Below are 287,266 nucleotides of genomic sequence, written 5' to 3'. Positions count from 1 at the left end.
TTGCTGTAAAAAAAGCTTTTTATTTTGATGTAGTCCCATTTGTTAATTTTCTCTTTAGCTTCCATTGCCCTAGGGGCAGTGTCAGTGAAGAAGTTCTTTTGGCATATGTCTGAGATTTTGTTGCCTGTGGATTCCTCTAGTATTTTTATGGTTTCCCGTCTTATGTTTAAGTCCTGTATCCATTTTGAGTTTATTTTTGTGTATGGCGTAAGTTGGTGATCAAGCTTCATTTTTTTGCATGTATCTGTCCAATTTTCCCAACACCATTTATTGAAGAGACTGTCTTGACTCCATTGTATGTTCATGCCTCCTTTGTCAAATATTAATTGAGTAGGACATCCCCTGAGGGCTCCCAGTATGTGTGAGGGGGCAGGCTGGGCTGAGGGACCCCTCCCCAGTGCACAAATTTTGTGCACCAGGCCCCTAGTAGTTAATAATAATTGTCTACTATTTATTTAGACCACTCTAGGAATACTAAAAAACAACACATATTAAAGGTTTTACTATGTTCCAAGCACTGTTCTAAGCACTTTGCATAGTTGAATTCATTTGTGCCTCATAGCAACCCTATAAGATAAGCCTTTTATTATTCCCTTTTTACAAACAAGAAACAGAGGCAGAGATGATAAGCTAGAATTTTTTGAAGACGAGATTTGACCCTAGATTGTTGAGTCTCAAAATCTAATCTTGTAACCATTACGATAAACAATTAGTAGCTCATAATTCTGATAATATTCTTTAATTTCTTCCTCCTAAAGTGTAATTTTAAAAAGTGTTCTTTCTGTCTATGGAAACTTATTGCTATTTGCTTCTTCCAACAGCCAGGAAATTTTCTTCCCCTGCAGTCTAGGTGAAGCAAACAGCTAACCAATTACTATAAAGGGGGGAACATCCAATCCAAGCCTTTGGCTTTGAGTCATTTTTCCAGGATTTGAAAGCATTTGAAAAACCTGAAAATATCTCACTGGAGCAAAGGAGTCTTCAAACTATGTCTAAAGTAACTTGGGAAATGATATAAAAAAGGGGAACTCTTTTGGGTTGTAGGAAACAGCTCACACGATCAGTTTTCAGTACCGATGGGCCAGTTCTACATAACTCTTCTCCCAATTAATTCACCATTTCCCAAGGAGGGAAAAAGAGGATAGTAGAAAGCCACCTATACTGAAGCCTGTTAAAGTAGTGTTGTGGGCAGAAATGGGCTAGTAATGAATGCTGAAGCAAGTGCTGCATAATTACACCTAATCAGTTATGCTAAAATGAGACAATATGGCAGTCTAATTGAGATGATCCTTGTTGCTTCATACAGGAATGCAATTTAATTAGAATGGGTAAACTGACAGTCAGCAGTAACCTCACAGAATCCCAGGCAATATGAGATGAAGCAAGAGAAATCTCACCCTGGCTGGCTTTCAGTTTGTAGGAAATCGACATTAAAGCTGTCCATTTGGCCTTTGGGAGACTGGAGGCCATTTTTCATGTGTGCTTAGTGCTTGAGCAAAAGAGTGTGTTGCTGTGTTTCAACTTTTAAAAAAGAATCAATCAGATAAAGCCGACAAAACTGTTTAATTTGCATTTCAAGGAGCTCTGAGGATTTGAAGTGTCCAAAATACAGAGAAAACTAACCAGATTGGGTTTTCAGAGGGGTCTAATTTGGAATGAATATGAGACAGCTGTTAGAAGTAATAAACCTCTTTCCATTTTGAATGGTCAAGAGGAGAGAGAGCATGTACCATTGAACTCTGAGGGCAGGTGGTGGGGAGAAAGAGGAAGTTTATGTGGTGGGGAGGGGTGGGTGTCGTGGCTCTATTTTTTAAAAAAAATCCCAAAGAAAGAGCAGGATTAGAGAGTTGTGATGTGGCTATTGACAAATCTGCAGGGTAGATAGGCAGCCCTAGGGACTCATATTTGGCCCATGATGTCTTACATAAACCCAATACAGTGAGTCCTCACTTAACATTACTGATATACTTTTAACAAAAGCAATTTAAACAAGAATTAAGTTTCTATCGCAGCATCTCATCAATGTTATAACAAAATGACGTTGGACGAAAGGCCATGATCTGAGGACTTGCTGAGTGTGAGGCAGGGATACTCGTTTTCCCAGCTGAAAAGAGAAAGGAAGGGGATATAAAAACGGGCCTTAATGTAGAGTAAGTGGTGTCTTAACAAAAGTAAAGCAAGTAAGAGCTAAACTCTGTCAACAGTTGCCAAATTCAAATGATCAAATCCTATGGATAACTGACAATAAAATTAATCATTTCCAACGTAGAAACTACTTCAAAGTTATGCTATGTTTTTAGGACCATAAATCATCTAATTAAAATGTAGTTGGTCAAGTACTTTAATACAGAGCCCAAAGTCTTACAGTATTAATTGCTGAAGATGAAATGGTTTGTGGCATTGACTACACTGTTGTTAATAATCTATCTGAGAGTCAACTAATTCACAGAATGTTGCATTGAAACCATTTATAAGAAGTTATTCTTTTCTGTTCCAACCTGGATAGAAGGGTCAATGTCATAAAAGATGTTAGGATGTATTAGAGGATGGAGGGAGGGAAAGACAGGGTCTTTTTTTTTTTTTTTTTTTTTCACATTCGTTTGTTCATTTATTCATTCATCATCTTCTATGTTTCCTCATGGATCTCACATTTCTTTAAAATAATTTTTTTTCCAATTGCAGTTGACATTCAATATTGTATTAGTTTCAGGTGTTCGGCATAGTGGTTATACATCCATATAACTTATGAAGTGATCCCCCCCTGACAGCATATGTAGTTATTACAATATTATTGACTATATTCCCTACGCTATGCTTTATATCCCCATGATTATTTTGTAACTGCCAATTTGTACTTCTTAATCTCTTTACCATTTTTTTTAATTACTTTATTGATTAAGGTATCACATATTTGTCCTCAACCCCCTCCCCCCGTTCCCTTCCCAATCCCCCCCACACACAAGCCCCCCTCCCCCTGTTGTCCGTGATCATTGGTTAGGCTCATATGCAAGCACACAAGTCCTTTGGTTGATCTATCTCCCTTGTCCCCACCCTCCCCTACTTTCCCTCTGAGGTCTGACAGTCTGATGGATGCTGTTCTTGTTCTTCAGTCTATGTTGTTCATCTTTTCCCCTAGATGAGTGAGCTCATGTGATACTAGGAATACACTTATAGGAACTGAAAATGAGACAAGCAATAATGGTTATGCTGAGAGGCAAATGAATCAGTCTGTAGTGAGTTTCTTTCTGGGCCAACAGTTCTTTTGAGTCCCGGTTTCTATGTCCAACAGTTGTTAATGTGTTCATAACAGCAATGATACTTCAGTTCTGGATGGTGGACAAACGGCGGTATTGCAGGTCCGACCCTCTCCGGTTTGGTCCTGGGCAATCTGCAGTGACGCACATCTGCTGACTGCTAGTATGGCAAGGCATCGTCAGCGTCTTCCATCTCTGGACTGTCTCTCCCCTGACTTCATGGCTGGAGCACTCCTGTCAATTCCCCTCTATCGCAGGAATCCACATGTCTCGGAGCTGTTCTCTGAAAACATACAAACACACTCTCGACCAAAAGTTAATAAAGGAACATTTTCTATGAATTTGATTTGCGATCCTTTTTCATTTTTTTGCCCAAATGATTTTCCTTTGGCTTGTTTTGACACCATGTATGTTTTACCTGGGTGACTTGCTGTTAGCATTACAAATGAAAGTTAATTTTCTAAAGTAAAAATTTTCTAGATGTAATTTATTTGCAGGATATTTTTCCTTACATGATATTCTTCTACTATCCCCCCTTTTTTGGTTTAAATATTGGGAGGCTTTTGGAAATTTTATGCTGTAATCTTGATAGCTTTTAAATTTTACTTTTTTGCACTAAAATGTGACTGCTTTAGGTTCATTATATGTTATGCAATTTTACCATGAGATGAACTACCAATAAAAATTTTAGTTAACACTTTAGTAACAGCTTTTTTGTCCAGTACAATTGATTTTTCTAGAGTATTTGCTTATTTTGGTTGGCCAATTTAAATTAGTCTGAAAACTTGACTACTATTTTACTGTCAAATTTAATATTCTAACAACCATCTTGTTTTACCCTGTAATTATTAGTGGAGAGGATTATTTGCCTTCTTGAGTAGGCCCTGAGCATTCCTGGTGCTAGGCTGGATTTAGATATCCTAGACCCCAGTTCCCCGGATCATGGGTGCAAGACATCTCCATCAAGTCTTGTTGCGGTGAGAGGGCATCTGCTGTCGGCCAAGTCTCTGTTACCTGGGTCCCGATTTGAGCTGGGCATGTGAAGCTGAGCAGCCATGGGGGCAGGAGATCTCCTTCAGCAGGGGTGAGGGTTCAGGCCCCTGCAAACTTGGGGGGGTGAAGGTCTGTGCCCCACCTCTGTTGACCCCCAAGTTCTCTCCTGATGGCCCCTGTGCGACTGTGCCTGTCTTAGGTTGTTCCTTCCCTGAGGAATCTTACCCGTCTCTGGCTAACCAGCCATCCTCCGGGGCCAAGCAGGGTGATGTGAGGTTTAGTTCTGTCTCCTTGATCGCCTATGCCCCCATGGCCTCCGCGCCCAGCACCTGTCTTGGGATCCCCTCGCCTGCTGGCAGGGTCCCAGCACTGATCACATATCTTGTGGAATCCAGATTTCTTCTCCAGGGAGGCCCAGCTCATCCCACTGGGCGAGAGACACATCCATGGTACCAGCCATCATGAGGTTTCACCCTTGGCATGAACAGAAGCTCAGGCAATAGCTGTGGACAATTGGATTGTGAGAAGCAGGTCCCTCTTGGCTAAAAGGGCAAGAGGGGCCAATTTAGAATGCTCAGGTGCCTTCCCAGGGGGCCCTCTACATAGTGGAAGGGATTAAACCCTTTCATGTCCTTTTAAAATTGCTGCCAGACATTCAAAGAATTAGTTTGTAAGTTTGTTTGGGGTTATTATATAATATGCTGTTGTAATTCTAAAATATCTAGAGATGTGTTACGTTTGTCTCCAAGCACCAAACAGATGATTCCCCCCACCCCATGGGTGTGAGGAATTATTATATGTAATGGGGGTGATCCAAGTCTGGGAAAATTTTTAATGACAGTGTAGAATAATATCATGTAAGGATATTCTTTGTTCCAGTCCATGGCAATACCCTTTCAAACTGGCTGTCTATTTCTTTTTGTATAGACAAGGTCTTGGTTACATTTTCTGCACTTCTACCATGGGCAAGTAGTGATAGTAGTGACACCCTTTCTTTGGTGTCCACACAAGCCAGAAACCTCTCTTTAATTTTACACACAAAGGGGCATTGTTTTGATTTTGTGTCATACAAAAGGGAAGCTGGGTGGAGACCCCTGTGTATTTATACTTTCTTGCCCCCTCCCGACCCCCCCCCCCCCCCATGGACCTCCTGGATAACCAAGGTGTTTGGTATTATTGGTGACTACGTTAGTCAGGGGATCAGCCTATATGAGTGGTCTTACCCATGAAGAGTCAGGAGCATAAGTCCAAAATACTTACCCTCTTGTCCCGGGTAAAATTACCTTACATCTGATGATTGCTAGCATGGCTGGAAAGGCGTTCTCGTGCATTCTTGGGTTTCTGGTTACCTCACAATTTCTTCCCTGAGGTTTGACATTCTGATTGATGTTTCTCTGTTTCTGGATCTATTTTCCCCCCATCAGTTTATGTTGTTCATTATATTCCACAAATGAGTGAGATCATGTGATATTTATCTTTCTCTGCCTGGCTTATTTCACTAAGCATTATGTTCTCCATCTCCATCCATATTGTTGTAAATGGCAAGAGCTCCTTCTTTTTTACCGCAGCATAGTACTCCATTGTGTAGATGTACCACAGTTTTTTAATCCATTCATCTGCTGATGGGCACTTAGGCTGTTTCCAAATCTTAGCTATGGTGAATTGTGCTGCTATGAACATAGGGGTGCATATATCCTTTCTGATTGATGTTTCCAGTTTCTTAGGATATATTCCTAGAAGAGGGATCACTGGGTCAAATGGGAGTTCTATTTTTAGTTTTTTAAGGAAACTCCATACTGTTCTCCACAGTGGCTGCACCAGTCTGCATTCCCACCAGCAGTGCACGAGGGTTCCTTTTTCGCCACATCCTCTCCAGCACTTGTCATTTGTTGACTTGTTGATAATGGCCATTCTGACAGGTGTGAGATGGTACCGCATTGTTGTTTTGATTTGCATCTCTCTGATGATTAGTGATTTAGAGCAGGTTTTCATATGTCTCTTGGCCTTCCTTCTGTCTTCTTTCGAAAAGTTTCTATTTAGATCAGTTGCCCATTTTTTGATTGGGTTGTTTATCTTCTTTTTGTTAAGCTGCATGAGTTCCCTGTAAATGTTGGAGATTAAACCCTTATCGTTGACATCATTGGCAAATATGTTCTCCCATGCAGTGGGTTTTCTTGTTGTTTTATTGATGGTTTCTGTTGCTGTGCAAAAGCTTTTTATTTTGATGTAATCCCATTTGTTTATTTTCTCTTTAGCTTCCATTGCCCTAGGAGCAGTATCAGCGAAGAAGTTCTTTTGGCATATGTCAGAGATTTTTCTGCCTGTAGATTCCTCTAGTATTTTTATGGTTTCCTGTCTTATGTTTAAGTCCTTGATCCATTTTGAGTTTATTTTTGTGTATGGTGTAAGTTGGTGGTCTAGTTTCATTTTTTTTTTGCATGTATCTGTCCAATTTTCCCAACACCATTTATTGAAGAGACTGTCTTGACTCCATTGTATGTTCATGCCTCCTTTATCAAATATTAATTGAGCATAGCGATTTGGATCGATTTCTGGGTTCTCTATTCTATTCCATTGGTCTATATGTCTGTTCTTGTGCCAATACCAGGCAGTTTTGAGAACAGTGGCTTTGTAATATAGCTTGAAATCTGGTATTGAGATCCCTCCTACTTTATTCTTCTTACTCAGGATTGCTGTAGCTATTCGGGGTCTTTTTTTTATTCCAGATGAATTTTTGAAAAGTTCGTTCTAGGTCTGTGAAGTATGCCATTGGAATTTTAATGGGAAGTGCATTGAAAGTATAGATTGCTTTGGGTAGTATGGACATTTTGATGATGTTGATTCTACCAATCCATGAACATGGTATGTTCCTCCATCGGTTTATGTCTTCCTCTATCTGTTTTTTCAGTGTTGTATAGTTTTCCGTGTATAGGTCTTTTACCTTCTTAGTTAAGTTTATTCCTAGGTATCTTAATTTTTTTGGTGCGATGGTAAATGGGATTGCTTTTTTAGTCTCTCTTTCTGTAAGATCATTATTGGTGTATATAAATGCCATAGATTTCTTAGCGTTTATTTTGTATCCTGCTACTCTGCCAAATTCATTTATTAAGTCTAATAATTTTTTGATGGAGTCTTTAGGGTTTTCTATGTACAGTATCATGTCATCTGCAAATAAGGACAGTTTTACTTCTTCTTTTCCAATTTGGATGCCTTTTATTTCTTCTTCTTGTCTGATTGCAATGGCTAGTATTTCCAACACTATGTTGAATAGGAGTGGTGAGAGTGGGCATCCCTGTCTTGTTCCTGTTCTTAGGGGAAATGGTTTTAGTTTTTGCCCATTGAGTATGATGTTGGCTGTGGGTTTGTCATATATGGCTTTTATTATGTTGAGGTATGATCCTTCTATTCCCATCTTGCTGAGAGTTTTTATCAAGAAAGGGTGTTGGATTTTGTCAAATGCTTTTTCTGCGTCAATTGATATGACTATATGGTTTTTATCTCTCAATTTGTTTATGTGATGTATGACGTTTATTGATTTGCGAATATTGTACCATCCTTGCATCCCAGGGATAAATCCTACTTGGTCATGGTGTATGAGCTTTCTGATGTACTGCTGGATTCGATTTGCTAGAATTTTGTTGAGGATTTTGGCATCTATGTTCATGAGGGATATTGGCCTGTAATTCTCTTTCATTGTGTTATCTTTATCTGGTTTTGGTATTAGGGTGATGCTGGCTTCATAGAAGGAGCTAGGGAGTGTCCCTTCTTCTTGAATTTTCTGGAATAGTCTGAGGAGGATAGGTTTTAGCTCTTCCTTGAATGTTTTGTAAAACTCCCCTGTGAACCCGTCTGGCCCTGGACTTTTGTTTGCTGGAAGTTTTTTGATGACTGCTTCAATTTCTTCCATAGTTATCAACCTATTGAGATTTTTAGTCTCTTCCTGAGTAAGTTTTGGAAGGTTGTGTTTTTCTAGGAATGTGTCCATTTCCTCCAGGTTGTCTAGTTTGTTGGAATAGAGTTGTTCATAGTATTTTTTGACAATCCTTTGAATTTCTTTGGGGTCTGTTGTTATTTCACCTCTTTCATTTCTGATTTTGTTTATTTGGGTCCTCTCTCTTTGCTTCTTGGTGAGCCTGGCTAGAGGTTCATCAATCTTGTTTATCCTTTCAAAGAACCAGCTCTTGGTTTTGTTGATCCTGTGTATTGTTTTTTTGGTCTCTATGTCATTCATTTCTGCTCTGATCTTTATTATTTCCTTTCTTCTGCTCACTGTGGGCTTTTCTTGTTGCTCCCTTTCTAATTCTTTGAGTTGTTGAGTTAGATGATCTATTAGCATTTTTTCTTGTTTTTTGAGATAGGCCTGTAGAGCTATACACTTCCCTCTCAGGACTGCTTTCATTGTGTCCCATAGGATTTGCAATGTTGTGTTTTCATTGTCATTCATTTCCAGGATGTTTTTAATTTCTTCTTTGATCTCATTGATAACCCAATCATTGTTTAGTAGCATGCTATTCAGTTTCCAAGTGTTTGAATTTTTATGAATGTTTTTATTGTAGTTTATTTCTAATATTATGCCATTATGGTCTGAGAAAATGCTTGATATGATTTCAATCTTTTTGAATTTGGGGAGACTTTGCTTGTTACCCAAAATGTGGTCTATTTTTGAGAATGTCCCATGTGCACTTGAGAAGAACGTATATTCCATGGCTTTGGGGTGAAATACTCTGAAGATGTCAATTAAGTCCATCTGATCTAGTGTGTCATTTAGAATTGCTGTTCCTTTGCTAATTTTTTGTCCAGAGGATTTATCCATTGATGTCAGTGGTGTATTAAAGTCCCCTACTATGATTGTATTGATGTCGATCTCTCCCTTGATATCTTCCAGGAGATTTTTTATGTATTTGGGCGCTCCTGCATTAGGTGCATAAATGTTTACCAGAGTTATATCTTCTTGCTGGATTGCTCCCTTTAGTATTATGTAGTGGCCTTCCTTATCTCTTATTATGGCCTTTACTTTGAGGTCTATTTTATCTGATATAAGTATCGCAACCCCAGCTTTTTTCTCATTTCCATTTGCCTGAAAAATGTTTTTCCATCCCTTCACTCTCAGTCTGTGTGAATCTTTTGCTCTAAGGTGGGTCTCTTGTAGACAGCAAATATATGGGTCATGTTTTCTTATCCATTCAGCTACCCTATGTCTTTTGATTGGTGCATTTAATCCATTTACATTTAATGTTATTATTGATAAGTACCTGTTTGTTGACATATTTTTCCTTAGTGTTTATGTTTCTTCTTGCCTTTCTCTTTCTTCTTTTTACAGCAGCCCCTTTAGCATTTCTTTCATTGCCGGCTTGGTAGTGATGAACTCTCTTAGCCCTTTTTTGTCTGTGAAGCTTCTGATTCCACCTTCAATTTTGAACGATAGCCTTGCTGGATATAGTATTCTTGGATTCAGTCCCTTGTTTTGCATCACTTTGTATATTTCAGTCCATTCCTTTCTGGCCTGGTGTGTTTCTGTTGAGAAATCAGTTGATATTCTGATAGGAGATCCCTTGTAGGTAACTTTCTGTCTCTCTCTTGCAGCCTTTAAGATTCTTGCTTTGTCGTTGGTGTTCGTCAATTTAATTATGATGTGTCTTGATGTCGGTCTTTTGGGGTTCAACTTGTTTGGGACTCTGAATGCTTCTTGGACTTGGATAGTTTTTTTCTTGTCAATATCAGGGAAATTTTCTGTCATTATTTCTTCCAACAGGTTTTCTAGTCCTTGCTTCTCTTCCTCTCCTTCTTTTATCCCCATTATTCGAATATTGTTTCGTTTTTTGTCGTCCCAAAGCTCCCTTAGGCTCTCCTCTTGCTTTTTAAGTCTCCTTTCCAGTTGCTGCTGAGTTTGTGTGTTTTTTCCTACCTTGTCCTCTAATTCGCTGATGCGGTCCTCAGCCTCTTCTACTCTACTCTTTAAGCCTTCCATTGTGTTCTTTATTGCAGCTATGTCGTTCTTCATCTCCTCTTGGTTTCTTTTCATGTTGGTGACGTTTTCATTCAGCTCCTTATAGTTCTCATTGAGTTGTGTGTATTTGTCATCCATCCGTTTAAACATCCTTATAACGAATACTCTGAATTCTTTTTCTGTTAAGCTGCTAGCCTCAAGTTCATTTAATTCCCTTTCTGGTGATTCTTCCTGTTCCTTCCTTTGAGAATTTCCTTTCTGTCTCCCCATGTTTTCCTGTAATGTTTTGATTGTAGTTCCAATTGCTTTGCTACCCAGGGTCTTTTGGTGATGGTGCTACTGGTATAATCTCTCAGTTTTCCTGGGCTTGGTAATCAAATGTAGTTCCCTACTTGAACTATTTGGGTTCTCTTGATGTAGGCCTGCGAGTTTGAGAGGCACAACTGCAGTGTCTAGAGGTCAGCAGTCGTGGAGGGTAGTATTCAAATTTTTCTGTCTTGCACCCTAAATTGAAGTTACACTTGCCCAGTGGGGACTCACAGTGGCTCCAAGGAACCGTCTGTCGGGGTGATGTGGTTCGGGGGGGCCTGCACTCTGGAAAGGCGTGACTGTGTTGCCCAGAGTTCTGTAGTTGTGGGGTGGGCAGACTCAGCTTTTAATGCTGTACCTGTGGTGGATAGGTGCTTACTCCCAGTGGCAGCTCAGAGGAGCACCCTTGGTAAGGTTGCCAGCGAGGCACACTGAAGCACTCTGAGGAGCTCTGGTAGTATAACTGCTTAATAGATACTAAAGGTTTTTCTTTTGGGCGGTACCTATGGCCTCAGGGAGTATTCAAATCCTATAGTGTTAATCAGAGTGGTATCTGGGTGTGACTATAATGGTTGCCTGGAGACTGGAGGGAGGGGTTATCTCTTAGGAGAAAATGGCGACCGGGGATCCGATGTGACTCAGCCCCAGACACGCTTCCACCTCTGCCCACTCTCCCCAGGTTCCACCACTCCTCCCCTTCTCCTGCACCTCAGCACGGGTAGGTGTCTGTATCTGAAAGGTCCTATGAACTAGGTTCAGTGGAGAAAGACGCAGGCCCCGGCGCGAAGCGGGACCGTGTCTTTGCAATCTCCTCTCTTGCCAGCACTGCGCGGTCGGGCAGTTAGCTCTTCAGGGCTGCCTCTGAGCTCAGATCTCAAATCAGACTCCAAGGTCTAAAATCTACTACCTCCCGCAGTCCCGTGGACCCTTTTCCTCAAGTTCAGACACTTTGCCTGTCCTCAGGGACGCGGCTTGGCGCCGTGTAGTTTTCCCCTGACCTTCTGGGTTTAGAGATCCGGCAGATTCTAATGCCCAGAACCTTGTTTTACCTTTTTCCAGGAGATCTCTGCCCTTCCCAGCTGCAAACTGTCTCACCAGCCACTTCTCCTTCACCAATTCGGGCTGGATTCCTCTCGTTTCAGCTGCTCCCACTATTTCCTCCTGCGGGTGCGGGGCCGCGCAGACTGCTCACTCCCTTCCCGCCGCCATGTTCCTCGGGAAAGACAGGGTCTTTCATATGAGTTTGATGCATACTTACAAAGAAAAAACTTCCAAATTCTCTCATTTCCAGATGTCCATCTTCCTTTCTCAAGTTTAACCGTGTAATTTAAGGATGAGCACATTTGTGAAAGGACTTGATGTGTGGATATAAAGTGATGGTTTTATGCTAGAAAATAAAATCATAGCCCTGCCAGCATGGCTCAGTGGTTGAGTGTCAACCTCTGAATCAGGATGTCACAGTTTGATTCCGGTCATCCAGGTTACGGGCTGGATCCCCAGTCGGGGAAGTGCAGGAGACAGCTGAGCAATGATTCTCTCTCATCATTGATGTTTCTATCTCTCTCCATCTCCTCTCTGAAATCAATAAAAATATAATTAAAAAAATAAGATCATAAACTTATGAGAATTATTTTTAAAAGTTTATTGTAGTATTTAAGTAAGAATGAATTGTCAAACAGTATCACAGTACATTTAAAAATATATGCAGTTAAAAATAGTCCCAAAATGGTTATCTCTGGGTGGTGGAATTATGGGTTCTTTTTTTTTTTTTTTCTTTTTTTTTAAATTTAATAAATCTTTATTGTTCAGATTATTATAGTTGTTCCTCTTTTTTTTTCCCCCATAGCTCCCCTCCACCTGGTTCCCATCCCACCCTCTTCCCTTACCTCCCCCACACTGTCCTCATCCATAGGTGTACGATTTTTGTCCAGTCTCTTCCCGCACCCCCCACACCACTTTACCCGTGAGACTTGTCAGTCCACTCCCTTTCTATGCCTCTGATTCTATTATATTCACCAGTTTATTCTGTACATCAGATTTTTAATTCACTTGATTTTTAGATTCACTTGTTGATAGATACGTATTTGTTGTTCATAATTTTTATCTTTACATTTTTCTTCTTCTTCCTCTTCTTAGAGAATACCTTTCAGCATTTCATATGATACTGGTTTGGTGTTGATGAACTCCTTTAGCTTTTTCTTATCTGTGAAGCTCTTTAGCTGACCTTCAATTCTGAATGTCAGCTTGGCTGGGTAGAGTACCCTTGGTTGTAGGTTCTTGCTATTCATCACTTTGACTATTTCTTGCCACTCCCGTCTGGCCTGCATAGTTTCTGTTGAGAAATCAGCTGACAATCGTACGGGTGCTCCTTTGTAGGTAATTAACTGTTTTTCTCTTGCTGCTATTAATATTCTCTCTTTGTCTTTTGCTCTTGGCATTTTAATTATGATGTGTCTTGGTGTGGTCCTCTTTGGATTCCTTTTGTTTGGGATTCTGTGCACTTCCTGGACTTGTAAGTCTATTTCTTTCACCAGATGGGGGAAGTTTTCAGTCATTATTTCTTCAAATAGGTTTTCAGTATCTTGCTCTCTCTCTTCTTCTGGCACCCCCATAATTCTGATGTTGGTACGCTTGAAGTTGTCCCAGAGGCTTCTTACACTATCTTCAAATTTTTGGATTCTTTTTTCTTTTAGCTTTTCCAGTTGAGTGATTTTTGCTTCTTTGTATTTCAAATCTTTGACTTGATTCTTGAGTTCCTCTAGTTTGCTGTTGGGTGTCTGTATAATATTTTTTATTTCAGTCAGTGTATGCTTAATTTCTAGTTGGTCCTTTTCCATATCCTCAAGGGTCTCTCTCATATCCTCGAGTGTCTCACTAAATTTATCGGCTTTTTCTAGGAAATTATTGAAAAACCTTATAACCGTGGTTTTGAACTCTATCTCCAGTTGTTTGTTTTCCTCCATTTCTTTGTTTTTTTATCTGTTTCTTTGTCTCCGCATTTTCGCTGCTTCCCTGAGTTGGTAGGGTAGCTTTGTGTGCTAGTTGTCCTATATGGGCCAGTGGCTTGTCCTCCCCAGTTAACTGAGGTGGACACTCTTGCTGCACCCCTTTGTGGACTGTGTGTACAGCCTTGTTGTAGTTAAGTCTTGATTGTTGTTGGTATCAGTGGGAGGAGTTGACCTCCAGGCCAATTGGCTATGAGGATCAGCTGTGTCTACGCCGGGAGACAGCCTTATTCAACTAGACTTGCAAAATTGTAAAAGCCTTTGTGCTCAGCTTGGATGGGGCAGAGTTTCAGGGTGGAGCCTACAGCCTTGGCTTCCTGTCATCCCCACCCTATGAGGTTCCTGGGTCTCAGTGTCCCTCAGTGTCCCTCGGTACTAGCTGCAAGCACCTCTGAGAGAAAGGCACCCTGGAGTTTTGCCCGCTGCCAAACAGTCTAGTCTCTCCCCCAATGAATCTGGATTCCCAGATTCTCACCCGGAACTGGGGTTCAGTGCAGTCGGAACTGGGGTTCAGCGCAGTCTGGAGCTTTTGTCTCCTTCCCACTGGGGCAATTCAGCAGCACAGTCAACAGTCAGTCCTCTGCGCGCATTCACGTGCGCGCCTCCGGAGCTCTGCCTTTCGCCGCTCCCCTGAGTTCCCGCCTTACAGCCCAGATTCCCCCAGTATGAGCCTGGGTCCCCAGGGTCTCGCCCGGAACTGGGGTTCAGTGCAGTCGGAGCTGGGGTTCAGCGCAGTCTGGAGCTTTTATCTCCTTCCCGCTAGAGAACACCGGCCAGGCACTCAGCTGCTCCGTCCTCTCCTGCTCCGTCCTCTCTGCACACACACTCCCATGTCTCCATACCTCAGGCTTTTACAGCTCCTCTGATTTTCCTTGTGGTGTTCTCTTTCCTTCTAGTTGTAGGATTTCCAGTCATCCAGCTTTCCTGTGGTTCTGGATGATGTCCGTTTTGTCTTTTAGTTGTATTTTTGAAATTGTTGTGTGAGGCTGCAGTTTAAGTGTTTAACTATGCACCATCTTGGTTTCTCGAATTATGGGTTCTTTAAAAGTATTTTGCATCACTATTTTCTAACAATAAACATGCATTTTTGTGTAATAAAATTTCTTAAAATAAGATGCCCAGTATTTCTAAGTGTAAGGATTAGAATTTGGTATATGAAATATAAATGTATATATACCTGTATATTACATACCTACATATATATGAGCACATTTGTAATTAATTTAACATATAAAGAACTCAAACATGTTATAACACTTTTTTTGGCTTGCTTTTGTCCTCTTGTGTAACCTGCATCTTCTTATCCTTCCACTCATATCACCTGTCTTGCTTTCACCACCTCGTATATGATGGGGTTAACAATTTAGAATTCATCCATTTATATTTTTATCCATGCTTATATTCTCATGAAGACATGCAAATACATCACACATTGTTATTGGTGGTCTTTTTAAAACACGTTTTTATTGATTTTAGAGAGGGGAGGAGATAGAAACATCAATGAGAAAGAAACATGGATTGGCTGCCTCCTGCATGTCCCCCACTGAGGATCCAGCCTGCAACCCTGGCATGTGCCCTGACTCGGAATCTAACTGGGGATCTCTTTGGTCATGGGTTGACACTCAACCACTGAGTCAGCCTGGCTGGGCTGTTCTTGGTTAACAAAAGTGGATCAATATTCATAGGTCTCCATATCTTGCCTTTCTCATGCAATTGAACACCTGCCAAACCAACTGCTAGAGCTCTAATTATTATTGTAATGTCTGTGTGATATTCTAAAGTGTAGATGTGCTATAATTTATTCAGCAATTCCCCTATTGAAGTTTATAGGGCTTTTTGTTTTGTTTTTTACCATTATGAAAAATGTAATTGTCGTCTTTCTACATGTTTCATTACTCATAGTTTTATTTCTTTGGGAGTGGGAATGTTAAGTTAGAGAAAATGCATTTGAAATTTTAATAGATATTGCCAGATTGCTTTCTAAAAAGGCAGTAGCACTTAACAATTTCACCAGCCATGTATATTTTAGTATATGTGCTGCTGAAGTGAATACAGCCAGCCATGTATTAAAAGTATTCTTTTTCCTGCATTACTAAAAGTAATTGGCATTCTCATTCTTTTTAATCTTTAACAATCTAATAAGTATAAATAATATCTCATTGTAACTTTGATTTCTCTATTAAAAACTTTGAGCATCTTTCAAATGCATAAGCAATTTAAATTGATTCTTGTCTGAGTTGTTTGTTCTGCTGCTTATTTTGCCTCCTTTATGGAGTATTTGCTTTTTCTTTCCATTTTGCAATTTTGATTTTTTAAACTGGCATGAGGAATTCATTTTTTTAGAAAAGCAACATCCAGAGAATGCCAGACAGCCCTACTATGTCTAAAGTGCTATATATAATAGTAATTGCTCATAATGACAACGCTGAAGCACTGGATGATACCAAGCTGCATTCTGAATCCAAGAAGTCAAATTATAGCTAGTATGATTTAAACATCCCTCTATATGTCAAACAAACTTCTAATACACTGATATTCACTAAACCAAGTACTGTAACCAGATATTCAGTCATGTAACTTCTGGTGATACATGACTCCAGCAATATCCAAGTGTTTTGGCAATATATAAATGATGTACTCATACTCCCCTGGTCTATCCCCATATACTAGTAAATATTTTAAAATTCCAATTTCTTGGTCAAGCGATATATTGCTTGAATTTATTAAACATATTTAGACTTCTTTATTATCCAAACAAAATTAAATGTCCAACTAAAAAAAAAAACTTTGGTTAGGATTTGTATCATCTCTTTTGTTAAATTTTCCATATCAATTTTTCCCTAGATTTGTTTATAGTAGTATTTGTCTTATATTTTGATATAGATAAATATATCTATCTTTTCTTTTTTGTAACTACTAATTTTTGTCTAGCTTTGGAGGATTACATATTTAGTCAGTATTTCTTGGTAGACCCCGTATTGGTTGCCAAGGGGAACAGTAATAACAAAATTGCCCTTTGCAAATGAACAAATTAGAATAAAAAAACTCCAAAATAACAATGATTTAAATAAGATAGGAATTTATTTCTATCTTGAAATCTAGGAGTTAATCCAGGGCTTGTATGTGTACCCTAGTGTTAGGGATCGGTTTCTTCTTTCTTGATGACCATTCTCCAGGTGAACTCATGATTCAAAATTCTGTTAGAGATCCAGCCATTTGTCCATTTCCAGTTGAAAAACAATAGGAAGGAAAAAAAGAAGGGCCATGCGTTCTAGAGATTTTTCCCCAGAAATTGTCCAATTTCCATTTATACCACATTAACATTATATTAACAAGAACTTAATTACACTTAGTTGCAAAAGATGCTTGTAGTTCCCCAGCAATTTGTAAAGAGAAACCATAAAACTTTAGTCTTCTAGGTGACCTTGTGCTCTGCTAAAAGGGGGTTCCAATACATTGGAAGATGGGTAAATGCTCACCACAAGAGTTTCAAAACAAGAATTTGCTAAGATACTGAGACTAGTGATTTTTTGGGAAAAATAGACCTTTTATGCATTTATATTACTCTAAGTAAACAGGTATAGAAATAAGTGAGGAATGAATAAATGGACTAATGAGTTCATTTCTAATATTTTTCCAGAACTCATTTACTATGGGTAAATGCTCACCACAAGAGTTTCAAAACAAGAATTTGCTATGTCCAATCTTGCTCTTCCAAAATGGCCATTCCCTGACCATCATTTTCTACTCAAGCCAGGTGGGCACAGATATTTTAGCAGATGATGCCCACTTATTTGGAAAATTACTATCAACCGGAAGTGACCCAATATCACTACATAAAGAAGAGACTATCTTTCCAATCCATGGCTCAGGTTCATCAATTGCTTATGCCATATGCCTGATGTTCTCAACAATCTGGAAACTTCCTTCTTGAGCCTAGCAAAAGGATAAAAAAATCTACTGGGAAAAAAACATTTTTCAGTTAGAGGGTTAATGCTGGTGGGGTTTTTTAATGAGGGGCTAGATTCAAAGAAGTAACCTCTATTTAGAACGATGCTCTCCCATCTAGCCCATTTTTAATAAGATTGCACATTGCAAATGAATGTAATAAAATTTATCTTCAAGAAATAAAGATAGATGAAAAGCACATGCCATAGTTTATAATGTATGTTTGTTATCTGGATGCCTTTTGAACCTAAGAGATGAATTTCAAAATACATTTCACCAATGCTTGCTCTATGTTAAGAATAACGCAAACTTTCTGAGCAAATCTGGTCTCTAGTTTTAAAAGAAAATATCTGTATTATTAAAGAAATGGTCAGAAGTTAGAATGAGGGCTACATTATAAGCAGACGTGTGTCTTTTCATTTTATTCTTTGGTCATGTCTAATATTAATGAAAAGGAGGAGGAGAGGAAGAAAAAAAGAAATATCCGGTGTTGAGCTGCTCATTTACAATCCACTGTTTCTGAAAACACCTGTGTCTGTCACTCAGCAGAATGGCTTCTTCCCTCAGGATTGACCCTGAACTCAATGCATGAAATGGGCCAGTAAAGCTAGACTCTTATGCAGTGATGCTTTGATAAACAAACTCTCCAGCAACACTTTATGTCACCACCAGATACGTTAAAATTATAAATCATGCAAATCAGAACTACCTGATTTTGCAGCTGTGAGGCACAGACTTGTATGTCAAACTTTGATTTGTCCTCACTAAACTGAAGACAGTAAAATTGTCAAGTCTGAAATATGTTTTCCCTGTTCTGCTCCCTTTTCCTATCTCTGTAGTCTTACATGTGAGGTTAACGCTCTCTGGCCTTTTTACCCGTTTCCAGTGAGTTCAGCTCCGGGTCTGTTTGTTGGGCAGTGGGGCACCGGGTTCTATGCCAGGCAATGGGGTGAATAAGGCAGGCCCTTGCCCTCTGGGTGCTCACTCACTAGAGAAGAACGCCTCAGCCCGGTGTTGAGACCCATTGCCAATCATTTGAAACAGAACAATAATCACAAAACAGTAATGTTAATGTTTCCCAGTGATTTTTATTTAAGACTCTCTCTTTTCCTCCCTCCACCCTCTAGCATATTCTAACAGCTATTTAAAATTAGAACAGATTTAAAAATATCCATACATTAACACATATATTTGCATTCACATGTTTTCTCCAGTAAAAGGGCCGAGCTGACACCTGGCCATAAACTACAGCCCATCTGGTCCATGCCACAAGCCATAAACCTTAATTTTAGGAACATTAGTCATGTATGTGGCAGAGGAAAGAGGTAACAACTGGATTTATTTTATTTCGTCAAAAAGAACTTGAAAACAGATCACGTGCAGTGGGTCAAAACTCGCTTACATTTATCGGTAACTAATTCATCTTAAAGAGCTCTCAACTATGTTCTTACATTTTAATACTCTCATTTCTAATTGTGGAATTTAAAAAGTGCCCTGCTAGCAGTGGTTCTTAAAATGTAGTGTCTATCAGAATGATCTAAAGGGTTTCTTAAAACATAGGTCGCTGTGTGCCACCCCAAGTTCCTCATCCAGCAGTCTGGGATGGGTCCTGAGCGTTGGCATTTCTAATCAGCTCCCAGTTGATATTGATGCTGCTGCCTGGGGATCTCACTGTGCTAGACTAACTGAATTTCCTACAGTAATAAGCAAGTGGGGGGATTCTGTTCTGCCACTAGGGGCTGTATACCCTTTTAGACTTGCCCACCCAGCCATTCCTAAAAATCGAGCCTCAATTACCCTTTCTCTAGTGCAGTGGTCGGCAAACCGTGGCTCGCGAGCTGCGGTTTGCCATTCTGTTGACTAATGAGTTTGCCGACCACTGGACTAGACTAAATGTTACCGTGTATTTGGAAGCTGTGAGGATTAGGCAATTGTGGCATATTGTGTGCAAAGAGGTAAAGGGTAGTATATGACAGTGGTCGGCAAACTCATTAGTCAACAGAGGGGGAAAACCATGGCTCATGAGCCGCGATTTACCAACCACTGCTCTAGTGACCTGACACTGGCAAACTCTAGCACTTGTCCTTATCCAAGGGAGGCAAAGCTTCCTCCTCAGTGCGCCTGCCCAGCACAGGTCTACCTGGAAACAATCCTCCACCTCACACTACAAAGAATTCTCACCTGCAGAGTCTATGTTTTATAAAACAATTCACGTTATTCAAGATAGCGTTAAATTATTTTTTAAATCATCACCCATTCCACCTTCAAGTACTGTCTAGAATGCATTTCCATGATTCCTGTTTTGTGTTGAGGATGCCTCAGAACTTCGCAGTATCTACACTAGTCAGGCCAATCTGGAGTCACACAAATATGTCACCACAGATAAAATCTTATCTTCTCAGAGGAGCACAGAGTTAAGCCATGGGCTCTGAAGTCTGCCTGAGAGTGAATTCCCACTCGGCTCTTATCTAGCCAGGTGACACTGAGGAAGCTCTTTCTTCTTTCTGTGCCTTAGTTTTCTCATCCATATTATGCTTATATTATAAGGTTTTCATTTTAAATAAGATATCTATATATACCTGAAAAAAAGTTATTCAATAAATAACCATGCTTGTCCTATATAATAAAGAGGGAATATGCAAATGAACCCTCACTCCATAACACCATCACAAGATGGAGGTGTGCATAGTGGGGGCAGGGCCGGCTGCTCTGCACGCCTGCTGCCAGGGTTCCTGCACTCGTGCCAGGGAGGCGGGGCACCTCTTTGCAACTGTGGGAAGTGGCAGGCGGGGTGCCTCCTCACAGAGGTGGGAGGCGGGAGGCAGGGCAGCAGGGACGGGGCCAGCAGCCGTTCTGCGTGGCTTCCGCTGGGGTTCCTGCAGCCCCATGGGGGCGCAGGGGTCCCAGCGGCCACTTTGCGCTACTTCTGCCAGGCTTTCTGCGGCCCTGTGTGCGCGTCGCAGGGGCGGGGCCCGACACCTGCTCCGTGCGGCCTGGAGGTGGGGCATCAGGGTGGCACTCCAGGACTCGGGGCCGTCCCATAGCACGCCAGCCATGCAGGGCAGGATTCCAGGACTCGGGGCAGTCCCATGGCACGGGGGTGGGGGGAAGGGGTCCAGGGTCTTACGCAATTTTGCGCGACAGGTCACTAGTCTGTATATATAAAACCCTAATATGCAAATAGACCGAATGGCGGAACAACCGAACAACCGGTCGCTATGATGTGCACTGACCACCAGGGGGCATGTGTGGAACATGGCGGGCCTTGGCAGCAAGCAGCAGAGCGCAAAACATGGCGGGCATTGGCCGCAGCAGGATGGTGGAGCAGGTGAGTAGGGGCGCCAGACCAAGGCAGGGCACCCGTCGCTGTCATCGAGGCTAGCCTCTGGTAGTTACTGAAAATTCTTTACTCTCATGTGCCATGGTCCCACTGGGCGCTCGCACCTGCTCCTGGCACCCACACCCATTGCCAGCACCAGCCCCTCTTGCACCTGCTGCCAGAGCCCAGCACCGGCCCCGATCACTCGGCACTGTCAGCGGGTGTGAGCAGTGGTTGCTGGCCCCAATTGTCCCTGAGGACTTCTCCACCTCCCCCTGCTCCTGAGGGGCAGTTGGGGCAGCAGCCATGGCTTGCACCCACTGATGTCACTGGCCCCCCTCACACCCGCTGCTGGCGCCACCCCAATCACTCTGCGCCGTTAGCAGGTGCAAGCGGGGCCAGTGCCATCAGCGCATGGGAGCAGCAGGCGGTGGGATCGGGGGGGGGGGGGCTGTGGTGGGAGGGGCTGGGCAGGGGAGCAGAGGATGTGCTGAAACTCTCCCCTGTGCCCACTTCAGCCTCGCGGCCCACAGTTCCTTTCAAGGTGCACAAATTCATGCACTGGGCTCCTAGTTATTATAATAAAAGAACTGTAATCATATTGAGGCACATATGAGTAGATTTATTTAGTTTCTAATTAAGAATGTCTATCTTCTGTCAAGACAAATAGGCAGGCATAAAGTATAATAAATTTGTTTGAATATTAAACTTCTTGTAATAATATTCTTGGTGAAACATGTTGAATTCACAGATACCTGGAAATCGAGGATAATGGCTATGTCCTTTTGCACTAACTCACTGCCATCGGTTTCAAGCATTATGGTAAGGAATTATGTTCTTAAAACACAATGAACAAATTTAGGAGTATGAGGTATATCTCAGTCCAATTCAAAAGTGTTAAAGTCCCACTGAATGTGGTAAGAAGATCTAAATTCCTACAGAAGTCTGTGTGCTAGGTACAGTTTGCGTCTCCTGTTTACAGGTGAGGAATTGAGGCTTGGGGAGGAGAAATGACTGTACAAGGTCACAGTGCTAAGATCTGGCAGAACCAGTACTCAAAGTCAGGCAATCTGTCACCCCAGACCCTGCTCTTAACCATTCTGGCTCTTGCCTCTGAGGTGGTCCCATAGACAACTACTCATAGTAAATAACAGAATCATGGGGGTTGATGTCATTAAAAATACAGAAGATGACATGACATGTTCTGTCCCACAAGGTACAAAGAAGAAACCTGGGAAAGTGGAAAATTTTAACACCATGACCCTTGGTGTCTGAGTAAAGGGGAGTGAGAGATTGGATTAGATACAGAGCACAATAAATCACATGGAATGTTTCAGCATCTGTCTGGATTTTTTCAAAGTAAGCTAACTTCATTCATAATGTCATATCATGTTTCTCAGAAACTACATCATAGCCTATTTTTATTCTGTCATATAGTAATTTGTGTGCTGCTGATTAAGACCAGCAAGAATAACACTCTAGGCTCCTACCGTTAGGGCATTCAGCATTCCATTAGACAAATTACAAACATATGCTGTGTGCCCACTCACCGCCCAGTCTTTGTGCTAAGCTTTTGGGAAAAATATAAAAATATCAGACATAGTTACCATCCTAAAAGAACATATGATCTGGTTGGTAAGATGAGATAAACACAATTAAAATGATTATATAAAATCAGAATGACCAAAATAGAGGATCAGATAAAAGGAAAGTGGCCAGGAAGACAATGTTATGTTGACAACATGGGAAACCTGTAAATAAACAGGTGGAAATATGCAAACTGTATTTAACCATTCTGCCTACAACAGGGCAAATACATTTGAAATCCCGACTGAGGGCAGATTGTGGAAGGCCATTCCAGAACAAAGCTCAACATTACTTATAGGAATACATATATATCCAGCACCCAACAAGCTAAAATTCACAATGTCTGGCATCCAATGAAAAAATCAGCAGGCATTCAAAGAAGAGCGAAAATATAGCTTAAGATGAGAAGAAAAAAAAAATCAATCAAACTGACTTAGAAATGACATGGAAGATAGAACTATTATAACTGTATTACTTATGTTCAAGAAACCAGAAAAAAAAGATTGAACATAATGGAGAGCATGGACTAGCTGCTCTGGTTCAAGGAATGTTAACCTGAAGATGAGCAAAAGCATGTGGCTCAGTGAAGCAGTTTGAGAATTACTACTCTAGGCTATTGGAGCCAGTGAAGACTTTTCAGCAAAATTCGACATGAAAATAGTGGTATTTTAGAAAGATGAGTGGGTAGGGGATTTAGAATGAATTGATGGGAGGACTAGAAGCAAAGATTTCAGGCAGGAGATAACTAATAAAACAACAGGAAAATGAGATTTTGGTCCCAAAGAATAGCAGTGGAAACAAGTAAGAACATTTTTTTTCCTTTTTAATTTATATTTTGCTACCAACAGCACCTAGCGTTATACTTTTAGTAACGAAAGTAAATTTAAAAGAAAAAAACACTCTTATACTTCTATTGGGTGTCTTAGAACAATGTATCAGAAGGCATTGTCTGAAATTTCATGAAGAGTGGGGCTTCTTTTTAGAAATAAGAAACAGAATAATTCATATTTTGTGTGAAAGTTAGTATTGGAATGGTGCTTAGTTTTAAGAATAAGTTGATTAATTGAGTGGGGTCAAACTTTGTGACAAGCCAAGTTATGAAGAAAGAGACTTGGATTTAAGTAGAAGAAATTACATGAGCAAAGACACCAAGAAGGAAACAACCCACTCAGAAATGGAACATGATGAGTCAATGCCTCAGAGCCGAGCTGTCCAACAGAAATAGAATGCAAGCCACATGAGTAATTTTAAATTTTCTAGGAGCCACATTACAAAACATAAAGAGAAACAGGTAAAATTAATTTTATTAATTAAATGAACAGATGACATTTAATTTAAACCAATATATCTAAAACATATGATCTAAAATTATTGAGAAATATTATATATTTCTTTCATACAAAGACACACACATTACTTTGGTGTGCATTTTACCCTTATCACACAACTCAGTTTGGACTAGTGGCATTTCAAGTGCTAAGAAGTCACACGTGGCTATTGTATTCAGCATGGAGCCAATGAGCATCAGGCAACCAGCCTTGCTTTCTTCTCCAATTTATTTTCCACCTCTGACCCATTTGAGCATCTATTTAGTGCAAGATACTTCCCCTACTCGAAGCACCAGGCACAGTTAGACACAGTAAAAAATACTGGCCCATACGTGCCCCTGGGTCTGGGAGAGGCCAAGCGTCCCTGGGTCCGGGTGAGACCATGTGTCCCAGGATCCGGGTGAGGCCTCGTGCACCTAGGCCCGGGTGAGCCCAAGTGGCCCTGGGTCTGGGAGAGGCCAAGCGTCCCTGGGTCCGGGTGAGACCATGTGTCCCTGGATCCGGGTGAGGCCTTGTGCACCTAGGCCCGGATGAGCCCAAGTGGCCCTGGGTCTGGGAGAGGCCAAGCATCCCTGGGTCCGGGTGAGACCATGTGTCCCTGGATCTGGGTGCGGCCTCGTGCACCTAGGCCCGGGTGAGCCCAAGTGGCCCTGGGTCTGGGAGTGGCCAAACGTTCCTGGGTCTGGGTGAGACCATGTGTCCCTGGATCCGGGTGAGGCCTCGTCCACCTAGGCCCGGGTGAGGCCACGTGCCCCTGGGTCTGGGAGAGGCCAAGCGTCCCTGGGTCCGGGTGAGACCATGCGTCCCTGGATCCGGATGAGGCCTCGTGCACCTAGGCCCGGGTGAGCCCAAGTGGCCCTGGGTCTGGGAGAGGCCAAGCGTCCCTGGGTCCGGGAGAGACCATGTGTCCCTGGATCCAGGTGAGGCCTTGTGCAACTAAGCCCGGGTGAGGCCACGTGGCCCTGGGTCTGGGAGAGGCCAAGCGTCCCTGGGTACGGGTGAAGCCAGATCCTGGGTCCGGGTGAGGCCGTGCGCCCCTGGATCCATCCGGGTGAGGCTGGGTCCCAGGCCCGGGTGAGACCACGCGCCCCTTGGGTATGGGTGAGGCCACGTGCCCCTTAGTCCGGGTGATGCCGTGCCCCTGGGTTCAGCCGAGACCAAACCAGAGGGAGTCGGACCTCCATTACCACCATTTGTCCACCATCCAGAGCTGAGGGGTCAGTGCTGACATGTACACATAAGGAACTACTGGACATCGAAATTGGGTCTCAAAAGAACTGTTGGTCCAGGGGGAAGCTCGCTACAGATTGATTCATTTGCCTGTCAGCATAACTATTATTGCTCGTCTCACATTCAGTTCTTATTAGTATATATCTAGTGACATATGATCTCGCTCATCTAGGGGAAATGATGAACAACATAGACTGAGGAACAAGAACAGAACCAGAAGCAAGGAGGCATCGATCGGACTATCGGGCCTCAGAGGGAGGATAGGGGAGGGTAGGGGGAGGGTGGGGGGAGGGGGAGAGTTCAACCAAAGGACCTGTATGCATGCATATAAGCCTATCCAACGGTTAAGTTCAACAGGGGATTGGGGCATGCGTGGGGAGAGAGGTGGGATGGGAATGGGGGGATGAGGACAAATATGTGACACCTTAATCAATAAAGAAATTTAAAAAAAATAAATAATTAAAAATAAAAATAAAAAAAATAAAAAAATTGCTGTAAAAAAAAAAAAATACTGGCCCATAGAAAGTATTTTTGTGGAAGTGGTCTCTAGCTAGTGCTTATAGAAATAAAGGAGGAAATGGGTGGAGCCAGGCTGCATGCAGGGTGATTATAATTCAAGGCCAAGGTGTGATAAATGTATGTAGTAGAAAGAGTGAGGATAGGAATATAGGCTACTTGGTTCCAGTTTCTACTTTAATTTTGCACCCTTAGGATCATTACTTAAGTTCTCTAAGTATCACATTTCTAAGTGTAAAATAATATACAAAAAATCCCTGGACTATGTGAGATGTTGTAAAATCAAAGTAATAATATGAATGCTCTCAATTGTAGAGCATTTTATTTACAAAGAAATTAGGTGGCATGTAGAGAGAATGTTAGGGAAGCAATTATCTCCATTTTATTGAAAAGAAGGTGTGATGTTGGGACATGTCCCAGGCCTGATTTGCTTCAGTGTGATAGGCTGCTCTCCAGACCTAGTACCCTTGGTCGTCCCCACCTGTCCAGAAAAGTTAGGTAATTACCCCAAATAACAAGCTTTGTACTTAGACACTTTGTTTCCCAGTCCCCACCCCCTTCTTCCCATTCTTCCACTCCTCCCCCGAGGGTGAGGGTGTGAACTTGAGATAAGGCCAAGGAAACAAAAGGGACTGCATCACAGAGAAGGAATTCAGGATGTCATAGAGGTGAAGAGATGAAAGCTGAAGAATAACTGAGATTCTATAGGGACTTTCTCCCTCACCTTAGGTGGATTATTATAGTAGTCTTAAATTATATCTTCTGTGATTGTACTTTAATTCAATTCAGATATAGTGAAACAATAAAATATTTTGAAGAGCTTTTATTATTTTCATTCTCGTAAGTTCTGAGCAGAATAGGTCAAATGGGTGAGACCAAGTTTGACCTGGAGAGCACACTGCCCCAGAGAAGGTCTGACAGCAAGCAGGATGAAGTTCAGGCAGATGTAACTGCTGGGACTTCAGTGCAGCTCAGCACACAGGAAGGGTAAACAAGAACAGTACTGAATTTATGTTGAGGACCTGATCAAATATCATTGTTGATTATTTGTTAGCGAAGCCTTCTGAGATTCTCCACATATGCTCACCTGATAATCAGGGAAGAAAATGTATAAAAGATGAGAGGGTGATTGGTTAAAAGTAAGTTCCTACACAGATATTATGATGACCATCCAAGTGGCAGATGCACTGAAATCCTCACAGCACAGAGCGGGGAGTAAGACTATGGGAGAGTCAGGTTGTATTTCTTGGAAGACCTGGAAACCAGGCAAGATCATAATCATGGAGGAATTTGGATTCTGTAGAGAAAATCAGAACACATGTGGCACATTAAGATTTCACTTATTAGGACTTGGTAGTAAGGTAGGATTTAATTAAAAGGCAAAAGCCTAGGTAGTGGAATTTTGACATCTGATTAGAGTTAGATCATCAGCAAGTTCTACAAGGTAAAACCATCATCCTGCCTCCCCCAGCAGGATTTTTTAAAAATGATGCCTGATCAAAGGTAAGACTGACTACGATTGTTGGGTGGGAATGAATGAATGTACATCTGCCTGAACTTTTTCCTGCTTGTTGTCAGACCTTCCATAGGGCAGTGTGCCCTCCATTTCAAATCTAGACCATGCACTCCTAGATTTGGTGGTAAAGAGAGATACTACGTAGAGAGTCAAGTACATTTTTTACTATAAGCATTAAAAAAACAAAAACAAAAAACTTAATCTGAAAAAAATAGGCTCATACATTTGAAGAGCTTTTTGAAAGATTCCTGCTTTCTATTCATGGGTCACTACCAGAGCATTTCTTGTCATTAATCCAAGGAGTCCTGGGAAATATATGATTGTTCTCCAGCCATTGCGCAATTGCTCGCACTGCCAGTAACAGAATACTAATGAGATGCCTGGGCCCTTTAAGAGAGCTGAGTGATAGTGATCATCAAAGTGCACATCTGAAAATCCAACTGCATATAATAAAACATGTCAGCCAAATTAATTCACTTAACTTGCAAATCGGAGATCAGACTAGTCTATTTGAGAATACATTATCTTCCAAGAGGTTTATCCTTAGAAGGGTGCCAGATACAAGCTCTATCAAACCAATGACATCCAAAGCTGAAGTCAGTTGTCTTTCCATATGTTCAATAAAAGGGAAGAATGAAATTACTATTGAACAGGAAACTGGCTTAATTTCCTTTCTCAATTTTTATCAAAAAGTCATGTGGTAAGAAATATTATAAATTGTCTTCTTTACAAACTGTTCCTAAAGTTTAAAATAATGGATTCAAGAAACCACTGACTGAGGTGAGAGGAAAATGTCACATTTTCTTTTTGAGGTGACTTTTGATAATGTGCTTCTAGCATTTGAGTATTATCTTAGGCATTCCTAAGTTATGGACAGTTAACACAATATGGCTCCTCATCACATCCTACATCAGCTGGGGTCTCTTTCCTCAAAATAGGCGAGGAAGAAGACAACACAGCATTGCTATTGTAAAACAGCACCATTCAAAGCACGGTGCCCAGTGAGTGCTTGACATTAGCATCCTGTGGGAATTAGCTAGAAATGCAAATCATAGACCCACTGAAGACCAAGTGAGTCAGAAATTGAGGATAGGCCCCAGCAATCTGTAGTTTAACAAGCCTTCCAGGTGATTTTTGATGTATACTCAAATTTGAGAATCACTGTCGAAGGTACTAACGATTTGAGAGCCTAATAAAAAGGGGCTGGTTTTCTTGGTAACTAAGGTAAGTGTATTGAGAACAAATATTAACAATTCAGGCTTATTATAATACTAGAGGCCCAGTGCACAAACTTCATACACATGTAGGGTCTCTTTCTATGGTTCACTGGTCAGAACCATGGCTCAGGAAAACCCCTCGCATCAAAGGAAGCAAGTATAGAATTTTGTTTTCCCACTATAGTTTGAGAAAGAACTTATACAGGCAAGGGTGGTCCAGGTCGCTGCCAGCTGCCGACCTGGACCACCCTTCCCTCAGCGGCTGCCTGTTGCTGGCTGGGGCCTCCCTTCCTGAGGTTGGCCAGCTGGCCCCGCTCCCTGGTTGAACTCCGGGTCAAGGGGACAATTTTCATATTAGGCTTTTATTATATAGGATAGTCGTATAATACAGATAAGCTGAAAGCACCTAAATCTAACATAAGTATCCACTAGCAAGACCTTCCCCCTCCCAATTCAAAATAGTTGGTAAGGGTTTTTTGTTTGTTTGTTTGTTTTTTAATCCTCATCTGAGGATATTTTTTCCATTGATTGCTCCAGTAGAGGGAAGGAGGAGGCGGGAAGAGAGAAAACATTGATGTGAGAGAGACACATGGATCGATTGCCTCCTACAAGCACTCCTACTGGGCCTGGGGAACCTGCAATTGAGGTACATGCCCTCAGTCCTCAGGTCAATGCTCTAACCACTTAGCAAGTTGGCCAGGTGGTAAGGGGTTTTTTATATATACAATGAGATTCCCTTTGTTGTTCCTGTTGCCTCAACAAATGCATCAGAAGATACTTGCTTGTCTAAGACAGGAGGAGGAGAAAAAGGGTTGGTGACAGCTATGTCTATCCCCTTCTATTAGAAAACAAGCTTTTCAAGAAAAAGTACTCACTTACCATATTTCTATGGTTCACTGGTCAGAACCATGGCTCAGGAAAACCCCTCGCATCAAAGGAAGCAAGTATAGAATTTTGTTTTCCCACTATAGTTTGAGAAAGAACTTATACAGGCAAGGAGGGGTTGACATGGGTGATAGGTCAGTCTATAGTTATAAATAGGAGACATCAGTTTAATTAGTCATAAACTCAAGCATTTACAAGGATCTTTTAGCTGCAGTTACAAAAGAGCAAGTGAAGTGTGTCAAGGTGGGATCCTGAGTCCCATGTAAGTTTCCAATGAAGTCCTTCTATACCCGAAGAAGAGACCTCAGCAGTCATCAGTTCCCCGCCCCCCCCCCCCTGAGAGGGGGACTTATCTGCCTGGTGAAACCTGGGGAGACTGACACCATAACAGTGTCATCCTGGAGGCAGATTACTTTGAGAAGCACACAGTGCAGGCCCATCTCTCTCTCTTGGACCTGCTGCCCTGGAGTGAAGCATATTTCTTCCCTCCTCAGTTCCTTCTCCCTTGTGATAAACAGTGCACAGACCTCCTCAGTGGGGAACTTACTCTTTCTCCCCAATGATTAACCAGGAAAATTTATATTGGAATAGGAGGAAGGCAGGCTTCCCAATTTAATCAAGCTTTTCCATTATTAAGCTAAATGTGTACTTTCATTCCGGCTTGGTGTTTTTATTTGTTCTTAATTGAACACAACCCAGAGAAAAAAGAGGGTGTATGGCAATTCCTACAAACCTCTAACAAAGAGTAAAGCCATAGGGAATTCTTTGTCTGCAACCTGCAACCTATAAACTATCCTATCTAATAAAAGAGTAATATGCAAATTAACCATCACTTCGCTACACCACAAGCCACGCCCACCAGCCAATCAGGAGCGAGTATGCAAATTAACCCAACCAAGATGGCTTCGGCCACAGAGAGAGCAGGAGGCTTGGGTTTCCCTGGTAATGGAGGAAGCCAGGCTTTCAGCACACCCTGGCCTGCCTAGGCCTCCACTCAAGGCTATAAAGTTTCAATTATAGAAGACAAATAAATCCCAACAAAAATGGCAGTAGCCATGGAGCTGGAGAGAGCAGGAGGCTTGAGTTGCCCCCAGTGATGGAGGAAGCCAAGTTTCCTCTACTCAAGGCTACAAAGTTTCAATTATAGAAGATAAATAAATCCCAGATACCAGTTGGGAGCCAGCAGCCCTGGATTGTGAGAGGGATGTCTGACTGCCCGATGGGCAGTCAGACATCCCTCAAGGGGCCCCAGATTGGAGAGGGTGCAGGCTGGGCTGAGGGATACACCCCCCCCCCGTGCACAAATTTTACGCACCAGGCCTCCAGTCCATACATATAAAAAGCCAGGGGCTGTCACGACAGAAACAACTGGACGAATGACCAAACAGGCTGCGTGGGGAGACCAGGCGGCAGGGGGGTTAATGAGGGATGACCAAATGACCAAACAGCAGGCTGCATGGGGTGCCCAGGCTGGCAGGGGGGTTAGTGAGGGATGACCAGGCTGGCAGAGCGGGGCAGTTAGGGGCACCCAGGAAGGCTGGGGTGGGGCAATTAGGGGCAACCAGGCCAGCAGGAGGGGGCAGTTAGAGGTGATCAGGCTGGCAGGCAGGTGAGCAGTTAGGAGCCAGCAGTCCAGAATTGTGAGAAGGATGTCCGACTGCTGGGGATCGGGCCTAAACCGGCAGTTGGACATCCCCTGTGGGTCCCCAATTAGAGAGGGTGTAGGCTGGGCTGAGGGGACCCTCCCTCCCCCATTCACTAGGCCTCTAGTGAGGAATAAATGAACAATATCTAATAGAATAAAAATGTGAGAGAAATCAGACATAATTCCTGGACATAGGAAGGTGTATGAGTGGAATAGTCAGGGCTCAATCAGGAAAGCAGAACCGAGTATCACAGAATAAGGGATTTGTTGTAGGAATGAGTGAAACAATGTGACAGATAGTCCTCCCCAAAGGGGAAGCTAGAGGATAAGAGTCAAGATGCTGGCCAATCTGCTGAAGCACTGAAGCAAGCTGGGAGCTTGAAAGAGAACATGGGCAGCTGCCAGAGGGTGGTTCTGTAGAAAACTCCTGCCTCCAGGCAAGCTGGGGTGCTGTGGGTCAGTAGTACTGGCAAGTGAGAAGAGCTGTACCCCGAGCAGGAGAGTGGAGATAACCTGGAACACTCTGATCTCTGCATCTTTCTCTCACCACACCAAACCTCAGAAAGTAATGACAGCTGCTTTGTCTCTGCTTCCAAATCTTACGCAGTTTCTCTGTTGACTAACTGTAATCCTAAACCTTAAAAAGGGGTCCTGGCAAATACGGTTTCAGCCATACTCAACTTCCAAACAAAGACAATAGCAAAATCATGCTTCCATCTAAAATGATTCATCTATCCCTGCACAACCAAACATACCCACTTCCCAGAGGATGCACAGTTCCATGTCACCTCAGTCACAGATGATGTCCATTCCTCTTTGGGCTGAATTACACTACACCTCTGATATCCTAAATCTACTAGCCCCCAAAATGTCTTATGCTCCCCATCACTTTCCTCTTTGCACTGAATTACACTATACCTCTGATATCCTATAACCTAAATATTAGGCTATAAGGTTAACCACTGTTAACACATCTTATGTTAGATAACAAAGGGATGGAAGATGGGAGATAAACAAAGTAAAAGAACTAGAATTGAATGAATACATAGATTCAATTCAAATTTGAGATGAAATACTCATTACTATTATGAGTATTACTATTACTACTTTTGTACCTGGGTATGTGGTCATTGCTAGTATTTCAATTTCCTTCTAGCACTATCCATTCCATAACCCTTTGCCCTTAATAAACACTTCAGTGGTCAGTTTGTTGCCTGCTGGGGTGTTATACTAGTAAGCTGTCATTCCTTAAAGGCCTGGGTCATTAGCAGTTAGTTTTTTAGTAACATTTATCACAGGCATCACAGGCATTCTAAGAGGCACCCCCAAGGCTCTGCTCTATTCTAGACATTCTCCTGCCCCACTCCATGTATACTGTGCAGGATCATTCATCTGTCAGTACAGTAACTCCTTCCGATGGTTCACTGGCATTCAAAGCTCGAACTAGCCAGGTGCCAGCCTCAATTTCCAGTTTACTAGAACATTTGTTGTGTCCCTTGATGAAAGAATTTTACTCTGGGAACCAGAACTCAAATCTAGCAGAGTCTAAGGTTGCAGGAACAGGAAGCTCAAATTGTGCTGGATCAATTGGAATAGAGGGACCCATCATGTATATCTCTTGCAGAGAAAACATTTAATAAAAAATTTAAATTCCTTTAAACTAAAAATAGAAACTTATTTAATCTCATAGTATTTCTAAAAAAACCCACATCACTCAGACTGAATGCTAACATCATATCCTTCAAGACTGGTAAGGAAATAAAAATGTCAATTCAATGCAACATTTTATTGGAAATCTCAGAAATAAAGACACAAGATACAATAAAGTGAAAAATGAATGATAAGTATAAGGATTGGAAAGAAAGAAAACTGTCTTTTTTGTGAATATATATAAATATTCAAAAGAATAGATGAATAATTTATGAGTTGAGTAAGTTGGATGGATGCAAAGTTAATATACAAAAATCAATTACATTTTAGTAGGTATAAATTTAGAAAATAAAATTTAGGAAATTTGATTGAGTGAAAGAAGATCCAAATGAATACATACTTGGTGACTCTACTTATATAAAGTTTAAAACTAGGTAAAAGTAAACTGTAGTTGTTAACATTACAGTAACTTACTTTTGATGAAGAGGGAAGGATAGAAATTATGAAACAGAGCATGAGGTGAACTTGCAACTTGGTTATGAGTTTGCTAGTATTTTGCTTTGTTATAAATATCATGGAACACATCATTTTGTTCATTTTTCTATATGTATATCTTCTTCACAATTAAACATTTTAAAAAAATCAAGTGAGAAATTATATACTAATAAATAGAAAAATGATAAATAAATTCATCCAAGAGCTGATTCTCTGAAATACATCCTATACCTTGAGTGGCCAAATTATTATGATCTCTGAATGCATAATAATCTGGCCACTCAGTGTATATCCTATATAATAAAAGGCTAATATGCAAATTGTCCCCTCAACCAGGAGTTGAACCAGCAGGCAGGCCGTCCAACTGCCCATGTCTCCTCCCCATGGCGTGGCTGGCCAGACCCCACCCATGCACGAATTCATGCACCGGGCCTCTAATATATATAAACATACACTGAGTGGCCAGATTATTATGCATTCAGAGATCATAATAATCTGGCCACTCAGTGTATAATATGCAAATCGACCAAATGGCAGAATGACCGGTCTCTATGACACGCACTGACCACCAGGGGACAGACACTCAATGCAGGAGCTGCCCTCTGGTGGTCAGTGTGTCCCCACAGCAGGGCACCACTCAGCCAGAAGCCCTGAGCCAGGCTCATGGCTGGCAAGTGTAACGGTGGTGATAGGAGCCTCTCCCGCCTTCACGGCAGCACTAAGGATGTCCACTGCCGGCTTAAGCAGTTAGACATCCCCTGAGGGCTCCCAGACTGTGAGAGGGCACAGGCTGGGCTGAGGGACCCCCCGGAGTGCATGGATTTTTGTGCACTGGGCCTCTAGTTAATAGATAAACTTTGGATTGATCTAAAGCAGAAGAAAAAACAAAAAGATCAAGTACATAATATCAGAAAAGATAATTACATATGTGGAGAAAATTAAAAGCATACCAGGCTATTTCTTTGTTCAAATACATGCAAAACAACTTAAGACCTGGAATTAAAACAAATGTTTAGATAAATTATTTAAAAAAACTCAGAATAGAGAGAAAAAAAATCTGAACAAATTAACATAGAAATAATACAGAAATAACTTCCTCTCCAAAATAATACACTTACCCTCCAAAAAAGTACACCACACCTAAATGGTCAATTCTATTTTTCTAAAAATATATTTTAATTGATTTCAGAGAGGAAGGGAGAGGGAGATAGAAACATCAGTGATGAGAAAGAATCCTTGATTGGCTGCCTCCTGCACTCCCCACACTGGGGATTGAGCCCGCAACCCGGGTATGTGCCCTGATCAGGAATCAAACAATGACCTACTGGTTCATATGTCAATGTGCAACCACTGAGGTATGCCGTCTGGGCTTATTATCCTTTGAGAAACATAAAATTCCTATTCCCTTTTAAAATTATATATGAGCATAAGAAAGTAAGTAAAATATCCTTACTTCTTTTATTGAACTAGAATGATACCAAAACCTGACAAAGAATGCACATATGAGCACACACAAACTAAAACCTCACTTTTCAATCACTGCAAAAATTCTAAATAAAATGTTGCCAGAGAGAATCCATTAACACATTTAAATTTCCCATGACTAAGTTCCAGTTATTTGAGAAACTTAAGGATCATTAAAATTAAGGAATGCTTTAATATATTCTATCAAACATTAACCAAACTTTTTTTAAAATATATTTTTATTGATTTCAGAGAAGGGAGAGGGAGAGATAGAAATGTCAATGGGAGAGAATCACTGATCAGCTGCCTCCTGTACAACCCCTGCTGGGGATTGAGCCTGCCTCTCTGGCATGTGCCCTAACCAGGAATTGAACTGTGACCTCTTGGTTCATAGGTTGATGCTCAACCACTGAGCCACACTGGCTGAGCTAAACAAACTTTTTTTTAGCTCTTTTCCAGGGTACCTGGTATGATTTCTCTTTCCTCTCTCCTTATAGTTCCATATGGCCATGTGATTTGCACTGGTCAATAAAGTGAGAGCCAGAGAAGTGTGTCACTTGCAGGTGGAAGGTTTAAAAGTCAGTGGCTGACTTGTCACGCTCCATTTCCCTCCACTATAGCAATTCTCAGTGCTCCAGATGGCTGCTCTGTGAGCCTGAGCCTATGAGTAAGAAAGACAGCCTCTATGACAGGCAGCATGAGCAAGAAATAAAACATGTTTTAAGTAGAGAATTTGAGGTTATTGATTACTCTAGCATAAATTAGCATATACTGACTGATATCTATCTATATAAAAGGCTATGTGACCAACTGTATGTTCATCTGACTGTCCGACTGACCGGCCAGTACATATGATGCGCACTGGCAATTTAAAAATAAACACTGACTCGCGCACGCGCGATACATATAAAGCTCTCGCTGGCGCCAATTGCACGCATGTGTTTCGATCTATCATTGTCTATCATGAATTTGGTTGACACTTCTATTATAGAGAAAGGGCAAATAGCGATATTAGAATATTTCTTCTAATTAACTCCCTTTCAATGTGCACGAATCCATGCACCAGGCCACTAGTATATTAATAAATAAGAAAAATCATGTTATCTTTCAGAGATGCCAAAGATAAAAATTTATATACATTTTACACAATAAAATCATTTTAATCTTGATAAAATTCTGAATAGAAATGTTTAACACATTAAAACGTATGTATCTTAACTCAAAAGTTAGAGTAATGCTTAATAGGAAAATATAAGCAGTATTTCCATTAGAGCCAAGAATGAACAAACAAGTCCTTTATTAACATATTTTTAAAAAATTGACTTGAATCAGAGAAACAAATATATTACTTAAAACTAGAAAATGAAGATGTAAATTTTTTCTTGCTTATAGATTATATAAATGGTTTATTACTATTTCTAGTAGTTTTTAGGTGCTTCTCTTGGATTCTTTCAGATAAATTCAGTATGCTTTCGGTACAAAATATAAAACTGCTTATAGAAATCAACAGCTTACATTTAATCAGAAAATATAATGGGTAAAAAAACAAACAAAAGAGTTAACCCACAGAAAGGCACATCATGTTTTCGAAAAAAGGATTTAACATTATAGAGATATCAATTATTTCTAAGCTAATTTATAAATCTAATATAATACAAGCAAAAATGACAATCTTTTTTAAAAAAATAGATGATTATCTAAAAACTATGGAAAAAATAAACAAGTATATTCAGGAAAATTCTCAAAAAATGAGATTAGTTCTATAAAATATCAAAACATTAACTTACAATAAAATTAAGAAAAATAAATTAAAACCAAAACTTTTTGCAAAGAAAAATACTCCATAAACAAAGTCCAAAGTCAGTCAACTAAGTGGGAAAAATGTATGCAACTTTTATCACAGGTAACTAAAATATTTCTTACTAAAAACTGCTTGCAATCGAATAACATGAACAACCCAAGAAAAAAAATCAGAAAGGGATTAAACAGTTCACAGAAAAGGAAACAGAAAAATTTAACATCATAATGGTTGTTTGATTATAATAATATGACGAGGATATGCAGAAACAAACATTGCTGGTGGTATACTTTAAAATGCATATATTTGGACCAAGTAATTCTACTCCAATGACATCTGAATAAGAACAATTGCAATCTTCATTACAGCAAAAGATGAAAAATAATGTCTTCATTAATGAGTTGAATAAACAATGGTTTATCTATCAGTGAAATATGAAATAGTCCGAAGTGTTCCAGAAGTTCTATGTGTACTACTATCTGGGAACATTATCCTAGATATTGTCTGGTGGGCAAGGGAAGGTTTAGAACAATATGTATAGAATGATTTAACTTCTGTAACAACACACCAAGAATACACATGTGCATACATCTATGTGTAATGCACATCTCTTTAAGGCCACATAAGCTGGTAACACATCGATGATTCTGTAGAGGGAAACTAGATGGCTAAGAGAGAGGGGTAAAAGGGAATAATTATCACCATGTACTATCTATACTAATAAAAGAGTAATATGCTAATTAGACCAGATGTCTTCCAGACATCCTTCTGGACAAAGCTATGGTGGTGAGGGTCAAGGCAGAGGCAGTTAGGGGTGATCAGGCTGGCAGGGGAAAGAGTTAGGAGGCAATTAGGCTGGCAGGCAGAGGAGGTTAGGGGTAATCAGGCAGGCAGGGAGGTGAGTGGTTAGGAGCCAGCGGTCCCGGATTACGAGAGGGATGTCTGACTGCCGGCTTAGGCCCAATCCTGCATTGGGCCAAACCGGCAGTCGGACATCTCCCGAGGGGTCCCGGATTGGGGAGCGTGCAGGCCAGGCTGAGGGACTCCTCCCTCCCCCACTGTGTGTGAACTTTGTGCACCGGGCCTCTAGTTTTTTTATACTTAAAAATTTAATAGACATTTTTTTACTATAGTTTTAGATTTAGAAAACAAGTAAGCAGATAAAGTTCCATATATCCACCCTACCCCCTGGCACCTCTATCATTCACACCTTCATTTGTGCAGTATATTTATTGCTATTAATGTACCAATACTGATATAGTAACCAGAGTTCACGATTTACATCAAGGTTCATTCTTTGAGTTCCATGAATTTTGACAAATCAATGTCATGTACCCACCATTACAATATCATACAAAGTATTTTAACAGCCCTAAAAGTCACCTAGGCTCCACTGATTTATCTATCCTCCATGCTATCCCCTGCCCACTAAAAGGCAACCAGTTGCTTCTGTTTTGACTTTTCAAGAATGTCATATAAATGGAATCATTCAGTATGCAAGCTTTCCAGACAGGCTTCTTTCCTTTAGCAACATGTATTTAAGTTTCTTCCATTTCTTTTCATGACTTGATAGCTCATTTATTTTTATTGCTAAACAATACCCCATTGTATGGATGTGACAGTTTACATCACACATGTTGTGATTTATAATTTTTACACATTGTTGGATTCAATTTGCTAATTTTTATTGAAGAATTTTGTAGCTAGGTTCATGAGATAATGGTCTCCAGAGTTTTTTTTTTTTTTCCTGTGGAGAATTATGGAGACTTCCCTGGGCTTATTTCAAAAGGGTTACTTTCTCTCTACCCCGAGCCAAACACGAAGGGAGTTTCTCTGATCTTCACTGTCAGAACCAGGTAGGAAATCCAGAAGAACAACTCAGAAAAGTGAAAATCTGAGGGCTTCCAGGAGTCTAAATTCTCCAACTAATTCACACAATAAAAGAGCCTCTAGCAATTCATCAAAGTTACCATTTATTGAAGTGTTCCTGGCATGCTTGTGCTTGAGGTAAGTTGATCTATATTCTCTGTATCATCTGTCTCTATAGTTTTCAAGGTGGTGGTTAGTCTTGTGGCTTCAATTCTCTGATGGAGCTAAGTAACTGATTTTTTTGGTTTGTTAGTTGTTTTTTTTGTTGTTGTTTTTTTTTGTGTGTGTGAGGGTGGGAGAGACAACTCCAAGCTCATGTTGGAGTGAAAAGTGGAAGTCCATGCTTTCCTTAAATTTTGGATTTTGCACCAAGAGTTTATATATCATCTATACCTTACCCTCTATCCCTTCCCCAAATAAAGAATCTCACTCATAATATTATCTTGTTAAAATTAAGGTAATATTATTGCCCAGAGAATGGAATAGATCCAAGAGATGTAAATATATTTAATTAACAGGTAATTGTCACTGAATTAACCTAACAGAGAAACAAAGCCCCGGGAAATATTAGCCAAATGACCAGAAGTCCAATTCCCACCCAAACACCGCAGTAAATGAGACATTTCACTACTTGGATCAATTCACATCAATACTGAGTCTCTCATTCAGATTAGTAGCTCAAAGGTAGCAGCAATTTGAGTCATGGCTTCAATTAGTCTAATCTCAAGGGTATGTGCATGAAATGCAACTCAGGTTCAGGGTGACCTTGATTATTTTCCTAAAGGGTTTCTTACAAATTTGTAGCTTAAGCAGCCAAGTATTCTTTAAAGCTTGTTTGCTGTTAATGTCCATATATCTGTCTGAAGAGTTAGACATAAAATAGGTTATATTCATTCTTTGAGCTCCAGGATTTTGAAAAATGAATGTCATGTACCCACCACTACAATATCATACAAAGTAGTTTCATGGCCCTAAAAATCACCTGGGCTCCACCAATTTATCTGTCCTCCTTGCTATTCCCTCTTTAGTCTTAGACATATATTTTTGTTTTAAAATTTAGCAAACTTTTCTCAACTGTGGTTTTCTCTTCATAATCTCTTTCAGAAAATTTTATAAAATAACATTGTACAACTTCATAATAAATTTTGTAGGCATATTCATCAATTGGAAAAGGCTATACCAGTGGTCGGCGAACTCATTAGTCAACAGAGCCAAATATCAACAGTACGATTGAAATTTCTTTTGAGAGCCAAATTTTTTAAACTTAAACTATATAGGTAGGTACATTGTTATTAACTTAATTAGGGTACTCCTAAGCTGGCCTTTGCTAAAAACTCAAGGAGCCAAAGAGCTGCATGTGGCTCGCGAGCCGCAGTTTGCCGACCACTGGCTATACCATCCAAGAATAGGCAGATTTAAAGTATGAAAGATGCTTCTTTGAAAGAGAAAAAAATGTTTTCTTAGCACTCTTAGAACAGCTACTTAGCAGAAATAAATTAAGTAGAAGAGCAACCTAGACTAGCTTTAGTCAAAAAAGCTGTTACCCTAGATATACAGACAAGAACACGTTGAAGAATTGAACTGAAGATTTAACCTCTAGTACTAACTTCACCACCTTACACTATTCTTAAAAATGCAGAATCTTTACTGTCAACTTTACTTTCCACAACTGGCCACAGGGACAAAGGAATAAAGGTTTCTATTCCATTCCTCTTGTCAAAGAGAAACACCGAGAAACCGCTACAAGTTAAGAGCTTTATTTGTATTTAAAAAAATATATATATAACAATATGTATTATCTTCATTTTGCAGATTATTGAGTTAGAGCCAGAAATTAAAAGCTAGACATGGTTAAGAAACTCATGTTTTAAAACATGGTTTTAAAAACTTAAAGTAACATTTATTTTAAAAATTTAGAATGCAAGTAAACAACAAAATCAAAATTTCATTGCTCAGAGGCATGGACAAAAATGGGGTTCTACAGAAAGTAACCTCAGAGGGTAATCTAATCATAAATTCCTAACATGGTAGGTAGTCATGCCCCAGGCATATAACTGTAGTAAAAGTGTATCTTTGCCTTAAGCAAGCCCAGTCTGTTCTTTTTGTGCATCTAGGTTAATACACTTTTGAAATGCCTCTTTTTCAGACCTGTCAGAAGAATAACAATCCTCAAGAGAGCATATAACCTCACCTATCCTATAATCCAATCCCTGCCTTGCTTTCTCCCACCTTCCTGAAATCTTCCTTATGTTTCCTCAATTTCAAATGCATACAAGAAACTGCAACACTGCCATTATCCAGAGCATTTGAGATCTAGCTTCCCAGCAATTCTCAGTTTGGCTGAAATAAATTCATATAAAAATTCTCTATAGGTTTGGACGTTTCTTTTGTTAAAACACTACTTACGATTTATTGTGTATACGTACATATTTATACATATCTACCTATCTTTTAAAAAGCAGATATATGAATCATTGTTTACAAATAGTTTGGTTTCCTGTCTTTTTCACTTACACACCAGGAATTTTTCCATATACTTAGATAGTTCAATATCTTTTCAAAAAGGCTGTCTGTTATTCTATTAAATGACTGTACTTTACCCTGATTAACCAATCTCCTCTTAAAGTATATATAAATTGTTTCTAAATTTGTGCCACAGTAAAGTGTTGGTTGTAATGACTATTATTGTTCCTATTTCTTAGTACATATCCGTATTTTCTTTTTAATCCTCACCTGAACATATTTCTTCCATTGATTTTTTTTTTAGAGAGTGAAAGGGAGGAAGGAGGGGGGAGAGAAACATTGATGTGAGAGAGACACATCGACTGGATATCTCCCGCACATGCCCTGACCAGGGCCAGATCTACACAGAGATAAAAGCCCTTGATCGGGAATCAAACCTGCCACCCTTAGGTCCACAGGCTGATACTCTAACCACTGAAGAAACTACCCAGAGTTATCTCTTTTTTCTTAAGATAAATTCCTAGAAGTGAAATTGCCTATAAAACATATTTATTTTTTAATCACATACCAGTCTGTGTGGAATCATGTGGCCTCTTTTTCTGAAAAAGTAATATAAAGTTTAAATAGCTTTTTGAAATGTAGGGGGGCCTGGGTCACTGCTCTTTAAGGAACCTTTCAGCTTTAACATGCTCTAATTAACTGTAGGTTTTATACAGATCAACCGGTAGTAATCGATACCAGTCTTTATTTGTGGGTAAGTAAAAACACTGCCTAATTGAACATGAACAGTATTGTCTTTTCCTAGTAATCATAAGCTTTTTATTTTTAGTTTTTAAAAAATAAGGCTACTCTAATACATTGTATCTTTTGGCTCTTTGAGATAAGTGAGATGAAATATAACTATTGGAATAACAGTGTAGATAATGTAGTGAAGAGACAGAATCACGTTCATATTACATCCCTGCCAAAAGCTCAGCTACTTAGTGGAAAATTAGTTTTTAATAACATGATGAAACTGTAATCCAACCTACTTTACTGACTTTGAAAATGTCACTCCCCCTGCAGCACTGGCTGGACCTTCCATAAAAAGCCCTTTGCTATGTATCCTAGGCTTATCTAACCTTTTTTGGAGATACCAAGAGCATATAAAGACTGGGTCCTTAGGGTATTAGAAAACTAAAAAAGTACATTTTGTTGGGAAGAAAGATAATTCTCACATTTAATGACCATTATGAAGGGCTATACTATAGGTCAATGTGCAAACAAAACAAAACAAAAACAAAACAAAAATTGGGTTCAGAGAAGTATGGCATCTCATTTATGTGATAATTAAGTTTTCTCTAGGGTATTTTTGAAATGTTTAGATGAACACAAGCATTTATAAAAAATACAGGCTGAACAAAGTAATATTGTATGAGTTCCAGGTGATTTGCAGATTCAAACGAACCCATGATTTAAAATAATATTTATAATGTTTCCTTTCAATTTATGGATTATAGAGGCAGACAATTTCAAATACTCATCAGGCTCATTATCCACATTATAAAAATTAAACAAATAACTTCCCTTTTAAAGGAAGAGGCTATATTTTTTATTTATCCATTTTTTAAAAATTATTTTTAAAAAAAATATCTTGAATGTAAGCTCAGTGAATGCTAAAAATATAAAATTAGTTTTTTAGTTAAAAAGACTTATTTATCATTATGGGCAATAGGCATTTAATATTTATTGGTGATCATTGAGAGAATCAAGGCAAGTGACTGAAACAAATAGGAATTTATTATCTAAATGAACAATTATCCAATTAGGAAGTTTGGAAAGGAAAACAATATCTACAGGGCCCTGTGGTATGAAAAATATTCAATATGCTTAACATACCTATTACTTACTTTCTTAAGCTACAGAAAGCAAATCTCAAATTTTTGGCTTAGGAACATGTACATATAAAATGTGCATACTCTATTATAATCATAAAACTGTAAGTACTATATTTTAATTTTATCAATGATATACTAAATCAGTGGTCGGCAAACTGCAGCTTGCGAGCCACGTGCAGCTCTTTGGCCCCTTTGAGTTTTTAGCAAAGGCCAGCTTAGGAGTACCCTAATTAAGTTAATAACAATGTACCTACCTATATAGTTTAGTTTAAAAAATTTGGCTCTCAAAAGAAATTTCAATCGTTGTACTGTTGATATTTGGCTCTGTTGACTAATGAGTTTGCCGACCACTGTACTAAATGATGCAATTTAGATGGCTATTCACAGTATATCATAATATTACTAAAACATTCAATTTTCTCCCATTAAAAAGTAAAATGAAATAATCATTTGGCAATTTTAGAGTAATAATTGATTCAAGCAAGAATTATCAATAGATGCTAAAACTAATGGGTGAAAGTTAAAACAAACAAGTTATTTGCAACTAGGGGCCCGGTGCACGAAATTCGTGCACTGGGGGTGGGGGGGGGTCCCTCAGCCCAACCTGCCCCCTCTCACATACTGGGAGCCCTCAGGGGATGTCCTACTGATGGCTTAGGCCGGATCCCCATGGGAAGTGGGCCTAAGCCGCAGTCTGGCCTCCCTTTGTGGGAGGCTACTGGGCTGGTCAGGGGAAGGCACCAGCCCCATCATCCTGCTGCTGCAGCCACTGCCAGTCACCACAGCCACCAAGGTGTTTTCATCAACATGACTCCAGTCCCTTCACCAAGAAAAAATGACAACTTTCTTTAGGCATTTTCAAGATGTGTCTTTCATAGGATATGCATTTCTTTTTCTTTATTTTTTATCCTCGCCTAAGGATATGTTTCCATTGACTTTTAGAGAATGTGGAAGAGAAAGGGAAAGACAGAGAGAAACATCAAAGTGAGAGGAACACTTTGATTGGTTGCCTCCTGCATGAGCCCTGATCTGGGCCACGGCCAGGGAGGAGCCTGCAACCTAGGTACATGCCCTTGATCAGAATCAAACCCAGACCCTGCTGTGGGCAGGCTGAGGCTCTATCCACTGATTCAAACCAGCTAGGGCAGGATACGACATTTCTTAGCCTTCCAGCAGCGGACCTTCATTTTTTTCTCCAGAAATGTGGTGGAAAAACCCTAGATCAGCTTTTTGGATTCTTATTACCCAAATTACTAAGAATATTACCTGTGGCATACAGGAAGCTTAGCCAATGTGCAGTCAGAAAAGGTGTTTCCTCTACAGTTCACACCAATCACGGGCTGTGCCCTGCCCAGGCCTAAAGCCTCTGGCCGAAGCTTTAGGCCTGGGAAGGGGACCCTCCATCTCCCTGTGATCGCAGACACCGCCCATTGGGCAGGGGACCCCAGCTCCCTGCAATCCACCACAGGAGCAGACCCCCTCGCAGGAGCCGACCCCCAGTTGCCTGCGACCCATTGCAGGCTTCCCGCTGGTGCCCAAGGCCGGAAAAGCCTTCAGCGGAGGCTTTCCTGGCCTTGGGCTCGACCAGACCCTAGCCTCCCTGCGATGGATCACAGGAGCCGATCCCCAGTTGCCTGCAACCCATCGCAGGCTCCCCGCTGGTGCCCAAGGCCGGACCCCAGCCTTCCTGCAATGGATCGCAGGAGCCGACCCCCAGTTGCCTGCAATCCATCGCAGGCTCCCCACTGGTGCTCAAGGCCGGAAAAGCCTCCAGCAGATGGTTTCCTGGTGGGCATGGCTGGTGGGCGTGGCTGGTGGGTGTAGCAGAGTGATGGTTAATTTGCATATTACTCTTTTATTAGGTAGGATATCTCTCCACAAGTTACTTATTATTTCCAAAGGGAAAAATAGTAATGTTAGACTGAAGGTAGTACTTTGCGTGTATTATTGCAGGTAAACAGGTAACTACATTATGATGTTGCAAACCAATGTATTTCCATATGCTTGTTTAAAGCAAAAATTGTAACATTGGTTTGGGGGTTAGTAATATATACATAATTTTTTATTTATTTTATTTTATTGATTCTTTACAGAGAGGAAGAGAGAGGGATAGTTAGAAACATCGATGAGAGAGAATCATTGATCAGCTGCCTCTTGCACACCCCTTACCAGGGATGTGCCCGCAACCAGGTTACATGCCCTTGACCGGAATCGAACCTAGGACCTTTCAGTCCGAAGGCCGACACTCTATCCATTGAGCCAAACCGGTTTTGGCTATATACAGAATTTATTATCTAAATGAACAATTCTCCAATTAGAATAAAAGAAGAAGAGAAGATAAATGGATTGACATAATTGCAAGGTATCTACATTTTATATTAAGTAGTACAATATTAATACGACAAGTGTTATATACTACATTAACTTTCATAGTCCACTTTATAACCCCAAGTGGACTATGAAAGTTAATGATAGTTGTCAAAACAGATATAAAACAAGACCTAACTTGTCTACAAATTCATGGAATTTATATATAGACACAGGTTAGCCCTAGCTGGTTTGGCTCAGTGGATAGTGTCAGCCTGAGGACTGAAGGGTCCTGGGTTCAATTCCAGTCAAGAGCACATGGGTTGTGGCTCGATCCCCAGTAGGGGGCATGCAGGAAGCAGCCGAACAATGATTCTCACATCACTGATGTTTCTCTCTCTATCCCACTCCCTCAAAATCAATTAAAAAAAAAAAACACGTTAAAAGTAAATTGATAGAAAAAATACACCAGGCCAACAGAAAATGTTAACAGGCCAGAGTGGCTATATTAATATCAAATAAAATAGACCTCAAGCCAAAGATACCAAAGGTAAATAGACAAACTTGTTAATGATAAGTCAATTAAATCAGTAAGATATAACATCCAAAAGCAAAGCTCCAACTGTTTTTGTAAAAAAAAAAACAACAAAGTTTTTTTAGAAGGCTATGATACTGGACAGCCATGTCCATTTATTTATTTTAAAATATATTTTTATTGATTTTAGAGACAGGAAGGGAGAGGGAGAGGGAGAGAGAGAGAGACATCGATAGGCTGCCTTGGATCAAGCCTGCAACCTGGGCATGTGCCCTGAGAATTGAAACTTTGACCTTTTGGTGCACAAGACGACACTCAACCAACTGAGCCACACAAGCCAAGGCAGCCATGCCCATTTACGTAGGTAGTGTCTATGACTGCTTTCATGCTACAAGTGGCAGTGCTGAGTAGTTGGTGCGATAGTGTATGTTTCACAAAGCCTAAAATATTTACTACCTGGCCCTATACAGAAAATGTTCGCAGATTCCTAAAAAGGAATTAAGTTACAAACCTGACAAGTCTATATATTACATTTGTTCAAGCAGCAAATATAAGGAATCGTGTTAATGTACACTTGAATAAAAATTCTTCACAGCAAAATTTCAGAGCTTTGGATAATTGTAGTTAACGGTGTATTTACTTAGTTTTGTTTTCTCCATTAGGAAATGGACACACACACACACACACACACACACACACACACACACAGATAAATCATTTGCCAACCTCTGTGATGTTGGCTCAAACTTGCTTAAAATAAAAAAAATTTTAAAGAAAAAATACATATGTACACTTTGGGTGTTTGTTTTGTGTTTTAAATCTGAGGCATACAGAACCAAAAAGCAAAAATAAAAAAAGTAGCCAACTTACTAAAGGTAAGAAAAACAATAGGAACAATGTAAAAGATGCAACAAGAGACAGAAAAACTAGGAAAAACAGGAAAAGTGAACAAGGATGATGATAAGTACTCACCTTTAAAGCTGAAGTACACTTTTCCTCTTCCGACAGGTGAGATTAGGAATAACAAGTTAAAACTGTTGTACTAATAAAAGGCTGCTAAAAAATATATAGAGCCTCTGTCTATGTAGGTCTTCAAGAACAGGCAATTTGAGTGGTTTAAATAAATGCGTACTTGCATGGATGGACTAGATCTGCACTATCTAGTAGGATGGCAATCAAAATAAAAATTAAAGAAAATTCAATAATACTCAAAATTCAATTCTTAGGTGACATTAGAGACATTTTAAGTGCTCAATAGTCACATGTGGCTAAAGGCTATGATACTAAGTAGTGTAGATGTAGAACATCCCAATCATCACAAAGAGTTCTACTGGGCAGCACTGGGTGAGTCTCAGTGTCTAAATTATAAAGCTAATTTGGTTTTCCTTAGAGCTTTTTCTTTGTTTATTTTATAAAACTTTTTGTTTTTTATTTTACAGAGCCTTTTGTTCTTCAGTCATATGTATCCATTTAAACATTTTTCATATTAATTGAAAATGCATGCAGTTGCACAAATAGAATGTACTCCTAAACAAGTAGCAATTTAAAATTGCTATTTTGCACAATGCTCTTTTTAAAAATTTGCACAACTGAACAAATGCATACAACTATATTAAAAAACTATTATAGTTTGATATTATCTATATATTAGTGGCCTGGTGCACGGATTCGTGCACATTGAAAGGAAATTAATTAGAAGAAATATTTTAATATTACTCTTTGTCCTTTCTCTATAATAGAAGTATTAACCAAATTCATAATCGTCAATGACAGTTCGAAACACATGCGTGCGACTGGCGCTAGCGAGAGCTTTATATGTATCGCACAGGCGTAAGTCAACTTAGCCTTTTATAGATATAGAATAAACTTGCTTAATTAGACCTGCTTTCTGATTTAGCTCAACTTTTTCCAGCCCAGTGAAGCACCCCAACTTCTCTTTCAGGTAACTGTCCGCAACACAGCAGTAAATATCAACACGAAGCAGATTATTATTATAGATCATTCAGGGAGAACAGAAGGTAAAATATTTAACTGTACCAGTGTTTGACTATATTCTGTGCAGTGAGAAAACCTGAAGTCATTTTCAAGGTCCACCATTTCTTACTTCTTTTTAGTCGGGTCCAGTTTCTAAGCTTTCTAAATCTCCGTTTTCCGGTGAATGCAAAGAAAATAGGATTCCACAGAATCTCCTATCTACCTACTCCAGGACTTCTATGAGGATCAAATGAGATGAAGCACAGGAAAATGCTTCACAGACATTTGGTTAAAGTGTAAAATGTTTGCACCTGGCTATAAAGCAAGTTGTGTTCCTGGGCTGAAGAAACTCCAAGGAGGCTAGTCGCTAGGGAGAGGAAGCCGGATGTTACTATGTCATGTCATTACCCAGCGCCCATAGCTACCAGTTGGATGGACACTTAGCATATTAGCCATAGATAGATAGATAGATAGATAGATAGATAGATATAAAAGGCTAAGTGTCTGTCTGACTGGTAGTTATGACGCACACTGACCACCAGGGGGCAGACCCTCAACGAAAGAGCTGCCGTGATGCACACTAGCCACTTACAAATAAATGGCACTGCGGACCTGGCGCAGACAAGCAACACTTGGCTTCCCCTAACTGGGACACAGGCACTGCCACCACCCTGGAGCAACACCCCACCAAATTGCAGCGAACGTTGCTAAGACCCCATGGTGCAAAATGCAGCCCACAGAACAGCCCAGCCCAGAAACGGTGGCTGTGGGCACTGGGTAATGACGTCACGTAGCAATGCCTGGCTTCCCCTTCTTAGCGACAGGCCATTGAAAAATAAACGGCACCACAGACCTGGTACCAACAAACCAACACTTGGCTTCCCCCAAGTGGGACACAGGCCCCGCCACCACCGCGGAGTGACACCCCACCAAATTTCAGCCAACGCTGCCAAGACCCCATGGCGCAAAATGCAGCCCACGGCCCAGCCCAGCCCAGAAACGGTGGCTGTGGGTGCCTGGTAATGACATGACATAGCAACACCTGGATTCCTCTCCCTAGCAACTAGCCTCCTTGGAGTTTCTTCAGCCCAGGAACACAACTTGCTTTATAGCCAGGTGCAAACATTTTACACTTTAACCAAATGTTTGTGAAGTGTTTTCCCATGCCTCATCTCATTTGATCCTCACAGAAGTCCTGGAGTAGGTAGATAGGAGACACGGTAGAATCCTATTTTCTTTTCATTAGCAAGACGTGAATAGCGTTATTAAAATATTTTTTCTAATTAATTTCTTTTCAATGTGCACGAATCCATCACCGGGACACTAGAGTAACATAATTAACAAATTACAAAAATGTTTAATTTCTAAACATAAATTCAGATATACTATAGTTGAAAAATAGAAAAGTAAATTAAGTTCACACAAGTTAAATAGACATAAATAGTGAAAAAAACAAGTAAAATTAATAGTTATAAATGTAGCAATAAATTCAACCAAAATATTGATATAAAGTCTCTTCTTACAAACTACTTATAACATCTGATTCAAATGAAGAGTACTGAAAAATTCCCTTGTATTAAAGAGAAACATGAAGAATATTTAACTTATGCTTTAAAATTCACATCAGAACTAACAACAAATAAATTCTGAATATGTAGCAAGAATATAATCCAAGTTATACAACATAAATCTTAAGAAATTCATAATTGATTGAAATGAGATGGGTGGGCCAACATACATTTTAGAGAGTAAAACTAAAGCTACTTCATAAATAATTCTACAAGGTATTAGTTTTATATGTGACAAATGACAGTCATTTTTACACATCCAGCTACTTCCTAATTTTTATACATTATTTCTTTTATATTCATTTAATATTTTTTTCAAATTTAGAACTTATACCATATATCTTAGTGCACTTATTTTTTTAAAATATATGTTTTATTGATTTCAGGTAGTAAGGGAGAGGGAAAGATAGAAACATCAATGATGAAAGAGAATCACTGATTGGCTGCCTCCTGCATGCCCCCTATTGGGGATCAAGCCCACAATCCGAGCATGTACCCTTGACATCGAACCTGCAGGCTGATGCTCCACCCACTGAACCAAACCAGCTAAGGCTATCTGTGCACTTTAAATGTAGTAATAAAATTATATTAAATTCACTGATATTTTCTCTTGTGTTACTTTAGAGAAAGAGTTCTCTGGCTGTATCACGCCTTTTCTCTTTTTACTAATCACATTTTCAATTTGTTAATCTTTAGGATTGTTATATCAAGCAAGTTTGATTTTTAAAATCTATATAATCACAAATAAGACTAAATTAAACAAGCAGAAGAGAGTGGGAAGCAACAAAAAAAGAAAAACCTTAGAAAAGATGATAATGGAGGTTAAGAATAATATTCTAATTTAAGAATCAAAGAAAACTCTCCAAAAAAAGTAAAAAACAGGAAGTAAAACTTTAAGACCAAATAAAATCATGTATCAGTTCAGTTTCTTTACTGAATTAATAATTAGCTAATAATTTGCTATTTTTTTGGTGGAGTCAGAAATTATCTCTTCCACTCCATGTCCACCAGGAGATAAATACATAATGTCTATAAACTGAGATTCACAGTTTCTGGGTTTATTTTTCCACCACTTAAACTGTGGATCATTGCTATCATATGAGAGTGTTTGTTCAACTCCTCTTGCTGAAGTTTTACTTGAGACTCTTTCTCTTCCAAACGACTTTCTAATTGGGACTTTTGAACCTCTAGTGAGGAAGCCTAAGAAATTGGGGAGGGGGGGAGAGAAAGAAAAACAATTTTTCATTTTTCTCTTCACAGATATTTTAAGATGTTCTTATTTTTCATTTGTAAAACAACCATTTCAAATGACACATTATAAATATATATATATATTATAAATATATATATATATATATATTTTAGTCAACTAAACTACATGGTTAAGGTAAGTAATCATTAAACAATACAAAATAAATTGGGAAGACACATTCAATTTGTCTTTTAAAGTCAATGCTAGCAACTAAAATTTTGCAGAAAATAGTACATATTACTATTTAGAATTACTATTAAAATAACCGCATTAAAGCAGAACCAGGAAATCTGTAAATGTAGCATGGGATCTTATGTTTCTTATGTCACTAATCCTCTTGGTTGTTCAAACAGTCTTTTAATACTGGTTTGTTGTCATTTTCCTAGTCAGATGAACCAGAAAGCACTGTTCATAGCTACCACACTAAGCAATCATAATGGAGAAACAGCAATGGACTTAAATTCAGAATATATAAGTCTACTATTAGCTATGTGACTGTCCTTGAGTCTATAACTTAACCCAAGACTCAGTTTCATTCGTAGGTTGAAAATAATTATTAACTTTATATTAATATGTTTGTGAAAGTGAGGAGGATTAAGACAAATGTTTCAAAGAGTCCTTTGCAAATTGTAATGTTCTAAACAAATGTGAACTACTATTATTATTACCATCTCTATAAGCAGAAAGAGGCGGCTATGTTCCTATACACAGCTACCTGTATGTGATGTAAAGAACTGGGAACCCTTTTCTGTATTCCTTGCCCGCTTAACAGCAGTAAGTGCTGGCAAACAGTAGATATTTAATAAATGTGTGATTATTTTAGGAAATATACGTTTTCACATTGTGAGAGAGTTCTCATAATAAACAATTGTCAAGCTACTTTGAGATCCTACTATCTTCAAAACAAAACTATACTCAAGAAACAGAATATTAATTTATCTAAATTCACTTTTCACAAATTAAGACTTTTCATTTTACTGCAAATGAAAACTTAACAGATTCTTACCTTAATGCTCAATTCTTTTCTTATATGTTCCGATCTGCTTACTTCTTTTCTAAGGATATCAATGGTCTCTTCCTTATCTTCCCTTTCTTTTTGTAAGACTTTAATTTTTTCTTCTTGTACTTTTGTTTTTTGTTGCAAGTCTTAAAACAAACAAACAGTCAGTTATACTGACTTACCTTGAAAAGCTTTCATAGCTATTATGTCCTAAGAACAACAAAAAAAGGCACTAGAAAGACAAAGAAATACCTTGCTGGAAATAAAAGTTTTACAGTATTTGACGAACAGAAAATACCAAGTAACTCTTCCTCTGTACCAGTATTATACAGAAAAATACCAAATCTCCATGTCTTTCCCTCTTCCTCTGTTCTAAAGATAATATAATATAGTAATGAGGGGAAGGACAATCCTCAGAGCTTAAGGGTTAGAAGAGAAAAGGAGAGAGAAAACTATGAAAAATTTTATAGGTAGATGATGTTTGTGCTCTAAGACAAGTGAGTTAGTACAAAACTGTTTTTGTGGATCACTTCAGAGATATCATTAAGGAAATAGTAACTAAAAGTTACCAAGCACTGCCACCTGCTGTTATTTCCTGTAATTTCCAGTTTTAAAAATGAATTTAACTAAAATGCAAGAAATATTATGGAAATAAAAAGAGAGCTGTTTAGGATGTGATTTAAGATTTTGAAAAATGAGGGATGAAGAAACTAATGAAAAACCAAAATAAAAACCCCTCATGTTTTGATTATCTTCCAACAAAAAATAATGTTAACATATATGCAATTTGTTACATAAAAAGCTACTTACTTGCTAGTTTACATTCTCTGTCTACTAGTTGGTTCTGTACTTCTTTTCTCTGTTCTTCTATTTCTATTAATTGGGCAACAGTTCTGAAGTTATAAAAAAATAGAAGAAATCATCAATGAACCATTACCATTTCTTTTTCTCAAGTATTTTAAGAGAAAATTCCCAAGAATAGCAATTACTCTTAAATTCTGCCATACGTTTTATATGTAAAATAAGTTAAAATTCTATTACCTACAAAAAACAAAGTTCTGTATGTTTTTGAAAATTACAAAATAATTAGAAGAACTAAAGATTTTACTTTTCATTTTGTTGCTTGAGTGACTCATTCAACTTTTTCACTGTCTCAATTTGTTTCTTCAGAGAATCACATGTGATCTGCAACTCTTTACTTTTCTTTTCAGTAGTTTCATTCCTGAAAAGAAAACGAGATGAGTGATATTTTTTAAGGAAGAAAACATATAATGAAGAAAAGAAACTGTGTTTATTTTTTCTTCTAATCAAATTCCATACACTACAGGTGAGAGGAGGAATGTTATAAATAAGCAGGACATAAACAGAGTTGGATTAGCTCTAGTAAAAGACAGTAAAGATGTGCTTTGGCTGACTGAGGTGGTAAAAATTACTGTGAAATGGAAATGTATGGGGCATTAACCTCCTATTTATAAATATAGAGCTTTATTTTATAGATGTTACTGCATTACATAATTTCCTATAAGATACATACAGCTATCTTTATAGTTATATCCAGAAAGTGAAACAACTTCTGTAAATCTATCTCTGTTAGCCTGTTGGGCATATTACATATTTAATTAAAAATGTCAAATTAATGAATAAAGTAGTTGAAGATTCTAAATTTCTCTGGTCTCTTTAAAGCTCTGCATCTAATAGTCCTGCTTATTTTACCTGCAAGGTAAACACAGAAAGAAGTGATACTTGGATACCTTAACTATCTTAAGTGTGAAAAGCTGACATAAGTGGAGCCATTTTAAAATAGAGCTAGGACAGCCATTCCAGAGGAACTGCCTTACATGTCTTGATCCTCAAACCTTTGGAAGGTTTGAACTGGGAAAAATAATGTTAGGATTGGGCCAAACGAACACTGTATTTCAAATAACTGTTTGCAAAGCTAACAGGAAAGCAGACATTCTGAATACCAAACTTTAAATTAAAGATATTCTTTAGAATCAGCACCACCATGTATAGCTAAACAATAATTTTTATAGCTTATTTGCACCTATAAAAATTCCTTCCTTCTATTTATGTCATTATTTTCCTTCTCTTTGTTGTAAAGACCCTTTTCCTTCACTCCATAATTCGAACACTATTTGGATTTGTCTGAATCAGTGATCTCAAATAAATACTGGTCTTTTCTTTCAGGCTAACTTAAACACATGTCCTTTTCACTTTATTAAGTACTAAGATAAACAAACTGACTGACACACTAACCAAATTTGGCCAGCAGAAGTGTTTTATCTCTCCTACACAGAGTTTATAAAAATCTAAATTTTAATTCCCTAATATTACATATGAGTTTTCCTCAGCCAGATTTATTTACTTATTTATTACCCATTAGGTCCCTCAAGGCAGGAGTTTTACCTATTGGCTCCTCAATCACTATTTGGAATATCAGCAAGTCCTAGAAATCACTATTTCTCATGGATCACTTGCTTACTTTCTCTTATATTTAACACTAATAGTTCACTTTATCAGTGCCTAAATCAGACTTGGGAAAATATTTTGTTTTCACACATTTTCCAGATGTTATACATTTCCACCCTTTATTTTTATTGGTGGACCTTGCCAAAGTTAACCATTTTCTTTATCTCTTTACTAGATGCCCAATGCACGAAATTCATGCAAGAGTAGGCCTTCCTTCCCCAGGCTGCTGGCAGGCACCCGGGCTTTCCTCCAGCCACTGGCAGGCACCTGGGACCTGGGCTTCCCTCATAGCCCCAACTTCGTCCAGAAGGTCATCCAGAAGGATGTCTGATATAATTAGCATATTATGCTTTTATTATAGAATAGCAACATAGAACACTAGAAAATTTTCAAATTTTAACCAATCTTGAAACATAGTAAAACAAGGAACAAGTTAATCACAGTTTTTTTATTTTTATTGTTTAGTAGAAAATACATAGTGTTCTTGGTCTTCCTTATAATTCAAAAGATTTAAGACTGGCCTAATAGACAAAAAAGCTTTACAAGGGAGGGAAAAACAATTAATCTTATAGTTTGTTAGTGGGTGTATAAATTGGTATAGCATTCTTGGAGGGACACTTGGTAATATATCAAAAATTTAAAAACATACCCTTTAAACCCAGCAATTCACCTTTAAGAATGTATTATAAAGATACTAGAGGCCCGATGCACGAAGATTCGTGCAAGAATGGGCATTCCTTACCCTGGCTGCAGGCACCGCCTTCGCTCCGGCCGGAGCCGCCTTTTCTCTCTGGCCCGGAGCCACCCTTCCGCCTTCCCACGCTGCCCAGAGGCCCGGAGTGGCTGGGGCGGTGTGGAACTCCTGTGTCCCACCCTGCCCCCAGCCGCTCGGAACTGCATATGCAAATTAATCTGCCATCTTTGTTGGGTTAATTTGCATACCCATTACTGATTGGCTGGTGGGTGTCACGACGGTGCGGTCAATTTGCATCTTACTTTTTTATTATTGTAGATTAGTGTAGATAGTAACATATAAGTAAACTGTATTCAATGGCATCAGGATAAAAACTGAATAAGAATTTACAGATCAGTTAAATATGAATACCAAGATTTCCATTCTATTAGGCTAAATGATATGAAAGAGTTAATATTCAACCACTTTTGCACTGTACAAGTGACTGATTTATATGGTTAAACCTAATATAAATTGTGACAACTTAGGTCATTCAACAATTACTTATAGAGTGTCTAACTATGTACCAAGCACTGTTCCAGGCCCTGGGGATCTCTCAGTAAATAAAATAGATAAAACTGAGAAACCAAGATGGTGGCATAGGTAAGCACCTAAACTGCTGCCTCACAAACAATTTCAAAACTACAACTAAAAGAACAGATAGCATCCAGAACCACAGGAAAGCTGGCTGAGTGGAAATTCTACAACTAGAAGGAAAGAGAAAAGCTCACGTAGAATCAGAGAAGTTGCAAAGGGCTGAGGTACGGAGACATGCGCGCAGAGAGGAAGGGCAGCTGAGGGCCTGGCTGGCTTTCTCTGGCGGAAGGGGTAAGGAAGCCCCTGATTGCACTGAACCCCAGTTCCAATTGCACTGAACCCCAGTTCCGGGTGAAACCCCATGGACCCAGGCTCATATGGGGGAGTCTGAACTGTCAGGTAGAGAGAAAGGCACATGGAGACTTGGAGACTTGAGGGAGCCGTGGTGGACAGGGGTCTGGAGGCACGCACACACAACTGTGCACAGAGAAGACTGACTGTGGAGGTTCCAGCTGGCTTTCCCTAGCAGAAGGGAGTCGGAAGCTCCTGACTGCACTGAACTCCAGTTCCGACTACACTGAACCCCAGTTCCGGGCGAACCCCTGGGGACCCATGCTTTTATGGGGGGAATCTGGACTGTCAGGCGGAAACTCAGGGGAGCCGTGGAAGGCAGAGGTCTGGAGGCGCAAGGGCAGGGATGACGGGAAGCCAAGACTGTCTGCTCAGCCCTGAGACTCCGCCCCATCCAAGCTGAACACAGAGGCTTTTGCAATTTTGCAAGTCTGGTCCTATAAGGCGGTCTCCAGCACAGAAGGTCTCCCGGCATAGACACAGCTGATACTCACAGCCAATTGGCTTGGAGGTCAATTCCTCCCAGTGATACCAACAACAATCAAGACTTAACTACAACAAGGCTGTACACACAGTCCACAAAGGGGTATACCAAGAGTGTCCACATCAGGTAACTGGGGAGGACAAGCCACTGGGCCATATAGGAAACCTAGCACACAAAGCTACCCTACCAACTCAGGGAAATAGCGAAAATGTGGAGACAAAAAAAACAGATCACAAATGAAAGAAATGGAGGAAAACACACGACTGGATATAGAATTCAAAACCACGGTTATAAGGTTTTTCAAGAATTTCCTAGAAAAGCCGATAAATTTAGTGAGACCCTCAAGGATATGAAAAAGGATCAACTAGAAATTAAGTATACACTTATTGAAATAAAAAATATTATACAGAGACCCAACAGCAGACAAGAGGAACGCAAGAATCAAGTCAAATATTTGAAATACAAAGAAGCAAAAAACACTCAACTGGAAAAGCAAAAAGAAAAAAAATCCAAAAAGTTGAAGATAGTGTAAGAAGCCTCCGGGACAACTTCAAGCGTACCAACATCAGAATAATGGGGGTGCCAGAAGAAGAGAGAGAGCAAGATACTGAAAACCTATTTGAAGAAATAATGACTGAAAACTTCCCCCACCTGGTGAAAGAAATAGACTTACAAGTCCAGGAAGCGCACAGAACCCCAAACAAGAGGAATCCAAAGAGGACCACACCAAGACACATCATAATTAAAATGCCAAGAGCAAAAGACAAAGAGAGAATATTAAAAGCAGCAAGAGAAAAACAGCTAATTACCTACAAGGGAGCACCCGTACGATTGTCAGCTGATTTCTCAACAGAAACTATGCAGGCCAGACGGGAGTGGCAAGAAATATTCAAAGTGATGAATAGTAAGAACCTACAACCAAGATTACTCTACCCAGCAAAGTTATCATTCAGAACTGAAGGTCAGATAAAGAGCTTCACAGATAAGAAAAAGCTAGAGGAGTTCATCACCACCAAACCAGTATTATATGAAATGCTGAAAGGTATTCTTTAAGAAGAGTAAGAAGAAAAACGTAAAGATAAAAATGATGAACAAATACATATCTATCAACAAGTGAACCTAAAAATCAAGTGAATTAAAAATCTGAGGAACAGAATAAACTGATGAATATAATAGAATCAGGGGCATAGAAAGGGAGTGGACTGAAAATTCTCAGGGGGGAAGGGGTATGGGGGGTGTGGGAAGAGACTGGACAAAAATCGTACATCTATGGATGAGGACAGTGGGGGGGAGGTAAGGGCAGAGGGTGGGGTGGGAACCAGATGGAGGAGAGCTATGAGGGGAAAAAGGAGAAACAATTGTAATGATCTGAACAATAAAGATTTATTAAATTAAAAAAAAATAGGTAAAACTTGTCCTTGCAGTGCTAACATCTCAGATGACTGATGAACAAATGAAAAGGAGTAGTCAACTGGAAAGAAATAAACCTGTATTCTGTTTCCAACTTTAATACTGAGTATGATTAAGCAATATTTTATTTCACTAAGTTTCTTGCTAATTACTTACCTTATGGTATTATTAGAATACTAGAGGCCCGGTGCACGAAATCATGCACAGGTGGGGTCCCTCGGGATGGCCTGTGAGGATCGGGCCAAAACCTGCAGCCCAACACTGCCTGCAGCTCCTACCTGCTGCTTCTGCTCATCCCGGCCCCACTGCGCCTGCCATGGGCTCACGCCCAATCAGTTCCAATCGGGAGAAGCTCCCGCTGCTGTAGCAGTACTCTCCAGCAGTGAGCCCTGTGTCTGGTGCCCTCCCAAGGGAAGTGGCCTATGGGATCAGGCTGAAACCGGCTCTCTGACATCCAAGGGGTCCTGGATTACAAGAGGGCACAGGCCAGGCCAAGGGACCCCACCGGTGCACAATTGGGGCTGGAGAGAAACCACGGGAGGGCTTCAGGGCATATCTGTCCCATCTCGCTCAGTCCTGACTGGCCGGACCCCAGCAGCAAGCTAACCTACCAATCAGAGCATCTGCCCCCTGGTGGTCAGTGAACATCATAGCGACTGGTTGACTGTCTGCCCCGGTGTTCAATGCACGTCAGTCATAACGAGCTATTGAGTGGCCTTAGCCTATCATTAACATATTAAGCTTTGATTGTTTGAACAGTCAATCATTTACCACATGACTGGACATTTAACATATTAGGCTTTTATTATATAGGATAATATAGGATACAAATGTTTACAAACAGATTTTAGGACCACAGGAAAGAAGTGCTATGTGTTCATTATAGATTCTAATCTTAAACCGAAACATTTATAAATTCACCTCTGAAGAAGTTCCATGTAGGATTTTGTCAGTATTTCATGTTCTTCAGCCACAGTCTGTAACTTCCTATTATGTTGAAAGAGATGCTCTATGTCACTCTGGGCTCTTTCTGATTCAGCCTGCTGTGACTTCAGCAATGCACCAAGCTCTTCATTTTTTCTTTCAACTTCTCTCAACATACCAGCAAGTGTCCGTGCCTTCAAGAAAATAGAATAGAGACTTTTCCACTATCATTATTTAAACATGCTCTTTTTACAATTTAAAAGATTTACCAAATATCTAATAGGCTAGCATCTATTGAGTTATATAAAGATTAGTCATATATACTTTTTATTTAATTACTTCTAACAAATCTGACACAACCATAGTTTTTTATTTAATAGATAATTCTGACAAAACAATCTCGGTATGACCAAATTCATGAAAATGAACACAATTATAATTACACTAGAGGCCCGGTACAAGACATTCGTGCACTCAGGGTGGGGTCGGGGGTGGGGGATAGGCGAGTCCCTCAGCCCGGCCTGCATTCTTTCACAGTCTGGGAGCCCTCAGGGGATGTCTGACTGTGGCTTAGACCCGTTACCTGCAGGGAGCAGGCCTAAGCCGCAGTTGGACATCCTTAGAGCTGCCATGGAGATGAGCCATTGCACTTGCCAGCCCGGCTTGTGGCTGAGCAGCACTACCCCTGTGGGAGCACAATGACCACCAGGGAGCAGCTCCTGCATTGAGCATCTGCCCCCTGATGGTCAATGCATGTCATAGCGACCAGTTGTTCTGCTGTTTGGTCGATTTGCATATTACATTTTTATTATATAGGATGAAGGCAGCTCTACATATAGTACTCAATGAAAAGGGTATAGTTCCTGGGCTAGTTGTCAACACTAAATCACAAAGTTTGCACAGCTCAGTTTTTGCACTTCGGGCAAGAATTGAGAAAATGATCTTAACCATGTTACAGATGCTTAAGCAAACATTTAAAATTAAGTTAGCACAATCAGTGGCATAACCTAGATTCATTGTGAAAGAAATTGTGACCACCAGAAAAATTAAATAAAAAAGAACATTAAAGAAGCAGAAAAGTAACTAGAATAAGAAGTATACTTTCCCCCTTCTTTGGTCCAAAAAAATATACCTTATTTTGAAGTGACAAATAAAAACCTAAGCCATTCTCTGCTTTCAGGACAGAGTCTGTAAAGCAGTAATACCCAATTATTTAGTGTTATTTTTGCTAAAAGCCTTTTCAGTAAAATAAGAAAAACACTAAATTTTCCAATAAATTCAAGCCACGTGCAACAGACAGGATATAAGAATGTGCTATGAGAAGAGAAAAAATGATTTTAATATCACTAATTTTCTTTATTGGAATTTATGAAAAATTCAATATATCATCATCAGTCAAGAAAAATAAATCCATCTTATATAAGAAAGGAATATGCTAATTTGCTGGGACGCCCTCATGGGTAACATCCGGCAGGCGCGGGTGGGCGTGCTGTGTGCCACAGGAGGCCGGGCACGTGAGGCTATATCAAATAAAATAAAATGCCTTTACATGCCCGTAGATGACAGGGTTCCAGGAGGAAGGGCTCCAGTTTCGTTTCTCACACCCAGCTAGGACTCCCTGGGGCGGCTCTCCCCTCCGAGCCCTAAGCAGGACAGGTGCTCCGCTCCGGCCCGGGAGCCCCGAAGGGAGGCAAAGCGGAGTGCTTTCCCTCCAGGAGCCCGCTCTCCCTGGAAGTCCAGCTGAGGGTGCTCTCCCTGGGAACTTGGAAATCCGCCTCCTGGGGCGACTGCGCAGCAGCCAGGCCTGGTGACCTACCCGGAGGCCATGCAGCTGCCATAGTTGAAGTCACCCTCAATGGAGGAGCGGGGGTAGCAGGGATCAGAGTCAGCCATGTCAGCAATGGAACCCCAGCTCTGTGCTGAATGACTAGAGCACACAAACCTCAATGGTCCTCGGTCACTTCCTGAGCCGCAGTCAGCCCGGACCAGGGATCAAATTCGAAACCAAAGTAGGTGTCCTGACAGAATGGAACCCAAACCTTTGCTGTGGCAGAGGAGCTCCTGCCCACAGCAGGGGCCAGCGCACGCCAGAGGGGTTTTGTTGAGGGGCCCGCAGTGCAGTGGGTTAGAACCGCCTACTGATACAACAAGGTTGCAGGTTGGATCCCTGGTCAGGGCACAGACAATAAGCAACCAAAGAGAGCATAATAAGTGGAACAACACACTGGTGTTTCTCTTGCTCCCTTCCTCTCTCTATCTCTCATCATTGATGTTTCTATCTCTCTCCCTCTCCCTTCCTCTCTAAAATCAATAAAATATATTTTAAAAAAATAAACCTTCTGGCTTGCAGAGTTGCTAAAACAGTTAGAAAGCGAAGTCCCATCCCTTCCCATTCATTCAACAAATACTTCATATGTTCCTTCAATAATCACACTGGGAATGGGTGTGTGTTTGTTTGTTTTGGTTAATTCTCACCTGAGGACATTTTTGCATTGATTTTTTTTTTTTTTTACAGAGTGGAAGGGAGGGAGAAAGACAGAAACTAATGTGAGAGACATCAATTGGTTGCCTCTTGCTGAATTTCCGACCAGGGCCCTAGATTAAGCCTGCAACCCAGGTATGTGCCCTTGATCGGAATCCAACCCGGTACCCTTCAGTCCACCTGCAGAAGCACTATCCACTGAACCAAACCAGCATATTTTTTTTTCTTTTTAAGTCCTTCTCTAAGAATATGTTCTTTGCATTGATTCTAGAGAAAGAGGAAGGGAGAGGGAAAGGGAAAGAGAGAAACATTGATCAGTTACCCAAGCAATTTGATAGAAATGGAACCCACAATGTGTTTATGTGCCCTCACCTGGAATCGAACCCATGACCCTTTGGTGCATGGGAGGACAGTCTAAATACTGATCCACACCGACCAGGGCCTGGAGATATATTTAAAAATTTTTTTTCAGATCTTCACTGGCCAGGTGGCTCAACTAATTGGAGTCTCAACCTGTACACCAAAGGATTTCCTGTTGGATTCTAGGTTAGGGCACATACTTAAGTTTAGGTTAGATCCTGCTGGGTCAGCAGGTACAGATGCAGCCTACTGGTATTTCTCTGCCACATGGATGTTTCTCTCTCTAAAAATCAATTTTAAAAACATCCTCAGGTGAGAATTAAAAATATATATAGTAAAAAATTTTCAGATCTAAAATTTTATTTGGTTCTTTTTTACATTTTATTTTTCATTTACAGTTCACATTCAATATACTATCCTAAATAATAAAATCCTAATATGCAAATCAACTGAAAGGTGAAATGACTGGTCACTATGAACTGACCACCAGGGGGCAGATGCTCAACGTAAGAGCTGTCCCCTGGTGGTCCATGCACTCCCACAGGGGGAGCGCCGCTCAGTCAGAAGCCGGGCTCACGGATATTACCTATCTCTCCCATTCTCTCTAAAGAGCAATGTCAAAAATAACCTTGGGTGAGGATTTTAAAAAAATACTTCCATTAATTAGAAAGAAAATCAGAAGATACTGGTGCAATCAAAATTAAAGGTAAAAGGGTTTCAAGACAGAGGGAGTAGTTATGTGAAAAGCTGACAATTTATTTCAATCAGAGCAACAAAGATATAACTAATATTTTGTACATGTTTTACTTCATTTATTTTTCTACTCATCAGATGAGTCTTTATATTATACACACCTCTGTCTCAGCTTGAGTTCTTTGGCAGCGATATTGAGCAATCAGTCTATCAGCCTGTGCAAGGGCTAGAGCTTTTGCTTCTAAGAGATCTTGTAGCCTGCTGTCTTTGGACTATAAAAAAAAAATGCATTAATCTTCATCATTTACTGGAATACATCCATTAAAGCTTAATTGTTACACGTAGTTAAAATAAGATTGTACTCACAGCTAATGTAGACAGTTTCATTTCATATACATCTATTATGTCAGATAGTCTCACATCATTAATCTGATCCTTTACCTAAATTTTAATACAATTGAGTCAAAAATCAGAAAATTTTAACATCTGACAAAATAAAAAAAAGCCTACTAAAAAACAAAATTATTAAAACTTAATAAGTAACAAGTAAAAAAAAAAAAGAATGTCATATCAGGCCATTCACAAACATCTCACTAACCTGGCTATTGTCTAAGAATACCTGGGTAAAATTTGGAATGCTTGTGGGAATTTAAAACATATTACTTAATCTGAGGATGTGGGAAGGGTGGGCTGGCTGGGAAACAGTAGGGATATATGATAGCTGTGTTCAAATGTAGGATTTTTATGGCTGATTTTTTTCTTATTTCCAAAATTTCCAGAATATTGATACTTTTTATATTAAACAGTTTCATCAATCAAATCTGCATCTAAAGTTGTTATAATTGGGGCTGATATTCATTGATATGTAGCAAGCAGAATCTCATTTATAATGCTGTTTATCACTCACCACCACTCCAGACTGAAGTTTCTCTATTAAGTCCTCAATGTTCAATCCAGGAATTTTATCTTTCAAAACTGGAGGAGTTGAACATTTTACTGATGTTGGAAAACTGTGATTTAATGATTGCAAAGGCATTCTTCTGGGCATATGTTCTGCTTCCTGTTGTCTATAGGCATTGTTTGCTGCTATACTTTCTCCAAGTCTGAATGAGAACCAAAAAGAGTAATTTTTTAAATAATCTTGGAATCTATGATTAAGTGGGATTTTTGGAAATATCTAAATTTGCTAGAGGAAACTCTTTCCTACTTACAACCCTTTATAAAAACTACTCTACATCTGGTTTAGGGGCACTACAACTAGTTGGTGAGTGTGAATTTATTTGTAAAAATTAGGTACAACATTACTGATAGTGGTAAGAACATCACTACCGTTGGTATGGTAACATCACCTGGCCTTTACCTAGGGTCTTCACCCTTTCCCTTTCTCCCTCAGTATATGTTCTCACAAACTTGACTTCCATTCCACCCCTGCTATTTATCCTGTCTTATTCCTGTCTCAGAGCCTTTACAAGCTGCTGCTTTATGTAGAACACTTGTCCCACTGGATCTACATAGTGTTGGTTCCTCCTTATCATCAGGTCTCATTTTAAATTCCCTTCCTCAGTGAGATCCCTCTACTCATAATGATCTGCACATTATAAAACTTACTTGTCTCCCAACTAGAATGTAAACATCATGACAGAAGGCCTGCTGTCTAATTCACTGCAATGTCCAAAATGCATAGGAGAGAACCTGGCACATAGTTGGCCCTTACCGGATGTTTGTTAAATATTTAAATAAAATTAACACACACCAAAAAAACCTACCTACACACCCACCCACCCACCCATCCATCCATCATATAATTTCACTTTATTAAACTGCTAAGGCAATGTAAACAAAGGTATAAACAGATATAAATGCACACCTGAAATAGTTTCCAAAGAGAAAATTATACAACACAAGTAAGACAAGGACAACCAAGACAGTGAAATGGTGGGAAGGCAACACATTCAGATACAGAAGATGAACTTCCACTTTAAGTGATGCTGAAACTTTCCATTCTGAAGTGTGGGGGTTTTGCTTCATGTCAGATTACCACAGCTGAAGCAAGCAGGCTACCACCATTTCTATCTTGTGACTTGAGAAGCTCCCTATTTGTCCAATTGTTTCTTTAAAAATATTTATTATAAAATGAAGGGAGCCTGGCCAGTGTCATTCAGAGGTTGAGGGTGGACCTATGAACTAGGAGGTCAAGTCAGAAGTCCGGGTTGCAGACTCTATCCCCAGTAGGGGGCATGCAGGAGGCAGCAGATTGATAACTCTCTCATCATTGATGCATCTCTCTCTTCTCTCTTCCTCTCCCTGAAATCAATAATAAAATATATATATATATATATATATATATATATATATATATATATATATATATTTATATATTTATTTATTTATTTATTTTAATTAAGGGACTTTTGCCATGGCCGGTTGCTAAATGGTTAGAGCACTGGCTCGTGGACGGAACGATTGCAGGTTCAATACCTGGCCCTGGTCAGGGCAAGAGTGGGAAGTAACCAATAGATGTATCTCTAATACATCAATGTTTCTCTCTCTTTCTCTCTCTCCTCCTTCCCTATCCCTTCCACTCTTTCTAAAAAATCAATGGAAAAAATATCTTCATTCCTTGGGTGAGGATTAAAAAAAAAAGAAGGGAATTTTTATTAAGTGATCTCTAGGTCTTGTTTTCTGTAGTTCTTCCTCTCTTAATATATGACTATTTAAATTACTTCTGAAAAATGAGTTTGCTAAGTCAGTTAATAGAAATAGCAGAGGTTAGCAAACTTTTTCTTAAAGGACAAGGCAGTAAGTATTTTAGGCTTGAGGGTCTATCCAGGAGTGGGAAACATCTGGCCTACAGGCCATATAAGGTCCGCAAAGGCATTAGGGGTGAGTTAATTAAATGTAGTAGGCTAATTTTATGTTGATAATTTTGTATGTCCCTCGAATGATGTTATAAAAATCAAATGGCCCTTGGGAGAAAAAAGGTTCCTCACTCCTGGTCTACATAGTCTCTGTTAGAACTTCCCAACCCTGACATCATTTTATGAATATAGACAGACAATACAGACAGTATGAAAATGAGTCAATATGGCCCTATGCCAGTAACACTTTATTTACAAAATCAGGCTCCTGTCGGCTGGTTAGTTTGCTGACATCTCGCATGTACAAATGTCTTACCTACTTAACATTGCTTCAGTTTATTCAAACTACTTTTGCAATTACATTTATACAAAGTACTTCAACTTTTTAAAAGTATAACCCTACTAGACATTTTGTTTGTTTTTCAAATCTAACTGCAAATATTCTCTTAATGTTTGAAATTAATGAGTATAGTGGGTAATTTTGCCTGGCCATTATCTATTCCACTTTCTGATAAAAGCACAGAACTTTTCTTTGGGAATCCTCTCACCCCCTAGCTCCAACCTCCCACATTCCCTAACTCCCAACCTCCAGTTCATGTAGTTCTCATATCTATACCCTTGGCATTTACCAAGGTCCCCTCCGGATCTGGTCAATGACAGTGATGCTTAGACTTACTTAAACAGCTGAGAAGGAAAAGCTTTTTGTAGGGAGGAACTAAACTGGTAGGATGTAAGCTTAGTCCAGAGTCTACTACATTAAAAAGAAGTGGTGAGAGACAGAGAGACACAGGAGGTGCATAACATATTTAACCATCTGGGTCTAGCTTTTCCCTGAGTATACATATACCTGGTCTTTTCAGTTGGAATCAAATTTTAATTACTTGAAAAATTACTGTTACAATGAAGTCTTCAGTTCACTAATTTTCTAACCTGGCTATATTGAGGCCTATTAAAGAAACAGCAGGATAGCCCCGCACTACAAGAGATATACTGCAAATGATTACAACTCACACTAAAGCAGGAAAATCTGGCAGTGGAGCAGCTTCCAATAATATTCCCAATCCAGACTGGACTTGTTCTCTATTATCTGATGTTAAAGCAAAAGCCAAGGGAGTTATCAGGCGTGGATCCTAAGCAAATCAGAAACCAGAAAACAAGAGGCAGAAAGAATAAATAATGTAAGGTCTTTTAGAGTAAGGTGAATAAACAGAGTAAATCATAAAATGATTTTAGGCAAAGTCTAAAGTGTTTCTATCTGATGTCTGAATGTATTTATTAGTTTTTACCTTGTTATAATTGTCTTAGCAATCAATACTAACACTAGCTTTAAAAATTTGGCAAAGATTTTGAGTGTTTTTGACTGTACCTATGAAAATCATGTCTTAAATATTTTGATGAATTTAACATCTGACTACAACTGACTAATGTTTTAAATTAATTGTTTTTTTCTAGCTACCATTTAAAAGAAAAACTGGCTAATCATTTGCAAATTAAAAAGTTAAAGTAAAATTCAAATGAACTCAATACAATTTTTAATTTAGTGACTAAAACAATTATAGTTAAAGTATAAGTCCTTTATATCAGTAAATATTTTATATTAATACTGTAAGCCCCAAATCATCTATTATGAGAAAAACATTAGAACATGAATCCTTTATAATGATCAACATTTTATTAGTACAATGTTAAGTGTCTTATAGGTACTCAAATATAATCTAACTAGTGGCCTGGAGCACGAAATTCCTACACATTAAAAGGGAGTTAATTAGAGGAAATATTTTAATATTGCTATTTTGTTTCCATCTCTCCATGCCAGTCTCTTCCAGTCTCTGTCTCTCTTTGTTTTTCTCAGCAGTCCTCCAGGCCTCCCTGCCTCCCTCTCTCCCTTTCCTGGCTGGGAGGGGGCGGGGCCAGTGGGGGAAGCTCCACCCTCTGTCCGCCCTGGGGCCCCATTCTGAGAGAGGCAGGAGAGCAGGCTGGGAGGGAGGGAAAGAAAGGGAGAAAAGGCTGTGAGCTGGTGGGCCCTGTGTATGTCTGTGCTTGTGTGCAGGCCCCGCCTCCCCCAGCTGCTACTCTGCTGACACAAGTCCCCACCCACCAGAGCCTGCTTCTCTCGCAGCCTAGGCTTTAGGTCAAGACTTCGGTCTTTGTAGATGTTACAGACCCTGGCTCTTTATATATATAGATGCCACAGAACCATCTATAAGAGCTGGACTTTATCTCTGTAATCCCCATGGTAACCTACCATAATTGCTTCCATGGAGGAGGATCATTATTTGCATTTTGTAGTCAGGAACCTGGAGCTCAGAGGCAAAATAACTGGCTCAAGTCTGCAGTGACTAATAAGTAGTGGAGTCAATAACAAAACCCTGTCTCTTAAGCATTATGCTCTTAAAGTGTACAAGTACCCTGTCTCTTAAGCATTATGCTCTTAAAGTGTACAAGTGGCCCCAGCTGAAGGTTTCAGTTTTGGCTTCTACCCTGTCTATAGAGACATGAGAACCATCTTTGTTAATTTATTATAGTAACTTAATGCACACATTGCTGTTAAATATCTATTATAAAGCAGGTTTTGTGGATACCAAGGTAAACATCTAGAGCTCTTATTCAGCTACTATCATTTAAATTTGCAAGTTAGCTATTTTCTGCACAGCCTCTCTAATCTTACCATTCATAATCAAGTCCTTTTCTTCCAAATGTCTCCCTACCCCCTTAATATCCTACCTCATCAACTCAAACTAAAAACAAAACTCCCAAACAAATACCAATCCCCTCATCACCACAATGCCAACAAAAATAAATGAAGAAAACTGAAGTAGGACACAAAAAAGAAAAAGGCTTAGCAAGTGTCGCTATCATGAATATTCTGTACATTAGAACCAGGAGCACTTACGTTCAGTTTCTGCAAAAATGTAACATAATTGTATAGTGAGAATATTATAGGTACTTAAGACAATTAACAACTTTAAACTTTCTTCTGATGCCAACTCTAAGGAAATAATCTTCTAAAAATTAAGAATTTTAAAACAGAAACATATAATAGGAAGCATTTACATATGAATAACTACAATTATTTGAATAGTATAAACTCACCTGAAGGATTTTGTAGAAGCTTACTTCCATACCAGGAACTAAATGTTTAAGTCTGTTCATCAAATCAAGAGTTTTCAAAATTACATCAGCAGCAAGTTTGCTTTAAAAAAAAAAAAAAAGTCATATTTAAATTAGTTAACTAAAAATTTCCTTAGAGTTTATTTATGTACATAATTTTATTTTATTTTATTTTTTTTCTGTACAATTTTAAAGAAAATGATAACCAACATCTTTGTTTTTAAACCTAAAGAAGATGCAGTATTGTTTCTTTTGAGAAGTAAAATATTATTGAAAAGTAAAAATATAATAGAGACCAACATCCTTTAAACTCAAGACCCAAATCAGCATTAATAGTTCTGACGGAATTTTTTTTTCTATTCTCAAATACCACCATGCCTCAACTTTCTGCTTCAAATTACTAGCAGCATTGGTAACGTGACCCATTTAATTCTTAGCTTTGCCACTGGAATGTCAACAATAGAGGGCAATGGTGTAATACCTAAATTTACTGAATGAATTATACTAAACTGTACCCAAAAGGGAGTATAAAAAAGTAAAAAGAGCCGGGACCGGTTTGGCTCAGTGGATAGAGTGTTGGCCTGCGGACTCAAGGGACCCAGGTTCGATTCCAGTCAAGGGCATGTACCTTGGTTGCGCGCACATCCCCAGTAGGGGGTGTGCAAGAGGCAGCTGATCGATGTTTCTCTCTCATCGATGTTTCTAACTCTCTCTCCCTCTCTCTTCCTCTCTGTAAAAAAATCAATAAAATATATTAAAAAAAAAGAAAAAAGATAATCCTTGTTATTGAAGAGTGCAATTCTGACAATTATGATATTTATGAAAATTGGAACAAATCATAGTGTCTAACACTTAGCAGGTCCTCAATAAACACTTGTCAGATGGACTTAATTCATGTGGGAGGAGGGGGATAAAGTAATCCCATTATTATGCCACTTTTAACCAGAAATCTTAATATGCTAAGGTAGAAGGGTTGTCTTCGTTATTAGAAAATTTTGAGCAGTGACTAATTTGCTCATGATAAAAACTACACCTGTTTTTTCATGCTTTTGCATTTAAAGATATAAAACTAAATGGACATAAAAATAGTTACTAAGGCAATGTCAAAAAGACCTCCAGAAAAGAAATGTTAAGGTGTATAAAAGACCCTTAGATAATCACAATAATGATGAAACAAATCTAAACAATGAAAAATAAACCAAAATGTTAATATCCTTCTTCAGAAGCATGTGATCTATGGATTAAATAGAAAAAATCATTATGAAAATATTTTTAATTCTCCACTACTCCTTGAGAAAGTAGAACATACCTCAAGGATATGCTTCCAGAAGATGAGAATCTCCACATCTTTTTATTTTTATTAAGTTTGGCTGCACCATTTCACAATTTGAATTTCATATACTTACCCCAATTCAGAATCAGCTACCTTTGTTCCAAACCCCAGATCAATCTTGCCATATGTAAACTGTTGTTCTATCAGAGTGGAACATTTGACAGTAGTCAGAATTTTTGCAACATGCACTTTTAGAGTATCATCTCCACATAGAGGTAAGTTTTGTTAAGGCACACAAAAAATTTCTCAAAAAACCTTATATTTGTATAGCACTTTACAGCATTGAGAATGATTTCATGCAAATTATCTCACTGAAATGTGGTGTAATTATTGTTCCATTAGCTCAATGACAGATGAGGAAACTAGAGCTCAGAGGATTTAAGTGACAGGTAAGTGATGAGACGGACACCAAAAGTTTCTGACTCAAAGGTGAAACCGAAAGAATGTTCCTCTACTAGATGTGAGTTTTTTGTTAGCAGGCATCACAATGGTTCAATAAATACTTATTGAACTAAAGGAAGCTATTTTCTCATACTTTTGTATTGTAAGTTATTTTGAATACTAGAGGCCCGGTGCACAGATTTGTGCACTGGTGGGGCTCCTCGGCCTGGCCTGTGGGGATCGAGCCAAAACTGGCTCTCCGACATCCCCGAGGGGTCCCGAATTGCAAGAAGGCAGAGGACAGCCAGAGGGACCCCACCGGTGCACAATCAGGAGTGGGGAGGGACCGTGGGAGGGCTCTAGGGCACGTCTGGCCCATCTTGCCCAGTCACGATTGGCCAGACCCCAGCAGCAAGCTTACCTACTGGTTGGAGCATCTGCCCCCTGTGGGTTAGTGCACATCATAGCGACTGGTCGAACGAACGGTCGGACACTTAGCATATTAGGCTTTAATTATATAGGATTTATCATTGAAAAGAGTCAAGTTTTCCTCTGATCTGGTAGCTCAGTGGGTTAGAGCACTGTCCTGATATGCCAAGGTTGTGGGTTTGATCCCTGGTCAGGACACATACAAGATTCAACCAATGAATACATAAATAAGTGGAACAACAAATTGATGTTTCTCTCTCTCATAAATAAAGAAACAAACAAATACATAAATAGGTACTAATCTATAAGAGAAGGCCTGAATATATTATGGATATCTGTAAGGTCAAGCAAAGTAATCATTTATCTCTAAAGCAATGGTTTTCAATTCTGGCTGTATGTCGGAATCACCTAGGTCAGTGGTCGGCAAACTCATTAGTCAACAGAGACAAATATCAACAGTACAACGACTGAAATTTCTTTTGAGAGCTAAATTTTTTAAACTTAAACTTCTTCTAACGCCACTTCTTCAAATAGACTCGCGTAGGCCATGGTATTTTGTGGAAGAGCCACACTCAAGGGGCCAAAGAGCCGCATGTGGCTCGCGAGCCTCAGTTTGCCGACCACGGACCTAGGTAGTTTAAACAAATAATCATAAACACTCTTTCCCACTAGGGTTTCACATTACTCCAATTAAATTAGAATCTCTGGAAGTAAGGTTCTGGTATCAGTATTTTTAAAATGTCCTCCTAGTGATTCTAATAAAGAGCCCACGTTGAGAGTCACTGCTATAAAGGAAGAAGGGAATTAAGCAGCAGCAGCTCAGAGAGGAGAGGAAAGAGATGTGGTGTTTGTTCTAAGGCAGGACAAAGTTGAGCAAATTCTTCTTGCTTTGAGATACAAAGAAACCTAACTAGGCAAATGTAAGAGATTTGGCGCAAATACAGTGATTCCTTGCTGATAATTTTTTAAAAAGCATTATTAAAATTTTAAAAATTGAGATTTGGACTTTTTGGAGGGTTAGAATCAGCTGATCTAAAAAAACAAAAGCTAACAAAGAAAGATCTAAGAAAATCAGTATACAGAAGTTAAGCAGTGACACTAATTGTACTCAAGGTCTTTTTGTTTTTTTTAATGAGTTAATTTGTCTTGATAACATTTATCTGTTTTATAATCAAGTGTGATGTCACCTTTATTAAAAACATTTATGCTTTAATTTATAAAACACAGCTAAAATTTACTGAGCTAAAATAATGACACCTTTATCAACATTTATTTATTCTGATACATTCCACCAAAGATGGCACCACAAATCACTCAGGGGCAATTATTAGCATCAGAAGAAAGTGAAAGGGCAGTTATTTTAGACTATAGATCCTAATCTAAAATTATGATAAAAATATCTAAATCAAGTTTAAAATGCATTTCTGAAAATGTTCTTTAGCTTAAAAGTTTTGCACAAAAATAAGGAAAAAAAATGTCTGAATAACTTTTATAGAAATTATTCACTGAGAATTAGTTCTATATTTAAACTTCAGTTCAATAATTGTGAGTAGATACAAGCATGAGAAACAAAATTATAACCAAAGACAAAAATGCAGTAAATACAATGCTGGGTGAAAAAGTGAGTGGTTAGTTAGTTTCCATATTTATAATAGTAAAGGATATTTAACAAAACTTCAGTGGCTTTGATCATCCTCTCACATTTTTTTCTTATTAAGGCCTCATCTAGATTTTGATCTGTGAATTGAAGCTGATCAAGGACTGTAGGCAGCAGAAGGGTCACAAAACGGTCAGCTAAGGAACTGTTAGCACTATCTATGACATCCTGGAATATAACCATAGCCAACGATTAAAAACAAAACAAAACAAAAGATGGAATACAGAATGCAGAAGTAGTCATCACGGAGCTGCAATATTCTCTTTAAATTTTTTACTTAATAGTTCATTGACCTGTGTCTCCTATTTAAAATCTACCCTTTTATCCAGTGTTGAGACTATGATGAGCTTTTCTTCAAATGGAACAATAAGGTTTTGGGTAATCAACTGCAAACAATTTCTAAATAGATTATACTTGTGATTAAAAAATTATTATAAAGTGTACTAAAAACAAATATCCAGAATTTGCTAAATGTAATTACAATAATTAAATAGACACTAGTTTTAATGCGTTACAACCACAAATAATTCCCATCAAGAATCTCAAAGGGCTCTTTAAATACTAAAACTGATTAACAGGCAAGACCAATATAAAACAGAAAAAACAACTTGTGCATAATTCCTAATAAATATATTTAATCATTCATACACATTTGTTTGTGCATAGGATCTAGTAAGGGAAGGGGAAACATTCTAGGAAGAGAATGAGGGTAGGTGGAATGGGTAAAAACAGGGAGAATAGTGGAGAATACAAAATGACCCTGGTAGTAGAATCTGCTGGAATATAATGGCCTCTATGGAAGGAATTTTGTCTGTATTCTAAGTGTCTAGACATGCCTTGTGTGCTCCATGACACTTCACTGACTGAATCCAATGTTCCTCTGTTAATCAACTCAACAGGCTAATAAAGAGAGCAGACAGTATCTACTGAGACAGACAGAATGTGATTATTTCAAAAAAATAATAAAACATACAAACCATAAACCTTTACTTATTACACTGAAAGGAGTATATATAAGCTATTCAGTATATATATATATAAAAGAAAACACTAATATTTGTGATTTTGCCAGAGAAAAGAAATTCAGTAGCTGAATGTTAGGGAGCCTAGTAATGGAAAAGTTTTCCTAAAACATATGAACAACTGGAAGTTTATTATGAACATTTTTAAAAAAACTGTTCACTGAGAATCATGAAAATGAAAAAGTCCAATTGTCAAATATTACCTCAAATATTTCCTTAAACAGCTCCAATGCTAAAATAGAACAGTTTTCTGATCCATCCAAGGGTTGGCTTGACCAACGAAGTAGAGCTACAGTAGGTTCTGCACATTTAGAACGGCTTCCCAGAACAGTGTTGCCAGATGGAGACTGTTCAAATATCATCTGAGTGAGCACATGGCGCAGCTGAGTCACTGAACAGAAGGCAAGAAGTAATTCTAAAACCTGTGCAATATAAAGTCTTCATTAAATGTCAATTCCTTAGACTTTAGTGCACAAAGCAATCAAATTATAAAACTGAAATTGACATACATTTTTAAAGAAAATACTTTACAACAAAAATTAGGAGCAGCTTCCAATTTTTCTTTCAGTATTATTTTTCAAAATGAGTTAAAAGTTTCCACATGGTTACAAAGTAATTTATTAGTGGTGGTTACTTTTGATTAACAGGACTATGAGGGACAAAGAAGGAAGGGCAACTTCAACTAAAGTTTATATTCCTTCTACAGTACTTAATTTTTTTAAGTTTTGTTTTTAAAATGAAAAAAATAAAAACATTAAAAATAATTAACATTTGCTATCATACTAAGATTCAAGAATTGCCATAAAGCAAACTTTACAATCCTACATAATAAAAGGGTAATATGCAAATTAACCATCACTCCACTACACCCACGATTGGGCCAGCAGGAGGCGTGGGGGCGGGACTCAGGTGGCCAATCACGCCCACAGGAGGAGCTGGGAGCGGGGACTCAGGAGTGATCCCTGGCAAGCCGCGCCGGCTTGGGCTGGGGGTCTCAGGCTGCCAGGCCTCGCCCCCAAGCCGCACAGTGGCTCCCAAGCAGCGCTGGTTTGGGCTGGGGGTCTCAGGCCACCAGGCCTCGCCCCCAAGCCGAGCCGCTTGGGCTGGGGTCTCGGACCGCCAGGGCCCCGCACCCAAGCCGCAGGATCCCCTGGCAGTGAGGACAGCTTGGGCTGGGGTCACAGACCTGCAGGGCCTGGCACCCAAGCTGCATGATCCCCTAACGGAGGCGGCTGCCTGGGCTGGGGTCTCATGCCTGCAGGGCTGAACACCGCCACTGCATGATCACCCAGCCAGCAGCAGCAGCAGCCTAAAGCTGCAGGGCGGTGCACCCCCACCAAGCTATCTGCAGGCCAGTGAATGCAGCCTGGTCTGGAGCTGCCCACCCCCACCGGGCTATCCACAGCCAGGCTGAGATGGCAGCCTGGGCAGGGGTCTCAGCTTGGCTGGGCTGAGGCAGCAGCCTGGGCTAGGGTCTCAGCCTGGCCAGGGCCCCATACCGTGGCAGCCTGGGGTCTCAACCATTGAGTCACACCAGCCAGGCAGATATGGAGGAATCTTAAATGTTTTTTTTTTTATAATATATATTTTATTGATTTTTTACAGAGAGGAAGGGAAAGGGATAGAGAGAGAGAGAGAGAAACATCGATCAGCTGCCTCCTGCACACTCCCCACTGGGTATGTGCCCCCAACCAAGGTACATGCCCTTGACCAGAATCGAACCTGGGACCCTTGATTCTGCAGGCCAATGCTCCATCCATCCACTGAGCCAAACCAGTTAGGACTGTCCAATATGCTAAAGAAAAAACCCTATCTAATAAAGAGGGACTATGCAAGGGAGGGCATTTGGGGGTGACCGGGATATCAGGGGCTGGCAGGGAAGTGGTTAGGGGGTGATCAGGCTGGCAGGCAGAGCGGTTAGGGGCAATCAGCAAGTCTGGCAGGCGAGTAGTTGGGAGCCAGCAGTCCTAGATTGTGAAAGGGATGTCCGACTGCCTGTTTAGGCCCGATCCATAGGATCCCAGATTGGAGAGGGTGCAGGTTGGGCTGAGACACACACACACACACACACACACACACACACACACACACACACTGCATGAATTTCGTGCACCAGGCCTCTAGTAATATTTAAAAGTGGTATTCCAAAAAGCCTTAAAACATTAAGAATGGCTATTTCTACACTATATTTGCATAATGTCAGTATTATGTCCCTTAGCTCCCCATATTCTGCCTCATTTCTTTACTAATTAAGACTTATCCCATTACATAATATCCCACATCAACCTGTTTATTAACTGTTATGTTAAATTCTACATTATTTCATACTAGAGGCCCGGTGCACGAAATTCGTGCATGGGGGTCCCTCAGCCCAACCTGCACCCTCTACAATCCAGGAGCTCTCAGAGGATATCCTACTGATGGCTTAGGCCCACTCCCCATGGTTCTCTGCTCTCTGCGGGGCCTGGAGGTTTCCCTGCAGCCATGGAGATGAAGCCCCCATGCCCTGCTGTCTCACTCTGCCTGCTGCCGCCATGTGCCATGTTAAGGAAGCCCCAATGCCCTGCAGTGTGCTCTGTCTGCCGGGCCTGGGGGCTTCCCACACACAGACACACTAAGGAAACCCCCATGCCCTGTTGTCCAGGCTCTGTCTACAGGGCCTGGGGGTGTTCCCACCGCCACTGCCCACTAAGGAAGCCCCCAAGCCCTGCTGTCTGGGCTCTGTCTGCCATGTCTGGGGACTTCCCTGCCACTGCCCCACTAAGGAAGCCGCCATGCCCGGCTTTGCAGGGCCTGGCGGCTTCCCGGCTGCCGAAATCAGGAAGCCGCCATGCCCTGCTCTGCTGGCACTGGAGTCTTCCCGATCGCCTCGGCGACCATCAGGAAGATACCATGCCCTGCTCCTCCGCCAGCTCCATGTGCACAGGGCCTGGCGTCTTCCCGATCACCGCGGCGACCATCGGGAAGACGCCAGGCCCTGCTCCTCCACCGGCTCCGTGTGTGCAGTGCCTGGCGTCTTCCCGATCATCGCGGCGACCATCGGGAAGACTCCAGGCCCTGCTCCTCAGCCAGCTCCGTATGTGCAGGTCCTGGCGGCTTCCCGCTGCCGCAGCACTAAGGAAGCAACCATGCCCTGCTCTCAATGCTCTGTTTGCTGGTTGGACAGGCCAGACACTCCAGCAATGGGGCTGAGGGGACTGGGCGCCGCCATCTTGTGGGTATGGGGGCCGCCATTTTTGTCGTGGAGTGACGCCTAATTTGCATATAACTCTATTATTAGATAGGATACTACCAACCTATCTTTAAAAAAAAATTTGTGTCTCTTTGCCTATCACTTATTTCCTACCTTTGTCTATTTCTTGACATATAATTGGGATTTGTGTTTTAATCAACTTGATAGTATCTAAATTTTAATAGAATTCAGTCCATTAGCATTTACTATGAAACAAATAAATCTGATTTATTCTCTTTTAAATTGTACTACTTGTTTTTGAATAGGTACAATTTCTGGATTCCAAAGTCAAAAGCACATACCAGCCTGACTTGTAACTACATTTCCTGGGGGCAAGACATGTTACCAGTTTCTTGTTTATCTTACAAGAAAATACTTTCTCAAGTACAAGTACTCTGTAAGTATAACATACAGAGAAGTAAATAAATCACCAGTGCACAGCTAGATAGTTTTCCCAAAGTGAACACACCTGTGTAACTAGTAATCCAATCAAGAAAGAAAATTCTATCAGAACTCCAGAACCCACTTGTGTCCCTTCCTAAGGCCATACAGAACCACTTCTCCACCTCAGATTTCTGATATATAGATTATTTTATCTTAGCTGTTCTTGGATCTTTGTATTTCTATGTAAATTTTTTGATCAACTTACCAGTTTATATTAAACAATCACATGGAACGTTATGCAGGGTTGGGCAAAAGTAGGTTTACAGTTGTTCATATGGAAAATAATACAATAAATAATAATACAAGAATAAACTCTGCTTAGCATACTCACAACTGTAAATCTATTTTTGCCCCACTTTGTATATAAGCAGAATCTTATAGTGTATATGCTCTGTCTGGCTTCTTTAGCTTAGCATTGTATCAGTGAGATTCATCCATATTGTTGCATACAGCTACATTTCACACATGTTCACTGCTGTATGGTACAGTCATGTTCCACATCATGACACTTCAGTCAATGACAGACCACATATACAATGGTGGTCCTGTAAGGATGTAATGGAGCTGAAAAATTCCTATCACTTAGTGTCATCTCAATGTCAAAGCACAACTACTCAAGAGTTTGTAAGGCTGGTGTAAACAAACTTACTGTGCTGCTAGTTATATAAAAATATAGCCACATAATTATTTTCAGTGCATAATACTTGATTATGATAATAAATGACTGTGTTATTGCTTTATATATTTACTATACTATACCCTTTTGTTGTTGTTAATCCTCACCTGAGGATATTTTCCCATTGATTTTTAGAGAGAGTGGAAGGAGGGGGAGAGTCAGAGAGAGATAAACACCAATGTGAGAGAGATACACCAATTGGTTGCCTCCCTCACAAACCCTGACTAGAGCTGGGGATGGAGTCTGCAACTGAGGTATGTGCCCTTGACTGGATTTGAACCTAGGACCCTTCAATACGAGGGCAATGCTCTATCCATGGAGCCAAACCAGCTAGAGCTATACTATACTTTTTAATCATTATTTTAGAATGTACTTTGTACTTATAAAAAAAAGTTTGCTGTAAAACAGTTTGCTGTTACACCAGTAGCACCTTCAAAGATCTTGTGTTTATAGCATCTGATGATTGCATTATTGTCTCTTGTGCTTAATTTGATCTCATTTTGTCCATTTACTATAGGCATATAGTGTTCACAAAGTCTACAGTAAGGTACAGTAAAGTCCTAGGCCTTCACACTCACCACTCAATCACTCACCCAGAGCAATTACCCATTTTTTATCTTTTATACTATACTAGTGGCCCAGTGCATGAAATTTGTGCACATTAAAAGGGGGACACAGAGTCAAGTCCTTGCCCACCCACATGTGCCTCAAAATCATGTGAGACCCAGACCCAGCTGCCCCTCCCCCATTGGGCTAGATCCAGGCCCAACCAGTCGGGGCGGGGGGGCGTGGCCTCAGGTCCCCTGGACTGGCGCCAGGGCGGGGGGGCATGGCCTCAGGTCCCCTGGCCTGGCGCAGGGGGCAAGGCCTGAGGTCCCCGTCAAGCCCCACTGGGTGGGGGCATGGCCTGAGGTTCCCCGGTCTGGTGCCATCACAGGAGGTGTGGCCTGAGGTCCCCCAGCCTGACACCAGGGAGGGGGGCACGGCCTGAGGTCTCCTGTCAAGCCCTGCCAGGTGGGGGATGCGGCCTGAGGTTCCCTATCAAGCCCCACGGGGGCGGGGTAGGGCGTAGCCTCAGGTCCCTGCTGATTGCTGGTTAAGGCTCCTTAAGGGAACTTGGCCTCAGCTGTGGGTGCAGCCATCTTTGTGATGGAGTGATGGTCAATTAGCATATTCCCTCTTTATTAGATAGGACTAGTAGCCCATTTCACAATATCGCACCCAGTAGGCTGCTCGCTGCTTCTGCGGGAGCTGGCGGGAACCCGCAGCAATTCCATGGGAGGGAGCTGCACTGCTTCCGTGGGAGGCAGACCCACCATCTCCTCTCCAAGGCTGCGCTCGGCTGCAGAGGCTGCGGGCCAGCCCCTTTGCCCCCCAGAGGCCCTCCATGGCCAGAGCGTCGTCACAGCGACGAAGCAAGTGTCCCACCCCGGCCACTCCATGCCCTGTGCCCAGAAGCCCTCCGTCACCGCGACAACGAAGCAGGCATTCCACCAGGCCGCTCACACTGCCTGCTCTCAACAGCAGCGCCCCCCAGGCCTGGGGGACTCCGGCAAGGCTGAGGGGACTGGGTGCCGCCATCTTTGTGATTGAGTGACGGTTAATTTGCATATTACCCTTTTATTGGATACGATTTTTACTGTACCTTTTCTGTTTAGCTGCATAAATACCATTGTGTTACAACTGCCTACAGTATTCAGTACAGTAACATGCTGTACAAATTTGTAGCCTAAGAGCAATATGCTATACCTTATAGCCAAGGTGTATATACCATCTGAGTTTATGTAAATACATTTATGATGTTCAGACAAAAATTTCTCAGAATGTATCCCCACTGTTGAACAGTGCTTGACTGTATTCCAGTGTGTATATACTACAGTTTATTTGCCCATTCTACTGTTAATGGTATTTGAGTTGTTTCTAATTCTCCGCAATTATGAGCAGTACTGCTATGCTCTGTATATATCTTCTGATGAACATGTTTTCAATTCTTACGGGTAAATACTTAAGAGTTGAATGGTTGGGTCCTGTAGAATGTATGCATGTGTCCAATGTTAGTACAGTATCAGTATGAAAGGGTTGTGGGGTTGAGAACCAAAGTTTTGTTCCACAACAGAGGTTTGACTGTAAATACTAGTTTTCATAAACAGTTGTACCAATTTTCAGCCCATGCATACTGGGACACTTAGGAATTTTTTACATTCTCATTTATGCTTGATCTTATCCCCATTTTTAAATTTAACCATCTGGTGTATATGCAGTGGGATCACATTACCATTTAAATTTGCATCCCTGAATATTAATAAAGTTGAGTAACTGTTTCATATTTATTGACCAATTCAAGTTTTCTTTTTTAGGTTGCTATTGGAGATCAGTAATTTTTCTTTTCTTTTTTTTTTTTTTAATATATTTTATTGATTTTTTACAGAGAGGAAGAGAGAGGGATAGAGAGTTAGAAACATCGATGAGAGAGAAACATCAATCAGCTGCCTCTTGCACACCCCCTACTGGGGATGTGCCCGCAACCAAGGTACATGCCCTTGACCGGAATCGAACCTGGGACCCTTGAGTCCGCAGGCCGACGCTCTATCCACTGAGCCAAACCGGTTTCGGCAAGATCAGTGTTTTTTCTGACATATATGTATAAGTTTTTAAATAATATATTTTAGATAAGAGTCCTTTTTTTAATATATGTATTATAGAGAACTTTTCCCACACTGTGAGTTGTCTTTTCACTCTTATTGGTGGACTCTTCATGCACAGAAACTCTTAATTTTAATGCAGTCCTACTTATCAACTTTTTTCCTGTATAATTGGTGTTTTTGTTTCTTGTCTAAGAAAATCTTCATCTATTCCAAGGCTGTAAAAATATTCTGCTAGGTGTTTCTTCTGAAAGATCATAGTTCACTGTTTTACCTTGCACATTTAGATCTATAATTTTTCTGGAACTGATTTTCTCATTTGGTGTGAGGTAGGGGTCAAAATTCAGTTTTTTCCCAAATGGATATTCAATTGACCCAGTGGCATTTATTGAAATGACCATACTTTTAATACTGCCCTGTTATCAGTAAGATCCACAAACTAGGGGTTTGGTTTTGGACTGTACTCTATTCCACTGGGCCAGCTAACTACACTTATAACAATACTGCACTGTTTTAATTACTGCAGCTTCATATTAAATCTTGTTATCTGGTAGTAGTATAAGCCCTCCAACTTAGTTCATTTTTTTTTTCAGGATAGCCAGTTATTTTTGGACCTTTGCATAACCATACAAATTTTATAATCACCTTCCCAATTTCCACATACACCAAAATAAGAAAAATACAAAAACAGCCTGACTAGCTTGGCTCAGTGGTTGAGTGTCGACCTATGAACCAGAAGGTCATGTTTCGATTCCAATCGGGTTGCAGTAGCTAGGTCCCCAGTGTGGGGCATGTAGGAAGCAGCCAATCAACAATTCTCATCATTGATGTTTCTCTCTCTCTCTCCCTCTCCCTTCCTCTCTGAAATCAATAAAAAAACGACAATAAACAGTGTAAAACTTGTTGTAATTTCGAATAACCTAATATTGTAAACTCTTGCTATCTATATGAACTTGGTATGAACATATTCATTTAGGTCTTTTATTTCTCTCAATGTTTCATAATTTCAGAGTAGAGGTTTTGTTGGCCTTATCCCCTAAGCAGTTGACATTTTTAAAAATTAGTAAATGGTATCATTTAACAATTTCATTTTCTATTAAACATTTTCTGTATGTATTATGGACATATCTCTCTTGCCTATGTAGCTAGGAGTGGAATTGTTGTGTCATATGGTATACATGTGCTCAGTAGGCACCATGGAACAGTTTTCCAAAGGGACTAATGTGCCAGTGTATAAAGATTCTAGGAGGGTTCTAGAGTATTGGTAATGTTGTATTTCTTGATCTATATACTTGTCTATATATGTCTATGTTTAGTTTGTAAAAATTGAGAGAACTGTGCACTTAGATTTTTCCTCAGATTATAGTTTTTTAGAAGTTTAAAACGAACAGTCATGTTTTTACCTACCTTTGAAGAAGAATCAGGATCCTTTCCATTAAGAAGACCTAATACTTGATTAAGACATGAAGAAAAGTGCTCATACCTAGGTTTGAAATAAAAATATACATTAAATGAATAACATTGTAATAACTATGTAGGATGCTAGGTGGGTACTGGAAATATCAGGGGGAAACACTTTGTATATTGTTGTCTAACCACTATGCTGTACACCTAAAATTAAAAAAAATATATCAAGTAAGATTACAAAATTGATACATCAAAAATAATTTATGCACAAAACAAATAAAAGATTTAATTGTATTTTCTTTCATCTATTTATTTTGGCTTCTAATATAAAAGTCTTTATAAAGTTTTTCTCAAAACTTGAAGCATATTCTACCACTATGATATACATAAATTGGCTGTCATTTATAAAATGATGAAAAAAATGACACGTGGTAATAAATAATCACTGAAACTTTCTGTATCTCCATAGCTTTTTTTTAAAGGTTGTAAAATTCAAGGAACACTAATATACTAATAAATTAGACAAATAGTTATTTATAAAGCATCTACAATTTCCAGACATTAAAGTAGGCTCTGCAGATGTAGATGTAAGGAGCAGGGCCCTATGTTAAACAACTCTAAGAGGTACTAGTGGTACCATTCACATTATGTTCTATGTGACTGGTACATCCTAGATTTGGGAGAACAGTGCCCTGTCAGAGAACTCACAGTCTAAGGATGGAGGCAGAAAGACAAAATAATATAATGTAATATAAAATATGCTATAATGAAAATGTATAAAATGCTATGAAATAGGATGGATATCAACCCAGATTTGTTAGAAAGAGGCCTGATCATGTGAAGCTTTGCAGACTTGAGTCTTAAAGAACAAAAGGTGCCCTGACCCATTTGGCTCAGAGGATAGAGCATCGGCCTGCGGACAGAAGGGTCCCAGGTTCATTTCCAGTCAAGGGCATTTACCTTGGTTGTGGGCACATTCCCCAGTAGGGGGTGTGCAGGAGGCAGCTGATCGATGTTTCTCTCTCATTTATGTTTCTAACTCTATCCCTCTCCCTTTCTCTCTGTAAAAGATCAATAAAATATATATTTTTTAAAAAGGCATCAGACATATATAGTAGAAAGAGTTTCAGCCGTCCAGATGAAGCACTCCAGATGAAATGGTACATGGACACATGAAATCACGTATCTAGCAAGTTGATGGCTCTATTTATTGTCTGAAATGATTATACAAAAGTATATACAAAAGAAAATGTGAAGAACTACGGCTGATAGATTGCCAGTCACCACATTTGGAGGGCTATATTGAGAATTTGAATATTCACCTTGAATACAATGGCAGATCAGATATTAAAGGGACATATGGTTGAAGAAAAAAGTGAAAGTTGAGCATATGTATAAATCAAGGAAGTCAACTGAATGGTAGGCACTAGAGAGATAGGAGAAACTGCTGAAAATAGGACAGAATAAGACTTAATGCACAGAATAATGGGATATGTTTATGAACAAAACAGGACATTTAGTAAGAATTGGAATAAACAAGGGTAACTTTGCCCATAACATATTTGAGGTAACTGCAATTATATATGATTCTGTGTTTTGTTTTGTTTTTCTGTGAAACAAAGATTAAGGACATCTTCTAAGTGAAAAGTGGCAGATGAAAATCGTAAATATTTAAAGGAGGTACTGTAGAAAATGTGAAAGAAAGCTGACTGGGAATAAATGTAAGAGGTGTTAACCAGATAAAGTTAAGAGATCATAAGCATGCAGCATAAAAATTTATAAGGTATGATTTTTCTCAAGCTTCGATCAGGAACTTAGGGATTAAGTTAGACTTTGGAACAGGAATGTTTTGTTAAATGGTAGAGCAAATACGTAGAGGTCAATATAATTTTCTTTCCAGAAGGGACTCTAAGGTTCTAGGTTAGACAAAAAAGAAAATAGGTAATGCAACTGAGAGATATCCAGAAGTGATTAAGCAACCACTTAGCAATGTTAAATCAGATTATCTTTCTGTCCTAGAGAGGTATACTCAAAATAATTTTTCTGCTTACTCCAAAGCTGTTAAATAAGCACCATTTGGTGGTCAGAATGGGTATAACATAAGAATATATTGGGAAGATTCTTAGAACAGATAAGAGAGGGCAGATAAAGGGAGGGCACTCTGGAAGACAGTTCTCTTAATTGCTGATGCTTAAGAGAAGAAAATATAAAATGCCAATGTGAATGCTGTTTGGTATTACAAAGTACCATTAACTATATGAGTAGTGGTCAACCTTGCCCTAGTGCTTAGCTTTTGTTCTTTTTTTAACTTCTAGATTCTATATTCCTTAAGGTTTAAGAACTATGTCTTCATATCCCTGCTTCTCCTCCTCCACACTTGACCATAGTAGAGCTCAATAAACATTTTCTTGTTTCTGAATGGTTTGTTAATTTAACTCTTAAAAACAATTTCAACAATATTCTAACTTAGGATCACACTACGAAAACTTAACTCAAGATACAAAAACTGTGAGCTCTCTGGAAAACAGTTACTAATCAATTTCAAAACATAAATAATCACATGAAATGCCATTGAAATAGAACAGATATATAAACATGTGTTCTCATTTTTACCTTATAACACACTAGAGGCACCCACTGAAGGAAATATCCATTTTTATAAAAAAAGAAAACACAAAAAGACAAACTGGAAGAATATAATAAAAATATTCTTTAAAAAAATCATCATGTTTAAGATTTAAAACTGGTTTTGAAACAGATTAATCATGGTGTGTACATTTTGGAGACTAATACAACTTTATTCATCTAAAGCAAAGACTGAAACATACACACACGCCCTGTTATACTTTTACACTTCAGGCCGGGAAAGCAAAAAGAATGGGAATAAAGCACATAGAAATATCCTTATTTAGTCTATTGTGAATCAGTAGAATTCAAGTTTACTAAATCTAAAAAGGCAGTTTTGGTATTTTTAAGTCTTAAAATTTGTCAGAGAGCCATACCTGGTAAGATAATCAGCAATTTTAGGATTCTTAAGGAGATCCATCAGTAGGTCAACTGAATACTTTCTGGTTAGTGTGCCATCACCGTTTATGAGAATATTAAATATTAGCTGAAAAGTCTGATGAATGTTTCGAGCATGGAACAACTTAAAAACAAATTAGGGAAAGCATATTATACAAAAAAAAAAGTTAAGTTGAAATCATCCTAAAACTTAATAAAGAGGCTCAATGACTTAAAGTATCAGAGAATAAAACTTCATAATTATCTTAAAAAATAGTAACAAGAAATCATATTTACCTTTTCCCCAACCTCTTCATTTAATGTCAAACTGGATAATATTGAAAGTGCAAACACAACTACAGTTAAACTACTATGGGCCAAGTAGCTTATAAGAGTTCGATAAAAAGATTTCACATTATTCTGAGGAAAAAGAAATTTAAAAATTAAATTAGAATAAAAATTGTTTTATATTTGAGTTCAAAAAGCATATCTTCCACAGGGTAGGTAAACTTTTATTATTAAACATTCTTAACAACTTAAGAGATCATTTCAAGGAGAGGATATTTTATATATTGTGTACAGTAGTATCAATAGGCACAATCTTGGTGAAGAACAGTTTAGATATGGGATTAAGAGTAAAAGTTTAATAACCCCACCTCAAAATTAAGATCAGGTCAGAATAATCCAACATGAAGAAATGAGATATTATTTAATTTAAAACTAAACAGGTAATAGATTGCACAGCAGGGGAACTGTTCAAAGCACCTTAAAGAATCAACGAACTTCCTAGATTTAATACATTTCTAATGGGTCAGTTAAATGCATTAGTGTGCCTTCACTTATTGCAAGTACTGGGGGGAGGCATTTACTGATTAATCTTTCTGGTGGAGTTGACACTGATTTTGTGGAAATACAAAGACTGGGGTAAAAGGGATTGCCTATGATGTGCCTTCCTTCTATCAGCTCAAAATAATTCAGAAGGAAAACTTTTAGTATTCAACACTTGTATTAACCCTTAACATCTTAAATACAACACATATGAAAGCTGGAATAATTCAAATTATTTATATGTCAATTTGATTCTTCATTAACTCTGATGGATCAGCTGGACAAGAAAAAAATGAATGAAATGTTCTTGAAACATAGAAGCAACCACAAAACAAGAAAGAAACATCTTATAAAATTCTTACCAAAGTCTTTATGTGTGTTTGAACTGAAAGATTGTGTCGACAAAGATTTGCCAATAATCCCAAACAAGGCATTGTTAACTCATCTTCAGAAGACTGACTGTTATTTAAGAAAAAGAATAAAAAAATAAAATCATTAAATTCATTTTAAATTATTCAAAATTTATACATATAAATTCCTCTTTGCATGCAAAAAGAAAAATCTGATTAACATGTGAAGACCATCAAGCTTTGAATAGTATTGCCCACTTATTTCATGTTTTGAAACGAAACTATCCTATTCAATTGCAGCATAGAAATATGAAAACATGCAAAGTGAAATAAGTCAGTTAGAGAAAGACAAGTATCACATGATCTCACTCATGTGGAATCTCATTAACAAAATAAACTGATGAACGAATCCAGAGACATGGAAGCATGGAAAAGAGTGCGGAATCTCAGAGGGAAGGCGGAAAAGGGTGGGTGGGTGGGAGGTAATCAACAACAACAATAACAACAATAAAAAAAGAAATATAAAAACAACTGTCAGAGTGACCATGTGCTATCTCATCAGTATTATTTTTCTATCAAGAAGATTAAATATAAACACAATTTTCAGGGTCAATAATTTCTTTCTGTTCAAATAAAGTCATTTCATAAATTTTTGTTATAAAAATTAAAGCTGCTTTATATCATTTGATTCTTAAAATTATCTAAGAGGAGTAGATAAGAAATCAGTCTCAGTTTAAAGAAGATGGAAAAATTTAAGAAAAATTGAACTATTACATGGTTTTAGTTTAAAAATAAACCAATAGATTATTTGGTTACATGTTTGGTTGCATACTCACATATGATCTATCAGGAATGTAATTAAGTCATCTATATTTGCACCAGAATGGAAAATTTTGACGTTATATGTTAACTTCTGCAGAAGTTGAATGCACTGAGAATTAAAAAATAGTAATGAATATAAACACATAAAACATATTGCATGCTCACAAACTATAGAGTTCTGTGCATATTCTGAACATGTCACCATTTTAGTAGGCAGAATTTAGAGCAAAAATGTTTCCATTTTTTAAAATGGTTCTCTCTCTCTTTTTAACATGAAGTAATAAGACTACCAGGAACCTTAGGATTCATCCTCTGATTCACACATTCCTATACATCCTATCTTAAACAAAGCATCTTTTCATCAACCTGGTTTACTTATCATCTTAAAAGTATATGTAGGTTGAAACATATATATTCCATCAATTCTAAGATATATATTTTTTCACATTTACCATATTTAAAATTTCATGTACGTTTAATTGGCAACACTTTTCTTTTTTACAACTGAATTTTAGGTTCAATAAATTATTATGGGTATAAGAGCTTTGAGTCTATGCTAAATAAGACCAAATCTACAGTATAGCTTCAATTTTGTAAAATGTTTCCTCAACAATGAGACTAGATGCCAACTCAAATTATAATTTTAATGTAAATAACTGTCTAAATGCTGACATCTGTGTTTATAAGTCTGTCAAATAAGTTATAATGTACATTTTTTTCTTTAGTAATAGTGCTAATGTGAATAAGCTTCCCTTCTCCACAACTTTTAAACAGTAGTACATGTGTGAGCAACTAGTTCTTAAATTTATTAATGGTAAGAATGTGCCTAATCATTCAGTATTATTCCGGCATATACTCTATAAGCTAGCAGTTGCTAACAGATACTATCAATTTTGATCTGAAAATAAGGAAGAATAAGTATGAAGTGAAAAGTACTGTGTGGATGTAATACCTGCAAAAACACTGAATCACTGTGGCAAGTGCTGCTCCGACATACCACTCCTGCCAACACATTATTCAGGTTATACGTATTCTGAAGATAGTCTCTGGTTTCATTGTCTGCAGCTGTAAATTAAAATGCACAAAACATTATCAATTTTACATATGGTCTTCATGGATAAAAGTCATAATTTTAATTTCTATATCAAATTTACCATTATATAAAAACATCAAATATTATATGACTATTTTACATACAAATACTTTCCAATGCAGAAGTTTAGTCATAGAAATTGTTTGAGCTGGCAAAGAGAAGGGAGTATTAGCTTTTCCTTTTTTTTTGCCAATAAACAAATGATTTGTCAATGTAAGCTAAATTAATCTCAAGGAAAATGCCTGCTTGTAAAAATTTTGCTGTTAAATTATTTCAATGCTTCTATAATCTAAAACTGCTCTAAAAATGAAGTCTATTAACTAAAAAATAAATAAAAATTTAAAAAGAAAATATTAAGATCATCAGACAATGAAACCAGAGACTTCTTTAACATATTTAAACATTGAAAGTGACTGCCAGTCTCATATAAATGGTTGGTGGATGTTGGAATTAGCATAGCCTTTTTGGAAAACAATTTAGTAATGATTGTTAAATTGAACAATGTCTGAATATTCTACTGGGAATTTATTCAACAAATACTCAAATATTTGAGCAAAAATACAGAAAAATTTATTAATTCTAAAAGCAAAAAACACAAAAAAGAACATACAGGAGTACACATCCTTAGTGGAGTCGTTAAATAAATTATAGTACTCTACAATGTGGTACAAGGTATCTATTAAAAAGAAAGCATTATGGAAAGACATCTAAAATATAGCAAGTATAAAAGAAAACAAGCAGTACTCTGCAATACCATTTTTGTTAAAAATAAATGAAATTATTTGTTAATATTTTAATCTATAATCATTTGTTATAATATAGAATAAGATCTGGAAAAACACATATCAAACCATTAAGAAAGATCCCCAATATCTTCCCCAAGGTAGAAATAATGAGGAAGGTGGTGATGATGAATAAAGACTAATTTTGTTTTACTCTCTATATCTATGCTAATTTGGTAGTGACTAAGCCACATGTGGCTATTTAAATATACATTAATTAAAAGATTAGGTTCCTTAGTCTAGTACTCACACTTCAAATGCTCAATAGTACTATGTGGCTTACAGGTACTATACTGGACAACAGATAGAGAACATTTTCATCAAGAAAGTTCTATTTTTATTTTTTAATTGATTTCAGAGAGGAAGGGAGAGGGAGAGAGAGATAGAAACATCAATCATGAGAATTCATTGATCAGCTGTCTCCTGCACACCCCACACTGGAGATCGAGGCTGCAAGCCGGGCATATTTGAGCAAATATTGGCTGGGAATTGAACCGTGATCTCCTGGTTCATAGGTCGACGCTCAACCACTGAGCCACGCCGGCTGGTCGGACTGATCCTTCTGGATCACTGTGTGTGTGTTTTTAATAGCAAGTATGTATTAATTTTATAGTCACACACAAAAATATCTCCACTATACCTCCAAACACAAATCAATAAAAAAGGTAACTATTAAGTGAAAATTTAAAAACTAAATCTTAAGGTAGGAAAAAATAGAAAAAGCGACACCTACATTTTTTACCCTTAGCTCCAAGTTCAAAATACTCTATAAAAAAAGGATGATTTATTTGATCATTAGCCATAACTTTTCTGAGCAGCGTATTTAATACTGGCATTACGTGAATGTAGTTTTGTGTTTTCTTAAATTCAAAAGTAGGTCAGCATTTCCGAAAGTGTGTTCTTATTTGTAGACCACTGAACCTGATATGTTTGAGATTCTTCGTTCCAATAATTTTAAGAAAGGATGCATACAATATTCCCATTTCAAGAGATCCACAGAGCAAATAGTTCTGTAAGGTCCTGCAATGAAGAAATCTTTGGAATGTGAACCATTCTCCTAACGATTCTATAACTAAATCTGCCCTTTAAAAGCTATTACATTAAAAAATCTTCTAAAAAGTTAAAAAGAGAAATTAAATTACCTAATTGAGATAACAAACTGATGATACTGAAGATCAGTGGTGCATTTATGTTTGGGTCTTCAAGTAGCTCTAGAAGGCAACTCAAGCATTCACTTGGTAATATTTGATTTGACGTAAATAATCGTGTGAGCTTCTGTCCAGAAATTACCTATAAAAATAGTAATTAAAATGTGTTAGTTAAAAACTGGCACCCTTGCGGGTGTGGCTCAGTTGGTTGGACGTTGTACTGTGCACCAAAAGGTTGCAGGTTCTATTCCCTGTCAGGGCACATGCCCAGATTTCGGGCTCAATCCGGTAGAGGTTGTGCAGAAGGCACCTGATTGATGTTTCTCTCTCTCTCTCTCAAAATCAATAAAAATATGTATTTTTTAATAACTGGCAGTTTTCATCTCTTTCCCATTTCAAATAAAAACTCAGTTCTTCCAAAATGCCACTGCCACACTCCCAATTTTGAAAATTCATACATGCTGATACCTCTGCTGAGCAGATGAATTACCTATCCCTTCTCTCACTGGCTAATGTAATCATTTGGGTTTCAGCTTTGTTTCCTCCAGGAACTTTTTCTAACCCTCTTCTATCAACTACATTAGGTTTGCCTATTACTCTATCCTACAGTACATTATACTTTTATTTCATAAAGTGGCAAACTTTTAATGACCTAGCAATATTTATCCTCCCTACTACACTGAACACTCCATGAAGGCATCAACTACAAATCAACACTCTACTACCAATATATTTATTGAATAAATGAATTCTAGTACTTGCATTCATTACTTTAAGGGAGACCATGGAAAGTGAAAAGTAGCTAAATTCAAAGGCTTAGCTATGCAATTAACTATGTGATTATTTCTGCTCCCTCCCCAAAACAATTGCTGAGCCCAGAAATTATAGACTACCAAAGAGGAATTAAAAAAAAATTTTTTAAGTACCCATGTCAGGCATAGACAAATTTTATCTTTGGATATTCCACTTTTTATTCCTTTCTTATAACCCCATAAATCATCTCACCCTACCCCCTCGAAAAGGTAAAGCTGGGATTAAAGGCAGAAAATAGTTGTCAGACAGCATATATTTTCAAAATGCTTTTTGAATGTTATTCACTAATAAACATATATTTTCTATGTAAATGGAAAAACAATTAGTTACTTTAGAATTAGAATAAATTTGTTCTAAATGTTTTTATTTTTAAAGGACCAAGTCTCACCTGGAGAGCATTATGCTAAGTGAAATAAACCAGTAGGAGAAAGATAAATATCATATGATCTCACTCATTTGTGGAATAAAATTAACAACATAAACTGATGAACAAAAATAGATCCAGAAACATAGAAGCATCGAACAGACCCTCAAACCTCAGAGGGAAGGCTGGGGAGAGTGAGAGGGTGGGAGGTAAGAGATCAACCAAAGGATTTGTATGCATGCATATAAGCATAACCAATGGACACAGACAGTAGAGGGGTGAGGGCATGTGCTGGGGGTAGGAGCAGCCGGGGAGAGGTCAATGAGGGAAAAAGGTGACATATGTAATACTTTGGATTTAAATAAAAAAAAAATAAATAAATAAAAGATCAAGTCTCAGAAGGTTGTTTTAGCATCCCTCTAATCTTTCTGTGTCCCTTTATTCCCTCACCAAGATGTCAGTTTTTCTTCTAAAGCTTTGCTGATAAGGGAGCTTCAGAATATCTTTTCCTGTGGATTATGTGTTTTAACATTAAAGTAAAAGTCTGTAAGACTGAAAAATGGTCCAAAGGTGAAATGAGTTACTGATATAAGATATTTTGTGATGAGGAACCTTCTGAGCACTGTCCTTTTGCCCACTTATAAAGCTAGCCCTCTAGAAGATGAAGACATTTTCTGCTTTAAATATAAATTTCCCTCAGGACTGAACCCGGGTTTAAATAACACATGTACTCTAACATGTAATAATTATTTATTGCAAGGTAAATTTTAAAAACTGCTTTATAAATTTTCTTTTATACACATAGAATGTGTTATGTAAATACAATTTACTTTAATGATAACTAATACTTTGGCACTTGCTCTGGCCTAGGTACATTGTGTATGTTAATTCTTTTCATATTCATAATAATCTGCAATTTACAGCTAATTATTACAGACTAGAGGCCTGGTGCATGAAATTCGTGCATGGGGCAGGGGGTCTCCTCAGCCCAGCCTGCACCCTCTCCAATCCGGGACCCCTCGGGGGATGTCTGACTGCTGGTACCACTGGCTCCTAACTGCTCACCTGACTAATAGCCCCCAGCTGCCCTCCCTGCCCAGCCTGGTTGCCCCGAACTGCACCCCCCTGCCGACCTGGTCGCCCCTAACTGCCAACCCTGCTGGCCTGGTCACCCCCAACTTCCCCCCTCCAACGGGCCTGGTTGTGTCCCGCAGCCTGCTGCTGGGTTGTTTGGTTGCCCCTCACTAACCCCCCTGCTGGCCTATTCGCCCCACACAGCTTGTTTGGTCATCCATTTGGTTGTGATGGTCGCTTAGGCTTTTATATATATAGATGAGTAAACCGAAGCACAAACTACAGTAGCTTAATTGGGATTCATTGTTCCTGAATCAATGCTCATAATCATTACATAAGATTGGTGCTATGAAAAGCCACCAAGATTGAGACCAGTTCAGCTCTCTCAATAAAAAAATAATTCAAATCTCATGTTCTGCCTGGGACTACAAAGAAAAATTAGCAGAAGTGCAGCAAAACAGAAGAATGAATTGTCAATCTCCTTTCACAGAATAACAATCTCTCTTCGTATCTTCAGATGCTGCTCTCATGAGATCTGCACAAAGATAGTTACCATGAAAATGGTCAAAATTTAAAAATCTGAAAACACCAAGGATTGCTCTGGATGAAGAATGGCAATTTTCACATATTGCTAGTGCGAGGGTAAAATGGCATAACTGTGAAAAATTGCTTGGCGATTTCACCTGAAATTGAACATAGCTGTGAAACCTAACAATTCCACTTTTAGGTATATAAAATACATGAATGGACATATCAACCAAAAAAGTATGAAAGTACTTACAACACATTTTTCAAATTCTACCCAGAAATGGAAACAACCCAAATGCCCATCAACAGAATATAAATAAACTGGTGAATTTATAAAATGGAATTCTACAAAGTAATCAAAAAGAATAAAGCTAGCCCTCTAGAAGATGAAGACATTTTCTGCTTTAAATATAAATTTCCCTCAGGACTGAACCCGGGTTTAAATAACACATGTACTCTAACATGTAATAATTATTTATTGCAAGGTAAATTTTAAAAACTGCTGTATAAATTTTCTGTGCAACATTAATGAATTTCAGATTATATTGAGTGAAAGAAGTCAGATACAAAAGTATGTATTGTATAAGTTTAGTTAGTATCTGAATTTTATGAGAGGGGACAATTGAAAAAAAAAACATTAGAAATATTCTATATTATGATACAGATGGTAGCTACTTGAGCATACATATATATTAAAAAAAAAAAACAACAACTCTGGCTCAGCCAGGAGGTTGAGGTTCAATTCCTGGTCAGGGCATTTGCCTGGGTTGTGGACTCGATCCCAGGTGGGGGGAGTGCGGGAGGTGACCAATCAATGATTCTCTCTCATCATTGATGTTTCTAACTTTCTCCCTCTTCCTCCCTCTCTCAAATCAATAAAAACATTAAAAAAAATTAGGAAGCTCTTTCTTTAGTAAGATTATTGCACATTATACACTAAATGTATGTTATTTCTCTAAACGGTAGAAGATTTTTCAGTAAATCCCTTGAAAGTCTAGTAGCAAGTCTTTAAGCCTCATATTTCTCTAAAGTCTCCTTCAATTCACCATAACATGGTGCTTAGATTCACAACATACCTGTTTATTCTCAAAGACGGGTAATGTTTGAAATGAATATTTAAAATAGTTAATTCCTTTATCTTAAAATTAAATTAACAACCCTGCTTATTTTGTGGCTTTGTGGATCTACTAGCACACTGTTCTATCCTAATTGAGAAGTAAAGTATTAGCATTTAACAGCTAACACCTTCATCATCATTAGGTTTGCAGAAAATTTGTTGAGGTAATGAAAGAAAAAAAAAAAGTACTTAGGAGATGGGCACCTGAAGTAGTAAGGAGGAGAGCACCAATGAAACTTGAGAATGAAGACACATTTAACGCACTTCAGTTGCACCAAAAACTGACATTGCTGTACCATTAACAAAAGTCTTCTCTTTGTCAAGTTTGCTAATCTTTGGTAATTTAAGCTTTTATCACAGGGTTAATATAACAAACAGAATCTATTTTAAAATTATGTTCAATTCCATGTTAATAGATGCAGTTACAGAGAGAATTAAAATAAGATTTGATTGAGCTTAACTATTTTTTATTAAAACTGAGGTCAATGTTATTTGGAATCCCATTACTTGCATAATAAATGACAGCAGATTAAGAGCAAAAAAGTTATAATACAGAATAAGTACTCTAGACACTAGTCAGTGGGAACTAATAAAAAAAATGAAAGCAATTCAGTATTTTAGGATTGAAAAATTGTGAGCTATATGTTTTGGGAAAGAAAAAAGATTATGATTATTAGTAAGTGAAATTGCTTCTTAATCCAGAGAAAGTTGACATAATATATTTCAAGTTCGAGTTAAAATAAAAGCAGTAAGGAACAGGTTTAGATTGTAAACTGCTTAAGGGACAAGGGATAAAACAAGTTTTAATCATCACTCCCCATCACCTGTCAGAACTGTTACCAGGGGGAAAAAGCAAGAGAAAAAGGGCAACATATGGAATACGTTCAACAATAAACATTTAATTTTATTTATTTTTTTATATAAAAGGGAAAAGGTACAGGTTTGAGCTCTCTCCTCCACCAACCCCAAACACAGCCTAAATTCCCCCACCTTTGGTCCCACCCTCCCTCTTCCTAGGCCTTTCAGTAGCCACCGCTCCCCGACGCGGCAACTGAAAGAACCAGGAGGGACCAGGGGGCGGGGCAGCAGAGGGTGGGATGCAGGGCTGACCCTCACTCGCCTTCTTGACCAACACAAAGAGACAGCTGAGGAAGGGAGGAGCAGCCCTTTCCTTCCTACACTGGGGCCGCTCCCCCCTGGCTCCCCCCTGGCTCCCCCGGGCACTAAATGTTCCTACAGGGAAGCCCATCTCGCCCTCGCCGCTGGAGCCCCTCACCTCCAAGTGCCGCAAAAGCTGGGTCGCGTTCGCCTCCGACTTAACGGCTTTATACTGACTGATGGTCAGGAGCAAGGACTTTAAGCAGGCGGTGGAGTCCATCAGGAACCGCCACGGGACTGCCAGGGAGTCAGCACCACCCACCCGGCCAGTTTGGGTTTCCAGTTTTCACCGCGCTTTTTTTTTTTTGATTTTCGGGTCCACCCCCTCGCTTCCAGAAACTTCCGGTTCCGGTCTAGCTCCGGAAGTCCTTAGGACTGAGAGAAGGGAGGGAGTGGGGGAGAAAAAGATGGAAGGTACGGGATGAGGGGCTGCGAGATCTAGGCTCTCGAAGATTCCGTGAAGGGGGTTAGGAGCTGTCCTTTCGGACACTTTATCTGAAAAGCCGCGAGGTTTCATCTCCGCGATCCCTTAAAGACGAGGAATCTCGCGAGAAATGCGATTGCCGCTCTCTGGGAAGGGGCGGTTAGACGCAAGGGGTCCTTGTGGACAGCGCGCCGTGTTTTCGTTTCAGTCCTCGGCCCTCCCGCTGGATGGCCAGTTTTTCCTTTGTGCACTAGCGTCTACCTGGGAAATGGTCGCTTCCCCCTAGAATAGAAACGGTGAGGGGTTCTGAGGAGGAGAAACGTGGGCCCTGGATTTTGAGGCGGCCTGGCAGGGGTGTCGTTTTAAAATCACATGTCCACCCCTTCTACCCAGGAATGTTCGTTCCTCTCTGTAAACCTGTGGCCATTGGGATTTGGTGGCAAGTTACTCGTGTCTTTACGATTGTCGTCCAACTTATTTGAGAAGGCTACCGGCGAGTGACTCCTGGGCCAGATATTGCTCCGGGGGTGTTCTTAGCGTCAGTCCTTGTAAGTGAAGATGTCTGTTTTACCTAGCATGATTGATTGATTGTTTCACAAGTCTCCGTGTCTGTGGAAATGGCACAGTCGTTTGCCGTTTTTGATCAAAGATCATTAATATTGTGCATGTGTATATCATGAAATGAGTCGAATAGCTGTTTCTGGAGTTTTTTGCTTAATGTATGCTATCGCTGAATAAAGCTTTAAAAACCACTTTGGAGAAAATAGCAGAATAGGGTGCATATCCTTTTAATTAAACTGCTTGTCAGAAGTCATGTTTTTCTCAATTCAAATAAAGTGTTTTTTTTTTCATCATTACATTTTAAAGACAGGGATCTTTATATTAAAGTCAATTTTAAAATTCTGAAAGCTTAAATAATCGAGCCAATTGAGGCATGCATGTAAAAATAATTGGGTAATTAACATATTTATGCATTCACTTATTTTGCCAATAATTATTGAGTGTGTAGCATGGACTAGACATTGCCAGTCAGGGGACAAAGATAATGAAGTATCCCCTGCTGGGAAGGAACTGTCTAATATGGGGAACATCCTAAATGGCACCTATGTAATTAACCACATAAATTAGAGGCACCATGCAGTTACAGTAGTTCCCTGGAGTGGAGTCACGTGAGCTGCTTACAAATCCCAGCTCTTCCTTGTACTGAGTGACCACAGGCAGATTCTCATTGCCTCAGCCTCTTCATAAGGTAAAATCTAGCAAACAGTAATACTACCTGTTTCATAAGATTGTTCATTAAATAAATAGAGCCTACAATATGCTAGTCGGTGAATAAAATAATCCTGTAAATAAAATCCAAACATTACATTCTGGTAGGGAAATGAAAAACAATATATAATAAACACAATAAGGAAAATGAAGTGGAAAAAATAGAACAGATGAAAAAAACTTAAGAGAAAGGTGTAATAATTTTCCGTCACACAGTAATAAACCTATTTGCTGTGCTGTAAATGTTTTATTCAAGATTTTATGTCTATGTTCATGAGAATTAAAAAATATTTTCTTTATTCTCTCTTGGAATTTGGGTTATATGTTATTTTTGAAAAATTAATTGGAAATTTTCTATCTTTTTTCCCCCCTGTGCTATAGAATAATGAGAATACATAGGAATCGTCTGATCTTTGTGAGTTGTACACAACTGACCTATAAAATTAAGCTTCAGAGCTTATTTAGTGGTCGATCTTTAGAAAATATTTGTAATAAGGTTATTGATTTCATAATATTTTTCTATTTATTTTCTTTTTAAAAATATATTTTATTGATTTTTTTTTTTTATTTTTTTTTTTACAGAGAGGAAGGGAAAGGGATAGAGAGTTAGAAACGTCGATGAGAGAGAAACATCGATCAGCTGCCCCCTGCACACCCCCTACTGGGGATGTGCCCGCAACCAAGGTACATGCCCTTGACCGGAATGGAACCTGGGACCCTTCAGTCCACAGACCGACGCTCTATCCACTGAGCCAAACCGGTTAGGGCATATTTTTCTATTTATTCTTGAGTTGATTTTGGAAATTAGAAATTTTTAGCATACCAACTCCTTATCTAGATTAAAAAATTACTGGTGTAAACTTGCATCAGTATTCTAATAATTCTCAGTACCTCTTTGTAGTTTTAAATTTCCTTTTCATCCTAATGTTATTTCTCTCTTTTCTTAGTTGGACTTTACAGCCATTAGTCTATTTTATTCAGTATTTCAATAACCAACTTTGGCTTTATTCTTGTTTTGTTTTATTTCCAAAATCACAAATTTTACTTTTTAGTAATTCCATTCATATACATAGAGAAAAACAGAGACCCTATCTTTACCCAATGGTTGTCCGCAGGGATCAGTCTTGTAGCATCTGGGGTGCTCTTGACTTCTAAAGGAGAACTTGAGGTTGGCAGAGAAAGCAATAATCTACACACAAGCTCACCCCTTACTTCTGCTTTCAGAGGCCTTTTGGTGTGCAGAAGGATGGGAGGCTTCATTCTTTAAATCAATATTGAGTGTTTAACTGTGCCAGGTGTTCTAGGCACGAGGGATAAAACAGAGGGCTTAAAAAATTTTTTTTTTTCTGACTTTGTAGGGCTTGCATTCTAGCGGGGACATGAGACCAAATATAAAACTAGATTATTCAATACACATAAATAGGTAGAACAAAAGTTTCATTGGCCCAGGTTCTAATGATTAAAGGCTAAGAAAGTGGTATAACTGGCAAGAGGTCTAAGTGTGGGGTCATTTGGATACCATGTCCTCACTATGGCTAAAACAATTCAAATACTAATATTAAATTGATTTTATCCTTTATGCTGGTCCAGAAAACAGAGTCTGTACAATTAATGCCACTTCTCATTTTTCAGAAATGTTTATCTTCATCACAAAGCCACAAAACCTATATTAACCAAAAGTATTCTCCCTTTACAATTATTCTTCCTGTTTCCTTTCCCAACTGTTAAGTATTAAAAGTCAGGTAATCTCTAAAAGATTTGCCAAACCATAAAAAAACTTTCTCACTTTCAAACAATTTCTGATTTTTTTTCCTATACATTTTATAGAATTCAACTCAAGGTTAAGAGTACAAGGTTTGGATATTTTTGGTAAATGTTTTCCCTACCATTTTTATTAAAATTATTTTTTAAATATATTTTTATTAATTTCAGAGAGGAGAGAAGAGGGAGAGAGAGAAGCATCAGTGATGAAAGAGAATCATTGATCAGCTGCCTCCTGCACTCCCCCTATTGGGGATCGAGCCCGCAACCCGGCATGTGCCCCTGACTGGAATCGAACGTGAGACTCTTCAGTCCACAGGCCAACACTATCCATTGAGCCAAACTGGCTATGGCTTCCCTGCCATTTTTACATGTAATTTCAGAAGGTTGTCATTTTGTTTAAACACAAGTACTAACCATTGTTTCTGAGTCCAATTTTGTAAAAAGTAAATGTGAATGTGACATACTTTTATTTTATGTTAAGGTACAGTAATCATTTTTAATTATAACTAATATATATTGAAGGTCTACTTTGTGCAGAGAGGACCTTTATATGTCTCAATTTTACATTTCTGGTCTTTCAGAAAATAGATATTATCAAGTTCATGAAATGGGTAGATATCTGTTTCCTGAATTGAAATGTGAAACTGTTTTCTAAGACAGTGGTACCCAAAGTAGAGTGGACATCTCGAGATATGTGAAAACATCTATTGGGGTGTGGAACAAATATTAGAACTTTTATTTTTACTTATTTTAATTTCATTCTTTATAATATTATAGCTGTAGTTGCATATAATTGATAGGTGAATTGCTGTCCATTTATATTAGTGTATTATCAGGTTTATTGATTTAAAGATAATGTGATCAAATAATTGGAGACTTTCTCCAAATCTTCAACTTTGACAAAGTATTTAGACAAGTATTATTATTCATTTCAGTATCAAATATAGTATCTGGCATTGTTCTGAATTGTTTTGTTGAGCAAATGAATTCTCTTAGCAAAAACTAATGTGAATAGTATACTATGAAATATTAAGATGCATGATTGTCTTTTTAAAAATAAATTTTTATTAATTTTAGAGAGGAAGGGAGAGGGAGAGAGATAGAAACATCAATGATGAGAGAGAATCCTTGATCAGGCTGCCTCCTGCACGCCTCACATGGGATGAAACCTGCAACCTGGGCCCTGACCGGGAATTGAAACCTGACCTCCTGGTTCATAGGTCGACGCTCAACCACTGATCCACACCAGCTGGGCAGCATATTATTTTTACAGTATCACTTACTGACCAGTGCAGTCATGTAAATAATTTTATTTCTGAGTAATTATTACCTAGTTCAGTACCTAATTGTACACTAAACGTATATAAAGTAAAATATTTCACTTAATAGTGCATAGTAGAAAGAATATGGAATTTATGGTTGGTGAAACTTGGGCATGAATTTCTGGTCTTATTGATACATTAGCTATGTGAACTTTCTAAGCTTTAGTTTCTTAATTTTTAAAATGGAATCTTCTATAATAATAAAAGGGTAATATGCAAATCGACCGAACCGCTGAACAGCAGAATGACCTTCTGGACAACCACGCTATGACATGCACTGGGCCAGGCCAGCCAAGGCGGGTGCCATGCGATTGGGTGAGGGCCCCCCCACCCCCCATCACCGACCACTATCGCTCTGCCCCACAGAGGGAGGCCCAGGCTACCTGGCCAGAGGTGCTGCCAGAGGGTGCTGTCCTGGCTGAGGGACCCCCCGAGTGCATCGGGCCTCTAGTACAGTAATGTTTATCTTTCAGAGTTGTGTGAAGATCAGATGAATATTCATTATACACAGATACATAGCCCAGAGCCCAGCAAATAGGATCTATTGAAAATCTTATTTTCATTGAAATCAAGTTAATGCACCCTGTTAATTTTTTTTGGTTAATGATCAGCTGAGGATATTTTTTCCATTAATTTTTAAGGGAAAGTGGAAGGGAGGGAGAGAGAGAAATAAACAGTCATTGATATGAAAGAGACACATCAATTGGTTGCCTCCCACATGTGCCCTGACCTGGGCCAGGTACATGTCCTTGACCGGGACTCGAACCCATAACCCTTTGGTTTCTGGGTTGATCCTCTAACCACTTAGCAATACTGGCCAGGGCTGCCCCCCATTAATTTTATATGAATGTAAACTCTTATAACTAAAAGCTTGATCTACCTTCTCATCTAAGCTCTTCTTACAAATATATGTCTTTCTGTGATAATGCGGGGCAGTACTTTTCTCACATGGGTGGATCAAGTTGGATTTGGGTAGGGTGCTTTGTTATTTGTGGTGATGGAGTCAAGTACATATCCATTCTCTGATTATCATCCCTACATGTATAATGTCTCAACATCCTGTCTTATTTCCTTTTGTCTAACAGCTGTAATGACAACATAATATTTTGAAGTTGTTGAAAATATTTCACTTTTGCAGAATTTGCTTAGGGGTAACAGATGCTCCTTTCAACAGTTCCTAGCTACATTTTTAAACAGTGTTGTTTTGGCAGTGCTACCTGTAAATAACCTGAAACTGATGGATTTTTTTTTTTCAGGTAAATCCTAACCTATGCATCATAATTGTAGGTACATTCCAAATATTCAAAACAAATTAATATATATCCTTTGGATTTGCCTTTGTACGTGCAAAAAGAATTGACTGGATAGATATGAAAATAATTAAATCTTTATTTAATTTATGCTAAGATGCTAATTTTGTCAAGGATGTTTCCTATTTCGTCAAATTTATAAGGAGGGGGCAGTGGGTATACATTGCAAAGTTTTTGTTTCCTGGAATAAGCTGCCAGGTAGTGCTAACAGTGATCTTTGATAAATGGCAAGAGCTGAGATGGACAATGAATATCCTAATCTTTTTGGGTTGAAAATGTATTCAATTTCTGATAATTTTGCAAAGATTCTCCGGTCATCATGCACCCATCTTGGAGTTTGCTTGATTAAACTAAATATTTTTTATTGAGGGTAAAATAATGTTTTGGTCACTTGTCTAGGTACATTCATTTTGTAGCCTTGACAAGAAGTTAAACAAATACAAAAATGAAAGAAACTAGAAATTTGAAAATCAAATGATCAATATACACTGAGTGGCCAGATGATTATGATCTCTGAACACATAATAATCTGGCCACTCAGTGTGTGTGTGTGTGTGTGTGTGTGTGTGTGTGTGTATGTGTATATGTGTGTATACACACACACACACATTTATATATATACATATATATATATACACACATACATACATATTAGAGGCCTGGTGCATGAATTCGTGCATGGGTGGGGTCTGGCCAGCCTGACCAGGGGGAGGGGACTTGGGCAGTTGGCCGGTCTGCCTGCTGGTCGAACTCCTGGTCGAGGGGACAATGTGCATATTAGCCTTTTATTATATAGGATATACACTTAGTGGCCAGATTATTATGCGTTCAGAGATCATAATAATCTGGCCACTCAGTGTATTTCGTTCATTGTTAACACAGCTAATATCAAAATAATGGTACAGCTTGTTATTCTTTGAGTCTAACCTGATAGCCATTCTTGTTTATCTGAAGCTGTCTAACATCCTACCTAATAAAACAGTAATATGCAAATTGACCACACCTTCGCTACGCCCAAGCCATGCCCATCAGCCAAGCCACGCCCACCATCCAATCAGAGCGAGTATGCAAATAAACCCAACCAAAATGGCGGTTAATTTGCATACATAGGCACCCTGAGCTGACCCCCTGCGACGGATTGCAGGGAGCTGGGGGTCCGCTCTGGCACCAGACCGAAAGCCTCTGCCCGAGGGATTGCAGGGAGCTGGGGGTCCGCTCGCCACGCCCACCATCCATTGAAAGCGGGAGCTGGGTGTCTGCTCCGGTGGAGGCTTTTGGCCTGGTGCATGAGCGGACCGGACCCCCTGCCATCGAAAGCGGGGAGCTGGGTGTCCGCTCAGGCAACAGGCCAAAAGCCTCTGGAGGCTTTTGGCCTGGTGCACAAGCGGACCCCCTGCCATCGATTGCAGGGAGCTGGGGGTTTCTTTGGCCTGGTACACCAGCGGACCCCCTGCGATTGATCACCTGGGCAGGGAGCTGGGGGTCTGCTTTCGGCCTGGGCAGGAGTGGACCTCCTGCGATTGATTGTAGGGAGCTTGGGGTCTGCTCCTGCCCAAGAGGCTTTCGGTCTGGGCAGGCCTGGGCAGGGGCTGAGCCGGTGATCAGAGGGAGCTGGAGAGGCCTACCCAGGCCTAAAGCTTCGGCCAGAGGCTTTAGGCCTGGGCAGCGCCCAGCCCTCCATTGGTGTGAACTATAGAGGAAACACCTTTTCTGACTGCACATTGACTAAGCTTCTTGTATACCACTGGTAATATTCTTAGTAACTTGGGTAATAAGAATCCAAAAAGGTGATCTAGGGTTTTTCCACCACACTTCTGGAGAAAAAAATCAAGGTCCGCTGCTGGAAGGCTAAGAAATGTCATATCCTGCCCTAGCTGGTTTGACTCAGTGGATAATGCCTCAGCCTGCAGACAGCAGGGTCTTGGTTTGATTCTGATCAAAGGCATGTACCTAGGTTGCAGGCTCTCCTCCCTGGCCGGGGCCCAGATCAGGGCTCATGCAGCAGGCAGCCAATCAAAGTGTTTCTCTCTGTCTTTCCCTTTCTCTTCCACGTTCTCTAAAAGTCAATGGAAACATACCCTCAGGTGAGGATAAAAAATAAATAAAGAAATCCATATCCTATGAAAGACACATCTTGAAAATGCCTAAAGAAAGTTGTCATTTTTTCTTGGTGAAGTCAACTGGAGTCCGTGTTGATGAAAACACCTTGGTGGCTGCGGTGACTGACAGTGGCTGCAGCAGTGGGGTGATGGGGCTGGTGCCTTCCCCTGACCAGCCCAGTTGCCTCCCACAAAGGGAGGCCAGACTGCGGCTTAGGTACACTCCCTGTGGGGCGCGGGCCTAAGCCATCAGTAGGACATCCCCTGAGGGCTCTCAGTATGTGAGAGGGGGCAGGTTGGGCTGAGGGACCCCCGACCCCCAGTGCACGAATTTCGTGCACTGGGCCCCTAGTATGAGAAATAACAACTTTCAGAGTACTAGAATCACAGAACACCTGCTTTAGTACTTTAAAAGCTACCCATAATGAATGGCTGTTGCTGCTTTTCTAGCAGACATAATCTGATCACTAATAGTGAAAATATTGGTTTTAAGGAACTCTCATCACAAAATGCCTTGCCTTATTCCTAGAGAGTGTCCTGTTCATGTTTTTTTAAACCTTGAAGTTATTACTGCTCATATGTGGTCAAAACATATCACATCAACTTTAAGGAGATTTTTGAATGCTTTTGGTAAAAATCTAACAGAAGTGGTAACTAATGGTGTCCAATTTTGTGTTATTAACAGATCCATGAACTTTTTGAGTATATTTAGCTTAATGCTGACCTAGTAAATCCAGCTTTTAAAAATAGCTATCAAATTTTTACCAAGTTGTAGCTTCAAGATTGTTAATTGCATCATTGTTTGTAATAGCCAAACAAAAACAAAAACCACACCAAAACAAGACACAAATGGAGACAATTTAAGTATTTATCACTAGTGGCCAGAGAATGATTTATTTTACAATGGCATACCATGCAGTTTAAAGGATATGGCTGATGTATATGTGCTGATATGAAAAATACAAAATGCCAAACTTGCAAACTAAGCTGTCGTTTGTGCAATGTGGCATATATTTGAAAAACTGTTTTTGTCTCAATTCTTAAGTATCATTATTACCATTCCTTTCTGTATAATACTATTTATCCAATGCAGATAATTGGAAGAAAAGTGAACTAATTTTGCTGAAAACTTTAAAAAATTAAATGATAATGATGGTGATAGGAACACATGTAGTGCTTACTGTGTGCTAGGTACTGTGCTATTGCATGTTTTAAACACCTACTGTTCATGACAATCCTATGAAACAAGTATGTTAATCCCCATTTTTCAGATGAGGGAGCTGAGGCACAGTGGTGTTAATTTACACAAGGTTGCACAGCTATTGTGTGTCAAAGCAGACTGATTCCAATGTTTCTATGCTTGTAACTACCAAAGTTATACAACCTCTCTATTTTTGGCATTGATGGGAATCTAAATGAGATATTTTATGTCATTTCTCTTTCATGTAGACAGGTGATTTATTGCTTGTACATGCTATGTATTATAAGGATGGTCTTATTTTTCTTCCTCAGAACAATGTGTTATATGTTCATTTAATTAGCCTTTTCATTTTAACTCATTTATCTAGTTAGGTAGTTCTCAACTGGGGGCAATTTTATCCCCCAGGGCACATTTGGCAATGTTTAGAGACATTTTTGGTTGCCACAATGGGGATGAGAAGTGGGGGAGTTGCTACTGGCATCTATTGGGTAGAGGCCCGGCATGCCGCTAAACATTCTAAAACTGTGTAGGACAGCCCTTGCCAGCATGGCTCAGCTGGTTGGAGCATAGTCCCATACACCAAAAGGTAGTGGGTTCGATTCCCAGTCCAGGCATTTGCCCCGGATGTGGGAGTAATCCCTGGTTGGGGTGAGTTTGGGAGACAGCCAATCTCTCTCTCTCTCTCTCTTTCTCTCTCCCCCTCTCCTCTCTCTCTCCCTCTCTCTCCTCCTCCTCCTCCTCCCCTCCTCCTCCTGCTCCTCCTCTTCCTCCTCCCTCTCTCTCTCTCTCTCCCCCTCCCCCTTCCTCTCTTCTCTCCCCCTCTCCCTTCCCCTCCATCTCCCTCTCCTTGTCCTTCCTGCTCTCCCTTTTCCCCTCTCCCCTTTCCTCTCTCTAAAGTCAATTAGAAAAATAAATAAAAACACCCTAACCAGTTTGGCTCAGCAGATAGAGTGTCAGACTACTGACTGACCTGAGTTCCATTCCGGTCAAGGGCACTTCACCTTCTTTGCAGGCTCCTCCCTGGCCCCCAGGCCTGGTCAGGGCTCATGCAGGAGGCAACCAATATTTCTGTATTTCCCTCTCCTACTTTCTCTAAAAATCAATGGAAAAATATCACTGGGTGAGGATTTTAAATACATACATACATACATACATATGTATAGGACAACTACCCATAACAAAGATTTATCGAGCCCAAAAATGTCAGTAGTGCCAAGAAAGAAAATCTGATTTTATTGAGCATAAGAAAAGTTTTTAATAACTAAACTCCAGTCCTGCAAAATAGCAAGTGTCTTATTTTGTTTTCAAGCCAATAGCATTGAGAAAAGCAAATTGTGTTTCCCCCCCTCCCTCCATTTTTGTTTCTTTTTACATTCAAATCAACACTTTTACTTGGCACTGTATAATCTGTAAGTACCAGAGCAGTCGAGGGTAACAGATTCATGGGACATCTTCCCACACATTAAAATGTAAACTTGTTGGCCAATCAAGACCTGTAAATTGGTCAGGGGATTTAAAAACAATGTACAAATGTTTTCAGAAGCTATTTAACAATATACAGGAGGCTTAAAATATTTGTGCCTTTTCACTTAGGAATTCTACTGAGATTTTTTTTTTTTTGAAAGTGGAATTAACACTTCATTTTTTTGGTAATTCTTTATTGTTAAAAGTTTTACCTATGCCTCCTTTTTTCTCCCATTGACCTCTTCCCGCCCACTCCCGCCCCTCAGTACATGCCCCCACCCTCCTATTGTCTGTGACCATTGGTCATGCTCATATGCATGGATACAAGTCCTTTGGTTGATCTCTTACCTCACCTCCCCACCCTCCCCTACCTTCTCTCTGAGGTTTGACAGTCTGTTCCTTGCTTCTGTGTCTCTGGATCTATTTTTGTTCATCAGTTTGTATTGTTGAGTATATTTCACAAATGAGTGAGTTCATGTGATATTTAACTTTCTCCAAGTGGCTTATTTTGCTTAGCATAATGCTTTCCAGGTCCACCCATACTGTTGCAAATTATAAGGAAATAACCATAAATATAGAGAAGGCCTATGGGCAGTGGAGTTTATCAAAATGCTACTTATAATAAAACAATGAGAAACAATCTAAATGTCCAACTATAAGGAAATGGTCAAAGAAACCCTAATCAATCAATTAGAATTGGGTAACCATTAGAATAATTACCAGAAGTACAAAACAACAAGAAAAATGCTTTTGACGTAATGTTCAGAGGTGAAAAAGGTATTGTAGAGTATTGTCTATTCAATATGATTACAAATTGGTCAAATATACCTATGCTTGAAAAGCAATTAAGTATTTTAAAATGTAAACAGTGATTTATGTTTAGATGATGAAATTGTGATCTTTGTTTTCTTTTAAAATTTTCAAAATTTTCTTTAATGATCATGTACTACTTATATATAGGGAGAAAGAATGTAATCCTCCTACATTTCCACTAAAAATACTACTTTTCTTACAGCTTTAAACAGAAGTAGTAGAAGTCAGACTGAAAGCATTGGAATAAGACTTTTGCAAAAGAACATTGTGCATCATGGATTCTCTTCCAGAAGAATTTTTTGTGAGGTAAGGGGTGGATTGACAAAAGCCAACTGCATTTGTTATATTCCAAAGACACACTTGTTTCTTCCATATAATCTTGGAAGGCTACTGTGAATGAGATACCTTTGTTTTTCAGGACAGTTTAGCAACTTTGAATAGTGGAGGATATACTAGTAAACTGGGTAAAATCTAATTTTAGAAAATTTATTTAAGGACCACACCCTGGCTGAAGAGCCAAGAATTGAAAAATATACCACAGCTTGTTATATTTGGGCATTTTCAATAAAGTAATATTATATATATCATTTAACAAGCACTTACATTGACTTACTCTTTGCCAGACATTGTTTTAAATGCTTTTACAAAACTGTATTAACAATAGGGTAATATATAAATTGGTCAGGACACCCTCACGCATAATGACCGATCAGCAAGCTGTGTGCACAGCAGGCGTGAGTGGGCGAGGACTTGCAGCATCTAGGACGGGGGCGGGGGGCGGCGGAGGCCTCTGTGCGCCTGCACCGGGAGTTCGCAGGCGTGCAGAGAGGCCTCTGCAGTGGTCCTACTGCAGCCCGGCCCAGGGGTTCACAGGCCTCCCCCGGGTCTGGCCTACCTCTTTTGGACAATCCATGGAGGAGCCCTGGATGGGTGGGCAGGGCCTACCTCTTTCGGGCCATGGATCGTGGGGCTCCCACACTGTGACAGGGCACAGGCCAGGCTGGGGTCCCCCTATCCTGAGTGCACGAATTTTGTGTACCGGGCCACTAGTGTTAACATATAAACCTTATAACAACTCTATGAGGTGGATGCTATTATTATTCTCTTTTATAAAAGGTAACTTAAGCATAACATAGAAGACTCTACTGAATGGTTCATTTGGGGCCAGGCCAAAAGTCCCTCCAATCAGGTATCAGTTTAGCCCGCCTATACCTCTCCCTTATAATACTAAACAATAGGTTAGTATTGGAGATCTCCCTTCTATAGCTATCTTATATAATAAGCAATGTGCTCTATTTATTTTATAAGTATTTATTGATCTTCTTGATATTTAGGGAATAAAGACTAAACAAAATTTGTGTATTTAGAATTATAATGTAGGAAGGTATATAAAAGTTTATTTTTAGGCAAACTGCATACATAAATGTTATATTAGAGATGCTGAGGCTATATATAGGAAGGAAAAATAATTACTGTCTGGGGTGAAGTGGGTGTTCATAAGGTACTGTTTGAATTGAACTTTAAAGACTAGGAAGCATTTTGATGGGTGTAGAAGCAGAGAAGATGGGAGGTAATTTGACTAAGGAAATGGTAAGAAAAAGTACTTAAGACAAATTCTTGGGGAGCATTTTGACTGTCCTCTTAAGGAGTTTAGCTTTATTTTGTGCAGAGCCATTGACATTGTAAGAAGATAAATGAAATTTATGCTATATTTTGAAAAGACTACCTCTATTGATAGTGGAAAGAAATGGAATTTCAAGATACAACACCTTTAATTGCTTGGGAAGAAGCTGATGGAGGCTTGTAATACTAGGAATAGGAAATAGTAAGAAAGGAGGGATTTATAAAACTAGAATAAACAGAATTCTATGACTGCTTAAATATGAGAAAAGGGATAAAAGAAGTAGAGATGGCTCACAGGTTCCTAATGACCAGAAGGAAATTATACCACTAACTAATATGATACCACTATATTATACTAGAGGCCTGGTGCATGAAATTTGTGCACGGGGGGAGAGGGGTCCCCTCAGCCCAGCCTGTACCCTCTCTAATCAGGGACCCCTTAAGGCAGGGGTCTTCAAACTATGGCCCGCGGGCCACATGCGGCCCGCTGAGGACATTTATCCGACACGCCGGGTGTTTTTGCCGCCACTGTCTGTCCTGCTTAGCAGCTGACTTGTCCCGGGCCCACAGTGCGCATGTGTGGAATGTGCGCCGCACTCTCTGACTCCCCTCCTTCTCTCTGAGGGACAGTGAACTGGCCCCCTGTTTAAAAAGTTTGAGGACCCCTGCCTTAGGGGATGTCTGACTGCTGGCAGTCAGGCATCCTTCTCGCAATCTGGGACCACTGGCTCCTAACCGCTCACCTGCCTGCCTGCCTGATTGCCCCTAACCCCTCTGCCTGCCTCTGCCTCTGGGCCTCTCTCCAGGCCTGATCTGCAGCTTCTGTGGCAGCTGCTGATCAGCCCTTGCCCCTCTCTCTCTCTGGGCCTTGCCAGCAGCCGAGGCAGCTGCTGATCAGTCCTTGCCTCTCTCTCTCTCTCCAGGCCTCGCCAGCAACCACAGTGGCTGTTGATTAGGCCCTGTCTCTGTCTCCAGGCCTCTCTCCAGGCCTTATATGCAGCCACCGAGCCAGCGGCAAGGTTGTTAGGCCTCCGCCTGGCTGGGCTGGAGGCTAACAACCTCACCACACTCGCACCGCTTCGCCCCCCACCCTGCTGCCTGCTGCCCTGCCCCCTCCTCCTCCTGATGACTCGTTGTCCATTTGGTCATTTAGGACGTGATGGCCCCTCATCTTTTATAATGTAGATGTTATCCCAATACATTTAATAAAAATGGTCTGCAAATTATGCTTACACTGGAAGTGAACCACTTATCAATTTTATTTTAATCATCATTACTGGTATACCTTGTAAGTGTAAAATTTGGCTTCCACACTGTCAACATTTCTTGGGGGCCAGACTTTAGAGACTTCATAGATAGTTCTGAGGTCTTTGGCATTGCTCTGAAGTTACTGGCTTCCCAAGTCACCACTTGAGGTGGTGAATTTTTCTACATTGTCTTGGTATTTTTTTTGGTTAATTTTTATTCAGTTCCTCATTTGGCCTGTGATAATGGCCACATATTGGTGGCTTTATAGCTTTCATAGGTTTTCTTGAAGGGGTAGGAATTTTTGGAAAGGCTTCTTCCCTTGAACTCCCTTAAAGACATCTTTTCACCCCCATGGGTGTCTTTAGTACCTGGAAGGACAACAGAGTGAGCACAGAAGGACATTGGTTTGTGGGAAAATGGCTGGGATGTAAGGGAAAAAAAGTCTTCATGAGAAAAAGTATGGGTTGAGGATGGAATCTGCCAGGCAAGACCAGGGAGTCTTGGGGATATGCCACTAAAGAAGAGGAGGAGAAGTTTGGGTGTTGTCCTTCCATCCTGGACACTGGACCTGGTTAACAGGGCTTCTTCCTCTTTTACCTTCTTTTGGTGAATAGGGTTGGTTGTTACATAACTGTGCTAGCAGTTTGTGGTTTCCTGGTCATCTTCACCAGGTCAAAATTTCCCAGGGCCCTACCCCAGGCCTCCTGAACATATGCTTTTCTCTAGGACAATGAGGGGCCACACCTCCTAGGCTTAATTAATCAGGAAGCCTCTCCTCCAGCTAATGGTAGTCCTGGGAGAGGAATTTACACATCACAAAGCACCATCCTGACACTTCCATGGGGAGGGGTGAGGAGGCCAAGATGCTTCGGTAAGAGAAAGGGGGCATTTCTTTAGCACTCCTAAGCCTTCTCAAACTTATGGACCCCATGTTCAATTCTGATGGGTCACATGGTAGGGAGATGATGCTTCCTCCAAATGTTTCCCTAGGCCACCCATTTCAGTGTTCATTGTTCTTTCTCATCCTTCACCATTAGCTAGTTTTCATAAGATTTACCTACAATCTTTTCAAGGTAATGTGACTGTCTCTGTGGAGATGTGAATCATCCTGCTTCCCTAGTACAGGTTGCTCTTGTGCACCTTGAAAACCATTCACTTCTTGGCTACTACCAGAGAAGTTTCCATCTCACCCCCTTTTCCACTGTCCTCGTGGCTCTCCCCAGCTTTCTGTTTTCAAGGTTGAAATCATTGCCTTTAGGCTGTCTTTAATGAATAGAGTTGCTTATCTTAGCTTTGTTTAAAATCTTGGGTGTGATCATAGTAGGCAGAGTATCTAGATTTGGGGTTTAACAGTATAAGGTGAACGAGGCAGGAATTTAAACTCCTGAAATTGGGCTTCCTGTTTGTATGTTGAAAACTGCACCTCCCCCCACCCCACTTCCTGAGAGAACACGGGTAGTCAGACCCTTAGTCTGAAGATTGCGGACTCAGGCTCATAGAGGACAGGAGGCCCAGGTCCTGTCAAAATATGGATTAGAGGCAGGGCTAAAGGACCCTACGGAATCCATCTCCGCTCCTGCCATCAGGCTTTGGAATTGCTGGGCTTGGTACCAGATGTGATGTACACTGACTTCCTATAGAGGACTCAGGGCAGTGAGGCCTTGATCTGAGGAGTCTGGCCTTGGGTCAACAGAGGGAGGATCCCAGGACCTGCCAGGGCTCAAGGTGAGGAACATGAAGGAGGAGGAAGGGACCCTGGACCCTAGAACAGAGTCATCCGGCGATTTCTGCATCCGGGTCTCAGAGACTCGGGGGCTTTGGTATAGGGAGTGGATCTCAGATACGCAGAGGACCGGCCCAAGACCTGCCAGAGTTAAGGTGAGGATCCCAAGGAAACACTAAAGGGACTCTGGATGTCACAACAGAGGGGACCCCACCAATGCCCTCCCCCAGTGTAAGCTTTGGGAGTCCCCAGTGTGGGATGACAGGCAATTTTTGCATCTGGATCTCAGAGACTTGGGGGCTTTGGTATAGGGAGCGGGACCTCACATACGCAGAGGACCGGCCCAAGTCCTGTCAGAGTCAACATTAGGATGTATCGACCCTGGATTGCATAACAGAGGGGACCCCACTACCCTTGCTGTCAGCCCTGGGAGTCCCCAGGGCGAAATGACCACACGCAGTATTTCCTGACTTCCACAAATGGGTCTGAGAGATCCTGGGAACATGGTATCAGGAAAAGGGCCTCTGGTCCACAGAGGGGAGGGCCCAGGTCCTCCTGGAGGCAACCAAGGAGGCAGTGGCGAGGTCATTAGGCTTCCCTCCGGCCTGGACCAGTGGCTAACGACCTTGCCCCGGGATCCTACCCCGCCCCCCCCCCCCCACCTGGTGTTCCGTCATTCCTCCAGTCATTTTGGATGCGATGGACCCTGGCTCTTTATGTATACAGATTATATTGATTATACCGCTAATTAATATGGGGATCTCAAAAAGAGACAGGTTTAATGTGTGTTTGTGTGAGAAGCAAAGAGAGGACAGATAATGAGCTCAGTTTTGGATGTAACTTAAGATGCTGTTAAGATATTCTTACAGAAACTGTACAGTAGATAGTTGGAAATACTAGTAAATAGGATTTTCTTTTTCATGTTATTTTAAAGAGCACTGAGAATCATATTGTGAAACATTGTTTCTGTGTAAGAATCATTTTTTGTTGAAACTTTCATTGTGTGAATAATGCTATACTTTTTATCTGTCCCACTTTCCCCTAAAAAAAAAATCAGTTTGCACAAAGTAGATGGTAAAGAATTTTCTGTCAAATGAGTACATAAATGTGAAGTAAAATGGGGTAATATTTATAAAGTACAGTTCTGAGTAAATCAATTGATAGAAGTTTCTTACCTCAGTTTTATCTCTGCAAGTATATAAAATTAAGATCATATAAATCATATATGACTGTGTTATGGTTCTTATATTTTGAGTCCTGTGTCATGCTTCTGTATGTAGGCAAAGATATTTTATAAATAAAATTTTAATTTTAGTATATAATACTGCATATGTTCAAATTTCAGGCCAATGTCAAAAGCAAAACTTGTCAAATTATTCCTTTTACAAAAATAGTTGCCAGTTTTATAAATATTATATTCTGCTTGAATTTTAAAAAATCATTTTGGAAAACTGGACAATTGTAAGGCTAGGAACCTGAAACAAAAAATAAAATGATCTGTCTAATAGATCCTTCCTAAACCTTTATTATCTTCATAAAGACATACATATGTACTTACATAAAACAAAACATCAACCTTTTCAAGAACCTTTTTTCTTTACATTGAAACAGTGCTATAAGCTAATCCTCCCCCCCCTCCCCGCCATTTTTTTGCTCTACTATGTGTCTGTTTGAAGATGGAGTTTCCTTTATATCAGTTTTATATTCTCTCTACCACATACAGTTAGGACATGGCATAATTTCTTTGAGTCCCTAAAGAGATAGGGCACCTACCTCCTTTTATCAGTCTTTGATAACACAATTTTACACTTCTGAAACTTTCAGACAAAATTTCACTTGTTAGAGTTTTTATTACTAAATTTAATTATGTTCTTTATAAGGAGATACCCTGAGTACACCTTTCTTTTTTATTTAAAATAGGCATCTTCCTGTGGAGGAGGAGACTAAGGAAGAAACTGAGAATAAGGTAGAAAAGTTAACTGATCAACTGGTAAGAGAAAATTTAAATTTCATTAATTGTTAGTTAATTAGTATTGACTAAAGCAGGTAGTGTAATGTTAACTCTAATTAATTTAATTATTTTAAAAATAATTAAATTTCACTTTTGTATTTTAATAAGTAAGATTATGCTCTTAATTAAGTCTTGCTTTGATAATTGATATCTGTGTCTCAAAGTTATCATTCTGTGCACCAATCTTCACTATAAGTTAAAATTAATAGATAATTGAGTTGACTTGCCCAGAAACATTTTAACAGTTGGTTTTAAGAAATCTCTTATTTGTCTTTAAAGGCAAAATTCAATCAAAATGAAAACAATATACATACAAAGAAATCATACACATATACCGAATTTTATTTAGTAAGAAATTCACTGAGTTGTTTCTGAAGTTAATTCTCTTCCCTGTTTTTATCATCTCTCTCTCTCTCTCTCTCTCTCCATATATATATATATATATATATATATATATATATATATTGATTTCAGAGAAGGGAGTGATCTTTTTTTGCTGTTGTTAATCCTCACCTACGGATATTTTTCCCATTGATTTTTGGAGAGAGTGGAAGGGAGGGATGGAGGAAGAGAGAGAGGATAGAAGAGGAAGAGAGAGAGAAACATCAATGTGAGAGAGACATATTGATTGGCTGCCTCCAGCATGTGCCCCTACCAGGGACCGGGGATGGAACCTGCAACCCAGGTATGTGCCCTTGACCAGGAATCAAACCTGAGACCTTTCAGTATATGGGCAGACACTCTAACCACTGAACACACCGGCCAGGGTGACAGTGGTCATTCTTTTCTTTTTTAATGTATATTTTTATTGCCTTTTTACAGAGAGGAGAGGAGAGGGATAGAGACATTGATGAGAGAGAAACATCGATCAGCTGCCTCCTGCATACCCCCTACTGGGGATGCGCCTGCAACCAAGGTACATGCCTTTGACTGGAATCGAACCCTGGACCCCCCCAGTCCATAGGCCGACGCTCTATCCACAGAGCCAAACCAGCCAGGGCTAGTGGTCATTCTTTATAAGCGCTTGTCTAGTTTATGGAAGTTCTTTTTTTTTTTTTACCTTTTGAGAAATTTTAAACCAACAGAAAAATTGCAAGAATAGTAAGAATAGCACAACATACACTTATATACCCTTTAGAAAATTTATGACGTTTTCCTGCATTTTTGGATATAATTTTTATGTAATGAAGTACTATAAAAAGTAAGGTGTATTTGTTGGGTATTGTTGGAGATGGAGGAATCTTAATTTAAGACTCAAATCCAGCCCAGCTAGCATGACTCTGTGGTTGAGCGTCGACCTATGAACCAGGAGGTCACGATTTGATTCTTGGTCAGGGCACATGCCTGGTTGTGGGCTCAATCTCCAGTGTGGGGGCGTACAGGATTCTCTTTCATCGTTGATGTTAATCTCTCTCTCTCCTTTTCCCTTCCTCTCTGAAATAATAATAATAATAATAATAATAATAATAATAATAAAAAGACTCAAACCCAAAAGTGGAGAGTAGGCAGATAGTTCTGAATTGACTTTATTGGTTCCTAGTTATAGTCAGAGTAACTCCATGGAAGGGCATTTTCAGTGACTCCAGCCCTTTATGGCCTCTGCAGTAAGAAGCTGTTCTGATATTCAGAGATCAGTAGCAACATACTCATATTTGCAAAGTTTCAGCAGGGTATAGAAGCTATGATATCTTGTTAAGGTTTGAAGGAAGGCCATCATCCATCTGTTCCAGGCCCTTTATCCATTTCTGTTGCCCACCCACTCCTCACAACTAATGTAAAAACCATTCTTAGAAATAGTTTTCATATTATTATGTAGACTAAACTATGTAATATTTTAAACTCAGCATTTTTATGCTTTAAATTACCAATTCAGTGCATGCTTTGTATTTCTCAAGAAAAACTATTTTTTAAGTTGTAACTCATACTTATGCCTAAAATTGTTCATGTTTCCTATACCATCACCCTATTTAAAAAAGGTGTCATTTATCCTTATCTTTGAATTTCTACTTTGTTTATAACTTTCAAATGAATTTATAATGACATTCCTCATAAGAAAGCTTCTTGAGTTTTGGTCTTAAACTTCCTATAATGTTGTAAGTTCCTTGAGAGCAGAAGAATGTCTTACTCTTATTTGGGTTTTCTGTAGTCTATCATAGTGATTTGCTCTTTTTAAAAATAGTTTGGTTTTAATATTAGCCAAATATAATTGTGTAAATTTTTAATAATGTCTTCTAGGATAAACAGGAAAAGGACATACCTTCTAATCTTATGCCTGTTAATCTACTATTAGAGGTGAAGAAGTTATTGAGTACAATTAATAATCTACCAAAAGGTGTGGTCCCTTACATTAAGAAGTTTGTAGAAGAAAATTTTTCTTTCCAAACTATGCAGGTAAGATAATTTGTTCATTGGGGCAGAAGTATAGCCCTCTGTATGTAACTATCTAGGAAAACACTTTATGTTCCTTTACTCTCATACTGCCTCCATACTCACAGCATTTCTGAAAGTAGATATGAGGGTTTATTTCCACACTGATCAATTCTCCAAGGCTAGCTGGGTGTCTTACAAGTCATTTCAATTCTGATACCATCTACCTGGAGTTAGTATCAGATCCCACAGGTTAAGGTCCCAGTACCACAATGTTGCCCCCAATTCAGATGTCATTCGCCAGTCCTAGGTTGTCCTCAGTACTTCTGATCCACTGGCTATAAATTGGAGTACTAACAACCACCACTTGATTGGAATGACTTGCTAGAACAGTCCACAGGACTTGGGGAAACACTTATGTTTACTATTTTATTACACAGTATAGTTCATGATAAAGGATACAGATGTACATCCAGGTCAAGGTATGGAAGGGTCCTGAGTGCAGGAGCTTCTGTTCTAGGGGAGTCTGGGTGTACCCTTCTCCTGGCACGTGTTCATGTTCACCAGACTGGAAGCTCTCCAAACCCCTTTTTAGGATTTTTTATGGATGCTTCATTATGTAGGCGTCATCAATTAATAATTCAAATTTCAGTTTCTCATTCAATGGGGCTAAAAGTTCCAAGCTTTTATTCTTGGCTTGATTTTTATGGTGACTAACCCTTATCTGGGAGCCTACCAAGGGTCACTTCATTAGAACAAAATACACTTCTTTCACTTAAGAAATTCCAAGTATTTTAGCTGCTCTCAAAGACCAAATATAAGCAGGTACTTGGGGCAGAGAGCAATATATGTGCCTTTTCTTTTAATAGTAACTCTTTTTTGTATCACAATAGTATAGCTAAAGTCTTGAAGTCTCCATCTTATTGCTTGTGAAGGGCTTAATGTCAACCTTGACTCTAGACTTTTATTAATTAAATAGAGTTAGTTGGTGGTAGCCTTTCAAGAATAATGGTAGGAATGTTGGTTAATAGTTTGTAAGCTGTTGATTATAAGGTCTAGTATTTATTCTAATTTTATTAATAACCCATAATATGGCACTCTGGGATAGAGGAGTGCAGTTGGTTTTCCTAATTTTTAAAACGCTGACAAATTTTTCAAAAATGTAAAATAAAAATAATGTCCAAAACTTTTAGATTCATGAGTAAAATAAATATTCTAGAGAATATATTGTAGATTTCTATCTTGCAGATCATTTTTCTAGATAATAAGTTGTGAAATTTTCAGTACAAGATGGGTATCAATTTTTAAATTAATGGAGTTTTCCAAAGTTAAAGAGAATCATCTACTTTTTGTAGCAGCTAATTGGTGGGAAGGGAGCAAAACACCATAGGTGTCTTGAAAAGGTCACATTTGCCTTTTCTGTGAAAAAATATATCATTCATTATTTCCACAAGACAATACTATTATGATTAAAAAATCAAAAAAACTCTGAAAATATCTAAAGACTACATATAATTATAACCTTAACTTAGGTAATTTACCACAGTATATATTCTGGTTTGAAATTGATGGAAAAATGCCACTATTTTCCTCTTATCTTCTGGAAATCACCCAGAAGCAATAATGAGAAATAGAACCCGGTATCCTTTATATATGCAAACAATAGCCAATTAAAGGTAAAAATGAAAGAAAAATACTTATTTATAATGGCAACAAAAAAGGTAAAATACTTAGGGAAACATCTAAGGGATATACACTCAGTGGCCAGATTATTATGATCTCTGAATGCATAATAATCTGGCCACTCATTGTGTGTGTGTGTGTATATAAATATATATATATAGAGAGAGATATGAGGCCTGGTGCATGAATTCGTGCATGGGTGGGGTCCGGCCAGCCTGGCCAAGGGGAGGGGACATGGGCAGTTGGCCGGCCTGCCTGCTGGTCGAACTCCTGGTCAAGGGGACAATTTGCATATTAGCCTTTTTTATATAGGATATACACTGAGGGGCCAGATTATTATGTGTTCAGCGATCATAATAATATGGCCACTCAGTATATAAGATTATAAACTAGAATTTCTCAAAGATTTTCCTAAGTCACCTACCAGAGGCTGTCTGAACACCATAGTAGTCCTGAAGGATCTAAATCTCTGGGGTTAGGTTTAGGAATGTCCATTTTAGCAAGCAAGTACCCCCCACACACTGATTTTCTTCACTTTAAGTTTAGAAATCAATACTCTATTAAAACAATAAATTAAAATCTCTAAAACTCCATTAAAAGTAAGAAAAGAAGACCCTATTGGAAAGCAGTACATTTTGGAAAATAATATAGATAAAGCTGTCAATTTTCCTGAAATTAAAATGTTCAAATATCATATAAATCAAAAATGATAAAATGATGTTTTGTTATTACTAAAAGCTAATTCTAAAGTTCAAATGGGAAATAAAAGGAAGAATAGCCAAGAAAATTAAGAAGAAAAGTGTAGTTGCAAAGGGCTTGGAATTTGCCCACTTAGATGTTAAAACTTATTATGGAGCTCTAGTAACTAAAATATTGTTACTTGCTCTTGACTCTAGACAAATCTAGAAAATAGAAGATAAATTTCAAAAATAGACCCACATACATATAGAACTTTTATGTATGATAAGGTGAACAAAAATTGATAATGCTAAAGGGGAAATAGATAATTCTACAATCCTAGTGGGATTGAACATAATTCTATGAATAACTGATAGAGCACGGACACAAAATTAGTAGAGCTGAAACAAACTTGATCTCACTGACATGTGTTTATATATGTGTGTGTGTATATAATATATACTGACATACATACTACATATACTAGTAAACACTGCACCTCACAGTGGCAGAATACTGTATATGTTCTTTTTAAGTGCACACAGAACATTTATAAAAATTGACCATGTGCTAAGTCACAAAGCAAGTCTAATCAGATTCCAAAGAATTAAAACATACAGAGCATGTTCTCTAACTATTGTACAATTATTTTAGAATCAATAACAAAGATAAACTAGAAAGTCATATTCTTAAGTTAAAATATACTAGAGGCCTGGTGCATGAATTCGTGCATGGGTGGGGTCTGGGCTGCTCACCCCAATGGGGGCCTATCAGGCTGGGCCAGCGGGGGAGAGAGGCCATAGGAGGTTGGCTGGCGGGCCCCATCCCTGATGGGGTGTTGGGGGACAAGAGGGGGGGGGCAGCCATGAGGAGGGTCCATGGGCAGTTGGCCGGCTGGCCTCACCCCTGATCGAGGTTGGGCCCCACCCCTGATTGAGGTTGAGGGGCCGCGGGTGGTTGACCGGCTGTCCCTGACCCTGATCCGGGGTGTTGGGGGCCGCTTGGGGGTGGGGCCAGCTGGGGGGAAGGGTTGCAGGCTATTGGCCTGCTGGCCCCACCCCCGATTAGGGGGAGCCGATCATGGCTGGGATCAGGCTGGTTGGCTGCTGCAGTGCACATCATAGCCACTGGTTGTTCTGGTTGTTCTGCTGTTCTGGTCACTGGGCTTTTATCTATAACTAGAGGCCCGGTGCATGAAATTCATGCACGGCAGGGAAGGTCTTCTCAGCTCAGCCTGCACCCTCTCCAATCCAGGATCCCTCACAATCCTGGACTGCTGGCTTCTAACCGCTCACCTGCCTGCCTGCTTGATCACCCCCACTGGCCTGGTTGCCCCCAACTGCTCCCCCTGCTGGCCTGGTCACCCCAGGCAGCCTGCTGCTCAGTCGTTTGGTCACCCCTCACTAACCCCTCCGCCGGCCAGGTTGCCCCATGCAGCCTACTTCTTGGTTGTTTGGTCACCCCTCACTAACACCCCTGCTGGTATGGTCACCCCATGCAGCCTGTTTGGTCCTCAGTTTGGTCGTTTTGATTGCGACGGTCACTTAGGCTTTTATATAGATAGATAATAAAAGCATAATATGCAAATAGACCTAACAGCTGAACAGGGGAACGACCATCTGGATGACCTTCCAGACGAAACCGGGGTGACAAGGCAGCCGGAGCTGCAAGGGCCAAGCCCCTTGCACGAATTCCATACTATATACCTCTAACCTAGGTAACCTAAGGGTCAAAGAAGACATCATAATGAAAATTACATAAATGTTTAAACTGAAAAAAATATATATATTAAAACTGTTATTAAGTAAAAACTGTGCTTCCAGGAATATTTATAACTTGAAATGCGTATGTTAGAATAAAAAGCAAGGTTGAATACCAATAATCTAAATAAAAAGTTCAAGAGGTTAATGGAAGAAAAGCAAATTAAAAACAAAGTCTAAAGAAGGAATAAAAATAGCTAAAACTGATAAAATAGAATAAAGCACGTAATAAAGAAGGTCAGCAAAGACAAAACTTGTTCTTTTGAAAAGACCTATAATATTGATAAATGCCTAGTAAGAATGTTCAAAGAAAAAGTAAAAAGGCAAGAAAATAACCAAATCATTAATGTGAATATGAAGACAATATAGATTCCATAGTGATCTAAAAGATCATAAAGAATTCTGCAACTTGCAGTGACTGCCTGGATTGGTTTAGAGAACATTCCTTTGAGAAGAACTAGAAAAACTGAGCAAACTATTTCTTAGTAATGCTTACTTGTGCTTTTCTGACATATCACTTAATTCAACTAAGGACAGATCATTTCAAGCTTTACTTCTGTTACCTAGGGAAGAGTCTATTTATGGTTTACCCTTTGCAGTAAATACTGCCAGTGCCCTGCCCATATCCCTTGACTTCTATCCTTTCAGTATGCTTTGGACCAGCGGTCACCAACCAGTGGTCTGCAGACTACTGGTGGTCCGTGAGGTCTGATAGGTTGGCGACCGCTGCTCTGGACAACTTCCAGTTTTCAGTATCTGCATCTCTATGCCTCAGGCCCCCCCCCCCCTTTTTTTTTTCTTCTAGAACTCCAAAAGGCTGTACTCAGCAGTTCTGAAGTCCCAAGGAATTAATACCCCCCTTTACCCTAGAAAACACTTTGGGGTTGTTATATAAATACCTCAGTTCCCTTTTGCATTGTGTAATACTGAGGTTTGTATTTTTACTGTTTTTCAGTTTCCCTGTTATGTTAACTAGAGTTACCCACTGTGGGTAACTGTTTTAATAACACATCCCATTAATTTAAGGCCTGCTTTCGCTTTCCTGTATCTTTTCTCCACTCCCCTACCCTGTTCTGGGCATATCCCAAATAAACTACGTGCACTGAAATCCTAGTGTTAGGGTCTTTTTCCAAGTGGAACAGATGAGGGTATGAGTGAGGGGGTACGGTGGGTAATGGGGGAATAGGACACATATGTAACAACTTAATAAAGAAATAAAATTAAAAAAAAAAAAACAGATACTCTTACGGTATATTTCTTCAGGTTCCCAACCAAAAGAATAAGGTGTTACTAGGCCCGCTCTTCCTTGATAGGTCAGGAACTCTCAATTTTCCCCCTACTTTTGCAAGTTTGCTAAGAGATGTGCCTAGCATCTCAGCCACAACCAAATACAACAGTTGCCTTAAAGATAAAAGTGACTCCAAAAGTCAGTCTCACATTTCTGGCCCTTCCACCTCTCTTGCATTTTGGCCATTGATAGTTTTCCATTGCTTTCAAATAAATAGATTTTATATTTTGTCCAGCTTTTTAGTTGTCATTGAGAGGATCTGAAAGTATCTAGACTATTTGGCAGAGGTGGAACTTCAGTGTTATGTTTTATATGCCTTTTCAAAATTTAGATATATTGTTGAGTAACTGGTTGAATCTTGAATTCTGGTGATAGTTCTGAACTGGAAATATAAATTTGGAAAATCTCGGTGTATATGCAGTGTTTAAAACATGACTGGATTTATCCAGGGAATGTGTGTCAATGGAGAAGAGGTTCATTAACTTGAGTGCTAGGGAGACTGAAATTAAGCATCTAGTTAGCTAGGAGAAAAATAGTCACGTATTGTATAGTAGACACCAAGTTAAGAAAGTGTAGGTTAAACTTTCCAAATAGATAATACAGTAGGTCCTCGGGTTGCATCAGCGATCCGTTCCAGCAGTGCAACGTAATGCGATTTTCGCGGTAAGTTGGAACCTACCTGCATAAGCACCTATGTCACTCTCATGGAGCACATAAACAGCAGTAATGAAGTGAAACAGTAAAAAAATTTAAAGGAAAGATAACAATTCCTGACCTTTACTTGTGGTAAATAAATAATAAAAAACATAAAGCACATATGTACTTATGTCAAAATGACGGAACTTTATTTTTTTTATAAATAAATGGGAGATGGCAACATAACCACGAAATTACTTACGTCGAGTCTGATGTAACCCGAGGACTGTCTGTAAATCATTAAACAGATAATGTAATTTAAGCCAAGCACTTGTGGGCATAAGGCATTGGGGAATGACCACAAACAATACATAGTCATTCCTTTGATTTCATCCATGTAAATACCAAACTAAGGTACATAATAAATCATATATTAGCTTGGTTTCAATCAGATTGCAGTATCAGATGGCTTACCCTGGTGTTGATATTGAAGCCAGCATTCCTGATTACTACCACAGGCTCAGAGTTGGAAGGAAGATTTTAGTTATGCTAGGGAACAGAAGATATGAGAATAAAGTGGGATTACCCCTTTCCTCTGAAGTAAGAGTGGATATTGCCAACCCCTTGGCAGACATAATAATGCTTCTTAGTGTTTTGAGGAAATAGTTACAAAGATTTGACAGACTTATTAAAAACAAACATGTATGAGAACAGTTGTATCTGGGTTGTGTGGATTTAAAGAAGAAATCTTTATATCTGTATTCCAAATTTTTAAAAATGAAAATGTATTATTTATAAAAATATGTAGATATTTATTCTAACTTAAGGACATTTTCAACTGAATAATTTTGCATAGAGAGAAGTTGCAGCTAACAGCCAGAATGGGGAGGAAATAGTTCCTGCTTTGACTTTACGTTTCTTGATAACACAACTGGAAGCATCACTTAGGAACATTCAAGCTACTAATTATACTGTAAGTGTTTTGTTTTTGAAAGTTTGAAATAATGGACTCACAACATTTTTCAATGAGAATATGGCTAATGCATGCTAACTTTAAGGTGTAGGCCAATTTCTATTTTCCTCTTTTGCCTCTATCTAGAGCAGTGGTTCCCAACCTTTTTTTTGGCTATGCCCTACCTAAGCATCTCTAAAATTCTGATGCTTCCCCCACCCCGTGACATATAATTTTTATTATTAGAAAAGTGAAGTCCTATTCACATGGAGGAAGCTTAAAAGGCCATTAACTTGGTCTAAACAAGCTTCCAAAGAACATGGCATCCATGAAAGAGAGAAATAAAAGAATGAAAGGACAGTTGAAGTACTGAGGAAGAAATCACTAAGAAATTGTTAAAAAATAATAATAATATGAAGTGATATGAGAAATAGCAAATAAAGTTTCAAAATATATAATAAAGAACTGAATTGCATAAATATTTCACACTATGTATTTACATACTGTATATGAGGCCCCTAGAACCATACGAAATGCAAAAAGTTCACTGTTAATAACTTAAAAATCAAATTGCCCCCCATTGGGCAGGTGCCCCATGTTGGGAACCACTGATCTAGAGAAAGGTACACATACCGTAAATTTATTTCCTTCTTTTGTCTTGTACTTTATGACTACATCTCCTTAATGAGCTTATTCTAGTCTCCTTTCCTGCTACAAAATTGTTCATCTTAACCAGTTAACTGCCATGTGTCCAAAATAGAAATCATCCCTACACATCACGATATTTTGAATTTAATTTAAAAAAATCATCTGACTTTGGAGTTGAATAAAGGATGTCATCTTCTTCTTGCGAGGCACTTGGCTCCATTATTTCTTCATCTGATGCCATTTATGGGGGTTGAATTTTATTTCCACATATAATACATTACAGTGATAAATTCAATAATAAAATAATGATAATTTGCAGTTCTGTGGAAATATCACCAAAAGTGAACACAAAATAAAAATAAACCATCGACATGAAAACACTAAATTTTGTTGATGCTCCAAAGAAGAAATCTGTAAAAAAAAAAATGAAGAATGCACACCATGTTTACCACTTTAAGCGTGAAATTCATGATAACAAGCAAATGAACAAAAAAAAAATTTCAGGTGTCGCAGTGTTTATCTCTCGCGCTTCTGAGTGGCAGCCCTATAAATCGATATTGGAATTTCTTCCATATGCAGTGGAATATTTATGAATTTAAGTTATCATAATTTTTTTACAAACCCAGAGATGTCACTAACAAGTCTGATTTTAAAATTGGGTGACTAGAGTTGATATGTGGGATTTGCTTGTATAGACGTGTGGAATGTGGGAAAGGTCCGCCGCTTGCGTTTATAGATGCTTAAGGGTGTACAAAGGGTTAAATAAAGAGAAACTTGATCTAGTAAAAATGGACTTTCCCAATTAGAAATGGAGTATCATGACAAAATCTACTACTTTCTGTCCCTTTATAAATAATCAGCTCCTTTTTCTTCTGATATTTCTGTATAAAAATTGGTACTGCTATTATCAGTTATTGAGTAATCATGTGAGATAAATTTTTAAAAATTTAACAAATTTTTATTGTTCAGATTATTACATTTGTTTCTCCTTTTTACCCCCATAGCTCTCCTCCACCCGGTTCCCACCCCACCCTCTGCCCTTACCTCCCCCCTCACTGTCCTCATCCATAGGTGTACGGTTTTTGTCCAGTCTCTTCCTGCACTCCCCACACCTCTTTCCCCCTGAGAATTATCAATCCACTCCCATTCTATGCCTCTGATTCTATTATATTCACCAGTTTATTCTGTTCCTCAGATTTTTAATTCACTTGATTTTTAGATTCACTTGTTGATAGATATGTATTTGTTGTTCATCATTTTTATCTTTACTTGTTTCTTCTTCTTCTTAAAGAATACCTTTCAGCATTTCATATAATACTGGTTTGGTGGTGATGAACTCCTTTAGCTTTTTCTTATCTGTGAAGCTCTTTATCTGACCTTCCATTCTGAATAACTTTGCTGGGTAGAGTAATCTTGGTTGTAGATTCTTGCTATTCATCACTTTGAATATTTCTTGCCACTCCCATCTGGCCTGCATAGTTTCTATTGAGAAATCAGCTGACAGTCGTATGGGTGCTCCCTTGTAGGTAACTAACTGTTTTTCTCTTGCTACTTTTAATATTCTCTCTTTGTCTTTTGCCCTTGGCATTTTAATTATGATGTGTCTTGGTGTGGTCCTCTTTGGATTCCTTTTGTTTGGGGTTCTGTGTGCTTCCTGGACTTGTAAGTCTATTTCTTTCACCAGGTGGGGGAAGTTTTCGGTCATTATTTCTTCAAATAGGTTTTCAGTATCTTGCTCTCTCTCTTCTTCTGGCACCCCCATTATTCTGATGTTGTACGCTTGAAGTTGTCCCAGAGACTTCTTACACTATCTTCAAATTTTTTTATTCTTTTTTTCTTTTTGCTTTCCCAGTTGAGTGTTTTTTGCTTCTTTGTATTTCAAATCTTTGACTTGATTCTTGCGTTCCTCTAGTCTGGTGTTGGGTCTCTGTATAATATTTTTTTATTTCAGTTAGTGTATGTTTAATTTCTAGTTGGTCCTTTTCTCATATCCTCGAAGGTCTCGCTAAATTTATTGGCCTTTTCTAGGAAATTCTTGAAAAACCTTATATAACCGGGTTTTGAACTCTATATCTAGTGATTTGTTTTCCTCCATTTCTTTCATTTGGGATCTGTTTTTTTGTCTCCGCATTTTCGTTGCTTCACTGAGTTGGTAGGGTGGCTTTGTGTGCTAGGTGTCCTATATGGCCCAGTGGGTCGGCCTCCCAGTTACCTAAGGTGGACACTCTTGGTACACCCCTTTGTAGACTGTGTGTACAGCCTTATTGTAGTTAAGCCTTGATTGTTGTTGGTATCACTGGGCAGAGTTGACCTCCAGGCCAATTGGCTGTGAGGACCCACTGTGCTGGAGAAACACTTATGGGGCTGGACTTGTTTCACTGGGGCTTTGGTGCTCACTGAGTCTGCCTCTTGAATGTGTCACTTATGGATGGGAGTAGTTGAAATCTGGTGTCATCTCACACTGACCATTAGATACACTAGCTTCTGGATCTCCAATGGGGTGCAGGTAAGCTACTGTATGAGGCCACCCAGCAGGTGCTACAGTGAGAACTACAGTTTTCTCCTCTTTGCTTGGGGTTTGGAGATTTTGGAGCTGTCTGACCAGAGCTGCATTTTGTTAGGTTAATCTGCGATAGGGCAGGCCATTTATATGCAAAAGATGCTGCGCAGAGCTTGGGTGGGTTTGTAGATTGTGTGGGGCGGGATCAGGGAGTCACTAGGCTAGGGCGTGGCAAACAGCGATGGCTGACAGTCAGCCATCTCTGCATCTCCGCGTTTCCAAGTCCCTGCGTACCGTGCCCCAGCGCAGTAAACAATGATTGCTGGGCCCACCTCTGCAAGAAAGTCACCCTCACTTTCCGACCCGATGGCAGACAGTCCAGCTTCTCCTGTAGGAGTTTGGGTCCCCAGCGTCTCCCCAGAAACTGGAGTTCAGAGTAATTGGGAGCTTGTCTCCCTTCAGGTTGAAAAAAGCAGTACGCCCAGTCGCCTGCCACCAGCCAGATTCACGCACCTCCGTACCTCAGATTTTCAGCACTTGTGCATGGCTCATTGCTCTTTTCTCTTTCCTTCTAGTTATAGAACTTCCACTCAGCCAGCTTTCCTGTGGTTCTGGGTGATAGACGTTTTGTCTTTTAGTTGTAGTTTTGAAATTGTTGTGCAAGGCAGCAGTTTAGGTATTTACCTATGCCGCCATCTTGGTTTCCTTTATGTGAGATAAAATTGATAAGCTATAATTACATGTTTAAGATCAAATGATACTTTATAAATAAATAGGAAAATATGAGAAAAATAAACCTTCCATTCAAAATTAGAATCAGTACAAGATGGTAAAAGGAAAAATTAGTTTTTAGAATAATATGGATCAGTAAACTTAAGTTTTACACCCATGCAGATGATGTATTAGAGTTATCCTCAAGAAAGGACAACCCAGCAACACAAGATAGCGTATAGCATAAGATACCAAATTCTATCTATATATATAAAAAGGCAGTTATCATGACAACTGAAACAACTGGTCAACCAAACAGCAGGCTGCATGGGGCAACCAGAACAGCAGGGGGGCAGTGAGGGACGACCAAATGACTGAACAGCAGGCTGCATGGGGCGATCAGGCCGGTAGGGAGGGCAATGTGGGGCGACCAAATGACTGAACAGCAGGCTGCATGGGGTGCCCAGACCAGTGGGGGGACAGTGAGGGTCGACCAGGCCGGCAGTTGTGGGGGAGCAGTTGGAGGTGACCAGGCTGGCAGGGTGGGGGGGACAGTGAGGAGTGACCAGGCTGGCAGAGTGGGGCAGTTGGGGGTGATCAGACTGACAGGGGAAGGCAGTTAGGGGTGACCAGGCTGGCAGGGGCGCAGTTTGGGGCAACCAGGCCAACAGGGGAGGGCAGTTAGGGGTGACCAGGCTGGAAGAGGGGGCAGTGAGGGGCGACTAGGCTGGCAAGGGGGACAGTTGGGGTGATCAGGCAGGCAAGGGGGGCAGTTAGGGGCGACCAGGTCGGCGGGGGTGGCAGTTGGAGGCGACAGACCAGCAAGGGGGGGTCAGTTAGGGGCGATCAGGCTGGCAGGCAGAGGTGGTTAGGGGGTGATCAGGCTGGCAGGGGTGGCCAGTTGGAGGAAACCAGGCCAGCTAGGGGGGCCACTAGGGGTGATCAGGCTGGCAGGCAGAGGCTATTAGGGGGTGATAATGCTGACAGGGGGGCAGTTTGGGGCGATCAGGCAGGCAGGCAGGTGAGCAGTTAGGAGTCAGTGGTCCCGGAGTGTGAGAGGGATGTCCAACTGCCAGTTTAGGCCCGATCCCATAGGATCGGGCCTAAACCGGCAGTCGTACATCCCCTGAGGGGTCCCAGATTGGAGAGTTTGCAGGCTGGGCTGAGGGGATATCTCCCTCCCCCCCACCCATGCACAAATTTCACGCACCAGGCTTCTATAGTCTATAATAGTAAAAGCGTACTATGCTAATTAGACTACACGATCTTCTGAACAAAGCTGGGTCTACGAGACCCAAGGCAAGCATCTGCAGCTGCGAGGCCAAGCCCCTTGCATGGATGTCATGTATCAGGCCTCTAGTCTACACTAATAAAAGAGAAACATGCAAATTGACCGTCACTCTGCTATGCCCACCAACCAATCAGGAGGGAATATGCAAATTAGTAGGACAAAAATGGCGGCCGCCCAGCTGCTCCAGGTGCAGAGTGGCCAGGCAGGGCAGGACGCCTGCTATGAGAGGGAGAGTGGAGGGTGAAGTGATCTTCCGGAGCAGCATTCCGGCGCAGCGAAGACAAAGACTGCAGATTCCAGCAAGGGTCTGCAGCAAAGACGAAGATGGCAGACTCCAGCCTGAGTCTGCAGCGAAGACGAAGATGGCAGACTCTGGTTGGAGTCTGTAGCGAAGACGAAGGCAGCAGACTGTGGCTGGAGCCTGCAGCAAAGACGAAGAAGGCAGACTCTGGATCCCGGGTGCCAGAGGAAAACTGGTGCTGGAAGCCAAGGGAAGGAAGGCCTATTGCACGAATCTCTTCATGCAATGGGCCTCTAGTATTATAATAATGTACAAGCTCACAGAACAAACATTCTTACTTAGGACCCTCCGGAATAGGGTTCTAGGAGGTGGTGGACACCTCCCTAGAGTCCTAGATGGATTTAAAAGAGGGGCAACAAAAATACAACAAAGTGTCTATGAATTTGATTTTTCTCTCCGGAAACTCAGTGCCCAAGGTTTTTATTGGGGGTTGGTTATGTATGCACCCTCTGCCTAGGATATATAAAAATTCCCGACTCCCAGAGGAAACTCCCAGGTTTTCAGCATAAATCACTTTATTTGCACAAGCAATTTAGGCACAGTGAGCCAAACCTTATCAGAGAACAGTGGGAATGCTCCTGAAATCCAGGTTCCAAGACACCCATAAAGAGTCAGTCTTGCAAGCAGGCCTCTCTATGGATAGCAGTCAGCTCTGCTGACTTTTAGGCATGGTGTGTATAGTTCTGTGCCATTTTATTGCCAGTGTTTGTGTAACCACTACTGCAGTCAAGATAAAAGAGCACACATCGCTACAAAAATCTCTTTTATGCTACCCCGTTATAGTCACATGCACCCCTTGTCCTCCTCGCTCTCCCTAATTACCAATCTTTTCTCCATCTCTATAATTTGGCATAGATCAAATTATAGATGAAGGAAATAGCCTCATGTTTTAATTTTTCACTGAGGAAGTGACAAGCTTTATGTTTATACTGTTAGAGCGAAATGCACACATGGACAATAAAATACTTTGATTTAAGAGATCATTGTATTTTTTAAGCTTGATGGTAGATACATGAGTGTTCATTATATTATTACCTAAAGTGTTTTGATATCTGAAATATAAATGAAAGAATTTTGCAAAAGGTTTAGTATAACAAATCTTAATGGCATTTGCTTTCATTTTCTTTAATCAAACTCTCATGTTTTATTTCAGGATTATTGACTATCCTCTTCTTCTGGGTCAAATTATCAAATACATCTAAAATGAATTCTCTATTATTAGATGATTGATGATATAATAAAAATTTCACTATTTTTAATAATAATTAGACCTAAGATATTTAACTAATCTTGCTAAATTTTAAAGTAGCTTAGTCTAAATAACCAATTAAAATATATTTTATCTTTTTAGGCACATCAGATTAATATTGGTTATTATTTGACATTACTGTTTTTGTATGGAGTAGCACTCACTGAAAGAGGAAAGAAAGAGGTATGTAGCATTTGTTATTTGCCTATTATAAGTCTTTTTACATATACTGACCTCATTTTAACAAATTAAAATGTTGATTTTTGAAATTCTCTAAAATTGATACCACTCAGTAACTTTTCTTTTATATAGTTTTAATATAGTATAGTTATGCCAGAGACTATTTTGTGAAATAAAAAATGTTGATGGGGAAACATAATTTTAGCTTACAACTTTAGTTATTTTATTTATCCTTTAAATGCTTACCATTTGTGTAAAACAAAATTGTTTAGCATCTTTCACTTATACAATACATTTTAATACATTTTCTAGTATAGCTTAATCTGGCTGGTCCTAATCTTACCCCTTGTAAAATATGAGTTATACTTTAAATTTTTTGTTGAATAAGGTGAAGTACAAAAAGTGAAAATCAGGGCGTTAACTAGGTGATTTCTAAGAGTTCTTTCAAATTTAACATTATCTTTTTATGTTTTTTAATGATTTCTCATATTTTCTTTGCAATCTTGATATTTGTCTCTAGAAATCTATACTTTTTACTTGTTATTTGAAAAATTAGGAAGATTTGTGCTCCAATTACAAAGAAATTTAGTAAGAATTATAAAGTATTAGCTAGTAATATTTGCCAGTTTTACAAACAAAAATTGTTATTGTTTTTCTTAATCCTCACCTGAGGATTTGTTTTTATTGATTTTTAGAGAGACAGGAAGGGGGAGTGAGAGAGAAAGAGAAACATTAATGTGAGAGAGAAACATCTGTCAGTTGCCTCCTATACTGGAGATCGAACCCACAACCTAAGTATGTGCCCTAACTGGGAATCGAACCCACAACCTTTTGGTGTATGGGATGGTGCTCCAACCAACTGAGCCACCAGACCAGGGCTATTGTTGTTTTAGTGTTCATTTTGAAATGTTGGTCAAAAAATACCTTAGTTTGTTTTACATATTTTTAGCATACATGACCACCTACAGCGATGCTAGGATTAGAGATATGAATAAATGACCAAAAGACTGGACAAATATTAAAGTTTCCCTAATTTCTCAAGTTTGGAAAATATTTGTTTATTGTAAAAGAAAAAAAAAGTCTTTACATTAGCCAAACTGAGTTTTATGTTCCTACAGGATTATACAGAAGCTGAGAATAAGTTTCTAGTGATGAAGATGGTGATCCAAGAAAATGAAATTTGTGAAAACTTTATGTCTTTAGTTTATTTTGGACGTGGTTTGCTTCATTGTTCTCAGAAAAGGTAAGGATTTTAACTAATGGGTAGATCTTCCCTGTCAGCTTTCTGCATTGTGAAATGGGAATAAAGTTTGCACAATATATAGGGTATAATAACATTTATGCTGGATGGATTTTTTTCTTCTTTGTCTATTTTTTACAGATAGTAATTTCTTTAATGTACTTGAGAATATTAAGTATCAAACTTAACAGGTCGTGACAATAAGAGGCAGTATAACATAGACATTGGGATATAGGCATTGGAGTCTGACAGACCTGGGTTCAAATACATTTTCTACCGCCTACCAGATCTTTGATTTAAGGAAACTTAATGTTGGTTAAGCCTTATCTTTTTTCTTATTTGTCAAATGGAACTAAAAGTAGTGCCCACCTCATAAGATGTTGCAGGTAATTAACACAGTGCCCAGGACACAGAAATGCTATATTAGTAAATAAATGATGGTTGTAGTTTTTAATATTATCACTACTTGGAATAGGTGTTTAAGGTATAATAGAATTAATAAAGCATTGAAAATGTCCAAATGCTGAGTTTTGGGAGAGTAGGGTATTATATATTTAGTTAAATTGTACAGGGTAATCTATATGGACTAGCAGTCTGTTCACTTCCTATTTGGAGATCCTTAGCCATTTGTAACAGCATTCATTTTATTTGCTAAGCATTTATCATATTCTAGAAACTTTGCTAGATTTGGGGATATAATTATTTACAAAGTAGTTCCTATTCCCATGTAACTGATAATATTATAGTATTAATCAAATAATAACTTGTGCAAAATAATTATAAAATGTTATAAAAAACTATGAAGGAATATACAGTGAACAATAAAAAACTTCTAGAGCCCCAGTCTGGTTCTGGGAATCAGAAGTCTCTCTGAGGAAATAATGTTTAGCTGAGATCTGAAGGGTGAATTACGCAAAGTTTACTTACACAAATCCATGTGAAGGATTACTGCTTGGCCCAGCCATCCTATATAATAAAAGCCTAATATGCTAAGTGTCTGGTCCTCTGGTGACCGGTTAATTGTTCAACCAGTCAAAGCGTAATATGCTAATGATATGCTAAGGCTGCTCAACCGCTCGCTTTGACGTGCACTGACCACCAGGGCGCATACAGTTGACGGGTTGACTAGTAGCTATGATGTGCACTGACCACCAGGGAACAGACGCTCCAACTGGTAGGTTAGCTTGCTGCTGGGGTCTGGCCAATCGGAACTGAGCAAGATGGGCCAGACAAGCCCTGGAGCCCTCCAGCGGTCCCTTCCCAGCCTCGATCTTGCACTGGTGGGGTCCCTCAGCCTGGCCTGTGCCCTCTCACAATCCAGGACCCCTCGGGGATTTCGGAGAGCCAGTTTCAGCCCAATCCCACAGGCCACTCCCCTTGGGACGGCACCAGATGCAGGCTCACAGCTCTCCTGATTGGGACTGATTGGTGCGAGCTTACAGCAGGCATAGTGGGGGGCCAAGATGATCAGGAGCAACAGGTAGGAATTGGAGGAAGTGTTGGACTGTGGGTTTTGGCTCCGTCCCCGCAGGCCACCCCGGGGGCCCCTACCCATGCACGAATTTCTGCACCAGGCCTCCTGTTGGATCCATAAAAGCATCACTACCTGTTAGTTCCCGGATTCTTTGGTTTATCTTCTATCCTTTGGCATGCTTGCTTTTTACTAAGGTATCCAGAAGATTTCCTACTTTCTGTTCACTAGTCTGATGTCATCAATACCAATGAACAGTGCAATGTTTTGTAGAATGTCAGAATGATAAAAATTGCTCTAGTTTATATTGTGGAGAGACTTAACAGCTCTGAGACAAGAAACAAATGTATATTGCTGTCCTTCCCTCAGATATGTAAATGACTTTTTATTCTCTTTACTTATGGGCATTGGAGAGAATCCATTTTCCAGATGGTTGACACTAGAAAGTCCATTATATAGTATCATTTCTTATTGCATTAATGGATGGAGTGTCACCTTGGTCTTTCCAGGGCAACAGTCGCCAACCAGTGGTCCGCGAACCACTGGTGGTCCGTGAGGTCCGAAAGGTTGGTGACCACTATTCCAGGGGACATTGTCTAGTGTGGACTCTGTGGTCTTATGTACTAAGTCCTTTCTAATATCCTCACCTCTCTGAGCTTTCTTTTAATACTCTGCCACGAAATTTCCAGCATTTCCACCTCAGTTACGATAGGCCATTGTTATGTCCAAGCTTGAAATAACCTTCTTAAGCAGCATGGAATTAAATCTTGAGTTATGGAAGTTGTCCCATGTACACATTTCCCTATTCAGCTGTATATTTGTCCACTAGTTCAGCACTCTTAAGGTTCACTGCTACACATGTTCTAGTTACATACTAGTCAAGTTCTGCAATTCTCATGATGAATAAGCTTTTTTTTTTCCTGGGCAGGGACTCTGTGTTCCCATTTGGACTTTGCCTTTATGTGATCCTAGATATACAGTATTAGTCTGTAGGCAATGAGTAGAGAGGAAGGATCTTGAGAAGGAAGGTATCATCTTTTGAGACATGTACTCCAAATGATATTTTTGTCTGGTCCCTAAATAAAGGGAATCTGCCCCTCCTAGCAAGAAATAGGTCTTTGCCAGTCAGAGGGATCATGAGAACTTAGGGATTCATTGTTTCTAAGCATATTCACCTAAATGTCCCCATTCCAGATCTCAGAGTCTACTTCTTTTCTGTCAGAGCCCCGATTTCCACATAATGGTACTGTTGAGGCTGTGCTTTTGGTTTTTGCTGTTGTTCTACCCTTGTGATTAAATACTGGGCCTCATTTTCAGCATAGTTTGTCCTTATAATTAGGGTTGGTAAGGATTCTTTATATATTACCGTGGAGGCCTTTTACCCTGCGTTGATAATAGTAGTCCCATCAAGGTTATGCATTTCATCTCTTTTATGGTTTGCTGCACCTTGTGATTAAACCTGGGACTGATTTTTTAACACAGATTATATTTCCCCAATATATCTGCAGAGGATTAGGGTCTCTTTAAATGCCACCATAGAGGCCTCTATCTTTCACAGTGTGTCTTGAGTCAATAGTTGGCTGACCTGTGCCTGTCATTCTCTTTCTTCAAGGCTTCCAAGACAGTAAACAAAAGCCAGTCAACTCTACAATCCCTTTAATTACCATGGTCCCCATACTGTTCAAGTGAGCTACTACATAATCAATTGTCTCCCCTTCCACCTGTTTTTCATCCCAATCTACCACAGGTGAGAATCCTAGTATTTGTATTTCTATAGCATGCCAGAGGTTATCACTACCCTACTTATCACACACAAAAAAGCGTTGTCTTATTTTAAACTATTTAGTTACAGTGTCACAACTAACCGTATTTAAAATGCCTTGCAGATATAATGGAGGACTGCTAGAATTTTATAGAAGCTTACAAGAAATAAGTGATACAAATGATCATTGGTTTGACATAGATCTTGCGGAAGATGAAGATTTCCCTACAACTTTTAAAGTAAGCAATTATTTAAGAATAACATTTCATTTCTGACTAATCAGAATCATCTTTGATAAAATGCAGTTTATCTTAACTATGTCATATTCATAGGAAGCACATTCTTTAATTGGAAATTAGTGTTTTTTTTTATGAGAAACAACCTTGATTTCATTACATAGTGCAGAATGTATGATTCAGCGAGTAGAGAGAAGTGAAGAGGCTATATTAGCATTTTCAAATAACAAGATTAAAAGCTCTACTAATCTAGCTCTTCACAAGGTTAGAGCTAAATGCAATAGTTAACTTTTTTTTTCAAATTATACTTAACCATTTTGTTGTTGATTCTAATTTTAAAAGTACTAAATGCCTCAGAAAACTGAAAAATGTAAAAATGCCTGAAGGTAAAACTAAACTTTGTTCATATTTCTTTAAATGGAGAAGCCACTGTTAGCATTTTCATTTATATATTTCCAGATACTCATCCTGCTGTTGAATATTTTGTTTATCCTAAACATTTTACTTTTTCACTATATGTAAAGTGATCTTTGTGTATTTTTTACATCATTTTCTCAGGATAAATTTCTAAAAGTGGAATTGTGAAGCAACTGTCCACACACTTGTAAAGTTGCTGAGATATATCTCCATATTTTCTCTCAGAAAGTTTATAACAGGTTATAGTCTTAAGACACAGTATGAGAGTTTTTATATTTCCACATACTCTGGGTATTCTTTATTTTTTGGATAATTTTTACCTATTTGATAAGTCACATTGATCACTTTTTAATTTGTTTAATAAGAACATTAACAACAAGTTTCACTTGGTTAGTGTTTGAATGACATAACTTCTTTCCAGACTTTTACTTTGAACCTCTTTGGATCCTTATATTTTACCTGACTTTAAGGCCAAATGCATTCATCGAAATAAAAAGAGATGTTTCATTAAAACACACAATTCAATTTTTCAGGAAGCTATAGCAACTCAAAATTTATAATATAGCCTCAAAATAGATGGGACAAAAACTGATGGAACTGAAAAGAGAAATAAAAATTCCCAATCACAGATTATTTGAATACTAGAGGCCCGGTACACCCTGCACCCTCTCTAATCCGGGACCCCTCAGGGGATGTCCAACTGCCGGTTTAGGCCCGATCCCTTGGACATCCCCCTTGCAATCCAGGACCGCTAGCTCCTAACTGCCCCCCTTGCCAGCCTGGCTGCTCCCAGCCTGGTTGCTTCTACCCCCAGCAGCCTGGTCACCCCCAACTCCCCTCCATGCTGGCCTGGTCACTCCCAACTGCCCCCCCCCCAGCGGCCTAGTCACCCCACCCACCCTGCTGTTCAGTCATTTGGTTGTCCCTCACTAGCCCCCCTGCTGGCCTCGTTGCCCCACACAGCGTGCTTGTTCAGTCATTTGGTCATCCCTCACTAATGCCCCTGCCGGCCTGGCCTGGTCACCCCATGCAGCCTGCTGTTCAATTCTTTGGTCGTCCCTCAGTAACCCCTCAGCTGGCCTGGTGGCCCCACACAGCCATTTGTTCAGTCGTTACTGTGACGGAGTCCCAGACAATTTGCATATTTCTCTATTATTAGTATAGATACCTGTCTCAGTAATCAATAGAATAAGCAGATAATTTTTGGCATTCGTCAGGATAGTTATATGAATTTTAAATCTGACCTAACATAGTAATAATTTTATACATTTTTTTAAAAAAATTAACTTCTATACTTATCTAAAGAATCCCTACTTGGTCGTGGTTATTTTTCTATTTTCTCCTTCCTTTAAAATATTTTTCTTTATTATCCTAATATGTTCAGTGAATTTTTATGCATACATTTTTCCTTTCTCCATGTTAATATTTAGTAAGAAATCCAGTATTTCTATTTTAGCACCTTCCTATCTATTGTTTACTTTGAATGAGGAAAATATATTCTATTACTTAAAAGAATTCATACAAATGTCTTCAAAAAAGTATTTAACTTAAATTACTTAAAATTATGTATGCTAAAATATTGGAAGTGATACAGTCTTATTATTACTAATTCATGAGATTTACTTTTATTTTTAAAATCTAGGATCTTCTCAATAATTTTATCAAGACAACTGAAAGTAATATAATGAAGCAGACCATTTGCAGTTATCTAGATTGTGAACGATCTTGTGAAGCTGACATTTTAAGGAACACCAATTATAAGGTACTATAATTATCAGTTAACTGAATATTTAAAAAATAAACTTAGATAAAAATTGTTGTATTATGCATCAAAATCGTATTTAAAAAGAGTACTTAGTTTAATAACAGTGATAATGCAGTTGAGAAGTTGTTTGAGTATCTCTAAGAATTAGAATCCTAATACCCTGTGAGTCAATAAAAGAATGAATTGGTTTTGTTAAGAGTTTTGTAATATTCACATGTCTCTGAAGTTATAATTAATATTTCTGCTATCATACAGTGGAAATTATCTAAATAGTCTTTATAGTTAGAAATGTTATTTTATTTTCATTTATAAATTTATTTTACTAAGGAAAAAGATTGTCAGTCCTCAAGATTTATGTTACTAAGTAAGTGATCATTATTTTTGCTCTGGGCCTTAAGGGAGAAAAAATCATAATCAGCCTTGATTTGAAGAAATTCAACAATTAAAGTACTTAAAGTCTGGTTCCCAGTGGATATGGCAGAATAAGACTGGGAAATCACAAGATAAAATGAGATGTGATTATCAGTGCAAATCTAACATCACTTCTATAAAATAATGGAAATCTCAGTTGAAAGGCATGGGTGTCCAGAATGAAGCATGTAACAGGGAGGGCTGCTTAAAAAAACATCTGTTTGTGAGAATGACAGTTGAGAATGTTTTAAATGTGAGTTTTTGTTTTTGTAAAAATGAAAACTCGTAAGACTAAAAGAATACATTTTATATGTTTTTTAAAAATAAAGATGGCCATTATAATGGGTAAAAAAAGAAAGGCATGATGTGTATAGCAAATGGGGTAAGTAGGGAGGAGGAGAAAGCCAAGATCTATTCATTAGGGTAAGTTAGGAATTAGGGAGGTGGACTGGTGAAGTACAGTGCTTACAATTTGTAAGTTCAGTCTTGGTGTAGGTAACATGGTGATATGGTTGTGGTTTCCCAGGGAGGTTGTAGGGTTCCAATCACATACACAGCTGGAAGTCCTGGCCACAAAATTTAGATTTTTGTCATCCAAGCAGTCTACCTCTTTAAAGGAAGCATAGCTATAATTCCAAGGGAGGACACACTGGGAAGGACAAAAAACTTGTGAAGTTAAAAGTGATTTAAAGTGATATTTCTGTTTATATATGAAATCCTATTTCCAGATCAACAGCTTTATTTTCATTCTTTTCCAGGGATTTTTTCAATTAATGTGCAATAAAAACTGCTGTGTTTATTTTCATAAAATTTGTTGGAAAAAGTTCAAGAATTTAAAATATCCAGGTGAAAATGATCAGGTATTTCATTTTTCCTTAAAAACTTTACTACAACATTTTATCCTCTACCCTTTCCTCTTTTTTTTTTCCTCTCTCTTTTTTTATTTCTTCCTGTTCATATCCTTCCTCCTCTATTTTTCCTCTGTGTTTTTTTCCCCTCTCATTTTCTCTGATGCTTTTCTCCTTACTATTCTTTTTCATTATCACCATTTATTAAACAGATCTTTGTAGAGGATACTCTGCTTGTTGCTTTGCTTAGTGATTTCTATCTATTTCTTTCCCTATAGAAGTTTATACTCTTAAGAATAGAAATATTGTTGCATATATTTACATAAAAATCATAGAATCAAAGAATAGAATTGCTTAATAAACAGAAAGGATAGTTATACAATTTTTTTGACATTTTTTTTATTGAGGTATTATATGTGTACATATTAGTTATACAATTTTAAAGATAGTTTCTACTTTAAGGATAGAGAACAATGATACATTTTATAGTCTTCAAAAATCTATTTGTGATTATGTATAGTTACCTAAAGTCATATAACTAAATTGAATTCTTTGCCACTAAAATTAAAGTAAAAGTTTAAAGCCCAATTCTATATTAATTAGTCTTTGGTGAGTTGATCACCATAAGTTAGGTTTATGGTATTTGGTCAGACTGTTTACATTGTGTACACAGAAAACCCCAATAAAGAAATTGTGGCATAGAAAGAGCATTATATATGGAATTGGGAGGTTGGGTTCAAGTCCAGATTGAACCACTTACAGTGTTTTGTTTTTTTTTTTTGTTTGTTTTACATTAGGCTGGTAATTTAACTGCTCTGAAATTCATTTTTCTAAGCCATATAGTGAGGATAGTAATACCTTCTTCATAAGACTATTGTGAAGATTAACAAATAAAACATGTACTTGCAACTGTAAAAATTATTGTACAATAAAGCATTATTCATTTGTTTAAGTAGCATGTATTTTTTATTTTCTTTGATTGTTAGGGCAATTAATATTGCTCAACTTTAGAAAAAGAACTAAAAGAAAACTTAAGTGACTTAACAAGAGAAAATTAAAGTCAGAACCAGAGGAAATACTCAACATTTCAATTCATTTTCCCTATAATCCTCATATATCTAATAGAAATTCACTGTTTATACATTTACCTAATTAGTACATGTCACTTGAAGATGCTTTCCCTGTGCTTAGGTACTACATCTGAGGCTGTACTATAGCTACTTGAAGATTTTGAAATAGAAATGATGAGAGAAAAGTGCATTTATGAATTTTAAATAGGAAATCCACTGATACATGAGATGGACTATTTTTGAACAGCTAACTCTCAGGTGTTCTTTCACATCTTTTGTTTTATCATCTAGAAACATCTGCTTCTCACTTAAAAAAAAAGATTAAATTTGTACATCAGTAATTTTTTTCTTTTTTATTGCTTGTAATGTTTTGTGTTTTTTTTTTGATAATTTATTTTTTTTTTTCTATTTAGAGTTTTAGTGGGAAAAAATGTTTGAAGGAAGGATGTACAGGTGACATGGTAAGGATGCTACAATGTGATGAACCTGGAATTGTTAAAATTTTGGTGAGTATCTTTTTCTTATTTTTCTTTCATTGGAATGGCATTCTGATTTCAAAACATTTGGGATTCATAGCAATGGTATTTTTGCCATTTTCTCTTTGCTGGTGACTTAATTTCTGACCTTTCTATTGCTTTGATTTCTCCAAAGCAGTATTTAAGTGATCCTTAAGAATAAGAAAATTTAAAAAGTAAAGATACACACAAACACATATAAAGCAGGCCGTGCCTGTACCAATGAGAAGTCTGACATGAACCAATGATGATAATCTAATCTGTGCCACCTAAGTTTAAAAATACTTTTAGACTTTCTGACCCTCTTTTATATCTTTCAAAGAAAATATCCTTAGAAATCACATATAGTACCTGTTACATAAAATGTTCTCAAGTGATATCCATTTTATTTTTAAATTAATGAAATGCTTATTGAATTTTCAGTTTATAAATAGACCAAAATTGCATAGAAATAGATATTATTTCTTTATCTTTAGTAACACTCTTTTTGTATTTCATATTGATATTTAAATCTTGTAGTGATGTAAAGTAGAATTTTTTAAAAAATCAACTGTAGTTTATTGTTTGTTAGGGTTGTTTATAGCTCACCTTGTCATTTCTGTTTTGTTTTATATTTGCTATAGCTTCTTACTCATTGTCTTTTTTCAAGTGTTAAGGCTAACTAGTAATATTAAAGAATTTTGAAAATTGAACTGCTTTAGGGCTATTTTTTTCCATCACTTGCAGTTTGAAGTTGTGAGAAAGGATGAATATATTACCATTGAAAATTTAGGAGCAAGGTAAGCTTGAAATAAAATATTTGATTTTTTTTCTGAGCATGTATATATTTGTTAGTTGCTTCTTTCCTCTGTGTTTCTGTCACTTGTTGGAGCTCCATTAAATTTAAAGGTAATATTAATTGTGTGAAAAAATTATATTTAACTGATATTTATTTCCCCCTTTTTTTCCCTACTTTGTAGACATTTAAATTTTAAATCAGGAAAGGAGACGTTATATGAATACTTTTTTCCTTAAATATGAAAATAATCTTTTTCTGAAACCAACATATTTTTTTAAAGTTATTTACTTGGTTTTATAAAAACTTTCTCCTAGCTTTCAAAACTCAATTCAGGCCTCTAAGCTTATGTGACAACTAGAGGCCTGGTGCACGAATTCATGCACAGGTGGGGTCCCTCAGCCTGGCCAGCCCAGCAGGGCTGGCAGTAGGGAGGGGAGAGGTGAGACGGGGAGGAGCTGCGGCAGGTTGGCTGGCTGGCCCTGCCCCTGATTGGGGCCCATCGGGGCTGAGGCAGCAGAGGGGAGGATGTGACAATTAGAATCATTCTGTTGCTTAGATGAGAAAACTATATTACAGAGGCCTATCTAGTGTAAGTTGGGAATTCATATAATGTTGCCATTGAAATTAGAAATTTCAATATAAAAAGTTCTTTTAACCCATTGTTTCTCTTTTCTGTGTAAAGTGTTAATGTCTGCCATTTTCCAATCTACCAAGGACATTGCATTGATATCCTTTATGAGCTAATGAAACCCAAATCTTTATCTCCAGCATAGATCTTACTCATAAAATGTAGGTTTATCTACCTGCACACTGAAGATAACTACTTTTACGTTTCAAAAAGATCTGTAGTTCAGCATCACTACAACTGGATTTATAATCTTTCTTCCCATCACTGCTGTGTAACATTTTTTAAGTCCATTCAACTTCTTAAACATATTGTAAATGCCTCCTTACTCTGCCTCTGTTCTTCTACTAAACCAGATGAAGTATAATTTCTCACTTGGAATTCTGAAACATCTTCTAAACTTGTATTTTTTGCTTTCTTCAGTCTATTTACAGAGCCATGAGAACACTTTTTTTAAAACGAAAAGTGAAATATATCACTTTCCTGCTTGAAAATCTTTCAGAGGCTTCTAAATGCTCTTAATTATGTTCAGACTCTGTATCTTGGCTCTTCAATCACTTTGGTCCCTGCTGACCTTTTTAGTGTCATCTTTTGTCATTCTTTTCTTACCATGTATACACTAACTATACTGGGCTTCTTTTAGTTCTTGATCGTGCCATCCATTTTATCTCCAAGCCTTGCCTGGAATACTCTACTCCTTTGGCTAACTGTTGAAAACTTCTGGAAAGCCTTATTTAGTTCATTCATAAAATTCTGTGAAATAGCTTTTACACTATTAGTAATATGATCCAGTTATCAGAGGAATCTCCACAGAATACAATTATAAAGCCCAGGCAAATTACAAAAAGCAAGGCAGAATGTGTAATATATTATTTACATTATATTAAGGTGTCCCTATCATGTATTCCATGTGATTTTGCCATTAAAACATTAAGTTTCATTATACTTTCTTGCCTGTCTTCTTCATTTAACTATAACCTCCATGAAGGCAAGGACTTTATTTTACTGCTGTATTCCCAAAACATAGCATAATGCCTGGTACAAAGCATATACAATCTCTATATTCAGATATAGAGATTCTGAATTTCATTATTTTGCAATGGCTATGTTATTTTTGTTTTAACAGGCAGATTACTTGGTTGGATATGAATTGTGAACTCTCTTTCTTGGGTGTTGATTCAGTCTCAATTCAGATCTTTGCCTTTAGCTAATATGCTTTCAGTTTATTCTATACATGTGGATGGAGTTTATCAGTCAATTAGAAATGTGACTAGAAAGAATTTGGGATCTCTTCTCTGACTCTTTCCCTTCACAAATTTCTTTCCCCACTCTCTTCAGCAGCCGTGGTTCTGTGGCTGCAGTTTTCTGGTTTCTTTGACCAAGGAGACCTTTGTTTTCCACCAGGTTATACTTAGCCCCAGACTAAAAGTTCTAATATTGATGAACTTACAAACTTTATTTACATGCTAGTAGGAGTCCTTTCCTTTGAGTGTGTACTCCACCATGAGAGTTGATCTGTTCCTTCCACATTCTGCCTTGCTTTTTGTAATTTGCCTGGGCTTTATAATTGTATTCTGTGGAGATTCCTCTGATAACTGGATCATATTACTAATAGTGTAAAAGCTATTTCACAGAATTTTATGAATGAACTAGAGGCCCGGTGCACGAAATTCATTCACAGGGGGGTGTCTCTCAGCCCAGCCTGCACCCTATCCAATCTGGGACCCTCAAGAGATGTGCGACTGCCTAACCGCTTCTGCCCGCCAGCCTGATCACCCCCTAACCACTCCTGTGCCAGCCTGATTGATGCCTAACTGCTCCCTGCCACGCCGGAGGCTTCTGCAAGGCCTGGTGCACCAGCGATTGAAAGCGAAAGCGTGGGAGCTGGGTGCCTGTCCACTCAGGCACCAGGCCTTTCAGAAGTCTCCATGGTGCCGGAGGCTTCTGAAAGGCCTGGTGCACCAGCGGACAGGCACCCAGCTCCCCGCAATCAAAAGCAAAAGCGTGAGAGCTGGGTGCCTATCCACTCAGGCACCAGGCCTTTCAGAAGCCTCCGCCAGGCTGGAGGCTTCTGAAAGGCCTGGTGCACCAGCGGACAGGCACCCAGCTCCCCGTGATCGAAAGCGAAAGCGTGTTGGGGACCCTACACGTGCATGATTCAATCATGCACTGGGCCTCTAGTAAATAATTATAAAGCAAGCACTCTTGTGGCATGTGGCCCCATCCAAGGCAACAAATAGAATTTTGCAAGCACTCCAGAAGCACTCAACCTGCCATTCCCCTCCAATTTCTCTTTTCGCTAGATAATTGTTATCCTCATCTTTTGTTTATATAAACTACTAGGGGCCCAGTGCATGAATTTGTGCACCTCAAAAGGAACTGTGGGCCACGAGGCTGCGGTAGGCACGGGGTGGGTCTCGGTCCATCCTTTGCACCCCCACCCGGCCTCTCCTGCCAGGGACATGGTCCCATCTGCCAGCAGCCCCGCTCCCATGGCCAACACTCCCATGTACTGACGGCGATGGCACGGCTTTCCCCCTCTGACGGCGTGGAGCAGTCAGTATGTGGGAGTGTTGGCACCAGCAGTGGGTGTGAGCGGGGCTGGTGCTGTCAGTGGGTGCAAGTGGCTGCTGCTGCCCTGATCACCTGGGGGAGGTGGAGAAGCCCTCAGGGTGATTGGGGCCAGCAGCCACTGCTCACACCCACTGACAATGCCAAGCGATCAGGACTGGCGCCAGGTGCAAGTGGGGCCAGCAGTGGCAGTGGGCATGAGCGGCAGCTTGGTTGCCAGCAGCGGGTGCGAGCGGGGTCGTTGCCGGCAGCAGGTGCGAGAGGTGGCTGCTGGCCCCGATCGCCCCTCAGGAGCAGGGGGAGGTGGAGAAGCCCTGAGGGGTGATTGGGGCCGGGAGTTGCCGCTTGCACCCACTGACAATGCTGTGCTATCAGGGCTGGTGCCGGGTGCCAGGTGCCAGCATTGGGTGCAAACGGGCCAGCACCAGCAGCAGGTGTGAGTGCCTGATGGGACTGTAGCATGCAGGAGCAAAGCATTTTCAGTAACCACCAGAGCTTGCCCCTATGACAATGACCTATGCCCCGCTGTGGTCTGGCACCTGCTCCACCATCCCGCCGCGGCCAATGCCCACCATGTTCCGCACTCTGCTGCCTGATGCCGATGTCCGCCATATTCTGCACTCACCCCCTGGTTGTCAGTGCATGTCATAGTGACCAGTTGTTCGGTTGTTCCACCATTTGGCCTATTTGCATATTAGCCTTATCCTATCTAATAAAAGAATAATATGCAAATTAACCATCACTCTGACAAAAAGGCAGTGCCCATAGCCACAAGATGGCGGCGCCCAGTCCTCGTAGCTCTGCTGGAGTCCCCAAGTCCGCCCAGCGGTGGCAGTCCAGGGTGTCTAGCTGGGAGGCTCCTGCCCCCCACACAGCGATCCCTTCCCAGTGGCGGCAGCCTGGGGTGTCCGGCTGGGAGGACATCACTCCGTGACAAAAACGGCGGTGCCCAGGGTGATCCTGTCCAGCGGCGGCAGCTTGGGCTGGGGTCTCAGACCTGCAGGACCTTGCACCAAAGCCTTGGTGGCAGCCAGGGCTGGAGTCTCAGGCCAGCAGGGCCTCGCAACCAAGCTGCATGATCCCCTGGCCGCGGCGGAGCATGGGCTGGGGTCTCAGGCCGGCAGGGCCGTGCACCACCACCACGTGATCTTCAGGCCAGCGGTGGCAGCCAGGGCTGGGGTTTTAGGACGGCAGGGCCTCGCAACCAAACTGCATAATCCCCTGGCCACAGAGGCAGCCAGGGCTGAGGTCTCAGATTGGCAGGGCCACGCACCCCTACCCCACGATCTTCAGGCCAGAGGCAGCCAGGGCTGGGGTCTCAGACCAGCAGGGCCTCGCACCAAAGCCGCAGGTCTCATGCCAGCAGGGCCGTGCACCCCCACTGCGTAATCCCCCGGCCGCGGTGACAGCCAGGGCTGGGGTCTCAGCCTGGCCAGGGTGTGATCCCCTTCCAGTGGTGGCAGCCGGGGTCTCAACCATTGAGTCAGATATGGAGGAATTTTAAATGTTTCTTTTTTAAAATACATATTTTATTGATTTTTTTACAGAGAGGAAGGGAAAAGGATAGAGAGCTAGAAACATCTATGAGAGAGAAACATCGATCAGCTGCCTCCTGCACACTCCCCACTGGGTATGTGCCCTCAACCAAGGAACATGCCCTTGACCGGAATCGAACCTGTGACCCTTAGTCTGCAGGCCAATGCTCCATCCACTGAGCCAACCAGTTAGGACTGTCCAATATTCTAAAGAAAAAACCCTATTTAATAAAGAGGGAATATGCAAGGGAGGGCATTTGGGGGTGAACAGGGTTTCAGGGGAGGGCAGTTGGGGACAATCGGGCTGGCAGGGGAGCAGTTAGGCATCGATCAGGCTGGCAGGGGAGTGTTTAGGGGTTGATCAGGCTGGCGGGCAGAAGCGGTTAGGGACAATCAGGAAGGCGGGCAGGCGAGTAGTTGGAAGCCAGCAGTCCTAGATTGTGAAAGGGATGCCCGACTGCCCCCAAGGGGTCCCAGATTGGAGAGGGTGCAGGTTGGGCTGAGGGACACCCCCCTCCTATGCACGAATTTCGTGCACCAGGCCTCTAGTATTATATAGTATAGGATAGCTTAAAAAAACCTGACCTTTAAAAAACTTCAGTGTTTAAAGATGCATTTATAATTAGTACATTTATAAAGAGTAGTATGGAAATTTCCTTATAAATACATTTTTAAAAATATATATTTTATTTATTTTTTACAGAGAGGAATAGAGAGTTAGAAACATCAATAAGAGATAAACATCAATCAGCTGCTTCCTGCACACATCCCACTGGGGATGAGCCCACAACCAAGGTACATGCCCTTGACCAGAATTGAACACAGTCAAATGCTCTATCCACTGAGCCATACTGGTTAGGGCATAAATGCATTTTTAAACACTGAAGTTTTTATAGATCAGGTTTTTCAAGCTATAATTTATATATAGTAAAATTCACTCTAAAAATAAACATTTAGCCTGGCCTGTATGGCTCAGTGGTTGAGCGTTAACCTATGAACCAGGAGGTCGTGGTTTGATTCCCTGTCAGGGCACATACCTGGGTTATGGGCTTGATACCAAGTAGGGGGTGTATATATTCTTGTAATATTCAGTTTACTGTGTATATTCTTGTAATATTTTGTTAGATTATACATATATATTGGATTTTCCTATTCTTAGGGGAAATGTTTTTAGTTTTTGCCTATTGAGAATGATGTGAGCTGTGGGTTTATCATATATAGCTTTTATTATGTTGAGGTATGATCCTTCTATTCCCACCCTGTTGAGAGTTTTTATCAAGAAAATGTGTTGGATTTTGTCAAATGCTTTTTCTGCATCAATTGATATGACTATGTGATTTTTATCTCTCAATTTGTTTATGTGATGTATCACGTTTATTGATTTGCAGATATTGTACCATCCTTGCATTACTGGGATAAATCCTACTTGGTCATGGTGTATGGTCTTTCTGATGTAGTGTTGGATCCGATTTGCTAGAATTTTGTTGAGGATTTTGGCATCTATGTTCATGAGGGATATTGGCCTGTAATTCTCTTTCATTGTGTTGTCTTTATCTGATTTTCATTTTAGGGTGATGCTGGTTTCATAGAAGGGGATTGGAAGTGTTCCTTCCTCTTGAATTTTTTGGAATAGTCTGAGGAGGATAGGTTTTAGTTCTTCTTCTTTTTTTTAAATATTTTATTGCTTTTTTTACAGAGAGGAAGAGAGAGGGATAGAGAGTTAGAAACATCGATGAGAGAGAAACATCGATCAGCTGCCTCTTGCACACTCCACTGGGGATGTGCCCGCAACCAAGGTACATGCCCTTGACCGGAATCGAACCTGGGACCCTTGAGTCCGCAGGCCGACGCTCTATCCACTGAGCCAAACCGGTTTCGGCGGTTTTAGTTCTTCTTGAATGTTTGGTAAAACACCCCTGTGAAACCGTCTGGCCCTGGGCTTTTGTTTGCCGGAAGCTTTTTAATGACTGCTTCAATTTCTTCCTTAGTTATTGGCCTATTGAGCTGTTTAGATTCTTCCTAATTGTGTTTTGGAAGGTTATATTTTTCTAGGAATATTTCCATTTCCTCCAGGTTGTCAATTTTGTTGGAATAAAGTTATTCGTAGTGTTTATTTTTTTTAACAATCTGTAGTGTTTTTTTAAACAATCCTTTGTATTGTTGGGTCTGTTGTTATTTCACCTCTTTCATTTCTGATTTTCTTTATTTGGGTCCGTTCTCTTTGCTTCTTGGTGATCATGGCTACAGGTTCATCAATCTTGTTTATCCTTTCAAAGAACCAGTTCTTGATTGTTGATCTTTTGTATTGTTTCTTTGGTCTCTATGTTATTTATCTCTGCTCTGATCTTTATTTTTTCCTTCCTTCAGCTTACTTACACTGGGCTTTTCTTGTTGCTCTCTTTCCAACTCTTTGAGTTGTATGGTTAGGTAGTTTATTACCCTTGTTTCTTGTTTTTTGCAATAGGCTTGTAGAGCTATGAACTTCCCTCTCAAGACTGCTTTCACTGTGTCCCATAGATTTTGGATTGTTGTGTTTTCATTGTCATTTGTTGCCATGATGTTTTTTTATTTCTTCCTTGATCTCTCTGGTAACCCAGTCATTGTTTAGTAGCATGCTGTTTAGTCTCCATGTATTAGACTTTTTGGGATTGTTTTTGTTGTAGTTGATTTCCAGTTTTATGCCACTGTAATCTGAGAAGATGCTTGGTCTGATTTCTATCTTCTTGAATTTGAAGAGACTTTGCCTATGTCTCAGCATATGGTCTATCTTTGTAAATGACCAAGTGCACTTGAGAAGAATGTATATTCTGTGGCTTTGGGGTGAAATGTTCTGAAGATGATAATTAATTCCATCTGGTCTAATGAGTCATTTAGGATTGATGTTTCTTTGCTGATTTTTTGTTTAGAGGATTTGTCCAATGGTGATAGTAGGGTATTAAAGTCTCCTACTATGAGTGTATTGCTGTCAATCTCTTCCTTGATGTCCTCCAGGAGGTTTTCTTTAAATGTATTTGGGTGCTCCTGTATTGGGTGCGTGTATGTTTACCAGAGTTATTTCTTCTTGTTGGATTGCTCCCTTTAGTATTCTGAAGTGGCCTTCCTTATCTCTTGTTGTGTCTTTCACTTTGAGATTTAATTTGTCAGATATAAATATTGCTACTCCACCTTTTTTTTCATTTCCATTTGCCTGAAAAACCTTTTTCCATCCTTTCACCCTCAGTCTGTGTGCATCTTTTTTCCTGAGTTGGGTTTCTTGTAGACAGCAGATATATGGGTCTTATTTTCTTATCCAATCCGTTACCCTGTGTCTTTTGATTCAGGCATTTAATCCATTTACATTTAAAGTTATTATTGATAGGTACTTATTTGTCGCCATTTTTATTCTTTACCCCTGTGTTCCTTCTTCGCTTCCTCTCTCTCTATATATTTTTACAGCAGACCCTTTAGCATTTCTTGCATTGCTGGTTTGGTGGTGATAAATTCCCTTAGTCCTTTTTTGTCTGTGAAGCTCCTGATTTCACCTTCAATTTTGATTGATAGCCTTGCTGGGTACAGTATTCTTGGATCTGAATCCCTTCCTTTGCATGACTTTGTATATTTCATTCCATTCCCTTCCGGCCTGATGAATTTCTGTTGAGAAATGAGTTGCTAGTCTGATGGGGGTTTCTTTGTATGTAACTTTCTGTCTCTCTCTGGCTGCTTTTAAGATTCTTACATTGTCGTTGGTGTTTGCCAATTTAATTATAATGTGCCTTGGCGTCGGTCTTTTGGGGTTCATTTTGCTTGGGACTCTGTGAGCTTCTTGATTTGTATGGGTTTTCCCCCCCCTATATCAGGGAAGTTTTCTGTCATTATTTCTTCAAACGGGTTTTCTATTTCTTGCTCAGTTTTTTACTCCTTCTGGAATCCTTATTATGCAGATGTTGTTTTGTTTCCTGTTGTCCCAAAGTTCCCTTAGGCTCTCCTCCTGCTTTTTAATTTTTTTTTCTAGAAGCTGCTCTGATTGGGTATTTTTTCCCCACCTTGTCTTGTAGCTCACTGATGCGATCCTCTGCTTTTTCTAGTCTACTCTTGATGCCTTCTATTGATTTCTTTACAGCAGTGATGTCATTTTTTATTTCTTCTTGGTTCTTCTTCATTTCCTCTTGTTTCTTACTCATATTGTCGAATTTGTCTTCCATTCTATTCAGCCACCTTATGACCATTTCTCTGAATACTTTCTCTGATATGTTGCTTGCCTCTAATTCATTTAATTCCTTTTCTGGTGATGCCTGCTTTTCTTTCACATGTGGGCTGTTTCTTTGTCTCCTCATGGTCTCTCTTCTCTGGATATCTGGTTATGTAGTTCTCTCTCTCCTTATCCTAGGCGAAATCTGACCTTTCTGTGGTGGGGCTCAGTGCTCCTCCGAATCTGCGTGTTTGCGCCAATTGGGCCCGGTGTTCTAGGGCTCGCAGCTCTTTGGTGGTTGCCATAATTGTAGCTTTTCAAGCCTCCAACAAGATCCACTTTCCCCTTCAAAATGGCGTGGTCTCCGCGTCTGAGTCCACAGTTCCGTTAGAGGACCCAACAGCAGTTGGGGCTGGTCAGGGGAACCCTGTCTAGCAGTACCCCACCTTCTCCTGGAGCACAGCTCTCCCTTAACTCACCAACAAATACTCCCCCTGCTACCCTCAGCTGTTCTTTCTTTCTCCTCTGGGACTAGGCTTGGGACTCATCGGTCTATTCAGCTGCCATTTTTTTCCTGAATCCTGTGTTGGCATTTTCTTCTTTTTTTATTTTCAAAGCTTTATTGTTTCTCTGTGTCTCTGTGATTCTCCGAGATATGGGTGGTTGGTCACATCTCCCAAGTGGAGCACCTCGATGAAAGATATCAGTTGTCCTGGTTTCTCTCTCCCTAGGAAAAAGCCCTGAAGACGACTAAGTATCTAAAGCATAAAGACTTTGAGTTCCTATCCCTCTATGGCACCAGAAAGCCTGTGACAGGATCAGAACTGCCACCTAGGCATAGTCCCAAATCATGCTGTGGTCTCAAGGAAAGATCCAACATTTTCTTTATCTATTAGTCCATTGATAAACACTTGGGCTGCTTCCATGTTTTGGTTACTATAAATAATACTAGTAGCCCGGTGCACGAAATTCGTGCACATTGAAAGGGAATTAATTAGATGAAATATTTTAATATTGCTATTTACCCTTTCTCTATAATAAAAGTGTGAGAGATAAAAGGAAATGAGTACAATGTATATGAAAATAATACATAGATTTATTAATAAGTAAACAATAACAAAATGATATAACAATAACAAACTGATATAACAATAACAAACTCGTAATATAAAAACAACATTGATGCAAATAATGATTGATAAAGTGATTAAACTTATTCTAATATCTTCCTATATACCACATTAAGAGTAAAAACACTTTCAGAGTGCTTGACTAATTTCCCTTGAGATAAAGTATTTACAGCTTTAACTTTAACGTAACATGCTCTTTGAACTCAAGAGAAAGCAACAGCCTTAACTGGTTTGGCTCAGTGGATAGAGCGTCGCCCTGTGGACTGAAAGATTCCAGATTCGATTCCGGTCAAGGGCATGTACCTTGGTTGCGGGCACATCCCCCGTAGGAGGTGTGCAGGAGGCAGCTGATCGATATTTCTCTCTCATCGATGTTCCTAACTATCTATCCCTCTCCCTTCTTCTCTGTATAAAAAATCAATAAAATATTTTTTAAAAATACTTTAAAAAAAAGTGAGAGAGAAAGCAACATATAACTGACCATGTCCAAAAATGGGTTCAGGTAGGAATATTCCTACTCTGTCTAGAGTTTGTCCTTGTGATTTATTAATAGTCATCACAAATGCTGGCATAACAGGAAAATATCTTCGAATTAATTTAAATGGGTGGCCAGTGTCAAATGGGGACAAATCAATTCTTGGAATCAGAACAATCTCTCCCTCTGCAGATCCTGTTAATATTTCAGCTTTGATAATGTTAGGTTGCAATCTTTTGATAATAAATCTGGTACCATTACAAAGACCCCATTTACTATTAAGATTTCTCAATAGTATGATGATTGCACCCACTTTCAATTTTAATTTATGACACGGCATTCCAGAAGGAGTAATACCATTAAGAAATTCAATAGGAAAATTTTCCTTTTCAGCATCATCTGTTGAGTCAATGGAATCATCACTCAAATAGGCGTGAAAATCTCCATCAAGTATATCCAAAATTTCTTCATTTAATTTTTGAACATGCTCATTTTTTGAACAAAGAATTGCATGTTTAGATATATTTTTAATATTATCTATAGATATACTATTTCCAAAGATGGCTTAAATAATAGATCCATTAAAAATCATTTCATGGGGAATTTCAATAATATCCATTCCTAAATGAAAACTGCTATCAAGTTTGCCATCTCCAAGTTTTACTAACCATTCACTATAAGCAGAATCCTCTGATCTCATATTTGTTTTAAGAGACAACTATCTGAAACATCCCCAAACACTACAGTACTTTAAAACTTATTTGTACTATGGCCAATCGTATAGCATGGCAACACAAAAATCCCCTCTGAAAAGAACTTTCCCACCAAGTGCAACATTCAAATTAGCGCCAGCGAGAGCTTTATATGTATGGCACATGTGCGAGTCAAAGTTTATTTTTATATTTCCAGTGCGTCATATGTACCAGTTGGTCGGACGGATGGACAAATGTCGGTCACTTAGCCTTTTATCTATACAGATTATAAGTCATGATTTTAACTTTTTAAAAATTATCCTTTAATACCTCCAAAGCACAATGAGTAAGAATCTGAAGGTTTATATGGCTTCTATTTGGTTTCTAGGACAAAGTTCTTTCATTTACCCACCACTCACTTCTCTCCTTTTACTCTTGAATGTTAATTCCAACATAATTTTTGTAACACCTCTTGAAAAGGATCCCACCAAGTTTTTGATAGTCCACATGATAAAACTTACAAAAAAATACAGCATGAGACTTTCATTCTCTCACTAAGTTCTTCATATAACTGTAATTCCTCAGCCTCTAAAGAATGAAAAAGGAAAATAAAAGTGCCTTCTCTCATTCCAAGGCCTTTCTCAGTCAGGCAACCACAAAAAGAAAGAATGAGCCTACAATTCATGCCATGTAATCTCTATCAGGCATAATTCAAATCCCATCATGCAAAGTCTGGGATAATTAAAATGTATAAGAGAACAGTGGTGACCTGGGGGAGAACTTATGAAACCTTGTCTCCTGCTTTTGCTGACTATTCTTTTCATTATGCTAGACTCCAAGTCCCTATCGGGGACCTGGTCAGATGGCTGTAAGTGCTAACCCACGCCACCTGGATCCGTGATCGGGGACCTGGTCAGCTTGCTGCAGGCATTAACCCACGCTGCCTGCCCTGGTCCATGATCCCTGATAGGGGCTTTCAGTCAGCTGCCACTGGCGATGGCTGCTGCGGGCGCTAACCCACGCCGCCTGCCCCGGTCTGCGATTGGTGATGGCGGACCTGGGCAGCCGGCTGCGGGCGCTAACCCACGCCGCCTGCCCCGGTCCGCGATCGGTGATGGCTGCCGGCTCTGGGCCCCGGTCTGCGATCGGTGATGGCGGACCTGGGCAGCTGGCTGCGGGCCTTAACCCACGCCGCCTGCCCCGGTCCGCGATCGGTGATGGCGGACCTGGGCAGCCGGCTGCGGGCCTTAACCCACGCCGCCTGCCCCGGTCCGCGATTGGTGATGGCGGACCTGGGCAGCCGGCTCTGGGCCCCGGTCTGCGATTGGTGATGGCGGACCTGGGCAGCCTGCTGCGGGCCTTAACCCAGGCCGCCTGCCCCGGTCCTCGATCGGTGATGGCGGACCTGGGCAGCCGGCTCTGGGCCCCGGTCTGCGATCAGTGATGGCGGACCTGGGCAGCCGGCTGCGGGCCTTAACCCACACCGCCTGCCCGGGTCCGCGATCGATGATGGTGGACGGGGCAGCCGGCTGCGGGCCTTAACCCACGCCGCCTGCCCCGTCCGCGATCGGTGATGGACCTGGTTAGGCAGCTGCCCTGGTCCGTGATCCCTGATGGTGGACCTGGGCAGCCGGCTGCGGGGTTAACTGCCTGCCCCAGTCCACCATCATGTCTTGGATCTCACTGGCATGGGTGCTTCCCTCTCCCCCGCCATCTTTGCTGGTTTAACGTGTATATTTGCTTCTGATGGGCTGGTGGGCGTGGCTAGTGGCTGTGGCTGGTGGGCGTGGCTTATGGGTGTAGCGAAGGTGCGGTCAATTTGCATATTACTGTTTTATTAGATAAGATGGCAGTGAACATGGGGATATAATCATCATTCAAAATGAGATTTTATTTCCTTTGCCTATATAATACATACCCAGAAGTGGCATTGCTGGATCAATCATTATTTTTAATTTTTTGAGAAATCGCCATACTCTTTCCTCTAGTGCAGTGATGGGCAACCTTTTGAGCGTGGTGTGTCAAATTTTGCCAAAAAACTGAGCATAACTCGGGTAGTGTGTCACTTTGAGGAAAAAACATTATTTCTCAAATGTTTCATCCTCAGGAGCAGCAAATGTTTCATCCTCGGCATGCGGCCGCCTTAGTGGCCGCGTGTCATCAGAAATGGCTACGCGTGTCAGTGCTGACACGCGTGTCATAGGTTCGCCTTCACTACTCTAGTGGCTCTGTCATACATTATCACCAATAGTGCATAAAGTTCCTTTTTCTCAATATCCTGGCCAGCACTTACTATCTTTTTTCTTAATATTTTTGAGGTTATATATCATTGTGGTTTTATTTGCATTTTCCTGATTATTGGTTATATTAAGAACCTTTTTCATGTACTTATTGGCTATTTTATATCTTATATGGAAAAATGTTTATTCAAGTCCTAGTCTGATTTTTAAAATTACAATATTTGTTCTTTTGCTATTGAGTTGTATGGGTACCTTACATATTTTGTATATTAACCCTTAATCAGATATATAATTTGCAAATATTTTCTCCCATTCAGTAAATAGGTTGCCATTTAATTTTGTTGACTGTTTCTTTTGCTATACAGAAGCTTTTAAATTTGATGTATTTCCAACTTGTTTGTTTTTCCTTTTGTTGCTTGTGCTTTTAGTGTCAAATCCAGAAAATTGTTGCCAGTCCAATGTCAAGGCAATGTTGGTTTTCTTTTGCTCTTTTCAAAGTTCTACTTTTACCTTTGATGTTTGTAAATTTAATTAAAATGCTTCTCAGTGTAGTACTTTTGGGGTACAACCCATTTGCAGCTCTTGAGCCTCCTAAATCTGAATATTTATTTCTTACCCCAAGTTTGGTAAAGGGACAATCTCAGAGGGAATGGGGGAAGGACAAAAGGGGGTGCGGGAAGAGATTAACCATAGAACTTACATCGTATTTGTATAACCCATGGACACAGACAATAGTGCATTAAAGGCCTGGGGGTGGGGGCAGAGCGGTGAAGTGGGTCAATGGGGGGAAAAGGGAACATCTGTAATACTTTCAACTATAAAGATATCCTACCTAATAAAAGAGTAATATGTGCCCTGACCAGTTTGAATCAGTGGATAGAGCGTCGGCCTGCGGACTGAAGGGTCCCAGGTTTGATTCAGGTCATGGGCATGTGCCTTGGTTGTGGGAACATCCCCAGTGGGGAGTGTGCAGGGGGCAGCTGATCGATGTTTCTCTCTCCTTGATATTTCTGGCTCTCTATCCCTCTCCCTTCCTCTCTGTAAGAAATCAATAAAATATATATTTTTAAAAAATAGTAATATGCAAATTGACCCTAACTCCACTACACCCACAAGGCATGCCCACAAGGCACGCCCACAAGCCAATCAGGAGCAAATATGCAAATAAACCCAACCAAGATGGCAACAGCCACAGAGAGCAGGAGGGAGGCTTGGGTTTCCCCGGTAACAAAGGAAGCCAAGCTGTCCGTCTGGCCTTGTTGGCCTAAGCCTCCACTCAAGGCTACAAAGTTTCAATTATAGAAGGTAAACAAATCCAAACAGAAATGGCTGCCAGCCACTGAGCGAGCAGGAGGCTTGGCTTTGCTCCAGGCTGCAAAGTTTCAATTGTAGAAGATACATAAATCCCAGATACCAGGGCCTCTGCTTGGGTCACCAGGGGGCGTGGCCAGCCTGCAAACCACCACAGGCCCTTCACCCAGGCCGCCCTACACGGGATACCCTTCAGGGCAAACCAGCTGGCCCCCACCCATGCACCAGGCCTCTATCCTATCTAATAAAAGAGTAATATGCAGATTGACCATCACTCCAACATACAAGATGGCTGCCCCCATGTGGTCAGAGATCCTGCCCCCATGTGGACACAAGATGGCCAGCAGGGGAGGGCAGTTGGGAGGGACCAGGCCTGCAAGGGAGGGCAGTTGGGGGCAATCTAGCCTTTAGGGGAGGGCAGTTAAGGGTGACCAGGCCAGCAGAGGAGGGAAGTTGGGGGTGACCGGGCCTGCAGGGAATGGCAGTTGGGTGGGACCCAGGCTTGCAAGGGAGAGCAGTTGCGGGGGAACAGGCCTGCAGGGGAGGGCAGTTAGGGGTGACCAAGCCGGCAGAGAAGGGAAGTTGGGGGTGACTGGGCCTGCAGGGAAGGGCAGTTGGGTGGGACTCAGGCCTGCAGGGGACAGCAGTTGGGGGGGAACAGGCCTGCAGTAGAGGGCAGTTAGGGGTGACCAGGCCTAAAGGGGAGGGCAGTTAGGGGAAAACATGCTGGCAGGGGAGCAGTTAGGCATCAATGAGGCTGGCAGGAGAGTGGTTAGGGGGTGATCAGGCTGGCAGGCAGAAGCAATTAGGGGCAATCAGGAAGGCAGGCAGGCGAGCAGTTGGGAGCCAGCAGTCCTGGATTGTGAGAGGGATGTTCAACTGCCCGTTTAGGCCCGATCCTGCCAGGATCGGGCCTAAACGTGTAGTCGGACATCCCTCGAGGGTTCCCAGATTCCCTAAACGTGTAGTCGGACATTCCTCTAATTTTGTTGGTGCATTGTTTTCCTAATTTTTGGAGAGGGTGCAGGCTGGCATGAGGGACACTCTCCACCCCCCAACCCCCGTGCACGAATTTTGTGCACCAGGCCTGTAGTTAAAAAATAACTGTACATAAGCAATAAATATATACATAATTTTTTTAAATAAAAGAAAGTACCTAGTTAAAAAGAAAAAAAAAAAAGACTTTCTGTTCCGTTCTCTTTCATTTGTAATTTCCATATATATTGGATCTTTTGTCCCATAAGTTCCATAAGTTTTTTTCACTCTTTTTCATTCTCTGTTCTTTTTTCTCTAACTAGGTAATTTCAAATGATCTGCCTTTGAATTCACTGATTCTTCTCTTTGTTGAGTCTGTTGTTGAAGCTTTCTATTAAATTCTTCATTTTATTCAGTGATTCTCCAGCTCTAGGATTTCTGGGTGTTTTGTTGTTGATTTTTTTTTTTAAATATATATATTTTATTGATTTTTTACAGAGAGGAAGAGAGAGGGATAGAGAGCTAGAAACATCGATGAGAGAGAAACATCGACCAGCCGCCTCCTGCACACCCCCCACCAGGGACGTGCCCGCAACCAATGTACATGCCCCTGACTGGAATCGAACCTGGGACCTCCCAGTCCGCAGACCGAAGCTCTATCCACTGAGCCAAACCGGTTTTGGATAATTTTTTTTTTTAAAGAATTTTTTTAAAATGTATTTTTTTGATTTTTTTACAGAGAGGAAGAGAGAAGAATAGAGAGTTAGAAACATTGATGAGAGAGAATCATCCATCAGCTGCCTCTTGCACACCCCCTACTGGGGATGTGCCCGAAACCAAGGTACATGCCCTTGACCGGAATCGAACCTGGGGCCTTTCAGTCCGCAGGCTGACGCTCTATCCACTGAGCCAAACCGGTTTTGGCTGTTGTTGATTTTTAATGGTTTCTGTTTCTCTGTTGAACTTCTAATTTTGTTGGTGCATTGTTTTCCTAATTTCACTTAGTTTTCTGTATGCTTTTGTAATTCACTAAACTTCTTTGAAAGGATTATTCTGAATTCTTTGTCAGATAGTTCAAATCTCCATTTTTTTATGGTCACTTAGAGGTTTATTACTTTTGGTGATGTCATATTATCTGGTCATGGTGTATGATGACATATCATATCTGATTCTTCATGATATTTGTGTCCATGTGCAGGTATCTGCACATTTGAGTATGTGGTTTCCTCTTGCCGACTTTGTTTTGGTAGAGAAAGACCTTTATGAGTCAGCTCAGCTTTGGGGAGTACTGGATGAGTCACCTGGTAGTGTCAGAAGGGAGGTAGAGATTCCTATTGTGTTCTCTAGCTATGTGAAGCCACAGCAGCTTCAGCTTCAAGGTTGGGAGTGGGGTGCTGCTGGCTGGGCTCCATGGTTGGGTAGGGCTTGTAGCTGTGCTCCATGTTCAAGTGGGACCGCTGGGTGGGCTTCCTGGTCAGGGGGGCCAGTGGCTATTTTCTACAGTCAGGTAAGGCCACTAGCTATGCTCTGTAGTCACCTCTGGTCAGGCAGGTTCACAGGTTTTCATCCTTGGTAGAGCATTGCCACCAGTGGGATTGGACAAGGCTGCAGGCTATGCTCTGTAGTTGCTTCTCATTGGGTACGGCCTCAGGCTGTGCTCCCTGACCAGATGGTACCACCATCTGGACTTCACATTCAGGTGGGGCCATAGGCCAGGCTTCATGATCAGATGGATCTTCAGGCTGTACTCTGAGATCAGGTAGGGCTGCAAGCTGTGCCCTAAAGTTTGGCAAGGCTGCAGGCTGAGTTTTGTGTTCAGGTAAGCTATTGACTGCTCTCTGCTATTGGTTGAGGTTGCTGGCTTAGGTGGTTCTTATTAAATTTGAGCTCTTGAGGACATGGATAAGGGTGGCGCCTACCTGAAAAAGAGCTCAGAGGAGACTTACTAGAGTTTAGTTAAGGAGAGAATCTTATCACTGGATTTCTGCTCTGTATTCCTAAGAGAAATTGATTCACAGTTTTCTTTTTATACTGTCTTTGTCCGGATTTGCTATCTTATGTTATGACAATATTTGCTTAGTGTTTCATCTATTTAACAAATCTTGCTACTTTTCCCTTAATTTTTTTCTAATTTTCTGTGTTGCTGTTATGCCAGTTTCTTTCTCTCTTTTTTAAAATCACTTGTCAGTCAATGAATTTAATTTTCTTAGAATAATTATTGGTAAGATGATTCTATGGAGTGGGAAGACCTAGGAGGAGTTTTAGTTTTGCTTGTTTTTTACAATACACAGATTTCTTTTTTTCCCCACTACTATACAGCATTTTTGTAAATAAGCTAGTTGTGTTAATATTTTGGATATGAAATCTAGTAATTCTACTTGCCTCTTAATTCCAATGAAAATAACAATATTGAGTTGTCATTGTTGGTGGTTTGTTTGTTCATTCATTTTTCTTTTTTTTTTCTTTTAAATTATTTCCAGAAGGAAGAGAAGAAAATACTTAGCCATGCTGATACCAGAAATCTTGTTTTACTTTGATATTGACTGTAACAATTTTTTTCCACTTGCAGTTATAAAGAGTTGATGTCTCTGAAAAGAACTGATACTGATATAAGACCGGAGATCAATTTAAAATTTAGTACAAAAGGTAATATTTTATTTTTATATGCCTCCTATTGAAAGTGTGTTAAAATTTTTTACTTACTCTGTACAGAGTATCATGCCATTAACAACCATGTGTATCATGCCATTTACAGCCATGTGTTTGTCATTCATTGGCAAGCATTTACACTAGCAAGCATTACTTGATATAGGTTAGAATTTATGGACAGAAAGATCAGCAGTTGTATGGGTCTCACAGTACATTGATATTCTATAGAGAGCTTCACTAATCTAGTACATAGCTGTGACTTCACAATGATATTGGGCTTCAGCAGATTCTCTACCAATCCTCCCTTGTTGCATTCCCTTTTAATAGAGCAAAATGGAAGGAATGAACATTTTGGATTCAAGACCAAGTGGTCTAAACTCAGTTACTAGCTGTTTAGGAATATGTGCTGGGAAATGCCAGCTACTCCGTACATGGAAACCTTAAGGGATCCTGGTCCCATGGAAGAATAGTCTGGTGGCACTCCTTCTTGCTAAGGGGAATGGTTGTCCCTGATCCCAGCCTTATTTGGCAAACCACAGCAACCTTTATGGGTCATTTTCTTTGTAACCTTGCTTGCCTTCACAGTGTATATCAAGTATATCAAGTAAGAATATTCATTTAAAATTCTCTGAAACACAGGATAAAATAATAAAGCTGAATTTTATGATAAATATAATTTTATATTAAAACAACAAATACACCATCATTTACAACATTCTTACTACTTTCTAATTCATCTCAGTTTACTTTTCTTCATTGGAAGGGCTACAAAACCAGAAAAATACCGAACAGTTCAATTTCATTCCTTACTCCATTTCATTGATGAAATACCCACTTAGTCATTACTCTTTTTTTAGAGCATAAGAACATGAGGTTTATTACATAAGTGTGTCTCAGACTTTAATAGCTTTTTACATCATCTGGTGATTTTGTTATAATGTTAGGTAGCCAATTCAGTTGCTCTGGGGTGTGGCCTAAGAGTTTCCTTTTCTAACAGGCTTCCGTATGGTGCTGATGCTGCTGGTCCATGGTCTATACTTTGTGTAACAAGGCATTATAGCACTTTAAATCTTTTGATATAGTTCTGTGTTGTGGAGCAAGTAGCCATATGTGGCTATTTGAATTTAAGTTAATTAAAATTAGATAAAATTTTAAACTCAATTTCTTTGTCAGCAAACAGCATTTTCAGTGTTCAGTGGCTAGTGGACAGTACAAATCTAAAACATTTTCATAAGTTCTCTTGGGCAGTGCTGGTTAAGATAAAATATAATTGCCTAAGTAAAGTATAATTAAACACTGGCAGTCATCATTCTTGACAGTCTTCAAAATACTTTTATACCATTTGGTTGCCAAAGTTCATTTGCTTGAACAAAACTCTGAGTGGTTGAAAGGCTTCTGTGGTGATCAGTCTTTGTGATTACTTTTGCTTGGGGATATAATATTTTTCTTTGAATTTTTGACAGTTAGACAGATAGCAGCATGCATATTGAGTACTGGCTATGGCAAAGCACTGTACTTTACTTCACTCTTTTGTACTAGTCTCTGTCCTTTAGGAAGGAGCTAATAAGCATGTAATACAAAAGACCACATAGGAAAATAGCATTAATGTGGAATGTTTTGACTTTTCAAAATTCATTTTCAGATGAAATGCCTATCTTCAAACTTGATTATAATTATTTCTATCATCTGCTTCATATAATTATTATTTGTGGTACTGACATTGTCCGGAAAATATTTGATGAGGCTCTGCCACCCCCTCTTTTGAAAAAAGAGCTCCTTATTCACAAGAAAGTGCTGGAACCCTACTACAAACATCTTTGGACTAATCACCCTTTGGGTGGAGCATGGCATCTGCTTTATCCCCCAAAGAAGAAGCTACCACAATCCAAACAATTTGACTTATACCTCCTATTAGCTCTCATAAAACATTTGCATGTATTCCCTGCACCTAAAAATGGCTGGAATATGGAACCATCATCTTCTGATTGCTCTAAGTCTGCAGACATCCTGAGGCTGTGCAAATACAGGGATCTCCTCCTTAGTGAGATTTTGATGAATGGTCTCACTGAGTCACAATTCAATTCAATTTGGGAAAAAGTTTCTGATACTCTTCTGCGACTTGGAATGAAGCAAGAGGATATTGACAAAGTGAAGGAGAATCCCATTGAGAATATCTCCCTTGATTACCATCAGCTGTCCATCTACCTAGGTATACCAGTACCAGATATCATCCAGAGGATGTTATCCTGCTATCAACAAGGTACAAAATAATTATTTACTTCAGCCAGTAAACCTTCATTTAGTGTCTGCTATGTGTCAGACACAGTGCTAAGGGCAGGAGATTCAGTGAACTCACACTCTTGAGAGACTAGACTCATCAAGAAGCTAATAGAAATTATAGTGCTAGAGATGATCCAGAATACTTTGGGAAATCCTAGCTTAAGAGAGTCCAAAAGAACTTTCTGGAGAATAGAATATTTAAGGAATTCCCACATCACATGTAAATGTTAGCCAAGTGAAGAAGATGAAGAAGAATATTTCAGAAGGAATCAAGAGCAAAGGTATAGAAACAAAATGCAGGGAACTAAAAGTTTGGTCTTAAAGTAGGGGAGCATTCGTAGAGAGAATACATTCAAGAGGATTTCTCTTATCATGTTGAGGGGTTTGTATTATCAGAAAGGAATTGCTGAAGATTTTTAAGTAGAAGAGTTTTCTACAAAATTAAGGATGCCTAAAACCATGAAATACTAGTACTGTGTGTTTCAAAGTTACCCTTTTAGACATCATGAGTGTGTTTCTTCTCCTTTTCAGCAGCTTCTTGATGTTTATGTAGTTGGTAGCTACCTACTGGCCATGGGTAATTTAATTAATTAATAATTAAAAAAATTAGATAAGATTTATGCTAGTATCGAAGGTCAGTAGGGCCATTCCCAGGCACTATATTGATATGGAAAAGACTTCAGACCTCTCCCACATACCAAGATAGCCTCTCAGCTGTCAACATGGAAAGCAGAGTTCAAGGCACGCCAGCATCACTGAAACCCTTGTTCTGTTCTGAATGACTTCTCCTGACCCCATTAGTCAGACTACCTAGTGAGCAACTAATTGATAACTACACTGATGCTATTTAAATGTGCAACTTCCAAAGTTTCTAATAATTGTTGAATAGGTCCAGATTTGTTTGAGAGATGAATGCTAGGTCTCTATCCCATTCCTTTAAGGCTCTGGGATACCCTTGTGTTTTCTGCTTAACCTTAAGAGCTTGCTTTGAGCATAAAAGAAGAGAATGCCAAGGTTGATGATATAAGAAAGTTAGGCAAGGACCCCTGACTCATAAATTCCTGGCTTTTAAAATATACATTTACTCTGTTAAGATTTTAAACAACAAAAACTCATGAGAATAAAGGCAATATCTGAGAAAGTACTTTGAGCACTAAATAAATTCAAGGCATTTCAAGAATTCTCAGGTAGTCTGAAGAACTTATTGGTCAAGTCCCTTTAATAGAGACTTTCCTAACATCTTAAATCTCTTTCCTAGTAGTTGTCACAGTTACAGTTGCAGTTTTCATTTGTGTATCTGATTATTTGATTAATATCCATTGCCCACACTAAACTTCTATGAAGATGTCTTTTTTTTTTTTTTTTATGTACTATTCAGTATCTAGAGCCTGATATAACATTAATTAGAGGCCTGGTGCATGAAATTTTGTGCACTGGGGGCAGGGGTTTCTCAGCCCAGCCTGCACCCTCTTGCAGTCCGGGACCCCTCAGGGGATGTCCACCTGCCAGCTTAGGCCCACTCTCCGGGGAGTGGGCCTAAGCTGGCATTCAGACATCCCTCTCACAGTCCGGGATCCCTCACTCCTTACCGTCTACCTGCAGTGGCGAAGAGGCTCCTGCCACTGCCACTGCACTTGCCAGCCATGAACCCGACTTCTGGCTGAGTGGCGCTCCCCCTATGGGAATGTACTGACTACCAGGGGGCAGCTCCTGTGTTGAGTGTCTGCCCCCTGGTGGTCGGTGCATGTCATAGTGACTGGTCATTCTGCCATTTGGTTGATTTGCATATTAGGGTTTTATTATATAGGATGTGCAAGGAGAATGGAGTGCTGATCAGGATAATTAATATTGCTAAAAAAGCTCAAACTTTCCATGGATATTTGACTTCATGACCTTAGATTTTATAAATAATAACAATTTGCTGCTTGGTTTAAAGTGCTTATAATCTAGGCATTATATATCAAGAACTGTCAAAAATTTTGTTTACTTCTTTTCCTAATCATGGGTTTATAACCTTTGTGTTATAATCTAAAGGTCATGCCTGGTTTTAAACTAGATTCATGAGAGAAGCTGATTATTTTTACAGTTAGTTATAACATGGTACAGTATAAAAATCTGGTTTTTCTTAATCCCAGTCATATATTTTTTGGTTGCATTTACAATTATACATCTAAATGTTTTCTTTATGTATCATAGGACTTGCTCTACAGTCAATAACCGGCAGTCAACGTAAGTATGTTACAAACAAAATGTTTAAGTCACTTTTTTTTAAATAAATCTTTATTGTTCAGATTATTACATATGTTCCTCTTTTTCCCCCCATAGCTCCCCTCCACCTGAGTCCCCACCCCACCCCACCTCATGCCCTTACCTGCCCCCACTGTCTTCATCCATAGGTGTAAGATTTTTGCCCAGTCTCTTCCCACACCCCCCACACCTCTTTCCCCCTGAGAATTGTCAGTCCACTCCCTTTCTATGCCCCTGATTCTATTATATACACCAGTTTATTCTGTTCATCAGATTTTTTATTTACTTATTTTTAGATTCACTTGTTGATAGACATGTATTTGTGGTTCATAATTTTTATTTTTACCTTTTTCTTCTTTTTCCTCTTCTTAAAGAATACCTTTCAGCATTTCATATAATACTGGTTTGGTGTTGATGAACTCCTTTAGTTTTTTCTTATCTGTGAAGCTCTTTATCTGCCCTTCAATTCTAAATGATAGCTTTCCTGGGTAGAGTAATCTTGGTTGTAGGTTCTCGCTGTTCATCACTTTGAATATTTCTTGCCACTCCCTTCTGGCCTGTGTAGTTTCTGTTGAGAAATCAGCTGACAATCGTATGGGTACTCCCTAGTAGGTAACTAACTGTTTTTCTCTTGCTGCTTTCAAGATTCTCTCTTTGTCTTTTGCCCTTGGCATTTTAATTACGATGTGTCTTGGTGTGATCCTCTTTGGATTCCTCTTGTTTGGGGTTCTGTGCGCTTCCTGGACTTGTAAGTCTATTTCTTTCACCAGGTAGGGAAAGTTTTATGTCATTATTTCTTCTAATAGGTTTTCAATATTTTGCTCTCTCTCTTCTTCTGGCACCCCAATAATTCAGATGTTGGTATGCTTAAAGTTGTCCCATAGGCTCCTTACACTGTCTTCATATGTTTGGATTCTTTTTTCTTTTTGTTTTTCCAGTTGGGTGTTTTTTGTTTCCTCATGTTTCAAATCTTTGGTTTGATTCTTGGGGTCTTTTGATCTACTGTTGCATTTCTGTATATTCTTTATTTCAGACAGTGTATGCTTAATTTCTGAATTGGTCCTTTCCATTTTTTATTTTTTTTTTTGGCATTTTCATTAAGATCTTTAAAAGTCTCACTAAGTTCCTCAGAGGTTTTTAGCAGATTCTTGAGTTACCTTATAAATGTGGTCCAGTCTTCTGCTTTCCTCCATTTCTTTTATTTGTGATCTGCCTCTTTGTCTCCGCATTTTAGCTGCTTCCCTGAGTTGATGGAGTGGCTTTGTGCGCGAGGTGTCCTTTGCGCCCAGTGGCTCAGCCTCCCCAGTTACCTGAGGTGGACACTCTTAGTGCACCCCTTTATGGGCTACACAGTCTTGTTGTAGTTAAGCCTTGATTGTTGTTGGTATCACTGGGCGGTGTTGACCTCCAGGCCAATTGGCTGTGAGGATCAGCTGTGTCTACACTGGAGAGCTTCTGTGCTCAGTTTGGATGGGGCGGGGTCTCAGGGCAGAGCAGGCAGCCTTGGTTTCCCATCAGCCCCGCCCTAAGAGGCTTGGGTCTCAGTGTCCCACGGCAATGGCTGCACGCACCTCTGAGAGAAAGCTGCTCTCAAGCTTTGCCCGCTGCCAGACAGTCCAGTTTCTCCTCGAATGAGTGTGGGTACCCAAAGTCTCACCCGGAACTGTAGTACATGTAGTCAAGAGGCTTTGTTTCCCTCCGGAACGAGAAAGGCAGCCACGCATTCAACTGCCCGAGCCCTCTCCATGCGCGCACCTCCTCACCTCTGTCTTTCGCAGTTCCTCTGGGTCTCCGTGCCCCGTGGCAATGGCTGCATGCACCTCTGAGAGAAAGCTGCTCTCGAGCTTTGCCCACTGCCAGACAGTCCAGTTTCTCCCCGAATGAGTGTGGGTACCCAAAGTCTCACCCAGATCTGGAGTACGGTGCAGTCAGGAGGCCCTGTTTCCCTCTGGAACGATCAAGGCAGCTGCGTATCCAGCCGCCTGGCCTTTCCTCTCTCGTGTGCACGTCTCTGTGTCTCCGCACCTCTGTCTTCCGCAGTTCCCTGGGTCTCAGTGCCCCGCGGCTATGGCTCACGCACCTCTGAGAGAAAGCTGCTCTTGAGCCCTGCCCGCTGCCAGACATTCCAGTTTCTCCTGTATGTATCTGGGTTCCCCAAGTCTCACCCAGGACTGGATTTCAGTGCTATGAGGAGCCTTTGTTTCGCTCTGGTTCAAGAAAGCCAGCCGCGTATTCAGCTGCCTGGCCCTCCCTCTCGCACGCACACGTTTCCATGTTTCCGCACCTCTGCCCTCTGCCGCTCCTGCGTCTCAGGGTCCTTTTCTTTTTCTTTCTAGTTGTAGAATTTCTACTCAGCCGGCTTTCCGGTGGTTCTGGATGATGTCTGCTTTGTCTTTTAGTTGTAGTTTTGAAATTGTTGTGCGAGGCAGCAGTATAGGTGTTCACCTATGCCGTCATCTTGGTTTCTCCTCTTAAGTGACTTTTCAATTTGGGAAAGTTAAGGGATCATTGTAAGAGTCTTACTTGGTCATAGAAACTATATGACTAACTGTCATTGTTATAGGCTTGGAAAAGCATGTAGTCAAATTACTACTGGTCAGCTGAATCTAGTTTGAGCCTTTTTACTCTGTCTTGGTCTTAGTGCTAGTGCCCCAGGGTTTACCCCAAGCATAGTATTTTAACTTTTTGATACACAGAACACTTCAACAGGAAAACATGCATAACTGCTTGTTCTACTTGTTCATATGTGCTACTTTTCAGATTATGTAGCTTTTATCTTTTTCCTGGATAGTGAGTTGTTAATTTTTTAAATTTTCATTTTTTCATGCTTTTTTTTTATAATGTAAAGTATCTTCACATTTGGGTTCAGGCTAGTATATGTACTATTATGTGGCCATTGGTAAATGGGCATTTTATTTTCATCTACTAATTAAACAAAGTAAGTTGTCTTCTATTTCTACTTCTGGAGTGGTGTTTTGGGGGTATATATTTATTATAATGATAGAAGCTAAAATTCTGTGCATTCAAATATTGAGTGTTTTGTCTTTAATATTTAGATATTGACATAGAAGAATTACAAAACGAGGAAGAAGAACTAAGTCCACTTCTCATGGAGTACCATATAAATGTAAAATCAAACCCTGAGATACAGTTAGCAGAAATGAATAAAGATGATGCATCAATACCAAGTGAATCTTCAACAGAATCTATTAAAGATCTCCAGGAAGTATAAGCTCTCATTAATATTTGAATAAGAATAACTTAATAATCAGAGCCTTTAGTTTGTTGCATGTGCTATATTTGAAGAGTTCAAGACACTCTTAGTTTATATTTAATAGTGTTCTCACAAAACTTAAAATGTAATGGTTCTTTCTTTAGTACTTTATTCCATAATATTTCATGCCTTAACCATTCATTTCACCAACATTTATTGGACATTTATTATGTGGCAAGCATTATGCTAGACTTTTGAACATGTTTCTTTAATCTGATTGATGGGAGTGAATGTGAGAGGTTAATAGAGAGTAGAGGAAAGCATAGTAGGGAATAGAAGGAGAGAGAATGGAGGAAAAACAGCAATATTTTAACACCATTTACACAAAGGTTGGAATTCTGTATTTCTGTATAGATAAGTGGCAACAGTTTTTATATAGCCACTAAATTCTTCTTAGGCTTAATTTTTCATCTTCTGGACCTGAATTTTCTTGACTTCTTAAAAGTGCCTTCCTCAGTTACTCCTGCATTCATGTGTGGACGTGTGGATTTGTGAGCTTTATTCAGTGACTTACTCACTGACATTGTTTGTTGTTCCATTATGCATCAGTGCTTTTATTTTAAGAGCAGAAGACTGAGGTGAAAATGAAAAATTTCCATAGAATCTAGAAAGAAAATATAACCTATAATATTAGAAGATAAAAGATTTCAGCATTTAAAGGAAATTTGTTTTTCAAAAACACTCATTGTGTAGTTTGATTTCATATTAAATAATTATTTATTTCTTACCTATCAGGTTAATAGTAAACCAATGAAAAAGAAAAAGACTAAAAGTAAAAAGGTAAGAGACTATATTGGCATTATAATAGAGGGATGTCAAATTATGAACAACTTGTGTAATATATGGATTCACTGTTAGAACTTATATAATTATTAAGTAGAACTTATATAATTATTAAGTAGTACAAATGACTTAAATTGTCAATAGTTTATTGAATATATGATTATAAAAAAGTCTATCTGTGTTAGATCCTGAATGACTTAAACTTACAGTGTGCCTATTTTACTTCCCTAAATCATAATTCATACATTTAAATATACAAATAAGAAACAGAATTAGTCACTTAGAAATTCCTTTAATTTATGCATACCACTCTCATTTTTAAAATGCCTGCTCAGTGTTTTAAAAATGACTTTTCATCATGTTTCTACTGATATGTTCAGAAGCATTTTTTAACCTTTTGCACTCGGATGTCGAGTGTGACGGTTATTGAATATATCAATAATTTGAAATATTAAAAAATCCAAATAAATAAGTTTGTATGAAAAGAAACTCCAGTTTTTTATTCTACTGCCGCACTTTGTAAAATCTGGGGTATTTAAAAAATTAAATCTCGAGTAGAATAAAGGAATCGAGAAAAAAGCAAGCGAGTGCGAAGGGTTAAAACCTTAGAAAATTTTGATTTCTTTTGTGTTTAATAATCTGCCAACAGTGCAGTAATGTGCAAAAATGGTACAAATGTAAAAAAGCTTCTTTCATGCCTTTTCCTTGTTTTTTTTTTTTTGCCAATTTAAAAATGAATAGGTTACTAACTATAGCACAGTTTTAGCAAGAAGTTTTTTTAATTGCTTATAAAATTACAAGGGAGAGCCAAGAGTCATTTTGGGGGGACTTTTCTTTTTTAATTCAGACTTTATTTTCAAATTAAAATTAAATAGGGAATAAATACACCTGGAAATGTAAACACCATTCAAAAATTCATATTGTAGTAATATTTTAAATGTATTATCTATGTTAGCATCTATCTAGGTATTTCTGTGTTTGTTTTTTTAACAACCTAAGTTTTTTTTCCAATTTACTTTATTAAAAGAAGTTGAGCCCTGGCTGGTGTGGTTTAATTGGTTGGGAGTCATCCTGGGCACCAAAAGGTTGCTGGTTCCTTTCCTGGTAAGGGCACATACCCAGGTTTTAGGCTCTATTCCAGTATGGGGCATGCAAGAGGCAGCTAATGGATGTTCAAATCTCAGATGGATGCTTCTCTTGCTCTCTACCTCTCCCTTTCATTCGATAAAATAAATAAATAAATAAATAAATAAATAAAAATAAATAAATAAATAAAATTAAAGAAGTTGAGATTCTTTGAACATAAGATATTTTTATTAAGATACATTTTGGACATTAGAAGAGAGATCTTACATCTTTTATCTAAATTTTATAGGCCTTAAAATGCTGAAATTTTGGCATATCATCATTTGATATTTAAAAGTCCTATTTATATACTCAGTTCTTTTATTTTAAGTGCAAAGGATTGTCTACTTGTAGTATAAGCAACCACTCATAAAAATTAAGTCAGTCCAATTCTCTAATCATGAGTTTTCCTCATGAAAAATTCTAGCATATAGAAATTTGCTTGTGTTAACAGAGTGATGACAAAGCCCCTGTGCATGAAATTGTGTCCTCTGTTAATTATTTGTTTTGCAACATTTCTACCTAATGATAGTTCAAGTCCTAAAAATAATGTGATAAGAAAGTAAAAGTAGTGTAGCAAATGGAGAGTACAGTGTAGATAACTTCTAACTAGTATATATAGAGACTTTGTAGCTACTCTTTTTAAAAATATATATATTTCATTGATTTTTACAGAGAGGAAGGGAGAGGGATAGAGAGTTAGAAACATCGATGAGAGAGAAACATCGATCAGCTGCCCCCTGCACACCTCCTACTGGGGATGTGCCTGCAAACAAGGTACATGCCCTTGACCAGAATCGAACCTGGGACCCTTCAGTCTGCAGGCCAACACTAGCTACTCTTTATATTCCCTTTCTTGAGTTCGGAATTTGGTATTTAGTTTCTAATATGTTCAAATTGTAAATAACTCTTTGGGCTTAATTTGAGTATTAATTACTTCCATGAAGAGTATTAATTACTTTTATTCTTTCTCTTACTCCCATCCCCCACCAATGGATTTGAGGGTTAGGAATAGAAAAGAAAGGTAAAGAAGATGGCAGAAGAATAGAAGGCTTTGTGATGAAGTTTGGAGGTAAAAGAAACATGGCAGGAAATACAGTAAACTGAGGCTTTCAAGTTGAACGTCCTCTCTAAAGAAGGGAAGAAGACAGGCTGATACATGCATTGGAATAAAGTTAATATACTATGTAGAGCTAATATACTATAACTAGGTATGTTCATTATGAACAACCAGAAGTCTTTTCAATTCAATTATTCAGGTACACTAGAACCAAAGCTGTTCATAATTCTTTTTTTGTTTTGTTTTATTTTGTTAATCCTCACCCGAGGATATTTTTTCCATTGATTTTAGAGAGAGTGGAAAGAAGTGGAAGAGGGGGAGTGAGGAGAGAAAGAAACATTGATGTGAGGAGCCATATTAATTGATTGCCTCCCACACGTGCCCTAACAGAGACAGGGAACCTGCAATCTAGGTACATGCCCTTGACCAGAATTGATCCTGTGACCTTGGGTTCATGGGCTGATGTTCTAATCACTGAGCCATGCAGGCCAGGGCCCATAATTCTTAATTGTAGAATCAAAGTGCTACTGGACATTGATTAGACACTGAAATGCAAAAACCCTCTTAGTTTACAGACAAAAAAACCAAACAGACTTGTAAATACATTATGGAATCTCTAGGTAAAGAGACTGGAGTTTCTTGTAAACAAGAGGTTGTAGAAATCAGTACTGTAACTTATGTAAGAGTAATTAATACTCTTAAAGGTAATACATGAGTAATCATACTTAATTTAACATTTGTTAGGTATCATCAATACTTATTTAGTATCTTGCTTTCATAGTTCTATTTTAATGAACATAAGATTGAGGGCTTTTTTACATGTCCTCCCAATTGTGATTTCCCTAACATTTATTTTTAAAAGATTTTTTACTCTATAAATCTGCTTTTTTACATGTCGATTTTTAAGAATTCTTGTATTTAATATAAAATTTTCTAAGTGAAAATTCAATATACCCTTCCCTAAGATATAAACTCAGACCCAATACTTACTTCTAATATCTGAATCAATGATTTTCAAGTGTGTTTCATTAGTAGTAGATTACAAAATCAATTTAGTGGGTCACAACTACCATTTTAAAAAAGGAAATAGGAAGATGGCGGCATAGTTAAACAACTAATCTGCTGCCTCACACAACAATTTCAAAAATACAACTAAAAGACAAAAACGTCTACCACCCAGAACCACGGGAAAGCTGGCTGAGTGGAAGATTTACAACTAAGAAGAGAAAGGAGCACAATCGCTGAAAAGCTGAGGTACGGAGGCACACGAATCGGGCCGGTGGCGGGCGGCTGGATGCGCGGCTTTTCTTCAACCCGCAGGGAGACAAGCTCCCGATCACTCTGAAATCCAGTTTCTGGGGACACTCGGGGGACCCAGATACCTACGGGGAGAAGCTGGACTCTCGGCCATCGGGTCGGAAAGTGAGAGTGACTTTTTTGCAGAGGTGCGCCCAGCAATCATTGTTTACTGCGCTGGAGCGCGGGGCGCAGGGACTTGGAAACGTGGAAAGGCAGAGACGGCTGACGCCAGCCATCGCCGTTGGCCACGCCCCAGCCTAGTGACGCCCTGAGGCCCCGCCCAGCCCTGAGACCCCGCCCCGCACATTCTACAAACCCGCCCAGGCTCCACTCAGCGGCTTTTGCATATAAATGGCCTGTTCTGTGGCAGCTTAACCAACTGCAGCTCCAGACTGCTCCAAAACCGCCCAAGCAAAGGAGGAGAAAACTAGCCCTTGCTGTAGCTCCTGCTGGGGGATACACAGTACACAAGGGTACACCAAGAGTGTCCACCTCAAGTAACTGGGAGGCTGACCCGTTGAACCAATAGGACACCTAGTACACAAAGCTACCCTACCAACTTAGGGAAGCAGAGAATATGAGAAGGCAAGGAAACAGATCACAAACCAAAGAAATGGAGGAGAACAAGCAACTGGACATAGAGTTCAAAACCACGGTTATAAGGTTTTTCAAGAATTTCATGGAAAAGGCCGATAAATTCAATGAGACCCTTGAGGATATGAAAAAGGACCAACTAGAAATTAAACATACACTGACTGAGATAAAAAATATTATACAGAGACCCAAAAGTAGACTAGAGGATTGCAAGAATCAACTCAAAGATTTAGAATACAAAGAGGCCAAGGACACTCCTCCAGAGAAGCATGAAGAGAAGAGAATTCAGAAAGTTGAAGATAGTGTAAGAAGCCTCTGGGACAACTTCAAGCGAACCAACATCAGAATTATGGGGGTACCAGAAGAAGAGAGAGAGCAAGATGCTGAAAACCTATTTGAAGAAATAATGAACGAAAACGTCCCCCACCTGATGAAAGAAATAGACTTACAAGTCCAGGAAGTGCACAGAATCCCAAACAAAAGGAATCCAAAGAGGACCACACCAAGACACATCATAATTAAAATGCCAAGAGCAAAAGACAAAGAGAGAATCTTACAAGCAGCAAGAGAAAAACAGTTAGTTACCTACAAGGGAGCTCCCATACGATTATCAGCTAATTTCTCAACAGAAACCATGCAGGCCAGACGGGAGTGGCAAGAAATATTCAAAGTGATGAATAGCAGGAACCTACAACCAAGACTACTCTACCCAGCAAAGTTATCATTCAGAATTGAAGGGCAGATAAAGAGCTTCACAGATAAGAAAAAGCTAAAGGAGTTCATCACCACCAAACCAGCATTATATGAAATGCTGAAAGGTATTCTTTAAAAAGAGGAAAAAGAAGAAGAAAGATAAAAATTATGAACAACAAATACATATCTATCAACAAGTGAATCTAAAAGTCAAGTGAATTAAAAATCTGAGGAACAGAATAAACTGGTGAACTTAATAGAATCAGAGGCATAGAATGGGAGTGGATTGATAATTCTCAGGGGGAAAGGGGTGTCTGTGTGGGGATTATGGGAAGAGACTGGACAAAAATCATACACCTATGGATAAGGACAGCGGGGGTGGGAGGTAAGGACAGAGGGGGGGTTGGGAACTGGGTGGTGGGGAGATATGTGGGGAAAAAGGAGAAACAATTGTAATCTGAATAATAAAGATTCATTAAAAAAAAATAAAAAATAAATAAAAAAGGAAATAGAATAAATAGGAATAAAAAAGTTTCCAGAGTTCATCATCCATTGTTTTAGTCCGGTTGGACTGCTATAACAAGCATTGATAGACTGGTTGGCTTAAAAATTTGTTTCTCAAAGTGCTGGAGTCCAAGATCAAGTACCAGCAGATTTGGTGTCTGGTGAAGGCCCTCTTCTTAGTTTACAGACAGCTACCTTGTTCTGTGAATACATGGCGGAGAGAAAAAAAGAGTAGCTCTCTGATCTCTTTTTATAAAGAGCACTAATTCCATTATGAGGACTCCACAACATTATTTTAATTTAATTACCTCCCAATGGGCCTACCTCCAGTTACCATCACATCGGGGTTAGCGTTTCAATGTATGAATTTGGGGAGGGAACACAAATATGCAGTTCATAACACACATAATATGGATGAGGTTTACTTCATGGAACTTATATTTCAGTTTTATAATTATGTGTAAAGACACTTAAATAAGTGCATTTACATCATTAGGTAAAATATATTTCTTAGAATGGCTGTGGTAAAAAAAGTTTGAGAAACACTGACTTAAATGTAGTCAGATCACTCTTCTGTATTGACATAAATTAGTAATTTGTTGATATAAATTACTAATTCTTAATGCTGTTTTTCAGAATAAGGAATCAAAAGAAGAGCAAGTGTAAGTATTTATTTAATTTTTAAATTTTTCTTAGTAATTTCAAAATGTGCTTTGCCATATGAAACAGCCTTGCCTTGGGAAGTGTTCTCAATAAGAGAAGAAAGAACAGTTCGTTAATAAGTTGTCACCATTTACATAAAGTGAAAAAAATTAACTTATCATTTACTTGGGTAGAATAGAATCTTTTGCCATTTTTCTATAAGGCTACTCAGGAGTCATCAATTGCTAACAGCTTCACTTGAGGACTAATTTGGGTCCAGCATAAAATCTTTTAAAATATAGTCTAGATTTGCTAACCACAACCCAAGACTTAACTTTACTAAATAAGACTTACTTGCTAAATAAAACTTAACTTTAAAGGACAGATATTGTTTGTCCCAATGATTTCTTTAACGAGAGTTTGTTTTTATTTGTTTTAATTTAGTTTGTTTAATTAACCTGAGGTTTGGTGTGTGTGTTTTAAATCTTGGTTATTAACAGTGAATTTTGAGTCTTTATTAGAAACCTTTTAGTATCTAAAGATTACTGTGAGCTATATTGTACGGCCATTAGACTGATGACAGTGTAGTAGAGGAAGGAAGTAGGAGAGATAGTACAATGAAGAGATCATTATACTCTCCAAAATGTTTCTTAACTGAAATTGGGACCTTTGCAAAACTCATTGTGAGAACATGTTATCTTTAAAATGGTACACAAGAACATACATATTTTGTCAACTTTCAAGCCATCAGTTGTAGTTGATATTTTCTCATTGTTAATTGATAGGATCCACTTAATAACTAAATAGTTCATCATCCAAGGTTGATTTTCACTTTCTCTATCAACAATAGAGAAAGCCCTTACAGCAATGATTTTCAACTGGTGTGCTGTAAGACTTTTAAAAATATGCAATATTTGACTATTTAGTCAGGAGCACTGACCTCTTTTCCCTTAGACTGTGATATTAAAAAATAACAACCAACACAACAGGAACCATTGGTGTGAATGAATCAATATTATACCAAGTTTTTTTTTGTCAGATTGGCAAAAAATATATTTTTGGTGTGCTGCAGATTTTAGTAATTTTTATGTGTGCTATGACATGAAAAAGGCTGAAATTGCTACCATAGAATAATAGTTTTGTTCCTTTAATTTTTAGGCTGTGTACAAATGTCATGAAAATAACTTACTAAAGAATATAATAATATCATCAGTCATTTTGCTTATTTTGCCTATAGTGTAACCCAAACCTGTATGATCATCAAATCACTCAGGGAGCTTTTTATTATTTTTTTAAATAAAAATGTTCAAATACATAGAAAAGTAAATAATATTCTACATTAGTACATCTCCCTATCTTCTCAATTTAACAATTATTACTATTTTCCACATTTGTTTCATTCTTGCCTTAACATTTTGTTCTTTGTTGATGGGTTTTCAATCCCTAAGTTTATGTAATTTTACCTCTGCATGTTTCAGTTTGCATCTCTTAGTAATATGAACATTTTCCTATATTTTCACAATACTATTCATCATACTTTAAAAATTTAGGAATAATCTTCTGGACTTTTCAAAATACAAATGTGTATATATTTTTACAGGTTTGGGGGTACCTGAAAAAATGTAAATTTAAAATTTTTTTTTCAGGTAATTTAGAAAATCAGTTTTGTTTGGAATCCATTGGTATATACAAGCAGTTGATTTCATTGAACTTTCCAAAATGTTTGAATCATTCTGGAATACTTCAGTGATACCTAATGAGTGTTTTATAGTGTCTTACAAGTTATTCTACAAGCATTAGATTTCAATTTTCTTAGGTTTCAGTGGCCTAAAAGAAATAATAATGCATCCGAGAGTTACTTTTTTTTTTATTCACTGATAAAAGCAAGTCATTTATATCATGGTAAAAGTACTATTTCTTAAGTATTTTTTTTTTTTTTTTACCATTCAGTGAGATTAGAAAGGAAATTTATAGCTACTAAACAGTAGCCAACTGAAAGGGTAGTAATACGCATTTACCTTTTAGACATACGTATAATAATGGTTTAATTGCCATTGTACGTGTAAAATTTTTATGTTTTCTCGCAGTGGTTCCTAGTGACTGAAATTCGTGTTATCACTACAGTTTTTTAAGGTGCTGTCGTAAAAGAAACATGCATTTAAAAATCTACTTTATGTTGCTATTTGCAGCCTTCTATTTAAATGTATACTGAGCCTACGTGCTGAAGTTGATTAAACCAAACTACCTGTCAAGAATTTTGTCAGAAAATATTATTGTAGATGTGGAAATGCTTGTCAATATTTTCCAAAGTAATTGATGTTAATAGTTACAATTTAGAAAACGAACTTCATGATCTCATAGTTCTTGAAAACACTGAGATGAGTGCTATTTCAAATAAGCTAAAATTCATTGTGATTTTCCAAGAAAACACAGTCTGAGCACTGTCTAAAATTTAGACCATAAACCCTTCTGATGCTGAGCATCTCATGAGACCAGTGCAATATTAATTTAGAAAACAATGGTTTAGATGAAAAATTCTTACAATTCTAAAAGATCACTTTGATTTTATCACTATTGTAGCCAAAATATGGTAGGAAAGGAAAAGTATTTGAAGAAAGAGCAAGCAAATCTACACCCAGTAGATATAAGTGATATTCAAGAAGATTCCACAACTGAAGAAAAGTTCTGTAGCCTGGATGAATTGCATATTCTGAACATGATAGAGCAGGTAAGCCTAATTGGAGAGAGGAGTGCTCTGCCTTCCTTCTTCCAGAAATAATTGTAAACTTTGTTTGCCCCATGACTCTTTGAACAGCATGTTAGCCTAGTGGTTTATTCTTGTGTTTGTGAGGAGAAAAACAAAACACAACACAAAACAAAACAGGAAGGGAGGGAGAGAGGGATGAGAAAGGAAAAATGTTTAGGAGCTAGAAACTTTTCATTTTACCCCTCAAGCCATTTCTTGGTTTTAATTATTGTCAGAGTTGATTACAACTCTATTTCTTGAAAAGGGGTTTCAGCTACCTCAGAAGAAGGGGTGAAACTGGCATAATCCCATTAGATTATTTTCATGAGAAAAATAGTTTTGCAAAACAAAGCTACTTTCATTGTTTTTTAGTTAAATCTGGTTGTTACCATGATATATCAGTGTATAACAATCTTTTCTTTGGTTCCTTTCCTGGTAGTAATCATTGCTGGGGATAAGATACCTATATGTGAAAATGCATATGAATATGATTTAAGTACTTTACACAGCACTTAATCAGACAAAGCGTATGAAAGGTTTTTTTAAAGAAACGCCTTGATTTTTTTACCCATGAGAATTCTGTACTGAGATCATTTTATGATAACCTGATCCATGGTTTAAATATAATGATATATAGTATGTTGACAATATTGATTGTCTAAGGGTACAGTTAGTACAAATGATTCCCTGGCTGATAGTAAAATCCTTTATAATAGAAACCCCATAAAAACCCCAATATGCAAATCGACCAAATGGTGGAACTAACAGTCGCTATGATGCGCACTGACCACCAGGGGGCAGGCGCTCATGGCAGGAGATTCCCGCCCCCACCCCCGGTGGTCAGTGCGCTCCCACAAGGGGAGCTCCGCTCAGCCAGAAGCCATGCTCACAGCTGGTGATGCAGCAGCGGAGAAGGAAGCCTCTCCCGCCTCTGCTGCAGGCAGGTGGTAAGGAGTGAGGGGTCCCAGACTGCAAGAGGCATGTCTGACTGCCGGCTTAGGCCTGATCCCTGGCAGGCGGACATCCTCCGAGGGGTCCTAGACTGCGAGAGGGCGCAGGCCGGGCTGAGGGACCTCCCCCCGCCCCCCAGAGTGCAAGAATTTTGTGCACCGGGCCTCTGGTGTTCATATAACTATCATACCTTTTTTCTCCTTTCCAATTATAATATTATATGATGTATATATATATATATATATATATATATATATATCCTACCTAATAAAAGAGAAATATGCAAATTAACCATCACTCTGTCACAAAGATGGCAGCACCCATAGCCACAAGATGGCGGCGCCCAGTCCCCTTAGCCCCACCGCTGGAGTGTCTGGGCCTGTCGGCCCAGCCAGGGGTTGTGGGGACCAAGCGGCAAGGCTCGATCCACTGCCGGAGGGGGTGGATCCAGCCTCACCACTCCTCCACTGCTGGAGTGTCCAGGCCTGTCACCTACAGAGCCTGGACAGCAGGGCATGGGGGCTTTCTTAGCGTGGCAGTGGCAGGGAAGCCCCCACACATGGCAGACAGAGGCCAGACAGCAGGGCTTGGGGGATTCTTTAGCGTGGCAGTGGTGGGAATGCCCACAGGCCCGGCAGACAGAGCCTGGACAGCAAGACTTGGGGGCTTCCTTAGTGTGGCAGTTGCGAGGAAGCCCCCAGGCCTGGCAGGCAGAGAGCGGACAGCAGGGCATGAGGGCTTCCTTTGTGTGGCGGCAAAGCCCCAGGCCTGGCAGACAGAGCCCAGGCAGCAGGGCATGGGGGCTTCATTCGCACATGGCGGCTAAGCCCCCAGGCCCAGAAGACAGAGAGCAGACAGCAAGGCATGGGGGCTTCTCAAAGACTGCGGCGAAGCCCCCAAGCCCTGCATAGAGCAGGAAACCACAGGAGTGGGCCTAAGCCAGAGTGGGCCTAAGCCATCAGTAGGACATCCCCTGACAGCTCCTGGATTGGAGAGGGTGCAGGTTGGACTGAGGGACCCCTGTGCACAAATTTTGTGCACCGGGCCTCTAATATATATTATTGATATTTTACAGAGAGGAAGGGAGAGGGATAGAGTTAGAAACATCGATGAGATAGAAACATCGATCATCTGCCTCCTTCACACCTACCACTGGGGATGTGCCTGCAACCAAGGTACATGCCCTTGACTGGAATCGAACCTGGGACCTTTCAGTCCGCAGGTTGACGCTCTATCCACTGAGCCAAACCGATTAGGGCATGATGTGTATATTTTAAGTGAAATGAAATATTCTAAGTTTTGTATATCACACTATAATTTAAATGTGGGGCCTTTGGTTTTCATCTAATAGCCTTGAAAATTATGAGAACTTGCAAATAGAAAAAATGTCATACACCTTTTGAAAATAAATTCATGCTTTTACTCAAAATACATTTAGCATCTGCTTTATCTCGAGTTATACTATGATATGGGCCTGTGATTAGAGTGTTTGTAATATAGTGAAGAATTTGAACATTAAACTAAGGTATGTCATGTAATACTATTAAGTGCTTGGGTAATTAAGGTGCCTCTACTACCTATCTGTGTGACCTTGAGCAGGTTACTCTATTTTATAATCTTCAAAATGGAAGTATTTATTGCTTACCTCATAAAGTATTTTGTGTGGGGTTTTTTATTTTTTTTATTTTTTGGGGGGGTGGATAATAAAAGCATTAACTGTGCCCCCCAAAAATACAAGCCTAAAATGTGGTAAGCATGCCAGGTAATTTTATCAAATTGTAGCATCAGTAAATAAGTTACTGGTATTATTTAGTGAATGCTGTAATGAGGGAGAGATTGGGTTTATCTAAACTAATCAGAAGGGATATTTGCATTGATACCTATAAAGCATGAATAGGTAATAGATGAAAACTTTAAATCCCCTTTAAATAACTAAAATATTAATGCTTTTTTAAAAGAGGAAAATAAAGCATGCATATTCCATTTGCTTAATAGGGTTCAACCAGTAATTTACCTGCAGAATATGGAGAAATTGATAAGGAAAAGCTTGCTCGACAACTGCAGCTTTATAAATTGCGCTATCAGTGTGAAGTAAGTACTCTTGCCATTAGATCTGAGGCAAGTCACAGGTAATTCAAATGTTAACTAAATGATGTCTTCTTTTCTAAAAAACCCAATTTTTTTCTTTCAATGTCTGGTGACTTGAGCAGAATTAACTGAAATTTTATTTTTCTTTGAGCAGGGCTTTGAGAAACAGTTGAAAAGATTGACATTGCGGTGGCAAGAAAACCAACTACAGGTTAAGAAGAGAGATAAAATCATCGCATCTCTTAATCAACAAGTGGCTTTTGGAATCAATAAGATTTCCAAGTAAGTATACATCCTTTTAAAACAAAATTCTGGGTTTGCTCCATAGTGAACACTATCTTGAAAAGATAATCCATAGGTGCCCACTAGGTGGCATTGTGACTGCATATTAGGAACTGCCAACCATCGGACTGCACTTGCTCAAAAACCATTTCTATTTTTGCCTTGCCAGCTAAATGGAGCAACTGCTCACTTTATATATCAAGCTTTTCATGTATTAGATGAACAAGTGTGAAGATACTAGAATTTCATGAGGAAGATAATTAACTTTCAAATCATGATTCTAGTTTCTTGGCCTTTTCTTTATAGCAGGAGTCCTCAAACTTTTTAAACAGGGGGCCAATTCACTGTTCCTCAGACCAGTGAAGGAACCAGTTGGAGGGCTGGACTATGAACAAATTCCTATGCACACTGCACATATCTTATTTTTAAGTAAAAAAACGAAACGGCAAAAACACCCGCATGTGGCCCGCGGGCCGTAGTTTGAGGACGCCTGCTTCATGTGATAAATATATTCCTCAAAGACATCATGGAATCAGTCGTATTTTTTTTTATGTTGGTCCCTCAGAGTGTTTGTGTTCCAAGACCAAGAGAGCTGGAGACTCTTCTAAACTGCATCAATTTCATTTCTCTCATAACTTTAAGGATTACATGCCTAAGACTAAAAACTTTGATGTAATAGGAAAAAACAAGTGTCTTGCTTTATTTTTTTCTAATAATCACTGCCTCCGATGATTATTAGTTGAAAGAATAATATAATTTGTAACAAATTATTTTAATGAGCAGTAGTACCACAAGATAAAGTCATCTAAGAAGTCTCATTTATTTTTAAATACATTTTTATTGATTTCAGAGAAGAAGGGAGAGGGAGAGAGAGAAACACCATTGATGAGAGAGAATCATGGAGTAGCTGCTTTCTGCATGTCCCACACCAGAGATCAACCTGGGCATATGCTCTGACCGGAAATCAAACTGTGACCTCCTGGTTCATGTGTCGACGCTCAATGACTGAGTCATGCTGGCCAGTCCAGGAAATCTAATTTGAAATCCTTTGCAGTTCCTAGACTGCTAATAAGGAGAATAGGTAATTTCTAGGAAATAATCTTATAGTGAGGAGTCCAAAATACTAATTGTAAAATTAGAGAAATACTTGGCAGAAATTTAGGTTTTAAATTTTTCCCTATATATCATATCATCCATCCTGAAGATGTTTTTAAGAACTTATTGTCGTAGCTCTGGCAACTTAATATCAGTTGAAAATACTTTCAGGCCTGTTCCTACAGGACTTAGAGATATCCTTCAAGTTCACAAGGAGGTGAGTAAACTAAGATAGCATGGGCAAACTAAGCACTGCAGTCACTTAAGAAGGATTCAAAACTTTGTCTTTTAGCCTGAAAGATAATGACCAATCCAGAAATGTGTTACATAATACCAGAGATCAGCAATGTCATGCCATGCTTGCAGATGAATTTCCTCTCTCCTTCCTAATTTGAGGATATCCCTTCTCAACTCTGATAACTGACCCAGGCACCCTTATATGCTCGAAACTGCAGACAGATCACTTTAGGGGATACATATATCTTCACTCAATAAGCATTCAGTGTTAAACATTCTCCAAACATTTAAGTACTAACTGTGAGAAGAATTATGTAAGACATATGTAGAGGATACCAAGACGTGTTAGACATTAACTGTTAGCTAATAGACAGTATAGATCACATAGGGCCGTGGTCGACAAACTGCGGCTCGCGAGCCACATGCGTCTCTTTGGCCCCTTGAGTGTGGCTCTTCCACAAAATACCATGGCCTGGGCGAGTCTATTTTGAGGAAGTGGCGTTAGAAGAAGTTTAAGTTTAAAAAATTTGGCTCTCAAAAGAAATTTCAATCGTTGTACTGTTACTGTTGATATTTGGCTCTGTTGACTAATGAGTTTGCTGGCTACTGACATAAGGGGATTAAAATTCCATATAACAGAGGGACTTCCAGTTTCACCATAGTAGCTCCATTACTTATAAGTCCTCCATCTTACAATTAAAACACCCTGGACCTAAAAGAACAAACAAACAGAAAGACTCTGAGAAGTAAAGAAAGCAGACAGTTTGGAGACCTTGGACTTGAGGAATAATACAGCAGTGATTTTCCTTATTGCCTCCCATATATCCTAGGCAAGGTGCTGCAGAAACTTCCAACTGCCAGTAGGCATAGGGTGAAAAATTCCAAGGAAAATCTGTTCCCTCTAGCCAAAGGAATAGGAAAAGGAAAATATAACAACTGAAAACCTTCTTGGCACTACACACCTACTCCAGTCAACCAGCAGCCCCACATCATTCTTTGGAAACAGATAGTATGCTCTGACAAAAGCAGATGGCAGGAATCGGATTCCTCTGCTGGGGTAGCAGTACTGATCAGGTAGTTGATCTTGCATTCTCCACCAGGAGGGAGCAGGTAGTGCTCATTTCCTTTCTCAGGATAGCATCAATGTCGTCCAGCTGTGAGCTGAGCATCTACCTCTACCTAGCATCTGTGGACTTAACAAACTAATTTGAGGTGGGACTAGTCAATGGTAGGTTTTATCCCTACTTTCCCTATGGGGAGTTAAGTCTCCACCACTGGTGTTAGTCTCCACCCCTCCTTTAGACCCCTTTCCCCAGTTGGTGCTAGAGCTCCTGCCTCTCTCCATCAAAGCAATGTGAATCGACCCTTCTACACTTCACTTGAAATAGGAAAAGATCAATAGCAGTAGGCCATGAGTGCATATTATAATACCTAGTGCAACAACTAAGAAAGTTACATAGAGATGGAATCCTTAAAAAATGTTCACATAACCCATAAGAAGGTAAGAAAACAGAAACAGGAAACAAACAGAAAACCAATAATAAAATGGCAGACCTAATCACTAACATATCAATAATTACCTTAAATGTACTAGTAAATGGTCTAAATACACCAATTTAAAGATAGATACTGGCAGAGTGGTTTTTAAAAATATAACAAAAAATGTAATACAATAATACACTATTTACAAGAAACTTCAGTTTCAACATAGGTGGATTGAAAGTATAAAGACATAAAAGATGCATTATGTAAATAATCAAAAAAAGCAGGAGTGTCTATATTAATATACTAGAGGCCCAGCGCACGAAATCGTGTGCAAGTAGGCCCCTATGCCTAGCCTGCAATCAGGGCCATGTCCAACGCCCCATGATGCCCTGCATTGCCCCATGATGCTAGCTGCTGCCGCTGACCTGCAACGCTCCACAACACTTGCTCACCTCTGCCACCCCACGATGCTCTACAAGCTTCCCTCTCTGTGATGCTTGCCTCTGCCACCCTACAGTGTTCCATGGAGCTCCCCGCTGGAGCTCCCCGCCCCGCGAAGCTCACCTCTGCCACCCCATGATGCTCCGCGAAGCTCCCACATCACTCCGTGACGCTCCATAATGCTCCTTGCCACTGCCCCACATCACTCTGTGATGCTCCCCGCCCTTTGATGCTCTGCAATGCTCCTCAATGCTCCTGCCCCACGAAGTTCTGCAACGCTCCCACCCCGCAATGCTTGCCCCCGCCGTCCTGCAATGCTCTCTGCTGGATGCTCACCATTCACCATCCACTGCCGCTCTACAGTCCCCAGTCCTGCCCCACCCCCCCCCCCAGGGGAAGGGACTGAGAGGTGGTCAATGTACCTCATAGCGACTGGCCAATGGTTGTTATGGTCATGATGCTGTTATGGTTGCTGGCCTTTATTATATAGGATGATAAAATGGGCATCAGAGCAAAGTAAACTACTGGAGACAAAAATGCCAATGCCAATCCTACAGTAAATGTTTGATAAATATTTATCAAATTGCTGATGATAAAAAGATCAATTACTGATGATAAAACATTACTGATGATAAAAAGATCAATTCACCAGGAAGGCACCAAAACGAAGTTGTATGTACCAAAAATAGAGCCTTAAAATATATGAAGCAAAGCCTGGTAGAACTGAAAGAAATAGAAAAATGTACAATTTTAGTTGGTGACTTCAACACCCTACTCATCAATTTAAAGAACTACTAGACAGAAAATCAACAAGGATATAAACCACCTCTACCATACCATCAACTAACAGGATCTGATCAGTATTTATAGGACAATTAACCAGATACAGCAGAATCCTTATGCTTTCCAGTGTCCACAGGAAATACACTGAAATAGATGATATCCTGTACCCTAAAACAAACCCCAGTAAATTTTAAACAATTGAAATTATGCAAAGCATACACTCAGATCACATGGTCTCAAACTAGAAAACAATAATGCTAAGATAACAGGAAAATTTCCAAACACTTGCAAACTACATAACACATACTTAATTATTCCAAGGGAAATAAAATACATTGAACTGAATTAACATGAAAATACAATATGTCAAAATCTCTGGGACACAGCCAAAGCAGTTCTGAGAAAATATCTCAAATGAATAATATAAGCTCCTACCTCAAGAACAAAAAAAAGATAAAAGTAACCCAAAATAAGCAGTGGGAAAGAATACAGATTAGAAACAAACAAAAACAAAAAACTAGAGAAAAATCCATGAAACAAAGCTGTTTCTTTGAAAAGATCAATAAAATTGGCAAACTGACCAAAAGGGAAGACACAAACAGCACCATCAGGAACGAAGTAGCAATAACTCTACATATACTATAGACATCAGAGAACGTTGCTGAGTGAAAAATCCCAAACCCCAAAGCTTATATACTATATGATTCCATTTCTATTACATTTTTTAAATGACAAAATTTCAAAAATGATAAAAATGAAAAGCAGATTAGTGGTTTCAAGACTATAAGGAGGAGATGGGAGTGGAAGGGAAGTGGATATGGCTGTAAAGGTAAAATGAGGAATCCTTGTGGTGACAAAATTCAGTATCTTGAACTGGATCACTGTCAGCATCCTAGTTATTGTACTGCCATTTTGCAGGATATCATTGCAGGGAAGATGGGTAAATGGTACCTGGGTTCTGACTGTATCATTTTTTACACCTGAAAGTAGATCTATGATTATCTCAAAGAGTTTAAATTTTTAAAAAGCACATAACTGTCAAATGGAGCTATATTTTTTAGGGATTTTGTTGTGATAAGAAAGAACTTCATTGAAGACATAATATTGAACCTAGGCGAGGTAAGATGAGATGGGAGAAAAGACAGGGCATCTAGGCACAAAAAAAAAGTATGAGCACTGGGTTCTCATATAAACTTTTGAGCCTATTTTTGTTTAACTTTGATCATATCCCAAGAGTATGTGATAAAAATATAAATAATCTTTAATTGTAGAATGTTGATTTCTTCCCTCTTAGGATGTGGTGTTTAGTAGGAAGCAAAAAATAAACTTTTTTTTCTTTGGCCTAAATCAATGCCAATCCTACAGTAAATGTTTGATAAATATTTATTGATGATAATTGCAATTTTAACAAAGTTTTACAGAAAAGTGACACTTTGTACAAATTACAATAAGCACTTAATAAGTGTTAAGAAACTACTGTCAGTAGTCCATATAATAAACTTAATAGCCAGCCAGAATAAGCTTGAGAACTTGAGATCTTTTAGAAAAGAAAATCTAATTCTACCCTGTCATGTAATTCATGAGAAAAATAGGACTGAGAAGTTATAACTGCCTGAACATATATAGCTGGTTCATATCCAAGCTGTATGATAAGAACTATGCATACCTTACCCTCTTATTTACAAATCCAGGTTTTCTGTATTCCCTAGCAGCTCTGTCAACTCTTACCACCCACTGTAAACTGGAACTGGGTAAAATATTGAAATTACGGATGTATCAAAGGAAAGGAAGATGCCAGTTTTAGAAATCTTACTACTTTCCAACTCTCTCTATTCTCCTGTATATTACAATAACAAAGCTTCTATTTCTTATTATTTACTTCAGAACATGACCTCTTGTATAAAAAGAGATCTGGTTTCTTTAATTACATTTTCTGTCCGATAGAACATCCTACCTAATAAAAGAGTAATATGCAAATTGACCACACCTTCGCTACGCCCAAGCCACACCCACCAACCAATCAGGGTGGGTATGCAAATTAACCCAACCAAGATGGTGGTTAATTTGCATATCAAAACAGCATTGGAAGAAGCCAAGTGCTGCAGAAGGGAGCAAAGCTGCAGAGAAGCAAGTAGGCAGGGCGGGGAGAAGAGAGGAAAGCAGGTGGGGCAGGGGAGAAGGGAGGAAAGCAGGTTGGGTGGGGAGAAAGGAGGAAAGCAGGTGGGGCCAGGGGAGAAGAAAGAAAAGCAGGTGGAGCGGAGAGAAGGGAGGAAAGCAGGTGGGGTGGGGAAGAAGGAAGGGAAGCAGGCGGGCGGGGCGGAGGAGAGTGCAGCAGGAAGCCCTATTACAGGAATCTTCCTGCAATGGGCTACTAGTTGATTATAAGTCTCTATACAGCTTCTAAGAAGTTTCAAGTAAAGGTGAGCGGGTAGTCTCTGAAATCAAGTAGTGAGCATTCTAGCCAACATTTAAAGTCATTGTTTTAAGGCTTTACTATTCCAATAACTTATATTAACCAGTACTCCTTTGTATCTCAAATGTATCAGCATAGCCCTAACTGGTTTGGCTCAGTGGATAGAGCATTGGCCTGTGGACTGAAAGGTCCCTATTCGATTCCAGTCAAGGGCATGTACCTTGGTTGTGGGCACATCCCCTGTGGGAGGTGTGCAGGAGGCAGTTGATCGATGTTTCTCTCTCATCGATGTTTCTAACTCTATCCCTCTCCCTTTCTCTCTGTAAAAAAATCAATGAAATATATTTTTAAAATGTCTCAGCATATTAGAAACTTAAAAAGAAATATTTTTTTGCTATAAATCTCTTCATACTGAAGCAGATTAACAGGGCAATGGAAAAGCTTGGTTGTGAAGAGAAATACAGCAGTAGCACAAGGGAGGAACATAAAAAATAGGATGTGAATATATGTTAACCAAAAAGTATTCCTTTGCATTTTTCTTAATAGTTTCTTATATATGAATTTTAAGCTAATCACAGATTATGTTTTCTGACTTATACAAAATTTTTATCCAGACTTCCCATGATTAGGTTATATGAGTGATTCCTAGTTTTAATTCATAGTCCTTATTAAAATTCTTACTTAAATATAGCTTTATTACTTCTATATTAAAGGTCTGGTTTCTTTCAGACTGTAAGTCTTCAATAGTTTGCATTACTTGATATAATATCTCTTTAACCCTTTGCACTCGTTTGCTTTTTTCTCGATTCCTTTATTCTACTCGGGATTTAATTTTTTAAATACCCCAGATTTTACAAAGCGCAGCAGTAGAATAAAAAACTGGAGTTTCTTTTCATACAAACTTATTTATTTAATGTAAGAAAAGCCCAAATAAAGGAGGAGGGATGGAGGGAGGGAAGGGATGGGCTACCGATACTAACCGTGTTGACTCACACTCGACATCCAAGTGCAAAAGGTTAAGGAATTTAAAGTTCTCAATCCCACAACAGGCCTAGGATATCAGAAATTACCATCTCTGTTTTCTAGTGGGTAAACTGAAGTACAAAGAACTAAATAAATTTTTCCGAATCACTGAGCTGGGAATACAAAATAAAATAACTCTTGTATTTTCTAATTTATAGCTTAGTTAAAACTAAGGAGTTAGAACTTAGTTCTTGCTTTGTGAAGTCAGTAAATCAGACATCAGAAATAAGATAAATTTCAGGAGTGCTAGGTATCAGTTTAGTTATTTTCAGACTCAACAATTTGGCCCAAAATGGACATACTTAATCCCTCCTCATCTATAATGACAAATAATTTCTAACATTTTGTGACTTTTTTCTTTGCTTAGATTACAGCGTCAAAACCATGCCAAAGATAATGAGATCAAGAACCTTAAAGAGCAACTTTCCATGAAAAGGTACAAATAGCTATTGCTTTGATTTAGTGCACCCTTTCTGAAACTGTGATTTCACTCAGCATGTTCTGGCTAGGGCAGCCATATCATTTATCATCCAAACTGGGGCACTATGAGCCTAAAATTGAGCAGTATTCATAATTACACTGAGACAACAGGTATAAACTAGAAGTGTCCTAGATAAATTGGGAGGTTATGTTCACTTTAGCTCTGGCCCTAGAAAACTGCTGAGAATAAATCAGCTAAATTATTGTCTCACAACACACTATTGTCAGGGACTAGAACTTATTGAGTTCTCATATCTTTACCCTATTCAGTACAACTGGGTGTGACTGCTTTATGAAATTGACTTAACTTTTGTTCTCATTCATAGATTTGCCTGCAGGTATTTTTTAAAAATTTAACAAATCATTATTGTTCAGGTTATTACAATTGTTCCCCTTTTTTCCCCCCATGTCTCCCCTCCACCTGGTTCCCACCTCACCATCTGCCCTTACCTCTACCCCACTGTCCTCATCCATAAGTGTACAATTTTTGTCCAGTCTCTTCCCACACCTCCCATACCCCTTTCCCCCTGAGAATTTTCAGTCCACTCCCATTCTATGCCCCTGATTCTATCATATTCACCAGTTTATTCTGTTCATCAGATTTTTAATTCACTTGATTTTTAGATTCACTTGTTAATATATATGTATTTGTTGTTCATAATTGTTATCTTTACCTTTTTCTTCTTCTTCCTCTTCTTAGAGAATACCTTTCAGCATTTCATATAATACTGGTTTGGTGGTGATGAACTCCTTTAGCTTTTTCTTATCTGTGAAGCTCTTTATCTGACCTTCCATTCTGAATGATAACTTTGCTGGGTAGAGCAATCTTGGTTGTAGGTTCTTGCTATTCATCACTTTGAATATTTCTTGCCACTCCCATCTGGCCTGCATAGTTTCTGTTCAGAAATCAGCTGACAATCGTATGGGTGCTCCCTAGTAGGTAAGTAACTGCTTTTCTCTTGCTGTTTTTAATATTCTCTCTTTGTCTTTTGCTCTTGGCATTTTAATTATGATGTGTCTTGGTGTGGTCCTCTTTGGATTCCTTTTGTTTGGGGTTCTGTGCGCTTCCTGGACTTGTAAATCTATTTCTTTCACCAGGTGGGAAAGTTTTCGGTCATTATTTCTTCAAATAGGTTTTCAGTATCTTGCTCTCTCTCTTCTTCTGGCACCCCCATTATTCTGATGTTGGTACACTTGAAGTGGTCCTAGAGGCTTCTTACACTATCTTCAACTTTTTGGATTCTTTTTTTCTTTTTGCTTTCCCAGTTGAGTGTTTTTTTGCTTCTTTGTATTTCAAATCTTTGACTTGATTCTTGCGTTTCTCTATTCTGCTGTTGGGTCTCTGTATAATATTTTTTTTATTTCAGTCAGTGCATGTTTAATTTCTTGTTGGTCCTTTTTCATATCCTCAAGGATCTTGTTAAATTTATCATTTTTTTCTAGGAAATTTTTGAAAAACCTTATAACTGTGGTTTTGAATTCTATATCCAGTTGTCTGTTCTCCTCCATTTCTTTCATTTGTGGTCTGTTTCTTTGACTCTGCATTTTCCCTGCTTTCCTGAGTTGGTAGGGTAGCTTTGTGTCCTTGGTTTCCTATATGGCCTGGTGGGTCAGCCTCCCCATTTACCTGCGGTGGACACTCTTGGTGCTCCCCTTGGTGGACACTCTTGGTGGACTGTGTGTCCAGCCTTGTTGTAGTTAAGTCTTGATTGTTGTTGGTATCACTGGGAGGAATTGACCTCCAGGCCAATCGGCTGTGAGTATCAGCTGTGTCTACACCAGGATACCTTCTGTATTGGAGACAGCGTATAGGACCAGACTTGCAAAATTGCAAAAGCCTCTGCGCTCAGCTTGGGTGGAGTGGAGTCTCAAGGCTGAGCAGACAGTCTTGGCTTCCTGTCAGCCCTGCCCTTGCGCGCGCAACTCCAGACCTCTGCCTTTCACTGATCCCCTGAGTTTCCGCCTGATAGACCAGATTCCCCCTGTAAGAGCGTGGGTCTGCCAGGGGCTCGCCCAGAACTGGGTTTCAGTGCAGTCGGAACTGGGATTCAGTGAAGTTAGGAGCTTCCAACTCCTTCTGGTATGGAAAGCCTGCGGCAACCTCCACAGTCAGACCTTCTGCGTGCACTCATGCGCGCTCTTGAGCTTCCAGACCCCTGCCCGCTGCGGCTCCCCCGAATCTCCAAGTCTCCGAATCTCCGTGTGCCTTTCTCTGCAGTTGCTATTACTGGGATAAAAAGGCTTGTATAAAGAAACTTTAAGCCAAATTTATTAATTATGATAATACCTGACATTTATTCAGTACTTATTATGTGCCAAACACAAAGTGCTTTATGTATATTATCTGAATTAATTTTCACCCGTATGAGCCTGGGTCCATGGGATTTCGGCCGGAGCTGGTGTTCAGTGCAGTCAGAACTGGGGTTCAGTGCAGTTGGGGGCTTCCTTTCCCCTCCCGCCAACCAGGCACTTGGCCGCCCTTCCTCTATGCATGCATCTCTGTACCTCAGCGCTTTGCGGTTCCTCTGATCTGTGAGCTTTTCTCTTTCCTTCTAATTGTAGAATTTCCACTCAGCCAGCTTTCCTGTGGTTTTGGATGATGTCCATTCTGTCTTTTAGTTGTTTTGAAATTGTTGTGCAAGGGATTAGTTTAGGTGCTTATCTAGGCTGCCATCTTGGTTTCTCCTCCTCTGACCATTTTAAAAATTAAGTTGATTGTGTTTTTACTGTAGAGTTATAATTTTTATTTGTATGTTCTCGATACAAGACCCTTATCAGATATTTGCAAATATTTTCCTCCATTCTGTTGGTTGTCTTTTCACTTTTTTTTTTGTTTTGTTAATCCTCACTCAAGAATATTTTTCCACTGATTTTTAGAGAGTGGAAAGGAGGGAGAGAGACAGAGAGAGAAAGAGAAATCTCGAGTGAGAGAGGCACATTGATTGTTGCCTCCCGCATGCATCCCTACTGGGCCTGGAGATCAAACCTGCAACCAAGGTATATACCCTTGATTAGAATTGAACCCGAGACCCTTCAGTTTGCAGGCCAATGCTCTATCCACTGAGCCAAATTGGCTAGGGCTCTTTTCACTTTCTTGATGATGGCCTTTGAAGTACAAAAGTTTTTAATTTAATGAAGTCCAATTTATCTATATTTTGTCTTATTGTCGGCAAATTTTCTATAATATTCAATGGTATAATAATTCTCTTGGACATTTCATGATCCCCCCCCCCCCCCTCCGCCCACTTCAAAACACTTTCGCCTTAATGGTATTAATAATATATTTATTTATGAAGTGTTTGTCAGGTACTCAAGTATCCAGATGTTTCTAATAATAAAACATTGAGGATTGCTTTTCTGAACACTCCCTATTACCATGTTTTATTTCCAATTAATTATTTCCACTTAAGACATTGGTTTGTATTGCTCTAGAGTTCTGGAGATAAAGCTGAAATGAGATAAGAAAAAGAGAAACCTTACACGTAGCCATTTTCCATAATATCCTTGATAAATAATGTTGTATCATCTCCCTCTTAAACTGTAGGATTTGTTTTCATTCTGAGGCGTTGAATGTAATAATATTAAAATATTTTCATGCAGTGACCTAGCTTTATGACACAGATAATAAAAATGTCCACAGTTGCTATTACTGGGATAAAAAGGCTTGTATAAAGAAACTTTAAGCCAAATTTATTAATTATGATAATACCTGACATTTATTCAGTACTTATTATGTGCCAAACACAAAGTGCTTTGTGTATATTATCTGAATTAATTTTCACCATAGCTCTTTGAGGTAAGGAATATAATTTCCTCCACTTTTACATGTGAGAAAACTGAGGTACAAGAAAGGTCAGTAACTTTCCCAGGGTTTCACATTTAATAAACTGTGGAACTGACATTCATCCTCAGACAACTTAATTTGAGAGCCAAGTTTTAAATCATTACCTCTATATTGACAACTTTAAAACTTCTACTCTCTCGATACTAAAGGATAACAATAAGGCTTAAGTATTGTCTTCTCCTTTTTTTAATATATTTTTTTATTGATTTTTTTACAGAGAGGAAGGGAGAGAGATAGTTAGAAACATCGATGAGAGAGAAACATCCATCAGCTGCCTCCTGCACACCCCCTACTGGGGATGTGCACGCAACCAAGGTACATGCCCTTGACCGGAATCGAACCTGGGACCTTTCAGTCCGCAGGCTGATGCTCTATCCACTGAGCCAAACTGGTTTCGGCTCTTCTCCTGCTTTTCTATGCTGTATACTTTTCAAGAAATCATTAACTATTCATTGAGTGGCTTGTTATCTTCCTCTTGAATAAGATAGAAAAGTGTTCTTGCTGCAATGTTACTGACTCTTTAATGATCTTGTATTTCAGATCTCAGTGGGAAATGGAGAAGCTTAATATGGAAACCACAATTAAAACATACTTAAGCAAACTGAATGCAGAAACTAGTAGAGCTTTAACAGCTGAGGTGAGAGAGAGAGGGAGGGAGGGTTGGGGAAGCAAGTTTACTTGTGTCCTAATATACTAAGGAATGTGGTGGGGTTTTTTTAAAAAACTGTTTTGTAAATAAAGAGAAATAAGGCATTTTAGAACCAGCTTGAAAAAATCAGCTCCAACCTTTGTGGGTTTTTTTTGACTCATTGGCATTTTGTATGTGATTACTACAGTGTTATGATCTTATGTTGTTTTCTCAAATGACTCCAAGAAATTGGTTTGCTTCAATATATATAGCAAATACAGCCATCATGGGAAAATTTCCATGAAGCCAGGTCACCAAGCCAAATTTTGAAGAATAATATTTCACTCCTGCCATAATCTCCCTTCTTTGCTTCTTACATAAATCTGCCAAATGCACATATACATCATACACTCCAATGTAAAAAAAACAGCTTACCTTCTGGACCCAGAAAGTTACCCAGTTTCTTCTAGGTTAGCTTAGAACCTCACAGATTCTATGTGTGTATATAATTTTTGTTTACAGATGACCAAACGTGATATACAGTAAGATTCATGTTTTGGAAAGTTCACTGACATTAAAATCATTACAGATCTCCCAAGCTCTATTCTTTAGCAGAGTTCTTAGAAATCCAGAGGTCAACAATTGAGGAGTGATATATGAACCAAAAATATTCTGAGGAGTTAAACTGTTGGAGTGCTAGCTTTAATGAAAAACAAAAAAACTCAGAATACCTTAAGTGCTCAAGTTTACATTTGTTTTTCACTGTTTTAAGTGAGGAAGTTTTTAATTCCATAATTTTAGAAACACTTAATGCTGTCCAAGAGAATAATAAGCTATTTTCAATATTGGTACAGAAGGGATTCTTGCTGTGGGATTAGACTAGATGACTTCTGAAGCCCATTGCACTGCATGGTCCTATAGAGTCTGATTATTTTCTTACCCCTTCATCAGTTAGAAAACAAACATCAGAGATTATTTTGAGTTTTCTTAACTCAATACCCAGGCTACATCTAGTATAACTTAAATTAGAATCTCTGGGACTGCCATCATTTTTTTTAAAGTTGGTTTAAAAACTTTTGAGATGGTTCCCGTGTATGTGCAGGTTTGAAAACTAATCTTCTAGAATGTTTACAAACCCAGTAATCATTGAATAAAAAAATTAGAATTGCAGAATTGATCAAAAAGCTTTTATAATGTATCATTGATGGTCAAGAAACTTGGGTACTGTTGGAAGAGATTGAAAAATTGCTTAAAATTTACATGAAATGATTGAGAAAAGAATGTGTTCATTTACAAGGACACCTTCAATTTCTTTTTCTCTCAAAAATCTGCAGGTGTATTTCTTACAGTGTCGTAGAGATTTTGGTTTGCTTCATCTAGAGCAGACTGAAAAGGAATGCCTCAGTCATCTTGCCAGGGTGACTCAGATGGCGGCAAGGTAACCTTTCCCTCTTCCTTAATTTATCTTGATCTCAGAGATACTTGCTCCAAGGTTGAACATAATTTGTGATGTATCCTATATAATAAAAGCCTGATATGCTAAGTGTTCGGTCATCCGTTCAACCAATCAAAGTGTAATGATCCTACCTAATAAAAGAGTAATATGCAAATTAACCAGCACTCCTCCACACCCACAAGCCATGCCCACCAGCCACACCCACCAGCCAATCAGAGCGAGTATGCAAATAAACCCAACCAAGATGGCTACAGCCTCAGAGAGCTGGAGGGAGGCTTGGGTTTCCCAGGCAATGGATGAAGCCAAGCTTTTCTTCTTCCCTTGCCAGCCTAAGCCTCCATTCAAGGCTATAAAGTTTCAATTATAGAAGGTAAACAAATCCAAACAGAAATGGCAGCAGCCACTGAGCTGGAAAGAGCAGGAGGCAAGGGTTGCACCGCCACCCCCCCCCCCCCCCCCCGGCAATGGAAGAAGCAAAGCTTTCCGCACACGCTGGCTGGCCCAGGCCTCCACTTAAGGCTACAAAGTTTCAATTATAGAAGGTACACAAACCCCAAGGAAAATGGCTGCCAGCCACGGAGCTAGCAGGAGGCTTGGCTCCGCTCCAGGCTACAAAGTTTCAATTGTAGAAGGTAAATAAATTCCAGATACCAGGGCCTCCGCTTGGGTTGCCAGAAGGCGTGGCTGGCCTGCAAACCACCACAGGCCCCTCGCTCAGGCCGCCCCATGCCCCAAGGGAACCCCAACCCTGATCCGGGATACCCTTCAGGGCAAACCAGCTGGCCCCCTCCCGTGCACCACCCCTCTATAAAAGAGTAATATGCAGATTGACCATGACTCCAACACACAATATAGCTGCCCCCATGTGGTCAAAGATCCTGCCCCATGTGGACAGAAGATGGCCACCACAAGATGGCCAGCAGGGTAGGTCAATTGGGAGGCACTAGGCCTGCAAGGGAGGGCAGTTGAGAGAGACCAGGCCTGCAAGGGAGGGCAGTTGAGAGGGACCAGGCCTGCAAGGGAGGGCAGTTGGAGGCTATCAACCCTGCAGGGGAGGGCAGTTAGGGGTGACCAGGCCGGCAGAGGAGGGAAGTTGGGGCCAAACAGGCTGGCAGGGGAACAGTTAGACATCAATCAGGCTGGCATGGGAGTGGTTCTTTGGTGATCAGGCTGGCAGGCAGAAGCAGTTAGGGGCAATCAGGAAGGCAGGCAGGCAAGCAGTTGGGAGCCAGCAGTTCTGGATTGTGAGAGGGATGTCTGACTGCCCTGGCAGTCTAAACGGGCAGTCAGACATCCCTCGAGGGGTCCCAGATTGGAGAGGGTGCAGGCTGGGCTGAGGGACCCCCCCCCCCCCCGTGCATGAATTTCGTGCACCGGGCCTCTAGTATGCTAATGATATGCTAAGGCTGCTTAACTGCTCACTATGATGTGCACTGACCACCAGGAGGCAGACGCTCCAACTGGTAGGTTAGCTTACTGCCGGGGTCTGGCCGATCGGGACTGAGTGAGACTGGTCAGACATGCCCTGAAGCCCTCCTGTGGTCCCTCCCTGGCTGGCCAACCTCCCTCGTTTCTCCCTGGCCCTAATTGTGCACCTGTGGGGTCCCTCGGACTGTCCTGCACCCTCTCGGGATGTCGGAGAGTCGGTTTCAGTCCGATCCCGCAGGCCAGGCTGAGGGATCCCACTAGTGCAGGAATTAGTGCACCGGGCTTCTCATTTTAGATAAATGACATTAGAATCTTTGGAATGAAGAAGCTCTTTTGTTTTTAAACCTCAAAGGTCACCTAGTCACTTGGATGCTTTTATTTTGTTGCTTCTGCTGAAGTACTGAGAAGCCTACTGAATGCAATAATAGCTTCTGACAGATTTTTTTCCCTTCCTCTGCAGTCAAATAGATCAAAAAATCTCAGTCAGACAACAATGAAGACCAGATATTTACAAACCAAGGTGGATTCTAAGTGGAAAATTTTTCTAATTGTTTTCTTTTCAAAGGCTTGATTTTTAAATACCTACAGAGTACTTTGGGGGAGGGGGAATCAGTAGTAACTTATCTAAAATCACACGTTAAAGGCAGTTTCCTGCTGTGCTTTATATGAGTGATTTTCAAATATTGGGCAGATTGAGATTCTCCTTAAATTTATAATTTTATGAGGTATAAATTCAAACTCAAGAGAATTAGAATCTTTGGAACCAAAGTATCATTATTATTATTATTTTTAATCCTCACCCGAGGAAATGTTTATTGATTTTAGAGAGGAAGAGTGGGGGAAAGAGAGAGAAACTTCGATTAATAGCCTTATGCGCCCTGACCAGGGATCAATCCCACAACCTTTTTGGTGCATGGGATGACGCTCCAACTAACTGAACCACCCGGCTGGGGCACATCATCATATTATTAAAGAATTATTTTAATGGTCATCACTATTTATTTCTAAGAATCAGAATCTCTGAGACTTAACAAGATTTCCAGGATATACTGATGTGCAGTCACGTCAGGAAAACACTGCTTTAAGTAATCAGTCTCTGCTTGCTAGTAGGAGAAAAATGCTCGGTAAATGATAATATTAGCAAGCCTCTGTGTATGATCCCAATAGTAGTTTGTTCTGTTCTTTTAAAGTTGTTGTACTGGGTGATACTGGGCTGGGGATGTTTTAACAGTCTCTTTAAATCTCTCTTCTGTAGAAAGCAGACCCTAAACACCGCCATGCTATTCCTACTTAAGTCATTTGGTGGATATGTTTGGCAGAGCTGCTGTGTTTGGGCAATTATGCACTGCATAGAAGCAACAATGTAATTTATCCTTGCACAAGAGATACTTCTTTCTCATTTGCCTGCCCATAGGAGTATTTTTTTTTTTTTTAATTTGCAAAAGAGCCTGGTAAGCCACCTATGGCCTTGTGATGTTAGGGTTCACGTGGAGACCGTTCAAAACCTGCTTCCAAGATGAGAGTATTCTCAACATCAGATGGTTAGGGCAATTTCCTTCTTTGGCTTTTACTGCCTTCCCACTTTGCAGAGGAATTCCTGTGCAAAGGTTTTATAATATGTCTAAAAATATTGCCACACTAGAAAACAAACAAACAAACAAGCACACCTTGCTTTGCTGAAGAAGAAGTTATATTTTCTCTTGGGGAAAAAGAACACATATGTCTCTAGTCCTTGTTTTTAATTTTAATACAAATTTGTGCCCATTTGAGGTAAGTGTTGGTAATAGAGATAACTTTGTTGTTTTACATTATTTACATATATGTTAGAGAACATAATGGAAATTTTTGGAAACCTAATTCTTATATAAAAAGGAAGAACTTCCTCTTGTGTCTCCTTGTCTACACCAGCAACCTAGAATCGCTTCAGTTAAAGGCTGCAGTAGACAGTTGGAATGCCATTGTGACAGATGTCAGGAACAAGATTGCATTCCTTAGGGTAAGTTGTAAAGTATATTTAGAGTAAGTTGACTGAAAGTTGTAGGTGGTATATATTAAAGAAAACATTTAACATTAAAAACAATTGCTAGAGAAATTTAAGGAAGAACATAGATTTCATTTCAGTTTCTAAAGTTTATGCCTTTTTGAGATTTGAGATCTATTGCTTCCACATAATTGATTGTAGCTAGCAACCAACTTAGTATAGTATATGATAAACTCAGTCTGCCTTACACCTAACTTTTCTAGAATTTCAAAGCTAACTCTGCTCCAATCAGAAATAAATGCCTAACTTGGTTTTAGTAATTGTGTGTTTACAGAATTAAAAGGAAGATCAATGCCCTGGCTGGTTTGGCTCAGTGGATAGAGCTTTGGCCTGCGGACTGAAAGGTCATGTGTTCGATTCCTGTCGGGGGCACATGCCCGGGTTGTGGGCTCAATCTGTGCAGGAGGCAGCTGATCAATGATTCTCATCATTGATGTTTCTCTCTCTCCCCTTTCCTCTCTGAAACCAATAAAAAATATATATTTTTAAAGAAAGATAAGCAGCCCTGACCGGTTTGGCTCAGTGGATGGAGCGTTGGCCTGCGGACTGAAGGGTCCCAGGCTCGATTCTGGTTAAGGGCATGTACATTGGTTGCGGGCACATCCCCAGTGGGAGGTGTGCAGAGGCAGCTGATCGATGTTTCTCTCTCATCGATGTTTCTAGCTCTCTATCCCTCTCCCTTCCTCTCTGTAAAAAATCAATAAAATATATTTTAAAAAAAAAAGAAAGATAAGCAGACTCATTAGTTTTCAATGTTAACTTTTTATATAATTATTCCAAATGCAAAATAATGAACTCTTAATTATTGGTTTAATATTATTAGGACTATGATAAAGGTAATGTAAAGAAATAATGGAATATTAATTTGGTTTTGGATATTTTTGTATTTATATCTTAAAGTTTATATATAATGTTGATTTTTTTGTGACTTCACAACACAAACAATGACATTCAATTGTGAAAAGCTGCCTCAAAGCATTAAGTACTTACCTAATTTTTTTGGTTGGTGGTCTTGACTGTTTTTTCCTGGATTCTTTAGTATTCAGTCTTTACTATGCTCAACATCTCTGTTGGGTTTATTCAAAGTTCTGGCCTCAAAAGAGGTGCTCCGTGTTCTGTATCCTTGTTTTCTTTCAAGCACATACCAGTATTATCTATGTGGAAATTTCTAAAAGACTTTCTTTTCCAGCTCTTGGGTTGTTTACAAAATAAAATGTAAAGCAAAACAGGGACAATGCCAATAAAATGTTAAAAACATGTTAAGCTTCAGGAATTAGTCTTTTGGCAAATCCAAGAGAATAAAACAAGGGTGATATGGAACTGGAGAAAGCTTGAGGTATAACTTGAGATAAACAAATATAAATATTTGATAAATATTCTCTAAAATTTTTCCTCTAAGCTTTAAAATGAACATTTGCAAGTAATCCAAGTCTTTGTTGCAGATACTTTCTCCCCATATTTATCAGCCAGTGTATTATTTATAAGTTCTCCAATCTTTAGACTCTATTCATTTTATATAAGTGGTTCCAAGTTTGGGGCTCAAAATTATGGAAACACTGAAGAATTATCTCAGGGATCTATGAATTATGTGTCTTTGTATCTTGTCAATCAACAACTTCTAAAAATACAACTGTTTACATTCAGGGATGCTGTTCTATAGAACTGTTTTTATGTCAAATTGTTTTTATATTATTTTTTACAGTAGATTGAGAATCACTTTTTTGCTGTATTATTCAAAACACATTAAGTATTTTTATATGCTATTTTTTTTGAAGTTGACTTTGCTTTAAAATAATGTTTCTCTTTTTCTATTAGACACAATACAATGAACAAATTAACCAGGTGAAGCAAGGATTTGCCTTGAGTACCTTGCCTCCAATCCAGCTTCCTCCACCACCACCCAGTCCTGATATACTGGTAAGAAATATGACACTTTGAAAAATTCCCATCTTCATCATGATAAAATGGTAAGGGCTATAAAACATTGACTATGTAGTTTGTTTATTGTGTGTTCAAAATGGATAGGCACATAATGTGCATATCATTTGTAATTATGTCCATTTTTGCTATATCATCTTCAGATGATAAAACTAGTTGGATGGCTCAACTGAGGTCACATCCCTATATTGTATCACTGGATATTGGTGGTGCATTTGATATCTAAAGAGATAGTATATTTTCATTCATCTTGTCACTCTCATCTACATCATGGGAGAAAACTGATGAATGCTCAGAATTTCCATTGCTTTCAAGTTACCCCTAGATGACTGAAACACTTCAACCTAATACCCTAGCAGGCTGACTTTACCCCTCCACTTCTACTTTGGACTTTCTTTCCCTTAAATTTTATCTTCTATTCTACCTTTAATAGCAAGGACATCTTCCATTTATGCCCCTTCCCTGCTTGTTGTAGGATCAGTGAGTCTTAATCAGATATACTAATATCTATACTATACTATGCATGTTATCCTTTGGGGAAACATAGTGCCTTAACCCAAGAAGCACATACAGCTTTCCAAAATACCTTTTAGAACAGAATCATTAGGTGATAATTTTTATTATCATAACAGATCTGGGAATAGGAAAAGAAAAAAGGTATGAGATATTTAGGGGCAGATCACTTTTGATGTCAGCACTTGTGCTTGTAGGAGAGTTTTGAGATGTTATTTCAATAAATAGTTGAATAAATTAAAGAATTTAAAAATTATGTAAATTATTTGTATTTTCACTGTGTTTCAAAAACAAATCCAAAGCTAAAAGTATTAGATGACACACACTCTGGATTTTGTTTAGAATGATAGTATTGCCTTTTATATTTTGGTCAACCTGCTTTTTATAGGAGTACTATATTATGGACATTATTATTTTTGGCTTAGAGCACCATCATACCCAACCTGATAAGGAATGTGTTACGTAAATGACAGAGAAACCCCAAAGATTCACTATAACTCTACAGGAAGTAACATATATTGGGCACTGTTCCAATTTAACCCATTATTTTTTTATGTGTTTTATTATATTTTTATTTTTGTGTCCCAGCTATCTAAGCCTCAAAGTAGTGTTATGTAATAGTTGCCCTCAAAGAGAGCAGGACTGTTAACTCAGTACCCACCATTCATTCATTCTTTAAAAACTTTATATTATGAAAATATAAAATATGTATGAAAATAGAATCTACACTAATAAAAGAGAAAATGCTAATTGACCATACCTTCACTACGCCCACAGCCAATCAGAGCAAGTATGCAAATCAACCCAGCAAAGATGGCGGTTAATTTGCATACGCAGGCACTGAGTGGCCTGGGTCCCAGGAACATCCTCCAGACCCAGGCTGCTCCTAGCCTATAGGCCCTGAGCGGCAGCGGTCCCAGAACGCCCCCTGGCCACTCCGAGCCTATGGGTGCAGACGCCAAGCGGTTGGGGGCTGGGTGGGTGACACATGGATGTTCCCGCCCCACCCACATCCTCTTGCAAATGCTCCAGCACCAAGCGGCGCTTTGGGTCCACACCCCCAGCCCAGCGTCCATGACGGGCTGGCTGCTGGCCTCTGGGGTATGTGGATACCCCGGTGGCCACCACTGCGTGCAGCTCAGGGGTCCCTGCATGCCCCCCAGCCTGGTGCCCATAGTGGGGCTGGCTGCTGGCCTCAGGGCCGTTGGGCAAACGGGTTGTTCCCGCTCCGCCCCCAGCGGCTTGCAGGAGCTCCGACACAAAGCGGTGGTTCGCATCCACGCCCCCAGCCCAGCGCCCTCAACGGGGGGATGGCGGCCACCACCGGGTGGCAGGGACAGGCCCCTAGCCCAGTGGACACAACGCAGGGGCTGCAGAGGAAACACCTTTTTAAAAAAATAAATATTTTATTGTTTTTTTTTTACAGAGAAGTGGGGAGAGGGATAGACAGTCAGAAATATCAATGAGAAACATCAATTAGCTGCCTCCTACACGCTCCCCACTGGGGATGTGCCTCCAACCAAGTTATATGCCCTTAACAGGAACCAAACCTGGGACCCTTCAGTCTGCAGGCCCACGGTCTATCCACTGAGCCAAACCAGTTTGACAGTAAATACCTTTTCTGACAGCTCATTGGCTAAGCTCCCTGTAGGCCGCCACTTGCAGTGTTCTTGGTAACTTGGGTTATAAGAATCCAAGAAGGTGATCTAGGGTTTTTCCACCACACTCCTGGAGGAAAAAATGAAGGGCTAAGAAATGTCATATCCTGGAGGGGCTAAGAAATGTTATATCCTGCCCTAGCTGGTTTGGCTCAGTGGATAGAGCCTCAGCCTGCAGACCGCAGGGTCTGGGTTTGATTCTGATCAAGGGAATGTACCTAGGTTACAGGCTCCTCCCTGGCCGGGGCCCAGGTCAGGGCTCATGCAGGAGGCAACCAATCAAAGTGTCCCTCTCACATTGATGTTTCTCTCTGTCTCTCCCCTCTCTTCCACACTCTCTAAAAATCAATGGAAACATATCCTCAGGTGAGGATAAAAAAAAAAAAAAGAAAGAAATGTCATATCCTATGACAGATACATCTTGAAAATGCCTGAAGAAAGTTGTAATTTTTTCACAGTGAAGGGACTAGAGTCCGGGTTGATGAAAATACCTTGGCAGCTGCAGTGGCTGGCAGTGGCTGGCAGTGGCTGCTGCAGTGGGGTAATGGGGCTGGTGCCTTCCCTTGATCAGCCTGATCGCTTGAAATCCCTCGAGGGGTCCCAGATTGCAGAGGGTGCAGGCTGGGCTGAGGGACACCTCCCTCCCCCCCATGCACGAATTTCATGCACTGGGCCTCTAGTGGTATAATAAGACTCTGTGAACCCAAGAACCAACTTCAACATTATCAACATTTTGTTAGTCTTGTTTCATGTCATCTCTTTCTTTTTCCCCACTGGAATATTTTAAAGTAAGCCTTTAAATATCATGAAACATCCATATATACTTTAGTATGTATTCCTAAAAGATTGAGGACTCATATTATTGGGTATTATCAAAGCACCATTTTCTATCTAAGAATTGTAAATTATTTTTAACTAGAGGCGAGATGCATGAAATTCATGCAAGAGTAGGCCGTCCTTCCCCCGGCTGCCGGCACCGGCTTCCCTCTGGCACCCGGGACCCAGGCTTTCCTCCAGCCGCCGGAACCCAGGATCCAGGCTTCCCTTCAGCCACCAGCAGGCGGGCTTGTCTCCAGCCACCGACAGACACCTAGGACCTGGGCTTCCCTCCAGCTGCAGGCAGGCACCTAGGACCCGGGCTTCCCTTGCAGCTCTGGCTTCATCCGAAAGGTCGTCCAAAAGGACGTCCAGTCTAATTAGCATGTTATGCTTTTATTATTATAGATAATATCCAGTTAAATTTTATATTACCCCGTTGTCTCAAAATTTCTTTTTCTTACCTAGCTTGATAATATTTCCAATTTATTTATAATTACCCTTACTTTTACAACCCTTATTTTTATAAAGCAATCCAAAAAGTTCCTCACTAACCTTTTACCTATTGGTTTTAGGATAGTTACTTAAGAGCTATACTTATACTCAATTTTTAATTCAACAAATAGTTGAACTCCTACTTTATGCCTGTACTAGGTTTGGAACATATAGATGCTCAATAAATTTGTCCTCTTCTGTGGTCCATAAGATAGTCATCTTATTGGTAGATGCTAAGAAGAGCTTGCTTTCCACAACTCTGTGGGAAGTGCAGTAACACTCATAAGCGTGTCTTCAAGTCATTGCAGACACACATAAGCATGTCTTCAAATCATTATCCTCCAAGCACACCCCACTTTAACTTACTACTGGCCTTGGATGGAGCTAAACATAAAGTCAGAATTCCATCAGGTGGTACAAGATCTCTCCAATTCAGAATAGTAAAAGTCATATTATCTATAGACAACTTTGATTCTTTCGTGGAATTTGATGTCAGTATTGCTCACTCATCAACAATGACAGTACTCACAGAGGAGCTCCTTTGCATAGTTCTATATTATTCCATCTGGGAGGAGACCTTAAAGTTCACCTAATCCAACTCTCTTATAGATTAGTAACTTGATGTCCAATATTATGCGGCTAGATGGAAAAAAGTGGGACTAGAACTCTGTTTTCTTCTCTCTCTCAATGTTTTTTAGTATATTTCACTACCCTCTGCTATTGACTATTCATATACTTAACTAATGTTATGACACCATTATTTCTATTGTGCTTTGTAACTAAATTTTAAATCAGTCTTTTCCCCAAACATTGCTCTCTGACTGTAGATCATTGCTCATATGAATTGATGTTTTTATTTTTTACTGTTTCTATTTTAGATGCAGCAGTTCTTGGGAAGACCCCTTGTGAAAAAATCTTTCTTTAGACCCATACTCACTGTTCCTCAAATGCCTGCCATTTGTCATGGAGTCATCTCTGCACCTGGCCAACCGAGGCCCCCCCTGGTACAGAGCTCTTCTTGGTGGAATAGATATTAACTAGTTCTTTATCATGACCGTGGACTTCCAGAATGAATGTCTGTCTTCTATTTTTTCATTTATGTGATAAATGAGGATGCTGCTGCTGCTGCTGCTGGTGATGATAATGAATGATAATTGAATAAATATGATCACTGTTAAGGACATTACATATTTATTTCATTAACTGATAATAGCTTTGTTTATGGATACGAAGTTGAGTATATTTTCATAGTAGAAAATCTTTACAGTTACTCTTTGCTTCTATAACAGGCACCAATGCCATGTAGGTTGATATTTTAATAGATAATTTATATTTAGCATGATTGATGGGTAGGTTGAAAAGCAAAGAAGCCAAGTCACAACAAACTAAATTATGCTATAAAACTAAAGAAAAAATTTAAACACACACATGTATATATTCAGTAGGACACTGTTTATCTCCAAACAGACAATATAAATAGCATCACCTTGGAACATATTATTCTGTAAAGTTATAAATCTTTCTATCTATAAATGGCTAGATAAGCCTTCTCCTAACCTGAAGACACATAGAGTAATTTAAAGTGAATAGAATTATTAGTTACTAGAGGCCCGGTGCATGAAATTTATGCACTGGAGGCGGGTGTCCCTCAGCCCAACCTGCACCCTCTTCGATCTGGGACCCCTCGAGGGATGTCCGACAGCCAGTCTAAACTGGCAGTCAGACATCCTTTTCACATTGCAGGACTGCTGGCTCACAACCGCTTCCACCTGCCTGCCTTCCTGATCGCCCCTAACCACTCCCCTGCCAGCCTGTCGACGTCTAACTGCTCCCTTACCAGCTCGATTGCCCCCAACTGCCCTCCCCTGCCAGCCCAGTAACCCCCAACTGCCTTCCCCTGCCAGCCTGGTCACCCATGACTGCCCTCCCCTGCCGGCCTGGTTGCCCCTAACTGCCCTCTCCTATTGGCCCAGTCGCTCCTAAATTCCCTCCCCTGCCGACCTGGTCACCTCCAGCTGCCCTCCCCTGCTGGCCTGGTCACCCCTAACTGCCCTCCTCGCTGGCCTGATCGCCCACAACTACCCTCCCCTGTGGCCATCTTGTGGCAGCCATCTTTGACCACATGGTGGCGGCCGTCTTGTGTGAGGGCGTGAGGGTCAATTTGCATATCACCTCTTTATTATATAGGATAATATTGGTTAAGGTAAACATTTTTATTAAAAGAAAAATATTTTCCTAGAAGATTATAATAATACTAGAGGCCCAGTGGACAAAATTTGTGCACTTGGGGGGGGGGGTGTTCCCCAGCCTGGTCTGTGCCCTCTCACAGTGCAGGAGACCTGCAATCGATCTCCCCAAAGAGGTAGGCCCCTTCCAGGGCTCCTCGATGGACTGCCCCAAAGAAGTAGGCCAGATCCAGGGGTCCCACTGGGACCTGCCCCCGCATAGCGTGGAGCTGCAGGACCCCTGGCATCACTGTGCAGAGCCATGGGACCCATCTCAGTGCCACACATGCAGCGTCAAGTCCCTGCCCACCCACACGCGCCCACTGCACATGCAGCCTCCTGGCGATAGATTGTTATGGCATGAGGGCGTGAGGGCATCATGGTATGAGTGCATGACAACCACATAGGCTTTTATTAGTATAGAAAAGCGTAAAATGCTAATTAGACCAGACATCCTTCTGGATGCCCTTCCAGATGACCTTCTGGACAAAGCCAGGGCTGTGAGGGAAGCCCGGGTCCCAGGTACCAGAGGAAGCCGGTGCTGGCAGCCAGGGGAAGGAAGGCCTACTCTTGCATGAATTTCATGCACCGGGCCTCTAGTGTTAAATATAATTAATGAAAATTTTTTCTAATTTAGACTTTTCCATAAGTATATTCTCATCAGCTTTTAGTACCTACATATGGCTAACAGTCTCCCTTTGAAATATATAGTCCAAGAAACTCTGCTTATTTTTGTTTAGGCTGCCTCTCTGTAAACAAATATGTTAATTAAGTACCACATCTTTTTATCACCATGATTTTACAGTGTTATTCATGTGGTTTGCTCCTGCACCATTCTATAAGGAACTATGATAAAATTTTATTGAAAAAAACATTAAATTACCTCAACCTTCTAATAAAATTACTCTTCCTGTCAGGAAAAAGCTTGATACTGAGGCGAACCCCAATTTCTGGGCAGTATCCTGCTCCTTCTCTCACTTACTAGGCTTTGTATGAGTTATACTAATGGCTGTTAGTAGTTGTTAGTTTTTGTGAGTAATAACCTTATATTTGAAAATAACCTGTAGAAAGTTAGGCAAAAGACTCCATGTTTATAATTATTGTAGTAATCAGAGTAGCACTCCAAAAATATTCATTTGATATCAATTAGAATCTTAATGGTTCTAATAAGGAACTACCATAAAATATGGGAAAAACTTTGTTCTATGGTTTCATGGCTCAGGGGTGTCACTACAATTTTCATTCCACCTTTGTAACATTCATGAGACATTGGGTAGACATTCTAGTAGTATTCTCATCTTTACTTAGTTGTTTGAAAATTCAATTTTATTATTTTTCTAATTATAAAGTAGTAAATGCTAATCATAAAACAGCAAATAATATAGAAATACACAAATATATACAAAATCTATAATAATAATATGCTAATTAGACCAGACAGCCAAATGACCTTCCAAATGAAGCCAAGGCAAGCTGCCGGCTGCAGTTGCAAGGGCTGAGGCAAGCCACCGCGACTGCGAGGGCTGAGCCCCTTGCATGAATTCCATGCATCGAGCCTCCAGTATATGATAAAGAAATACACAAAGCAGGAAGCAAAATTACCCTGCAATTGAATCCTAGGAAATAATCACTATTTACAGATTGCTTTATAACTTACAGACCTTTTTCTGTATATACAGAAATAAATACCCTATATGTATTTCTGTATATGTTTGTAATTACTGAGACTATTATGTCCCATTTTTAAAATAAGGGTAATGTAAACAATTAGAAATATTGTTGAGGAAAAAAATAAAAAGGGTACAAGCATATCAATATTCCTCTTCTTTATTATATCCATTTTCTGAAGTATAGAAATATGTTGGCATGGAATTACTTCCTAGTAATTGAAGCTGATAGTTTATAACTCTTGTTTTTCTTACAGATGTCTGGCCTAACCTGGACTATGCCGGCACCTGTGGGAAAGGCTGTGTCTCCTGGTGCAGGTCTGGAAAGTGATCCTCCCATGATGAATTGGGAGAGGATTATAGACAGATTGAAAAATGCTTTTCCACAACAGACCAGGTACCTTAGTTTATATTTACTAGTGAGTACAGATCATACTCTACAGTTTGTAGTCATAATTACAGCAATGAAGTATTTCAGAGAAACATATCACATACACACACACACACTTTACAGATCTTTCCTTACCAGGGCCTTGGTAAGGAAAATGAAATGTATCAAGAAGGGATTGTGTTCGGTATAAATGCTAAACCTCTTCACTGAAGTTATTAGGGATAAGTCATGAGATAATGCATTTTTAAATTTAGCTTTGCTCATTAACTGAAAGTGCAACTAGTTGTAAACTTATCCAATTTTAATGCCACCAGCTTCAATAATTATCTTAATAACCTATTTCCAATGTGAATTTTAAGTTGATAGTATGCCATATAAACCCAAACTTGATCAGATTTTGCTTTCCTATTTTCTTAATTTCATTGAGGGTCCTTACAGTTTCTTTATTAGGCAACAGAGTTAAATGCAAGAAATCATAACTTTACCGTTCTTTTCACAGTTCTGACTTTAGTAGAAAGATAATTAATTCTACCCTTTAAGAAATGAAGTTTCTTTTCTCTTTACTGTCATATCCAAGGAAATAATTCTTGTTTCACCAGTATTTTTACTTTTATTTAATGTACATACTGTTATGCTTCAGGGTAGATTATATTTTTATAAATACTACCATGAATCGTTAATAGAATTGTAATATAGTTGTTATTATTGTACCAAAAATGTATGTGCAGACTTTGGGTCAGTGGACCATAAGAATTGAAAAAGAACTTATCAATTAAAATATTCTTAGGGTTTTAAAAACATTTGTGTTTTAATATTTGCTTTCCTATTCTATTTAATATTTATTTACTGTGTCTGAGTTTTACAAAAGTAAAACTGTCCAGAGTGATAAAGGAAAGAAAGACCAATATAGTAAAAAAAGGAATATTTAGTCCCAGCAAGAGAGGTTTGAGAGATGTTATATAAAGAGTCCAGTACATAAATAAGTAGGTAACAGATTTCACACAGTGAGCTTTCAAACACAGTTAAAATATATTTTTAATATCTTAAATAACACATTTAGTATCTTAATAAAACATTAGGGCCTTTCATTATGGTTTAAGGTAAATGCAGTTGGACTTGTGATCACTTTTTAGATCAAAGATCATACACGAGGATTTTATATTTTGTTTGGGGAACACATCCTCATCGCAGCAAGGAAAATCACCACTGCTCTTTCCTTTATCTATTCCAGAAAGGAGCTTACAGATTTCTTACGAAAAGTGAAAGATGCTCATGGGAACTCCTTACCTGGTCTGACATTTGATGACATTGTTTACAAGATTTCTCAATTTATTGACCCCAAGAGATCTCAGGTAAATAAAATAAAATAAAATAAAATGCCTCATATCTCTCTGCCCTTTTCTATAGTAGTTAGCTGTTTTTTTAAATATATGTAAATTTATATTGTTATTGAGGCATAATTGAAACTTTACAAACTGTACATATTTAAAGTGTACAGTGTGATAAATTTTGACATATTACCATAAAATCATCACTTAAATCAAGATAATGAGTATATCTATCACCCACAGTAGTTTTTTCATGCCCCTTTATAATGCATCTCTGCTGCCCCTCCCAGTGTTCATTAGAAAAAGCACATTTCTGTGTAATAAATCTCTTTGAATATCATCAAGGTCATTTTTTGGGGAGGTACTTTACTGTCATGTAGTTTAAGGTAACTTTAATATGTAGTTAAAATCATGAAGGTTCGGAGTCTTGAATTCAAAGTTGCTTTTACTTCTCTACATCTCAAACTGAAGTCCTTTTATTTTTGTTTTTTTTAAAAGAATAGGTGACTTAACAATATTATATTAGTTACAGGTGTATATTTAAATACCTTACAAAATGACCACCACCTTAAGTCTAGTAACCATCTGTCACCATACAAAATTATTGCAATATTATTGATTATATTTTATATGCTGTATATTATATCACCATAACTTATATGTAACTGGAAATTTGTACCTCTAATCCCCTTCACCTGTTTGCTCATTTCCCCCACTTTCTTCAGCAACCATCAGTTTGTTCTTTTGTATCTATCAATCTGTTTTGTTTTGTTTTGTTTGTTTATATTACATTTTAGATACCAGATATAAGTGAAATAATATTTGTCTTTATCTGTCAGACTTATTTCACTTAGAAAAACATCCATGTTGTCTCAAATGGCAAGATTTAATTCTTTTTTATTACTAATATCCCATTATATGTGTATGTGTGTATGTGTGTGTGAATATATATACACCACATCTTTATTCATTTATCATTCAGTGGACATATAGTTTGCTACTGTATCTTGGCTATTGTAAATAATATTGCAGTGAACATAGGGGTGCATGTATTTTTTCAAATTAGTGTTTTTGTTTTCTTCCAATAATACCCAGAAGTAGAATTTCTGGATCAGAGATCAGATGGTAATACTATTTTTAATTCTTTGGAGAACCTTCATACTGTTTTCTATAGTGGTTGCAGCAGTTAACATTTCCACCAACAGTTCACAAAGGTACCCTTTTCTCTGCATCCTTGCCAACAATTGTTATTCGTTGTCTTTTTTATAAGCAATTTTGACAGGTGTGATGTGACATCTCATTGTGGTTTTGATTATATTTATCTGATGATTCATGATATTGAGTATCTTTCCATGTCTGTTGGCCTTTTGTATATCTTTTTTGGAAAAATGTCTATTTAGGTCCCCTGCCTATTTTATTGTTGTTGTTATTGCTGTTATTATTGTTACCCAAGGATATTTTTTCCATTAATTTTTTTTAAGAGCGAGTGGAAGGAGAGAGTGTGAGAGGAGGGATGGTGGGTGGGAGAAGGAGGAAAAAAAGAAAGAGAGAGAGAGAGAGAGAGAGAGAGGAGAGAGAGAGAGAGAGAGAGAAACATCGATGTGAGACACATCAATTGGTTGCCTCCTGGACACACCCCACCCTGACTGGGGCCAGGGATCAAACCCACAATACAGGCACATACACTTGATCAGGAATTGAACCTATGACCCTTTGGTCCATGGGCTGACAGTCTAACATTTAGCCACACTGACCAGGGCACCCTCTCCCTATTTTTAATTGGATTTTTTTTGATAGTGTATTATATGTGTTCTTTATATATTTTGGATATTAACCCCTTATGAGATACACTGTTTGAAAATATCCTCTGCCATTCAGTAAGTTGTCTTTTTGTTTTAGTGATGATTTCCTTCACTGTGCTGCAAAAGTGTTTAGTTTGTTGTAATCTCATTTGTTTATTCTTCTTTTATTGCCCTTGCCTGAAGAGACAGATCCATAAAAATATTGCTAAGAGCATTGTCAAAGAGTTTACTACCTGTGTTTTTTTTCTAGAAATTTTATGGCTTCGGTTCTTACATGCTAGTCTTTAATCTATTTTGAGTTTATTTTTGTATATGGCGTGAGAAAGTGGTCCTGTCATTTTTTTTTTGCATGTATCTATCCATTTTTTTCAATACCATTTATTGAAAAGACTGTGTTTTCCCCATTATATATTCTTGCCTTCTTTGTCATATAAACATGAGTTTATTTCTGGGTGCTCTCTTCTCTCCCATTGGTTTATGTTTCTATTTTTGCCAGTACCATACTGTTTTGATTACTGTAGCTTTGTAATATAGTTTGAAATCAGGATGTGTGATACTTTCAGTTTTGTTGTTCTTTCTCAAGATCGCTTTGACTATTTGGGGTATTTTGTTGCTCCATACAAATTTTTGGCTTATTTGTTCTAGAATTCTGTGATTTGTTTTTCTGTGAAAAATCTCATTGGTACTTTGATAGGGATTACATTGACTCTGTAGATTGCTTTGGGTAGTATGGACATTGTAATAATGTTAAGTCTTCCAGTTCATGAACATTATATATCTTTCCATTTATTTGTGTCATCTTCAATTTCTTTTTTCAGTGTCTTATAGTTTCAGATTATATTTGTTTCACTCCTTGGTTGTTTATTTCTAGGTATTTTATTCTTTTTGATAGAATTGTTTTTATAATTTCTCCTTTTGATAGTTTGTTTTTAGTTTATAGGAATGCGACAGATTTCTGTATATTAATTTTGTGTCCTGCAAAGCTACTGAATGTATTAGTTCTAATAGTTTGTGGTGAAACATTTTCTAACATAATCTATCATCTACAAACAGTAAATTTTACTTTTTCTTTCCAAATTGGGTGCCTTTTATATATGTTTCTTTTCTGATTGCTGTGGTTAGAAATTCCAGTTCTGTGTTGAATAAAAGTGGAAGATGGGGCATACTTTTCTTGTTCCTTATCTTAGAGGAAAAACTTTCATATTTTCACTGTTGAGTATGATGTTAGCTATATGTTTATCACATATGGCCTTTTTTATGTTGAGGCATATTCACTCTATACACACTTTAAGAGTGTTTATCATAAGTGAATGTTTAATTTTATCAAAAGCTTTTTCTGCATCTCTTGAGTTGATCATCTGATACTTAGTTATCATTTTGTTAATGTGGTGTATCACATTAATGGATTTATGGACATGGAGCCATCCTTGCATCCCTAGAATATCCTACTAAATCATGGTTTATGATTCTTTTAAAGTATTGTTGAATAAGGTTTACTAATATTTCATTGCAGATTTTTGAATCTGTGTTCATCAAGGATATTGGCCTATGGATTCTTTTGTTAGTGTCTTGTTAATACTAGCCTTGAACAATGTGTTTGGAAGTGTTCCTTTCTCTTCCACTTTTTGGAATAGTTTAGGATAGCTATTAACTTTTCTTTACATATTTGTTGGAATTCACTTGTGAAGTTGTTTGATCCTGGACTTTAGTATGTTGGGAGTTTTTTTCATTATTTATTCACTAGAGACCCAGTGAACAAAAGGGGGGTCCCCCTCAGCCCGGCCTGAGCCCTCTCACAGTCCAGGACCCCTCAGGGTATGTCCGACTTCCGGCTTAGGCCCATGGGGAGCAGGCCTAAGCCGGCAGGTGGACATCTCTCTTGCAGTCCAGGACCCCTCGCTTCTTACCGCCTGCCTGCTTGCTGCTCCTTAACTCTTGGATTGCTGCTCTTTAGCGCTGCCGCAGAGGCGGGAGAGGCTCCCACTACTGCTGCTGTGTTCGCCAGCTGTAAGCCTAGCTTCTGGCTGAGCAGCGCTCCCCCTGTGGGAACACACTGACCACCAGGGGGTAGCTCCTGCGATGAGTGTCTGCCCCCTAGTGGTCATTGTGCATCATAGCAACCAGTCGTTCTAGTTGTTCTGCTGTAAAGGTCGCTTAGGCTTTTATTATATAGATTAGAGGCCCAGTGCATGATTAAATCATGCACGTGTAGGGTCCCCTAGTCCTAACCTGCCATCCAGGCCATATCCACTGCCCTGCAAAGCCTAGCACACTCCGCGGACACTGCTAGCAGCCTGCTCCCTGCTTTTGATGGCAGGGGATCCACTGGTGCTAGAGCGGACACACAGCTCCTGGCTTTCGCTCCCCGCTTTTGATGGTCCACAGCAGGACGTGGGCTCGCTGCCCCAGCGGCCCCTTCTGTGCCGCAGCACAGCCATGGCGCAGACGCTGAGCTTGCACTGCCGCTGGCGACGTGAGCTCAGCATCCCGCCGGCCCAATTGGCCACCCCGGCCACCCTGAGTCCCGCCCCCTACGCCTCCCGCTGGCCCAATCGTGGGTGTCGCAGAGTGATGGTAATTTACATATTACCCTTTTATTATCCTATACAATAAAGGGGTAATATGCAAATTGACCATCACTCCAACACACAAGATGGCTGCCCCCATGTGGTCAAAGATGGCCATCCCCATGTGGACACAAGATGGCCACCACAAGATGGCTGGCAGGGGAGGGAAGTTGTGGGTGATCAGGCCAGCAGGGGAGGGCAGTTAGAGGTGACCAGGCTGGCAAGGGAGGGCAGTTAGGGGTGACTGAACCATCAGGGGAGGGCAGTTAGGGGCAATCGGGCCGGCAGGGGAGCAGTTAGGCGTCGATCAGGCTGGCAAGGGAGTGGTTAGGGGGTGATTAGGCTGGCAGGCAGAAGCAGTTAGGGGAAATCAGGCAGCCAGGCAGGAGAGCGGTTAGGCATCGATCAGGCTGGCAGTGGAGTGGTTAGGGGGTGAGCAGGCAGGCAGGCAGAGCGGTTAGGGGCAATCAGGCAGGCAGGTGATCGGTTGGGAGCCAGCAGTCCTGGATTGTGAGAGGGATGTCCGACTGCCCGTTTAGGCCCGATCCCAATGGGCACTCAGACATTCCTCGAGGGGTCCCAGATTGGAGAGGGTGCAGGCTGGGCTGAGGGACACACCGCCTCCCCCCCCTCCGTGCACGAATTTCGTGCTCCGGGCCTCTAGTGTAGGACTAGAGGCCCAATGCATGAAATTGGTGCAAGAGTGTGCCTTCCTTCCTCTGGCTTCCAGCACCAGCTTTCCTTTGGCAGTCAGGACCTAGGCTTACCTCCAGCCACCAGTAGGCACTGAGGACCCAGGCTTCTCTCACAGCTCCTGCTTCATCCGGAAGGTCATCCGTTAGGACGTCCCATCTAATTAGCATATTACAATTTTATTATTATAGACTAGTGGCCCGGTGCATGATATTTGTGCACTCGGGGTGGGTGGGGTTCCCCCAGCCCGGCCTGTGCCCTGTCACAGTGTGGGAGCCCCGTAATCCATTGCCCCAAAGAGGTAGAGCCCACTCACCTACCTGGGATTCCTCAGTGGATTGCCCCAAAGAGGTAGACCAGAGCCAACGGTCCCTCCTCTGCTCAGCGCAGAGCCGTGGCACCCCCCAGGCCTCGCTGCTCGGAGGCCTCCACTGGGCTGGCCCTCGTGGAGTCCTCTGGATCCCCAGTGGAGCTGTGCGAAGGCCTCCACTGGGCCCCAGGCCTCCTGATGATGAATTGTGATGGTGTGACACAAGTCCCCAATGCTGCAAGTCCCCGCCCACCCGTGCCTGCTGTGCATGCATCCTCCTGCTGATCGGTCGTCATGTGTGAGGGTGTCCCGACCATTTGCATATTATCCTTTTATTAGTATAGATTATTAGGAACCATTCTGTTTAGATTTTCTATTTCCTCATGATTTAGTCTTGGAAGATTGCATGTTTTTAGAAATTTATTCCTTCTATGTTGTTCAATATGTTGGCATATAATGTTTGTAGTAATAGCTTATGATACTTTGTATTTCAGTAGTAATTTCTCTTTAATTTCTGCTTTTATTTATTTGGAACCTCTTTTTTTTCTGAATGAGTCTGATTAAAGGTTTAATAACTAGTTCTTAGTTTCCATCATCTCTTTCATTGTTTTTTAGTCTCTATTTTATTTCCACTCTGATTTTTATTATTTTCTCCTTCTACTAACTTTTTCTGGTTCCTTTAGGTGTAAAGTTAGATTATTTGAGATCTTGTTCCTTGTGGTAGGCCTATATTACCATAAACCCCCTTCTTAGAACTGTTTTTGCTATAGCCATACATTTTTGGATCATTATGTTTTTATTTTCATTTATTTCAATATGTTTTTTAAAAATTTCTCTTTGACTTCATTGACCCATTGGTTGTTTAGTAGTATGTTGTTTGGCTTCTACATGTTTGTGTTTTTCCATATTTCTTGTAATTGATTTCTAGTTTCATACCTTTATAGTCAGAAAAGATGCTTTATATAATTTTAGTTTTATTAAAATAATTTAATATAAATTCACTTCTTTGTCTCTTGTCACAATCTTTCTTTTAAAGTGTATCTTGTCTAATATAAATATTGCTGCCCCAGGTTTCTTTTTATTTTAATTTGCATGGAATATATTTTTTTATGTCTTCACTTACAGTCTGCATCTTAGATGTGAAGCAAGTCTATTGCAAGTGGCATATATATGGGTCTTGATTTTTTATCCATCATATGCCTTTAGTTGAAGCATTTTTTTCATTTAAATTTAAAATAATTATTGGTAAGTATGTAATTTTGCCTTTTCCCGTGTGATTGATTACTTTCTTTATGTTCTGTTTGGATCCCTTTTTCTTAATTTTTGTGTATCATAGGTTTTGGGTTTGGGTTACCATGAGGTTCATAAAAAAGAACCTATGTATATAGCAGTATTTTAACTTGATGGCAACTCATGCTTGAATGCATTTAAAAAGAAACATGTTTCTACCTCTGCACCCACATTATATGCATTTGCTGTCATAGTTTACATATTTACATTTCATTTATCTCTTAACTAATTCTTGTAGATATAGATTATTTTACTACTTTTGTCTCTTGGCCTTTATAGTAACTTTATATGTGGTTAATCCACTACCTTTACTGTTTGTTTGCTTTTACCAGTGATATATTTTTCATTCATATATTTTCTCTTTTTAAAAGGTTTTCAATTATAGTTTACATTCAATATTATTTTGTATTAGTTTCAGGTGTACAATATAGCAATTAGATAATCGTATACTTTACAACATGGTGCCCCTATATTTCAGTTATCCACTTGGCACCACACAAGATTATTGACACTACTCTCTATGCTGTACATTGCATCCCATGACTATTTTGTGACTACCAATTTATACTTCTTATTCCCTTCACCTTTTTCATCCAGTTCCCCTACCCACTTCCCGCTGGCAACCATCAGTGTGATCTCAGTATCTACCAGTCTGTTTCTGTTTTGTTTATTCGTTTATTTTGCTCTTTACATTCCATATGTACATGAAATCATATGGTATTTGTGTTTCTCTAACTTATGTCATTTAGCATAATACCCTCTAGTTTTGCCCATGCTGTCACAAATGGTACGATTTTATTCTTTTTTATGGCCAAGTAATATTCTATTGTGTATATACTATATATCACATTATTTTTATACACTCATCTATTTATGGGGACTTGGGTTTCTTCCATAACTTGACTATTGTAATTCCCAGAAATGGAGTCACTGGGTCATAAGGCAATTCCATTTTTAATTTTTTGAAGAAACTCCATAATGTTTTTTATGGTAGTTACACGAATCTGCATTCCCAACAACAGTACATGAAGGTTCCCTTTCTCCACATCCTCGCCAATACCTATTTGTTGATTTACATTTTCTTCTAGGAATTTTATAGTTTTGAGTACTACATTAGAGTTTATTCTTATATATGGCATAAGAAAGTGGTATAGTTTAAATTTTTTTGTATGCATATGTCCAATTTTCCCAACACCTTTTATTGAATAGACTGTCTACTCCATTGTATGTTCTTGCCTCTTTTGTTATACTAGAGACCCGGTACATGAAATTCATGCATGGGTAGGGTCCCTAGGCCTGGCCAGTGATCAGGGCGGATCAGGTTCCCTGCCTCCTGGCCTCCCCACCTCCTCCTTCCCTCGCTCCCTCAGTGCCCCGCCACTGCTACTGGTCACCCACTATGTTCCAGCCACCCCCTTGGTGGTCAGCGTATGTCATAGTGAGTGATCGAACTACCAGTCTTCCAGTCAAACTCCCGAAGGGACAATATGCATATTAGCCTTTTATTATATAGGACATTAATTGACCATATACATGTGTGTTTATTTCTAGACTCCCTATTCTGTTCCATTGATCTATATGTGTTTATATGCAAATATAATCAAACCATGCTGTTTTGATTACTATAGTATTATAGTATAGTTTGATAATAGGCAGTGTGATACCTCAAACCTGGTTCTTCTTTCTTAAGATTGCTGTGGTTATTCAGGGTATTTGTGGGTCCACATACATTTTGGGATTATTTATTCTACTTATATTAAAAATGCCATTGGTGTTTTGATAGGAATTGCATTAAATATATAGATTGCTTTGGGTAAAATGGACATTTTAATGATGTTAATTCTTCCTATCCATGAACATGATATATATATATATATCTCCATTTATTTGTATCTTTTTAAAAAATATATATTTTATTAATTTTTTTACAGAGCAGAAGGGAGAGGGATAGAGAGTTAGAAACATCGATGAGAGAGAAACATCCATCAGCTGCCTCCTGCACACCTTCTACTGGGGATGTTCCCACAACCAAGGTACATGCCCTTGACTGGAATCGAACCTGGGACCTTTCAGTCCACAGGCCGATGCTCTATCTACTGAACAAACCAGTTAGGGCTATTTGTATCTTTTTTCAATTTCTTTCTTCAATATTTTATAATTTTCCAAGTACATGTCTTTTATCTCCATATTTAAATTTATTCCTAGATACTTTATATTTTTATGCAATTATAAATGGATTGTTTTCTTAATTTTGTCTTCTGATAGTTCATTATCCTATCTAATAAAAGAGTAATATGCAAATTAACCATCACTCTGCCACAACCACAAGCCATGCCCACCAGCCAATCAGAGCGAGTATGTAAATTAACCCCAACCAAGATGGCTGCAGTCACAGAGAGCAGGAGGGAGGCTTGGGTTTCCCTGGCTATGGAGGAAGCCAAGCTTTCCACATACCCTGGCGGGCCCAGGCCTCCACTCAAGAGTACAAAGTTTCAATTATAGAAGGTAAATAAATTCCAACAGAAATGGCGGCAGCCACTGAGTTGGAAGAGCAGGAGGCTAGGGTTGCCCTGGGCGATGGAGGAAGCCAAGCTTCTGCAGCCCTGGACGGCTCAGGCCTCCACTCCAGGCTACAAAGTTTCAATTATAGAAGATAAATAAATTCCAGATACCAGGGCCTCCACTTGGGTCACCAGGGGGCGTGGCTGGCCTGCAAACCACCACAGGCCCCTCGCCCAGGTCGCCCCATGCCCCAAGGGAACCCCCACCCTGATCTGGGACACCCTGCAGGGCAAACCAGCTGGCTCCACCTATGCACCAGGCCTCTATCCTATCTAATAAAAGAGTAATATGCAAATTGACCATCACTACAACACACAAGATGGCTGCCCCCATGTGGTCAAAGATCCTGCCCCCATTTGGAGACAAGATGGCCACCACAAGATGGCCAGCAGGGGAGGGCAGTTGGAAGGGACCAGGCCTGCAGGGGAGGGCAGTTAGGGTTGACCAGGCTGGCAGAGGAGGGAAGTTGGGGGCAAACAGGCTGGTAGGGGAGGACTTAGGCATCAGTCAGGCTGACAGCAAAGTGGTTAGGGGGTGATCAGGCGGGCAGGCAGAAGCGGTTAGGGGCAATCAGGAAGGCAGGCAGGCGAGCAGTTGGGAGCCAGCAGTCCTGGATTGGGAGAGGGCAGTCGGACATCCCTCGAGGGGTCCCAGATTAGATAGGGTGCAGGCTGGGCTGAGGGACACCCCCTCCCTGCATGAATTTTATATGCCTCTAGTTGGTGTATAAAAATGAAACCAATTTCTGAAAATGAATTTAGTATCCTGCTATTGTACTGAATTCACTTATCATTTCTATTAGTTTTTTGGTGGAATCTTTAGAGTACTGTATATACAGTATCATGTTATCTGAAAATAATTAGTTTTACTTCTATTTCTATTTTTTAAAAATATATTTTATTGACTTTTACAGAGAGGAAGGGAGAGGAATAGAGAGTTAGAAACATCGATGAGAGAGAAATATCGATCAGCTTCCTCCTGCACACCCCCTACTGGAGATGTGCCCGCAACCACTGGAATTGAACCTGGGACCCTTTAGTCCACAGGCCAACACTCTATCCACTGAGCCAAACCGGTTAGGGCTTCTATTTCTATTTTTGATGTATTTTATTTTATTTTTTTCTTATCTGATTACTGTGGCTAAGACTTACAGTGCTATGTTGAATAAGAGTGTTCAAAGTGGACATCCCTGTCTTGTTTGGAGTGAGCAGGCCAGCAGGGGCAGGGCAGTTGGGGGTGAGCAGGCTGGCACAGGGAGCAGTTGGAGGTGATCAGGCTGGAGGGGGGGGAGGCATTTGGGGGTGAGCAGGCCAGCGGTGGGGGGCAGTTGGGAGCGAGCAGGCCAGCAGGCAGAGTGGTTAGGAGCAATCAGGCAGGCAGGCAGGCAGGTGAGCAGTTAGGATCCAGCAGTCCCGGATTGCAAGAGGGATGTCCGACTGCCAGTTTAGGCCTGATCCCTGTAAACCGGTAGTCGGACATCCTTTAATGGGTCCCAGATTGGAGAGGGTGCAGGCCGGGCTGAGAAACATCTCCCCCCCTCCTGCACAAATTTCTTGCACTGGGCCACTAGTGTTGAATAAGAGTGTTCAAAGTGGACATCCCTGTCTTGTTCTTGATCTTAAGGGAAATGGTTTTAGGTTTTGCCCATGAGTATGATATTAGCTGTAGCTTTGTGATATATGGCCTTTATTATGTTGAGGTGTGTTTCCTCTATTCCCAGTTTGCTCAAATTTTTTATTACAAACCAGAGCTGGATTTTATCAAATTCTTTTTCTGCATCTATTTTATATGATCATATTTTTAGCCTTCATTTTATAAATATGGTATATCACATTAATTCATTTGCACATATTATACTGACCTTGCATCCCAGGAATAAATACCACTTGATTATGGTGTATGATTTTTTTAACGTATTGCAGAATTCAGTTTGCTAATATTTTGAGGATTTTTGCATTGATGTTCATCAGGGATATCAGCCTAATAGTTTTATTCCTTCGTAGTGTCTTTATCTGCTTTTGGAATTAGGATAATTCTGGCCTCATAAAATGAGCTGGGGAGTCTTCTCTCTTCCTGAATATTTTGGAATAGTTTGAGAAGGACAGGTGTTAGTTCTTTGAATGTTTTGTAAAAATCACTGATGTTATGGGCTACTTGTTAGGAGCTTTAGGGTGAACCACAGTGGTAGCTGCCTCTGCTGGTCCTGGATGCACATTGTGGGGCCAAGCTGTGTTCCAAGGCCAGCTTCCACCAGAACTGAATCTGGGGCAGGTTAACAGAAGGTCTGACACACCCTGAGATCTGGCTCCGTCTTCCACTGCCGGTTTGGCTCAGCCACTGAAAGAACCTCTGGCAGTACATGAGTTACATGAGGCAGGGTCTGAGTCACTAGGTAGGGGTAAGTGGTGTTCACCAGGTTGGTAGATTCAGTCTTCATGTCAGTGCTGTGTCTTAGGCCACTCTGTAAAATTCTCAATGTACACCAAGTTCAGGTTAGTTGCCACCCATCTGGGACCTGCAGATCTTTGTTCTGGTGCAGTGTGATCTCAGGGAGTCATCAGGGTGAGGCCAGCAGATTTCATCAGGCTATAATAACAGGATTTGGCTTTGTGGCAGGAGGCTTTTCACAGGATCACTGCTGCTAGTCGAGGTGTGTGGGGGAGGAGGTGGGTGGCAGTGGCTTTGCCCCAGAATCATATAACTTCATCTCTCCCATGCATCTCTGACATGCCCTGAGACTGCCTGGACCTCCTTCAGAGCCTTTCAAGAAAGACTGTAGCAGGCCCAGGCTGCCTGTAGCTGGCTTATTCTTCAACAGTGTGCCAGCTTAGCAGGGTGAGTCCACAGGGAATTGGGAGGGTGGGGCCACTGGGTCTCCCCAGGCCAATCGATGTCATTGAAAATAGTGTCTGTGGACTGTGTGGGAGAGGGTTTCAGCACAGGGACAATGGTAGCTGTAACTTTAGCCTTCTCCCTGAAGTCACATAACCCAGTCTCTCCTTGTATGACTCAAATTCTCTCAGAGCTGCCATCTCTCTGCTAGATCTAGGGTGAGTACCCATAAATGTGACTTTGTGCGCTGGCCCTTTAAGAGGGCACCTGAGTTTCTAGCAGACTCCTGTCTGTCCCTGGCAGTTGGAATCCCCACTGATTTTCACAGCCAGATGTGATATGGGCTCTCTCCTGTTCTGGTGCTTCGGCCTGGGAGCCTGCCATGGAGTTGAGACACTTTGCTCTTCAAGGTGAACCTTTGCAGCTGAGATACTTTTTTGGATTCTCAACCACTAGATACATTTTTTTTTCACACCTCAACTCTTCTTCTGTATGTTCTTATTTATAAGACTTTTGTTCAACTAGTCTTCAGTTGATTTGTCAGATTTATTGTTCTATAATTTAATTGTAATTCCAATTTGATCCTGGAAGAAGCTGAGTATATCTTCCCCTAATTAGCTGCCATCTTGGATCTTCCTCATTCATATATTTTCTTATTTCTAGTTATCGCTTTTTCCTTTTCTACTTAAGGAAGTTTCTCTTCAACATTTCTTGTATGGCTGATTTAGTGGTGATGAACTTCTTTAGCTTTTGCTTGTTTGGGAAACTCTTTATCTCTCCTTTAATTTTGAATGCTAACCTTGGCAGGTAGAGTATTCTTAGATGTAGGTTTTCTTTTTGCTTTCAACACTTTGAGTATATTGTGTCTTTTCTTTCTGGCTTGCAAAGTTTCTGCTTAAAAATCAGCTGATAGTCTTACAGGAATTTCCTTATTTATTGCTACTTGCTTTTCAGATTCTCTTTATCTTTAATTATTGACATTGTGATTATAATGTCTTGATGTGGACCTCTTTGGGTTCATCTAGATTGGGACTTTGTGCTTTCTTGACCTAAATGTCTGTTTCCTTCCTCAGGTTTGGGAAGTTTTCAGCTGTTATTTCTTCAAAGAAGTTTTCTTTCCCATTCTCTTATCTCCATCTTGGACCCCTATAATACAAATGTTAGTATGCTTGATGTTGTCCCTGAGGTCCCATATATTATTCTCATTTAAAACAAATGTTTTTCTTATTTTTGTTCTTTTTAAACTTGGGTAACTTCCACCACTTTATTTTCCAGATTGCTGATCTGTTCTTCTATGTCATCTACTCTGTTGATTCCCTTGTGTATTTTTCATTGCAGTTTATTGTATTCTTTAGCTCTGATTGGTACTTCTTAAATTTTCTATTTCTTTGTTGAAGTTCTCATTGTATTCATTCATTTTTCTCTCAAGTTTGGTGAGCATCTTTTTGACCTTTGCTTATCTTCATTTCATTTAGTTCTTTTACTAGGTTTTATCTTGTTCTCTAGTTTGGAACATATTCCTCTGTCTTCTCATTTTACCTAATTCTCTGTGTTTGTTTTTGTGTATTAGGTAGATCATCTATATCTCCCAGTCTTGATGAAGTGGCCTTATATTGGTGATGTCCTGTGGGGCCCAGAAGAGTAATCTCCTCTGGCCACCAGAGCCAGGTGCTCCACGGATGTCCCCTGTTGGGCAGTGTGCACCCTTCTATTACTACTGGCATGTATAGGTGGGACAGGCTAGGTAGCAAGACTGAGCTATAGGGGTGTGTGGGCTTTCATCAGTGTTTCACTGGCGTTAGGAGGCTAGAGGGAGAATTTTTAAATGGTGTCTATTAGTACTAGCATCAGCACAGAAGAATTAGAAGGCAGAAATGGCTGCTGCCAGTGTTTCAGAGAGTCCCTGCTGCCTCCTGCCTCTTTGGCAGGCATTTTAATAATAGTAAATGTGTCCCTTTCAACTATGGTCTATGTCAGCAATTTTCAACTGGCGTGCCACAAGAATTTTTAACACTTGGAATTCCTATTTAGTCAGGGGCACTGACCTCTTTTCCCTTAGATTGTCAAATAAAAAATAACAGGAAATACAATAGCTATTCGGTGTGAATGAATCAAAAGTATACCTATTTTTATCATATTTTTTAAGAAAAATATATTTTTGGTATGCTTCAATTTTTTTTGTCTAAAGTTTTACATATGTCTCCTTTTTCCGCAATTGACCCCTCCTCCCCCAGCCATTCCCACCCCGGGCAAGCCCCCACCACCCCAGTGTCTGTGTTGATTGGTTATTTTAATAGGCATGGATACAAGTCCTTTAGTTGTTCTCTAACCCCTCCCCCACTACCATTTGTCTCTGGATCTATTCTTGTTCATCAAATTATGTTGATCATATCCCACATATGAGTGAGATCATGTGATATTTATCTTTCTTTGACTGGCTTATTTCGCTTAGCATAATGCTCTCCAGTTCCATCCATGCTGTTGCAAATGTTAAACGTTCTTTTTTATAGCAGTATAGTATTTCATTGTGTAGATGTACCATAGCTATTAGTTTATGTGTGCCATGATACGATAAAGGTTGAAAATCACTTGTCAATGTCCTTTTCATCTGGTGTTTTTCCCTGGATTCCAGATTGAGTGAGTCTTGCATGAGCCTTTAGGAGGAGAATTTATTTTCTACACAGTTCTATAGCTGTCCTGGATATATTACCTGTTGGTTTTCAAAGCTTGTTTTGGGGGCTCATCTATCTTGTGCATGTACTAAGGGTTGGGGTGCCTGATGTGGAACTTCAATTTCTCACTCCTCAAAGAAAAGTTCTATACCTTTAAGATCCCTCCTGACCACGGAACACTGCAGTCCTCTTAATGGGACTGTTTCTGTCTTATTTTTCTCAGTGCTGTGTCTTGTTGTGTTCATCCAGTTTCCATCTTAAGCCTCCTCAGGCCCTCAACTCTAGTAGTTAGCTGTCTTAATTAAAAACATAATATATTTGGAAAAATCAATAATCTGTAATTGTATTAAACCCTCTCAATAAAAAATTTAATTTCAACTGGACAAATAGCATGGGAAGTCTTTTTGAAATACTTCCAGATCATTCTAGAATAAACTGACCTTTTTGAAATTTACTATAGGTCAATTTGAATGATTATAAAGGAGGTTTCCCCCCAAATTTTCTGCAAACATTTATTTAAATTAGAAGAATGCATATAGTTATTTTTGTTTTACCTAATCCTCAGTATATAAGTAATATTGCCAACATTTTGTTTCAAGATTTATCATGAATCTGATTGACCTTAATCCTTTTGCTAATTCTTACATTCTGTGGTATTCTATTCATCTTCCTGTTTTAGAACAAGTCTAAAAAACATCAGTGTAATATTTTTCTTTTCAGAGTCAAGGAAAATCAGTGCCAAGTGGTAGTTGTGTTTCACCCAGCCATCCTCCACCACAGTCCAGTGCTGCCCAGCCCCCAAAACCAGCCTGGAGGCTCCTCAGTTCACAAAGTCCTGTCACGTGGGAAGGAGCCAATAATTTGGTGAGAATGAGACTGCTGATTATAAATTTAATTTGGGAGAAAGAAATGAGCTGAATACATCTTATGTGTATTTCCCCTAGGATGATGAGGGAGAGGAAGAAGAGCCTTGTGTGATCTGTCATGAGAATCTCTCTCCAGAAAACCTCTCAGTTTTGCCTTGTGCTCACAAATTTCACTCTCAGGTAAACTAATCCTTTTAATGTTTACCATTAATCAACTAAGGGAGATTCATATTGCCTTATTTGAAATCATATGCATCCAGTGCTATTTCTTGAGTGGATAAAGTGCTGGGCTTTTGGGCACCACACAGAAATACTTACACCTGTTTCCCCAGCTACAGATTGCATTGTGCTTTCTCAGATCTCCATATACCTTATAGGAGAAGGTGACATGATTGTACTTTACTTGTAGAGAGTAGGTAGTCACTTGAATAGAACTGGAAAGAATGTTGATTGACATAGCAATTCAGTGACAATTTAGCAGCATGCCACTTTACCTTGATGTGCTATAAATAACATAGTGTCTTTTGTCCACACTAATGATGGTCTCTACTGTTATAATGCATAAGACTTACCTTAGTAGTGTGATCAGGCTCCAGTATTTGTTTTTGAAGATGCTTAGGCTTGAGTTTTGATGTTAGAAAAATGTGAGGCTAGCATAACTTTTGTTGATTCTTGGCATTCATATAGATAACTCCTGGTGTTACTGCTGTGCAGATGCTATTGATAGACAATTTATAACCCAAGTCTTATGTTGCAGATATGTAATTTGACACTGGAAAAGTTAATCTTATATAAAAAGACTTTTTAGGGATGTGAACAATAGCAAGCTCATTCAAGCCATATCTATAAAGCATCATTTCAAAGATATGTGATACATGCTATAGAATTATATTTTGCATCTGCTCTGATATGAAGAGATACACACAGAATGGCTAACCCTAAAAGATCTCAAGGACAGGTACTTAGCCACCTGACTTTCCCATTTAAAGTTTTAAAAGTCTGATTCATTTAGAAATTAAATGTTTCATAAAACTTATTTCATTCTTTGCCAAAGCCCATTGTATAGAAAGTAGGTAATTCATCCAGATTACTTTTTAGGGTTAGATTTAATGGGCTTCATATATAGTATCTATTCTTAATCTGCTGTCATTTGACCTGGCTCTCCATCATTCATACAGGTAAAATAATTTTTTTTGCAGAATTAGTTTTCAAACAAAAGGCTTAACAGATAGTTCATAGCCAAATACTACTACCATTGTCACCAAAGAAAAAGCAATCTGAAAAGTATTCCATCATCTAGGGATTTTAACTTCAAAACACCATAAGCACTTGACACAAGGTGTTGGTGACTTTTGTATGTTTAGTTATGATGTGTTTCTGGGTTATAAATGAGGACGATCTATAATAAATTAGGGAAAACACTATAGAAGCTTTCCTCAACCTTTTTGTTAGGAAGAAAGAACTGCTAATCATCCTATCCTACCTAATAATAGACAAATATGCAAATTGACCACACCTTCACCACGCCCACCAACCAATCAGGATGAGTATGCAAATTACCCCAACAAAGATGGCGGCTAATTTGCATATAAAGACAGCATAGAAAGAAGCCAAGAACTGCAGGAGGGAGCAAAGCTGCGGAGAAGCAAGCAAGCCGGGGGAGGAGAAGGGCGGAGTGGAGGCGGGGCCAGGGGCGAAGGAAGGAGAGTGGGCGGGCTGGCAGAAAAGGGAGAAAAGCAGGCAGGCTGGCGGAGAAGGCGGGGTGGGGTAGAGTGCAGCAGGAAACCCTATTGCAGGATTTTTCCTGCAACGGGAACGCTAGTATAATAAAAGGGTAATATGCAAATTATCCCCTTAACCTAGAGTTCCACTGGAGTTTGACCAGGGGCAGGGCTGGCCCGCCAACTGCCTGGGGCCCCTCCACCCCTGGCAGGCCCCACCCCCAATCCGCCCCCTACACTCTGATCAGGGCGGGCTGGACCCCACCCATGCACAAATTTGCGCACTGGGCCTTTAGTCCTGAATATTTGGTGTTAGGGGAAGGATTCTAGGTGAGTAAATTGTCTGAAAGGTGTTCTGTTACCAGCTATATCATTCAGCAAACCATAGAGAAGATGCCATCATTTCAACAGTTGGCTTGGCAATCCACCAGATAAGGCTTTAAGACCTACTGACAGGCATATTGGTTGACAATCCTGATATACAGATTAACTAGAGGCCCAATGCATGAAATTCATGTAAGAGTAGGCCTTCCTTCCCTCCAGCCACTGTCAGGCACCCCGGACCTGGGCTTCCTTCTCTCTGGCTGCCCGCAGGCACCTAGGACCCAGGCTGGCTTTCCTCCAGGCACCTACAGGCTGGCTTTCGCTCTGACCCTGGCTTAGTCAGTAAGGATGTCCAGAATGATATCTGGTCTAATTAGCACATTACCCTTATATTATTATAGACTATAGGCCCGGGGCATGAAATTTGTGCGTGGGCACAGTCCCTAGGCCTGGCCTGTGATCAGAGCCATCTTCCCCAGCTGCCGGCAGCCGGCCTACCCCCCTGCCACCACCCTCTCCTGGTTCCCCGTTCACCATTGGGAAATTGGAGTCTGCCAGCCTGGGGGAGGGGCCAGGAGGTGGTCAGTGCACCTCATAGTGACTGGTTGAGTGGTCGTTCTGTTTTTTCCACCGTTTGGTCGATTTGCATATTACTCTTTTATGTACAGAGATGTGCTCTAGTCCTTCCACTTCCAGGGAAAGGGGCAAAGGAGGGTTGCTGAAAGTGATAAGAGAGGCAGCAGGGTGAACTTTTTTTTGAGGGGGGAGGGTGGGAGAGTTTCCTCCTGATGAGGGGCTTCAAAGGACAGCAGCCTACTTCTGCTATCCTCTGTCTCCATAGACACAGTTTCTGATTGGCATCTGGCAGGACAGAGTAGTTGCAAGTACAGGACTGCGAGCGCCTTTCTGCATGCAGCTCCCTGGAGAGTTTCTTCTGGCCAAGGAAAGCTTTGTTCTAACCATTTCTCCTGGAGCCAGGACTGCTGGGTGGTCTGGGGCAGGAGGGCAGAATGGAGGTGGGGCAGGGGAGGGAAGGGCTAGAAGAAGTATGGGGTAGCAGACTGGGGGGTGGGGGAGGGAGAGGGTGAAATATGTGTGTGGAGGGGGAGGGCTGATGCAGAAGGAGAGTTGGAGTCAGCATAGGAAGGTTTGGAGGTACTGGGGGAGTAAGAGGGACCAGCAGATGCCAGAACAGGGTAAAGGGTCTACGGAATCAGGTGGGTGTCTGTGACGGTGAGTATAGACTAAGTCCCTTCCCCAGACCCTGCCATCCCAGGTGGCTAGTGGGAAAGGTCTATAATGAGGTGCTGAACCCCCTATATTTTGTGTCTGAGACTCCAGAACATGTGGCCAACACACCCCGCCCCTGACACCCCTGCCAAAGTACTGCCATTTAGAACGCATTTGCAGACACATGGATTGTTTTTAAGTTAATGCTTTTCAATTCACTCTGTTTCCCACTTGTCATTTTTTATTGAAAAGGTGGATTCTGCTGGTGTCTGTTCCTTTGTATATGTGTGTGTGTGTGGGGGGGGGGGGGGCGGCAGGGATGTTCTCCATGGGCAGAGATCTGATGAGAGACAGAGACAAAAGACCCGGGCAGACATGGGGAATGAGTAAATAGGATCAGAGAGCAAGGAACAGGGAGAGAGATGCACAGGGCGAGACAGACACACAACACAGGGTGCTGTGGACTGGGATAGAACTTCCCAGCCCAGTGAGAGGGCTCATTTGGTGGAGCATGGCTCCCTGGGCAAGTTCACCCTGGACGCAGCTCTCAGGTCAGGAGTTGGCAAACTGAAATCCGGGATAATTAGAGCTAATTACATGTGTGGAAACAGCTGCAACAGAGGCCACAAGCCGGCCACCCCTCCCCTGGCCTGCCTCCTGTGATTCCACCCCAGCAAAGGGGCTTTGCTGGCACAGCTGGTGCTGAGTGCCGGGGGGAAGGGTGCACAGGCAGAGAGCCCCTCAGGCCCAGGAGTTGGGGTGGGCCCTCTGCCTCCAGAGCACCTCCCACGATTATACACTCCAGCGCTTGCTGTGGCCTGGGATGGCAGGTGGCGACCGGGTTAGGAATTGGACCAGAACTTGGTCCGAGCTCCCCTTGGCCTTGTGCTGAGCGGGCCCTGGTGGCATGGGCCCCAGCATTTGGGTCCTTAGGTTTTTGTTATCTTGGCCTCCTGAGCATTCCTGTCTCATCTCTGTGAAGATTTGAGAAGCGGCTCTCCTTGTATCCTGCCACAGGGAGTGCCTTTCTGGAGCTGAGGCCACAGGGTGAAGAAGGGACAGAGTCTGGTGCTTGGCATTGGGTGATCAGTTTGTCTCTCTGCCTGGATGCACCCCAAAAGAGTGACTTTTCTGAGCTTTCATTTGTACGTCCATATGAAACGCATGCCTCCTCTGAAACGCGGAGTGCAAGGGGAAGGAGAAAGGTGCAAATTCCTCACATGTGAATGAGGCTTTATACTTTGAACTGCTAGCCTGAATCAGTGATCTAATTTTGTGCTTTCAGGAGCCTTTGGTAGGTTGGGTTGGAGTGGTGGCAGGGTAGGGTTTTATATTTCTACCAGTGGCTGGTGCATGAAATTCATGCACATTAAAAGGGAATTAATTAGAGGAAATATTTTAATACTAGAGGCCTGGTGCATGAAATTCGTGCATGGGGGTGGGGGGGGGAGGTGTCCCTCAGCCCAGCCTGCACCCTCTCCACTCTGGGACCCCTCAAGAGATGTCCAACTGCCTGTTTAGACCGGGGTTGGGCCTAAACGGGCAGTCAGACATCCCTCTCACAATCCAGGACTGCTGGCTCCCAACCGCTCGCCTGCCTGCCTGATTGCCCCTAATTGCTTCTGCCTGCCAGCCTGATCACCCCAGAACCACTCCCCTGCCAGCCTGATTGATGCCTAACTGCTCCCCTGCCAACCCGATTGCCCCTAACTTCCCTCCCCTGCCAGCCTGGTCACCCCCAATGGCCCTCCCCTGTAGGCATGGTTGCCCCCAACAGTCCTCCCCTGCAGTCCTGGTCCCCACCCCCCCCAACTGCCCTCCCCTGGTCCCCCCGAACTGCCCTCCCTGCAGGCCTGGTTTCCCCCAACTGCCCTCCCCTGCAGGCCTGGTTTCCCCCAACTGCCCTCCCCTGCAGGCCTAGTTCCCCCAACTGCCCTCCCCTGCAGGCCTGGTCTCCCCCAACTGCTCTCCTCTGTTGGCCTGGTCCCCCCAACTGCCCTCCCCTGCAAGCCAGGTCCCCCCCCTAATGTCCTCCCCTGGAGGCCTGGTCACCCCTAACTGCCCTCCTCTGCAGGCCTGATTGCCCCTAACTGCCATCCCCTGCAGGCCTGATTGCCCCCAACTGCCCTCCCTTGCAGGCCTAGTCCCTCACAACTGCCCTCCCCTTCCGGCCTGGTCCCCACAACTGCCCTCCCTTCAGGCCTGGTCCCTCCCAACTGCCAGCCCCTGCAGGCCTGTTCCCTCCTAACTGCCCTCCCCTGCAGGCATGGTCCCCCCAACTGCTCTCCTCTGCTGGCCTGATTGTCCCTAATTGCCCTCCCTTGCAGGCCTAGTCCCTCCTAACTGCCCTCCCCTGCAGGCCTGGTTTCCCCCAACTGCCCTTCCCTGCAGGCCTGATCACCCCAACTGCCCTCCCTTGCAGGCCTGGTCCTTCCCAACTGCCCTCCCCTGCTGTCCATCTTGTGGTAGCCATCTGTGTCCACATGGGGACAGCCATTTTTGACCACATGAGGGCAGCCATCTTGTGTGTTGGAGTGATGATCAATTTGCATATCACCTCTTTATTATATGGGATTGCTATTTGCCCTTTCTCTATAATAGAAGTGTCAGAGATGAAAGAAAATTAGAAAAATGTATATGAAAAATCTTCCTCCTGTCAGAGTCTGGGGCATGCCTTGGAACCCAGAGTCAAGTCCCTGCCCACCTGCATGCACCTTGAAATCACGCGAGACCCAGACCCAGCTGGCCCCACCCCCATCAAACCCTGCAGGGTGGGAGGCACAGCCTCAGGTCCCCCAGCCCAGTGCCAGGTGTGGGGTGTGGTCTCAGGTCCCCTGGCCCCGGCATGAGGGCATGACAACCATTTGCATATTAGCTCTTTATTATATAGGATAGAGGCCCGGTGCTCGAGTGGGGGCCGGCCAGCCTGCCCTGATGAGGGCCCCAATCTGGGTGGGGGTCCCCCGCTGGGAGGCAGGACCAGCTGGGACAAATGGGTGCAGGTGGTTTGTAGGTTGGCCAAGCCTCTGATCAGGATGGGGGGTCCCTGCTGGGAGGCGGGGCTGGCCTGGGCAAGGGGCTGCAGTTGTTCTGGTCTCTGGTCATTCTGCTGTTAGGGTTGCTGGGCTTTTATTATATAGGATAGCTGCCTCTGCTAGGCTAAATCTGAGAGACTGACATGAATCTTTTTGTTCCCTAGTGCATTAGACCTTGGTTAATGCAGCAGGGGACATGCCCAACATGCAGGCTCCATGTTTTGCTACAAGAAGACTTTCCTGGTCACTCCAGCCGGCACTTGTCTAAGATCTGATACAAGGGACTATGCAAAGGGAGTTTTTAGACTCCAAAATTTAGTTTTGCCTTTTGTTATGAGCTTATAGTGTGAGTGGTGTGAAGCAGTCCACTCCTCAGTTTTGTACAAAAGAAGCTAACTAATCTCATCAAAACTACAGCCAAAGAGGACAGGACAAATCTTCAGGAGTGTGAACTGAATGAAATGGCTTAAAGATGATGGAATTTTAAAGGTTACATCCATTACATTTAATCTTATATTAGTAGGTGTTTTCTTCTAGCATAAACATGGTAACTGTTAGCATTTATCTCAAGATGTCTTTTCTCGTAATTTTTCTTCCCTTATTCCACTCATACTTGACTTTCCCCCATTATACTACATTTTAATTTTCTGAAATAAATTTAAGCAAGAGAAATACTGTAAAACTAAAAGGAGAAGTAGGAAAATTGCCCAGATTTTAGTGTTTCTTTTAACTTTTGAAACTGCTTACAAAAATATAATTATTTAAATTTTATCTCTATCTTCCCTATTCTTTTTTATTCTCTAACATATGTACCCATGAAGAAGTTATGAGCTACTTGTGGACTATACAGTGGTGTATTGGAACTGTCTTATAATGGCTTGTGAGAGATGATTGTTAAAGTTCCAGGAATTTTGTGAGCCAATTATCAAATTGCTGGTAACTTGAAATTTGTCTGTAGTGGGAGTGTTTACCCCATAGAAATTGGCAAATCCTCTAAGTGCTTCTCCTGCTCTCATAGTACACAGTACACCATTGGGACCATGACTGACCCTTCTTTGTGTTCCCAGTGTTTTGCCCAGTAGGTGCAGCATAAATATTCCCAGAATCAGAAATAAGGAAGTAGTAAGAAAAGGAGTTAATGTGTGAATTAAGTCACTTGCTCAGTTGAATAATTGAGATCTTATATCCATTTGTTGTAAACATGGTCTTATGCCTTAATCATTTATGCTTAGTAGGAATATTATTTTTCACCTTCATTATCTAATTTCACTTTCTGATGCCAGGGGATGTGGGGCACTTTTTGTGTATAATTGCTTCTTGTGACAAACTTAATACCCACTGGGTTAAGTTGCATATCTAAAGCTTGTCACTGAGAGCTTGTATTCTTTGAAGTCAAAACCATATTGTGTAAATGCTGTATGTTTACATGTCGCCAGTTACAAAATTAGAATAATTCAGTTATCTTGTAAGACAAATATTACTTGGTTCCTATTTTTTCCATAATTAATGAAATAAAGACTGTGAATGTGTTCCCTGACTCAGCAAGTATTCTTTTGAATATTTCAGTGTAAATGTGTATCTTGAAGTTACTTCAGATCTCTATTTAAACTTTTTTTCTGTAATGATATGCTATTTTCTCCTGTAATAAGAACAGACTGTAAAATGCAAAGGAAAAATCCAAAAAATGAAAGCAGTCATCTAGACACATAAAATCCCAAGAGTGTATCAGAATTGCAAAATTCAGAATTTATAGGGCCTTTAATAATTTTCTTGTCTAAATTTCAAGGTCATGGTAATAGAGCAAATTATCTTGTAAAAAAAATGTTTCATAGTTTATGTTTACAATTCCAATTTCATTTTCATGTGAGAAAGAATAAATATTTCTTAAACACCTGTTTTATCTTTGTGAATCTGTTTAAATGTATACTGAAACTACTTTAAAGCTCTATTTTAAAGTCTATTTCTGTTTAATTGTACTTAAACTTTTTCTTCTGTTATGGGAAAAGATCTAAGAAGAAGGCAGTTTATAAGTCATGTAGACTTGTAAAATGCCAAGAATATCTTGGATATGGAATGTCAGAGCTTGTAAGTCCTTAATGGTCCTCTAGTCTATCCTCATTTTCAGGAACATCTTGCCCAAGGTCATGTTGTTACAGAAGACCAGAAAAAAAACAAGTAATGCTTAGAGAAATGGAGTTACAGTGTTTTATTATGCCGGCGGAATCAGTGGAGTCACCTCCAAGAAAATCTGAGCAAAGCAATATGGTGGGAGTGTTCTGGTGCAGATGCGAGTGAATGACCACTGGAGCCCAGACCAAATTAAAATTTAGGGAGCCTTTATTAGCCGGGTGGCCAGGAGACCCGGCGACTGCTCTGCCATTCTCCACGCAGGGAGACCAGAGAGCAGCAGTGACCCTTTGTGTAGGACCGCTTTTAAGCACATTAACCACATCCGGTTTTTGCAGAACAAGTAACCCAAGACAAAACAGTTTTTCCCAAGCAACGTCAGGATCATGCCAATGACGACCATGTTATTCACAGGGTCATCCTGTTCTCCAGAAAGCTGACAGTGTTCTATGAAAGAAGGCTACGTGCTGGGAAGGGGCCATGAGACCATATCTCAAGGCCTGGCCTGGTGTCAGCACTGACAACTCTATCTGGGGCATAGTCCACGGCCTCAGTAGTGCTCAAAAATTCCCACTCTCTAACAGGAGCTTTCCTTTATATTCTAGAGGCCAGGTGCATGAAATTCGTGCATGGTGGGGGGGTGTCCCTCAGCCCAGCCTGCACCGTCTCCAATCTGGGACCCCTCAAGGGATGCCCGACTGCCCTCTCACAATCCAGGACTGCTGGCTCCCAACCGCTAACCTGCCTGCCTGATTGCCCTTAATTGCTTCTGCCTGCCAGCCTGATCACCCCAGAACCACTCCCCTGCCAGCCTGATTGACGCCTAACTGCTTCCCTGCCAGGCCGATTGCCTCTAACTGCCCTCCTTTTCCCACCTGGTCACCCCTAACAGCCCTCCCCTGCAGGCATGGTTGCCCCCAATAGCCCTCCCCTGCAGGCCTGGTCCCTCCCAACTGCCCTCTCCTGCAGGCCTGGTCTCCCCGCCAACTTCCCGCTCCTGCAGGCCTGTTCCCCCACAACTGCCCTCCCCTGCAGGCCTGGTCCCCCTGCCTGGTCCCTCCCACCTGCCCTTCCCTGCAGACCTGTTCCCCCCCCCCCCCCCCCCCGTATCTGCCCTTCCCTGCCAGCCATCTTGTGTCCACATGGGGGCAGCTATCTTGTGTTATTTGAGTGACAGTCAATTTGCATATTACCCTTTTATTAGATAGGATTGGTCCCTTTGTCCCCCAAATATGGTTTTTTCTGGACCTTATGTTACATGACTAGCCTACAAGGTCAGACAGCTAAACTTATCTTCCCTGTTATTCAAGCAAGCTAAAAAGCAAAGTTAATTTACAGAACAAGGGACCAGCTAAAAATAGCAGAGTTGACTCACAGAATAAGGGATCATCTAAAGAGCAGAGAATTTCAAACAGTTTTACAAAATAGAGGTTACTATGCTTCAGGTTGACAACACAGTTTGGTTCTGCTTCTCTGGGAAGGCTCCAAATGTTGGGAAGAATTAACCTTTAGCCTTCTCAATGTGGCTAAATAGTGGCTGAGGCAGTCCTCATATTTGAGGGTCCTGACACTCAGTCACATGCTTTCTCTACAAACTCATGCTGTGAGATTGTATTGGTGCTGAACCTGCTATTCTTGGCTCCAAAGATGGAGTCAGAGTACTTAACACCATAGCTGAGATATAGTGAGAATAGTATGTGCTCCTAAAAGTCGTGTCCGATTCTGTAGATGCTGAAGGTTATGGGATTAGTTTTTCTTTTTGAGTTATAATTTAATAATAAAGACAGCCGTAATGCGCATTATATGGTAAGCAGTCATCACTGTCATTCCTGAAGGATTCAGATTGCCATCCTGCTCAGAAATCCAGTGAGGGAAATGACAATATTTACATCAAAAACACCTGCAAGTCCTTGCCCTGGTAGGTTGCTCAGTGGTTAGAGTGCTAGCCATGAACAGAAGGGTGCAGGGTGCGACCTGGTTGAGGGCAAGTATCTGGGTTGCCGGTTCACTCCCAGCTCCCCTCTCCCCTACCCCTAGTTGGGGTGCATGGGGGAGACAACTTGTGAATGTGTCTCTCTCACATCGATGTTTTCTCTCTCTCCCTCTCCTCCTCTCCCTGTCCCTCTCCCTCCCTCCCTTCCACTTTCTCTGAAAAGCAATGGAAAAAATGTCCCCAGGTGTGCATTAACAAAAAAAAACAAACAAAAAAAAAAAACACCTGCAAAGACCCTAGTAGTATCACTGCAGCTTCTGTCAGAGGATATGCTTATAAAATTTTCTTCATAGTTATTGTCCATGGACATAACATTTTCCAGCTTTTATGGGACACTTTCAAATGTGTTTGTTACATAACTTTAAAGTAGATATTATCCTCCTTATTTTACAGCTGATGAAACTGTGGCTCAAAAGGGAAATAATTTGTCCTAGGCCATTCCTACAAAGTACATTCTGGGATTTGAATGCAGACCTTTAGTTCCTCTGCTAGTGCTCTCCTCCAGTACTTCAAGCTGCGTCCCCATTCTAGATTGATTTTGTGCAAACAAAAATATAGGGTTTTTTCCCCCCTTTTAAATGTTATTTAGAATAAAATTAAACAGATGGTGAACATACTGATTGTTTTGGACTAGGAGCATGGTATAGAGTGTATAAAGATATACTGTATAATAGTGGTAGAACATGGTGAGAAAAGTTTGGCTTTTTCATATACCTCAGTTTGCTTGGGATGGTTCCAGTTAATAATGCCAGTTGTTTTAACATAATTATTAATAGTGCTCCTTTCACTCTCAAAAGTGTCCCAGTATGGATGTGAATTATATCTTACTAGAGGCCCGATGCACAAAATTCTTGCAAGAGTAGGCCTTCCTTCCCCCGGCTACCGGCACCAGATTTCCTCTGGCACTCAGGACCTGGGCTTCTCTCGCAGCCCCGGCTTCATCTGGAAGGTTGTCCAGAAGGACATCAGGTCTAATTAGCATATCATGCTTTTATTTTTATAGATTGTTAGTAAAGGAAAGGTAGGCTTATTTTTTACCAGATTCAAATTTAACAAGAATACTCTGCATTTATAAAATGCTCCTGAAATGCCTTATCCCATAGCCGTTGGGTAAGAATTCTAGGACTACAGTAGCTGAGGAATGTTCTGGTTTATAGCCAGATAAAAACAAATGAGCCCTGGTTGGTGTGACTCAGTTGTTTGGAGCATCATCCTGTGCACAGAAGGGTCGAGGGTTTGATTCCCAGTCAGGGCACATACACAGTCCCCTGGGAGGCAGCCAATCAATGTTTCCCTCTCACATCGATGTTGCTCTCTTTCTCTCTCAAATCAAAAGTAACAAATGAATACTAATTTATTTTAATGATTTCTGATTTTCTTGAGTAGGCAGTTTTCAGAGCCAATAGGCTCTTGTTCATAAATAGGCATCCTGAGCCACATCACATTTACACAGTGTATTTATAAATATGCATATTCCCAAAGGCTATCTGAGAATCTGCATTTGGAATCAGCACCCTAGATATTCTGAAGTATGCCAAAGTTTGAAATCATTGGCATAGTAGAAAGTGGTTTTCTCACGCAAATTTAAATTTTTGAAATCCATCTAGGTTTAAATTTTTGAAATCCATCTCTGGTATGTGGTGTGTCATAAACAAATTGCTTAACTTTTCTCAACCAAATCCTTTTCTGTAAAATGAGAGAAGCTACTTGCCTCACAATTATTACTCTTAAACAAATATATTATTCTTTGTTTCCAAAAATAGCAAGCCTTCCATTAGTCATCTGATGATAAAATTCTTAAGTTTTTATCTTTAACTACGGTAGTAAGATGAAGGGAGGAGAGATCATAACCATCAGTCCTACTTCCAGTTTCACATGGTCCCAGAATCTCAAGTAGTAAATTTATTGCATAAAATGTCACACTCTTATAATATTTGATTGATCTATTTGAACTATATCAACTTTAATAATCCTTAGTACTACCTAGCAAAGTCGGATAACTGACAATGATCCAGGAGACTGAAAGTTTTGAAGGTATGTAGGAAAGATATCATCTCCATTTGAGAGACAAAAATACTGAGGAAGTAATTTTTCCAAGGCCACCCAACTATTGATTAGTAGGGTGATGATTCTAATCTAAATTCCTAACATCAAAATTAGTGTTTTCTCTCCATAACACCATAATGCTTAAAAAACAACTGACTACTTGTAAATCACCATGTTGTTTCTTTGGGAGATGTGGAAGTAAAACAAGTTTCGAGTAATCTTATTACAAGAAGAGATTATTCTAACTCAAAGCCAAAATTACAGTATTCTTCTAAGGTTGATGGTATTTGATCAATATTTTTAAAAGGCAAAGTACAGATGTTTAGACCTCTAGGCAGAGTTTATCAGGAAAAAAAGAAGACACAGATTACCACTATAAGGAATTAGGGAGCTGACATAACTACAGTTTTTACAGATATTAACAAACAATAATAAGAGAATACTAGAAATAACTTTATGCTAACAAATTCAATAACTTAGATGAAATGGACCCATTGTTTAAAAGACACAAACTCCTTCCCAGCCAGTATTGCTCAGTGGTTAAATGTGGACCCATAAACCAGGAGGTCATGATTCAATTCCCAGTCAGGGCACATGCCCAGGTTGTAGGCTCAAACTCCAGTAGTGGGGGGGCATGCAGGAGGCAGCTGATTGATGATTCTCACTCATCATTGATGTTTCTCTCTCTAAGTCTCCTTTCCTCTCTGCAATCAATAAAAGTATTTTTTTAAATAAGAAAAAATAAATAAAAGACACAAATTATCAAAGCTTCCTAGAGAAAAAAAAGATATAACCTGGACAACCCTATACTTTTTAAAATTGCATTTATAGTTAAAAATATTACCACGAAGATAATTTCAGACCCAGATGACTTATTTGAGAATTCTACCAAACATTTTAGGAAGAAATAATACCACTTGCACACACATTCTTCCAGAAAATTGAAGAGGAGTGAACCCTTCTGAACATATCCTATGAGGCCAAAATTACTTTGATACCAAAGCCAGATAGAGGCACTTCAGAAAAAGAAAATTAGAAACCAACATAGCTCATGAATCTACAGATACAAAAGTCTCGACATTTAGAGAAATTTAAAAAAGGATAAGGTATCATGACCATGCATGCAAATTTGAGTTAGCAAATCAAGCAGTGTAAGTCATCAAATTAATACAAGAAGAAAAGCTTAAATTTTACAGAAAAAGCATTTGGAAAAGGCCAACATTCATTCCTGATAAAAAAATACTCAACAACTAGGACTAGAAGGAAACTTACTAGATCTGATAAAGACCATCTATTAAAAAAACAAAAAACCAAACACTGCAGGTAACAATAAGTGGTGAAAGACTAAATGCTTTTCCACTATGTTCTGGAATAAGGCAGGGATGTCTGCTGTCACAACTTCAATTCAACATTGTATTGGAGGTTTTAGCCAGTGAAATAAGGCAATGAAAGAAAAGCATTCAGCTTGGAAAGATAGACGTAATATTTATCCTCTCTATACACAGATGACATTATTGCTTTGTATAAAATCTGAAGGAATCTACAAATAAACTATGAATTTAGCAACTTTGCAGGATACAAGGTAAACACACAAAATTTTATATTTTTATACAATAGCAATGATCAATTAGAAATCAAAATAAAAAAGCAATATATTCCATTAGCATCAAAATATATGAAACATTTGAAAGTAAATTTGCCAATAAGTGGTCAAGACCTCTACAATAAAAGCAATGCTGAACGTAATTAAGAATATCTATATTTATGAAGAGAAATACCATCTTCATGAATTGGATTAATAAACATAACAATTCTCACCAAAATTTATTTATAAATCTAATACAATCCCAATTGAAATCCCAACAGGCTTTTTTTCTTTGCTTTTAGAAATTTAAAAGCTGATTATAAAGTTTATTTGGAAATTCAAAGGACCTAGAATAGACAACCACTGGAAAAGAAGACCAAGGCTGAAGAACTTCCACTAACTGTATTCTGCACTACATTTAAAGCTACAGCAATCAATACATCAAATAGTATGTCAAAATAGAAAAATACATCAATGGAAATAAAACAGAGTCTACAAATAAACCCATATGCATATGCACAATTGATTTTTGACAAAATTTAAAGGCAATTCAGTGGAAACAAGTGTCTTCAACAATTGGTACTGGAACAGTTAAATATCCATACTAAAAAACTTTTTTAATCTACACCTTACTGAATTGTTTTTTACAGAACCAATTTAAAATTATAAAACTTTATTTAAATTTAAAACTAATAATTCTAGAAGAAAATATTGAAAATTTTGTGCCTTTGGGTTATGCAAAATTTTCTTAGAAATGACACCAAAACAACAAAAGGGGAAACTAGTAAGTTGGACTTCATTGGAAAGCAAAAACTTTTGCTCTTCAAAAGAAGCTATTAGGAAGATAAAAAGACAAGCCAAAGACTGAGGGAAAAATATTTTCAAAACACACAAATTACATTTATCTAGAATGTATAGAAATGCAATAATAGGAAACAAATGCAATAGTAGGAAACAACTCCATAAAAATTGGCAATATGTGCATTTCAAAGTATGCTCAACATCATCAGGGAAATGCAAATTAAAACCACAATAAAATAAATGTCACTATACATTTTATTAGACTGTCTAAAATTGAAAAGATTGAATTATGTGGAGCACATGCTGCTTTGGGGAATATAAAATTCCACTTGGAAAAAAATTTGGAGTTTTCTTATCAACTTAAACATACACCTTCTGTATGACCCAGACATTTCACTCCTAGGTGTTAATCCAAGAGTAATAAAAGTACATAACCATATAAATGCTTATATGCTGATGTTCACAGAAGTTTTATTTGCATTACCCCTACACTGGAAATAACCTCAAATATCCCTCTGAGCTGTTTCTACTCGCAACACTTCTGACACAAAATGTGTGCATGCTTTTCCACACTAACAACCAGTTTTCCATCTCTCAGGAAAGTGCTTTACTTAGTATTACCAGTTTTTTATAAAAAAATACAACTCGGAAACAGCTAGATGGAAAAGGTGAATTGAGTAAGGTATGGAGGAGGGAACACAGCTTTCTTGCCTTCTCTGGGCTTATTACTCTCTCAGCATCTTGATGTGTTCCCCTACTTGGAAGCTCTCTGAACCTTTCATTTGGAGGGGTTTTATGGAGCTTCCATTATGTAGGCATGATTGACTACATCACTGGCCATTGGGTGATTAATTAAATCTCCAGACCCTCTTTTCCCTCTGGAGGTGAGGGTAGCTGGGTTGGGCCTGAAAGTTCCAACATGCCTTGATCTTTCTGGTGACTAGCCTTCAACCTTGAGCCAAGCCATCTTATGAGCATACCAAACCACTCTGCACTCAGGGACTTCCAAGGCTTCTGGGACCTGTCTGTTAGGATCAGGGAACAAACACCAAATCTCTATTTCTTATGGTATCACAACCTGTCACTAGGTAAATGGATAAACAATAAAAAAAAAAAAAAACATTTGGTACATGCAACAATTTGGATAATCTCAAAATAATTAGCTTCTTGAAAGAAACCAGACCAAAAAGTAGTATATACAGAGTGTCCCCCCAAAAAATTTATACACAAAAAATTCATTCTCAATTTTGAAAATGAAATATATTTTAATAAACACAGCCTTTATAATTAGTCAAAGTGTGTGTATACATTTTTTGGGACACCCTATATTGTATGATCCCATTTGTTAAAAACTTTAGAAAATGCAACCTTACCTATATTGACAGAGAGCTGATCAGTGGTCACCTGGGAGCGGGAGACAGGAAAAGATTATTACTAAGAAGCACAAAGAAAAATTGGGCCGGGGTGATATGCTAACAAACATATCTTGATTGTGGTGATCCTTTCATAAGGATATACATATATCAAATTATATGCTTTACATATGTGCAGTTTATTATATGTCAATTATATCTCAATTAAGCTGGTTTTTTTAAATGAGCATTAAATTATACATAGCAGAGTTGTGATTCCATCCTAAAGAGGTTGCTTTACTCAACTAGAGCAAAGATGCTAAGACGAGGTCCCACCCAGGACCACCAATAGCTGGGTGGATCTGGGCTTCTTCAGATTTCTACTCTTATCATTAGAAAGCTTAATGCTTGTGTATTTCCCCACATTCCATCTGATGGTACTCATAGAATGACTGTGGAAATAAAAATCACCCATATTTCTACTGATCGCTCCTGAAACTGTGCTCCCACTTAAAAAAAAAAAAACTAATATATCTTGGGTGGCACAGCAGGAGTGGGACAGCTACCGCCAGGGAGGAGAGGGTACTGGAGAATGACTTTTAGAATAGGATGAACATGGTTTACTAGCTACATAACCTTGGGCAAATCACAACCTCTCTGAGCTGCAGTTTTCTCCTTTAAAACATATTTAACAGTGTTACCTCATGGAGTAGTCTTGAAGGTATTCTGTCTAATAAAATAGTAATATGCAAATTGACCACCACACCAAAACACAAGACGGCCGACCCCATGTGGTCAAAGATGGCTGCCCCCATGTGGACACAAGATGGCCACCACAAGATGGCCACCACAAGATGGCCACCACAGAAGGCCTGCAGGGGAGGGAAGTTGTGGAAAGTTAGGGGTGACCAGGCCAGCAGAGAAGGGCAGTTGGGGTGACCAGGCTGGCAGAGGAGGGCAATTGGGGGGAGACCAGGCCAGCAATGGAGGGAAGTTGGGGGGGACCCAGGCCTGCAGGGGCGGGCAGTTGGGGGGAGCAGGGGAGGGCAGTTGTGGGGGGGCCAGGCCAGCAGGGGAGGGCAGTTAGTGGAGACCGGGTCAGCAGAGGAGGGCAGTTGGGGGAGACCAAGCCAGCAGGGGAGGGCTGTTGGGGGGGACCAGGCCTGCAGGGGAGGGCAGTTAAGAGGGACCAGGCCTGCAGTGGAGGACAGTTGGGGGGAGCCAGGCCAGCAGGGGAGGGCTGTTGGGAGCCAGCTGTTCTGGATTGTGAGAGGGATGTCTGACTGCCCATTTAACATCCCTCAAAGGGTCCCAGATTGGAGAGGGTGCAGGATGGGCTGAGGGACACCCCCCCATGCACAAATTTCTTGCACTGGGCCTCTAGTATATCTATATATGAATGAAACAATACTTGGCTGAATGTGGAGCTCAAAAAGGAATGCCTCTCTCCTTTCCACTGTTGTTTGAAGCTCCCTCCTTAAGCCACGGATTCTGCGCATGTCCATTGTCATCATGCTTTCCAAACACCAGCTGAAGCCTCAGGTGTAAACTGTGAACAAGGTTCTGAGCTAGTGCTTCTCAAGCCGCCTACACATTAGAATCATCTGGGGAGATTAAAACAACAACAAAAACTTGATGCCTGCGTTCTCCTCCTAGAGGTGTTTTTTTTTTTTTTTTCTTGCCATTTTTTTAATTTTTATTTTTATTTTTATTCTTAAATATATTTTTATTGATTTTTTACAGAGAGGAAGAGGGAGGGATAAAGAGTTAGAAACATCAGATGAGAGAGAAACATTGATCAGCTGCCTCCTGCACACCCCCTACTGGGGATATGCCCGCAACCAAGGTACATGCCCTTTACTGGAATCGAACCTGAGACCCTTCAGTCCACAGGCTGGTGCTCTATCCACTGAGCCAAACCAGTTAGGGCATCTTGCCATTTTTTTAAAATGGGGTCTTTTGAAGAGTGAAGGTTTTAATTTTGATAAAACTACATTATCAATTTTTTTCATTTATAATTCCTGCTTTTTGTATCCTATTGAAAATCTTTGGAAAAAACCCAAGATGGTGACATAAGGTATATACCTGTACGTGCTGCCTCTCACAACCACACCAAAACTACAACTAAAAGACAAAACGACTATCACCCAGAACCATGGGAAAGCTGGCTGAGTATAAGTTCTACAACTAGAAGGAAAGAAAAAAGCACATTGAGACTGGGTAGGAGGTTCAGAGGTGTGGAAGAGCAGAGGTATGGAGGCAGGAAAATCAGGCTGGCAACTGGGTGCACTGTATTTTTCAATGGGGAAGGAGATACAAGCTCCCGACTGCTCTGAACTCCAGTTTCCGGTGAGACTCTGGGGATCCAGACTCCTACGGGGAGAAGCTGGACTGTCTGGCATCAGGTCCGAAAGTGGGGTGGCTTTCTTGCAGAGGTGCTCGCAGGAATCATTGTTTACTATGCTGAGACACAGAGACACAGAGACGGCTGACTGGCAGCCATCACTGTTTGCTACACCCTGGTGGTTCCCTAGACCCTGCCCCACCCAATTTACAAACCCACCCAAACTGTGCACAGCAGCTTTTGCATATGAATGGCCTGCCCTTTCGCAGCTTAACCTAACAAACTGCAGCTGGGCCAGACAGCGCCAAAACTTCCAAACCCCAAACAAAGAGGAGAAATCTGCAGATCTCCCTGTAGCTCCTGCTGGGTAGCCTCAGGCAGTAGCTGACTTGCACTTCCTTGGAGATCCAGGAGCCAGTGTACCTAGTGGTCAGTGTGAGATGATATCAGATTTCAACTGCTCACATTCATAAGTGACACACTCAAGAGGCAGACTCAGTGAGCATCAAAGCCCCACTGAAGCAAGTCCTTCCCCATAAGGGTGTCTCCAGCATAGCAGTTCTTCCATTATAGACACAGTGGGTCCTCACAGCCAATTGGCCTGGAGGTCAATTCCTCCCAGTGCACCAATAGCAATCAAGGCTTAACTACAACAAGACTGTGCACCCAGCTCACAAAGGGGTGCACCAAGAGTGTCTACTTCAGGTGATTGGGGAGGCTAAGCCACTGGGCCCTATATGTCACCTACCACATAAAGCCACTCCATCAACACAAGGAAGCAGCCAAAATGTGGAGACAAGGAAACATGTCACAAATGAAAGAAATGGAGGAAAGCAAACTACTGGATATAGAGTTCAAAACCACAGTTATAAGGTTACTCAAGAATCTTCTAGAAACCTCTGAGAAACTTAGTGAGACCTTCATGGATATTAATGAGAATGCCAAAAAAAAATGGAAAAGGACCAGTCAAAATTTAAGCATACACTGTCTGAAATAAAGAATAATATAGAGAAATTCAACAGTAGACTAGAGTACCCCAAGAATCAAACCAAAGATTTGAAATATGAGGAAGTGAAAAACACCCAACCAGAAAAACAAAAAGAAAAAAGAATCCAAAAATATGAAGATAGTGTAAGGAGCCCTATGGGACAACTTCATGTGTACCAACATCCGAATTATGGGGGTGCCAGAAGAAGAGAGAGAGCAAAATATTGAAAACCTATTAGAAGAAATAATGACATAAAACTTTTCCTACCTGGTGAAAGAAATAGACTTACAAGTCCAGGAAGCACAGAGAACCCCAAACAAGAGGAATCCAAAGAGGACCACACTAGGACACATCATAATTAAAATGCCAAGAGCAAAAGACAGAGAGAGAATCTTGAAAGCAGCAAGAGAAAAACAGTTAGTTACCTACAAGGGAGCACCCATACGACTGTCAGCTGATTTCTTAACAGAAACTATGCAGGCCAGAAGGGAGTGGCAAGAAATATTCAAAGTGATGAACAGCAAGAACCTACAACCAAGATTACTCTACCCAGGAAAGCTATCATTTAGAATTGAAGGGCAAATAAAGAGCTTCACAGACAAGAAAAAGCTAAAGGAGTTCATCACCACCAAACCAGGATTATATGAAATGCTGAAGGGTATTCTTTAAGAAGAGGAGGAAGAAGAAAAAGATAAAGATAAAAATTATGAACAACAAAGTGACAACAAATACATATCTATCAACAAGTGAATCTAAAAATCAAGTGAATAAAAAATCTGATGAGAGAGAAACCAAGATGGCGGCATAGGTGAAACACCTAACCTGCAGCCGGGCACAACAATTTCAAAGGCACAACTAGAGGTCAGAACGGACATCGTCCAGAACCACAGGAGAGCTGGCGGACTGAAATGCCCACAGCTGGGGGGAAGGAGAAGGCCACGGGGACAGTCGGGGGAGCCGTAAAAGCCTGAGGTATGGAGAAACTGGCGGAGACACGAGCACGCGCGCCTGCGGGGAGGATGGAGCCGGAGAGGAAGGGGCGGCTGACGGCCTGGCCGGCGTTCACTGGCAGGAAGGAGATAAAGGCTCCGGAGTGCGCTAAGCGCCGGCTCCGACTGCACTGAGCGCCAGTTCCGGGCGAAACCCTGGGAAGCCAGGCGCAGGCTGGGGGAATGAATCTGGGCTGTGGGGCGCAGGCACAGAGGAGCAGGGGAAGGCAGAGCTCCAGAGGCGCGCACGGGAAGGGGCGCAAAGGACGGACTGTTGCCTGCGCCACTGAACTGCCCTAGCGGGAAGGAGACATAAGCTCAGGACCGTGCTGAACCCCAGTTCCGACTGCACTGAACCCCAGTTCCGGGCGAAACCCTGGGAAGCCAGGCGCACGCTGGGGGAATGAATTTGGGCTGTGGTGGCGGAGGCACAGAGAAGCGGCGGCTCCAGACGCGCGCACTGGAAGGTGCGCAGAGGACGGACTTTTGCCTGCGCCACTGGGTGGCCCTGCTGGGAAGGAGACAGGGACGCCAGACTGCGCTGAGACCCAGTTCCAACTGCACTGAAACCCAGTTCCAGGCGAGAATCTGGGAGTCCAGATTCATTAGGGGAGGGACTGGACTGTTTGGCAGTGGGCGAAACTCCAGGGCGCGTTTCTCTCAGAGGTGTTTGCAAGGAATACAGAGGGACACAGACACAGGAGCCTCATAGGGCGGGGCTGACAGGAAGCCAAGGTTGTAGGCTCCACCCTGTAGCTCCGCCCCAGCCAAGCTGAGCAGAAGCTTTTTCCTGCTGAGTGCCTCAGGTAGTGGCTGACCCACACTGCATTGGAGACCCAGAAACGAGGGCATCTAGTGGTTGGTGGGAGATGACACCAGATTTCAATCACTTGCATAAGGGAGGCATTCTAGAGGCAGACTCAGTGAGCGCCAAGGCATTGCTGCATCAAGACCCGGCCCACAAACATGTCTCCTGCACAGCAACTCTTCCTATATAGACAAAGAGGGTCCTCACGGCCAATTGGCCTGGAGGACAATTCCTCCCAGTGACACCAACAACAATCAAGACTTAACTGTACAAAGGAGGACCAAGATGGAGACATAGGGCGGCAGCCTGATCGTTGCCTACCACAACAATATTGAGACTACGACGGGAGAGCAGAGCAGACACCAGCCAGAAAGACCGGGGGGCTGGCTGAGCAGATGCTCTACAACTAGAATAAAAGAGAGGGGTACGCAGGATGATGCTGATGCCGGTGACCCAAAGTCCACACTTTAAGAACTATGGCTCAGGCGACACAATGGTGGCCAGGAACGTGCTCGACGCAGTTCCCCCGGCGGTCTCCGGCTGAGGGGACGGCTCCACTCGCTGCCGAGCACGGACAGACGAGCCCCTGGGAGACATGGGGTGGGAGACTCCGTGCTTGCTGACCTCCAAGTCCTTCAAGAATCTCAATGCCCCGAAGTGGCCAGGTGCGCACGCTCAGCGACTGGCCACCATTGCAGACCCAAGGGCCGACGCAGCGACACCGGACCAGCCCACCGCCGGGCACCGGGCACACCGGAGCCTTGCCGAGCCCGCCGCCCAACGAGTTCTGCGGCAGCCGCCCTGGAGCTCTGAGAAAATGACCGAAGGAATTGCTGAGAGGGAATTGACCAACAGGAATTGGGATCAAGAAGACGAAACCCCGCTGAGACCCGAGTCCAGGCGAGCCTGCGAGCCTCTGGGCTCAGATGTGGTCACACGCCTCTGGGTCTAGGTGAGGCCTCACGCCCCTGGGTTTGGGTGAGGCCACGCGCCCCTGGGTCCAGGTGAAGCTGGATTCCGGGTTCGGGTGAGGCCATGTGCCCCTGGGTCCGGGCGAATCTGAACCCTGGGTCCGGGTGAGGCCGTGGGCCCCTGGATCCGGGTAAGGCTGGGTCCCGAGTACGGGTGAGGCCGTGAGCCCCTGGATCCGGGTGAGACCACGCGACCAGGGGTCTGAGAGAGGTAACGCGCCCCTGGGTCCGGGTGGCTTCGTGCACCTAGGTCCAGGTGAGGCCACGTGCCCCTGGGTCTGAGAGAGGCCACGCACCCCTAGGTCCGGGCGAGACCATGTGTCCCTGGATCCGGGTGAGGCCTCGTGCACCTAGGCCCGGGTGGGGCCGCGTGCCCCTGGGTCTGGGGGAGGCCAGGCGTCCCTGGGTCCGGGTGAGACCGTGTGTCCCTGGATCCGGGTGAGGCCTCGTGCGCCTAGGCCCGGGTGAGGCCACGTGCCCCTAGGTCTGGGGGAGGCCAGGCGTCCCTGGGTCCGGGTGAGACCGTGTGTCCCTGGATCCGGGTGAGACCTCGTGCACCTAGGCATGGGTGAGGTCACGTGCCCCGGGGTCTGAGAGGCCAAGCGTCCCTGGGTCCGGGTGCGACCATGTGTCCCTGGATCCGGGTGAGGCCTCGTGCACCTAGGCCCGGGTGAGCCCAAGTGGCCCTGGGTCTGGAAGAGGCCAAGCGTCCCTGGGTCCGGGTGAGACCATGTGTCCCTGGATCCGGGTGAGGCCTCGTGCACCTAGGCCCGGGTGAGGCCACGTGCCCCTGGGTCTGGGAGAGGCCAAGCGTCCCTGGGTCCGGGTGAGACCATGCGTCCCTGGATCCGGATGAGGCCTCGTGCACATAGGCCCGGGTGAGCCCAAGTGGCCCTGGGTCTGGGAGAGGCCAAGCGTCCCTGGGTCCGGGTGAGACCATGTGTCCCAGGATCCGGGTGAGGCCTCGTGCACCTAGGCCCGGGTGAGCCCAAGTGGCCCTGGGTCTGGGAGAGGCCAAGCGTCCCTGGATCCGGGTGAGACCATGTGTCCCTGGATCCGGGTGAGGCCTCGTGCACCTAGGCCCGGGTGAGCCCAAGTGGCCCTGGGTCTGGGAGAGGCCAAGCGTCCCTGGGTCCGAGTGAGACCATGTGTCCCAGGATCCGGGTGAGGCCTCGTGCACCTAGGCCCGGGTGAGCCCAAGTGGCCCTGGGTCTGGGAGAGGCCAAGCATCCCTCGGTCCGGGTGAGACCATGTGTCCCTGGATCCGGGTAAGGCCTCGTGCACCTAGGCCCGGGTGAGCCCAAGTGGCCCTGGGTCTGGGAGAGGCCAAGCATCCCTGGGTCCGGGTGAGACCATGTGTCCCTGGATCCGGGTGAGGCCACGTGCACCTAGGCCCGGGTGAGCCCAAGTGGCCCTGGGTCTGGGAGAGGCCAAGCGTCCCTGGGTCTGGGTGAGACCATGTGTCCCTGGATCCGGATGAGGCCTCGTGCACCTAGGCCCGGGTGAGCCCAAGTGACCCTGGGTCTGGGAGAGGCCAAGCGTCCCTGGGTCCGGGTGCGACCATGTGTCCCTGGATCCGGGTGAGGCCTCGTGCACCTAGGCCCGGGTGAGCCCAAGTGGCCCTGGGTCTGGGAGAGGCCAAGCGTCCCTCGGTCCGGGTGAGACCATGTGTCCCAGGATCCGGGTGAGGCCTCGTGCACCTAGGCCCGGGTGAGCCCAAGTGGCCCTGGGTCTGGGAGAGGCCAAGCGTCCCTGGGTCCGGGTGAGACCATGTGTCCCAGGATCCGGGTGAGGCCTCGTGCACCTAGGCCCGGGTGAGCCCAAGTGGCCCTGGGTCTGGGAGAGGCCAAGCGTCCCTCGGTCCGGGTGAGACCATGTGTCCCTGGATCCGGGTGAGGCCTCGTGCACCTAGGTCCGGGTGAGCCCAAGTGGCCCTGGGTCTGGGAGAGGCCAAGCATCCCTGGGTCCGGGTGAGACCAGGTGTCCCTGGATCCAGGTGAGACCGCGTGCACCTAGGCCCGGGTGAGCCCAAGTGGCCCTGGGTCTGGGAGAGGCCAAGCGTCCCTGGGTCCGGGTGAGACCATGTGTCCCTGGATCCGGATGAGGCCTCGTGCACCTAGGCCCGGGTGAGCCCAAGTGGCCCTGGGTCTGGGAGAGGCCAACCGTCCCTGGGTCCGGGTGCGACCATGTGTCCCTGGATCCGGGTGAGGCCTCGTGCACCTAGGCCCGGGTGAGCCCAAGTGGCCCTGGGTCTGGGAGAGGCCAAGCATCCCTGGGTCCGGGTGAGACCATGTGTCCCTGGATCCGGGTGAGGCCGCGTGCACCTAGGCCCGGGTGAGCCCAAGTGGCCCTGGGTCTGGGAGAGGCCAAGCGTCCCTGGGTCCGGGTGCGACCATGTGTCCCTGGATCCGGATGAGGCCTCGTGCACATAGGCCCGGGTGAGCCCAAGTGGCCCTGGGTCTGGGAGAGGCCAAGCGTCCCTGGGTCCGGGTGAGACCATGTGTCCCTGGATCCGGGTGAGGCCTCGTACACCTAGGCCCGGGTGAGCCCAAGTGGCCCTGGGTCTGGGAGAGGCCAAGCGTCCCTGGGTCCGGGTGCGACCATGTGTCCCTGGATCCGGATGAGGCCTCGTGCACCTAGGCCCGGGTGAGGCCACGTGCCCCTGGGTCTGGGAGAGGCCAAGCATCCCTGGGTACGGGTGAAGCCAGATCCTGGGTCCGGGTGAGGCTGTGCGCCCCTGGATCCATCCGGGTGAGGCTGGGTCCCAGGCCCGGGTGAGACCACGCGCCCCTTGGGTAGGGGTGAGGCCACGTGCCCCTTAGTCTGGGTGACGCCGTGCCCCTGGGTTCAGCCGAGACCAAACCAGAGGGAGTCGGACCTCCATTACCACCATTTGTCCACCATCCAGAGCTGAGGGGTCAGTGCTGACATGTACACATAAGGAACTACTGGACATTGAAATTGGGTCTCAAAAGAACTGTTGGTCCAGGGGGAAGCTCGCTACAGATTGATTCATTTGCCTGTCAGCATAACTATTATTGCTCGTCTCACATTCAGTTCTTATTAGTATATATCTAGTGACATATGATCTCGCTCATCTAGGGGAAATGATGAACAACATAGACTGAGGAACAAGAACAGAACCAGAAGCAAGGAGGCATCGATCGGACTATCGGGCCTCAGAGGGAGGATAGGGGAGGGGAGGGGGAGGGTGGGGGGAGGGGGAGAGTTCAACCAAAGGACCGGTATGCATGCATATAAGCCTATCCAACGGTTAAGTTCAACAGGGGATTGGGGCATGCGTGGGGAGAGGGGTGGGATGGGAATGGGGGGATGAGGACAAATATGTGACACCTTAATCAATAAAGAAATTTAAAAAAAAAAAAAGAAAGAGAACAAATGTAACATTAAAGTCTGTTCTAACCCAAAACATGGGACAATAAATGAAATGAGTATATAACATTCAAATCATGTATTTCATGTAAGGTCCATATATGTTGGGACTATTTGAATTTGATTTTACGTGAAAGTGTAAGAATTCAATATCAACAATAATAAATTAGTTTCATAACATCCAAAAAAAAAAAAAATCTGATGAGCAGAATAAACTGTGAATATAATAGAATCAGGGGCATAGAAAGGGAGTGGACTGACAATTCTCAGGGAGAAGGAGGTGTGAGGGGTGAGGGAAGAGATTGGCCTAAAATCTTACACCTATGGATGAGGACAGTGGTGGGGCGTAAGGGCATGGGGCGGGGGGGGGGGGGGTGGGGGGAGGAATCTGGTGGAGGGGAGCTATGGGGGGAAAAAAGAGGAATATCTATAATAAAGATTTATTAAATAAAAAAAGAAAATATTTGCTTGCCCAGGTTCACAGAGATGCTTTCATATATATATATATATATATATATATATATATATATATATATATAAATTTTTAATTTTTTTCATTTACAATTACAAATATAATATTATTTCAGGTATACAACATAGTGATTAGACATTTCTATAACTTACAAAATAATCATCCTGATAAGTCTAGTTCTTATCTGATACCATAGCTCAGTATTAAACCAACACCTATCTCGTCAATTAATCTATGACAAATGAGGAAAGAGCATACAATGGGATAAAGACAGTCTCTTCAATAAATGGTGTTGGGAAAACTGGATATGTACATGCAAAAAAAAAAAAAAAAAAGAAAGAAACTAGACCAATTTCTTACACCATATACAAGAATAAACTCAAAATGAATTAAAGACTTAAATGTAAGGCCTGAAACCATAAAATTCCTAGATAAAAACATAGGCAGTTAACTCTATGACATCACTCTTAGCAATATTTTTTTTGGATATGTCTCCTTGGACAAGGGAAAGAAAAAAACTAAACAAATGGGACTACATTAAACTAAACAATTTTGCACAGCAAAGGAAGTCATCAATAAAATGAAAAAACCTACTGAAAGGGAGAAGGTGTTTACCAGTGATATATCTGATAAGGGGTTAATATCCAAAATATTATATATTAAATAAATATATAAAAAACGAATACAACTTAACAAAAACACACACCACAAAATCCAGTTAAAAAATGGGTTGAGGATCTGAATAGACATTTCTCCAGAAAGGACATACAGATGGCCAATAGACATAAGAAAAGATGCTCAATCATCAGAGAGATGCAAATTAAAATCACAATGAAATATCACCTCACATCTGTTAGAATGGCTGTAATCAATTAATCAACAAACAACAAGTGTTGGCCAGGTTGTGGAGCAAAGGGAACCCTTGTGCACTGTTCGGATTGCAAATTGGTGCAGCCACTTTAGAAAACAGTGTGAGGGTTTCTAAAAAATAAAAATAGAACTACCATATGACCCTGGTTATTTATAAAATAAAATCCAAAACACAAATTCAAAAAGATATATTCATCTCTATGTTCATCTCAGCATTATTTATAACTAGAGGCCCAATGCACAAAATTTGTGCAAGGGGCTTGGCCCTCACAGCCCTCCGCAGCCTCAGCCGGACCTCACAGCCCCAGCTTCGTCCAGAAGGTCATCTGGAAAGTCATTTGGCAGTTTGGTCTAATTAGCATATTAGCTCTTTATTATATAGGATAGCCAAGGTATGGAAGCAGCCTAAGTGTCTATCAATAGATAAGTGGATATGTATATAAGGGCATATTACTCAGCTATAAAAAGGATGAAATCTTGCCATTTGCAACAACATGGATGAACCTAGAGGGTATTATGCTAAGTGAAATAAGTCAGACAGATGAAAACAAATACCATATGATTTCACTTGTACATGGAATCTAAAGAACAAAATGAATAAACAATCAAAACAGTTTGACTGGCCGAGACCGGTTTGGCTCAGTGGATGGAGCGTCGGCCTGCGGACTGTAGGGTCCCGGGTTCGATTCCGGTCAGGGGTGTGTGCCTTGGTTGCGGGCACATCCCCATTCGGGGGTGTGCGGGAGGCAGCTGATCGATGTTTCTCTTTCATCGATGTTTCTGACTTTCTATCCCTCTCTTTTCCTCTCTGTAAAAAAAACACACACACAAAAAAAACAACAGTTTGACTGTTGGCTGCCAGAAGGGAGGGAATTTCAGGGACAGGTGGAAAAGCTGAAGAAGCACACATTGCGCATTATAAAAGCAGTTATACAATTGTCAATAATGTTGTACTCCTAGAGGTTTTGATTTGAGTCTGTGGCATACTGTTCAGTGGGATATTTAAAAGCTTCCCAAGAGATGCTAATGTGGGTTCAAGGCTATGAAACACTTCTAATGCTGCTCAAATCTTATTGTGCGTTGAATCATCGGGGATCTGGTTAAAATTCAGATTCTGATTCTGCATTTCTAATAAGCTCCTAGCAGATGCTGGTGCTGTTAGTCCTGGGATGACACTGAGTAAAAAGGCTCAAGCCAGGTGAGCATCCGAATCACCCAGGGATCTTCAAAAGCTGAGGGTTCCTGGGTCCTACACTGGGATGTGGTCCCAACCCTGTGCTTTTTATATGGTAAGCAAATATGTCTGGTGCACTTTTCTTATTGAGAACCATGGATTTAGTCTGACTTTTTTTGCATGTGAGGACACTATCCCCAAGAAGCTGTGTGATCTTTGTCCTGATGGAACCTTCTCCCAGGAAAGTTCGTTAGAGAATGAAACATATGTTCAACAGGAACATTTTCTGCTGTGTAGGTCCCCAAGTGCTGATTGGAGACTGCAATCTGCATCGTGAGTGGAGCGTGAAGGTGTCATTAACACACAGCTCAGAATCCAGCAGAGGAGCAGGCTGTGTGATGAATGGGATCCTGGGTTCTACTGGAAGCATTATCACATAATGTATCAGTTTTATGTGACATGAACTGATGGTTTTATGGCCTTTCTATTCAATTTGATCAGCCCCTTGTCACGGGCTCTTTTTAATATGGCTAGAGGGCACTTTTTGGTGGTGATGTCATAGTGATTTATTTATAAAACCCACTACATACATCAGCCACATGTATGTAAATCAGAAACATTTCTTTCTGGGGAAAAATTGTCATTGCCATTGTGTGATAAACAGGTGCATATTCAATGAGCAGGCATTCATCCAGACACAGATTTGTATTCACTTCTCATACGACCAAGCGATTAGCCGCCTGTCTAGGAAATTGTCCTGTGCGGCAGGATCCTTCTAAATGGGGGACCCGCAGCAGCTGAGCTTGGTGCCAGCTTGGCCCTTTCAGTGCTGGATTGGGGTGGCTGGGGACCCACCTGGAGACACCAGAGCATCAACCTAAAGCTGGAGGAGGAAGAAAGGAAGCTTTAAAAAAATCTCTAAGTTCCAGTATTGTGACATAACATTCTTCACCTTACTGAGTCCTCCAACATGCTGCAAAATAGGAATGATCATCTCCATCTTAAAGATAAGAAAGCTAAAGAGAAAAGACTCATCTAAAACCTGAAGCCAGGTAGTGTGACTGGAAAGGCCACGCTCCTTCTGCTACGTACGCTGCAGTGTTGACCCAGAGGAGGAGCAGCGCCTGCAGGTCAGCGAAGTGAATAATGTCACCGTGATGCCAGCTTTCCTGAGACCAGACTGCTACTCTCAGCAGTTGTACCCGCCGTCTGCTTTCTGTGCCCGGCCTTGAACCTGTAGAGTGCTACATCAGCAGTGCTACCGCTACAGCACAAAGGGTTAAACAAAATGAAACTCACAAAAACTCTTTCATTGACAGTGGAAATAAAATCTGCTAAATATTCTTAGCTGCTTGTGTGAAATAAAAATTGTAATTAAATTTAAAACTTCCCAGAAATAATTGGTTATGGAAATATAAATAAAGTAAAATTGAAAGCAATATATTTTCTAAATATTTGTGAAATTTGTGGGAGGGAGACATAACATTTCTCCATGAACTTCTTAAGATATTATACCTAAGAAAGAGCCAGCTCATTAAAATAATTAGCTTTTATAAAACTTTCAATGTTTGTAAGTCACTTTCACAAATATGTGAGCCTCCTGACATTTCTGTGATGCTGGCAGGTTATTATTTGATCCATTTTTTAGATGAGGACATCAAAGTCCTGAGACCCACAAACTGGGATCCCACCCTCAGAAATGGTCACAGAGCCAGTAATCAGGAGACACATCTGCACACACTATAACTCATAGGCTTCCCACTGCTCAAGAAAATACCTTCTTATTTTATTTTTTAATTTTTCAATTACAGTTGGCATATGATATTATATTTGTTTCAGGTATACAACATAGTGATTAGATGTCCATATAACTTACCAAGTGATGACTCTGATAAGTCTAGTACCCATCTGACACCATACATAGTTATTACAATACTAGTGGCCTGGTGCATAAATTCATGCACATTGAAAGGAAATTACTTAGAAGAAATATTTTAATATTGATATTTGCTATTTTTCTCTAATAGAAGTGTCAACCAAATTCACAATCCGCAATGACAGATCAAACACACGCGTGCGATTGGTGCCAGCGAGAGCTTTATATGTATCATGCATGCTCGAGTCAACTTAGCCTTTTATAGATATAGAATAAACTTGCTTAATTAGACCTTCTTTCTGATGTAGCTAAACTTTTTCCAGCCCAGCGAAGCACTCCAACTTCTCTTTCAGGTAATTGTCAGCAACACAGCAGTAAATATCAACACGAAGCAGATTATTATTGTAGATCACTCAGAGGGAACAGAGGGTAAAATATTTAACTGCAGCAGTGTTTGACTATATTCTGTGCAGTGAGAAAACCTGAAGTCATTTTCAAGGTCCACTATTTCTTACTTCTTTTCAGTGGGGTCAAGTTTCTAAACTTTTTAAATCTCCATTTTCCGGCTAATGAAAAGAAAATAGGATTCCACCGAGTCTCCTATCTACGTACTCTAGGACTTCTTTGAGGATCAAATGGGATGAGGCACGGGAAAATGCTTCACAGACATTTGGTTAAAGTGTGAAATGTTTGCACCTGGCTATAAAGCACGTTGTGTTCCTGGGCTGAAGAAACTGCAAGGAGGCTAGTCGTCGCTAGGGAGAGGCTAGTCATCATTCGTTGCTACGTGACGTCATTACCAGATGGTCAGACACTTAGCATATTAGCCTTTTATATGTATAAATAATTAATTATATTCCCTATGCTGTACTCTACATCCCCATGACTATTCTTATAATTTGTACTGTTTAATTCCTTCACCTTAGAAAATATCTTTACAACCTCCTCTTCTGCTTTCCCAAATCTCCCTAGCAAAGCACGAAAACATTTACACTAATAATTACAGTAACAAAATATAGTCTTTCCCTCTTAGAGAGATAAGAGATTTGTTGACACAAATATTTGGAGACTTTCTATGTAATTTGGTATCCAAAACGTTCTGAATTGAATATTTCAAATCTCTGTTTTCCTCATTTCATTGTGTCTTTCTAAATATAAAAAAGGTGGATATTCCATAGACAGAAGAAAAGCAGAAGCACCTGTTCTCTAAATTTAGTCAGAGAAAATACATAATGTAAACAGAATTTTCCACAAAACAAATCAGAACTAGAAAAGAAAGATTATAGCAAACCTCTTCATGCTGGCAGAAGTGGTAGGGAGCAAACAGGATGTGGAGCTGAGAGGTCTGATTTGGGGAAGGGATTCTGGGGCCTCCTTGATGTCATGGATGTTGGTGGTTTTATTCTGAGGTCACTGGGTGCAGTGAAATGACAGTGTTTTGAGTTCAGGCTGTGTAAGAGAAGAGGGTCAGTAGTGGGAAGCAGCCGTGGTCCAGAGCATACAAGAAGAGGGAACCAGTTTAGGCAGTGGAGTGGTCTGGAGCTTGGCAGGGGAGTGACCACGTGGCATCTCTAGGTGGAGTTGGTGGTACCCACATTCCAGAGGTGCTAGGAGCAACATGGAAACCATTCCAGTGACTGGGAACCACCAGTCACTTGGGAATATGGAGAAGTTGCATGAGACCCCAAGCCTCCAGTCTTCTATGCCTGCTATTTTCAGCCTAATGGATGGGTAATAATAATAATAATAATAATAATAATGAAATAATGCTAAACTTAAACCAGATATTACATTCATTTTCTAACTTAATCTCCATGACATATTTGTGAAGTGAAATAATTACCCATTTTACAGATGAGGAAAGAAGCTCAGAGAAGTAAAGAGGCTTTCTCCAATGTCTGTGTAGAGCTGGAGTTTGAACCCAGGCAGGGTGCCTGCAATGCATTCAGCAGGCAGCTCTGAAGTTAAGGCCAGACTGGAGAGATATACAGTTACTGATTTTCCTATGTAACCTAACATCATAGACTAGTGGCCTAGAAGTCACCTGTCAATAAGCACATATCTATTTAATTGGCAAAGGCAAAGAAACAAGCCTATTTACACACAGATAGATAATAGAAGTTACAAAGCAAAATATGTAAATACATATGAAAACCTGGTAGTGCTAGCTAGACGAGGAGGCCTCAGATATGAGCTGATGTCTACAGGTGCAGCTATACACTGGAATACCTGCATTCTTATTAAAAGGTAAAGTCACTTCTCTGAAACCCTTCCCAAACTCTAGTCAAGGTCTAATCTCCTGGGTATTTACTTCTTCTATAAATGCTGTCTACTCTCTTCCTAACAGTCATCTGACCTGTGCTTGTTTTGTGTTTTCAAGCAAAACTATCTGTGTATGGTTCACCTGTGGTCCCTAGTGGATAACATAGGATTGTGTTTGTTAAATTGAAATGGGAAAAAATGTTATAGAATTTTGAATGACATGGAAAATTTTGTATAATGATTAAGTGAAAGGCAATAAATTAGAAAACTATCTGATAGTTTTATAGATGCTTTTCATTTTGTTTTTTCTTTCTTTTTTGCTTGATTGTACTTCTTTTTAAATGATTAACATGTTTTGTTTATGTAGAAAGAAAACACGAATAATAAACCAAAGACCTTGTATGTATATATGCATAACCCATGGTCACAGACAATAGGGTAGTGAAGGCAAGGGGTGGAGGTGGGCTGGAGGGGGTCAGTGGGGGAAGAAAGGGGACATATGCAATACTTCCAACAATAAAGAATTATTTTTAAAAAATGATAGTTCCTACCTCTTGGGTTGTGGGTAAATCAGTGAAAGCCTGGCCAGAGGTTAGAACGTGCCTGCACATAGTGGTTTCTTTAAAAGGCAACTGGTGGATTCGGACCTCTGTGTGGAAGGGCCCAGGGGGATGTATAATTTAGCTCCTGGCATTTTGGAGCACAATGTAGCTCCTTTGTTAAAAAATTCACTTTCCCTAGAAAAATAATAATAGTAATAAACTATTTTTAGACTCTACAGAATAGGACTAAGTCTGCTCCAAATGTGAAGAATGACGAATGAGTAACTCATATAGCAGTGCTCATCTGACCCTTGCTCATGTGGATCTCAGAGATAGAAGCAAGCTCAAGTGTGGGCAGGTTAGGAAAAGGTAGGAAGGAGCTAGGAGAAAGAAAGGGAGGTGATAGAATGAATTGAGAGAAAGAGCATCAGAGAGGTAGGGAAGAATCCAATTCTTTGAAAACTTAAATAATCAAGGGACAGAGTCAAGCCTTCTTAATAATTCTTTAAAATATATATATTATTGATTTTTTTTACAGAGAGGAAGGGAGAGAGATAGAGAGTTAGAAACATCGATGAGAGAGAAACATTGATCAGCTGCCTCCTGCACACTCCCTACTGGGTATGTGCCCACAACCAAGGAACATGCCCTTGACCGGAATCGAACCTGGGACCCTTGAGTCTGCAGACCGATGCTCTATCCACTGAGCCAAACTGGTTCGGGCCCTTCTTAATAATTCTTAATGGATAGAGCGATGATATTTTAATTTATCTTTAGATCATTAAATAAGGTCAGCTCAAGGCAAAGGGGTGTGACCTACTGGCCTTGTTAAATACCACTGGTGTCAACTTTTTATTCTAGAATGTGGTTCACACATCACATAGATACTTGTGGTTTCTTAGCTTTCTTGATTAAAATTCTAAGATTAACTAGGGGAAATAACTTTCAAACACCACACTTTTTCCCTAACACTTAAAGGTTTGCTGTTTAATTGGCTATAGAGGGCTATTTGATAGTGATTCTGAGCAGAGAAACATGAAAACACACACACACACACACACACACACACACACACACACACACACACGAAAATGGTTAGTTCTAGGTCACTAAGGCAAATGATGGTTTCATCTCATTTGTTTGCCTATAATCTAACCCCATTGTTAAAAAAAAAGGAGGGGGGACTCTTTCCCCCTCCCCACGTGGGAGTCCGTTCTGTGGGACTCTTCTCCCTTCCTCTGTGGGAGTCTGTACTTGTTCTTCAATAAATCTCCACCTTTGCTATTAAAAAAAAAAAAGCCCAGAAAGATACAAAAGCTCTGATTTCCTTTGAAATGAGAGTCACAGGGATCATTTATGTTTTCATCAATAATTGGAAAATATTTTACAAATATTTTGAAAACTTTTACAAGAGAAATCAAGGTACTGAAAGTGGAAGGATAAACACCATCTTTAATCATCACATGAGCCCTGGGCCCCTGGGCCCATATGTTTACCTAATCGATGAGACAATAATAAGAGCTCCTGCTAATTGAGAACCTGCTATGAGAGAAACTTCATTTCAATCACCTTATGTAAACTGTTTCTCATAAACACAACTGCTCTTTCATGTGGCAAAGTCAATGATTGATCACTGCAGAACATTTCAAAAACAGGCAAAGAAAAATATCTATCGTCACTCAAAATCATTCTTCTCCATAAGACAGTAAACTCTTAGACAGGAACAGGTTTTACTTTGTTCATTGACTCCAGAAAGTCCATTTTCCTTGGGATTCGAAGACAGACAGAGCCACCATGGATCTCTTCCAGTTTATCCGAAAAGGAGAGTCACCTGGCAGCTGGCAGGACAACTACATTTGATTTCCTAAGGGGTGCTCATGTTTTATCCCCACACTTTATGCCTCTACTACAGGGGCCAGAAGCCCAGGGAGTTCAAGTAACTTGTTCAAAGGCGAAAACTAATTAGTTTTAGAGTGAGGACCAGAACTCAGGTCTTTTGCCCTCTTGTTAATCTACCATTATCTCCTGTAATCTATGTTGCCTCAGATCTGAACCCAAATGATGGCTTTTATTTGTGATTTGCTCTTTATTCTCCACTTTAATTTTTGTGCTTGGGTTGGTGGTGGCTCTGCAGGCAGATGTTTAGCACTTCCAGGAAGGAATCATGCCATACTCTGTTGGTTCTTCACTCCGTTGTGCCTAACCTGGCATTGCCAGGCCAGCGACCTTTAGGAAGTACTTGCTTGGAGGAAGGCGTGTCCATGCTGACTGCTCTGCCACAGTTCTTACCCTGTCCAGCCTGAAACCCCACACACATCTCCTAGCCAGTTGCTTTTTAAAATATCAAAAAGCAGTCATATTTCCAGTTATCTTATTTCAGAACTTTTGTGCCTTTGTTTTAATCAGAACATTAGGAAGTTATTTGTTATGTGCCATTAGTTTACCTTGAATTTTAAGGGAAATGGGCTTTCTTCCTTCTGCTGAGGCATTTCTTTAACAGTCACTGGTGATGTAAAGTGTGCTCAACTTGGTCTGAGCTTCATTTGGTGATTTAAAAAATTCGACATTAAAATCTATAGATTTCTCCTTAGAGAGCAATTAATTTTTTAAAAATTCCCCGTCCCTTTCCAGTCACTAACAAGACAGCTTAATCTAAAGGAAAAGAACATTTTTTTTCTATTGTAACCAGCACTAAAAAGCAAATCCATTTTCTTTCTAACACTGTAGACTTACATTTAAACCTCCAAAGCATGTTACATTCCCAAAGAAGGAGGAAAGAGGAAACTAAAACCACCAATGAAGTGTTAAAAACAATCCTGCTAATCACAATTGCTTTTCCTGTGGGAAAAAAAGAAATACCACCCCCTGAAAACTACCCAAAACCAACATAATAAACTATGACCAGAGAATTTCCTGTTGGTAGCACTCTCATTTTCCTGTCTGAATCACACCACAGAGATTGTCGCCAGATAAAATACCTGGAACTGTTTGAGAGTGGCCGGTGCTTCGTCAGCAGTGTGGATGATCAGTGTTAATTCTGGGCTCTCAAGTCAGATAATAACAAGTGTTGGAGAGGTTGTGGGAAAAAGGGAATGCTCATTCACTGCTGGTGGGACTGTAGACTGGTACAACCACAATGGAAAGCAGTCTGGCGATTCCTCAAAAAATTAAGAATAGAGCTACCATATGACCCAATAAGCCCACTCCTAGGTATATACCCGAAAAACTCAAAAACATTTATACGCAAAGATATATTCACTCCTATGTTCATTGCAGCATTATTCATGGTGGCCAAGACATGGAAACAGCCAAAATGCTCTGCAATAGAGGACTAGATAAAGGAGATGTGGTACATATACACAATGGAGTACTACTCAGCCATAAGAAAGGATGAAATAGCAACATTTACAGCAACAGGGATAGACCTTGAGAACATTATGCTAAGTGAAATAAGTCAGACAGAAAAAGCTAAGATCCATATGATTTCACTCATATGTGGGATATAAAACTAAAACTTATGAACACAAACAGCAGTGTGTTGGTTGCTGGGGGTTGGGTGGAGAAGGGGATCCTAATATGAGGTGACAGAAGACTTGACTTTGGGTGGTGGGCACATGGTGCTACATACAGACTTTGCAACTTAGAAATCCACACATGAAACCTATATGTTCATGTTGACCAATGTCACCCCCCCAAAATTTAATTAAAAACAAATTCTGGGCTCTCTGATATCCTCCAGGCCCTAGCATACAGATAACACCATTATTCTTTAGCTCTCAAAGCTCAAGTGTCAGTCTTACTCTGGTGCAGCTTAGATTTATAGGTGATGTAATTTAGAATTCTAGACTCATAAGTTAAGGCTTCAGAAATGTCTTCTTTATCATTCCCCCAATGATAAATGGGTAGATCCCCATCTCCTGGTTTGACCTGGCTATTGATGAAGGCCTCGTTCTGCCAGATCCACTCCTGTTTGTAGTAGAAAAGTGGTGATTTGGTATAGACAAGAAAGAGAAGATTAATGTCAAAGGCAGGGCAGAGTAATATTTTTGAAGTGATACCTTTGCGGAGACAAATAATACTCTAGAGCACTTACTATATACTAAAATCTGAATTGGTACTTTGGAAAATAATATATTTTTTGGGAAAATAATATCGCAAATGTATTTTAATTATGTAAACAAAGCTAACATTTATGTAATATTTTACTTATACTTTGTTATTATCTATTTAATGATTTCAACATCCTCATTAGTTAGTTACAGGTATTATTATTACCCCCATTTTAAATTGAGGAGACTAATGCATAGAGTTATCATACAACTATCTCATAACTTTATGTGTTTTTGTATCTTTCTTTCAAATCAAACAGATGCTTCCAATTATGTTTGATGGTCATTCTAGTTGCTCTGCTCTAAACCATGGTTGGGTCACTGAACTGAGAGTCACCCAGGGGAGGGGAGATTTAATATCCATTTTTAAAGTGGTAATGTTCCTATTGGTCACAGACGATTTGAGGTGTGAGGTGTTTCACAAACTGACAAATTTTTGCATCAGAGCCCATTTTCATTAAAAAAAAAATCTCTTCCATTTTTTAAAACATGTTTTTATTGCTTCTTAGAGAGGGAGAGAAATACAGAAAAGGAGAGAGAGAGAAACATTGATGTGAGAGAGAAACTTCAATGGGCTACCTTCTGCATACCTCCTACTGAGGATCAAACCCATAACTGGAGCATGTACTGTGTGACCAGGAATTGAACCGGCAACCTTTTGGTGCATGGGATAATGCTCAACCAACTGAGCCACACCAGCCAGGGGGCTCATTTTCATTTGAAGGGCTAGGCATGGTTATGACTTACAACCAGGTGGTGATTTCAGCTGCCCAAGTACCTGGGAGCACTGAAGAATGTAATGCTGCTCAGTTATTTCACATCCAATTGGGTTGGAATCCAGTCAGAAATTCACCTGTCAAGAACAAGTTCAGTTGAGAATGAGATGTAAACACTGTTACTTTACCTGAACACCATTATTAATAGGGTTGGTATTATTTTATGTTCTGTGACACTTATTATTCCCTTACATAAAAGGAACACATATGAATGCTATCATACCCTTAAAGGTAAACATTCAAGCAGTCTGATAATAGGTGCTTACTTAAATTTGCCCCAGTTTTTCAAGTGTCTATTCAGTCCAATTCCTGATTAGGGCACTTAAGACATCAGATCAATACCCAATAATATAAAAAAATTAAGCTCAAGAAAATGGTTTAAATATATTTGAGTCCAGGATCTTTCAGGTTTACCTGGTCAGAAAAGCTTTCCTTGTGATATATCTAGAAGATGGTACCATCCTAGCTCTGCTCAAATGCCACTCACCCCTTCTGTAAGGGGGAAGGGCTAATGTACATGGTGAACAGTGGTGCAGATCATGAAGAAGTCCCTCAGTGGATATGCTAGGTCAAATTCACATTAGGTTCTGACAAATCCTATAGTTTTAAGTCTGGGTAATGACATATGCTCATTCTAAGCAGGCCCAATCCACCATACATCTTAACAGTGTGCATTTATCTCAGTAAAGATTACTTGATGCTTGTTGGGACCCAAATGATACATTTACTTATTTTTTAATATATTTTTATTGATTTCAGAGAGGAAGGGAGAGGGAGAGAGAGATAGAAACATCAATGATGAGAGAGAATCATTGATTGGCTGCCTCCTGCACACCCCCTACTGGGGATCAAGCCCGTAACCTCGGCATGTGCTCTTGACCAGAATCAAACCCAGGACCCTTCAGGCCACAGGCCGTTGCTCTATCCACTAAGTCAAACCAGCGAGGGCCAAATCATACATTTATTTAGAGGACACTTGTAACCATGGTGAAGTCCTCAGTGTTCACCAGCCCACTTTTGGTGGTTGGTGCAGAATAATGCGGCAGGGTGAGGGTTTTCAACTGTGCTGATTCCAGACTGCTGTCTCATCACATGGTCATCTTCAAATTGTAGCCTCCAAATATAAACTGGGTAGGTTTTAAATGACCTCAAAGATCTACCCTACCAAATAACCAGCCCTCTTCTTTGAGCCCAGGGTTCAAGAGGCACCTCAAAGTTCCCATGCAGGTAAGAGCAAGATTCTATAAAGAGATCCCATCTGACCTTTGGAGGATTCTAATGCCCTTGGTGTTTTGGTCAGATTTTCATGCCCCTCATATTATGTATATCATAGGTGAAAAATTGTGCTATTCTGTAGCTGGATTCCATGATTTCCCTATTAAGTACTTCCTCTTTATTTTTATTTTTAAAATACATTTTATTGATTTTTTTACAGAGAGGAAGGGAGAGGGATGGAGAGTTAAAAACATCGATGAGAGAGAAACATCAATCCTACTGGGGATGTGCTGGCAACCAAGGTACATGCCATTAACCGGAATTGATCCTGGGACCCTTTAGTCTGCAGGCCGACGCTCTATCTACTGAGCCAAACCGGTTAGGACAAGTACTTCATCTTTCAAAGAGCAGTTTATTTCTTTATCCATCCTGGGGGTTTGTGTGAATAAGTGTTTTGTACAACCAGACTCAAAGAGGCCAGTTTTGAAACACAAAGCTGAGAGATGATCACTTTGCTCTAAGGCTGTGCTATCACTACACCTGCACTGGGAGTTTATCAGGCATAAACGTTTTTTGTATGATTAGTTAAGTAATATATCAACTACTGCAGTGTTGAATTTTCTCACACCTCCCAGTTTGTATTGCTTTAAACCTTTGCCAGTAGATGTCTACTTGAGGTGAGCATAGACTAAGCTTCCATCTGTCTCTCTCCTCACTGTGAATCCCACTTCTCGCCTGTCCAAATGCTACCTACAGAACTTCTCAGACTTCTTCGATCACTTTCTTTTCTTTGTATATCCTCATGTGAGCCTTACTCATCAGAGCATTGCCCACAGATAATTTCCCTCAGCGTGTGTATTGAGGAAACCCACCCTTTTCATCTAAGGTACTTTCATTATGCACTCTCAGTCTCAAACAGATCTCACAGCGCTAACTGTATCTCGACTAACCCAGTCCTTTTCTCCCAAACACATCCTTTCTGTCTCATATTGTTCATTGCCTACTCGTCAGGGTACCTTCTCTCAGGAAGTTCATGCTTGTCCACATCTTTCCTTTCCCTTCTCCCCTCCAGGGTTTGACTCCATGGTTGACAGAGTAAATAGTGACATAAATAAAATTTACCTTTGTGACTGTTTTTCACCTTAAGTTCCATTGCCTTTCCCATTATATATATACAACACTGATTGATAAGGCTCAAATTATATATGTGCCTTTAATTAGAGAGCTCAGAGGTTTCTAGACCCATCCAAATTAAACTAATGGAAGAATTTGATCCAGGAGACATAAGAACATTGAAAGAATTTTCTCAGAATCCCTCAAATAACACCACTAGTCATGAACTAATCTTTGTTCAGAGAAGTGGCGGTTCAGAGAAGTGGAAGTCTTTCATAGTAGAGAAAAGCCTAATCACAAACAGTGATTCCTGCTTCTAATTCTTCTCTAGATCCTAAGGGATTGTGTTCTGGTTTTAGTGATTTACATATATCCTGTCCCCACAGATCATGTGGCCTTTTTTTTCTTAAGGGTTTGGCAAAAGGTAATATAACATCTCCAACTACCTATCACTTCAATCAGAAGGGAATTATTTAACACAAAAGACATTTATTACAATGTGTGTCAACTGAAGACAGGACCCAGCAATGGCTGGTGGATTATTGGGGCCTTCTCAAATCCTCTGTACATCTTGAACTTACAGTTATAATTATTAATATGTATACACAAAATTTGAAGAAAAAGTAAGTCAGATGTCACATAATTTATGAGAATTCTTTCTGAGGAATGCTCTAATTATTTTCCCCATAAAAAAGAAGCAAACATTAAAGTTTCCAAAGATGATTATGTTTCCCCTAAAAAATGTATCATGAATTCAAAGTGACTTTGTATTGGTCATCATGTCCCAGCCAGAAAAACGTTTTGATTTATTGGGTGACATGAAGTATTTAAACAATTATACCCCTACATTTTTGAGTCTTTGGAGGAAATGAGCCAATGAAGGTTAAAATCTACTTCTAATATAACAGCCTAGAAGAGAGGAATCTATGGGCAGGTGGCACTGGACTGATGTCCAGGAAGGCACATGATGAGATAGAGGAGAAGGGACAAGTTCTATGGGAGACCTAGGACCAGAAATGACACACAACTTTCTTCCCCCAATGACAATCCTCAGGATGATGCCCTCGGACCCAAACCTACTTTCCAGTTCTTCCCAGTATAAGAAAGACAGGTACTTAAGGAGTGAAAACTTTGTTTAGGAGGTGACAACACATGCCTCAATCACATCATTTGAAGAGCAATGCCCTACACTATAAGAATAATATCTCTGTATTTTTTGTGTGACAGAATAGAGACATGGCACATCAACTTTTGGTAAAGTTGTAAGACCAAACTTGGCTTTCTATATAATTTTTTTGAATTTAGTTTAAATTTTCTTTTACAAAAGTTTAATTTTAAACATTATGTTCTCCCCAAGGATTCAAATAAGTCAGTTTTCAGACTCAAATCTAAGAAACAACTTCATTTATTCAATGGGTGGGGAAACTAGGAACTAGCTATTATTGAGAGCAAAATAGTTTTAATAACTCAGGAAATCTGTTGCATCTGTAAATTTTTAAGTGTCTTCATAAATTATATGTGTGTTTTTATATGATTAAAACAGCTATTGATATGAATATTAGGACTAATGGGCTCTAACTTACTCTTAAGGGTAATGAGTCTATTTAGAGGAGACCACACACAAGGCAGTTTACCAATATGTGTTTTCTCTGGAAGTCTGTAATTTTACACAATCAATAACAATTAATGAGTTACTTACCACTAGATGTGGCAATTGATTTACACAAACCGTGCTTATCCTAGTTACAATAAACCTCTGGTACTAGTTCTTACAGAAGACAAGCATATAATTAAGTGGTACATTGTGTCTCTCACTTGTGAACCCTGCTGCTTATCTGTCCTAATCCTGCCAACCATATGCCAATGAGGGCTACATAAATCTCTTCTCTCAGGATTTTTCATAATTAGTGAAACCCCTAAGCCCCACTCATAATAATTTTTCTTGAAAACCAACTCTCAGCCTATAGTGGGAGGAAACCAACCTTTGTTATCTAAGCACACCTGTCTCAGGCAGTCTTCATCCTCTCATCTCTTTCTTTTAAGCCTTTCTCTTCTGACACAAAATAATATCTCTGTGTGTATTTTTTTTTTGTGACAGAATAGACATATTCTCTTCACACAAACATATTCTCATATTCCACTATTTCTACCACTTATTCCTCAGCTATGGTGCCCTCTCCCAGGTAGATCTTTCTAGTAGAACAAACTCTTTTTCTTCTTCCTTCTACTCCCCACCTCCAAGGTTGAGTTCCAGGACTGACTTTAGAGTAAATAGTGTAAATCTTGTCTTAGTTAGTTTTCCACCTTAGATTATATTGTGTTTCCCATTATACAAACAACAGTGTTGGGTAAGGCTCAAAGTGGAACCACTCGTGTGTGTGTGTGTGTGTGTGTGTGTGTGTGTGTGTGTGTGTGTAAATTAGAAGGCTCAGAGATTTCTGGTAACCTTCACTCTCCAAATTAATCTGGTGATAGTATTTGAGGCAGGAAGAACGAGAACATTTGAAGAAAGGGAGTTTTCTTAGAATATCTCACATTATATCATAAGTCATTCAAATAGTGATCATTGCTCAGACAAGCACTGTCACTGTAGAGTCATAGACTTGTTATCTTCTTGTTGTTTTTTTTTTTCATCTATTTAGGACCTGAATAGAGTTTGTATTCATAATCAGGGCCCTTCTATTCTATCTTTATTTTATATACTATAGGCTTAGATCCAAGTCTTAGCACTAACATATTCTTTCCCTTGTAGGTAATGTAGTAACATGTCTTCTATATGGTACCTGCCAAAAAGAAAAATAAGAATTCCTCTAACTTAAGTAAGAAAATATTTATTTAGCTAGATAAATATGGCTTACTAGATAACCAATGTCTTCCCAAATGGTCTACATTATGTTTCTACTGCACAAATGTGAAAAAGTTCTGGTTTCTGAAATTCAGAGGGCACACACATAAATAAAAGCACTGTAACTGGCATATAGATTTATAATACATGGTGATACACTGGTAGCTCCAATGTCTTCCTTTCTTAAGGTTAGTTTAACGGTTTCTGTAGACTAGAAATCTGTCATTGAAAATATTTTCCAGATACTTATTCCCTGGTCAGTTTGAACACCTGTAAGAAATGTGCTTCTAATTGCTGATATGTGAGGAATAATTCTTAACATCAGTGAACGGGAAAGCTGGGGTTCTCTTTTACCATCATGCCTTGATTTAGGTGACAAGCAGCTCTCTTGGGAATTATGAAATGGAGATATATATTTTAGCTTAAAAATAGTGATATCTAGAAGAATAGTATTTTTACTATTGCTAAGATCCATCTTCAGTATTCCCTTTGAGTGAGAAATAAGGCCATATACTGACAATTGAAGCACATATTCTAGCACAGGGTTTCTTACTCTTGGCACTGACATTTTGTGTAGAATAACTGTTATGGGAGCTTCTCCTGTGCATTGCAGCAGGTTCCCCAGCATCTGTGACCTGTACCCACTAGATGCCATTACCGTCATATCCCCACAACTGTAACAACTAAAAAGGTTTCCAGACATTTTCAACATCTCAACATCTCTAGTTGAGAACTGCTATTCTAGTCTATATATAGACTATCTAATAAAAGAGTAATATGCAAATTAACCATCACTCCACTACACCCACAAGCCACACCCACCAGCCAATCAGGAGCAAATATGCAAATAAACCCAGCTAAGATGGCTATGGCCACAGAGAGCAGGAGGGAGGCTTGGGTTTCCCAGGCAATGGAGGAAGCCAAGATTTCTGCCTACCCATCCAACATAGGCCTCCACTCAAGGCTACAAAGTTTCAATGATAGAAGATACATAAATCCAAACAGAAATGGCTGCCTCCACGGAGCAAACAGGAGGCTTGGCTCCACTCCAGGCTACAAAGTTTCAATTTAGAAGATAAATAAACCCCAGATACCAGGGCCTCCACTTGGGTTGCCAGGGGGCGTGGCTGGCTTGCAAACCACCACAGGCCCCTCGCCTAGGCTGCCCCATGCCCCAAGGAAACCTCCACCCTGATCTGGGACATCCTTCAGGGCAAACCAGCTGGCCCCCACCCGTGCACCAGGCCTCTATCCTATCTAATAAAAGAGTAATATGCAGATTGACCATCACTCCAACACACAAGATGGCTGCCCCATGTGGTCAAAGATCCTGCCCCCATGTGGACACAAGATGGCCACCACAAGATGGCCAGCAGGGGTGGGCAGTTGGGAGGGACCAGGCCTGCAAGGGAGGGCAGTTGTGGGAGATCAGGCCAGAGGGGAGGGCAGTTGGGAGGGACCAGGCCTGCAGGGGAGAACAGTTGGGTGGGACCAGGCCTGCAGGGGAGGGCAGTTAGGGGTGACCAGGCCTGCAGGGGAGGGCAGTTAGGGGCAAATAGGCTGGCAGGGGAGCAGTTAGGCATCAATCAGGCTGGCAGGGGAGTGGTTAGGGGGTGATCAGGCTGGCAGGCAGAAGTGGTTAGGGGCAATCAGGAAGGCAGGCAGGCAAGCAGTTGGGAGCCAGCAGTCCTGGATTGTGAGAAGGATGTACGACTGCCAGTTTAGGCCCGATCCCGGCGGGCAGTCAGACATCCCTCGAGGGGTCCCAGATGGGAGAGGGTGCAGACAGGGCTGAGGGACACCCCCCCTTCATGCACGAACTTCATGCACCCGGCCTCTAGTATGTGTGTGTGTGTGTGTGTGTGTGTGTATGTGTGTGTGTGTCTGTGTGTGTGTGTGTATATATATATTTATGTATTTATATGTATATATATAAAGAGGTAATATGCAAATTAGGCTGGGACACTGAATGGGGTCAAGCCTAGACAGGAGGAGGTTGCGCATGCAGCAGGCATGGTGGACCAGGACTTGCAGCAGCGCTGGGGACCTACCCACCCCTGTGTGAGCGCCCTGAGCAGGCAGCCCGTCCTGCGCACCTGCATGCAGGTGAAGTCTCTGGGGCCTGCTTTCCCGCAGGCCTGAGCCCCCAAGCAGCCGGGGATGAGGTGGTGATCTCAGCAGTGGAGGTGGCGTTGGGCCTGGGGACTGGCAAATGGGCAGAAGATGGCCCTGATTGGGCCAGTTGCTATGACACCCACTGTAGCCAGCAAACCATTGAACAGGCCGCAGGGGTCCTCAAACTTTTTAAACAGGGGGCCAGTTCACTGTCCCTCAGACCGTTAGAGGGCCGGACTACAGTTTAAAAAAAAACTATGAACAAATTCCTATGCACACTGCACATATCTTATTTTGAAATAAAAAAACAAAACGGCAAAAACACCAGCATGTGGCCCGCGGGCCATAGTTTGAGGACGCCTGGAACAGGGGATGGGGCCAGTGGCCAACCTCGAGGCCCCTCCCCCCTGCTGGCCTGCCCCTGATCAGACTCTCCCATCCGGATCAAGAGCAGGGTGTGCTGAGCCTGGATCCTTCCTGGCAGCCCTGAGTCCGTGGGGTTTAGAATTCTGATGGCCCTGCTCAGAGAGTAGAGGCTCCTGACGGGCAGGGACAGGGACCACAGGCCTCCAGAGAGCACTGCAGAGCTGGCAAGGAGAGGAGAGAGTCTGCGGAGGGGGAGGAGGTAAAGCCAGCGGACATCAGCCCAGAATCCAGCCCTGGGGCCCTCAACCCAGAACCCCAACCCGAATCCGAAGAGCCCAAGGGAGGCTTCAGGAAGCTCTACGGAGAGCTGCGCATTGAGAACGGGAGACTTCGTGAGGCCCTGACCCAGACCGCGCTGTGGCTGGCGCAGCTCAAGGTGGAGCTGGAGCGCGCCACGCAGAGGCGGGAGCGCTTTGCAGAGAGGCCGGCCCTCCTGGAGCTGGAGAGATTTGAGCGCAGGGCCCTGGAGCACAAGGCCGCTGAGCTGGAAGAGGAGCTGAAGGGCCTGTCCAACCTCCGGGCTGTCAACCGGCGCCTCAAGGATGAGAACGTGGCCCTGATCCACGTCATCAGCAAACTGTCCAAGTGACCGCGGAGGACTTGTCCCTGCATCCGCGTTTATACAGCTGCTTCTGCCACACGCACCCCTTCCCCTGTGTGGACACGAGTGACAGGGCTGCCGGAGAGTCGCTGAGAAGCCATAACCTCCCCTCGGGACCTCCAGGCTGGGAGGGGAGGACAGAGCCCCCAGGAGCCAAGGGGGCCATCTGAGGCCAGGATGGAGACGGGAGGCTGAGCCAGGTAGGGGGACCAGGGCTGCAGGCAGGACCAGGAAGGAACCGAGGACCAGGAAGTGCCAGGACCAGTAGCCAGGACCAGAGTGGCCACCCGGAGGGCCCTTCTCACGTGTGCTGCCACCAGTCACCCCTCCCGCCCCTGAGCAGGGATCCAAGAATGTGCCAAGCATCCAGCCGGCCTGGACCAGGTGGGCCTGTATATAGGGTCCATGTGCAATAGGGAGGGATGTCTTCTATTTTTTGCTGTTCCGGGCAGGGGAGAAGGTATTTTTCAGACATAGCACAGGCACCACAAATAAAAGTTGTGAAGTTGCCAAAAATAAAAATAAAAGAGCAGGCCACTGGCCAAACATCCCCTCCCCCCCCCCAGCCCTGCCCTCAATCAGCCTGCCCCACCCCAATAGGCCCGCAGCCCCTCTCCCTGGCTGCCTGCCCCTGATTGCACCTCCCCCACCCCAATAGGGGGCAGGGCCGGCCAGCAATTTCCTGCAGCCCCTCCCAACATCGCCCCCCCCACCCCTATCAGGGGCAGGGCTTGCTGGCCAACCACCCATGGCTCCTCCCCCAGGCTGCTGGCCCTGAATGGGGGCGTGGCAGCCAGCCCACTGACCACAGCCCCTCTCCATGGCCGGCTCCGCCCCCAATTGGCCCCTCAACCCCAATCAGGATGGCAGGAGGGCAGTTGGGGACTATCAGGCTGGCAGGCAGAGTGGTTAGGGGAGATCAGGCAGGCAGGCAGGTGAGTGGTTAGGAGCCAGTGGTCCTAAATTTCGAGAGGGATGTCCAACTGCTGGTGCAGGATCAGACCTAAACCGGCAGTCTGACATTCCCCGAGGGTTCCCAGATTGGAGAGGGTGAAGGCCAGGCTGAGGGACCCCCCGCATGCATGAATTTTGTGCACTGGGCCTCTAATATAAGAATAAAATCTTAAACAAAATATTAGCAAGTTGAATCCAACAATGTATAAAAAGAATTACATACCGTGACCAACTGGGATTTGTCTCAGGTATGTAAGATGGTTTAACAGTAAAAAATTCACTAATGTAGTCTATCATATCAACAGGCTAAAGAAGAAAAATTACATGATGATCTCAATAGATACAGAAAAAGCATTTGAAATAATTCAACACCCTTTCATGATAAAAAGCTCTCAGAAAACTAAGAATAGAAGGGAACTTCATTCACTTAATAAGGAGCATCTACCAAAAATGTAAAGATAGCATCATAATTAATGATGAAAAACTCAAAGCTTTCCTTCAAAGATCAGGACCAAAACAAGAGTGTCCTCTTCTTTTCAACATCATACTGGAAGTCCTAGGTAATGCAATAAGATGGGGAAAATAAAATAAAATGTATATAGATTGAGAACAAAGAAATAAAAGTTTTTTGTTTGCAGATGACATGATCCTCTATGTAGAAAATCTGACAGAATTAATGAAAATATTCCTAGAATTTATACTAGTAAATAATTTTAGCAAGGTTTCAGAATTCAAGGTTAATATACAAGTGTCAATCACTTTCCCATATACCAGCAATAAAATTTAAAAAGACAGTACTATTTACATTAGCTTCTAAAAAATTAAATACTTAGGTAAAAATCTTACAAAATATTTATAAGGTATTTGTAGTCTGTTTAGGCTACTATAACAAACTACCATAGACTAAGCAGCTTATCAAAAAGAGATATTCAGTATTCACACTTCTGGAAGCTGAAATTCTGAGATTAAGGTGCCACCATGATTGGGTTCTGGTGAGGACAGTCTTCTGAGTTGCAGACTGCCAAATTCTCCTTGTATTTTCACATGACAAAAAGCAGAGAAAGAAAGCAACTTTTCCTGTGACTCTTAAAAGAGTACTAATTCCATTCATGAGGGTTGCATCCTCATGGTCATCTAATCTTAATTAATTCTCAAAAGACTCATCTCCTAATATCATTACAATGGGAGGTAGGAGTTCAACATGAATTTTGGTGGGTTACACACATTCAGTCTATAACAAAGATCTATAAAGGGAAAACTACAGAACTCTGATGAAAGATAGCAATGTAGAAGTGGATAAATGAAGAGACATTTCATGTTCATGAATAGGAAGATTCAGTATTGTCAAGATGAGAGTTTGTCCTAACTTGATCTATGGATTCAATACAATCAAAATTTCAACAAGTTACTTTGTGGATATTATCACACTGATTATAAAGTTTATATGGAGAAGCCAAAGACCCAGAATTAGGGTTGTTAAGACAAAGTCAGAGGACTGACATTACTCAACTTCAAGACTTACTCTAAAGCTACAGTAAACAAGTAGAAGGCAGTGTGATTTTCACAAAATAATTTTTAAAAGATCAATAGAACAGGATGTAGAGCCCAGAACTCACATAAACTTAGTCAAATGAACTTTGGCAAAGAAACAAAGGCAAAAAATGGAGAAAAAAAATCATTTTTCAAACAAATGGTGCTGGAACAACTGGACATCTATATGCAAAATAATAAATCTAGACACAGTCCTTATGGTCTTCCTCAAAATTAACTCAAAATGGGTTACAGACATAAACTTCTAGTAGATTACATAGGAGAAAACTTAGTTGATTTTGGATATGATGATGGCTTTTTAGATACAACATCAAAGATACAATCCATGAAAGAAATAATTGTTAAGCAACTTTTCATTTAAAGAAAAAACATCAGCTCTGCCAAAACAATGTCAAGAGAATGAGAAGACAAGCCACAGATTGGAAGAAAATATTTGCAAAAGATATATTTAATAAAGTACTGTTGTCCAAAGTATACAAAGAACTTTTAAAACTCAACAATAAGAAAATGAACAACCTGATTGAAAAATGAGCCAAAGACATGAACAGACACGTTACCAAAGAAGATATACAGAAGGCAAGTAAGTATATGAAAAGATGTTCAATATCATATGTCATTTGGGAATTTCCAATTTAAAAAAATAAGATATCAGTAAATATCTATTAGAAATGCCCAAATTCAGACCTAGCTGGTTTTGCTCAGTGGATAGAGCATCGGCCTGCAGACTGAAGGGTCCCAGGTTTGATTCCGGCCAAGAGCACATGCCTGGGTTGTGGGCTCGATCCCCAGTGGGGGGCGTGCGGGAGGCAGCCGATCAATGATTCTCTCTCATCATTGATGTTTTTATCTCTCTATCCCTCTTCCTTCCTCTCTGAAATCAATAAAGAAATATATTTAAAAAAAAGAGAAATGCCAAAATTCAGAACACTGACAACACCAAATGCTGACAAGGTGGTGGAGAAACAGAAACTTTCATTCATTGCTGTTGGGAAAGCAAAATGATATAGGTGCTTTGGAAGACAATTTAGCAGTTTCTTATAAAACTAAATATATTTTACCATATGATCCAGCAGTTGTGTTCCTTGGTACTTATCTAGAAAAACATATATCCAAACAAAAATCTGCATACAGATGTTTATAGCAACTCTATTTATAATTGCCAAAACTTAGAAGCAACCAAGATGTTCTTCAATAGGTGAATGGATAAATAAACTGGTATATCCAGACAATGGAATATTAATCAATACTAAAAAGAAATGAGCTATGAAGCCATTAAAAGATATGGAGGATCCTCAGACTATTCCAAAAAATTCAAGAGGAAGGAACACTTCCAAGCTCCTTCTATGAAGCCATCATCACCCTAATACCAAAACCAGATAAAGACAACACAATGAAAGAGAATTACAGACCAATATCCCTCATGAACATAGATGCCAAAATCCTCAACAAAATTCTAGCAAATCAGCTCCAGCAATACATCAGAAAGATCATACACCATGACCAAGTAGGATTTATCCCAGGAATGCAAGGATGGTACAATATCTGCAAATCAATAAACGTGATACATCACATAAACAAATTGAGAGATAAAAATCACATAGTCATATCAATTGATGCAGAAAAAGCATTTGACAAAATCCAACACCCTTTCTTGATAAAAACTCTCAACAAGGTGGGAATAGAAGGCTCATACCTCAATATAATAAAAGCTCTATATGCAAACAGCATACTCAATGCACAAAAACTAAAAACATTTCACCTAAGAACAGGAACAAGACAGGGATGCCCACTCTCACCACTCCTGTTTGACATAGTACTGGAAGTATTAGCCATTGTAATTAGACAAGAAGAAGAAATAAAAGGCATCCAAATTGGAAAAGAACAAGTAAAGCTGTCTTTATTTGCAGATGACATGATATTGTACATAAAAAATCCGAAAGACTCCGTCAAAAAACTAATAGACTTAATAAATGAATTCGGCAATGTAGCAGGATACAAAATTAATGCCAAGAAATCTATGGCCTTTCTATACACCAATAGTGAACTTACAGACAGAGAGACTAAAAAGGCAATCCCATTTACCATCGCTCCAAAAAAATTAAGATACCTAGGAATAAACTTAACTAAGGAGGTAAAAGACCTATACACAGAAAACTACAGAACACTGAAAAAAGAGATAGAGGAAGACATAAATAGATGGAAGAACATACCATGTTCATGGATTGGTAGAATCAATATCATTAAAATGTCCATACTACCCAAAGCAATCTATAGATTCAATGCACTCCCCATTAAAATACCAATGACATATTTCACAGACCTTGAAAGAACTCTCCAAAAATTCATCTGGAATAAAAAAAGACCCCGAATAGCCACAGCAATCCTGAGAAAGAAGAATAAAGTAGGAGGGATCTCAATACCAGATTTCAAGCTGTATTACAAAGCCACTATTCTCAAAATAGCCTGGTACTGGCACAAGAACAGACATATAGATCAATGGAACAGAATAGAGAATCCAGATATTGACCCAAACCACTATGCTCAATTAATATTTGACAAAGGAGGCATGAACATACAATGGAATAAAGACAGTCTCTTCAATAAATGGTGTTGGGAAAATTGGACAGATACATGCAAAAAATGAAGCTAGATGACCAACTTACGCCATACACAAAAATAAACTCAAAATGGATACAGGACTTAAACATAAGATGGGAAACCATAAAATACTAGAGGAATCCACAGGCAGCAAAATCTCAGACATATGCCAAAGGACTTCTTCACCGATACTGCCCCTAGGGCAATGGAAGCTAAAGAGAAAATAAACAAATGGGACTACATCAAAATAAAAAGCTTTTTTACAGCAAAAGAAACTATCAACAAAACAACAAGAAAGCCCACTGCATGGGAGAACATATTTGCAAATGGCATCACTGATAAAGGTTTAATCTCCAACATCTACAGGCAGCTTATACAACTTAATAAAAGGAAGATAAATGATCCAATAAAAAAAATGGGCAACAGACCTAAATAGAATCTTTTCCAAAGAAGACAGAAGGAAAGCCAAGAGACACATGAAAACATGCTCAACGTCACTAATTATCTGAGAGATGCAAATCAAAACAACAATGCGGTACCATCTCACACCTGTCAGAATGGCTATCATCAACAAATCAACAAATGACAAGTGTTGGCGAGGATGCGGAGAAAAAGGAACCCTCGTGCACTGCTGGTGGGAATGCAGACTGGTGCAGCCACTGTGGAGAACAGTATGGAGTTTCCTCAAAAAACTGAAAATGGAACTCCCATTTGACCCAGTAATCCCACTCCTGGGAATATATCCGAAGAAACTAGAAACACCAATCAGAAAGGATATATGCACTCCTATGTTCATAGCAGCACAATTTACAATAGCTAAGATCTGGAAACAGCCTAGGTGCCCGTCAGCAAGATGACTGGATCAGAAAACTGTGCTACATCTACACAATGGAATATTATGCTGCCATAAAAAAGAAGGAATTCTTACCATTTGCAGCAACCTGGATGGAATTGGAGAACATTATGTTAAGTGAAATAAGCCAGTCAATGAAAGAAAAATACCACATGATCTCACTCATTTATGGATAATAAAGAACATTATAAACTTGAACAAAAAGATAGATACAGAGGCAGTAAAGCATCAAACAGTCTATCAAATTACAGCAGGAAAGTTAAGGAGAGGTAGGGAAGATAAGAGATCAATCAAAGGACTTGTATGCATGCATATAAGCATAACCAATGGACGCAAAACTCTGGGCGGTGAGGGCATATATGGGAGTGGGGTGGGGGGGGGCAATGGTAAGAGATGTACACATATAATACCTTAATTTAAAAAATTGGAAAAAAAAAGATATGGAGGAACCTTAAATGCATGTTACTAAGTGAAAGAAGCCAATCTGAAAAATCTACATATTGTGTGACTCCAACTATATAATATCCTGGAAAAAGAAAAACTGTGGTTATAGTGAAAAGATCAGTGGTTGCCAAGAGTCGGTGGAGGAAGAATGAGTAGGTAAAGCAAAGAGGTTTTTTTAGAGCATGAAAGTATTCTGTATACTACAATGTTGAATACATTTGATTATACATTTTTCAACTCATAGAATGTGCAATACCAAGAGTGAACCCTAATGTAAACTATTAACTTTTAGTGATATTAATGTGTCTGTGTGGGTTAATTGATTATAACAAATGTACAACTTGGTGCAAGGATGTTGATAGAGGGGGATTGTGGGTATGTGGGGACTAAGGGTATATGAAAACTCAGTAATTTCTGCTGTGAACACAAAACTTCTGTAAATAAATAAAGTTTATAGATTAAATAAAAAGAATATGAGCTATTCTATTCTATGGATCCAAAGGGCAACATGTGAAGCTTTTGTGGGGGGTAGTCAGCATTTGAATAAAAACTGTGGAGAACTAAGTACATATACACATGATCACATAGTTTTGACTAATTATCTTTTTTTCTGTTTCCTATCTTGAATGTTCCACCTCCCCAATCTCATTTTAGGAATAATAAATGATCAAAGATCACTGAATAATGTAGACGTTTCTTAAAAATGTTTTGTTCCCTCTGTGATCATGGTATTTTAGGGATTTGAGTAGTAAAAAAGCAGTGGTCAGCCTCTTCGGGAGAATTTTTTCTGTGGAATATTGCTACCATTTTTTCTTTCCCAAAGCCAAAAGTTCAGAAAAGAAGATGTATGTGGCTTAAACATGAATAAAGAGAGTTTTCTGTTGAACTACACGATAAAGCCAGTAGTTAAAACATTTCAGATATTTGTCATTAAAGGTATATTTTTAATGGAGTTTTTGGCATGAATAAGTCAACTCTTGTCTAAAGGAGTGGCAAACTAACTTTAGAGAAAAAAAAAGTTGTGAGGACCAAGAGCTTGGCTGTAATGGTTATAGTGGGTGTAGAAGTAAGGAGCAGCACTATAAACATCCAACTCCTGATCCCATACTAGATGGCTACACTGGTGTTAACACCCACCCATTAGACTGAGTACCTGAACACCAATCATACTTATCTGGTTCTTCAAAGCACAGAAAAGATGGTGGCGTGGTCAGTGGAACCATGATCTGAAACATTACACAGTAAATTATGAAAGCCATTCCCATTTGGAGGGAAAGCATACCAAGAATTGTGAGAGTATTCCATATTGGATCCATAGGAAAAGAATGGGAACATTGGATTTTGGTTACATTTTTATCTTTTTCTTTGTATTCATATATTCAGAAACTGAGAGTATTTTACTTTAGTATTAAGTGCTTGATGTAGAATTGTGGAGAACTGTCTAAAAATCCTGGGTGCTAAGGCTACATGATTCCATAACAGTACATGATTTATTTTCCTTACTGGAGGCATTGGGAACTGGTCAGCCTGGGACAAATGATTACAGATTTCCAGGTGTAGGGGCTGAATGGTCATTCATGTTAGAGTCAGAAGCAGGTTCATTTATGCTGGATCCTAGAGACAGTAGAATGAAGATTTCTTCTTATGGTTTGGGGAAGCCATGAACATTGTCAGTTGATGTCTGACTCCTGGCTCATGGTTCTCTAGAGAGGGCCTGCACGCAGGGGCTGGCTCTGGAGACACTGGAACGCTACAGGAAGAATTATCACCGGCCTTTGCCACCTGCTACTTTCTCTTTGACTTGGCTTCTCCAAAGACAAAAGACTTTTCTGTGTTTTGTTTTGTTTTTTCTAGGTGTTTCACAGCACTTACAACAGGATAATACAACTCAGGGGCTATATTTTGATATCAGCCTAGGATCCAGTTCCAGGTCTGTAACTAACTCTTGAACAAATCACTCAAATCCCATGAAAGGAGAACTGCATGGTGAAGTGAGCACAGTCAGTCTAACCTTGACAATGAACCAGACTTAAGCATTGAGCTCTGCTCACAGGATCTGTGGAGCTTGTGACAGAGAGATTCTAGCATACTTGGAAGGATCTTATATGAATTCTCAGCCTGGAGCCTCATAGTAGTCTAATGAGGAAATAAGTTCCAGGTTTCTTTCCTGGAGGAAGGGACAGCAAAACTGACCTCCTGTAAAAAGTGAATGTATTCACCATGCCTTTTAGTTTCTGATGCTTTGACATCTTGGGGCTCTGCTGACCCTGGAGGGCCTGCCCTTCCCCAGGTTAGCTAATTTCTAGATATAGAAATTAGCTAACCTGGGGAATCCTCAACTAGACTGTGAGGATGCATTTCATATGCAAAGCAACTAGTCCAGAGCCCATAACCTTACCCATCTCCTTTGTTGAGGTCTCACACTCTGGGCCACTATCCATTTGCCCTCATCACCACAAGGCCAGATATCAGACAAGGAGGACATCTCCTATGCCCCAGAGCTTGCTGAAATTGTGTAAACTAGTTGATCCTAAACCTTCTTACCCTGCCTTATCCATTCCTTCTCATGGAAACCACATGGAGAGGGGCTCTTGCCTGCCCCCCTCAATCTGCCTCCTGACTCCCCTGTGTGCCACCCTCCTGCCCCATAGTGTGGCATGTCCCTTTTTCCTGGATCTCTAAGTATAACAAACTATCTTTTCAATGGCAGCCATCTCCTGATCGGCTGGCCTTAACTAAATAATAAAACCTATATTTTAAAACAGTGTGTAGTAATCAGGAAGGTGATCACTAGACCACCAAGGTTGCTTCAGAGCAGAGAGCCTTGATATCTAAGGAATGTTCTAGATGGTGAGCACTTGTGCGCGCACGTGTGTGTGTGTGTGTGTGTGTGTGTGTGTGTGTGTGTGTGTGTTGGGTTTCAACCTTCTCAGAAGCTTCCTGGGTGTAATCTGAACCCAGCCCCCTTAACTCAGAGGACAGGGAGAAACCAAGAAAGGGCAGACCACTCCAGATTGACAAGCCACTAAACAAGGAAACTTACTTATGAGGTTTATCTTAGGTGACAACAAGACTAGTAGATTTCCGTGTCCATCTGCCAAATGTTCAAAGCTTATATAGAGGATTTAACTGGGGACAGTTATGTACACAGGAAGCCTAACAGGGTTCAGTCATGTATATAGTTTCATCACCCATTACTGTCTCAAGGTTGTATCCTTGGACAGCTTCCAGCACAGGAAAGGCTAGCAGAACATATTCTAAACACAGGAGAGGAAGTGGGGAGCCTCCAGTTGCCTGGGTCCAGCTCCCCAGTCAAACCAATGGTCATGTCTTTTTTACCTCTAGTGCCAAGAAGAGAGCCTAGAATAGTGTGACTCAATGTTTGTTGAAGAATGAGATGATGGTGGTGGAGGTGGGATGTTGATTTCAGTTCTTCTGATCCTCTCCATAGCTTCCCCATCTCAGCACACATTGGGGCACGTGTGGCAGGGAGATCTCCTATAGAGAGAAAAGGCCTGGGTCAGGGGCTAGACACACCAAAGCCATAAGCAAAGATGATCTTTATTATGTGGGAAACAGGGGTGTTTTGAATTGAGAAGTCATGATTTGAATGAGAACGAGTAGAGGTTTCCTGGTTTTATTGCCTTCAGAGTCCCCAGTATGAGATCTTGGCCTTCTTTACTTAGATGCAATGGCAGGAGTGGGCAGTGGTCCACCCTACAGGACTGTACTGCAATGGCATGTGGTTTCCGCCTGTACATCCCAGGAGCCACAGGCGTAGCCACCCGAACATCCCAACATGACCTGGGGTAGGGACAGAAAACCATAGCCCTTTGATGTTGAGAGAGGCCTTCTGTTAATTACCCTTTGTCTCCTCCCTTCTGATGGGGCAGAAACAGTGTGGGGTTAGATTGGGAGAGGGAGACAGAGGACATGGAGTAGGAGGTAGGTAACATGGCAAGGATTTGGAGGAAAGAAAAGGGTGGGTGGGTGAGAGTAAGGAAGTGGGGAGGGAGTAGAAAGAAACCTCAGATTCTTAAGCAGCATCTTGGGAGGAAATGATGGCAGAAAATTATTGACATTGGGGTTGTAACTCAACCCAGTGACATTAGAGTCCTGAAGTTGGGGACTACCTGCTGGTACCTTGAGCCCAGGAGCATGAGAATGGGTGTGGAGTGAGCAAGCACCTGTATCCTCATATAACTACTTAACCTTTGGGGCAGGATGACCAATGAAATTCATTAGTGATGCTGGTACAGGAGGGCTGTTTTGTACAGCCTGAGGGCTTACATTCTGTGGGCAAGACATAAAGCTAAAATAGGGCTAAACGGGCCAGACCCTTTACACAAATCCCATATCACCTTTATGCTCATAAAAGGAGTCACTATGTCCAGAATCAAGTCACTTAATAGCATGTGCTGTTGGCAAAATTATGCAACTTTCCTAAGCCTCAGTTTCCTCTTTTGTCAAAATGGAAATAGCAGTGCTTACCTCATAATAAGAGAACACCTAACAGTGCCTCGCATACAGCACGTGATCAAGAATGTTAGGTGTAGTCTTCACCTCTGCATCACCAGCAGCTCTGAGCACCAGAAAGGATGGAGAGGGCAGGGGCTTTAAGATGACTCTTTCAGTTGGAGATTGCCATCTGGAGATGAAGTGGCAAATGGACTGGAGTCTAGTAGCAGAATTGAGCATCATTTTCCCCCTTTCTGCCACCTTCCCCCATACAGCCACCCAGTTCACTGAGAGATGTTCTGATGTTTTCATTCATAGCAAAATTTAAGGAGCATTGATCATCCCCTGAGGTGATTAGTTAGAGAAGGGCAATGAGAAGATGAGAAGACTTCATCCTGTAGAGAGATAGCAACCTGTGATGAAAGAAAATATGGACAGAAGATGGAAAACAACTCCTGGGTCCATAGGGGAGAGGAGGAGAAGGGGAAAGTAGAAATAGATGCTCTTGGGAGCAGGGGAAGGGAAGCAGCAGGGCCAGGGTGCTTGCATCTCTGCAGCACTCTCAAGAAGCAGGGTGCCAGGGAAGAGAGCTATGCATCACACTCACCCAGCCAGGTTTGGGAAAGGGCTTCTGAGGTTGGGAGGGCAGGAATGTTTTACACTCTGATGTCCTATCGAGAGCCTTCCCTTATCTTCACCAACTAACACTGGCAGTGCTTGAGGTCTAAGGTAGCTGGGGAGGGAAAAACCTCCAGAAAGAGCCTAAAACAATCTCCAGTGTGTGTCTGGAGAGATACTAGCTGCCTTTGTTCTGGTTCTCTGCCTTAGGGAAGTCTTTCTGCCTCTCTTAATTTCCCCTCCCCTCTCTTCTTGGCAGCCCCACAAGCTGGTAGCCACCCTGCCAGGAATTGCCACGTTTGGAGACATCTCCCATTATAGACCTTTGTTCATTCCTTCAACAGGAAGAGGTAGAAAAGATGTGGTCTAAGAGCCCTAGTTGTCACCTGCCCTTGACTAATTCTGCCCAAGGGAAAGTAACAAAAATTCCTATTGCTAAAGGATTAAAATTAGAATAGAAGCTCAATAAAGGCAGTAATCCTTGTCCATTTTAGCTTCTACTATATCCCAAAGCCTGTCACTCAGCAGAACTCAATAAATATTTGTAAAATGAATGAATACAAATATCTATTAGTGACTTATGAAGAAATGAGGTTCAATGACTCTAGACTTGGTTCAGTGGCTGAGTAATGTTATTATAGCCTCAGACTCCCGCCCCCTACCTTTTCTACTTCACAATCTTTATAATTTTTTCTCAAAAGCCACGAAATGATTAACTCCATGGTGACAACTCCAGACTCACACCCTCACACCAACATTCAAAGCAACAAGGGTTATGGATAATTTTGAAACTCTGGTTTTTATTCAGGGAACAAACTCTCCCAGGAGGTCCAGAGTTTTTCTCTGTCTTCTTGGCCTGATTTTGGTCCCATGCCACAACTCCACCCCATACAAAGGTGTCTAGGACAGAGAATATATGGCCAAGAGGACCAAGAGCTTGATTATTGGCTTAAATAGTAATTTAGCATTTAGCACTGGGCACATGACCACCCTAATGTAATATCAGGATATTGTTAACACAGACAAAGGGAAAATTGGCCACTGAATGGACAATGAACTATTTCAGCCAGAGCTACAAAATCTGACTTCTGCGTCTACAGTTGCCAACCTCTTTAGCCTCCATCATCTCTCTTTGGCTTTTCTTTCAAAGAGGTGCCCTCTGATATACAGCTATTTCTCCTATAAGCACCTCGAGAATGGAGCCCAGGGACTAGTTAAAACAATGTCTGTCCTTCAGTGACCAGGGTTGAGGTAAAGGAAAAAGAATAGAAAGCAAGAGAGAAAGTGGACTCAGAGTTGAAGTTGAACACAGTAGTAGACTCATTCATTATTCATTACAGCACTTCCATGTGCCATGCACTATTTTAGTATTTAATGACAAGCAAATTAAATAAGGTTTCATCTTTCATGGATCACATGTCCCAAGGAAGGATTGACAGATAAATACATATTATGATATCAGGATCGAGAAGCATTTAAAAAAGGTGGGAGGGCAAGAGATAAAGCATGATGGGAAGGCTTCTCTGAAAAATACCGAGACTTGACCTTGTATGTGGAGAACCATGTCACTATGTGGGGAACACCGAGTGGAAAGGCCCTGAGGTGGGAGAGTGATTCTAACTTACAGAAACACAAAGAACACAGGTGTGGGCAGAACAAAGTGAGCAAAGATCAGAAATGAGGTCAGAGACATAACCAGTGGCTAGATGTAGGGTTTTCTTTGTCATGATAAATACTTGGGATTTTATTCTTTGTGTAATGAGAAGTCATTAGAAGTGTACTTTGGATAGGAAAGTGACATAATTTGGTTTATATTTTTTTAAAACTCACTCTAGCTGCCATAAGTAGGAGCCAATTTTAATTATTGCAATGATTAATAATACACAATTGAACAAATCATAAGAAAATTTGAGAAGTAATTGATAAACATAATGGCATCTTTTGTAAATGTATTTCTTAAATGAGAGAGATGAGGCTACTTTTTCCCCAAGTATTTTACATACCCATGAATAAATAATACTAGAGAGAAATAAAGTTTCTATTCCTATTTTCTTCCTTTCATAGTTATAAGCTCTGAGACTACTTCATAATTAAATATGTAGGAAGGAGAAATTTTATTATAGTAATGTTGTTCAATTTGTTTGACTTCCTTTTGAATTATTAGTTAAAAATCACACAGCAACTTACTATTAAAAGTTATTTTTTGGTGGCCTATCCACTGATAACTGGATTATGTCCTCCTCCAGTATTGAGTAAAAACCTGGAATCTTCCTAACTTGTAAAAGACTTGTCACTGAATCACTCAACACTGGCACCATATTTTGAATCATTTTTTGACATTCAACAGATTTTTATAACCCAGGGCAATGAATCATGGAAGGTTTGGTGACAGGTAAGGGCTTGTTTTCATTTTGTTATGGTGGAGAAACACAATGGCAAATTTATCACCTTGATCAAAGGAGATCTTGGCACAAAATTTAGGAAACAGTACAGATACAAATTTAAAAAATCTAGAAATTGGTTATTGTAAAACTGCCTTTACCAGCCTTCATCTTGAAAAGTCAGCCTGCACCTAGTTTGGAGCCCACCATGCTAGTTGGTGAGGTCCACAAGGGAACATGTATTATTTTCTTTCTTTGTACCTCTACTACCAAGCAAAATGCCTGGCACAAAGTCATTACTCTTTTGTTAAATAATAAAAGAACTGGAGTGTCCATCTCAGCTTTCCCCATTTTCCTCATATTTTTCCTAATTCTTGCTAAGATGGGGTAATTGGGATGCTAGAAACATTTTCTGGCTAAAGGAGTCCTAAGACAGAAGTGGTAACATCAAAATATATATGACGAATTTCAGAGGGAAGGCGAGGATGGGTGGGGAGAGATTAACTGGGGAACTTATATGCATATATGCATTGCCTATGGACACAGACAGTGTGGTGAAGGTCTTGGAGGGGTGGTGCAGGGGGGAGGGGGTCAATGGGGAAAAAAAAAACACAAAGGGGACATCTGCAATACTTTCAACAATAAAGATAAATTTAAATAAATAATTATAATATATATATATGTATACACAGATAGATGCAAAAATTGCCTTTATTAGCCAAGAAGCAGGGTTATAACAAATGAAAGGGAGACTCTGAGTCATGTTTCCTGTGCGGGGTCCTGGTTACATTGCAGTCATGGTCACACAATGGGGTTCTCCTCCTCCTCCTCAGTTCAGTCGGCAGCAGCGGGCAGTGGTCCAGTCGACCACACTGCACTGGCAGTGACAAGTGGTTTCCCTTCGGATATCCCAGGAACCACAGCCATAACCACAAGCACAGCCGGTGACAAAAGTCCCTGCATGGGCACATGAGACATGGAGGTCAGAGCCCTGAGATTTTGAGAGGCTAGAGGAGTCCTAAGCCGGTGTGATAACATCAAAAATATATATGACGAATTTCAGAGGGAAGGGGGCGGTGAGTGGAAATAGATCTAGGTTTTGTGGGGTCTAAAGTTAATTCCATTGTGAAAGTCCCTTTTAATAAAATAACAAATTTAGGTATATGGCCATGGAGGAGATCTGTGAAAGTGAGGGGCCTAGGCACTTCTGTTCCCACACATTCATGATAAATTCACCTCTACCCACTGAAACAGGGCAATAGATTGAAAAAGGAAAATAAATGGCAGGGGACTTGGTAGGGGATAGGACTATAACAGGACAATTAAGAGGAAGGGCTCATATATCAGGTCATGAAAGGAAGGTGGGGAGGGAAGAGGCAGAAACCCAAGATCCTTCAGTAGCTTCCTTAAGGGAAATGAGAATGGGTAAGTGATCTCTGGGAGCCAGGAGTCATTACTCAGCTGGGGATGGACAGGGGAGAGCACAGGGCATCTTACCCCCATCCCTCCTCATGGAATTACTCACCTGAAGGGCAGGAGGACAGTTTGCCAGAGTTGGTGACACTGGTACATGAGATGCTTGTTGGGGCAGGTGGGTTGCACTCTGAGTAGGAAAGAAGAAGGGATATTGCCCATGCTCTGTTTCCCATAATGCCCTCCTAAATCTCCTTCTTCCTCAAATATGTCCCTAGGTCCATGAATAGGTGACTAACTAGTTTTAATGTTTCGTTTTCTCATTTTTCAAATGAAAATAATAGTTGTACTTACCTCAGAGAGTGAAAATTAACTGAAATAATCTGTGTAAAGTTTTTCATCATACCTCATTCATAATGAGTGTTCATAAATTATTACTATCCTCCTCCTCCTCCCCTTCATCATCATCACCATCAATCTCATTATATCAAGGAAACCTGAACTTTTAGCCAAGAGTCCAAAAGGAGATGGGGGAGTGGGAAAGCCCTGGGGAGGAATCTTGGGCTTGAGTGGAGTGATTAGAGATTGGGTTTCAGGGATGGGATAGCAGAGAAGCTAGGGTGTAGGAGCAGGAGGCATGATCAGGGGCTATTGTCCCGTTTCCCCCAATTCTAGTCAATTTACCCAAACCTTGGAGAGCTTCCTTTATCCTTTCATCCACAATGGAGTCTAAGGACTGCTGCGTGATCCCTGGGCTCATCAGCAGGAGAAGGAGGATGGGGATGAGAAGGCTGCAAGGGGTAGGCTTCATTTTGTGGAAAGGCAGTATCCTGGAGCTGGGAGGAAAGATTGGAACAAAGCTAAGATCTCCGAGCCCCAGTGTGGCTGGGAAGGAAGGGAGAAGAGAAAGTGAAGAAATGTCCGGATGGAGTTTGGATCTCTCTAAGTAGTTTGGAGAAGCAGGGAAGGTGGCTGCATAGAGGACTCACTCACCAAAAAGCTCAGAAAAGATCTGCAAAGGTCTGCAAAACATCCTTCAGGCAAGGATGTTTTATAGCCTGGGTACCGCTTAACACACAAGCACGTGCACACATGCAAACACATTCCGTAGTACATTTTCAGAGACGTTGCCAATTGGGGAGTGCACACAACAGTGATGAACTTTAGTTTGTCCTTGGTAAACACTGGCTGTCTTTATTCTGCATCTCTAGTGCCAAGGGGAATTATCTGGCTTTCCTGTTCTTCCCTCTCTTTTCTTCTTGGCAATCTGATAAGGCTGGCACATGGATCTTCTGTTGACTGCCCTGGATTACAGGCCACTTGTTTTTTTTGTGTTTTTTTTTTTTTTTTTTTTTTTAATCAGGAAAAGGTTACTTTATGGTCTGCTGAGTGAGGGCTCTTACTCATCACCTGTTAAGACATCATTTTATTGTCCTTGGCTAATCCCATCTGTTGGAAAGTAGAAAAGCTGATGACCAGTATTGTACAAACAAGGAAGTGTACTGTTTACTTAACCAGAGAATGGTGCTTGATTCCAAGGCTCTTTTGGAGACTCCACAGAGTCATTACCAACCTGATCGTTTCCCCCTCTTCTCCACCAGTCTGAGTTTATTGGCTTTTTGTCTTTGATCTTGTCTCATCATGGTCACAAGGTGGCAGGTATCACATTATCAGTGGAGATCCTGAGCAGGCAAAGTCCTTGTGCTCTTGAGACTACATTGTAATGTGGGAGATAAATATATAATATGTCATATATTTAAAAATTCTCTGAAGAAAAAGAAATCAGATAAGACAATTGAGTGTGCCTCTGTACTGTTGCTCATATGCAATGTGCTCTGGGACAGCATCTCAGAAAAGGTAACCTGTGAGCAATGACCTGGAAATGTGTGCGTGCAGTGAGACAGAGGAAGAGCTGGGGCAAATGCTTCAGGGTAAGAGGCAAACAGGTGTAAAGAGCCCAAGGCAGGGAGCCCAGCCAGCATAGCTCAGTGGTTGAGCATCGATCTATGAACCAGGAGGTCACAGCTGGATTCTCGGTCAAGGCACATGCCCAGGATGCAGGCTCATCCCCTGTGGGGGCTGTACAGGAGGCAGCCGATAGATGATTCTCTCTCACCATCGAGTTTCTCTCTCCCTTTCCATTCCCTCTCTGAAATTAATTAAAAATATAAATATATATATATATTAAAAGAGAGCTTAAGGCAAGGAGATGGTTGGTGTGTTGAAGGAATAGCTACAAAGACAGTGTGATCAGAGTGAGTAAAGTGAATAAGGAAAGAAAAGTTAGAAAAGAGGTAAAAAAAATTACAACCAGGACCAGGACATTAAATCTTGTTAAATCAACATAAGGGCTTTGGACTTCATTGTAAATTTGACAGATAATTACTGGAGTGTTTTGTTCAGGAGAATAACACAAGATGATTTATGTTTTGCAAAGCTTACTAAGGCCCCTGTTGTGGGAAAGAGACTGGAGGGAAAACAGGTAAACAAGGAGACGAGGCAGGAAGTGTTTGCAGAGTTCCAGGTCTCAGAGGTAGTCAGGGAAGGAATGAGAATTGGATGTATTTGGGTTAGATATAGAAGGTTGAGCCTCTTTAGAGCTCACTGGTGGATTAGGTGTGGGGTACAGGGGAAAGAGAACAGTGAAAGATGAAGGTTATTCTGAACAACTTGCTGAAAAATGATGCCATTCACTGAAATGGGGAATCCTGGAATAAGAGTAGCTATCACCAGAATATTGATGATGATGATAAATTTAATATGCCTGTTAGACATCCAGACAGAGCTGTGGCATAGGCAATTGGTAAACGAGGTTGGGGTTTAGGGCTCAGATTAAGAAAGTAGATGACCAGGACATTGGTTTGCAAATATGGATTCAATGGCATCAACTGATGAGTTTGCTGAGAATGGCAGGGAAAGAGAAGAGAAAAGGATTACACAAGCATATTCTTAGATTAAACGGAGCCTGGACAGCAGGGACAGTGAGTAACACTTGTGGGTAACACTTGCAGTCAGTGGCATGCTAGTGCGTTGGACACCCAGAGGGGACCACTTCTAACACCTCTGTCATAACAAAATTATTTCCAGTCATTATTATGTAATGATCAATAATAATCATTACTTTTTATTCATTATCTGGTTTTAAAACAAAAATAACTATTAAAAGAATGAATGTGAATTTTAAATATATCATTTATATCTAGTCTAATATTTTTGTGCGAACTAAAATTTGTACTCACCAATATAATATTATACCTCTCAGTTTGCACAATCTTTGAATTTATATTTTGAAGCACAATTAAACTCCTCATAATAATATTGAATGACCAAATTGATGTAATTGAAGTTCTGCTAATTTGTCTTTATAAGCACTGGATTGTCACTGCTCATTTGGAATCTACTGTTTAATTGCAGAAATATTTAGTAGCATAGGGATTGGTGACACAAATGTAAACCTGAGCATTTCTGAACTGTTAAGAACTAACTTAAAAATGAAGGCATATACTAAGTATGTGGGGCCTCACTATACAAGAGGAGTTCTCTGAATTAACTTCCATGTAGAATATGACTCTTTAAAATAAGTATTAAAATTTGCTAATTTGAAGTTTACATATCACTATCAAAACTCAACAGTAATCACAGCAATTGTTTGGATCAGTGTTTTGGGGGAAGAGTGTTTTACCATCGACATTATTTAGAATTGCCAGTGTATGGTAATAATAAAAATTGAGTTGACTTTTATACAAATTTATGATTGCTTTTAAATTCTCTATAGCCAATGAACAGTGCTTTGTGCCTGCACCCTTACCCTTGGTGGTCACTGCTTATGGTACAAGGACATTGCCTCTGCATTCCTGGAAAATGGTTATCATCTTATACAGAGAGGGTGGAAGAAAGGTTTTTGTTCCTCCAACATGTGTAGATAAACTATACAAAGTCTTTTTAACATTTCTCTCTCCCTAGAGCTACTCTCTTCCTAAGAGTGCACTCCTTTCTTAATGACCCAAATGTGAAGGTACATTTTAAATCTTTCTTATCTTCTCCTTCCAAGCAATTCTCTACTGATTAACTTGCATTTTATTTTATATAAATAAAGTTTGAAGAGTAGGTAGCATAGAACAGAAGCTGTAAACATCCTCTGGGTAAAAGTAACAGGACAATTAAAGAAAGTAAAGGTATGAAAGATGGGGCTGAAGTTGATAAGGTCGTCTGTTCCAGGTTAAGCTAAGGCCAGCACTGTTTTCCTCTGCCTTTCTTTGTACACCGGAGCTGGGGTCATCA

The 287,266-nt window shown here is 40.4% G+C and overlaps 3 protein-coding genes across 3 annotated transcripts; 1 reads left to right on the top strand and 2 right to left on the bottom strand.

The window, feature by feature from the left end:
* Nucleotides 1–49,620: 49,620 nt before the first annotated feature.
* Nucleotides 49,621–93,886, bottom strand: CIP2A (cellular inhibitor of PP2A). Its single transcript, XM_008146586.3, has 21 exons — nt 93,785–93,886; nt 88,607–88,754; nt 86,542–86,654; nt 85,604–85,698; nt 84,780–84,876; nt 83,887–84,009; nt 83,589–83,734; nt 80,587–80,662; nt 72,389–72,607; nt 71,172–71,331; nt 68,770–68,911; nt 67,346–67,445; nt 65,264–65,382; nt 62,302–62,497; nt 61,761–61,835; nt 61,556–61,666; nt 57,857–58,053; nt 52,060–52,173; nt 51,762–51,844; nt 50,958–51,097; nt 49,621–49,899 (listed from the first exon to the last, which is right to left on the bottom strand). The coding sequence occupies exons 1-21, from the start codon at nt 93,884–93,886 to the stop codon at nt 49,729–49,731; spliced, it is 2,727 nt and encodes a 908-aa protein (XP_008144808.2). The 3' UTR covers nt 49,621–49,728.
* Nucleotides 93,887–94,607: 721 nt separating this feature from the next.
* On the top strand, nt 94,608–229,806 carry DZIP3 (DAZ interacting zinc finger protein 3). Its single transcript, XM_028153242.2, has 32 exons — nt 94,608–94,638; nt 105,535–105,638; nt 111,847–111,916; nt 114,173–114,328; nt 121,206–121,322; nt 128,104–128,184; nt 129,300–129,424; nt 132,779–132,893; nt 134,950–135,069; nt 136,242–136,343; nt 137,815–137,907; nt 138,643–138,695; nt 156,986–157,062; nt 158,708–159,325; nt 161,542–161,574; nt 164,649–164,818; nt 165,602–165,646; nt 171,561–171,586; nt 174,147–174,294; nt 177,259–177,354; nt 177,506–177,633; nt 185,478–185,546; nt 189,975–190,071; nt 191,397–191,500; nt 194,855–194,942; nt 196,803–196,904; nt 201,286–201,411; nt 204,557–204,696; nt 205,922–206,042; nt 221,467–221,610; nt 221,691–221,792; nt 228,087–229,806. Exons 2-32 carry the CDS (start codon nt 105,607–105,609, stop codon nt 228,195–228,197), a joined length of 3,609 nt encoding a protein of 1,202 aa, XP_028009043.2. The 5' UTR covers nt 94,608–94,638; nt 105,535–105,606; the 3' UTR covers nt 228,198–229,806.
* Nucleotides 229,807–282,401: 52,595 nt separating this feature from the next.
* RETNLB (resistin like beta) lies at nt 282,402–283,796 on the bottom strand. Its single transcript, XM_008146676.3, has 3 exons — nt 283,670–283,796; nt 283,098–283,175; nt 282,402–282,529 (listed from the first exon to the last, which is right to left on the bottom strand). Exons 1-3 carry the CDS (start codon nt 283,794–283,796, stop codon nt 282,402–282,404), a joined length of 333 nt encoding a protein of 110 aa, XP_008144898.1.
* Nucleotides 283,797–287,266: the final 3,470 nt, after the last annotated feature.

Source organism: Eptesicus fuscus, chromosome 3, assembly GCF_027574615.1.
Source record: "Eptesicus fuscus isolate TK198812 chromosome 3, DD_ASM_mEF_20220401, whole genome shotgun sequence".
Classification (NCBI taxonomy): Eukaryota; Metazoa; Chordata; class Mammalia; order Chiroptera; family Vespertilionidae; genus Eptesicus; species Eptesicus fuscus.
This window is presented reverse-complemented; position numbering and strand designations above follow the sequence as displayed.

Coding starts and splice junctions, on each gene's coding strand:
- CIP2A (XM_008146586.3), bottom strand. CDS start 93,886: ATGGACTCCACCGCCTGCTTAAAGTCCTTGCTCCTGACCATCAGTCAG. Junction 84,010..84,779: donor AAACACACATAAAGACTTTG/GTAAGAATTTTA, acceptor CTTTTTCCTCAG/AATAATGTGAAATCTTTTTA. Junction 52,174..57,856: donor TACATGGAACTTCTTCAGAG/GTGAATTTATAA, acceptor TTTTCTTTTCAG/GAATGAAACTACTGAAAAGA.
- DZIP3 (XM_028153242.2), top strand. CDS start 105,607: ATGGATTCTCTTCCAGAAGAATTTTTTGTGAG. Junction 121,323..128,103: donor TTCAAGCTACTAATTATACT/GTAAGTGTTTTG, acceptor TTATCTTTTTAG/GCACATCAGATTAATATTGG. Junction 177,355..177,505: donor AATTGCGCTATCAGTGTGAA/GTAAGTACTCTT, acceptor TTCTTTGAGCAG/GGCTTTGAGAAACAGTTGAA.
- RETNLB (XM_008146676.3), bottom strand. CDS start 283,796: ATGAAGCCTACCCCTTGCAGCCTTCTCATCCCCATCCTCCTTCTCCTG. Junction 283,176..283,669: donor GGAAGCTCTCCAAGGTTTGG/GTAAATTGACTA, acceptor TTTCCTACTCAG/AGTGCAACCCACCTGCCCCA. Junction 282,530..283,097: donor ACTGTCCTCCTGCCCTTCAG/GTGAGTAATTCC, acceptor GTGCCCATGCAG/GGACTTTTGTCACCGGCTGT.